The following is a 207347-nucleotide window of genomic DNA, read 5'->3' as shown; positions in this document are numbered from 1 at the left end:
CCATGGTTGCTTGGGCTGGTTGATGGCTGGGGATATTGACTTGCCAAGTGGCATAAGGGCATTTTGGAGGGGTGGTGATTATGGCAGTGGTTACTTGAATATATGCATTTGTCAAACCTTACCAAACTATACACTTAAAATAAGTGCCTTTTATATGTAGGTTATATATTGATAAAGCTGATTTTTAAAAAGAAAATCTATATATATATACATATATATATGCATATATATTTATGCAGTATACACTTAAAGGTCCAGAAAGATATATTCAAAAGTATAGGACAGTAATATTTCAAAGTGATATTAAAAATATTTAATGATGGGAAGCACAAGCATTGACCAATCAGAAGAAATGGTAGGTGTGAACCATTGATACAGCCAACCCACGTGAATGAGATGAGTGTTAGCCCAGAAAAACAATAGTTATCAATGAGTGGTAGGATTATAGAAGTCCTTTTTCTTCCTTTTGCTTATCTACATTTGTTAATATTCTGTAACAATCACATACTTTAAAATAAGAACAAAATCTATTTTTAATTATAAAGAAGAAAAATGGTACCCTGTTGATAATCACATTTTATATTGTTATAAAATTCTAATGAATCTAAAAACCCTAATGGAACTTTTAAATAATAGATATGAGAAATGGTATACTAAAACAGCATTGAATTAGAAGGTAAAAATGGATAATGCTGTAAAAATATTTTCTGTCTACTACAAAGAAAATAGTGAGGCATATTTTTAAATTATTTTACCATTTTAATATTTTAAAATGCTCTCCCTTTGCTCCTGTCCCAACAAGATGTCCATATAATTGATTATGTTTTAAAAGAGAGATCATTTCCTCAAATTGTCTAGGCTCTGAAATGCCATACTGCTCAAAATGCATTATACAGTATGTTCCTATGGGTGTCTTGGTCTAGGTCAAACTTCAGAATCTATCTGAGCAAGTCAGGAAATCAAATGATAATTATCAGCCCTGGATAAATTTTGATAGCAAAATTATATCCCATGACAAGCAGAGTTGTTGCTATCTCTTCCTAGCAAGACTACTACCGTCTGTATGGCTCATCACAGCAACAAACCTTTGCCCTGAGCAATTCTTCAGAGGTAAGCACAATAAAAACCTAGCTATAAGAATAGTCGCTGAAAAGCTATGATCAGCAAATAATGACCAGGGAGTCCCCTTCATCATGTCTCTCTCTATTAACAGAGAAACTGCACCAGCTCCCCATCAGCCCAGCCGGGAGTCAATGGATGGTTTCAGGAGTCAACGGATGGTTTAGCAACAGGACTGTTTTCTGAAACTCTGAAAACCCCAGGGTAAAATTATGCTACTGTACAGTCTCCTAATGTTGCTTTACAATGCAGCTCAAATTTGTGATTTTAAAAGCACCTCAGCCCACTGTGAGTTCACAGTTATCTTTAATGATTTGCAAATCTCAGTGTTTTTTAACAGCTCATTTTTGTGCTGCGGCTACTGTAGTAACACCTGCGCCTAAATAGTTATTGCTTATAATACCCTGGGCTGTCAGGACGTGCAGTAAATGAGAGGCAGTACAGTATCTTTCACCTTTTCTAGCCTAATTCACTCCTCCATCTGAACACAAGCATACTGAGTCTGATGGAGCTGCTATGTCAGCTCCCAAGGCCCTCTTCCCCCTCGGCTCATGGGACGTCTGTCATCAGCAGCTGCTGATCACCCTGCTCTGTTACATGGAGAGACACAGGAAGGAGACGGCAGCCAGAAACCACCAGGGTCTTTCCCTCCTGTGAACAGAGGAAGGCTGAAAGCTCTGACTTTGAAGATGGAGGATCAACTTGTTCCCAGATGGCAACTATAAAAAAAAAAATACAGAAGTTTTCATGAGGCATGCAATGTGGCATTTCTACAAGATATTCTATTTATATCACATTACTAAATCCAGCTTCATTTTAGTGTCATTCACCCTTTAAATGAGGATTAGAGTCACCTTTACAGTTAACAAGTATTATGTAACAACTTTTCCTCTCTAATTCTAAAATATTTGTTATCTCTTACGTAATAGTAATAATGGCACATGTTTACTGAACAATACTATGTGCCTGACATTGTCCTAAGCTTACATGCATTAACTCATTCAATCCTCAAAACAACCTGTTGTTATGATGAGCCAGGATTTGAACCCAGAATCTGTCTCCAGAGTCTTTGCCATACTGGGATAGATCAAAGATCAGACTCCGTTCCCCTATAGAAGTGAACCTCTTATGAAGCCACCCAAGGACTCAGAATAAAGTGGGCTATGACTATGCTTCGAAATGTCTCAGGATAGATGGGAAAATCTCCAGGGTTGTATATGTGTCATAACTGCTTTACCTTACCTGCAAAAGTCTTTTGTCTAACCAAAGTATGGTTGGCTCTGAGGGAAGATATCATCAGAGATTTTCAAAAACAGAAATGGCCCCATTGTGATTTTTTTAGGTTTAAAATGCTCTTGGTAAATTCTCTAGGGTACAGTCCCATCCTCTATATCCCTGTATGGTGCCCAAAGAGCTGATGATCACCCTCTTCAAAACATTATCAGCTACACTGGAGGTTGCTTTCCATCTGTAAGTGTTCTCTCACTGGGCCCATTTGGGAGAAGCAGAGGATGACACTGCCCAACTCATTTCCCCCTGAGCCCTTAACCACTTTCACCTCCAAGAGTCAGCACCTGTGGTCTCTGTCTGAGGGCTGCCACCAAGCTGCCAAAGCCTGCTTTGCCTACAAGCAGAGAACCAGAGGGGTCCCTCCAGAGCAGTCTTTGGCCAATGACAGACAGCATAGGAGATATATCCCAGCCCCTCACTCCTCCTGGAGACAACTCTGAGATGTGATTACATTGTCTCCACAGCTCTCCTCCAAGATGGAGCCAAAGTCTCCCATCATGGAACTGGACATAATATTGCATCCTTCTCAGCCTCCTTCCCTTCCCTGTCTTACTTCACCATCCTCTTACTGGTTTTCCTCGGATCACTTCATAATAAATCACTTTCATTGACACCAATGTCTTTGTTTTGCTTCTGGAGAACCTCATTTAAGAGTGGAGACTGGCATGTAGTGAACTGAAGGTGACGCAGGACATCCAGAAGGTCCCTCTGAAGACCCACCTCCGTGTGTGGTCTAAACAAACATCTCAGGTCATTAACACTCCTGCTCTGCACAAGGGAAATCTTGGTCCCTTGGCACAAAGGGAATGTTATGATCCATTAACACTGTGATTGTCATCCCTGAGCTACTCCTCAAAAATTTTTTAAAAATACAGAGGTCAAGTTATTGTGAGAGAGATGGTCAGAGTGTCCTCACACAATATAACTGAATGAAACCTCTTAATGAGAAAACTCTGAATGGATGCCCCAATAACTGTGGCTTCAACAACAAAAAATCACAATGGATTCAATGGCTCAAAATGCTGGCAGCCTGGGAACCAAACAGATGCCTATGCTAAATAACTGTGTTCTCAAGTCTAGGAGGAGGACAGAGGCCTAGAAAGGATAGGAGACCAGCCCAAGTCTCTCATTTCATGGTCTCGGTTCCTGTGAATAAAATGCTCTTGTTAAACATTTCTCACAGTAGCTTTAAACTTTAATTACATACTCTACCAAAACAAGTATCAAAATCTCTACAAAGATTCTTTTTTATTTTTTATAATGAAGTATTTATTAGTGTGTCTCTTTGGAATAGATTTTCCCATTCCAGGCCTGAAAAGAAATTCCATATAGAAATCATTCTCAAAACACTTTTTAAATTCTTAAGAGTTTGTCCTTCTTTCTCATCTCATGCAATGACTTGTTAATGAGGAATAATTAAAATAGATTATTGTTAATAAGGTGAGAGGGGACACATTGCATTTCAAAAATACTTTTAAATACAAAACCTTCAAGTACACCAATGTCTGTAATAAAGAAATTAAGGTCTAGTACATTTCAATCAATGGGGTAGCAACAAAAGATTTACTTCATGCAATAGGTCAGCCTAACTGAACAGAGAGAATTATGATCTGTTAATATCAACGTGGACCAGACAAAACACCATCCCTCTTATATGTATGTGACTATGATAGTTCTGCATTTCTTTCCATCCTGGATTCTCAGCACTCAGTTCTATGATCCAAGGACTTTGAGATTCCCCCAAAATGTCCCAGAGCAGATTTCATGAGTTGTTCAACTGGAAACAGCCAGCAGCTTCAGGTTAGAACGTCATTTTGGTTGACCTGAGAGGAAATCCGCCCCCAGTAAAACCAGGGCCATTTGGTTTGACCATTAAGAAGGTGTTATCCATGGGTGCTGTGTCCTTGTTTCTGTAAGAGAGGAGGTGAAAGTTAGCTTCCTTAACATCCTTTTTGTCTAAGTTTGACATTTGATAATCCTAGGGTGTGTTAGCCACTGAAAACTACTTTGATTACAGCTTCTAGTTTTAGACAAGGTAGTTGTTTAAATCTAATTAGGTGTTCACTGAAAAAAAACATAAAATTAGGGCAAGACAATTAAATGCAAAATATGCTCTCCTAATGTTTATTTAAATATGAACAGAAGACCTCATTATAACCCAAGCACTATGTATTTGGTGACTTCTGACTTGGAAGCATCTTCCTGTTTTATAAAACATTTGTTTAGCTCCAAAGATCAGTCAGAAGAATCTTTTTCTTGGCTCAATTATAATGACTAATTCATCATTTATCAACTTTTATATTGCAAAGTTCTGGTAGAAACTTATAAATATTTACTACACAGAAGGTATCTTCATCAAACTTGGACATTTATAAAACACAAATTTTCCTGTAACCCTAGACAAGCAACCATTATTACTAGAAATAGTTGAAGATACAAGAAAAGCTGGGGAAGATAAATAGTATTTTTGGCAATGGATGAGGGAATTCTGCCCTAAAATCAACAATGTAACTTCTATATAGATGTCCTTTAAATACACACACACACAAACACACACACACACACACACACACACACTCATATTCATGTTTCCTGCAGAAGTAACCTAGATCTACACAAGTTATCATATAGTTGGGGTCTTAAAGAAAACACCTTTGGAAACCCTGTTAAACAATAAAAATTAAGCAAACTGCTAAGACCAAAACCAATTAGATTGGACAATCATGAATGACTCACCCTAGGGGAACAAACTGTCTTTTGGAAAAGAATCTGGTACTGCAGACTGTAGATCAGCCTGGGGATGTGGAGTAGGGTAGACAGGGGAAGTGGCAGGTGCAGTTTGGGATCACAGTGTGAGCAGAGGGGTGTTTAAGAAAAACAAAAGAAGGTAAAAGGTACAAAATGATAAGAGTTGCTATTTTGTTAAGGGCATATGTGGAGAGAACATCCACAGAGATTATTCTAAATTATTCCATTGGGAGAGAACCTGTAGAGGATTGGTAACCAACCCATCTGTCTCTCAGCAGAATTGATTTCATTATTGTGAAAAACCATTCTCCATAAATAGGACAAAAGCTTTAGCCTTGAGTGGATCCAGCAAAACAAATTCTTTCCTGTACTTTGGCAACTCGTCTGGCTCTTGACTGGTGTTAGAGGCGGCAGCACTCCCCCTCCCCCTGCCCTCTCTCACCTTAAATAACCTGAATTTTCTTTTCCTGAAGGAGCTTACACTTAATGCTTCTGGCTTGGTCTAAGCTGACTAATGGGAATACTGTCTCCTTTATATTATCTTTTTAATGTATTTATAGACCATTATAATGACTCCCTCAGCCTTCTTCTTTCCAGTCTATACCATCTCAGCACTTTTGTTCTTGCCTCTTCATATTTTTTTCTTCAGCATCTTTTTTGCTATTCTCCTATGAACTAATCTCTGTCTACCAGTTTATGGATCCCCACGTAGATGGAACCACCAATGGAACCCTAACTAGGTCAGAGTGGCTACTAGTAATAAGCGTGTAAGGACAAGAAGAGGACAGGTAAAGGCAAAGATTCTAGAGCTTTCTAGAACTTTCTAGGACTGCCCAATTGAACTTTCTGTTATACCCAGCCACTAGCCACATGTGGCTGTTAAAGCACTTGAAATGTGACTAGTGAGACTGAGGAACTGATTTCACAGTAATTTGTTTAAATCTCACTGGCCACAAGTGGCACACTGCTGAGCAGCACAGTGCTAGTGGATGGACCCATCAAGAAGGGCTGAGCCAATATCTGGACAGCTCATGCTCTCTGTGCCCATCAAACTTTGGGGCAGGAGAGGGAGCAAGATTAGCAGTCAGTAATGTCAAAGAAGACTAGGCCAAACCCCAGGGTCAAGGCAAGAAAATTAATCAGCTCTAGAAAGATAATAAACAGCCAAGCTAGCTGTTTATAACAGTGTAAACTAGACCATCAGTCTCCAAATGGAGTGTACGAACTTTAAAAAATGAATGAGATGATCCATTGTGGGTAGTAAGAAGATATTATTCTATTAATTTTATTAATTGATTATTTTCTTTCATTTCTATTCTATTAATTTATTATTTCTTACTATTTTATGTATCTATTAATAAATCTATTAACACTTTTATCTTTAAAATTTAAAAATTATGCCTAAGAGTTACAAACTGGCAATGGTATCTGCATATAATTTATATATTAAAATACATTGCAGGTAAATCTAAAACTATTCTGAAATTTTAAAATTATTTAAAAGATATATGCATATGCATGAGGGGATCTGCAAGTTCAAAAATGTTTTACTGGCAGGGCACAGTGGCTCATGCCTGTAATCCCAGCACTTTGGGAGGCCAAGGCCAGCAGATCACTTGGGGCCAGGAATTCGAGACCAGCCTGGCCAACATGACAAAACACTGTCTCTACTAAAAATACAAAAAAAAAAAAAAATTAGCTGGGCATGTTGGTGCATGCTTGTCATCCCAGCTATTTGGGAGGCTGAGACATGAGAATGGCTTGAACCCCGGAGACAGAGTGAGCCAAGATGGTGCCACTGCACTCCAGCCTGGGTGACACAGTAAGACTCTGTCTCAAAAAAAGAGTTTTACTGATAAGGGTGCACAATCAAAGAGCTTGAAGACCATTGAGTTAGACACCTGCTTCATGTGGAAATTAACCATGTTGACATTTTATGAGCACAACCTTGATATCCTAAAAGAAAAATACAGTGTTTCCACTCCAGCATTCATTTAATTTACATTGTTAATAATAGTGGTTCTGAAGCTTCACTGTGCATGAAAATCACCTGAGAAGCTTATTAAATTGCAGGTTTCCAGAGCCTGCTGAATCCAAGTATCTGGAAATATGGCCTGGGAACCTGTATGTTTAATAAATCTCACTAGTGATTCCGAACCAGACAGATAGCTGGTAGACCTACACATTAAGATGGACTTATCTAAATTATAGCAGTATTTTACTCTACCATGGAACTGGCATCTAAATGTGGAACGGGGGAGTATTCTGATTTACAAGAAGGGCAGACTTTTACTGGCAAATGAATTTGCATCCAGTTACCTTATATAACTTTGCTACTAACAAATCATAGGCAAATGCACTCAAGCCATATTTCACCATGTCCCTGAAATGTCCATGTGGATAAGTACCAAGCATGAATTTCAGCCCATAACGTGAGTCACTACAAGATTAACTGGATGATTTTGGCAATGTCACGCAGCCAAACCAAGTTTCAAAACTAGTTCGTTTCAAACCTGATTCATTTGGGCCCCGATTTTCACCCTGGGATCAGGCACATAATACTAACAATGTGAAGAGAACTTTTGTTTTTCAACATGGGAGCATCCTGAAACCCAAAATGTTAACCTCACCTCTTCATTATCATCTCCTAGAAGAATAGGTCACATCAACCCTCCACAGCAGATGCTGAAGTCAGTCACTAGACATAGAAGATGGTTCAGAGATAATAACTATCTAAAAACCTAGGCAGGCAGGACACCATGGCTCACCCTGTAATCTCAACATTTTGGGAGGCTGAGGCAGGAGGACTGTTTGAGGCCAGGAGTTCAAGACCAGCCTGGGCAACATACCAAGACCCTGTTGCTATAAAAAAAATCAAAAATAAATAAATAAATAAATAAATAAAACATAGGTGAACTGCTGGTAGTTATAGTGGTACAGGGGCATCATTAGAAAGAACAGCTTTACTAAGCCCTGGTCCCTTAGCAAAAGCACATGTGGTTTTAAATGTGAATATGCTGTACAAGGCTGATTTTGAACCTCATTTGCAAACATAGTTACGACATTATTATCTCCAAACCATAGACTAGTGTGGGGAGAAAAGTCATATTACATTTCCTCTGCTCCATGGTAGATCCACCAATGAGCAGATATTAATGGATCCCTGTTAGAATCCCAAGGAGGGGACTCAGTATCAGATGAGACACTGATCTTGCTCTGATACAAACTTAGTTAGTGACCTGTAGCATGTCATTTGTTTACCCTGTGATTTAGTTTACCCCAGTGAAACTTGCAACTCTGTGACTGTTCACCAAATATTTTCTTATGTGCAGATAATAGGCACAACAAAATTAGGACGTTTGACTAATTCTTACTTTTGAAGTTGTTCTTTACGTTTCTGAGCGAGGTATTTCTTCTTTAAATTCTGGAGCTCATTGGTAAGTTTCTCTACCTCATATTTATATTCTTTGCTCTGTACTTCATACATATTCAATTCTGAAGACAAAACCTAACATGGCAAATAAAGCAGCATTAACAAAAGATACAATATCCTTTTCTGAGAAATCTTTTAATCTGCTACCATTTACCGCAGTGGAGCTAGAGGTGCAAAACAATGCCCAAGGTTCACAATTAATCTGCATGCTTCCACCAGCTCAGGGTCCACATCTGAGTAGAAACCTGGCTGAGGGCTGAAGATGCATCATCAGGTTGCAACTTTAAATAAAATATCATTCCCCTACTTAAAACGAGAACTATTGGACAACATTCGAACAGGCTCACAGATGAATGGTCTAATGTGCTTCAAGGAATATCATGAATAGAGACAGAAAAACTCCCAGACACACAGTCTAAAATTGCTTTTAAAGTCTTAAAAAAAAAAAAGAAAGTATTCAAGAAAAACATCACCCGAGCGTGTGATTCATCTGAGGATTATGAAAAAAATTATTCTGAAGTCATCCTGCCATCACTGCTAACTAAGCATTCAATTTATGTGTTTTCCAGGGTTGTGATGCTGCTGAATGCCTATCCCCTCTTTACTGTGTTCTTCGGGACTCTTCAAAGCCTGACTATCTGCTTCCTTCCATTGCTGTGTTCGGTAGCTGCTGCTGGTCTTGGGCTGGACAAGAAGAGTGGGAATTCACTCATCTGCATAGGACATAGCGCATGCCAAAGCTGGGGTGTGCTGCCCACCAAAACCAAAAAGAGAAAAGGAAGGGTATTGTTCTAACAGGCATGCAATAGGTTGGATTTATTTTTCCTCTTGCTTGCTGTTTTAAATATTTGCATAAAAGGGAGATCTTAGACTTCTTAGTGTTCATCTGCTTCTGAGCTCTTTCTTCTTCACTGCTGTGAAAATGATCTTGATTAGGTTATCATGGGCTAAAGAACGTAATTTTCATGCTGGGAAAAAAAAAAAAAAAAAACCTGTCTCAATAGTTAAACTCTTAGAAACAAAGACCCTCCTTCTAAACAATGAATGTGGAATTTCCTATAAGAGTAGGTAAGTATCAAGGACAAACTGGCAGACATGCTCAGTACCACCCACCTCTAAACCTCTTCATGAGGGGTCACATTTCATTTGAGCAAAAAATCTGGATTTCCTGAGATAAAGGGTTAAATTCACAAAAGGCTCCTGTGAGACTTTGAAGGCAACCCGGAGCTCTGTGTGAATAAGACAGCTCTGTGCTTTTCTAATCTATATCTACCTCTGAGAAAACAAGAAAATAATGTGTTTTTTCACAATATTCAATTGTTTAAAGGAACAAAATAATCAAAAGATTATGTCCTATGCAAAACTCAAATTATGTCTCAAGATACTCACGTGAAATGAACACTCAGAGTGACAAATTGAAAATTAATGCTCTAATTAGACTTGTTTCATTTTCCCTTTTAAAATAAAAGGATGCAGTTTTACAGTGTCTATTTTTGAAGGGGTTAGGGCTATACTAGTAGGGTGGCATATATTTTACCCCAGGCAGAAAGTCAACGATTATTACCCTCATTGGGCAGGAAGTGCCAGAATTCAACTGGCACATGCTTCATCCTGTGGCTGTGTGTGTAAAACTTCCCCGATATGCCAAGAATATCTAAGTACTTGCTTAGAAGGTGAAGCTCAAAATATAGTGTGAACATGCACAACTTTTGAGAAAACTTTAAAAAGGCACGTATAAAAGTAAAACACTCCATATCTCTGCAACTGAGGGTCTTATATGACTTAGAAGGGAATCACACTATCAAAAAATCTTGCCTGATTTTATTTTCCTTTCATGGTTACATATTTGACAGCTGGTCAGGAAGCAAGGCCCTCAGGGCTGGGCAGTGGCTGGACTTCTTCTGTGTATGTTTATTTCAGATGGGATGGAATACCAGGGACCCACCGTGGCACGGCGGTCTGCTTCAGTTGGTCAATGGTGTTAAAATATTTCCTTTGCTCCTCCCTGCCCTTCAAGTACTCTAATAAATCATCTCAAGATCATTCATCCAAACCCTGTCCGCACATCTCCATTTTGTTGTCATCATCTTTTCCTCCCTTGCTTACCTGCCTCTTTCTGGAAATGGAGAATGGTGCTGTCTAATAGTCCAGGAAGAGAAGGATGGCTCTGAGGTCTGCTGGCTCATCCTAGACTAGAGCTCTAAGGGAGCTGACCTCAGAGGATCGTGGCATTGAGAGACTGGCTCATTGTGTGGAGTCAGTGGACTTGTCCAGGTGTGCTCCCCAGAGTGTGGCTGCCCTGGAACCAGGAAGGAACAGGGGCTACCACTTACTTTCAGCTGCTGCTTCTTGTCATGCAGCGTGCGTCGGTACAGCTTCAGCTGTTCCGCAGCCTCAGGTCCAGGCTGGCGGGCCAAGACGTGCTTTAGTTCCATGTAGAGTTTCTCCTTTTCCTAGTGGAGAGCAGAACCAGGAGCAGAGATAAACAGCCCCGTCAAAACAGGGAAAATGCCTTTCACTGCATGGCCAGCACAATTTGGGAGTGGCTCAAGCTACTTCACAGCTCCACAGTGATCACATTCACTCACAGATTCATTCAGTCATGCATTGAAACAATCCTTATGAAGGGCTGGGAATGTGCCCAACATTTGGATACAAGTAATAAGACAATGAGTAAGAGAAAGTTCCTCTCTACCTGAACATAAGATCACAAGGACTGGGAGACAAGGGCAGGATACAAGATCTTGCCAAGAAAAGGAGGGAGTGACTGACTCTGGTTGGAGGAGTTGGTTGCAGGAAGAAGTAAAAAAGAGAGTTTTTCAAGAAATATAATAGCCTGGTGCAGTAGCTCGTGCCTGTGATTCCAGCACATTGGGAGGCCGAGGCAGGAGGGTCGCTTGAGGCCAGGAGTTCAAGATGAACATGGGCAACATAGTGAGACCCCGGTTCTATTTAAGAAAAAAAAAAGAAAGAGAGAGAGAGAGGAAAAAAAGAAAAATACAAAAATTAGCCAGACATTTTGGTGCATGCCTGTAGTCCCAGCTACTTAGGAGGCTGAGGTGAGAAGATCATTTGAGCCCAGGAGATCGAGGGAGCAATGAGCTGTGCACCACTGCACTCCAGGCCCCATCTGAAAAAAATAAGAAAAGAAATATGATGGCATGGGAAGAAAAGAAATCTGAAAATGTCTTGAGGGAAGAGGTAAATATCCAAGGAAACTTGGGTATGCATATTTGTAGACCTAAAAGAAAGGATTTTCTAGAAACCCTAAGCAAATGATAATTCTGTAACTTTATTTAAACAATAAACAATATGAAATCCCCATTTGAATCCTAGAGTTTAATTGCTTGTAAAGTGTTTTCCGACCCTTGAACTAAAGAAATTACATATAAGCAAAGATTTATTTCTAAAGCATCTCAATTCTAGATTTCCAAATCACTAAACTGCAATAATTTGAATAAACATTGATAAAGTCTAGTGTGTCTACTCATCAGTCTCTGTACACATTTATTTCCTTAAGATAATTGTGGTAAGTACAAGCCCTGTCATTAAATGAAACATTCAGTCAAATGGATATTAATTTTTACCTACAGCTAAGTATTCTTAGTATTGTTATCAAATAATCTGCTTTTAGCAGAAAATATAAAACTCATAAAAAATCAGGTGAAAGAAAAATCATTAACTAGTCATTGTTACCATTTGTTTTGGTTTTTCCTTTTCCCTGGCCAAATTATTGAAACTCCATTACAAAAACATAGCTCTACTTATAGAAGAGTGTATGCAACTTAAAAAGTATTTGGATGGAATAAGCTCTGGGAAAAACACATATGAAAAAAATACTCACCATTTAAGAAATAATTCCAGAAATGACAAGGAAATCCAAAAGCCCGTGCCAAAGAAGAGAACTTGAACAAATCAAATTACAAAGTGATGATCTTCCCTTGCTGTACAACACCTCCTGTCACACCTTACAATATAATCTTCACAGTAAATGGATGTAGCAAGCAAGGAGAAAGATATCAGGAGGTGAGTTTATTTTCTAGAGACACTTAACACCTGCTCTGTTGGGAAAATAACACTTCTGACAAGGCTTCAAGATTCAATTTGGAGAGGGTAATAAATATGTGGAGAAGTCCATGAAACAGTTTTGTCCATTTCTTTCAGCTCACCTTTCTTTATACCAGAGTACAGATAGACTTGCAAAGGAAAGAACCTCACAATGACAGAGAGAAAGCAATCTGGTTTGGAATATAATAATGTCTTAAACTGAAAGACCATCTTACTCCAAGCATCTTGAAATGTTTCACAGGTGTAATTCTCTTCAATTACTCTTGGTAGGTTGAGAGGAGAAAGACACAGAGAAGAAAGTTTGAAAGAAACAAAATATTGTCACCTCACCACATAGGTGAGGATCTCAGCATCAGCAGGAATTAATGGTGCCTCCACAGTCCGTTGGCAAGTCAAAAACCTAGTGATGATATACCCCAAGAATCACCTTTCCTGTGCAAAACTTCCCCTGGGGCTCAAAGACATGGTATCACCCTGAAAATATTTGGGCAAAATTGAGCTATAAAATTCCATCTACATGATATCATGGATAGAAGAATCAAGCCAGAAAGTGGAATCAGGTTCAAAGCCACATTAGAGAGTAATGATGGTAAGAGCATGACTCACCTCCTCCATCTCCCCATCTACACCATCTGAATAAGCCCTGCCATGTCCTCTAATAGAAAGCACAGTGTTCTGACACAGAGTGAATGATGTTGTCATTTATCCTGTCTTTTTCATCACTTCCAATATTTTGTTTCTTTCCTTTTTGTTCTTTTGTTTTTGTTTTTGTTTTTTGAGACCAGGTCTCACTCTGTCACCCAGGCTGGAGTACAGTGGCACAATCATAGCTCACTGCAGCCTCAACCTCCTGGACTCAAGCTATCTTCTCACCTCAGCCTCCCAAGTAGCTGGGACTATAGGCATGCACCACCATGCTTGGCTAATTTTTGTACTTTCTGTAGAGGCGGGGTCTCGCTATGTTGCCCAGGCTGGTCTCCAACTCCTGGGCTCATTTTATCCACTCACCTCAGCCTCCCAAAGTGCTGTGATTACAGGCCTGAGCCACCACATCCAGCCTAGTATTTCTTTCTAGGCTGTAACCTTAATTGAAATGGATTTATTATAAAGAATAGCCGAGCAACTGAACTGTGAGGGCCCACAAGTATGGAGAAAAGTGAAGAAACTGAATTACCACTAAAACTGTCTGGGTAGTCAAAGTCAAAAAGTTCTGAGAATTAAATAACCCAGGGCAAGTGCGCCCTGTGTGTTCATGGTGGGTAGAAGAAATAACAAATGAAACTTCAGGGACTAAGATAGTGGAATACATGAAGAGCAGAGGCAAATGGAATGGGGGCAGTTGTTGGAATGTGTATTGCCCGGCTTCACTGTGCATGAATTTTGGTCAATGCTTACAGTGGAAAACCTGTCTGATAAAGCAAAGTCTGGTCAGCATTAACATTCTAGCCTTGTGTATCATACAGATTCATATTTTTGGAGAATGTGCTAGTAATTTAGATAAATATGAAATGTTTGATGGATTGAAGGTCTTCAGTACATTGTCTTCCAATTTATTTCTCTCGTAATCCTCTACAAGGGCCAACCAAGCTCTTCAAACATTGTGCAATGGTGTGTATAATAACCCCATTTAGAGACAAAGCGTGCAATTCTATTATAAAGAGAATCTATCTTATGCAACAGAGACTCATTAGCTGTCCAATGTATATTGTCTCCATAAGCCAGCAGTGGCAGAACCAGCTGCCTTATAATACATATCCTGTCCTTCTTTACTAAGCCACATCCATTTCTCTTTAGTCAATTAATTTGTCACTTGGTTAGAAGCACCATATGTCAATGAAACATCATAAGAATATCATAAAGAGGATATTATTTCCCCACCAACAAAAGATTGCATCTTCAGTTTGGCATTTCTTTTATTCAGAGTTTTCTGGTGATGCACAGCAATATCGCTTTGTAGCATGCCTCACTATTTTATGAACAGCTGTACTGGAATCAAGCTCAACTACTAATACCAAAATACTAGCTTTCTCTTTGGCTAAGCATGTCTTGAGAGCACTAACCATACTATGTCCATCCTTGAAATGATAGCCTCTTCCTAGACATCCTGTTCTCTCCGTTGGACAGGCTATCAGATGTGATTATGAATTCTTTTGCTGTGAAGAATCTGCCAAGTTATGCTGGGTAATCGCACATCTCATTGTCAATATCAGCTAAGTATGGTAGTAAGAAATTAATTACAGTATTAGCTTCCAATAATGCTGTTATTACATGGTGGCAGTCTGTAACCTCACAATGGAAATTCCAGACATATTCTGAACAGCCTATGCAAATAAGAGTCAGTGCTACTCCAGGTACAATTCAGAGGGAGAAATTGAGTTTCTCACAGAACTCCTTTCCCCACCAAGCTACAGTTTTATAATCACTGTCTGTTTATATCTTCAGCTGAAAACAGAAGGTAGTTCACATTCAACATGCACCTCAGCACCCCTTCTTCCTCAGCTCGCCTACACGAAGCAATAACTGACTGAGAGGAACTAGTTTATTCCATTTTCATCTGAATCTGTATTTGGCAAATGCCAGTGCATTGATTCTGCTCACCCTGGAGTCATCAATTTGCTTGGGTGAGAGTTGGGAACAATCACCTCACTCTGTGAACAAGCTGACTCAAGCGAAACAGGCAGCTTTCCTCCAGACCAAAGACACATGCTTATCTACACCTACCAGGGCAAAAGCTACCCACTCAGATGCTTGAGTGCCAAGAACTCCAAGGAAAGAGATACCATCTTGCCTTCACTCCAGCCTTACCCAATGGGTTCAAGATAATGTTGATTTTTTTTATTCAATAACCACTGCTTCTGAGAGAAGCTACTTCACAGAATATACAGAAAATCTCTTTCTCAAAATGTCAACAGATATCATGTTACTACCAACAATATTTTATCTTTATAAACCCATTATTTCTCTCCAACTGAATTTTGAGCCTTTAAGGCCAGAACCATGGTGAATCTCTCTCTATATAACTCGCACCTACTGTTGTGCTCTCCTCATTCTATTGAGGAAGCTTAATAATTTCATTGACTGCAATTACACGGTCAGGTCAGCAAACTATGCCCATCATATTTTACCAACATACATCAATACAGGTACAGATATATTTGTGTTGAGAACTTTTACTTGAATTAAACCATTCAATAACATCTTCCAGTTAGCAGAGCTTGCATAATTCACTTTATTGAGCTGGTCCTATGAGTTCCATCACTTTGAGCAATATTTTTTTATTATGTATGTTGTGTATAACTCAGAAAATCACTTGAGGTACAACTTTGCCTTGATCTCTTCAATATTTGTAGAGGTTTTCTGATAGTTCAAGTAGTTTCAAACTTTTTTTTAATTCATAAGACTTGCAAATGTATTCAAATTAATTGGCTCTGAAAAGACTACTTGTATGTGCATGTACATACTGATACACATAAATATAAAAATGTAAGCATAACTTTTTTTTTTTTTTTTGAAATGGAGTCTCACTCTCTCACCTAACCTGGAGTGCAATGGCACCATCTCGGCTCACTGCAACCTCCACCTCGCGGGTTCAAGAGATTATCCTGCCTCAGCCTCCTGAGTAGCTGGGATTACAGATGCATGCCACCATGCCCAGCTAATTTTTGTATTTTCAGTAGAGATGGGGTTTCACCATTTCGGTCAGGCTGGTCTCAAACTCCTGACCTCGTGATCTGCCCTCCTCAGCCTCCCAAAGTGCTGGGATTACAGGCATGAGCCACTGCACCCAGCCGTAAGCATAATTCTTAAACTACATTCCTCAACTAAATAATGTGTTGACTTTTTAAACAGCCTCCTTAAACACAGAAATCCTAATTGCACACATAACTCTTTTCCAGAATTGAAAAAAAAGGCAATACATTTTTGCCTCTGTGCTTGGTTTCAGTCCTTTTTCCATCCCCCCACTACCATCCGTAATTCTTAACAAAAGACAAAAGCTACATTTAAAATTCTAAGCAAAATTACTTCCCTCTGTATATAAAAGCAACTCTAGAACACAGCCTAATTTATCTGGAAATGCCTGTTTTCATTAACAGAAAAATAAATTAGAAACTCTGTAAACATATTACATTTCTATCTAGCTTCAGAAAAGAAAAAATAATGCCTAATACCCTGGGGCTTTCTTGTTTATTGGCTTTATAACGAAGATGTCAGCTAAACTGAACTCTGGGCCCATCTTGTTTATGATGTCATGAAGTAGTAAAGCCCCCTGGAGAGGACAGGAAATGCTGGCATTTGGTGATGAAACAGAATTACACAGCCGAGTTCCTTACGAGCAGGGAACTAGTCGGTTACACAGTGGTTCTTGGCTTTAGATGTAGATGAGTAAGTGTTTTATGAGGCATATGAGAAATTTGCACGCACTAACCTTCACCATTTTTGTAACAATAGGAAAAATGCTTCTGGTGCTTTCTGATGTAAGCAACACAAGCTTTCTTGAGAGATCTTTTTGCAAGGGACTTTATTTCCAAAATGCAAATATATGTATGTAAAATCTGCTACAAAGTATGTAATTCTCTAGGCTAGCCTGAACATTGTTACCAAGGCTGTTTGCTTGCTTTCCTAGCAATTTAATCCATGTGAAGAATTTGCACATATTAAAAATCATGATAGTGTTGACTTTTCTTAAAGCCAGTAATGAAACACGTCCAGAGAAATTCAAGTCAACTAAGTATTTATTTAGCAATAACTCTATGTGTGTGACTGTTCTAGGTTCACACAAAGATCAGTAAGGTCGGCTGGGTACGGTGGCTCACGCCTGTAATCCCAGCACTTTGGGAGGCCGATGCAGGCAAATCACTTGAGATCAGGAGTTTGAGACCAGCCTGGCCAACATGGCAAAATCTCGTCTCTACAAAAAATACAAAGATTAGCTGGGCATGGTGGCAGGCGCCTGTAATCCCAGCTACTTGGGAGGCTGAGGCAGGAGAATCACTTGAACCTGGGAGGCAGAGGCTGCAGTGAGCCAAGATTGCTCCACTGCACTCCAGCCTGGGTGACAGAATGAGACTCTGTCCACTCCCCACCAAAAAATAATCAGTAAGGTCTAGAGTTTAGTATCCAGTTATGGAAAAACAAATAACTAAGTCATTATAAAACAAAACAGTCATGCCAGGTTCCCAAAGAGGTGCTAGGAGTACTATGCATGTGTAGGTAAGTTCAAAAGTGGAGATGATATCAATTTGGTGGGCCACGGAAAGGGAAATATTTCAGATGCATCTTGGTGGGAGAAGAAGTAGCAGTAATATTTGTATTTGTGGATCTGAAAAGGTCTTCACTATCAAAGGACAAATTGAATAGATAAAGCCACTTGAAGTTAATCCATTTTAAATAGTATCCATTGTCTCTATGATGATTAAATTTCTTAAATTTATCTGAATACCGTGGAGAAATTTGTTTGAGGGAATTTGATAGTTATTGATGTACATCTGTTAAGCGGATAACAGACATAACTCCTCATTCCCTAGAAACATTTTCTGATTACATTTTGCCTCCTTTCCTTTGGTTTTGCTGGTTATAAATGTTTGGACTGGAGAGGGCTCAATCCTTGAAGCTAGATCATTGGATTCAAATCATAACTTGGCAAGGATAGGGAGGATGAATTACAAGGATTCAAGGATGGGTATCAGATCACCGGGAACACAGGAATGGATTCCTGACCCAACCAAATCACATTCATGTGGTTTTTTAAAATTCAACTTAATTGGCTATTCCGAAGAATTTTTTTTTTCCTATTCTTGGTGAATAGAGCCCTTCAGATGCAAAATAGAATTGTGTTTGGTATTTTTTGATAAAAGGAGCTAAACAAGGACCTATAGATGTATGCTAGAGCAGTCACCTCCGGAGACGTTAGCATGAGTAGACGGTAAATGTTTAAAGGGGAAGAAGAGGAGTTGTTTAAAATAGTAAATCAGTGGCCGGGCGCGGTGGCTCACGCCTGTAATCCCAGCACTTTGGGAGGCCCAGGCGGGTGGATCACGAGGTCAGGAGATCGAGGCCATCCTGGCTAACACGGTGAAACCCCGTCTCTACTAAAAAAGATACAAAAAATTAGCCGGGCCTGGTGGCGGGCGCCTGTAGTCCCAGCTACTCAGGAGGCTGAAGCAGGAGAATGGCGTGAACCCGGAAGGCGGAGCTTGCAGTGAGCCGAGATCGCGCGACTGCACTCCAGCCTGGGCGACAGAGCGATATTCCGTCTCAAAAAAAAAATAGTAAATCAGTAAGTCACTTCCAAATTTAAAGAAAATTGGAGTTGAAGAATAAGTAGGTTTCCAATTGGCTTTTGCTATTTTTCTTTGAAAATATGTTGTTGTTGTAGTTGTTGTTGTTAAGACAGAGTCTCACTCTGTTATCCAGGCTGGATTGTAGTCGCACAATCACAACTCATTGCAGCCCTGACCTCCTGGGCTCAAGCAATCCTCCTACTTCAGCCTCCCAAAATGAAATGAAATAAAATGGTGTCCAATTTTCAAAATAAACAATAAAATAAAAGTTTCAGTGAGATTTTTTCCTTGAAAAACTGATCTAATACTCATAAGTTTTTTGTCTTATAATTAACAAATTTTACATTTTAATTGTAATAATGTGCTACTTATTAGAACAAATAACCAGTAAACCCCAATTAAAATGACTGGGGTTTTTTGACATAACTGACAACATTATATTATAGTATAATTTGATTTCATATATCTGACTACTATAGTGCACATTCTCTTAAATTTTTATTATGTAAAAATCATACAAAAGAAAATACATAGCATATATAGCTATAAAGCATGATAATAAATGCTCAGGGTAAACCCATCACCCAACTTATGAAATAGAATATTCTCATTACCAGGAAGCTACTGCGTACTCCCTTCCCCAACCCACCCCTGTGCTTACAACCATCATCCAAGGTAAGCACCATTCTGAAACCCATTATCATAATTGCCTTGATTTTTCCATATAGTTTTATCACATATCTGTTACTTAGTTTTGCTTTGAGCTTTATGAAAATATATCTGAGTGTATCTAGTTTTCTTTGGCTTGCTTGTTTTCCTCAATAATATGGTTCTAAGATTTATTGAACCATAAATCTTACGGTTATTGTGTGTTTCTGTTCATGTAGTTGATTTGATATTCCACTGGGTAAGAATTCCCAATCTCTGCATTCATCTGTCAGTGGGTATTTGGGTTATTTCCCAGGTTTTGTTTTTATGAACATTCTTGTGCATGTTCCCAAGTTCACAAGTCCAAGTCTTTCTAGGATATAGACCTATGAGTGGAAGTGCTGCATCTTAAAGCTATATGAACATTCAACTTTATAAGGTAATAGAAAATTATTTTCCAAAGTGCTTTATAAAAATTCCCATTGATTTGCATACTTGCCATTGCTGAGTGTTGTCAGGCATTCCTAAGCAAAGGACCCAGTTAAGCCATGCCCAGACTCCCAACCCACTGAAGCTATGAGATAATGTGTGTTGTTTTAAGCTGTGAAATTCATGGTCATTCGTAATGGAGCAATAGATAACTAATACAGACATGTTAACTTTTGTCCTTCTAGAAACAGTAAAATGGCATCTCAATGTTATCATATGTCCCATCAAATGTTCCATTTCCCTCCTTATAAAATAAGCTTGAGTTATTTTCTCCCCAAGTTGATCCATTTGTGTTTCCTCCTCTGAGAAATGCCTGTTCACATATAGTATTTTTTTTTTTTTACTGATTTGTAATTATTTATATATTCTGGATATAGAAAGACATATAAAGTTTGTGCTTTTATGATTTCTCTTGGGGAGCAGATACTCTTAATTTTAATGTAGCAAGATTTATACATATTTCTTTTATGGTTAATGTTTTTTGTATTTGATTTAAATACTCTGACCAAGTATTTTTTAAATATTTCTGTTAGCAGTAATATTTTAAAGCTTCATTAATTTCTTCCAAATTCCCTCTTAATCCTTTGATATTTAAAACACTCTTTTTTGAAGTGCCTATACTTATACTTGTTCAATTTTCTCTTTTTCCACCAGATCCTAATTTAGCTCATTGCCTTTGTACATGATTCCAGCATTTTTCTATTATCATTTTTCTAATATCATGAAGTTGCATTGACTTCATGGTATCTAACATCTTTTGCAAAGTTTAGTTTTATTTTACAGTCACCTTGCATCATATTTGCATTGTGCTGTGGGGTATTAAAAATATTAACAATTCTACTGAAACAGACCAATGATGTCAGGATGGGCAGGGGTTAGTCATATGATGCTGGAGGGATGTCTGAGTAAGGAATAGTCACATAAATGGCAAGCTCGTTTGTTAATATTTTTATGTTACAACAACCTTTACTTTCCTGCACAATCTCACATTTGAGAGAATTGGACTAAAAATACTGGAAAGGAGTAATAGAAGCAGTAGCAGCAGCTCTCACTTTTAGATCAGGTATTAAGAATATGCCAGACATGGTGCTAAGCTCAACACATGTGTTACTTAATAACTCCACACAACAAACCTGTGAGCTGATTGTTGTTATCCCTATTTTCCAGATGAGGAAGTTGAGGTTCAGAAGTGTCAGTGACTTGCCCAAATAAAACAACTAGAAAGTGTTAGAGCCAAGATTTGAACTTATATGAAATAGAACATTTCGATGACTGAGATAGAAATGGATATATATAATCTCCTTGCTCTTAACCACTATGCATATTACTTATAGCAAATGGAGAGTAAGAGAAGAGAACAATACAATCAAAGTCATAAAGGTGAAGAAGTGAGAGCTTAAAAGCATCCAGTAAGTAGTTCAATTTGGCTAGAGCCTGCAGCGTGTGCAAGGGACTCTACACCAGGGACTGTCTTACCAGCCTAGAAAGGAGGTACTATATATGCCTTGAATGACAGGCAGGTGAGTTTGTTTTCAATATGATAGGCAGTTAGAAGCTGATATAGTTTGGATATTTGTCCCTGACCCAATCTCACATTGAAATGTAATCCCCAATACTGGAGGTGGGTCCTGGTGGGAGGTGCTTGGGTCCTGGTGGTGGATCCCTCATGGCTTGGTGCTGTCCTTGCAAGAATGAGTACTAGTGAGATCTGGTTGTTTAGGTGTGTGGCACCTTCCCTCCCACTCTCTCCTGTTCCTGCTTTCATTATGTGCGGTGCCTACTCCCGCTTCACCTTCCACCATAAGAAAAAGCTTGCTGAGGCCTCCCCAGAAGCTGAGCAGATGCCAGTGCCATGCTTCCTGGACAGTCTACAGAACCATGAGACACTTAAAACTCTTGTCTTTATAAATTACCCAGTCTTGGGTATTTCTTCATAGCAATGCAAGAACAGCCTAACACAGAAGCTACTGAGGGCTTCTTGGTGTATAATAGATTATTGTTCTACTAATAAAAATGCTATTCTATTGTATTGTATATACATACACTACTCTAATAAATTATTTACATTATAAAACATATATAAAACAGAACATTTCAAAGATTGAGATTAAAATGTACATATGTGTGGAAATTCTAATATTTCTTACAGCACTCAGTGTTTAAGTGTTCCACTTCAGAGAACTGGCTTAAGATCATAGAGAGGACCTGAATCAGAATAGTGCCTAGGGGGAAAAAAGAGGTTGGAAGCAGATGCAAGAGCATATGGAGATGGAATTACATGATCAGCGACTGCCTGGAACATGGGTGGGAGGAGTCGGAAATGACTCTGGCACGTCAAGCCTCTGGGAGCCTGGAAAAGCTGCCACACCATGAATGTGCATACCCATGCCAGGGAAGGAGCAGGCTTCAGGCAGAAGATGGTAAGTTCAATTTTAAAGAGTCAACAGGGCATCCTTTTGACAAATAAGTTTTAAGAAATATAAGCCCAGAATGCAGAAGAGTCTATATAAGACATCTCGACTTTATCTACATAACGGTGATAATTGAAGCCTTAATAAAGAATGAAATCCTTGAGAGTGAAAGCAGTAAAAGCAATGTTCAAGAATATGCTCTGGAGAATGGTTAACATTCTAGGGAATAGGAGAAATGAAAAAAGACCAAGAAAGAAGAGTCAACAAGGGAGGAGAATCTGCAAACTTCTGAGCCCGAAAAGATGAGAGAGGAGGCAAATGTGAGTGTGTTTGATGCCATCAAATGTGGTTGGGGCTAAAAAGGACAAGGGTTGCAGTCTGTTGGAATTGTTAACTCATCTGTTTATTTATGTCAGAGACAGGGTCTCACTCTGTCACCCAGGCTGGAGTGCTGTGGCACAATCTTGGCTCACTACAACCTCCACCTCCCGGGTTCAAGAGATTCTCCTGCCTCAGCCTCCCAAGTAGCTGAATACAGGCACACACCACCATGCCCGGCTAATATTTTTGTATTTTTGGTAGAGATGGGGTTTTGCCATGCTGGCCAGGCTGGTCTTGAACTCCTGACCTCAAATGATCTGCCTGCCTCGGCCTCCCAAAGTGCTGGGATTACAGCCTTGAGCCAACATGTCCAGCCTGTTTACTTATCTATTTAAACATGAATTTATTTGACCATTCATTCATCCAACCATCTATCCACAAAACACGTGCTGATGGACAGACACATCAGGCACAGTGCTACTCTGGCATTATCATCGCTGATATCATGGTTGTTCTCATAGTCACCAGCTACCATTTACTAACCAACTATTATATGCCAGTCACTTTTCATAAATTATATCTGATCCTTATAATAAGTCTATAAATCAGTAAGTATCTTCATTTTACAGATGAGGAAACAAGTAACCTGACCAAGGTCACAAGTCCTAGAGCTGTGTAGAAGACTCAATTCCAAAAGACCATGCTCCTTCCTGGAGACTGTGTGGGTCTCAAGGAATTTAGAGTCTAATGGGAGAGGCAGACAAGTGACTCAACAGGATGTTGTGATAAGAGCAATTCTTGACAGTTACAAGTGATATCACAAGAATCAGAGAAGGGACACTTCTGAAAAGAAAGGTCCACTGGGATTTCATCACCAGTAATGGTCTATCACTTCCCAAATGCTTGGAGGCTTCATCTCCAAAGGTCACCTGGCTGAATCCATGAGTTTCTCGCCCTGACTCTCTCTCTCTAGAATCTCTGCTTCTTGGTGATTTGCTGAAGGGTGGGATGAACCAGGCTGCATGAATGTTGGGATGCCACAGATAGATAACCTAATGGCATGTGCCATTCGAACCCACAGTCTGTGGTCCTAAAAGGGCTCATTCCTCAGACCCTGTATAAACTGGCTAACTTAGAAGGAGACCTGAGGCCTCCTACACTATGCTCATTGAAGCCTGCGATCAAGAGTCAGCCTAGACAATGAATTCTCAGCTTCCTCTCAACAACATGCCACTGAGGTAGGAAACACAAGAGAAGTTCTAGAACCATAAATAGCTAATTAGGCCTATATTATAAACAATCCCTTGGGGATTAATAAGAGAAGGCAGAAGGAATCCAGTTACCCATAAAATAGTAATTATAATAATAGCTAACATTTATTTAGCACATACTACAAGCTCTGAAAACCACTTTATAGATATTATCCATGTGGTCCTCACACATCAACTCCATTTCACAGGAGAGGAAACAGAGGCTGAGTGAGGCTAAGTAATTTGCCCAGGATCACACACTTAAAATTGCGGAATTAGGATTCCTACCCAGGCCAGTGTGACTCTAAGCCTAGAGTCACACACTCTTGGCTTCTTCAAATAGTTTGCAAAGCAAAGTATTTGAAGTCACCTGCCAAACCAGAGGGACAGTCAAGGGAGTGAGGGTTCTGGAGAGACCAGAGCAGCCGTGTAACTGTACATTGACAATGACAGCTGCATAAGGAAAGGATCTTAAGCAAATAACTTGTTAAAACATGCAATGTAGCAATGAAAGGCCACTCAGCAAAATCTCGCTTACTTGGAACATTCTTTGGAAGAGTATGCTAAATTAAAATTTGAAAACAAGAAATATTCTGATGGAATTAAATACTCAAGTTGAAATAACCCCAAGTAATTTGAACTTTGTGATGAAATCCTAAAAAGCCTCCAAGCAATAGCTGGATCATGACATCATGGGATGGGCTCAGAGCAGAGAGGGCTCCATCCTGGCTCTGCTCCTCTTCATGTTCCCTATATGCCATCACACAAAATCACTGTCACTCCCTAATCTGAGCAGGTTCTCCTGAGGCTTCTTGCCTTGGTACTGGCCACTTATTTTTGCAGAATGCCCTTCCCCTGTTTCCACCTCCACCCCTTGGCAAACACATTCCCATCCTTCAAGACCCTGATGATCAAAGTAACTTCTCTTGGGAGGCCTTTCTAATTTCTTCAAATTAACTGAATCTTGCCTGTAATGCCGGTGCTCTGGGAGGCTAAGGTGGGAGGATCTCTTAAGGCCAGGAATTCAAGACCAGCCTGGACAACATAGCAAGATTCTACAAAAAATTCAAAAATTAGGCACATGCTGTGGCACATGCCTATAATCGTAGCTACTCAGGAGGCTGAGGCAGGTGGATGGCTCGAGCCCAGAAGTTTGGAGCTGCAGTGAGCTATGATTTTACCACTGCACTCCAATCTGGGTGATGGAACGAGACCCTGTCTCAAAAAAAAAATTAACTGCATCTTTAGTGTTAAAGTTAGGTTTTTTTAACCTTGGGTTGATTTAGTCATATTCTTCATTGGTTTAGGCAAAGCCATCTTTAACCTTATAGCATAAATAACACTACAAGAAACATCCTCATCACAGACATATTGACACAAAATTCTGATTTATGTTCTCTGGATTAATCCTTCAAGTAGAATTTCTGAGTCAGAGTTTTTATATTATAAAGCCTTTAATACATACTACCATATTCTCTTCTAGAAAGTTTACATCCATTTAAACTCTACCCACAGTATATAAAAGTGCCTACTGGCCGGGCGCGGTGGCTCACGCCTGTAATCCCAACAGTTTTGGAGGCCAAGGCAGGCAGATCACAAGGTCAGGAGATAGAGACCATCCTGGCCAACATGGTAAAACCCCATCTCTACTAAAAATACAAAAATTATCTAGGCATGGTGGCGTGTGCCTGTACTCCCAGCTACTCAGGAGGCTGAGGCAGGAGAATTGTTTGAACCCATGAGGCGGAGAATGTAGTGGGCCAAGATCGCACCATGGCACTCTAGCCTGGTGACAGAGCGAGACTCCGTCTCAAAAAAAAAAAAAAGTGCCTATTACACCCACATTTTAACACTGAATATCATCATTCTTTTCTTGTCTTTGCTGGTCTGATAGGCCAAAAGGAAAGATAATTATTCTTTTAATTTTCACTCTTTTGATTACTAATAAGGTTACCTTATTTTCACATGTTCACTACTGATTCATATTTCTTCCTTTGTGAACTGTTTGCTTATTATCTCTACCAATTTATTCACTGATATCTTTTTCAAATTGATTTGTGAAAACTTTTTATATATTAAGGATAGTGAACTTTCTCTGCCATATTTGTTACAAATGTTATTCCTAGTTTTTTTCTTTCCACCTTTGAAATGCTTTTTACTATTCTGATGATGTTTTAAACTTTTTGTGTAGACAAAGTTATCACTCTTTTCCTTTATGATTTCTGCCTTTGGTATTATACTTCCTCTACTTGTAGATACATACCCTAGAGAGATGCTCATGTATGTGTACAGGAAACTTGTACAGGAATGCCCCTGAAACACTTTTGCAATAGTGAAAATTTGAAAGAAAAAAACCTAAATGTTCATCATCTTTAAAAAAATGGCTATAGAATAGATATACAATGGAATTATTTTTATCTTTGATGTGTATCAAGGATAGGTCTCAAAAATATAACGTTGAGTGTGGAAAAAAGAAGAAAATGAATAATAATGCATTCAGTATAATACCATGTGTATAAATGTAAAATGTACCAAGTAATTTTACACATTGTAAATGCATCTATTTGCAGTAAAAGCACAAAAATATACTGAAGGAATACACATCAAATTAATGACAGTAGTTGCCTCTGGAAAAGGCAGAAAAGAAATGGGACTTTGAAGGGACACAAAGTTTTCATCTAATCTGAAAATCTATTCACTTCATTTTTTAAAAAATCTGAAACAAATGTGACAAAACATTAATATTTACTATTTTGGGTGAATAGAGACTGGTTGTGTTCTATTATACTCGACTTTTCTGCATTAACATTTTATCTAAAACTTGGGGAAAAAAGGGGGGGATTTTTCCCACCCTCAAGAATATGTAGAAATATATTTATAGTTTATTCTAGAACTTTTAGGAAGTTTTTAAAATTTAGTGTATGATAAGAAATAGAACTCTAATTTTTCCAAATATAAATCCCATAACACTATGTCTATGTTTCTTGTATGTACTTTATTATACTGTGCTGTAGTTATAGTTACTTGTTTACATGCTTGTCTCTTCCACTAGACATTGCCTTTGTCACATATAAGAACTGTTCCTGTGTCTTTCTGTATCCCTAGAATAAGCATAAGACCTGGTACTCAGTGTTTGTTGAATGAGTGAGTGAATGAAAAGAAGAATGAATGAATGATTAATGTAACTGACTAAACAACTCTCTGCCACTCCCAGTAGTGCCCTCATTCAGATTACATCAAATACACTCAGTAAATCAGAAAGAACCTAGTAGCCAAACTGGTACCCAACTATTCATGACCATAAAACAGAACTGTGCTCATCAGTGTGGTAGCCACTAGCCACCTGTGGCTATCAAGCACTTGAAATGTAGTCTGAATTGATATTTGCTTTAAATGTTAATACATGGCAGATAGTGTAAACTTAGTACAAAAAATATAAAATATCACATTAATAAATTCATTTCATGTTGAAGTGATATTATTTTGCATAAACTGTGCTAAACAATGTTATTAAAATTAATTTTACCTGATTATTTTTACATTTTCTTATTGTGGCTACTAGAAAATTTAAAATCACACACATGGCTCACATTATTTTTTAGTGGACAGCACTGAAATAGAGCAACAATGGTGTTTTTTAGATGGAAAAATGTGTCCAGTTTCACATATGCCTAATTTGAATGCAAACCAATCACCTCTTTATATAAATAATAGCATGAAACTAAATGAAAAAGTATGAGGTCATTACGCTGCACAGCCAACAACTTGGAAAATTAGACCTCATGCAAATTGTTCCATAAAGCACTTAATAAAATTTTAGGGAAGTGGAAAATTGCGTATTAAGCTCTGTAATAGAAAGAAGATTCGTTTCCAAAAAAAGACTGTAGGTGAGAAGGTAATGTGAAAAGCAAAATCATAAGAAAACAACCTTTTGTTGTCAGGCTCCTAGTGTTTCTGTTGCCCCGTGGACTATCACTGGATCAGCCTGTGTGATTTTAGTGGTCCTGGGGCTGCTCCCTTTTTAATGCTGTCTACTCTTGACTGGAAAGTGACGATTCTAGTATAGCCCCATTGACACTAAGACCCATGTGGTCCAGTCACAGAGAGCTATCATGGGCAAAGAAAGCGACCAACAAGTAACTTCAGGCTAACTTAAGTACATCATTCGTGTCTTTTAACTATTGTGAAGGGGATACATTATCCACATCAGTACTTAAAACCCCCCTTCCCTCACCATGTGCAGCCATCCTCACATTCTTGACTTCAAAAGCTCTAGAATAGCTCCTTTCATGTGCTGCCCATCTATCCACCCCTCACTGCTATCCTGATTATGTACCTGAAAAGCCAAGGGAATGACTCTGTAGGGGCAGACCCCTCCCCGAGTGGGAGGAGGGGCTGTCAGTGAGAGAGCCAGAACCCTCAGAGCAGGCAAAAGAGGAGAGGCTGTGGGAAAAAAAAAAAAAAATGAGTTTATATTTGTGTCCTGTCCAAGTCAGCCAAGCCCTGGAGCCTCAAATGCAAAAGTGTAGTGATTCTATGCCTAGCCCGAGAGTCAACCCGGGTAGGTAGTAGCTCAACAGATGAAAAGATCAGTTTTTATAAAAATAAAAGTGAGGGATGGTATAAACATGTACCTTGAGTTGTTTTTTACTTAAGAGAAAGCGAATTTGGGTGAGACCTAGCAGAAAGAAAGAATTCACACATCAGAGAGCCACAGTAATATTCAATATCAAAGAGGAATTGAGGCTTCTCCAAATACACATCAATTTCAGAAGTGACGCTTACTAATGGATCCTTAACAAGGAAATTTTGATAAACAAATTTGGGGGACAGGAGCTGATATGCCACAGTAGACACTGGCATGCTTTTTTGCCTTTATCTGGCTGACATATTACCCCTGAAATTCCATAGCTAGTTGAATATGAATGTCATTAATTCAAGAGCTGGCTTTGAAATGCTCAAGCTCCATGGTCTCCCTGTCTGAATGCAGGCTCGCTCACTCCTTTGCTCTCTGCCCTCGCCACCAGGACCCTACTCAACACTCCCACTGCACCAGCACATTAGCCTCTGCCTGATTTCATTGCTTTCCTTTCTCTTCCTCAACTGCAGAGTCAAATGCTTCTGAGTGACCCCCACAGCACCTGCCACCCCCTCATCACCAGCCTCTGTGACAACGGCCATGCACACTCCCAGCACTACCACTCTCCTACTGTGGGGCCAATCACTCAGCTCCCTGGCCACACGGTGCTGCTGGAGGGCAATGCAGAACTGTACAGAATGGAGCTGCTACGAATTCAACAAAATCAATGGATCCTCTGTGCCTTGATCCTTTCCTTTTCTCTGCTCAGCAATTCTCATGTCCATTTCTTGTGAACACCTGGACAGTGTCTCCTCCAGCAGCCTCTTCAGAACTGTCTTTGGGATCCCAGTCTCACCTCCAACATACTTGCTCAGCAGATGGCCTGATCTAAGCAGACAGAAGATACCTTAAGTGACCCCAACCTCCATCGCAAGACATCAGTGCTACCTAAACTCTCTCCGCCTTCCTGTCCATCTCACATGAAGAGCTGGTAGCCTTCATCCTCTTGCCTGGTGTGTGCATGTGAATCAACATATGCAGACACGCACCCACGCACATGAAACCACACATACTATCCCCAGGCACATCCACAAACATGCATTCCTATCTTCACCCTTGTCTCTCTTTCCTGGGCTTGCAACTTGCACTCATGCCTGTCATCCCATCCCTCTCTTTAAAATGTTTACCAATGACGAGAAGAGCACGCATCACTCCATTAGACTCAGGGAGTAGGGCTGAGACAAAAAGGAACAGAGGTCTTGCATGGCTTATTCTGTGTTTCTAAATTGGTTGAATCTTTTACAAGAATGTATTTGTGTTTTACATGTGTGTTTTTACATTTTTTTCCCTCCAATGTTTCATAGTCAAATGTCTCCTACAAGTAACCCAAGTCTGCTGTCCCCATTGTCTCACATCTCTTCCCTTTGGAGCCCTTGGCTGCCAGACTTCCATCCCCAACAACTTCCCAGAACAGGACTCTCACAGGGCACCGGTGAGCGACTTCCCTGTGGGCATGCTTCCCTCGGTTATGCTTCTCCTGGCGGATGCTGACAGTGATGACCTACTCCCTCCTGGAAGTTCACTCCTCCCTTGGCCTGTGTGATACCACCCTTTGAGTTACATTGCAAAATCAGACACAGTCCACTGCCAGATCCTACAAACAACCAAATAAGCTTTGCTCTTCCTTCTCCTAAAATCCAGAAAGGTAATTTTATCTAAGCAAGGAATACAGAGCCTCTCCATGTGCTTACGTGTGTTTGCATAGGAAATGTCATCCCCTCAACAGCACACTACCCAGTCTCACACAACAGCCAGTTTCTCTACGATCCCCACTTCAGGAAAAAGCCAAAGACGATAAGGTCACGCCAAAATTTCCATAACCCTCGATGTTGCTGAGGGAGCTTCTTCACACCCCACCTCCATACACACCAGCCAAGGGCCACCTGGCTGGGTCCTCCCTCCTCAGCCTCTCCCTACTCCACCTCTGTGCTTCTGGGGAAGGGGCAAAGATAATGTTCTAGCTGAACAGAATTTTGAAAAATGAAGAGAGGTTTAGAGCACAGACAAGGCATGGGTGCACATTCTCTGTAGGGAATTTCATTTTCAGAGACAGAAAAGAAAATCTATATTAGAAAACCAGTCAGGTAAATGTTGTGAGTGTGTGTTAGAGATTAATCAGTGTGAGCACTAAATGAGGTGCTGTGGGTAGGAGTGCTTTGTGAAATATAACTTGTCAGACAAATGTTAGATCCTTCCATCAACATCCATCTCACAGAGTTGTTGGAAGACCGAATGAGACAATATATATAAAATTGCTTTTCAACTAGAAAAAAAAATTTATAAATTGTCATTATTCTGTGATATTTTTGCCTCTCACTAGATTAAGAGTCAGACCATGGCAATATTGAAGAAAATTAATATACCTGCTAATTTATTTTGAATCCACATTCTTGGAACTGTTTTTATAAACTGAGAATTCTAATTAATTTCCATCCTCTCACCTTTTTTCAGATGAATAGATTGAAATAAACTTCAAATTCTATTAATAACCCAGCCAAGTTCCTAATGACTGTCAATTAGACCACCGACTTTGGACTTAAGGCCTCAAAGTCATCTTTTGTACCTGTCTACAATAACAAAGCCAGTCAATTTTCTCTTGTGACTATTTTAATTTTCTTCATTTGAATCTCCTTGGGCATTGTAACAGCAAGCTTCCTCTGCAGTGGCTTCTTGGCCATTCACTCTGCTGTTAACCTCTCAGGTTTCTAAAAACCCAACATCATTTCCATTATTCCAACTGATTTTTTAAAATAACTGATACTGTAAACAAAGCAATAAGTGAGGAAATAAAAACAAATTGAATGATTATTGGAAAGGAAGAGGAAAATAATCACTTCTTAAACAAGGTATGATTACATACCTAGAAACCCCAGAAAATTAACTGAGAAACTATTTAGTATGATAGGTTGGATACAAACAAGTATGCAAAAATCAATAGCTCTCAACATGCCGGCAATAACCAACTGGAACATGTAATGGGGTGAAAATGTCTTTCTTCATAACTGCCAATTTCTATCAGAGGCACAATCTGGAAGAGTGAAACGGAACGAAAGGATTACTGGAGTCTCTAGTTTTCCTGTGATTTAAAAAAAGAAAAATTTGCAGCCTTTTGTAACATGGATTTTCTTTCCCTGTTTTGTTTTTTGTTTTGTTTTGTTTTCAGCCTGGGTTAATCAAAGTTTAAACAGTCTTAAGGTCCAAGCTTCAGCCTGGATAGTTGGGGGGAGTGGGGAGGGAGAGAGGATGACGGAAGGGAGGAGGGGGAAGGAGGTGTGGGAGGAGGGGTGTGGTGTGGTGAATGGTCCCCAAGGCAGCGAATTGGTTTTGTCAACCTTGGAGTTATCACTGACCAGGAGAAAGACCAAAAGCCACCTTTGACTCTCCTCCCTTGACCTTCACAAGGATTCAATTTCTAAGTCCCCTATACTGGTCTTGTTTGTTTTGTTTTGTTTTTCGGATGGGTCTCACTCTGTTGCCCAGACTGGAGTGCACTGGAACCATCACAGCTCACTGCAGCCTCGACCTCTGGTCAAGGGTGATCAGGTGATCCTCCCATCTCAGCCTCCCAAGTAGCTGGGACTACAGGTGAGCACCGCCACATCCAGCCAATTTTTGTATTTTTTATAGAAACAGGGTTTTGCCATGTTGCCCAGGCTGGTGTCAAACTCCTGAGCTCAAGCAATCTACCACCTCGGCCTCCCAAAGTGCTGGGATTATAGGCATGAGCCAGCGCCCAGTCTATGTTGGTCTTTTTAAGATCTCACGGATTTGCTCCTTTCTCCTCCCTAGAGCCTGTCCCTTACCAACATCCTCAGTACCTCGGGCCCAAATCACAGCTACTCCTTATCTGCTCCTTTAGCCCCAGTCTCTGGCCTCAGTCTTCTTCCTTGTCACTTTTACCAAGTCACACTCTTGAACGGCTAATGTCCTGCAGAATGTAGGCCTGGACAGCCAACCAACCTCAGCTAGGACACAGGAGTCACTTCTCACCACAGACTGCACGGGTTTGGGCCCCTGCTCTGCCACGGGATACTGTGTGACCTTAGCCATGTTACTTGATCACTCTGAGCATCAGCTTCCTCATTTGTAAAACTGGTCTAATACTTAAAAATTCGTATGAGGATAACATACATAACATAAAGGATTGGACACATGGTAAAATAATAGGCAGTCAAGACCTGTTAGCTGCGGCTATGGGAGTTACGGTCATTGTCACTGTTAGAGTGCACAGTTGTCTCCTGGAGCTAGTGTAATGCCTATGCTTGGTCTCTAAGACATATAATTGGTCCCACCAAATATATCTAAAGGTACCCTCCAAAACAAAATAGCCAGCTATATCTTCCTGCTACTCAACCACATCCCCACACTCCAGATGTGCTCACCTCTGCCTCAGAACATTGACTCTTCATCTGTCCTCAGCCTGAAATGCCCTTTTCATTTGTTTCCAAATGTACCCTCTTCAAAAGCATTCTATTATTCTGCCCATGTGCTTCCATGGGCCTTTTCTACACCAACACCACCACCATCATATGTAGTTACTCTTCTTCTTACCCTGTGTGTCTAGCTCTATCCTAGGCAGTTTAAATCAGTTAGCTCATCTGATGAGCACAGCAACCCTATGAATCAGGTGCTGTTCCTCTCGCTGCCTTACAGCTGGAGTCACTGGGGCTTTGAGAGGGTTAGTTACTTGCCCAAGGTCAGAGGTAGTCACTGGTAAGACCAGGACTCAAAATAGGTCTCAGCTCTCAGCCACTGTGCCATCCTGCCTTAATGTATGTTTTTAGGCAATAACTTGATGAGTCATTTTAACACCTCAAGGCCCAGTCCAAACATGCCCTCTTTGTCCTTGAGGAAGCCAGTTCTTACTCATCTCCCCTGCTCTTACTCTTTTGGTATGCACAGCAGTTTTAAACAACAACATCTCATTATATACCGTCCCAGACAGTGGCTCTACTGCATAATTAGGCACTCCCTATTGTCAGTATCCAGAATGACGTGTTTAGGTGTCATTGTGTATTGTTTACTGAATGGAACCGTAAAGTAATGGTCTGGATTTTCACACACTGCTCACGGAGATCAGTCTCATTTCTTCCCAAAAATACCCAGAAATCTTCTCAAATAGATCATAAATTTCTTGCAGGTAAGGACCATGTCCTATTCCTTTGTGTCTTACAAACTTCTGTAGATATTATAGATACCCCAAAATGCTTTTTGGTTCATAGTCTTCCAAGCAGGCTGTCTTAATTTAGGGGAAGGCAGTTATCTGGAGGTGTGCAGCACAAAAGGATGTAAGAGGGAATGATCTATTATCATCTCAGAACAGACAGTACACTGGCCCCTACACACATTGGAGGAAAGTGTTCCAAACTGTCAGAAGCCAAAAGCAAACTGAGTCTGATGATATCAACATAACACTTAATATGCTACAGATTTGGCACCAGCTCCAGAGAAGACTGTGTGTCAAGAACTCAGAAAAGGACTCCCAGGCATATAGGCAGCTCCCAGGCTGTTTCCTACACATTAAATACATGCAGAGTAGGGAATATACATTTTTTAATGCATGAAACATGAGCCAGACTTGACACCCATCTATCAGAGCTGCTTTAAGATAATAAAATCAGCACTGCCATTATAAGGAGAGGGAACTTGATGACCCACTGGAGATTTCTTCCAATCTAAATGATTCTATAAATTCCCCTAATATCATAAAAAAGCAGATTAAGGATTCATGTAGGTGTTTGGACTATAAATACAAATTAATTTCTGTTCCACCTGCAATTTTTCTCATCCTTGTAAGAAGCATCTCCGTTTCTAAGATATTTCTGGGTAAAACACCAACAGAGGAGATAAAAATAGATAGGACTCCCCCGGGTCCTTGTTGGCAACTATTTTCTTCTAATTTCATAAATAAATCCTCATCTTGAAATAAACTGAATTGAATCTTGCTGCTGTCCCTAAAAACATTTATCACTGAAAATCTCTTTTGTTTAGGGAGTAAGATATAATTGTATACAGATTCAATAACAACCTAAATGTTCCACTGAGAAATTCTTTATTGAAAATGTTTCGTTTGGACTAAGTAATCTACTTATTTCCTTTTTCAGTTATTGGCCATGTTACTGTTATTTGTTTCTAAAAAAAAAAAAAACTCCTGTTTAAGCACCACTCTTATAAAAAGCTTGAATTGTTTCTAATACTAGAAACATATTATTCTGCATCTCACTTGGTTTTATGCAACTTAATTCAAACTGATTCTTGTAGTAGAAAAAAATATTTTAAAACACTCCCTTACCTCTTACAGCTCAATAACTATAAATATCAAAAGAAAATAGTAAATGTTACATTTTTAAAAGACTAATTTATCAACTAATATATTTTTGGTTCACATATTTGCTCTGATTCAATGTGAAGTCAGAGACCAAAATAAAAATGAACAAATGGATGGTGGATCATGTTTCCAAATGCATGGGAATAAATGCATATCACTAAGGAAATGTACTCAGTTATGACATCACAGCTGTTTCTCCTATAAAAATAACTATGTCCTACAGCAAACCATAATTTCCTAAATAAAGGGAATAAAAAATTAAACGAAAGAAAAACATGTCGGCAATAAAATCCAAGGGTAGCAACAAGATGCCAGCATATTAAAGTACCATATCCAACAAAGGATTAAAAAAAGAAATGTTAGTACAATTATTATGTGTCAATTAAAATAAAACTTAAGAAATCTTGTACCACTTGATGATTAAATGCAAAGTATCTCCACTCAATCTCCCCAAAGAAAGGAGACTGTGGTACAGTGTTGAACAAGAGCCACTTGTAACTATGATCCTAGATAGTCCTCTCCCATATTTACTCTGGGCTTGGCCATGTGACTTGCTTTGGCTAATGGGACATTGGTAAGTATGACACAAATGGAGACCCAAAAAGTACTTGCATTTTGAGGCTTGCCCTTTCTTGCTGCCTTGGAGACTCTAAGGCTGTTACCATGAGAATAAGCCTGGGCTAGGCTGGTGGAGACAGGTAGTTCAGACACTCCTTCCCTCTCACCAACTGCCAGCACCAACCACTGTACATGTGAATGATCCCACCCAAATGAACCAGCTTTGGGCCAATCCACCAGCCGGTTGAAAAAGCACATGTGAGCCCAGGCGAACCCAACAGAAAAACAAGCCAGCTGAGCCCAGCCCAAATTGCCAACTGACAGAATCACCACCTAATAAATGATTATTGTTCTAAGCCACGAAGTTGTGGAGTGCTTTATTATACAGAAAAAGCTAACAGATACTCAGGCTATCACAGAGGCCTAACTCATGGGCACAGTAACTAAAGGGTCAGACACCATGGAAGGAAAGTGAGAGACTGCTCTAAGAATGGATGGGTCTATGCAATTACTCCTGAAAGGGAGTTCACATATGAAATGCTGAGTCAAGCTATGTCATTTATAAGCTACTATGTACTTTAGAGGCTCTTCTAAAATTTTTATTTTATTTTATTTTATCCTATTTTATGTTTTGAGATGGAGTCTCACTCTGTCGCCCAGGCTGGAGTGCAGTGGAGTGATCTCAACTCACTGCAACCTTCGAGTGAGTCTCGTGCCTCAGCCTCCCAAGTAGCTGGGACTACAGGTGTGTGCCACCGCACCTGGCTCATTTTTTGTATTTTTAGTAGAGACGGGGTTTCATCACATTGGCCAGGCTGGTCTCAAACTCCTGACCTCAGGTGACCCACCCACCTCGGCCTCCCAAAGTGCTAGGATTATAGGTGTGAGCCACCACACCTGGCCTAAAATTTAAGTCTAAAGTAAAATACCATGGTAACAACAGCTAACATTTATTAAGTGCAATCCTTGAGCTATGTGCTTGATAAAGATGATCTTGTTTAATTTACACTGAAATCTTATGTGATAGGCACTACTATTACCTATACCTTCCTAATCAAAACCTGAGGCTTAGAGAAGTTAAGTAAGTTCCTCTGGGTCACACAGCAATATGAGTGAGCTTGGACTCATGAACCTGATTTGCTCAAGAGTCATATCCACTAATCACTATGGATACCACCTTGTGTAAGCCTTCTTTAGTCTATTGAGCTGGGAATTTTCTGTACCAAGATATCTATTCTCTCTTCCTTGAATCTTAGATGGCCAGAAAGAGCAGACCCAATAAGGTTTACCCACCCAGTCAAAGATTTAGAGGAGTTAGAATGGATGGTGGACATAGTGGGTCTTGCCCAGGCTAGGAGAGCAAGAGAACTTCAGCACATAGGCAGGGGATATATAGCACATAATGGCCTGGGCCATCAGCAATATGTGACTCAAGTCTCAGGCTGCGACTAACCAGATGAGCAATGCCTCCTTTTCCATTCATGGGAGTGGGGAGGTGGAAGGGAAAAGGAGTCTTAGAAGGGGGCTAGTAAAACAGGTGGAAAGTTGGACAGAAATTCATTTCTTGTCATAGGTGTAGAAGGTGTAGGCTTCTACATGATGAGTGCTGAGGTTCCATATCTACTACTCACTTAATATACATCACCCCTTTATTAATTGAACCTCTGTAGTCAGATCTGCTATTTCGTGGACTTCTGACAGTTTAAAATGTCTCAATCCTAACTCTTAAAATTGAGATGAAAATGGAAGGGAGGAGGCCAGGTGCGGTGGCTCATGCATGTAATCCCAGCACTTTGGCAGGCCAAGGTTGGTGGATCACTTGAGCCCAGGAGTTCAAGACCAGCCTGAGCAACATAGCAAAAACCCATCTCTACTAAATACAAAAAAATTAGCCGGGTGTGGGGGCACAAGACTGTAGTCCCAGCTACTCAGGAGGCTGAGGTGGGAGGATCACCTGAGCCCAGGAACTTGAGGCTGCAGTGAGCTGTGATCATGCCACTGCACTCCAGCCTGAACACCAGAGTGAGACGCTGTCTCAAAAAAAAAAATAAATAAAAATAAAAAATAGAAAAATGTTTTAAAAGAGAAAAAGAAAATGGAAGGGTAGAGAAGGAAGTCAATCAAGATACCCCTTTTGAAAACCACTTTTTTTTTCTTTTTTTAACTTTTATTTTAGTTGTAGGAGTACATGGGCACATTTGTTACATAGGTAAATTGTATGTCATAGAAGTTTGATATACAGATTGTTTCATCTCCCAAGTAATAAGCATAGTATCTGATAGGTATAAAAACCACTTGTTTCAAAACACATAACACGAAAAAGACCCTTGCTAACCAAATTGAAGATCTGGACACCAGCAGTCATCTGTGTCTCTCCTCAGGTTGGCTGAAATTACAAGTGTTTAAGGTACTTACAGTTTAAGGTATAAACCGGTTTTTAAACTCTATCTGCCTAATCGAGCTTACCAGCGCCAATCTCTTTTAAGAAACTCCTAATGCTTGCAGTACTCTAATGCTATGGAAGTTATTCCTGGCACATTTAGAGAGAACTACTGAGAGGGAATATGAGAAGGCATTTGATAATTGAGTACATTAAGTACACTCAGGCAAGTTTGAAAGGACACACTTTGAGAAACTTGTTCACCTTAATGAAGCTGAACACAATTGTAAAAAAAAAAAAAAAAAAAAAAAGGCCCCAAACATCTGCATATTAAAAGTCTGCTCCCTTAAGGGAGACCAGAGTCCTAGACAATCCTGCACTATTATCCTTTTTCTTACACTTTCTGAGGGCCCATAAACCTCTCTGAGCTTTAGTTTCCTGATCTGCAAAACAGGGTTATTGCAAAGATTAAGACAGAAAGTACCAGTTCCTAGATTTTGGATTTCTTTGACCTATATATTTCCTCCAAAATCTTGGAGGTACCATCATAGCCTTGCCAACTTCTTCTTATGCTAAATTTTTAACACGAAAACCAAAAAGAAAGAATCTTAGGTAACAATGTAGTGTTTGCTATGTGCCAGGGACTATTCTAAATGTTTTATATATGTTAATATAATCTCCCCAATAACTCTAGGAGATAGGCATGATTATCCCTGTCTAACAAAGCAACGACGTCACCACATACACAGGATCCATGCTCTTGACTAACAGAAAATCATCATGCCTCTTACCATCATCTCATAAAGGAGAGGAACACACAAACAATAAGAGAATGTCATCTCAAAAAAGGAATTTTCAAAAGTAAAAAAAAAAAGGACACAGATAAAAGAACAGTCCCTAAAATAGAGAAGTAAAATTAGCTTTATGCTACACAGTTCTTACTGCGCTCATTTTCTTACAGACCAATGAATATTGCGTTTGGGACCGTATCATTTCTCCTGGCCCTCAGATCAGCATTTGGGAACCACTAAGATACAATGCCTGGAAAGCACTTTGAAAATGTGCCCATCGGAGGTTAAGTGTTGCTGGAGTGTTACAGGATCATGCGTAGTGTGACCTGAACCCACCCTCCGAGAATGTTCATACTCAGGCTGTCTTGGACAAACCAAGTAGGTAGAAGCATATGGTGCCCCGCAGACAGCAACAGGGAGGACATCTATGCTAGCATTGGCATTCTGTTTTCTGAACAGCCTGCCTCCAATTGCTCCTTCCAACCTCCCTGGCATGCAGAAGCATGTGCGGGAAAGCAGGCATTCCCAGAAACCCCAGAAAGAAGTGGGAGCCGAGAAACAGGCCCCAGGAGCACGACGGGGACGCAGCCTCCTCAACCATTCCCAGCACTTTAAATGTCCTTCAATGAGAGCATCAAGGCTCTGCAGAAGCTATTTTCCCCCTCGCATCTCATTCTTCTACCCCTTGATTTTAGAACAGAGCAAAAACCCACAGACAGGCTTCTGTTCAGTGGTTTCATCTTACACTGTACCTCTCAGTCCCACACCATCGTCTAGTGAGGGAGCATCTTCAACTATTTCAGCCCAGCTTTGGGGAGGATGACCACTGAGTTATCCACTAATAAAGCAGGCAAGAATTACGTTTAGTGTAGGCTACACTACCAGCAACTGGGCCATGCTATTAGAATTCTGCCTTCCAGATCTTAAAGCAGTTCCTTAATAATTGAATAATTACTTTGGTACCTGAAGTGGCGGAACAAAGAAGTCATGGTAATGGAATGTTCAGTGGCTCTATTGGGAGGCACTAAAGAATAGTGGTGAGGGGCTCTGTTCTCGATTCCAATGACTAAGGGTTTTTGTTTTTTTTTTTTTTTTTTTTTGAGGTGGAGTCTCGCTCTTTCGCCCAGGCCGGACTGCAGTGGCTCTATCTTGGCTCACTGCAAGCTCTGCCTCCCGGGTTCACTCCATTCTCCTGCCTCAGCCTCCTGAGTAGCTGGGACTACAGGCACCTGCCAACATGCCCGGCTAATTTTTTGTATTTTTAGTAGAGATGTGGTTTCACCATGTTAGCCAGGATGGTCTCGATCTCCTGACCTCATGATCCACCTGCCTCGGCCTCCCAAAGTGCTGGGATTACAGGCGTGAGCCACCACACCCAGCCTCCAATGACTTAGGTTTCTAAGAGGGGTCAGCAAATGCTTTCTGTAAAGGGCCTGGCAGTAACCAACGCCAGCTTTGTGAGCTATTCAGTACCTTCACAACAATTCAACTGTGCTGCTGTAGCACAGAAGCAACTGTGATGTTCCGTGAATGAATGAGCCTGGCTGTGTGCCAATAAAACTTTATTTATGGACACTGAAATTCAAACTTCATCACAATTTTATATGGCTTGAGATATTATTCTTGTGATTTTTTTCTAATCACTTAAGTATATAAACACCATTCTTGGTGCAGGCCATATAAAAACAGGTGGTAGGCCAGATACAGCCCACTGTGGGCCATAGTTTACCCAAACCTGGTTTATCATTGCAGCTCTGATATTTCTTAACCACAAGCTCTTGGGCAAGCTTTGTTTTCCTTCCTCTGTGAACTCTTGAACAAGTTCAGTTCCCTTCTCTGTGAAATGAAACAATAGCAGCATTAGCCTCATCTGGGCTTCCAGTGGCTGCAGTGAAAGCAGATGCTCAGCACAGGGCAGCACAGAGTACATTGAGTATTGAATGTACTCAGCATTCAATCGATGTGAGCTGTGACTGCCATTTCCCTCTACTCTTCAAAATTCTCTGTAGCTTCCACCAAATCTATCTGTGCTACCATCAAACAGGACCAAGGATTGTCATGTCTCTTGTCAACAAAGAAACACTCTAGACTTTCATACGAATGTCAATAGCCTTCAAGAGTTTGTGGGATGCTAAAACATCCCTCAAATTCTGGATGCATTCAGTTGTCTGATTACTCCTAGATATTATCAGTCCCTGCAGTTTAAGAGCCAGGGCCAGAGGGTGAAGTTATCATCCTCCAAACTACAAATAATGGTATTTCTTGAGCACTGGCCAAATCTCAAGCATTGTGCTAAGTGCTTTATGTCATTCTTTCCCTTAATCTTTACAGTAACCAAAGGATGCTAATAAAATGATGAGCTCCATATTTCAGAGGACAGCAAAGCATAGGAAGGTTAAGCAACAAGGCCAGGCCACATGCCTGGTCGCCAGGAGGTGTGGGGTTCCATCCTGGGCCCACCAGCACCACAGCTGTTGCTCTGAAGCATGAAGATCTACCACGAAAGAAACCAACTTCTAGAGCATGAGTGTTTCTCAGACTGAACCAGTAACCTGAATCCCTGGGGATCTGCTTAAAATGCAGATTCTTATTCATTAAGCCTCAGGGGGTCCAGGGATCCTGCATTTCTAAAGAGCTCTCAGAGATGCCAGTGCCACTGGAGTCCATGCTTGGAGTAGCAAGGCTCAAGATGCAGTGAGAAAGGTGAAGTTTCTCCATGAATGACCAAGGCAATCTATACATGATAAATTCAATGACCACAGTGTTCTTACACCACATGCTGTGGAAGAGCCTTTGGAAGCAGAATTCTAAGATAAGACTCAGTGCTCCACCAGGTACCCATTATGTGGCCCTGGTAGAAAGACTCAGCTTTCCTGGCCTACATGTTCCCTTGTCTGTAAAGCGGACTGGTGTGCTCTTCTGGGGTTGTTGTGACAATTAAATGAGATAATACCTATACAAGCATTTAGAGCAATGTTTAACACAGTGTAAACATTAAACAAATGTAAGATAATCAGGAGATCAAGAAAATTGAAAGCCCTTATGAAATAATTATCTAAAAATGAGCTATATGAGGTTTGTTCCCTCTGCACAGCTAATAACTCGTGCAGATCCATTCAAACCCTCCTATCATTCAAGCCATTTTACAGTTAAATAAACCAGACTTCCATCCAGTCAGTCATAAAATTAAATTATAGAGAAAGTTCACCTTGAAAGGGCAGGGCTCAGATGCCAGCAAAGAAGCAGTGATTTCCAGTTCAGTTCATGATTTATTTATCTGAGGGATATGCCCCTTACCTAGGCCTCTAGGTGCATGTAAAAGAATGCATGTGACAATTTCCTAAAGCAACACGAACCTGAACTCCACCAAGGCAGTTTCCTCACCTGAACCACTTCAGTGTCACTGTTCATTAGGTAGTGTGCTTCCACTCATCAAAACCCCCCTAACATAATTAACCCTTCTAGTAATACATCACTACTTCCACACATGAAGGGAAAATGCCTCAGTATTCTCATCATTTTAGTAAAATTTTCTGGGCAGGATGATCCAGTTCTATCAGTCTAGGAGGTCAAGTTTGTTTCCTTTCCCCAAAATGAGTCCCAGGTAGAGCACGCATCATTTCACCCCCACCATCTGGCAAGCTAACAGTCATTGTGTACTCACCACCATACGCTGCTGCCTGTGCATAGGGAAAGCACAGTGCCTAGCATACAGTAAGCACTCAAAGGATGGCTGTCATTAGAACACACTCAGGGTGTGAACTACATACAGTATGATCATGTCATCTGGTTCCTGGCAGGTAACTGAAATGGCAGCAGGCGGGTAGAATAGAGGAAGGTCTAATGGGATCTTGGTTGGGAAAATGCCCCTCCTTTTCTAAAGTCAGATTGGCAATGCATACCTTAGGTGAATCACTGAGTGAGTAAAGGGATCTACCTGGTTGGTAGTCCCCAGGACCTGCCAGGAGACCTGATCTCATGTAACAGGTATTTTTGGTGCCCTGAGCCTCCTCCTCACAGCCCATCCTAAATTTCATGATTTTGAGCTGACATGCCTGGTACACTGGGAGGGCCCACAGTTCCCAGAATGCTCTAGCAGCTTACACCTCAGGCGCATGGGTGTCAGCGTTTCTGCCTCAGGCCAGGGCTCTCCCTCAGTCTGCCTTTGGAAGCAGCTCAATGTCCCCAGGGCAACTCTCAACCAGTGGGGAATGGGAGTCATTGAACAAATGCCCAGTCCTCTTTCCTCCGATGGACAATTTTACCCGCTTTCCTGTGTGGTTCCTCAGAGGAATCCCAGCGGTACTAGAGCTCAACGCCCATGGGATGACCCGCTCCCTCCCCCTCCACCCACTGGCTTTTCCTCCCTCCCCATCTCACTTTCCTGCTCCCCGACTCGAGCTTCCTGCAACTGCCTCCCAAATGCCCAGACCCCAAATCTGTGTCTCAGTGTCTGATTTGAAGAGACCCAAACTGAGACACCTGCCCACTCCAGAGCCTTGCTTAGAGTCCCATAGCATCCTGTACAGTATCACAGCCCTTGGCACACTGCCCTGTGGTTGCAGAGCTCAGAGGTCCTTCAAGGCTGGGACGAGGTCTGTGTCATTGACCCCGGAATTCCGGGCGCTCAGTGACTGCGGTGGGCAGGCCGGCAACACAAGGTATTCCTGCTGCCCATTCACGGGGGTGGGGAGTGTTCAGAGACAACCCTTGGTCTTTTTAACAATTCAGAGAAGACCTTTTCTGTTTTCGAAGAGTTTATAAAATAAAATTCGGTGAAACCCCGTCTCTACCAAAAAATACAAAAAAAATTAGCCGGGCGTGGTGGCAGGCGCCTGTAGTCCCAGCTACTCGGGAGGCTGAGGTAGGAGAATGGCGTGAACCCGGGAGGCGGAGCTTGCAGTGAGCCGAGATTGCGCCACTGCACTCCAGCCTGGGTGACAGAGCGAGAATCCGTCTCAAAAAAATAAAAATAAAAATAAAATAAAATAAAATAAAATTAAGAGTTATTAGCGGCAAGACAAAAGGCATCTTAAGAAAGCCCATCTTCCCTGAAGCCCACCCACCCTGCCCCACAGAACACAGCCCCTGCTTCTCTGCCTCTCTGTTCACAACCTTAGAAGAACTCAGCCTTGCTCACCTCTGATTGCTGCTGCATAGCACCTACAGCCTGAACCTTCTCCTCCCTCCCTCTTTCCCTTTTGATTCTTGGGCTCTGCACGTCTATCAAGGAATCACAACAAAGAACAAGATTAAAGAAATCAAAACTAGTAAAGCCGACTGTGTGGCTGCTGTTTCTTTACGTCTCCTTCTCCCCCAAGCCTTGAAGCTAGAGGTTGTAAACTATCCACTTGTGGGCCAAGGATGGTTGGCAAACTTGTTTCTGGGAGTCCCATACAGTGTTTTTAAGACTGGCAATGTTTAAAACTCAGTATATTGAACATAAAAATCTGCATTTCCAGCTCTTTAAAAATTAAAGATTTGACAAATCAGCCTGCCATTAGCTGGGGTGGGATTAGCTGCTTCCTAGGGATGCTTCCTAGGACTGGGGCCCATAGCCCGCCACGTGCTGCAATCCCCACCACTCCCTTTGGCCTCTGACTATGAGGCACCTACCAGTTGCTGTTTCTGATCGTGGCATGCAAAATCCACCTCACTCTTTTCTTGTTACACGCCTGGCCATGAGGGTAAGTGCATTTGAACTTGTTACCCCATATTTAAGCATTTGGAAGAAACAATTTGAGTAGCTCTGAGTGTTCATCATGTTTTAAGTGCCTCTAGCGAGAGGTTAGAGCTTCCTACTCCAATGCTATCATGCCTTATGCCCATTATTAGAAATGCCATCTTGATGATGATGATGATGATGATGATGATGATGATGATGATGATGATGATGTAATGATACCCGGGTAATGGATAGCAGTTACTCAAGGTATATATGCCTGCCTCATCCCGCAGATGCCTTTAAAGAAAAAAGAAGTCATTAATCCTGAAGGATTCAGATGAGAGGAGGAACAAATGAAGCAACAACAGCAAGGAGAGGCCACCAGGAGGTACACTTCAGGTACGTTTCCATTGCGCCTGCTTCTCTGAAGGGGAGATTAGCTTGGTGAGCAGAAGAAAAGAAATCCTTCCCGTTCATACCTTAGATTCCAATTCTGGCAAGAATACAGACTTCTCCATCTTACCACTGAAGCTATAAAGTTAGTTTCAAGAACCATTTTCACATTAATCCCAAGCAAGGGAAGAACTTTGACAGACCCACGTGAATCAGCCTGCCTTCACAAACAAAAAGGACACTGACAGGTTGCATCAAGTTTACAGATCCATAAACCCACAGTAAATTCCAGACTCCTGAAAAGTCAGAAGTCAATAAAAAAACGCAAAGGCCACCTCTCAGAGCTCGAAGACGAACTTAAATGACTGTGCAACATACCACTTTCTGAAGGACCACAAATCTTTCAACCTTTAATAAGTTGCTAGACAAATATTTGTGGATGAGAAATTAGGGATGTGATGATCAACAAGACAGACACCAGAACTCCTTTGCGAAGCTTATAGTCTAACAGGAAAGAGCCATTACATATTAATGACAACTATTTCATTAATTACAAGTGTGATGAGTGGTATAAGGAAGAAGTTCAGTTACGGGAACGTGTACCAAGACACCTAACCTAGGAAAAGGGACTTTCCTAAGGAAAAAATATTTAAGCTAAGACCTAAAGGGTAGGCAGGAGTTGCCCAGGCAGAGAGCCAGTCCGTCTATAATGAGCATCTGTGTGCCCAGTACTGTATCAGGCACTGGGATTAGAGAGGAGAACTGGGAAGTGCCCCTCCTCAAAGAGTTCACAGGCGAGTGGGGCTTGAACATAGGCTTCCATCATACCTGCTGCTTGGAAATGATGGGGTCTGTCTATCACCACATAACAGATTAAACAGTTATTTAAAAATTGCTGTGATACTCAGAAGAATTCAACCCAAAGTCTTCCTAATTGCAAAATATTCTATTGTGAGTACAGAGAACTTCTCTAATATTTTAATTTTAAAAGATGAAATTGAGGCACTGTCAAATCCTATGGAACACTTGGGGCTTCAGCAAGATAACAAGGCTTGTTGTCTGGGGTTATGCAAGCTGCTGAGAAAAATCACAGCAGGCACAGGGCAGCCCAACCATTCCAAACGCTAAATAAGGAATTGATTAAAAGGGATTGAGACAGGACATTAAACTTTGGAGGCCTGGAAAAACTGTGCTGGTAATTAATGATATTAATAATAATACTATTATTAATAACATTGTTAATGAGAACTAAGAATTCTATTAAACTTTTATGTGTACTAACACAATTCTCTGGGTACTATTATTGTCCCCAACTTATGGATGAAGAAACTAGTGAGTCAAGCAAATAGGAGATTTCTGTTTATGGCAATATGTCAGACTAAATAACATGAAAACTAATGTCCACAAAGCATTAGACATGCTGAGTAAAACAATTCAGCATGAGTTTTAATCACAAAACAGAATTTTCAATTAGTTTGCTCAAGTGTCAAAATCAAAGCCTGAACTGCATGTTAGAACAGTGAATAGATATATATTGCAGCTATCCCCTGAGGGATAGCTGAACAAAGGGCCTGGATTTTAGTGGCCACAAGAAGGCAAAGGATAAGGTGCTGGCCCTGTGTGAAGTGGGTGTTAGTAGTAAGATTCCTCAGCATAAAGTTAGTGACTTTTAAAAGTTTTACCCTTGGCAAAAAGATACAATAGATAGAAATCTACCCACTGGGACAGGAAGACCACAAGGAAACCTAACTATCTCTCCTGGGCTCTGGGTGGGGGAAAGAAAAAAAGTTGCTTCCCTAAGAATTTGTATCCATTCATCTTCTGTCACAAGAGTTTGAGGTTCTAGTATATGTTAGCCAAGTAGTCCAAGAAACCCAAAGTGAGAATTTAACATTAAAAAAAAATTGTTCTAAGCAAGTGATATCTTCTAAGGCACCTGGCAGAAACAAATGAATGGACATACCCTTAACCTAAACCATTCCCAAGTCCCCAAATAAAGGCTTTCTGAAAATGAGTTCACAATCCAAAATCACACAACACAAAAGGAAAAATCCACCGTGAGTGAAAGTCAGCAGTCACAACAAACAGGAAAACCCCTCGAGAACTTCAATAATAGAACACTCAGATTAAGACTATAAAATAAATTTTTGAATTAATTGGGGACATAAAGGAAGGATGTAAAACATGAGAAAAGATCAAGAAACTATCAACAAAAACCAGGCATATGTGAAAAAGAGTCTCTATAAAATAAAAATAAAATAATTGAAAATAAAATCTCAGTGGATTGACTATTAGCAGATAAGCACACTGAAAGAACTGGTGAACAAGAAGATTAAGATTAACACTTTGGGAGGCCAAGGCCAGCAGATCACTTGAGGTCAGGAGTTCGAGACCAGCCTAGCCAACAGGATGAAACCCCGTCTCTACTAAAAATACAAAAATTAGCTGGGCATTGTGGTGGGTGCCTGTAATCCCAGCTACTCAGGAGGCTGAGGCAGGAGAATCGCTTGAACCTGGGAAGCGGAGGTTGCAGTGCGCCAAGATTGCACCACTGCACTCCAGCCTGGGTGACAGAGTGAGACTCCATCTCAAAAAATAAATAAATGAATAAATAAATAAATAGAGATAAAGCTAAGAAAATGTAACAAAGAGTTAAAGAGAAGAAAAACATCAACTAGGTCAGTAAATAGGAAAAAAGAATAAATAGGAAAAAAGAATAAGAAAACCCAACATACTTCTAATAAGAGTTCCAGGAGGAGTGAATAAAGACACTAAAGAAGAGACTATTCGAAGACACAGGAACCCTCAGATTCAGGAAATGGAGTGTGTTCTGAACATAGTAAGCAAAACTAAATTAATACCCAAATGCGTTGTGCTGAAACTCTGAAACATCAAAGGCAAAGAGAAGATCTAACTATCAAACAGAAGAAAAGGCAGGTCACCTAAAAAGGAGCAGAAACAATTAGACGTACAGCAGACTTCTCAGTCACATCACTGGAAGCTGGGGACACAAAGGACCAACGTCTTCAAAGTGCTAATAGAAATAAGATTTCAAGTTAATCATTTACAAATAAGGCCAAATTAAAAACATTTTTAGACAAGCAAAGGAGAGAGTTAACCATTGAAAAATCTATTGGTTAAAGAACTATGAAAGGATATACTTCAAAAAGGAAGAGACAGAACCCAGAAGTAAGGAATTGGAGATATGTAGAAATAGAAAACAAAAGAACTAGTAAACATCTTGGTAAATCTTAATAAATTGACTCTATAACTTAACAGTGGTGATGGCTGATTTTGGAAACAGCAGGGTAGCTGCAGTTAAAGCATTACAAATCCTTACACTGTTTGTAAGAAGGAGAAAGATATTGATCAACTTTAGACTTTAGATTTGATGTCAACTATGCATGGTGAATTTTTAAGGGAATCTACGAAAGAGAAAAACAAAGAATTAAGATAATGTATTTAAGGGAATCAGAGACAGAGAGAGAATATTATACTGAGTGGTGGTAACTGTTGAGTAAAAGAAAAACTGTAAAAAGGGAATAGGTAGTAATGTTTAGTGGGAAGACTGGTAAACGGGAAAACAGAACATAAAGAAAACTCAGTCTGATAGAATTTTTTTGAGCATTACAAAAAATCAGGGAAAATAAGAAGGTAGAAATAAACCTAAAATTATCAATAAACAAACTAAACACAAAGACAAAGATAAGATTTTTTTTAATTACAAGAGATATTCCTAAAGTACAAAGACACCAAAAGTTTAAAAGTAAAAATATAGGAAAACTACTTTTCAAAATCCAGCTGATTGAGCTATGTTAATACTAGGCAAATTTGTAAGTAAAAATATTATTACAAGAGTTCTTACATAATACGAAAGGAGCAATTCAAGCAGGAAGAAATAAAAATTATAATCTTTTACTCACCTTATCATGATCTAAAATGTTCTTAAAGCAAAAAATGTCAGACAGAAGGAGAAATAAGACAAATCTCCAACCATTTTTCAGTGATTAGGCAGACAGAAAATTAGGAAAAGTACAGATGTGGACAATACAATTAACAAGGTTGATCTAACGAACAAACAGAGAACACTGAACCCAGAGCATTTAGAGAGTATGTATGTTTTTCAAACAGCAGGCATCAGGTATAAAAACTGACCACTTAGTTGGTCACAAATCAAGTTCAACAAATTCCAAAGAATCTGTATAATACAGACAACAATGCAGAAAAGTGACCAATCAGTAAGTAAAAGATAACTTAAATACATATATATTTGGAAAATTTAAAATACACTTTTAATTATCCTAAAATATCATAAAATATCTCCTAATTATGATTAGGAGAAATAGTGAATATTTATTAAGACTTACTGTCAAAGGAGAAGTAATTCTGAAAATATACAACATTTAGGACTAAATGAAAATTCCCCATATCAAAACCTGTGGAAAGGAACTAAATAATTTTTTTTTTATGAGACGGGGTCTCACACTGTCACCTAGGCTGAAGTGCAGTGGCACAATCACAGCTCACTACAGCCTCGAATTCATGGGCTCAAGCAATTCTCCCTGCATAGCGGGGTCTAAATGTGCACGCCCCCACGCCTGGCTAATATTTGTATTCTTTGTAGAGATAAGGTTTTGCCATGTTATCTAGGCTGGTCTCAAACTCCTGAGCTCAAGCAATCCACCCCCACTTGGCCTCCCAACGCGCTGGGATTATAGGCATGATCCACTGCACCCAACCCTAAATAAATAATTTAAAAGACATTTTATAACTGAAATATTTATATTAGAAGAGAAGACTGAACATTGATGAGCTGAGCATTAACCTTAAAAAGGTAGAAGAACCCAGTAAACCCAGAGTATATAGAGGGAAGGAAATAATAAAGTTAGAGCAGTCCATGAAATATAAAACAAACTTATAATACAGATGCTTGGCAAACATAAGATTTGGTTCTTTTTAAAACTAACAAAGTGGTGATAACAGAACAGACAAGGAAGTAGAAAGCGTGAGCTCTGGAGTGACTGCCGGGACCAAGTCCCACCCTAGCACTTAACCAGCTGCACAGACTTGGGAAATGACTTGTGGCCAGCATCAGTGGAACAGCAAACTCTGGACTGTCAAAGCCCAGTGCCACGTACTAATTGGTTATCCTTACAAGACATCCAAACTATGTACTCTGATTAGAGTATCCTCCTCCCATTATAAAAAACAGGTATTATTATCCCCATTTTACAGATGGGAAAACTGAGATTTGTACAACGTATGTAATTCTCTTAAAGTCATGAAATGATCAAGGATTGAAACTGATTTAAGACCAGATCTTTCTGGACTCCAAAGTCTACTCCCTCAACCACACAGTAATCTACAAGAGAAGAGGAAAATCCCTGTTGGCCATTCAGTGTCACGATATTCTGGAAGGCTATTTACTGTATACCCAACTTTAGGGTAAATATCTTTCTTAAGGTAGACTGTAAAACAGAAGGAGCAAATGTCCCTTACTCATATATAGAAGTTCCTACTCCTACTAATATTAACCTAGTGATTAAAATTATGGGCTTTGGGGCTGGGCACAGTGGCTCACGCCTGTAATCCCAGCACTTTGGGAGGCCAAGGCAGGCAGATACTTGGGGTCAGGAGTTTGAGACCATCCTGGCCAACATGGTGAAACCCCATCTCTACTAAAAATACAAAAATTAGCCAGGCGTGGTGGCACACACCTGTAATCCCAGCTACTTGGGAGGCTGAGGCAGGAGAATCACTTGAACCTGGGAGGCAGAGGCTGCAGTGAACCGAGATGGCACCACTGCACTCCAGCCTGGGCAACAGGGCAAGACGGTCTCAAAAAATTAATTAATTAATTAATTATGGGTTTTGGAATCCAAAGTAACATGAATAATTGCTAATATTTATTAGACACCATGTTACCATGGATAATACTAAACCCTTTCCATCCTCACAATATCCATTTTCACAGGTTCTGTTATTGTCCCATAATACAGACTAAGAACATCAGGTGCAATGAAGTTAAACTGACATAGCAACTGGCAGTATTCCAAACCAAGCCATCTAACTTCAAGAGCTGACATTCTCATCCACACTAAACTCGTGGGCCCTGACTTCCTCGGTCATCAGCTGGGGATGACCACACCTGCTTCCTGAACTGCAAAGAGGAAATGGGACCAAGTAGGTAAAGCCACCAGCATATCTGGCATGCAGTAAGTGATGATGATGATGATGATGGCAGTGAGGAAGATGGTGATGATGATGACAGCTGGCCCTTGCAAAGATATAGGCCTAATTGCTACAGAACAATTTACTGCATAAAATCCTCAAAAAGAAATCTCTTCTTCCATTTCACTCACACAAATCTTCATGTGAACAGATCATTTGTGCTCTATGAGAAAGCTTATTTTCAAAATCAAAATCACTGCATTTTGCATTATATGAAGATATGAAGAAAAATGTTTAAAAGAATCTGATAAATAAAACTGTAGAGAAGTGGGATGGGGGTTGCTCACATTACCCATTGCAGTAAGTCTAGCCTTGAACTTAATTTTCCAGAATTCTTGAAATATCAGTGATCGCAACGTAAAAGACCAATTAATCAGGCTGTGCTTGTTCTTTATGTGTAAGTCACTGTTGCCATCTACAGTTAAATACAGGACATGCAATGCTGCCAAATAACTGACTAATTCTAAGAACGTAGTCCTGGAGATGGTGGTGCTAAGGCAATCCACTTGTACAATGAGTACAGAAAACAAAAATGCTACCTGTAGGAGCAGCTCTTTTTCAACCACCTCTTCAGTCTTGCTGATGAGACGCTTCTGCAGGGTGTGAATTTTCTGTATCAGCTCATATGCATCGGGGTCGCTGGCCTGTCCAAGGGGAACAACAATAGCAGCTGAGATATCATCAGCTTCAAAGCACTGAGGCCTCTATGTAAAATGCACATTGTCTTATTAAAATCTATTGCAAACCTGCAGACCTAATACAGAGAGAATTAGAACCAAAAATAAAGTATAATAAATGAGAAAATCATAAATTCCTGTCCCCAAAAAGGCAGACTGCAGTTTTCCTAATGTTTTTTCTATGGCATTAGTTATTCTACGAATACAAAGTAAATATATTTATTCCACCAGTGGGAATAACAATAATGGTAGCTACTATGCTTGATATATGATTCTTTGCCACCATCCAGACACTATGCTAAGTGCTTTTTATACAACATTATACTTTAGCTGCAGGACAGCCCTAGGAGACAGTATGTCTTCTCCTTTTATACTGATAGGACAACTGAGGCTGAGAGAAACTAAGTCATTTACCCAGACTGGCAAGGCTCAGAGCCGGAATCACGCCCAAATATGCCAAGCTCCAAAGGCACAGTTCTCAATTCCTATGCTCTGAGGCTTACCCTACCATCTCCTCTGTTTACTTAATTTTCCAGAATTCTTTTTATTGTTGTTGTTGTTGTTTGAGACAGGGTCTCACTCTGTTGCCCAGGCTGGAGTGCAGTGGTGCGATCATGGCTCACTGCAGCCTTGAACTCTGGGGGATCGAGCAATCCTCCTGCCTCAGTCTCCAAGTAGCTGGGACCACAGGCACATGCCACCACATCTGGTTAATTTTTTTGTAAAGACAGGGTCTCACTAGATTGCCCAGGTTTACTCCTGGGCTCAGGCAATCCTCCCACCTTGGCCTCCCAAAGTGCTGGGATTACAGGTGTGAGCCACTGTGCCCAGCCCCTAGAATTCTTGAATGGAATGAAACAGGGCTCCCTAATTCACTCAGCCTTAGGATTCTCCTTTGGTAATTGTCAACAGGAAGATTCACTGCAGTCTATGATGGGGACCGCTTCCAGGATGTGGACTTCTGCTAATTATTGGCAGCAGAACACTACCATGGCATTTAGCTCTGAAATGGAATTATCAATCCACAAAGCTTTGATGTTCCTTCACTAGTTGTGTACAATTCAAACAAGATATACAGTTATAAATTGGTAATGTGTCCTCTACACTTTCAGCCAAGGCTTCACTTTCAACTGTACTGACATTTTGAATTAATCTAACAGCTAAATATTTTCAACTGCCTCCCAGAGTCTCTATTTTCTAATTTTTCTAACAGAAATTGATGTGGAATTGGAAACTTTAAAGATCTGCATGAAAACACATGGAATAAACTAATGTGACAGTAAATGAATTTAAAATCTTCATCTCCACTTCTGCAGACATATCCATATTACTATTGGGTTAGTAAACTACACCACTCTTGGCATTTGAAGAGGAAGGAATGAGGGTCCAAAAGAGAAAAGAAAAAGAGAGATGCTATTGACTCTGACTTTGCTTAAGAAATACTAAGCAGTGCCAACTGATATCCATCTATTGGGACTAGATCTGGCACACATTCACCTGGCAGGGTTGGATGCTGTTAAAATTCAGGCCTCATGTTTACATAACAATTTATAATGCATTATCCTTAATGCTTTCTTCATTAAAAGGAAAAAATAAAAATGGAAAACAAGAATCTACCTGGCTGATTTTCTTTCTTATAAGGAAAAAATAAAAATTAAAAACAAAAATAAAGGAATTTCTATTTTTTCCTCTCTTACAGGTCCCTATGTAAAATACAGATTGTCTTTTCCATTCTTAAAGAAAAAAAATGAAAATGAAAAACAAAGGCTGGGCGTGGTGGCTCATGCCTGTAATCCCAGCACTTTGGGAGGCTGAAGCGGGCGGATCACGAGGTCAGGAGATTGAGACCACGGTGAAACCGTGTCTCTGCTAAAAATACAAAAAATTAGCCGGGCATGGTGGTGGACGCCTGTAGTCCCAGCTACTTGGGAGGCTGAGGCAGGAGAATGGCGTGAACCCGGGAGGCAGAGCTTGCAGTGAGCCGAGATCACGCCACTGCACTCCAGCCTGGGTGACAGAGCGAGACTCCATCTCAAAAAAAAAGAAAAACAAAAACAAAAATCTCCCTGGCTGATTTTCTTTCTTATACCTGCCCTGCTTTATCTTATATGACATACTTACATCTCCCAATACCCTGATCATTCATTTAGTCGAAGGCCCTTTTAGCATCCACATTGCTAGTTACAACTAAAGAGATGGATTTTCTTGAATAAGCAGAGTTTGTCTTTAACTGTCATTTTCAGTGCTGGTGGTAATGACTATCAGAAAGTCACAGAATTAAATTAAATATGAAGTTGATTATCCATCCCCTACCAATGGGACTTCAGCTGTATCCCCAGATTCTAAAAGAAAGGGCTTGGCTAACGCAATGCTTTCAAAAAGAGGGCAGTTCACAAAACCGTATTTTCTGTAAGTAATAAAAGGAGGCAAAGATCAATTGAAAGATGGTGGAGATGCTGGTGACCAATATCATTAAAGGCCATGAACATCCAAGACTAACAGGCAGCCTTAGGATAACTGGTTAACCAAAACCTACCCAAGCCAGAAAAATAAATGTCAATTGGTGAGGCAGGTTCACAGCTTTCACTGGGCTTTCTTTAGGTAGAAAGAATTTTGTGCAAGACTTTTAAAACAAAACCCAAATGAACCATCTGGTTCTGAGAGAACTCAATTTACATCAGATACAGCCTTACATTTTAGGTGACAATTTGCATAGCATTAAATAAAACCTCGCTTCTCGTTGTGCTTTAGGTTAGAAGCTTCGCGTGGGATAGGAGGAGAGATTTGGGGATGGGGAGAACACGCTGCCAGATGTTACCTCGAGCTTCCTCCATCTGTGCACATTCAGGGGATTCTCCAGCTCCTCCTCCAGGGCTCGGCAGCGTGTCCTCTCCTTCAACAATTCTCTTTGCATGTGAAAAAACTCCTGTCTGAATAAGACAAACTTGATTTTGCAAAGAATTATCCACCTGTTTGAATATCCTATCTATCTTTAATTGGTTGCATACACACTATGTCTTATATAAAAAGTTGGAGTTAGGGAGAATATTGTGAACACAGGGACCAGCCTCCTAATTCTGGGCAAGATGATATTAATTCTTGCAGAGCTCAAGAATTGGCTTAGCTTTAAAAAAAAAAAAAAAAAAAAGTGCCAGGGCTTCAGAGTCAGAGTCATGGTTCTGGATACTCAATAAATTTATAAGTATACGAAAAGAACAAAGGGCAGGGGGATTGTATTAGTCTTTTCTCACACTGCTAATAAAGACATACCCAAGACTGGGTAATTTATAAAGGAAAGAGGTTTAATGGACTCACAGTTCCACATGGCTGGAGAGGCCTCACAATCATGGAGGAAGACAAAGGGAGAGCAAAGGAACATCTTAACACCGTGGCAGGCAAGAGAGCTTCTCTAGGGGAACTCCCAGTTATAAAAACCATCAGATCTCGTGAGACTTATTCACTACATCACTACAACGAGAACAGCATGGGGGAAACTACCCCTATGGTTCAATTATCTCCACCTGGACCCCACCCATGACATGTGGGGATTATTACAATTCAAGGTGAGATGTGGGTGGGGACACAGAGTCAGACCATTTCAGCAGTGAATTATGACAGTTTCAATATACTGTTTAATGTTTCTGAGTGTCTCTATAGTGGTAATAAGTGAACAGGCTACAGTCCACAAACTCAGCACCTGACACCAATATATTGAGGCTCAGGTGATAACCTAACACTAGTTAGGGCATACGTCTCTACCCTCACTACACATTGAAATCCCCTGGGGAGCTTTGAAAAATACCTCTTCTCCTGGACCCAATCCTTACAGGGATTCCGTTTAATAGTCTAGCATGGGTCCCCAGCTTCAGAGGTCTTGGCAATTCTCACATGCAGTCCGGATTGAGAAATCCAAGTTAGAAGTTGTAATGAGATTTTATCTTGAGTTCCACAACTACACAGATGGCTGAAAAAGTCCTGAATAACTAGCTCTGGCTGAAACACACTGCTAAAATCTTCAGAAATCTCTAGTTGATAGGTAATATGTGACAGCCATCCTCAGTGTTGCGAGCTGGCTGTCGCCCTATCGAATGAGACGTTGGGAGGCAGAGAAGAAGCAAGCACTTGCATTGACACGGGCAATAAGGATATTATGACCTGTCCTCGCCTGCTGCAGGGGTGCAGATTACTAATACTAAGCCATCTCTTTTACTTAATCGCTTCATTTAAACCAATAATACAACTTCCCCTCATTAGCAAGACAAACCATTAGAATTAACTGCATGATGTTCACTCAACAGGGCGCTCAGAGCAAGCTGCTTAGAATTAAAAGCATATTTTTAACACTTCAATTTTCTAGAATGTCATCAGAAGGGGAGGGCAGAAATATTAGCTACCGTATTTGACGGCCTGCTTTGTACTAGACTCTATACTAGGCACATTGATTTGTTTTCCTGTTTAATTGTGACGCCAAATCCAAAGCTCAGGGAAGTTCAGTGACTTGCCCAAGGTCACACAGCTTGTAGGTAGCCAGACAGATTGGAATTCATACTAGCTGACCGCCAACCTTTATTAAGTTGTCTTCCCATTGAAAAGAAAAATAAAACATATTATCAACAAACTAGCAATACTGAATGGGAATGGATAAAATGTGGTCCTTTGTGTATGTAATAAAAATAACTCATGGCTGACAAGTTTAGTGATGGTTTGGAGACTATTCGATAGCTACTTAGAATGAATCCATTTGTCTCCAAAATGTCAGTGGTGGTATCTCTGGGTAGTAAAGTTATGAGTGATTTTCTAATCCCTTCTTTATATTTTTTCTGCATTTCTCACATTTTCTACAATGAATTTGTACTGCTTTCATCATCTGAAATACAAGCAACTCCAAAAGAAAAAAAAAAGAAAAAGTATTGATTTATCCTTGATAGTGGCAACCTCGCTATTCCTGAATATATTCATTGCATTTAAATATCCAAACTATCTTCTAACCCAATTGATTTGAGAAGCAGATCCAAACCATGTCCTTATTCCAAGATGGTCAAGGATACTGTTCATCTACAAGTGTGTGGGGAATAAGGATAGCTACTGAGAAAATACCAGAACTCTTATTTGGTTTCCTGCAATTGCCTATATAAAACATGGTGACGTTTTCCCAAAGGGAAAGTAGATCTTGTGTAATGCAAGATTTAAAGAAAGAAGAAGGCACACTAAGCTAAAGTGAAAGCTGCAGAAGATAAATCAAAAGTGAGATATAAAATTTGGCCGCCTTCTAAGGAAACGAAGTTTTCAAGTAGTGATAAAATTATATTTTCCACCTCTTTTCTTCCTGTATATAATTCCAAGAAAAAGATGTGCAAATGTTACCAGATTAAATTTCAATATTGATGCTCCCTCTCTTGCATACTAACTTATTAAAGAAATTCAAGAAAGCCCACTGGGGGAAAAAATTTCTGAATTGTAACTAATTTCCTTGAAAATTCTTTTGTAAAATCCAGAATGCGGTTTTTTAAAAACCTTTTCGCACTCGCCCATACCCCCCCGAAAGGAAGCTGTTTCATTATTGTGACATAGCATGGGCACAATGGAGATGTTATGGAAAAGCTGCTCTTATTATTTGTTAATAATTTCATCCTGTAAACTTCATTTTGTACAACTCGATAAAGACCTTCAATGAGCAACAAGCATGACTACGAAGTGATTTTAGGAGCTCCCCACGTTGCACTGTGCCTTCAGCCCTGAGTTCTATTATCTATTACCTGAGTTCTTCAACATTAGCCACACTCCTGGCAAGAATCCCCTTTTCCCGGCGAAGCTTCTTGATCTCAAGTCTGAGGATTCTCATGTCCTCCAACCTCTGGTTGTACTGGCTCTCCCCTTTATTCAGCACAGACTGTTGGATCTTGATCTTCTCATAGAGCAAAGCTAACTCATCATTGCGCCGAACAAGCTGAGACCCCAGGATATCTCTCTCACTGATGACCTAGGAAGGTAGGGAGGGGCATAGTCACCAGGGAAGGAGGAGCCTTAGCTTTTCACTGTGACAGCACCATTCATTCAATGAGTATCTATTGAATGCCCACATGTACTGGGCACCACATAGGCTGGGCACTGGAAAGAGCTGGCTAGACAATCAACACTGGACCCCTCCCATTAGAGTTTTTGAAAACACCACACAACAGATAATCCTTAATAATATTAATAATAGTAGTCCAAGGCTGGGTACAGTGGCTCATGCATGTAATCCCAGCACTTTGGGAGGCCAAGGCAGGCAGATCACTTGAGGCCAGGAGTTCGCGAGCAGCCTGGCCAACATGATGAAACCCCATCTCTACTAAAAACATAAAAATTAGCCAGGTGCAGTGGCACATGTCTGTAGTCCCAGCTACTTGGGAAGCTGAGGTGGGAGGATCACTGGAGCCTGGGAGGAGAAGGTTGTAGTGAGCCAAGATGGTACCACCACACTCCAGCCTGGGTGACAGAGACTCTGTCTCAAAAATAATAATAATAGTCCAATTATCTAATATTCTGTAGCCCATGTGTGTATCGTTTTGTTTATTTCCAAACCCATTATATTTATAAATGTTCAAATCTGAATGACTTCATGGTGGGCTAGCTCTTGCCAAGTTCCACTACTTCCTTCTGTCTTGCACTGACCAACTTCTCTCTGCCAGGTACCTCAGAGCAGTTAAATTTCTAACCCCCAAATTATGCATTTGGGTTTCTATCTCCCAAATTGTTTTTTATTTTTTTCATGTTGGATGGGTAATGTGCCGACATTGTGATAAGGTTTGAGGGAGGCATATCTTACACATACATGTGAACACCCAGTCAAGATCAAATCATGTAATTATTAATTGCAATTATATGTGAGCAACTGTATTATACTAGAATGCAAGCTCCTTGAGGATGAACCTTATTGTCTTGGTGGCCAACGTGTCCCTAGTGCCTAGAGGAGTGACTAAGGCGTGGGAAGTGCTCATAAGTCAAATAAAGGAGTGAGTATTTCATAATTAATCAACACAAGATGGGTCTCTGCTGCTGTTCTTCCAATAGGGCTGGTTGGAAGAGCTTAGAGAGGAAGGAAGTTTCGAAGGGTGGAATTAAATACTCGTGTCTGTTGACAAGGTCTGCAAGTCTGACAAGGAGACTTGGTCTACCTGGTCTAATTCCTTCTTCTGTCTCAACCTCTCCCCGTCAGCCTCAGCAATTATTCGCAGGAGTTTTCTCTCTTCAGCTTCTTGCTTTTCAATAAAGTGTTTTGTCTCCAGGGCTTGTTGTCTCAGCTTCTGCAGCTCAGCCTGACAAAGAGTGGAAGATACAGGCAAATTTCAATTCGTTACAGCACAAACCAGGACGACAGGGCCCGGATTTAGATGTACAGTTGTGCTTCTTACTCTTTCCTCTGATGTTTCATTTAACACAGTTTGATCACTCTCACAAGCAAAACAAGCTTACAACACACACACACACACACTCATAAAGAAATAGCAATGCACATTACAGTCATCATGTTTATTCTGAGTTGTGCCCTTGAGGGATTTCTATCATTTTTCTATATATGTGTAGCAGGGGCTTCATTGGTATTCAGCAGCACTTCATCTCTTACCAGCTAAACACCAGGAGAATTCACAAAGAATAGTGCAGAGCAGGATGTGGGGGTGAGGACAGGGGAGGCCTCTGTGTGTACCAGCTCCTGTAATGGCCCTACCACCACCAGCACACGAACTGCAAAGGTAAAGCCCTTTGTAAGCAAAATTAAACTAGTCAAAGATAATAACTGTCTGTCTTGTAAAACATCCTGATGAAACAGAAGGGATGTCATTTATAAAAAGATATATAGATCCTACTTCTATGGCACTTCCAACCCAGATGAGAGGATAAGATAGACAAATATTATGCAAATATTAAGAAGTCCAGGCAATAATTTTTCAGCATCTTGATTATCACACAGACAGTGAATCGATATTATGGGAGGTCAAAGAAAAAATCATCATTAGACTGGGGGTAGCAGGGCTGCTTTCTCAGAGAGCTCAGACCTGAATCTGGCCCCTAAGTTTATATGAAAATCACAGGAATTATGGAGAAAGGGTGCTATGGACTGTTAAGTTTCAGCAGGACAATTTTTGTCTCATCAAAGTGCATGTTCACTTCTATTCCACAAGTTTGTTTGTGACCTACCATATCCCAGGCATGATACTAGGCATTTGTGTAACTACTCCTGTCTCCATTTAATGCAATTACAGAGACAAAAGCAAGCGACTTGCCCAAGGTCATGGAGCTATTAAATAGCAGATTGAGATTCCAACCCAGATCTTTTGATTCCAAAGCCTGTGCTCCTTCTACTGTCACCACCCAAGAGTTCCAAATTAAATATAGAAGATAAGCAAGACTTGAGGGATTCGCCATCCATTGAAGATGATGGATAACCAACAAGTGTGAAAATGCTATCTACCTATGTGAAAAGGACATGTGTGTACACATAAAGGAGTTTATATTTCTGCCTGGGGTTTAGAGGGAAGAACCAGTCAGGTCACTGGCAGTTGACAGATATTGCCAACATGGAAGGGTATGTGTTAGAGCAGGGCATTCAACAGTCAGGCTTTTGGGAACAAAGGCATGCAAACTATAAAGTACCTGGTGTGTTCACCAGACAGTGGAACAGCCAGTATGGCTGAATTAGAGAGTTAGGTAGGGAATAGCTGGAGGTAAGGCTCACAAACAGCTAAGCCAGACAGGGAAAGGCCTTGTGTGCCATGCACTATATAGGGCATGCAGTGGGGGAACCAAAGTTACATACGTTACAGGAAAGAAGAATATGCCTTTGAGAGGTTCCATGCCCAACTGGGATGGATGATGGATATCACAGACCAGGTCAGAACAAGAAGAAGCAAATGAGGAGGAAGAGCTCTGCTTTCCCCCATGCTGGAATCACAACGGAGATGACAAGATAATATTAAGGTTTCAACTTGTCAGTGGCTTGCAAGTTGGCAAATGTCAGTAAAAGAGTAATAATTTTTTCCTTCAAGTCAATATTTGGACCCCCGCCTACCCAGAAATGACACCAAGATGATGGAAACCTCATACTTTTAAGTGCCTTTGAACCAACCCAACTTTAGTTACGGTCTGTCTCTGCCCCATGAAAACCAAAAGTCATTAATTCTACACCTCAGACTTATCCAAACAGTAAAAGATACTGTGTACCTTGTAACAGATGTGTAACATCACAAACTGAATGCAACCAGGTACTATAAAACGAAGGGTTTCTTTTATGACATTTTGTTTGTTCATTCATGAAATATGTTTTGGTCTAGGGATAAGCAAAAGGAAATACTTATTGAGAAAAGATCTCATCTAGTATTTACCACTTGGGGGGATTGTCTGTTAGGAAAGAGAACAAAGAACCAGCCTTTCTGTTTCTATAATCATTTAAGGTGACAGCAAAGACAGCAATAAAATACCTGTTTGGCTCATGCTTTCTTTAATAAAACTTTTATTTTCCCAGATGTGCAACATTCACTTCCCTGTTCTTAAGTGCCAAGAGCTGATCAGAATCCATCAGGAGAACAAAATGAAACCCCTGTTATATTCAAATGCAATCAACAGTGTGTAAAAGTATCTGTCTGAAATGTAAAACCACTCGTGCATTTGGCATTGCTGGGTACTTTTTTCATAATATATCAAAATTCTGAGTGGTCTCCTTATGTCATAAATTTATGGGCTGTAAACAAGATGTGGCATTAGACATTGGCAGAAAATGTTAACATCAACAAAATACCTTGGGTCTAATGCATTTAGCAGTTATAAAACTGAGCCATCTCACCCAGGAAGGATGGCAACAACCACTATGCATTCAAAAGCTCATCAAGCAATGCCCTAGGTGGGACCTGAGGTTTCTGCACCTATCCAAGTGTTACTGGTGGTAAAAAGTTATAATGAGATGGCGGGACACAGCCTTTACTCACTGCTTCCACAATTATACAATTTTGCAAAAGGCATTATGGATTATCTGTAACCAGATTTGGCTATGGGCATAAATCATATCTCAAGAGTCATACTTGTAGAATTTCTCCCATTCATACATGATCTCAACACGAGTTTCATAGAAATCATCTGTTTAAATCTAGCAAAACAAATAGTACCACCTGAAGTCTTCTAGCCATGAGAATAATTAGGCTCTCTCTCTCTTTCTCTTTCTTTCTCTCTCTCTCTCTCTCATGGATAACAGCTCCCTATCCATGGCAGGCTACAGAGTCCACTGAGTAAAAGAATATGGTGCCCTGAAGCCAGGCTCTAATGTGGTGCTGAGCTCTAGACACAGAGAATTTGCTGCTGAATTATTCACCAAGAATCAAAGTGCTATCAGATACATGTAGGATGATTGGAAAGAGACAAGATAGAATCAGGGGCTTGTTAGGACTGGAAGGCAGACACTCCAAATGAGATGGTTCCTTCAGTGCTGATGAAACAAGCCTGGGACACAATGGGCAGATGAATGCAGACACAGCAACATCTGCAGAGAACTACTGACATCCTGTCACAACCATAATGTGCTGACAGTGTACAGGATCCTCAGGCACCAGTGGAGCCTGGTAGCAACAGAAAAAGTAAAAGAAACATGGAAGGACAAGATTTGTCTGCTGAAGGGGATGGATGAAGATGAGGATGACCTACTAAAGACAGTCGTTTGCCTATCGGCTTGGAAAAGTCATAAATTGAATTGTCCTGTCCAAGGGTATCTCACAGGCTACCTAGCAGGCAAGGGCTTGCCCCTCCGAGAGGGATTATGTACCCGCGTAGCTTCGTACAACTCACAATAATGAGATAAATGTCTCTTGGAGCAAAGTTACTAGAAAATCTGCCCTTTCCCTCAGGGTTTTGGTTGGCAGACTTCAGATGCATGAAATCCAGGGACCTGTGTGAAATGTGATTCATTCTTAGGCTAAAAAAGTCAAGAGGCTAAAACTCAACATTTGAGCTGTCATATTTTTCTAGAGAATGTCAAACGGGCTTAATGATAGGCCAAAATTATCCAGTCGGAGCACCATTGCAAGTCACCCTTGGATAGACTCAAATAATAAATCAGGCAGGCCTCTCTCTCTGCTCCTCATTCTTGCCTTCATTGGAAATGCAGGGAGAAAGGGCATCCCAGTTCAACAGTAAGTCCAAAGCAATCATCTTCCTATAATCGATGACCCAAAGCCATCCAGACCTGGGATTCTCCATTTGGAGCAGTCTCTGGAGCAGAAGCCTTTTAATCATCCTTCATGTTCACCAGCTGCCAAATCTGCTGGCCCAGGTCCAAATGATACAGGACTTTATTGCCCTGTATTTTATTGTATTATGATGCTTCTTTTGAGCTTTATGTAGACACCTGATGGCAGAGGCCATAAATGAAACAAATATTAGCTAAAGTCAAACTCTGAGGAATTAGGAATAATTGATATTTTGTATAGGACACTTGTTCTAAAGCAGGATTTTGTAGAACGACATTAGTTCCAACTTGGACCCCATTATGGAGTAATAATTAATCTTTTGAATAGAGCATTACTAGGGAAAGTAAGAGATGAGACCCAACACCATCCTTTAAAGGGAAAGAGATGATGCACCAAATGGATTACATTGAGCCTTGCTAACATGGCCCATACCACTCATGGGTGAAGCAATGTTTAAAATAAGTTTCTTCCGATTCATTCAGCAATAAATAAACCCTATCCCACTACAAGTTCCACAGTGGAACAAACTGTTTTCTATAAAACTCTGGTTTCAAACAGGGAGTACAAGGGCAAAGATGCAGAATATTTTCCAGTTTTAGAAAATATATGTATATTTCTTTATATATAAAAAACAATGCAGAATCTTCTATTCTTTTTCTATCATAAGCTAGAGTGGGGGAGATGAATGTCTGAGACAGGTAAATATATCAGTTACAATATCTTTTTTGTACATGCACTTTTGTTACAGTTTAATCTTTCTCAAATAAAATGAGCTTTAAGTTAATTTAATGTAGTAATTTTATTTCCATGAAAACCTATCATTAACTTGACAAAACTCATTATTAAATTGAGAGTGCCTATTTCAATCTATGGTATCTTAGAATCTAGAAAATATGGCATTGAGCCTGCCCAACACTAGATATAAATTTTCAAGACAGTGACTATCTTTGAAAGCTAATATGTGCAGAAAGCAAGGTACCCAGTCTCTAATTTGTTGTAAACAGTTTCTGTAAGTGGCTCTTAAGCACCCATGAGTATTCTGCACATATATTTTCATAACAAAAGTGGCATTATTTTCTTAGAAGTTCCTTTTTTAATCCTTGGTCAATTGGATTGGAAGGGAAATCTATTGGACTGGATAGGAAAAAGAAAAATACATTAGGTTTAGTGGTGTGTATAGTGAAACATATTTGGTTAGAGGATTTAAAATGGCATAATTATTTGCTTTGTATTCTTGGAAAGGGTCCTTATGTTAGTAGACATAGAATATCCTAAATTAGTAGATTTTAAAGGGTATGTCTTAGTAAGATATATGAAGACAGAGATGATCCCTGGAAGAGCAGCTGCAAAGTTCTTAGACCTGCAGAGGTAAAGTGAACTACAAACCTGGCCAAGGGTAAACCAAGTGAGAACAGAGCTCTAACACCCAGTTGATAAGACTGCAGATAGAAACATCACATGCACACAAAGTAAAAAACAGAGGTACAAAGCATCACCTTATAGAAGGCCCAGGGAGGAGTTTGGGAGGGTTGGGTGTGAGCACAATGGTTGTACTTGGTTGTGAATGCAGAGGGATTGTAGCAAGCTTGTAAGTTCAAGGATTTCTTGGCACTGCCAACCTGCTAGGTTGTCTCCCACTGATGTATGATAGCCCGCATAAATGAAAGCGGTGTGTTTGCATCTCCATTGCTCCCTTCCCCCATTCTACCTAGCAGCACTACCTGTAAGGAGCCCTGACCTAGAGATGGTAAAGCTCATCCTCCTGGTGCCTTGTGTGCTTGGTTTGGGTAACTAGCAACTGTGACCACAGGCAGGCGTGGTTGTTCTCCCTGCCCCTGGCTGCCTTCAGTGAGACTGGAGGCCGCCTGAGCGGGCTGATGAACTGTTGGTCCTTTGCTTTTACTATGAGGTCAGTACCTTCAATGTTTCCTTTTCCTTTTCTATTCGCTGCTGTTCCAGGTGCAGCTTCACAAGTGCGGACTCTTTGGCAGAGATGTCTTCTTTCAGCTCATCTACCTGATGGATCATAATCTTTAACTTTCTCTTCATATCTGTTATTTCATCCTAACCAAATGAAAGGAGAAATGTTTGAAAGTGAATTAGACATCATCGTCCCTATGGAAGTTCAATATATATTTAAGAGCTTTTAAGGGACGCTCTCTCAAAACAATGGTCTCTTGATCAATTACAACTAGACTATTCCTTTGTCTCTAGTGCCCATCGACCTCAAAGTACTTTATTGTATTAACTCTCAAAATATTCTCATGAGATACACACAAAATATGCATAATGAACATCACATGCACACACCTTATTCCTCCTTTTACAAAAGGAATTGGAAGCACAACAAACATATAACTAAAAGATTTTGAAGTGAAGCTCTGGAATTCAAGAGTATGCTGCTGCCCTCTGAGTCATGGTAGCTATTAGCAGTTTTAAAAATTAGAAAGAGAGCTGGGGACAGTGGCTCATGCCTGTAATCCCAGCACTTTGGGAGGCCAAGGCAGGTGGATCACTTGAGGTCAGGAGTTCGAGACCAGCCTGGCCAACATGGTGAAAACCCTGTCTCTACTAAGAATACAAAAATTAGCCAGGCATGGTGGCATGTGCCTGTAATCCCAGCTACTCAGGAGACTGAGGCAGGAGAATCACTTGAACCCAGGAGGCAGAGGTTGCAGTGAGCCGAGATCGCGTCACTGCACTCCAGCTCGGTGACAGAGTGAGACTCCATCTCAAAAAAAAAAAAAAAGTAGAAAGACGAGAATAGTAATTCTACATAATAATTAAAAGTAGGACCATGATCTCCACATCCTATTAAGATGTGTCATTTCCATTTCAAATAACCTGATAGTTTTGCGTAAATTGATCTTTTCAGGTGAATTCCATGAGTTTTTTTTTTAATCTATTCTAAATTCTGCCATTAGGATAACAGAAACTGTTTTAAATGCAGGGTAAAAATAAATCAAAATGTAAGGATATAAATATATTATTTACCTGAGCCTCAACCAGATTTTTGCTATACAGATTTCTGTCTGATCTCACAGCTTCATATAGGTTCTGTTGCTGTTTTAATTTAATCTCTGATTCAGCTATTTTTTTCCTGTAGTCAAAAATCTGCGTTTCACGAACTTTTATGTCTTCCATGTTCATAAGGACCTGGAGGAGAAAGACATATATGAACGTGGTTAAATAGCCCATCTGTGCTTATTGGTTGAGGACAAATGGAGTTTTTTATCTAAGGGTGGCTGGTAGAGACGCCAGTAATCAGAAAATCTGACAGTGGCTATAATCACTGCAGTACAACACAGAAATTCAGCCCAACTGATTAGGGGCAAATACACATTTTATCTATACTAGAGTTCTGCTCAAGTATAAAGCTTAACACAGTTATTTTGTGATCACAAGAAAGAAAAAAAACAGAAGAAATTCTTTCAATTCTGAAAACCTCTCCTGACCACCCTACCCCCAAAAAAGGGGAAAAAAATAGTCACAGGCTTAAACAGATCTTAACACAAAGCACTAAGAAAGATAAGAGATAACCTAGCTGTTTGGCCACACTGGCTGCTTATAAAGTTAACCACGAGAAAGAAAAATGGTCTTTGAACTTTGATAGCAATCATAACGCTATCTTGCCAATGTCAAACTCACTCCATCAGGGGAACTGAAAAGCACTCCGTAAAAATGCATTCTATTGTGCACAAAATACTTCCAGGAAAGGTGGGATGCAAGAACTACTGCCTCATTTTTGCAAGCATGAAAAACCAACACCTGAAATTCCACCATGAGTCAATACCTCTCAACAAGCCATGCACACAGTAGCAATGACGTCATCATGACTCTGCTGCAATGTCCACACAAGTTGCTTTTTTAAAGGTAAACTTCTTTAAAAAGTCCTTAAGAAGAAAAATTTTCATGAAGAAATCTGATTAAATCAAGGAAACTACAGTGTAAATAACAGCTAGAGCACATAAGGAGAAAATTCTTAAGAAAGTTTCGCTGTGTTTCTTGGTGTTCCCTTAATTAATGGTTGCAATAGGAGGACACAGAGCAATGTGACAGAGCATGGAGGAAAAGGGGACACATATGAAGAAACAGGGCCATGTCTCTGGGCCCACATCTCTGAGGAAGTGACAGTTTACCTAGAACGAAAGGTGGAAAAGGACCTTTTAGACTTCTGCCATCCTGATATTCACCATGACTCAGGTGTGGGCTACTTGTGAGCAACATGTTCCCAAATTATTGCACTTACAAGAATCCGTTTTTTCCACTTGCAGAATTGCCATCCCAGAAAATACATAAATGAGAAGTCTGGTTCTATTCTTTCCCTATCAGAGTTAATGATGGCTATGATTTTAAATATTTATCCTTTATATATTTAAATAAGCACCTTTCAAAATTTTTTTACAGGTGCTTAAGGAGGGATGGGATTGAATTTTAGTAAAAGTCTGTCAATGTATATAATTTTGTACTATTCTTTCTTATCGGGTCAATTGATTTGATAAACCTAGTAACAGATTTTTCCTTCTAAAAATATTTTAATTTCTTTATATATAGTTCCATGTGCCACAATTTAAAATAAATTCATAAATGTGAAATATACATTTATTTTCCTTATTTACTTGGACTTTCTCCCTTCAACATCAGCCCCTCTTCTACACGAAACAAAACTAGGTTAACAATCTACTATGTATTCTTCCATATTTTTCATTGGATTCTGCATATTCTATTCAGGTCTACAACCTAATAATAATAGCTAATATTCATCAGTTACCTTCTATGTACCTGACATTTTATATGTATTAGCTCCTTTAATCTCTCAAAAATCCTCTAAGATATGTACTATTATTGCCCCCAATTTTACAAAGAAGGAAACAGATCAAAATAAGTAATATTTACAAAGTTATTCAATGAGTAAATAGACAACTACACAGATTTGTTTGTTTTCTGTTTGGCTTTTTGGGGTTTGTTTTTACTTTTTGGCCAAATGGGATCTTATAATTACTCTTAATGCACTTTCCTTTTTATCATCAAATAATACCTTGTAGAAATCATCACTCTAATTCATTCTCTTTAAAGGTTGCATAATATCCTATAGAGTGGGTGTGCCATCATAATTTAATTCTTCTCCACTGATGGGCATTAACTTTGTTTCCACTTTTTTGCCACTCTGAACCATGCTATAGGAAACATTTTTGTATGTGTATTCTCATGCACTTGTGCTTTTATTTCTGTGGGATGGATTCCCAGGAGTAGAATAGCTGGCTCAAAAGACATATATATTTTCAACTTTAATAGATATTGCTAGATTGCTTTCCAAAATGGCTGTAACACTTTACATTTCCACACCACCAGCAATAGCTTTCTTAATAGAAAACTATCCTTGCAGCTTCAGGATAAACCCTCCTTGTTCATACTGGATGATTCTTTTAATGTACTGTTGAATTTGGTTTGCTGGAATTTCATTTAGGATTCTGCATGCATTTTCCCAAGTGAGCTAGGCCTATATCTTTCTTTTTGGTTCTTTTTTAATCTCAAGGTTTCTGTTGGTTTCATAAAGTGAACAGAGTACATTATTGTTCACTTATTCATTCACTCCTCCATTTATTCATTCACTCCATGAACAGGTACTGAGGACCTATCTATGGCAGGCACTGTAAAAGCATGCATGATAGAAAGAAGAATAAGACACATTCTCTACCCTCAAGTTCACTTGTAGGGTGTGACTTCACCATAGAATGGATAATCAAGGAATGGATATAACCAGTAAACTGAGATATGCACCAAGTGTTATGGGAGAATCTAAGACTGAAAGGTTAATGCTTAATAGATTGAAAATACTTTGAACAGCATCATCAGCATTCAGAATATCAAGCAGCACGTTAGAGAAAGGAAAAAAATTGTTTGTTCAGTCACTTTCAGAGATGTTAGAACAGGAATAATTCTTTGCACAGGCAGAATAATGCCACAGAGAAAGAGGTAACCAGGGGCATTTCTTTTTTGAGCATCCAACCAGCATGGTCTGTCTTTCTGCAGACAACATGCACAAAAGTCATAAACTTGCTTCTGGATTCTTGAAGCTGGAGTAATAAGAACCCGTCAGGACACCAAGAAGATAAAAGGAATTAACAAATATTGAAAAGAGCGGAAAAGACAATTTACAAGCAATGTATTTCTAAGTGTTGGGACTCAGTTTATTTTTATGGAAATCATTCAGGCCAAAGTCATGCAGAAGTTCAAATCCTGAAAATTCATAAAGTATATGAGTGTTAAGTAGTAGCCAAACCCCTTGTCAGCAAGCTGTCCCCATTAGAAGTGGTATGTCAGAGACACAGGCTGCCAGCTGTGGGGCTGGAGCTTAATTAATATACACTTTGAGATACCTCAAACCAACTCATGAGATAAATCACATCCGAATATAGAAAGTTTTATTACAGCCAGAGAATTGGTGCTCCTGGCACTCCTAGGCTTCAGGGGAGTCCAGAAAATGCTTACAGTGCATGACAGAAGTACAGCCTCAGTTTATAACCTACTCCTACCTTTTCTGTTGCTGTTAAAACAACCTGCCAATAGAAATAAGAGTGAGATAGAAATCAATAACGCATACAGGAAAACTGCAGCATAGCCAGAACATCACAGAGACCAAGGTGGGATTAGAAAGTAGGTCATTGCATTGGAACCCCTTAATGTACATTTGATGAAATATCAGTACAATAAACTTCTCAAATAAGTTTTTCTGACTTGATGTCAATGGTTTGAATGCTGACAATGCTTTTACCTTCATAATGAAACTGAAAAACTCACTCTGCAATAATAGAAAACAACTATGCGCCCTGGCTTGTGAAATGCTGAGTCTTCCCTATTTTTCTTGCCTTGTTATTTTACCCTCTGTCTTGAATTTAGAGAGGCATATCTATGGCTTTGATTCAATTGCATAACATATTATATTATGAATGTGGGATATAATAATATCTATCTCACAGGGCTATTATGAGGATTTAAGTGAGAGAATATACGTCTATGCCAGCATATAAGTACTTAGCATATAGTAATTTAATCATTTAATAAATGTTAACAAATTATTATGATAGTTTACACTACGTCACGTTACATAATACTAGTACTTTAAAAAGTTAATTTGATTTTCCTCCGAATCAAATCCTGTTCTGCAGGAAAAGTAACGATATGAAGCATGCTTCTTTTATTATGATAGAAAAAGCTTATAATTTGTGTTCCCTTGATTCCTCTCTCCAGGATTCTACCCAATTACAGAGGCTCTGTATAAAATTCAAATTAACATCAATGAAACAGGAGCTTTATTTCATCATGAAGATATCTATCTAGTGGACAATATTTCTTTCATCAATTTTTGGTTTCTTTGCTTGCATTAAGTCCTTGAAAGCACATTATTATTCATTTCCTGGAATCTCTGTCCTGAAGAGCTTTGCTTGACAGTGTTATAGGCAAATGAGCAAAGAGCTAGGAAATTTGTTGTTAGGGATTTGTTGCAAAAGAATGTTTTCTGGCATATAAAATGTCTGGGAGGTGACTGCCAGAAGTTTAATATTTGAAATGAAAAAAGAGGGAGATCCTAAAATGAGGCAAGTGCATCATGTGAAAAATGTTCAGCAGATTTAATAATTTACTAGGAGTGGTTTTATCTAGAACATGTAAAAGTTCAGAAAGCAGGAAATATGGTAGACCACAACTTACCATGCCATTTCTCATGCCTCTCAATTTATCTGAATAGTGAAATTTAGAGTGCAGCAAAGGAAAATCATGAGGATAAAAACTGCTGTAATCCTGGGGTAGATTATCTTACGGTTTAACAAATGTTCACTCTCTCCCCTTGTCCCACAACCTAAAGAGAGAAGTGCATTTCCCTTGCTGTTGATGTTAGCCTTGGCCATGTGACTCGCTATAGCCAATGGGAGGTCAGAATATCAGACAAGTAGAGAGACATGACATGTGCCTGTATGCGTGGCTTTGTCTCTTGTTCTCCTTCCTTCCCCCATGAGAAGAACATGCACGTGGAGGATAAGAAACATGTGGTCCAGAACTGAGTCCAATCCACATCCCAGAGCCAAGTCCAGGCAAGCCCAGGTTAGGTCAGCTGAACCTCTGTCAACTGCAGGTGTGTGAATAAGAAATAAGTGCTTGCTTTTGTATCCCACGGAGATGTTGTGGCTATTTATCATGCACTATTATTATTGCAAGTGTTGACGGAGACAAACACATAGGAAAAGGTTTGGGATTCTGAGCCATCCAGTTCAGGCACAAAAGGGGATCTTCTTCCTCACTGGCAAATGCCAAGCTAAATGAATACAATATAATGTAGAAGTTTAGCATCTTCAAGTTCACTTTTCTTTCTCTAAGCAAGAAAGAACACGAAGGCAAATGTTGATGCTGTTTTGCAGCTCAGAAGGAAGAAGAGACCAGGTCTGGAAGTCACTCACAGCTAAAAATGCCAATGATAATTCAGATAAAATCATCCATCATGGTAACATGTTTCACATGAATTTAAAGGAAGGGCAGACCCACAGTCATAAGTAAATATATTGTTAGAAAATAACTTGATACAGATACTTAAAAGTGAGCCTCTGACTAGTTAACTCAGATGTCCAATTATGCTTTCCGTTCATTCTTAGTTCAAAAAATATTTGAGTATTTACTTAGTAAATAAGCAATATGAAGAACTCAAAATTGAATAAGACTCGCCCCCAAGAAGCCAGTGTGTAGAATGAGGCAGACATACGCAAGTAACAGTTACGTGCACACGGGCCTCCTCAACTGCCAGAGGGGAGCCAAGTACAGAGGAATTAGAGATCACTTTTAATAAAGCTTCTTGGGAAAGGTGGAATTTTATTTGGTCCCTGAAAGAAAGGCAAGGTTATTAATAGTGTTTATTTATTTTTTAAATCAGGATACTAAAGTAATACATAACCATTTTACTTTTTCTTATTTTTATTTATTTATTTATTTATTTTTTTTGAGATGATGTTTCACTCTTGTCACCCAGGCTGGAGTGCAATGGCACAATCTCAGCTCACTGCAACCTCACCTCCCAGGTTCAAGCGATTTGCCTGCCTCAGCCTCCCAAGTAGCTGGGATTACAGGTGCCCACCACCACTCCCAGCTAATTTTTGTATTTTTAGTAGAAACGGTGTTTCACCATGTTGGCCAGGCTGGACTTGAACTCCTGACCTCAGGTGATCCACCCACCTTGGCCTCCCAAAGTGCTGGGATTACAGGCATGAGCCACCATGCCCAGCCCATCCATTTTAGAATAGCTAAAAAAAAAAAAAAAAAAAAAAGCAAAAAAGGAACAAATTTAAACAATTTGTATCCTTATCACCCAAAGATAACCACTATTAATATGTTAATATGGTTCCTTCCACTCATTTTCCTATTAAAACGAAAAAGGGTAACTAGGCATCTATCTGCTTTTTCTTCTTGCCTAAATTCTCACAGAGAATTTTTCTTCATTATTGTAGATGAAACACACACACAAAAGGACTTTCCTCTAGGGCAAGTCTACGGAGAGTCTCCTGTCACTGATTTTGCCTGGAACATGGTCAGCCTGTACAGGTCTTTCTTCATCTCCAGAAAATATTTTCCCACTACATCCTTGACTAGGGGCTCATTTCCATAATCAGAAACCAACTCTCTGTAGGCTGGTTTCTATTCTCTGCCCTCTTCTCTCTTATCTTCTCTATGATCATTTTTGTAGAGACCAGGTCTCCTATGTTGCCCAGGCTGGTCTTGAACTCCTGGCCTCAAGGGATCCTCCTGCCTCAGCCTCCCAAAGTGCTAAGATTACAGGTATGAGCCACCACACCTGGCCTGATTCCATTTTCCACAACAATCAATTCTGTTCTTTACTAACTTTGGTGTGGATTTTAAATCTGCCTTTTTTTTCTTTTTTCTTTTTTCTTTTTTTTAGTTTTTATACAATTGATTCTTATTTTGCCCAACTCTTCCTTTTTATTTCATCTTTGCTTTTTCCTAGCAGTAACGCCATGTTGGATTTATAACTCAGGTGACAGTCCTGTATTCTACTGGGGTCACCTTGTCCTTTACAACAACAATAAGTCTAGACTTTCCATTCCATGTGCTGGGAAGCCCCCAAACCCTCTAATATCTCCAAGAATTCTTGGAGGAATTGCATTTCTTCTACTTGCTGTGGCTCTGGTTTGCTGTTGCCATAGCATTCTAGATTCTCGGGTGCATCTTGTCTCTTGCACATACTGTCCTTTTTCTGGGATGTGTCACCTCACATCCTCACCACCCCATGCCTGTGCCACCAAAGTGCAATCACAACGCAGGGTTGATGTAGCAGATTTGCCACCGGAGGTTTGAGGAACTTAAAATCAAATATTGGACATCACTGTTTTCTGCAATTCCTCCATCATTCCTGTCTTAGGGAACTCCTCACTTCCAGCAGCACCCAGCCTACTGCCTTGATGCTGACATTGTGTGCCCTCCTCTCCCATTCTTCCCTATCTACTCCCTATTTCCTGCTCACCACCCACTCCTCCTTTCCCATTTCCTGTTACTTTTCTCACATGACTGTTTCACTCTGGTTCATGGAGCCTCACCTTTCAAACCAAGGCAAATATCAAGGTATTTTGCTAAACAAAGACTGTTCCTCCCACAAGGGGAAACTTGGCACCAGGTTTTATGTACTTACAATCTTTGAAGGAAGCCAAACCTTTTCTCTGCATTTTCTTCTATTAGGTTAAGAACCTTATGAAATCGCTGATAGTCAGTTGTTTCTTACTTACCACAAAAAGGCAATTTCAAAGAGTTCAACCTAAAGTTCTTGCCATAGAAGCATTTTCAGAGCCAGACCTTTACTGTGGGGCTTCTAGAAGCCATTCTCTTTCTTTGGTTCTCAGGCATGTTTTCCCATAGGCTCCATTAGGCTGCTTTTTTCTTTATTCGTTCTTGAGCAAGACAGGATTTACCACAACCTAAGAACAATGCTACTAAGGTGAAGGGGTTTACCTTTGCCCAACTCTTAGTACCCTAGGGTGGTGGCAGATCCACTTTCAAATCTACAGCTGGAAACACAGTGACATGCCAAGTCCCAGTCCACCTCCCAATTTCTAATATTCTTTAGTGATATTGGAGGAGCCAAATTAGGTATGTCTCCAGTCCTTTTTGTATGCACACAGACAAAACTGGAGACAAACTCTACAAATAATTTTGCATTGTCTTTCTCAGATTCATATTAGAAACATGTTCCCATCTTTAAAAATAATTTGCAAACACATGATTTTAACAGCTACATAATACTATGTCAAATAAATGTAACACGATTTATTTAACCTTTCGGGGGGCTGATTCCTAGTTCTCATTATTATAAATTATGTTTTGAAAAAATATTCTTTCATATAAATCTCTCCATTTCTTATTTTTCATTAGATTCAGTTTTTTCTTAAAAAGGAAAATTCTGGGTCAAAAAGATAAACTTGGAACAATGTATACTCACTTTAGAAGTAGAAGAAAATGTCAGTTTCATGACATCTTCCCCAGCCTTTGATATTATTTCTCAATACTCTACAAATAGAATGCACATAAGGGAGCTTTTCATTTGTGAGAATGAGTGTGTGTGTGTGTGTGTGTGTTGGACAGTAAAGAAAGAAAGAAATATGAGAAGAGGACAAAGAGACATACATATCCTTAAGAAGTCCAGAGATGCACAAGTTGCGTAGCAACTGATATATGCTGTCAGGGGTTAAGCAAGACACAGAAAAATTGTAGGTGATAAGTAATATTTTAAGAACTTGTGTTTAAATTATTTAGGTAAGACATTATGTGTGGTTAAATATCAGGACTTGTGAAAAACAGTTAACAAAAAAACTTGGTATCCGAATCTCTCTTTTACAAGGAAGCCAAGAAATATATACAATTGTATATTAAAATCAGTGGCAGCATTCTTTTTACCACTTATCATCTATCCATTTGTTTAACAAATACTTTTTTGGTGTCTCTCATGTGCCAGGATGCTAGAAATAAAGAAATGAATGAAATAAAGTCCTTGCCCCCAAAAGCTCACTATAAAGTGGATAAAACAAATATGCAAATAAATAATTACACTATAGATTGATAATCATCATTCCAGAGACATTAACAAATCCATAAAAGTACGAAGTGACAAGCTCTGCCCATAAGGAATCAGAGGGAGCTTGACCTGAGCATTTGAGTTAGGTCTCGAAGGGTGAATAGGAATGTGCCATGCAGAGAAAGGACAGAACTTTCCACAGAGAACAAAGAGCTTGGACTCTATCCCATTAATGCAGAGTATCCCAACTGCTGTGCCTTGCATGGGTTTCAGATGTGTGCTAAAATACTGATTTTACTATACCCACAGGATGGCCAGGTGGGACCTGGGCAGCTGGCATCCCTGGATTGGTTCCTCCAGCCCCAAACAGCTTCATCTCCTTATTCCCATGTGCCACTGATATGTGCATTAGTCCATTTTCATACTGCTACAAAAAACTTCCCTGTGACTGGGTAATTCATAAAGAAAAGAGGTTTAATTGACTCCCAGTTCCACTGGCTGGGGAAGCCTCAGGAAACTTAAAATCATGGTGGATGGGGAAGCAGGCATCTTCTTCACAAGTCACCAGGAAAGAAAAGAATGAAGGAGGAACTTCTAAACACTTATAAAACCAACAGTTCACATGAGAACTCACTCACCATCATGAGAACAGCTTGGGGAAAACTCCTCCATGATCCAATCACCTCCCTCCCTCGACACACGGGGATTACAATTCAAGATGAGATGTGGGTGGAGACACAGAGCTAAACCGTATCAACATGTAATTTTTTATATATGCCGTGATATGAAAAGTGTTAGGAAGCCCTGCCCCAGGGAGAGGTGACAGAGGTTTATATCCAGAGTAATAATAAAACCACACTGGAATTTTTAAGAGTTAGCTCTGATGGTGGTGTGATGGCACCTCGGAATGGAGAGAAATTGCTTATCAGGAAGAAGAAACTGGAGGCTGCAACAGATGACATTTTATGTTCAAATATATTTGCTGCCTCACCCTACAGGGCCCCTCCCTAAGGAGGACCACACTCCTGCCCAGGATGTCCGGCACAGCCCTGTGACTTGGTTGGCCGGTGGAATATGAGTGGGTAGGATCTGTGCCCTTCCCTTGTCAGCAGAGGCTCAGAAGCTCCCTGAGGGTCCACTGTTTCACCATTTCCCTTTGTCCAGAGGCCAGGGCATCCTGACAGAGTCAGCCTGGAAAGAAGAGGACAAAAAGGAGGGATGCAGCTGACCTGCAAAGGCCAGTTATATGAGCAAAACATAGATCTTTATTGCTGCGAACCACTAAGGTTTGAAGGTTATTTGTGCAGTGTAAACTGATGAATACAGAAGCTAACGTGCGAGTCCAAGCTCGATAATACCAGGGCCTAAACTGACAACGAGTCCTCAGAGTCAGTAAATCAATCACTGGAGCTTCTAAGATGGTTAAGTCAGAAGAGAAATACGCTCTGCTCCAATGGCTCCCAATTAGGGGTGTGAGAATCCATTGGGGATCACTGTCCTGCAGAGTTAGACAAAGCCAAGGCACTGTGCTCCTCCAGTAGCCCTTCCCAAAGCATCTACAAGGCATTGATTTAGTCTAAGTGGGAAGAAGCTGACTTCCTATCAGTAAAGTTTGTTTCCCACTTTCTTTATTTCTGTAATACAAATATTGGCTGTCCCTTGTCACCTTCTTTGACATTTCACTCCAAAAAAAAAAAAAAATTTAAGCATGCAAGAGCATTGGTAAGCACTGCAGAATGTAACCTGAATTTCACTGAGGAGATGGAAGAGAGGGCTTACCTTGCATAACAGATCACATCTTGCTAGGGGGAGAAAAGGTGATTAAATGAGCCTTTTCTCCCAAACTTTGTTATCAGCCTTGTAACTAAAACTTTTCTCCATTTCCCAGCCTCCCACCCCATTCCTAGACCACTGCTCTATGCCATCTATGAATGCATTAAAGAGAGTACTATTTTAACCACTCATGCTTAATGCAGGCAATGCACTAAGACAGCTGGCTAAAATGAAATCCAAATCTCCAAAGCCATTCTTGGAGACATATATCCTCGAGCCTTCTCTCTCCTAAGCAGTTTATAAGAAGCAGAGATCTAGAACTCAGCTCCCCAATGTTTGGATTTCCTCCAGTGGTGTTTGTTTGTTTGTTTGTTTGTTTGTTTTGAGACAGGGTCTCACTCTGTTGCCCAGGCTGGAGTACAGTGCTGCAACCACAGCTCACTGTAGCCTCCACCTCCCGGGCTCAAGCGTTCCTCCCACCGCAGCCCTCCAAGTAGTTGGGACCATAGGAGCACACCACCATGCCCAACTAATTTTTGTATTTTTTGTAGAGACAGGGTTTCACCATGCTGTCCAGGCTAGTCTCAAACTCCTGGCCTCAAGCTATCCACACCCCCTTGGACTCCCAGAGTGCTGGGATTACAGATGTGAGCCATCGTGCCCAGCTCACAATAGTTTTTTTCCTTTTTATTTTATTTTGGTAGAGACAGGGTCTCGACATGTTGCCCGGGCTGCTTGTAAGCTCCCAGGCTCAAGCAATCATCCTGCCTCAGCTTCCCTAGTGCTGAGATTGCAGGAGTTCATAATCGTTTTAGAATAAAAAATGCTCTTTGAATATTGACACACCTAGCAGATGCAGTAGTGACTCACATCTTAACTTGTGGTCATTTAATTAGATGCTTTTCTCCTAACATCAAGTTGGAGTCCTTTCCCTGAGGAGACAAAAGTTTCAGTGACAGATGCTGGGTGGGTGCGGAGACTGGAGAGTTGAGAGATGATGCTGGCAGCCCTGGTGCCAGCCCAGGGATGCTGCACAGCAGGGCAACAGAGAAAAGGGAGAACCCAGAAGTTGAAAGAGGGCCCTGGAAAGTAGAAATGAGAGAGCACCAAGCATAAACATTGTCCTTTTCACAATGTGGCCCAGAATCAGCTCGGAAACAGCTTATATTTCGTCCACATTGTTCCTCCCAAATCTTCACACAAATTACAAACAGAAATCTGAATAAATTCTCTTTGCAACAGTTTGTGACCATCAGAAATGCGGAGGAAGGAATGTGCCTCTGCTCCACCCACAACATCACTGAGCGGCTTACCTTTTGCGTAAGGTCACTGGCTTGGTTGATGTACCGGTCACGCTCCTTTTCCAGATGAAAGATGATCTTTCTCTGCTTCTGAGCCTCATCCTTGTAGTTCTGGATTTCTCCCTCCAGGTTCCTCTTGGCTTGTTCATGGAGCTTTACCAAGTCTGTCTGCTTCTGGGTCGCATTGACCGCCTTAAGCATGTTCTAAAAGTAAGGGCACAAAACAGTCACATTACTCATAATGTTCGAGGATTTGGGGTTAAGTTTACCCTCTGCCTCATCTCTAACATAATTAGATAGCTTGTCTTTTGGATGAATAAAAATGATCATATTCTCTACAGCTTATTAAGAGTTTGTTATGCTAATTTTGCACAAGGCACTATAAACACACATATAAATACACTAAGCAACCACAACGCCCCTAAGAAATGGGCACCATATTGCCCCATTTTAGAGGTAGGAAACTGAGACTGAAGAGTTAAGCTATTTGCCCACAAGTTCATACAATGGGGAAGTGGCAGAGCAAAGATGTGAATCCATGGCTGGCTAAGCCCAGAGTCCATGCCTTTAACCTCCAGTCTAGTTCTAGCCTTTATCTTGTGAGGTTAGAACTGAACCTAATCACATAACTTGGGCTTTGATTACAAAGGAAGATAAAAAGCAGCTTAATAAAAATGCAGATACCTAGAATTAACATATGACCCAATAATTTCACTCCTGGATATACACTCAAAACGAAAGCAAAAACTTGTACATGAGTATTCATAGTAAAATAATTCACAAAAGCCAAAAGATAGACACAACCCAAATGTTCATCAACTGATAAACAGATAAGCAAAATATAGTATATCCACACAGTGGAATAGCATTCAGCCGTAAAAAGAAATGAAGTACTGATGCATGCTACAATGGATGAACTTTGAAAACACCGTTCTGAATGAAACATGCCAGACACTAAAGTTCACATAGTGTATGATCCCATTTATATAAATATCCAGGACAGTCAGATCCATAAAAACTGAAAGAAGATTCGTAGTTGCCAGGGGTGGGAGGAGGGGGGGATAGAGAGTGGCTGCTGAATAGGTACAGGGTTTCTTCTTGGGGGACGAGATTGTCAAACTAGATTGTGGTGACGGTTGCCCAACATTGTGAATGTACTAAATGTCACTAATAGTAAATTTTGTGTTGTGTGTATTTAGCCACAACAAAAACAATTAACTCAGTTTTTTAAAAATGCAGATGCTCATGTTCCAACTCCGAAGTTTCTGATTCAGTGGGTCTGGGATAGGACCCAGGCACCTACTTTTTTTTTTTTTTTTAAAGCTGCACTGGAGATTTCTGATGCTGAAAAGGAAACATCTTGGGTTGGCTGCCCAAGTTCCCCTGAAACACAGAGTAAGTAGCAGTGCAATCTGGCAGCCATGCTCATGCAAAAGTGTTCACCTCTTTAACCGCAACTGAATGGATCAAATGACCCTTCCCCAGGAGTTTTGAAATAGGGCCTTTAGATTTTTGCAACTCAGTAGAAGATATAACCTTGGGAGCTATTGGTGACAGCCATTTTTTGTCATATGGACTGGAAAACAGAGAGAGACAGTGACAATCTTCACTGAAAGAAGAATGGAGCAAAAACTCAGCAGGAAGTCAACTGGCAGAGAGAGATGCTTTCATCCAAAGAATGCCAGGCCAGTTTCCAATGGGTTCCTGAGGCTCAGCTGTATCCTTGAGTTCCACGAGGCACTTTAGAGTTCCTTCTCAAATCTCTAACCAACACAGAACCACAGATAGGTCTGAAAACTGCTGGACAATACTCAGGTAAAAGGCCTATTAAATGTTGGTTGGGTGACAATGTAGAAAACAGAAAAGATCAACTTTTTTTTCAAGTATTGGGTTAAACATTTGTTCTATAAAAGATAAAGCCACTTCCACATGACACTAAAAGAATCAAAATATATTCATGTTGCTACCTGTCAAAACCATTTCACTCGTTCTTTGGATGAAGGTGGCATTTCAACTGAGTCAATGGGGAAATAATGTATTATCAATTAAAGTTCACTGCATACCTGCAGAGTTGGGTGCTGTGCTAGGCACTAAGAATACAAAGGCCAGGAAATAAAAAATACAAAAGTATACCCTGCCCTAAAGGAAGAATTGACATTAATCAAATCAACAAATAAATGTAAAATTACTATTGCACTACATGTCTTATCATGGCAGAAAACCTATTGGTTGTTTATTAGTACATATAAAATATAAACAGATTAAATGTGTGTTGAATATAAATTTAAAAATCTAAATCCAACATTATTGTTTATATGTACAAATGTATAGAATAAAAAAGCAATTTCCAAGATTGTCCAAGAAGAAAAAACACTTCAATGATTTTCTTTAAAAGTGCTTAGCATGTGAAGATCTAATCTATCAGTTCCTGAGATTCCCTGAATAGTCTATTTTAGGCTAAAGTATAGTGTATTTTGTTAACATTTGTTCAATTCTGGGAAACCTAAAGAAATAATGAAAGTCAGAATGAACAAATATAGACCGTTTCTGCTTTGATGAGATGAAACTGTCTTGGCCGCGGCTGTTATAGAAGCACCCTGCCACCATCCCCCACAACCCCCCAGCCATCCACACCTGGCCTGTGGCTTCTTCCTCCCTGGAAGAAATCCTTGAGCAGGAAAATTTACCCTAATTCCCTGTAACTAAAAGTGACTTTCAATGGAAAAACTCTTCAGGAAGTGGGATAGGAAAAAGGAGGGGTCCTACATTTAATGGAGAATCTTCAGATCTCTGCCTTCAAGCTGCCATAACCCCTCCCTTAGCTTTGGACCACACTGAGCTGGAAGGTCAGACAAGATAAGGACAGAAAACAAAAACCAAAACCTACAGCAACCCTGAAAAGATGGAGGAAAGCTTAGACCTGCCATTCCTACACCTAACACCTCAGAGCTAAAATTCAATTAGCACTCACTTGTAATTTTTGGATTAGCAAGTTGTCGATTATAGATATTAAATTCAGAAATGTTGATAAACTGCTTAGGATGCCAAATAGCACACCAGCAATGAAAACAGAATCCACAAAACACTCTGAAATCCCCTCCTGGCTTATATGCTAATTCTCCAAAGTCTTTTTGTGTTCTCAGGTGATAATGCAATTGCAATTCATGGCCAGTGAATCGTAGACTGTAGGCAGCTGCTTAGAGGAAAATTAAGCACTATTATTTATTCTAATCCACTTTTGTTTGCCTCGGAGTTTTCTTTTCCCATCCAACTGGCTATAGCCAGATATTACAGTGCTGAAGAAAGACATTTATTTACCAGTGTGACTGTAACACACTCACCTTATTTAGTATGTCCCTTTCTCTTAGAAGCTCGTCCATTGCCTTTCTATCAAGTTCTGCTTGTTTCTTTGAAGCCTCCACCTCTGAATCCCCAGGGAGAAAAAATAATAATAAATGTAGAGTCGACCTAAGAGAATCTACAAAAGCCGAAGTGATACAAAAACTGCTTTACATGTTTGTCTCTAGCTATAAAACTACTATTAACCGAGTGTATGTGACCTTTGGTATAACCAAGTGAGGTAGGTCTCCCTCTCTCACTAAAGAGATGGAAACTGCGGCTTGCAGAGATTAATCCATTTGCCAAAAGTCTGAAGCCAACAGGTGACAGGGCTAAGATTTCTCCAATGCCAAAAATGTCCTTGCTTTTTTTTCTTTTTTTTTTTTTTTTTTGAGACGGAGTTTTGCTCTGTCGCCCAGGCTGGAGTGCAGTGGCGCAATCTCGGCTCTACAACCTCCGCCTCCCAGGTTCAAGGGATTTTCCTGCCTCAACCTCTCGAGCAGCTGGGACTACAGGTGCAGCACCACCATGCCCGGCTAATTATTTTTTGTATTTTTAGTAAAGACAGGTGAGGACTAGCTCTGATTTTTTTTTTTTTCTCTTGCCCAAATTCCTATCTAAGAGGTCTGGGGAGTCATGCCCTACAAACCATAAATTCTCATCTGATGGGTTTTATTTAACGCTGTACATCATGACTTACTTTCCAATCTGACTCTGGCATAACAAGGAATAAAATCGAAATATTTAACCCCAAAATGTATTTCCTTGCCATACCTTGAAATTGCCCTGCGAAGTCTCCTGTGGGAAAAATCCACATTCTATAAAGAATCCCCTTTTCCCTTTGTTTTCCTTCCTTCCCTTCCAGATCCAGGAGATAATCAAAAAAGAGCCAGGTACCCTTTTAGGTCCAATAAGAAACATTTTATAACCTGCTGTCTCTGAAGTCTGCTATCTGAGAGCTTCCTCTGCACAATAAAACTTGGTCTCCACAGTCCTTTATCTAAACCTGAGCATTTCCTTTCTGTTGATCCCAGGTCTTCAGATAAACTCAACCAATTGTCAATCAGAAAATGTTTAAATTTACCTATAGCATGGAAGCCCCCCCCACCCCATCCACCCCCGTTTGAATTGTCCTGCTTTTCTGAACCAAACCAATGTATTTCTTAAATGTATTCGATTGATGTCTCATGCCTTTCTAAAATATATGAAACCAAGATGTACCCCGACCACTTTGGGCACATGTTCTCAGGACCTCCTGAGGTCTGTGTCACGGGCCATGGTCAGTCACATGTGCCTCAGAATTAATCTCTTAAAATATTTTACGGAGTTTGATTATTTCATCAACACTGGGTTTCACCATGTTGGCCAGGCTGGTCTCGAACTCCTGATCTCAGGTGATCTGCCTGTCTCAACCTGCCAAACTGCTGGGATTACAGGCAGGCATGAGCTACTGCACCCGGCCACTTGCTGTTTTTAAATGTTTTTTATTATACAAGTAAATAGAAATACAGAACGAAATTAGAAATTCAGATAAACGGAAGTGAAAAAATTTAAATCAACCAGAATCTACTTAGTATTTTAATATGTCTCTTTCCCAGCTTATTCTTATGTAAATATACATGTGTATATAAATATATTGATATATATTTATAAATACATATATTGATATATATTTATAAATACATATATTGATATATATTTATAAATACATATATTGATATATATTTATAAATACATATATTGATATATATTTATAAATACATATATTGATGTATATTTATAAATACATATATTGATATATATTTATAAATACATATATTGATATATATTTATATATATTTATAAATACATATATTGATATATATTTATATATATTTATAAATACATATATTTATATATATTTATAAATACATATATTTATATATATATTTATAAATACATATATTTTTATATATATTTATAAATACATATTTTATATATATTTATAAATACATATATTTATATATATTTATAAATACATATATTTATATTTATAAATACATATATTTATATATATTTATAAATACATATATTTATATTTATAAATACATATATTTATATATATTTATAAATACATATATTTATATTTATAAATACATATATTTATATATATTTATAAATACATATATTTATATTTATAAATACATATATTTATATATATTTATAAATACATATATTTATATATATTTATAAATACATATATTTATAAATACATATATTTATATATATTTATAAATACATATATTTATATATATTTATAAATACATATATTTATATATATTTATAAATACATATATTTATATATTTATAAATACATATATTTATATATATTTATAAATACATATATTTATATATATTTATAAATACATATATTTATATATATATTTGTAAATACACATACACCCCAAAAGGGAATCATAGTACACTAAGTATATAGTACACACTATATTCTGTATAGAGAATACAGAATACAGAAAATTTTTACTTTTAATTTTTATGTTTAATCTCTCAATCTTGGTTTTATGGTTTCAACATTTGGGGTTGAGTTTTTCCCCCAAAACAGAAGCTTATTGTACACATAGTATACTATTTTGTAGCTTGCTTTCATAATTAACAAGCATAGAATAAATACCTTTCCATACTATAAATGTGCATCAGCATCTGAATTTTTAATAACTCCATGGTTTTTCACTGTGTGAAAATACATAATTTATTTAGCCAATCCCTCATTTTAACATTTAAGTTGCTTCTTTTTCTTTTTTTTTTTTTTTTTGCAGTTATAAGCAATAATCCTGTGAAAGTTCTTATTCATATTTTTCCTGTAGAAGAGGAAGTCCTGGATCAAAGGGGATTTTTAACAGACATTTCTCTCCTACTGCCAAATTTCTCTCTAGAAAATTAATAGCAATTTAAATCCACACCCAAACCACCCCTGGATATCATCATTCTCTTTGAGCTTTGACAGTCTGATAGATGTTTAAAAACCAATATGTCAGTATTTAATTTGAATTTCTTTGCTTAGTAGTGAAGTTTACTACTTCTTCATGTTTAATGACCATTTATTTGTATTTCTGTTTTTCAAATTGCCCAATTTGCCCTTTGCCAATTTCTCTCATAATATGTTTATCCTTTCTGGATTTTTTTTTTTTTTTTTTCTGAGACAAGGTCTCGCTCTGTCACCCAGGCTGGAGTGCAGTGGTGCAACTACAGCTCACTGCAACCTCTGCCTCTCAGCCCCCTGAGTAGTTGGGACTACAGTCGTGTGTCACCATGCCCAGCTAATTTTTATCTTTCTTTCTTTTTTTTTTCTGGTAGAGATGGGGTTTTGCCATATTGCCCAGGCTGGTCTCAGACTCCCGGGCTCAAGCAATCCACCCGCCAAAGCCTCCTAAAGTGCTGGGATTATAGGCGTGAGCCACCACTCCCGACCATTTTTGTGGATTTTTAAAAGAAGCCCTTTACATATAACAAAGAGCTCTGACATTCTTTTAGTCGATTTGCCTTCATTTATAGAGAATACAGAATATAGAAAATTTTAACTTTTATTTAATTTAATCTCTCAATCTTGGCTTTATGGTTTCAACATTTGGTATTGACTTTTTCCCCAAAAACAGAAGCTTATTGTCATGCCATTATTTTCTTAAGAATCCATACTGCACACTGGTAGGAAACAACACCTTACCTTAGATGATAATCTAGAGTCTTTTCTGGCCTTTCCAATCTTTTTCATTGATCTGTTTATCTGGACATCATCACTATACAATTTGATTATTGAAGCTTTATAATACATTTAAACATCTGGGAAGGCAAATCTTCCCTTATTTACCAGATTTCATTTCTATTTTCTATTCTATTTCATTTCTATTCTATTTCATTTCTATTTTCATATGTTTATTCTTCTGGAGGAACTCTAGAATCAATTTTTGAGTCCCATACAACATAACTCACTGAATTTTAAAGAGACTTGCTCTGTCACCCAGGCTGGAGTGCAGTATGTGCAATCATAGTTCACTGCAACCTTGACCTCCTGGACTCAAGTGATCCTCCTGCCTCAGCCTCCCAAGTAGCTGGGACTATAGGCATGTGCCACTACAGGTGCGCAGGAGCATGCCACCACACCTGGCAATTTTTTTTTTTTGAAGAGACAGTATCTCAATATGTTGCCTAGACTGGCCTTGAACCCCTAGCCTTAAGCAATCCTTCTGTCTCAGCCTCCCAAAGTGCTGGGATTATAGGTGTAAGCCACCATGCCAGGTCCCAACTCACTGAAATTTTTTTGGAAAAATTAAATGTATAAATTAACTTGGACAGATTTATATTTTTATTCTATTGAGTTTTCTCATCCAGGAACTTAATATATCTCTCCATCTTTCAAGTCTTCCTTTATATCCCTCAATAGAATTTCGTGGCTTTTTTTAATATATAGATCTTGCAGATATCTTGGTAACTTTATTCACAGATATTTTATTACTTTAGTTGCTGTTGTGAAGAGAATTTTTTCCATTATATACTCTGATTTTTTGGTATAAAAAAAGCTATTGATATCTACATATTTATTTTATAACCTGCCACTCTACTGAACTCTATTAACCTCTCTTGTTAGTTCTGGTAGTTTTTCAGTTTATTTCTTGGTTTCTGTGGTAGCAAATCATAACATGTAGGAGGGAGACCCATGCTCCTAACCATTATGCCCAGTGCCACTTTTTGGTTGAACACATCAAAAGGACGTGATCCCTAAGAAGAAATAATGATATTGATGATACCTATAAAGTAGTCAAAAGAGAGAGAATGATAACTTTGTATACATGATTTAAGGATGAAGAGTTGGGCTCAACGCCAAATGGGTAAAACTTTTTTTTCCAAAGCTTAGAACTATTGCAAGCAAAAACATAGAAATTTAAATATGGAAGTGTTTTGATAGCCAGTTACAAAAAATGCTCTTAAAGTTCCATTTTTCTTCATTTCTGTCACAGAAAGTGTTAGATTGAAAACTCACACTAGACTGTGGCATAACAAAGAATAAAATCGAAATATTTAACCCCATGGAGGTCCTCCATGCACCCAGCACCTAGAATAATGCCTGCCCATAGTCTGGGTTTGATTCACTGAATGGATGAACAGAGAAACTGTTGAGATAAGCTGGAACTGCATCTCAATAAAACATTATTTCTTGATGTCTTAGAAGGAAAAATACCTACAAAGACCTAAGTGACAAATATTTCTTTTTTTTCTCTCTCTTTTTCTTTTTTATTTTTTGAAACGGAGTCTCACTGTGTCACCCAGGCTGGAGTGCAGTGGCACAATCTCAGCTCACTGCAAATTCCGCCTCCCAGGTTCAAGCGATTCTCCTGCCTCAGCCTCCCAAGTAGCTGGGATTACAGGCACCCGCTACCATGCCCAGCTAATTTTTGTATTTTTGGTAGAGACAGGGTTTTACCATGTTGGCCAGGCTGATCTCGAACTCCTGACCTCAGGTGATCCGCCTGCCTTGGCTTCCCAAAGTGCTGAGATTACGGGCATGAGACACCATGCTTTGCCTTAATTTTTTTTTAAGACAGAGTCTCACTAGTGACAAATATTTCTAATAATTCTATCCAGAGATTTAGATTGTACCTAACTTTTAGTGAGGAATGTGTGCTTTTGTGCTTTTATGTATGTTGTCTCATTCAGTGATTGACAACTTACAGCCACCTGGGTAAAGTCAACAGGACACAGATGTTCCTGCCTCACGTACTTCAGTGGAGTCAGAACTCATACCCAGGTTCTTTGTCTCCAAGTCCAGAGCTGTTTCTGCTGCACCAAATTTGACAAGTATACTGTATTTTAATTATATTTTTTATTCAGAAAACAAGAATATATCTGGATGTGATGGATGGAATGTAATTAGCACTTACTGTGTGTGCCAGGCAGTGCCCACAAGTGCTCTGTGTTCACTTATTTTACCCCCAACCACCAGATGTGGTGAGATGGGATCTAAACCCAGGCAGCTCTGACTCCAGGGTTTGTGTCCTTACTGATTTCTCTGTACCTCCCTGTGGCACTTAAATTTTCCCTTCACAAGTCGGTTATAACAGTAAGACAGGGGTTCATCACATGGCAAAGTACTGACAGAGAAAAGATGTTAGAAGCCATTCATTTTTGTTCTGCTGATTCTTAGTGCAATATTGTCCCAGATACTGCTAATGAAGGACATTCATTCTAATGTATTCACTATCTTCTGTGGAAAAGAAGAACTAAAGCAGGTCATGTGAACCTCAGACATAAGAGTTTAGATGCTATTTACTCCATGGACAAATACTGAGCAATAATACTTCAGGTTGGATTGTCATTTTTGCCAATGGAACCTGTGGAAGAATTGTTTAAGGTAAGAGTTTAAGGTGTTCAAAATGATGCCCCCCACCCCACCCCATATTGACTGTTTACCAGTGTGAGTGTTGTTTTACTGATTTCATTTGGCATAGGTTGTGTTTGTAAACATGGAGCCCTGGGTTACAAGATAACATCAGTCACCAATAAAATGTTTCTAAATGAATAAAAGCGCAAAATGGTTTACCTCTCTCTAATCCCACAATCTGATTTTTTAGGGTTTCTTTGTGCTGTTCGACTTCTGCCTTTTGATCTTCGGTGTGGTGCAATTTCTTATGAATTTGTTCTCTGATTTTGTTGAGCTTCCCGATGTCAAGGCGCATTTGATGGACTTCTTCCTCTTTGGCCTGTAATTAGTGAGAAAGAATTAATGAGACACTTTGTAAATGAAGAGCCAGGAACTGGATGATGGTAAACTCAGAACCAATAAAAGGAAATTCTTCCCATGGCATTTTAAAGTTGTTCTGTGAGATTAAATCAAGCACACACAATTTGGTTTTGAGAGAAATTGAAAAACTGTCCACTGAATAAAATATGTGGTTATGTTTTATATTTTTATAAACTAAAAATAATAAAAACCCTGAAAAATTTTGTTTCAAGTTACCATCTGAAATGGTTTGGCTGTGTCCCCACCCAAATCTCACCTTGAATTCCCACGTGTTGTGGGAGGAACCCGATGGGAGGTAATTGAATCACGGGGGCAGGTCTTTCCCATGCTATTCTCCTGATACAAACTAAGTCTCACGAGATCTGATGGTTTTAAAAAGAGGAGTTCCCCTACACAAGTTCTCTCCCTTTGCCTGCTGCCATCCACATAAGATGTGATTTGTTCCTCCTTGCCTTCCACCATGATTGTGAGGCCTCCCCAGCCATGTGGAACTGTAAGTCCAATTAAATCTCTTTCTTTTGTAAATTGCCCAGTCTTGGGTGTGTCTTTATCAGCAGCGTGAAAATGAACTAATACACCATCTAACTGTAGAATCAAATAAGATAAGAATGCTAAGTTGTATGTATCAAAAATATGTGAATTTTGTATACAGTATTTGATTAGCAATTTTCATGAACTTGTGAAGTGATCTCTCTCAGATGGTTATTAACATATATAAAATATTCAAACACTCTTTTGGACTCACTGGGCCATTGTAGGTCAATTATATACACTAGAGAAGGGGTCCTCCTTCCTCAAAGTATGTTGGTCTCTAGGTATACATATGGATAAGTGGACCAGATATTTCATAGTATGAATAGGCAGTCTATAAAATGGCAAACAGTCCCCAAAAATAATCCTAGCAAAGAAAAGCACCCGATTTTTGTCTAAAGACTTCAATCTTTCCAGATTTTGGAAATTTTAATTAAATTCACTTTTTTAAAATTTTGCCATTAGAAGTGACTGGAAAAGCAGCTGGGATTCTTTTGCAAACAAAGGTTAGCAATTATCTCAGCTCATAACAATGAAGAGACCAAAATTAGCTGTTCATGTTATCCTCAGATTATTGCTAGAGGCTGAATCCCATTAGGCTCATGATCTGATAACAGAAATAGTCCATCTTTCAAAATGCCCCATTCATATTATCAAGGGAAAGAATTAATGGCATGAGTCTTTTTCCTTTAATTTTACCTTAGGGGCTAATATATTATTTTGACTTAAGTAGTCATCTCATCTCTTCTTTAACGTATTGCATTCTCATAAAGAATGGTTTCAAGTCTACCCATTCTGGGCTGTTTTAAAAGTTTTTCAGTGTCAGACCCTCAGACCCTATAGGGTTCAAATTAGTCGATGTTAAGGCCTCTCCATTTCTAAGATGTTTTAATTCAGTGGTTATTAATCCAGACCCCACAGTTAGACTTCAGAAAAATCCTGGAAACCTCTCCTATTTCTGGGATGCATGCAACACAAGATGTAAGATATGCAAATAAGTGTGTGCGTGTGTATATTACCATCAGATTCTCAAAAGAGTTTGTGATATAAAAATGTTATGGTTCTCTGCCCAAATCTATGTATTATTCTTGCTAGGCCACTCTTTTTACATCCAGTATTCTAACATAACCAGAGTAGGGAATATGGATTTTTTTCAGAATTAAAGTGATAAACATAAAGCTGCTCTGTTAAGCAGGTAGGCATAGAATATATATCAGAGTATAAACTGTTATCTAAACTATCTAAATTGAAGAATTTGCAAGCACTCTTCAATGAGAGCAAGGAGAAGAATAGGAAATCTGTCTCAAAATATACATTGGACAGAAGTGAAAAACATGATTCCACAATCCTGTAAGTAGACCCTAGGTAGTATCAGTCTCTCTCCCAGCCATTCCATCCCACCTTCTCCAACAAGCAGTAACTATAATCTGAATTTTTGGCTGTTCACACGTGTGAATGGATTGCTAGATTTGAGCAACTGGTTTCTTGCAAAGCTAGTTACAGAGATAGACATCTGAGCTCACTTTGGAAACCATTTGCATAACCATATGATCAATAATCAGGTTTGCAATTTTACAAGAATGGAAGTCATCAAACTCTGCTTCTGGGCCTAAAGCAATCACTATAGGCTTGCACCTGCCTCTGATGTGTCAAGGTACTCAGTAGAGCCAACACAGGCTCTCCAACTGAGGGCTCCAATTGCCAAGGCAAACCTGTGTTAGGAAGAAAGAGCTAGGGAACAGACATGTAACTTGGTGTTTACTTTGAGCTCCAACGCCTTCTGTTGGTTTTCCTGGGATAGCTGCTCACAGACCAAACTGTGCTGTTCATTCTCTTGCTGAAGTTTAGCATTTCTCATCTGAAATTGCTCGAGTTCCTTTGCAGCTCTCTCATTCAATATCTGAAAGGGTTGGAATGAGCTGGTTAATGCCTTTTAATCTGATTACAATAGTTGGATATACACACAGGGGGCCCCACAAACCTCCTGGGAAGATAACAGCAACCCCGAGTTTTTGTCTTTGTAGAAATTGTTCTTTATTCCCGACGAAAGCACTAACGCACTCAAATATGATGAATGTTAAACGGTTGAGGAAAATGATGCCTTCTAATGAATAACACAGTGAGCATAATTTTTTTTCTGAGAGCCTTGGGAAGTCTTGTTCACAGGTGGTGGATAAATATTTTAATGCCTGTTTGCCATTTGGCAGGCTTCGCATACGCAACAATTGCTATAATCATTGCAAATGAGCTAGAGATTCAAACGGATTTTATAAGCTGTGGGGCTCGGAAGCTACATCTTCAGAAGCAAATCCTGCATTAACATGCCTACAACATTTTTGTCAACAGAACTGTTCACTAACACCAACACAGAGACAATTTTCTTTTAATCTAACTTAAGTCGAAACCGTGGAACAGCAGCAAAGTGATTTATATCTGCTTGAGTGCAGCGTCAGCCAGATTTTCCTCTTCCCTGCCTTGACTATCCTAAGCAGATATGGTTTTATAAAAACAAAGGATTATATCTTGGGGGCTCATTTCTATTGGGGGAATATTGAGGAGGTGGAGGGATAGCAAATGAATTGCAGGATAAAAATAGAAAGCCAGTTTAGGTAATGTCTCCAAAATATAACTTCCATGCACACAAAAATTAAGCATGAAAAGAATCCAGCTAATTCTCCATCAATAGGGACTAAATAAAATGTAACCAGTTATGCTAAAAATGAAATTGTGTTTCATAGGAGAATAGTTTTTATCCTGATGTCCAAAAGCCTCTCTCTTATGGTTCATGCTCAAAGAAGTCTCATGTTTTTCTGCTGGAGGCGGCACATTGTGAATTATCTATTTGACTTCTGACTTTATACAAAATTAATAGAGCAACGGACAAAAAAAAGTATATTTATATCTATTTTTGAGTATAAAACTGCTATATGGCTTGACAATTCTTTGGAAACAAGCTTCCTGAGGAAACACATATTTAAGAAAAGACTTTTCAATTATATGAATTGCTTCTTTAAGAAAAGAGAGAAAACATAATACAATTACTAATACTTGTGTCATCTTAAACTGCTATAATAGAGGAAGTGTTAAAAACAGTACCATATTAAAAATACATAAAGACTGACCATAGTTTGCTAAACTTGAAAATAACTTAAAAATAAACCTGTCGGCTGGGTGCGGTGGCTCATGCCTGTAATCCTAGCACCTTGGGAGGCCAAGACAGTTGGATTACTTGAGGTCAGGAGCTCGAGACCAGCCTGGCCAACATGGTGACACCCTGTCTCTACTAAAAATATAAAAATTAGCCAGGCATGGTGGCAGACTCCAGTTACTCGGGAGACTAAGGCAGGAGAATCGCTTCAACCCAGGAGGTGGAGGTTGCAGTGAGCTGAGATCATGCCACTGTGCTCCAGCCTGGGTGACAGAGAGACTCCATCTCAAAAAAAATAAAAATAAAAATAAAAATAAAAATAAATAAATAAAAATAAAACTGTTAAAAATAAATTGTTATACTCACCCAGTGGAATACTGCACAGCAATGACAGCTCATGCTCTACTGAGCTCTGTCCAATAGAGCTTTCTGCAGTGATGTAAATGTTCTCTGTCTGTGCTAATATGGCATCAACTAGCCATCTGTGGCTACTGAGTACTTGAAATGATGCTGGTACAACCAAGGAAATGAATTTTTAATTTAATTTCATTTTAATAAAGTTGAATTTAAATAGCCACTTGTTGCTAAGGGTTACCATATTGGGCATCACAAGTCTATAACTACATGGCAACAACATGAATGTATCTCACAAACAGAATATAGCAGAAGTTAGACACAAAGAATATATCCTGTAATATTTTATTTCTGTAAAGTATAAAGACAGGCGAAACCAAACTCTGCTTAGAATTCAGGATAGAGATGGTATTTTAGGGGGAGAAGGACTAAGAGGGAGCACAAAAGGGCTTCTGGGGGTGCTGGTAATGTTCTATTTCTCCGGCTGGGAGCAGGTGACCAAGATGCGGTTGAGTGGTGAAAATTCATCAAGCTGTCCACTCGTGACATATACACTTGTCTATATGTGTAGTATAGATCAATAGAAGGTTAAAAAGAAACTTATTAACCTGTTAGAGCTGGGAAATTTAAAAGGGGGGGCATAACTACCTCATAAGAGCCATTCAAAGACCAAATTGCAGTGCTAAGTTTTACATCATCAGCAGGAGTAGTGAAGGGAATTTGCTGCTTTCCAAGAGAATTCAAAATGTACAAAAGGGTGAATAAAGGTGCCATTCTGGGTTTTTCTTGGTTTTTTGCAAAGACCCACACCCAACTCACCTTCTGCTCCTTCAGCTGCTGCTCCAGCTTCTGAAGCTCCTCCTTGCTCTTCTGCACATACTGCTGCAGGGCTTTTATTTCTGTCTGCCTGCTGTCCATGTCTGCCTGAATCTGCTTGAGCTCTTTCTCTAGTTTTTCCTTCTTCCGGAACTCCCGGGAAGCTTCGTTCTGACGTTGCTGGATTTCTTGTTGGAACTAGAGGGTGCGGAAAGGACAAGAGAGAAAGAGATGAGCCCTGACCATGGCAGGTCTCAGCCAGCCAAGCCCCCTCCTCTCTCAGGTCTGTGATTGTCAAGGCAGCACTTTGCAGTAGCATTTCCCCTATAGGGCAGACATCCTTGAGCCCCAGTGTTCAAACTTTTCAGGAATATTCTATACTGTTTCTTGGGGCCTTGAAATCAAATGACTACCCTGATGGTGGGCAACAAATCCACAAAGTGTGGTATAAAATCAAATACATATGGAAGCTCAGCGTTCTAGGGGCGTTAAACATGGAAAGAATTCATCCCATTCTTTATCAATAGGGACTAAATAAAATGTGGCTAGCTACCCTAAGTATAAAATTGTGTTTTACATGACCCTGGATATTGCTAAAGAGAGCATTATAGGTTTATCTTGATGTCCAAATGCTATGAAAAGCCTTTTTCTTATCTCATGTTCAAAGAAGTCTCATGTTTTTCTCTTGGAGACTGCACATTGTGTATGACCTATTTGACTTCGGGCTTTATATAAAAGTGTTCAGAAGAAGTCTGCTAAATGGCTTTCTAATAAAAATAAATAAATAAATAAGTAGGGCCAAAGAAACTACTTCCACCACCCCCAGATGTTGGGCCCCCTGGCCTTCATGGAGATCATCTTTTTGAGCCAGAATTGTAAGTAGGGAGTGCCCGCCTCAGTGACTTCTCAGACAGAGAATGCAGAGAAAGAACAATTCAAGTCGTTCAAATCAAGTAAAGCTCCTCTCAAGAGAACAAACTAAAGAAACAAGCAGAACTGAGGATGTTTCATTTGGGCGCTAGGGGGTAAATTTGAGAAAGGAGCAAGATGGGCATAGAGACTGTGGAGGGACAAACATCCTCTGGAAGGAAATATTCCTTCTTCTTGCCCTCCATGGCAGACCTGACTGATGGCGTGTTCAGCCTCCTCTTTTGATCGCTCTGTTTCCTGCTGCTGTTCAGTGGTCTGAGCTAGGGATTCTCGTAATTTTACCACTTCTGATAAGAGCTGGTCTCTCTCCTTTGTCACTTCTTCTTTGAACCTCAGTAAATCTCGGATGCTAAAAAGGAAGAACACAGGAGTCAGACTAAATGGCCATCTGCTCAGGGGTCCTTCATATCATTCTCTGAGTTCGTTTTCATGGGAAAGATGTCAGGTCAATGATTAACACTATTCAGACATTAAAGAGAAAGATCTTTATGCCATGATATGGGATCAGATTGTGAAATGTTAACTGGAAAGAAGTACTAATGATAACATGCATAGTATAATTTATTTTTTTATTTTTAAGAAAATACAATGTCTATTCATGCATGTGAGAGTGTGTGTGTGTGTGTGTGTGTGTGTGTGTTTCACAGACATTTTTACAGAGCCCAGAAAAACATATCACTGATTATCTCTGAGAAATTTAGGGTGAAAAGTTGTAGGGGTTGATACTTTCCACACCTCTGTATTACTTGAATTTGTTACGATAAGACTATATTGCTATTGTCAACTCTGGTAATTAATCCTAAGCAGATGTCAATTTAGGAAACTATTTGTTTAATATATCCACTGGAGGGCTATGATCACAGCTATAAACTCTAGAATAAAGCATAAACAGAACAAAATAATATGCATTGCTAGTTTTCTATCCATTTACCCAAAAAGATTAGTTTCTCCCAAATGAATGCAGCCCAGATAAAATGTTACAAAGAACAAAATTGGGAAAATCATTCATGATGCCCATTTTTGGAGGTTATGTGATAATATTCATTGATTTGAATTGTAAACCAGTTACCTCCAAATTTCAAAAGCCATTCCATATGATTTGGCATGACTTCCTGCAGAATTAGCACTTTGCAATTGGAAGCTCAGTGTCTGATACGACCTCTGCAGCAGAATGAATGTAGAGCAAGGCAGCTCTTGGAGCTGAGAAGGCAGAGGAGAACTTGCACTGCAGACTCTTGCAGCTGACAGTCATCAAACGACTGCTCAAAACACAGTAATTTGTCAAACTATATTTACCAACATCTTTGATGTAACAAATGTTTAATAAGGAAACTTTAAACCTGCACTCAAATTCTACTCCAGAAATAAAACCTCAAATTCGAAGGTTACTATGAAGACAGAAAGTTACACCTGGGCACACTGTTAAAGATAAAATTATGGGCTGGATTGTTTCTTCCGTTCTCCTCCTCACCCTCTTCCAATGCTTGTCTCGTATCTGAATCAGTTCCCTCGCATTCCTCTTCAGTAGTTGCTCTGAATATGCTTGACTTCCTTAACAAGAAGATAAAGCCCACACTACAGGCATCACATTTTCTGTATTTATTTCCTATTCCCTCTCCCAACACCTGTACTTAGAACTATCTGTCAATGTTGGATCAATGCATCAAAAAAGCATAAGAAACTGAAACAGCAAAATTAGATTTGGTTAATTTCCTTGGCTGCCCAAGGAAGTGTATGTTCATTCCTGATTCATTCGTTGATGCCATGTTTTGCATGCCCCACACAGTGCTGGGCTCCTGGAAGGGATATAAAGGTGTCTTCCTTCAGGGAGTTCACAGCCTAATGGGTAGAGAAGCACATCAACAAATAAGTTTCAATATAATCTGATCAGTGCCATACTGGAGGTAAATGTTGGGTCTTATGGAAACAGAAAACATAGTGACTTTCTGTGTGGTCATTGGAGTCTGGATGTGGAGAGGATGTTGGAACAGTGATGCTGATGGTGATGAAGTTAAGACAGTGTTTGAGATGGGTCTTAAAGAAGGCATAAAAGTTGACCATGGGGAGAACGGAAGACAAGGCACTCTGAGCATGGAAAGCAACATGTACAAAGGCATGGAGGTGTGAGCAACTTGATGGGCTCGCACGAGGCTAGAGAGGCTGACTGGGGCAGGTTCTCAAAGGGCTCTGGATGACACAGTCAAGAGTCTGGGCTTTATCCTTTGGGTATGGATAGCTATTGAAAGTGTTTATGCTGGGGATAGGTGCACATGTGCTTCAGGAGCCTAAATTTGGTAGCAATGATGGAATAAAGAAGGACATGTCTTCTGTAGGCAGGGAGACCAGTTAGGACGCTACTGCCAAATCTGGCAGAGAATAGGAGGCCTGAACCAAGGCAGTAGTACTGGTGACCAGAAGGAGTGAAAGGCCATGCTTAGAAGACCAAGCCAACAAGACAGTGGCTTTAAGAGATGGGGGAGCAGGAGGAGGGAAGAGCAGCACTGTTTTCTGGCCTAGAATCTGAAGGGTGGGAGGGTTGGTGATGAGACTGATCATGGGGAGTAGGTGGGAGAAGCTGGGACTCTGGGCAGAAAATTAGCCAGTTATATTCTACACAAATTGCAGAGAAACCTAACATCTTACTCATTTTGAAACTATACTACTGATTCCTATGGAGGCAGAAGTTTAAGATAACCACAAATTAGAAGTTCTTAGGTGTGGAGAAAAGAACATTACTTAAAATGCAACAGACAGAAAACAATCTCTAAGAACCCAATAAAGAAGAGTCTTGTATCACAGAGAATGTTCAAGAAGACACTGGCAAGCCCCAGGCTGTCTACTGAAGGAGGCCTCTGCAAAAGCAAGTTTAACATACATCAACAAGGCTATGACCTACTTGCTATGCTGGTCCATTGACAGTCCAGACCCTTGCTCCACTAGTTTGGTCAGGTTCACTATTTCCTCTTTCAGAGCAAGAATCGTCTCCTTGGCCTTCTGCTCTTTGTCATAGGCTGAGTCCACCATCTTCCAGGCCTTTTCAATTTCCTAGATGGGCCATAGGATATCAGTGAGAAAGACCAAACTGGATTCTAGATGCAAGATAAACCAGCAAACAGAATAATACCATGACCACAGTGTAGTTATATAAATGTGCATTGACTAAATTGTTTAACATGAGCTAGTCAATAGTGAATAGCACATTGAAAGAGGAGGACTGGACTGGACGTGGTGGTACAGGCCTATAGTCTCAGCTACTCGGGAGGCCGAGGCAAGAAGACCTCTTGAGTCCGGGAATTTGAGGCTGCAGTGAGCTGCAATCATGCCACTGCACTCTAGCCTGGATGACAGGGCAAGACCCTGTCTCAAAAAAGTAAAAAATAAAAATAAAGTAGGGACTGGCAGAGGGTATTTTTTCTTGTGTAGCTGAGTGTGGCTACAAGGCTCACTTACTGCAAGGTTTGCAAAATTACAAATGAAAGTTTATGTGCTTTCTAAGTCCAGATATTAAAAGGAAAAAAAATAAGTTTTATCACATGAGAAATGATCATAGATCCAAGCCCTAAATTGATAGACTGAATTAAACCTCTCGAAAGATTTGTAAATAAAAAATATATTTTATCATCTGGTCCCAAGTGATCTCCTAGTGACAATGTGAACTTTAGAACAATCCACACAATGCTGTTCTTTACTGTTACCTAATTGTACCCAACAACCTTGGTAATTCCCATTTTTCAGAAACTGAAGCCCAAGCCTTCTCATCAAATGCTTATATATGGGAGAAAACCCATAACGGGGAATGGAGGCAATGACCCATGCAGCTTTGGCTTCCTTACTGTTATAAAATGCAATGTGTATTTTGACATAAATACTTAAAAGTGAATTACAGCAGTTCCAGTAAAGGAGCAAAGCACAGTAAATTTTGCAACATGACATAATTTGGATGTATGTCCCTGCCCAAATCTCATATTGAAATGTAATCCCCAATGTTGGAGGTGGGGCCTGGTGGGAGGTGATTGAATCATGGGGGTGGATTTCTCATGAATGGTTTAGCACCATCCTCTTGGTACTGTCCTTGTTATAGTGAGTGAGTTCTCATGAGATCTGGTCATTTAAAAGTGTGTGATGCATGCATATGTTCATCACAGTGCTATTGACAATAGCAAAGACATGGAATCAACCCAAATGCTCATCAGTGATAGACTGGATAAAGAGTACATATACACCATGAAATACTATGCAGCCATAAAAAAGTACAAGATCATGTCCTTTGCAAGGACATGGATGGAGCTAGAGTCCATTATCCTTAGCAAACTAACACAGGAAATGACAACCAAATACCACATGTTCTCACTTATAAATGGGAGCTAAATGATGAGAACACATGGACACATAGAGGGGAATAACACACACTGGGGCCTTTCGGAGGGTGAAGAGTAGGAGGAGGGAGAGGATAAGGAAACAATAACAAATGGATACTAGGCTTAATACCTGGTGATTAAATAATCTGTACAACAAACCCCCATGACACACGTTTACCTATGTAACATCCTGCACATGTATCCCTGCACTTAAAAGTTTTTTTTAAAAAGTGTGTGACACCTCCCCCCCGCCCCTCTTGCTCCTGCTCTGGCCCATGTGAAGTGTCTGCTCCACTTTGCCTTCTGCCATGACTGTAAGTTTCCTGAGGCCTCCCAAGAAGCTGAGCAGATGCCAGTGTTTTGCTTCCTGGACAGCCTGCAGAACCATGAACCAATTAAGCCTCTTTTCTTTGTAAATTACCCAGTCTCAGGTATTTCTTTAATGCAATGTGATGACCAACTAATACACAACAGCTTTGAGTTTTAGGCCACTACTTAACTTTCTTGCAAAATTCTGTCGAGTAGAATGTGGGTCCTTTATACAGATAAGAACCTATAAGCTTTAGGTTAAAATATTCCACTTGTTTATTGACAAGGAATAAAATGGGTGGAAGAGAGTATTTAATGTAAAAAATTCGTGGTGACTATTACATTAGACAGATTACTCTTGGGTAACTATAGCACATAATTCAGTGATTCAAAGCAAAATGTCAGTTTGTGCAATATTTCTTATGTAGCAACCATATGTGCTATATTTAGCAAAACAAATGAAAGATATTTACATTAAAAAATGATTACAGAAGTTTTATCCAAATCAACTTTACCAATTAGATTTTAATCCATTCATGACCTCCATTTCCAGATTTTGTTTTTTTGTTTGTTTTGGGTTTTTTGTTTTATTTTGTTTTGTTTTTGGAGACGGAGTCTTGCTCTGTTGCCAAGGCTGGAGTGCAGTGGCACAATCTTGGCTCACTGCAACCTCCACCTCCTGGTTCAAGTGATTCTCCTGCATCAGCCTCCCAAGTAGCTGGGATTACAGGCATATGCCACCACGCCCAGCTAATTTTTATATTTTTGGTAGAGACGGGGTTTCACCATGTTGGCCAGGCTGGTCTCCTGACCTCAGGTGATCCACCCACCTCGGCCTTCCAGAGTGCTGGGATTACAGGCATAAGCCACCACAACCAGCCCTTCATCAGTTTTTAAATTTATAATGAAAAATTTTTTTTCCATTATAAAATGACTTTAAGCCTTCTTATATTGGTTTTTCAGCAAGGAGAAGAACATGACCATAAACTTCAAAATAGCACTTAAAAGTGAGTAGTTTCTAAGAGAATTGATAATCGTTATTTAGTACTGGTCTTGGAAATTCATTTGAACTGGATGGTATCTAATTGCATGATACCAAGGCAACTGTCTAAAAATTTTATAAATTGTTTCTCATATTTAGGGTTTTAATTATGTTTCAACCTCTTATCACCATGAGTCAACAAGGAACACTTATATTTTACCTTCAGAATAATGCAACACACTTAAGGATGAAAAAAATCTAGTGTAAAACAAAGCAATACATCCTCAGTATCCCCAGACTGAATCTCTGCTCTCCTATTATGAGGAACTGGGAGGATTCAGAGGAAAGAAAAGGGGTGCTAGGAAGAAAGGTCATGAAAATTACTATCTGGGAATTCTCAAGGCAATCTTTACTAAAACAGGAGAAAAAGCAGAAATATGAAAATATCTTTAACAGTTAAACTACCATCATGAGGTATTAAATTACTCATCATGCATCAAATAAGATACATTGAGATTCCAAATATTGCATTTACTTATCTCTAAATCTTTTTCCTAACCCATTATTTCCCAGAAACCAAGCAAGTAAGATTCTCCATTATTTTCTGCATGATGTGATTCACCCAGGCTAAAAAATCATTTTCTTTGAAAATGAACATTATTCCTTAGGCTTAATGAATATAAAATCATGTAAATTTTTACCTAATAACTCATTTACTACCAGCCTAGAGGTGCCAATATAATGAGAGAATGATGTTTTAAATTCAGGTTCATTCCATTTCTAGAAGATCACTGACCTTCTTTAGGGATGCAATGGTGGTCTGATCATCCTGAGAGAGCTTAAGGGCAGTGGCGACCTTCGCGGAATTCACTACAATCTCTGCATTTAGCTCTCTGCATTTGGCCATCAGACGCTTTTCATTGTCATAAGACTTTTTCATGACAGCATGAAGCCTCTCATATTCAATCCGAAATTTTTCCAAACTTTTGTCTCCAGAAAGTTCATGGAGAACTCCCTGAAAATCTCTTTCCATTTCTTCAAATGCAGATTCTTCCAGGACTTGCTTTCCACCCTTTTCCTATAGAAAAAAAGCAGGGATGGGAAAGGGCAATGCAACATTTACATCATTACCATCAAGGAATTACTGCTATTACCTCTGAATGAAACACCTCCATACGAGCAAAATTAAAACCACTGATAAGCAGAAAAATTAAGATTATATGACAGGAAAGGTCCTTGTTCAGACCCTGATGCTTATGTACATATATATGTACATATATGTATAAGTACATATATGTGTGTATATATATACGTATATGTATAAGTACATATATATGTGTGTATATATGTGCATATATGTATAAGTACATATATGTGTGTATATATGTACATGTATGTATAAGTACATATATATGTGTATATATGTACATATATATGTGTATATATATGTATATATATATACACATATATACACACATACACATTATACATTTATACACATTACATATATATATATATGCATTGGGATATATATGCAGAATATATATGCATTAGGATAAAAGTAGTTCCCACTACATGATGTTACTAAGGATTAGATTAAATGAGATCACTGATGTTAAACACTTAGCCAAATGCCTGGCAAATAGTAGGGATTCAAGGAATTTTCAGAGCTATTATGATTATTCCAAACCCTGGTCTCTTTTCATTGGGCCCTGCTTCTTATTGCCCCTAAGACTGCAAAGGGCAGCGGGGGTGGCCACGGTGTGTTGAGGCCAGACATAGGAAGATCTTGGCATAGATATCATGAAATCACATATACAGTGAAACTCACCTGAAATATGCACTTATCTCTCAAAAGAGATTCCATCATTTTTATTCCTTAGAAATGTAGGCTAGGTCATGCCCCACAGTGTCCTAAAATGCCCCTGTGCAATACTCATGGGACTTTTCCACATTTGCTTTCCATGGTTAGATGGGCAACAAATTATTTCAAAATATAAGCCCAGACATATAGATATAATTCAAGCAAGTCTGGCTATTACTTAGATGAGAACCTAAGAGTGAGTTATATCGGAATTCTTATTTCTCTACTTTTAGGGGTTGAATTGTGTCCCCCAAAAAGGTATTTTGAAGTCCTAACCCTGCTAATCTGACCTTATTTGGAACAGAGTCATTTAATAAGTTAAGATGAGCTCAGACTGGAGTAAGCCACCCAGTTTGTGGTGCTTTGTTATGGCTGCTCTAGCAAACAAATCCACCTACTTCTTGTTAGCTACAATATAATAATGAAGAAGAATGGGTATGGTTAATATATTTATTCATTCATTGAGCAAGTATTTATTGAATATCTGCCATACATAAATTCTATGATGGATTGGGAATAAACAGCTTATCCACAAGATGAGTAATAAACAGCTTATCCACAGGGAATTTATACTTAATTGCTGGTGGGATACGAATGCAGTTAATGAAAGCATAGAATTTGATCCCTATCATAAAATGTATTCAAAGTTCTCTATGAACCCACAGAAAGAGAATTATTCCCAGCAGCAAGAATAAAAAAAAAATCTCAGAAAAAAATTGGCATTTGAGCAGGCCCAGAAGGAAGAGTGGAATTTTCATAGGGGAATACGGAGTAAAGGGGCATTCCCAGCAGATGGCAAAGCTTGAGCAAAGCTCAGGGCCAAGCAAGTATCCAAGTTGGCTAAAGAATAAGAGGGATGAACGGAACAGAATAGCGTACAGAAATAATGCGGCACAGCTACAACCATCTGATCCTTGACAAAGTCAACAAAAAAGCAACAGGAAAAGGATTCTCTATTCAATAAATGGTGCTGGGATAATAGGCTAGCCATATGCAGAAGATTGAAACTGGACTCCTTCCTTACACCATAGACAAAAATCAATTCAAGATGTATTAAAGACTTAAATGTAAAACCTAAAACTATAAAAACCCTGGAAGATGACCTAGGAAATACCATTCTGGACATAGGCCCTGACAAGGATTCATGACGAAGATGCTAAAAGCAATTGCAACAAAAACAAAAATTGACAAATGAGACTTAATTAAACTAAAGAGCTTCTGCACAGCAAAAAAAAAAAAAAAAAAAAAAAACTATCAACAGAGTAAACAGACAACCTACAGAATGGGAGAAAATATTTGCAAACTGTGCATCCGACAAAGTTCTAATATTCTGAATCTATCAGGGACTTAAATAAAATAACAAGCAAAAAACAAACATCCCCATTAAAAAGTGGACGAAGGATATAAACAGACACTTTTCAAAAGAAGACATTCAGACAACAAGCATATGAAAAAAATGCTCAACGTCACTAATCATTAGAGAAATGCAAATCAAAACCACAATGAGATACCATCTCACACCAGTCAGAATGGCTTCATTAAAAAAGTAAAAAAAAAAAAAAAAAAACAGATGCTGGCAAGGTTGTAGAGAAAAGGGAACATACTCTGCCGGTGGGAATGTAAATTAGTTCAGCCATTGTAGAAAGCAGTGTGGCAATTTCTCAAAGAACTTAGAATTACCACTTGACCCAGCAATTCCATTATTGGGTATATACCCAAAGGAATATAAATCATTCTACCATAAAGACACCTGCATGCATATGCTCAACACAGCACTATTCACAATAGCAAAGACAGGGAATCAACTTAAATGTCATCTACAGTAGACTGGATAAAGAAAATGTGGTACATGGGCCAGGCGCAGTGGCTCACACCTGTGATTCCAGCACTTTGGGAGGCTGAGGCGGGTGGATTGCCTGAGGTCAGGAGTTCAAAACCAGCCTGGCCAACATGGTGAAACCCCATCTCTACTAAAAATACAAAAATTACCTGGGTGTGGTGGTGGGCACCTGTAATCCCAGCTACTTGGGAGGCTGAGGCAGGAGAATTGATTGAACCAGGAAGGCAGAGGTTGCAGTGAGCCAAGATCATTCCCCTGCACTCCAGCCTGGGCAACAGAGTGAAACTCCATCTCAAAACAAAAAAGGAAAACTGTGGTACATACACACCATGGAATACTACTCAGCCATAAAAAAGAATGAGATCACGTCCTTTGCAGCAACATGGATCGAGCTAGAGGCCATTATCCTAACTAACGCAGGAACAGAATACCAAATATCACATGTTCTCACTTATAACTGGGAGCTAAACACTGAGTACACATGAACACAAAGAAGGGAACAGACACTGGGGCCTACTTGAGGGTGGAAGGTGGGAGGGGGTAAAAAACTGAAAAATTACCTATCAGGTACTATGCTTATTACTTGGGTGATGAAATAATCTGTATACCAAACCCTTGTGACATTCAATTAACCTATATAACAAACCTGCACATTTATCCCTGAACCTAAAATAAAAGTTTTTAAAAGTCTGTGCACATTTTAGAAAAGGATAAGAGGTATGACAGGGAGAAAGTAGCAAAACACTAGCTAGGGAGTGAGGGACACACAGTGAAGACACTGAATTACATTCAAAGGAGTACGGATTGCATTATTCTGCAGGCCACAGGGAACCACTCAAGACTTTTGAGCAAAGGACTCATAAGGCTTGCAAGGCCTTACTTATGTTTGCAACATTATGTTTTAATATTCTACTCTACAAAGGGCCTTGGCATCAACACTCTCTTGCTAAAAGAAACCAACTGAAACAATCTGTATTCCCAATAATAAAGTAAAATTTCAATTCACCCTGAAGATTTTAAGGAGTCTAGTTTACCTTCTGTTTTGACAAGCCCGTCTTGCCCAATATGGAAAAAGTCTACGTATTCTTGGTTTTCGAAAACACTTGTACTATTAATTAAATCTCTAACGATGACATGCAAGCAAAACAGTCTTTGTAAATTAAAATAAATGTAGAGTCACAAGCATATCTATAGCATTTTGTATAACAACTTTAGTACTAATTTTAAATTCACATAGGTTTTTCTTCCTGACTAAAAGCAGATTATTGCAAAGACCACAATGTAGTAACTCCACAAAGGAGGAAAAACCATATTAAGGAAATACGATGTTGCTGCTGTTCTGTTCTTCTCCCTTGTTGATGCTAAACATAAGCACACACAAAAATTTGTCACTGCACTGTTCTTGGTTCCATCCCTGTAAATGGTATTAACGTCAACACTTGATCAACAGCCTAATGATTTGTTAGCAGTCCAAGTTTTACCTGTTTACCTGGCACTTAGCACAGGAATGGAAAAATACCAAAGAAGGAAAAGTTTTAAAGAAACTTTTAGGAACAAGAGAGATTTGTTCCTATTGTCATTTAAAGCAAAGGAAAAATAATCTCTTAGCTTTGGCCAATAAACAGTTGATATTTCCACTGTTATAGCCTATAATGGTATCTGTTTCAGAGGGATGAAATCAACGTGAACTGATCAGAAAGGAACTGTGGCATTTCTTTATTCTTCACCTATTCACTGATTGTTTGCTATGTGCCAGGCACTGTCCTGTCCTAAGTTCTGGGAATATCAATTAGTGGGGAGAAGGAAAAGGAAAAAGGAAAAGAGAACTGCAATATAAGATGAGGCCAGAGGGGAAATAGAGAATTGTGAAAGCAGAATCGAGAAAGTTGGCTGAGGTCAAGTAAGAAGAAAAGTAGAAGAAAGGAAGAAACGAGAGGAGTAACAGAAAGAGGGAAATGGAAATAACTAATCCATAATAGTGGAGCAGCTTCTGAGGCCGGCACCTGGGCAGGGTTCCTCACAGAAATATGCAAATATATCTTGAATAGGGCAGAGCCAAGGAAATGAGGGGGTGGTGCCTCTGGGAGGCTGGGGCTTCCCTATGGGGGATGAAGAATGAAATAAACAAAGATGACTAGTGGGAGAAAAGAGGAGAAAACACTCAAAAGCAATAATGGGACAATAAAGAACTAGAAGGAACAAGAAAGGAAATGGGAAGAAAGAGATACAAATGACTATGGGTAATGGGGAGAAGTGAAGTGGCCACAGCAGCATGGATGTCAGAGAGAGATGTGAGTGATGGAGCCCAGGAGTGAGGAAGATGGATGATATGAAAGAGATCGTATGATAAGGAAAGGAAGGAGGTGTTGACCACGGGAAGACGGAATTTATAAAGCTAGACTAGAGATGGAGGAAAAGCAATGATGAGGGGATGTGAATGGTGCAGAGGAAGCAAGGGAGTAACTAGAATGGGGTGGGGAGTGGGTGGAGCACGATGGTGCTGAAAGATGATGGGGCTTGGGCTGGCTTCATGGGAGTGAAAACTGGTCAGTTGCACAGGGTCCCTTGCTCAGAAAGGCCCCATTCTTGGTTGAATGCTCTGCTGTTCTGTCTTAAAATTATTTGTAATTTTTGAAGAGACTTTGTGTTTTCACTCTGCATCAGGCCTTGCAAATCATGTAGCTGGTCCTGGCTGGAACAGACCGTGGGATGGGTGATGGGGGAAGGGCTCTGATGGGGCCATGAAGGATTTGGGTAGGGCCATAGTGGATGGGGACTGTGAATGGCAAGTAATGACAGGGACCCGAGGCTCTTGAGGTTATACATGAGGGGGCTAAGGGGCAGGCAGGGAGTCACTGAAGGGTTGCAGAAATAACCCCTCATTGGAGAGGCTGAAAATGGGGTGTACTGTAATATGGGGGAGTGGTGGGGTGATACGAGATGTTAACACAGGAGTCAATGAACACACGGGGCAGAGGTGATGGGCAGAAGAGCCTTAATGAAGCTGTGTGACAGCAGGTGATCACATGTTAGGAAATCAGGGTGTGACAGGTGGACAAGGGCCATTGATTGGGATGACAGCAGGCATCTGTGAAGCTTTCTTCCCGGTTTCCCCTGTGAGATAAGACATCTCCAATATTTCTGTGTGAGCCTCTCTTATGGTATCACTCCATGACTAAAAATCTAGGGCTGGGTGCATGTCACGTGTGGATTTCAGAATTCATTAATTTTCTACCGCACTTAGCATAGCGCCGATGCCACAGTGGGGATAGTGGGGTGTCCACACAAATGAAGGAGAAACAGGAGGTAAAGGGGCCAGAGCCAACGGAGAAAGGCGCGGGAGTGAGTGAGGGTGCAGGGGGATAAGATGTTGATGGGGGGAAATATTGGAATCACCGTTTGTGACAATCGTCAGTAGGAGAGGGACAATGGGGAGGGGTCAAGGGAAAGGCGACAGAGGGGCGCTGACTCCTGACCTCAGCCATCCTGATGCTCTCTGGGGGCGGCCTCAGAGGCTGCTGTGGAGATCGCAGGAGCTGGGCCGGAGTCTGGGAAAGAAACTAAAGGCGCGACGCGCTGTCTCTATCGCCCGCCCCGAGCGGAAACCCGCGCTCGGCGCGTCGTCCCGTCGCCTGGCAACCGACACGCCCTCTAGGGGCGCTAGCGGGAATTCGAAAGGGGAGGAGCTTCTGCGGCTGGCACCTGGGCAGGGTTCCTCAGAGAAATATGCAAATATATCCCAATGGGGCGGAGCCAAGGAAATGAGGGGGCGGTGCCCCTGAGAGGCTGGGAGGAGTCCCACGGTGTGGGCAGATGGAGACACCCAGGAGAAAGAAGAGGGCGAATTGGAAGAGGCCACCCAGAAAGGACGGTGTGTGACACTAGGGAGCCAAGCATGGAGAGCCGAGGACTAACGCTTGGAAGGAAATGTGGACCAGAAGGTTCCGGATGAGGGAAGGACAGGCGGCTACACTCTGCCTTCCGAGACAAAGAGGAATAATCTCACTTCCAGTCAGTTCAACCCTTGTAAAACAGCTACTGTATGCAAGACACGGAGGGAAAGCTGAAGTAGAGAAACCACAGACGCTGTCTTCAAAGGGTTTAATCTAATATTAGTGATGAGAAAAATAGGGTGCAGAGCTTAAGGCATCCTGGAAAAACGTATGTAGCGCCACATCGCGAAAATCTCTCTTCTAGGACCCCTCTCCCAAAACCGTTTCTTCGCCCTCTTCTCCCCCTTCTGCCTCCACTCTTTCTGGACTTCAGGTACAAATAGTTGAAATAATTATACTCCTTGGTTCATGAAATGTGTAAGACTCCTCTCTGGTTTTATTTTCCCCCTTTATCCCCATCCCTACTCCCAACCCCTATCCTCAACCCCATAGGCATTCATGCTGCTGTGCTTCCATATGTATTTTTGGGAAATGTACAAAATTTTTATCAGTGTATTTTTAAAAAATGTTTAAATAATGCTACTGGACTTTGGAGATTATCTTATTTTCTACTTTTTTCACTCAACATTCTTTTTAAGGATCTGTCCTCGTTGCGATTGGCAAGCATATAGTTCATTGCTTCTGAGTACTGCACAGCGTTTCATAAGGGGCATCTACCACACTTCACTTCCATTCCCCAGGTGTTAGGTAACAAGGCCGTCTCTAATTCTCCAATACATCAAGTAATACAGCCATGATCGTCTTTGTCCTTGGTCCCTTAAGGACCTCTGTGCAAATTCCTCTGAAATATATGCCAAGGAGTAAGATTGTTAAAGTTATAGGGATGCACAGGGACATTTGCTTATGCAGCTGCGTCCTGCACAAACACATCCAGCCATGGGGCAATGGAGGCTGAAAAACAGTCTCTACTCTCTTTCCCGTGCCATGTGCCCTACTGGAGAAAGGTGTGCACTTTTTATTCTCACAAAATCTCTGTACGCCAGCCAAGTCATGAACCTAGAAGGCTGTAACTATCTAGAGGGTGTGATATTTTCAAACTCATCTGACCAGATGAACAGTTTTCCAAGAGCACAACGATGCCCAGTAGCCTAGTACAAGCCCTGGGTATTTACCAAGCACTTTAAGATTGTGTACCAGAGTTACTGCCCTACGCTGCACTCCAGTGTGGGGTTTCCATCCAACACTTCCATCCATCCCTTCCAGAAGGTGATAGGTCTTTTTTATTAAACACTCATAAAGTGTTTAGTAAATACCAGATACTATTCTAAGTGCTTTGCAAATATTGACTCATCTAATTAGCTAATTTTCTAATTTCTGTCAATATGATGAAAGTAGTGTAAGCCCATTTTTTGCTTTCATTTTCACTTCTCTAACTACTAGTGAATTTTTTGACCATTTCTTTATACATTCATAGGCTACTTGAGATTCCCTTCTGTGAACTGCCTTTTCAGTGTCTGTGTCTATTTTTCTATTGATCTTTTTTTTCTTTTGATTTACAGATATCTTTGAGAAGCCTGGACATCAATCTGCTTTAGAAGACTAGAAACTCTGCCTTTATGTCTTTAAGGGAACAATAGTCCTTAACTTTGATACTGTGGCTCTTTAGCTCTTTTTTTCCCTATATTTTTAATATAGTTTTTTGGTATTATTTAGACCTCCTTAACCCCACGGTCATAAAGGTATTCTCCCATCATTTTTTTCTATCCATTAGCTTCATAGTTTTACTTTTTTACATTCAGTTATCTAATCCATCTGGAGTTCTCCTTCCCATATGGTGTGAGATAGGGATCTAACTATATTTTTCTCCATGGGGTGAGCAAATTTTCCAACAACCCATGTCAAACAATCCATTCTTTCCAAATTGGTTTGGGGAAGTTTCCAAATAGACATGAGTATGTTCTGAGCTCTCTGGTTTGTTCATGTGTCAGTACCACAAGGTTTTGTCACTGTGGGTTTTTAGTTAGTCATCATGCTTGAAGGCCAAGTTCCCCATTCCAAATTCTTCTGTGTCAAGATTGCTTTGTCTATCCATGGGCCTTTATCCTCCCTTATAATTTTTAGAGTAAGTTTGTCAAGTTTATGAGAACTGTGTTGGACTGATGAATAAATTCAAGGAAAACTGGCAACTGTGCAGTGACATCTCATTCATGACCTGACACTGTATATCTGGTGGACAAAAAGAGGGAAATGTGGCTGAGTCATAATGTGCATGGAGGTTGCTGGAGAGGTGGCGGATGAACTGGAGAGGCAGGCTGAACCACACTGTAAGCCAAGCTAATAGAAATGAGCTTGAAATGGGACAGGCAACCCAGCTCAGGCTGCTTTGTGTGTTCACAGGAAACCTGATTACACATTGGGACCATCGGTTTGTAGGATTGCCATGATCCAGAGAAACTCCATAACATTTCTGAAAGTATATAACAAAAATAAAGACCTAGAGGGCCCTGGTCACCCATACGTTGCACTGATGTCAAGTGCAGGGCTGTGTGTCTTCCCATGTCCAAGGGATCTCCTAAAAGAGATTTCATAAGTAGGTGCCCTGCATAGGTGACAGCAGTTCAATCCAGTAAACAATTTTTTAAGGAACGTACTGCATGGTAGGCACAAGGCTGCCCACAGGAAGCACAAAGGTGACTATGGCAGAGTCACTGCCCTTTGCATTCACAATCTGTATTGGGGGAAAGACAGAAGGGAACATCTACAGTTAATTCTAATGCAATATGATGGTATCATTTAGTATATGCCATTTTAACAGAAAGCACAATGGGAGCTCAGAGAATCTAGATACTGGTATCTGAGACCTTACTTATAGGAGGACAAAAAGACCCAAATATGAGTGAGCAATCAAAGAACCACAAGGAGGTAGAAAGGCGCATGACATGTTCAGCTCATAGGAAAGAGATGCAGGGGGCATCAACACAGATGGATGAATGGATGAAAGGATGGATGGTCGGACATATCAATTTACGCTGATGAAACAAAATGTTTGATTTCCAATTTTCTGGATTACAGAAGACTAGTCACCACCCTGCTCCCCTGTGTTGTTGTAATAACAAGAATCACTAGGTGGCATTATAGTACCAAAGTCCTCACCTTTCAGAGCCTCTAGGAGAAACACACCCAACAAGATCGCGTCAGCCCCTAATTTAGACAAATGAGTGCTTCTATTCATCTCATTTCTCATTATATCCACTTAATTTATTTCTTGAGCACCTACTATATGTCCAGCCCTATGTTGCATACTGTGGAGAGAGAATACAAAAGGAGTTGAAGACAGGATCTTCTCCCTTGAGGAGCATCAGGAGAAGCAAAATGTGCACGCCAACACTCCCCTTAAAAGATTTTCTGACAACAGTCCGAGACAGGATATAGTAAGCACTGAAATGAGGATGTCAGTAAATAAGGTCCTGTGTAATCTGGCCCTTTCGACTTTCTGGTGCCAGCTCCCATCACTCACTCCTTGTTACACTGGTTCTTTCAATTCCCTGGGTAGCCATGCTCTTTCCCACTGCCTGGAATTCACAAATGCTGATCTTCCTGTCTGGAATACTTGACTCTCTCTCTTTCTCTCTTCAGCTGGCTGGCTCCCATCCAATCTTCTTTCAGATCTCACTTCTTCACATTACTTTCAGTCTCACTTCCCCAGACTACCTTTTCCAGCATTGTGTATTCTACTTCTTGCATCATCCCACAGTGGTAACTAATGGCCTAGTCATGTAAATAGTTGCTTAATACCTGTGTTCCCTACCACACCGTCAAACTACAGGAGCTCTAAGATGATGCACGTCTTCTTCACCCCTGTCTCCACTGGTGTTAGGGGCTGAATTGTGTCCCTCCAAAATTCATAAGTTAATGTCCAGATGCCCCCTACTTCAGAATGTGATGGTATTTGGAGATAGATCCTTTAAAGAGGTGATTAAGTTAAAATAAGGCCGATCAGACTGGTATCCTTACAAGAAGAGGAAAATTGGTCACACAAAGAGACACGAGGTATGTGATGTGTGCACAGAGAGGAATGACAGTGAAAAGGAGGCTATCTGCACAACAAAGAGAGGGGCTTCAGAAGAATTCAAACCTGCTGACACTTTGATCTTGGACTTCTAACCTCCATAACTGTGAGGAAATCAATTTTTTTGTTTGTTTTGTTTTGTTTTGTTTTGGTGTGGAGGCGTTTGAGACGGAATCTCACTCTGTTGCCCAGGCTGGAGTGCAGTGGCACAATCTCGGCTCACTGCAACCTCCGCCTCCCGGGTTCAAGCGATTCTCCTGCCTCAGCCTCCAGAGTAGCTGGGACTACAGGTGCACACCACCACACCCAGCTAATTTTTTATATTTTTGTTAGAGACAGAGTTTCAACATGTTAGCCAGGCTGGTCTCAAACTCCTGACCTCAAGTGATCCTTCCGCCCTGGCCCCCCAAAATGCTGGGATTACAGGTGTGAGCCACCGCACCTGGCCTCAATTTTTGTTTTCTAAGCCACCCAGTCTGTGGTATTTTGTTATAACAGCCCTAGCGAACTAACATAACCAGCCAGCACTCTGCTGTATAAGTAACTGTTCAGTGAATCACTACTGAATGAGTTCTAAAGTAAGGAAGCCCAGTGAACCATGACATCTTAAAGAAAGGTACATGGTAGACATGGCTCTTGAACTTGACCTTAAATGATATGTATGAGTTAGAGACACGGAAGGAAGTTAAAAGAATCTCAAGTATGGGGAACAGCACTGGGCAGAAACCAAGGCAAGAATCCAAAAATCCTGCTTTAGGCAGGGTGAGGTCCCTATCAGGTACTTGTGGACACTAAAGTTGACAAGAGGGCATGGGTGAATAGCAGAGAGCCTTGGAAGGATAGAAGAGAAGTGCCTCCAAACTCAAGGACTAGGGACAGTCAAGAACACACCCATTTTTTCTGCCAGATATCTCAAATACATGATCATGAGATATACTACCTCTGCAAAGCTCCTTATTTAAACCTGGATAGAATCGCCTCTTAGAACTTCTCAGGTGCGTGCTGTAACACAGTAATAAGAACAGTATTTACACCCAGTGTTCACCTCTTCAATAGTACCCAGTGAAGATATGAAGTAAACCTCCAAAAAAGCGGAAACACTGACTTGCAGGCCTACATGTAAATTCCTAGCCTGTAATGCAAAGCAATTGTGCCCTGACAGAAATCGACCTCTGTCATAGATCAGAGAGGTCCCAGAGGCTATTTTGGGGGTGTCTGTATCATCCACAATCTCCTCTGAGATTATTAACTCCCACCCAGTATTACATCCCTCTCTGAAGCCATGATGCTCTAGGCCACCCTACATAACTCCCCAGGGCCACAGCTGATGGGTCAAGGTGGAGACCTGACCCACATGAAGCCAGTTCTATTATTTTCCCTTGGAATTTATAACAGGGACCAAGAGCAAGTCAATCATTGCTCAGGTATGGAACTGAGCATGTGAAGCCCAGGAGAGGCAGAGAAAGGCAGGCTGTATGGAGGGAAGAATAAAGCAAATAAATGAGGGGAATCCACAGACCAAAAACAGGAAGCGAAAGATGGGAGAGGGAGCTTCTTCCTTGGTGGCCGATGCCCTGTGGGAACCTGGTGGCAGGTCCCTTGAGAGACCCAGCAACACCTGCTCTCTTGGATTCTGCTAGATACTTTGTATCCTCCTAACAAAATAACCTTATTTGTTTAAGCTAGATGAAGTGAGTTTTCTTTGTATATATCAGAAATAAAAAAAAATTTTAAAGCCTGCATCAACACAGATCCTGTTTGCACAGGCATTCTTGTGGCATTGCTGGATTTAGTGTCTATGGAATCTAAAAACTACATTTGGGGCCCTTAACGACATGGTAAAAACTGCTCCTGTCATCATATCTAATATTTTTCCTCCAGACTGTTGGGAAGATGAAAAGCCCACGTGTTACAGAAAATTGTTATCATTTATCAGCCAACCATATGGTCACCTTAGATGACAGAGCAGAGTCCACACTGGCTAGTGTTCTCCAAAACTGTTCGGGGCATATTTTATTCCTTTAATCTTCTCCTTTTCCAGACTACTGCAGCACTAACTTAACAGAACATTTGTTGAGCATTTGACATCAGCTCCCAAAGGGTCTCCAGACAAACTCCCCTCGTGACACCTGAGGAGGCAACGAAGCTCAGGCAGATTTATTAGGAAGACTGAAAGGTCAGGCACCAGGTAGAAGCACTGAGGGAGCAGCCACAGCGGGTAAGCATTTTTACCAGGAGAAGGAGACAGCAGTGTCATAACTACCCAGTCGTCTTACCTGCCTTGAATTTTATTGGCTTAAAAGCAGCTGCTCTCTTCTCCCACACAGATTACTTTTGGGTATGACTGGTTAGGCTAGATCATTCAGTTGGTGCTTCTTGCCCAAGACACAGAGGTTGCAGTTTGATGTCCTACTCAGGACTGGTAAGGACGTGCACAAGTCAATCGGTGGACAAGATTGGTTAAAAAGCTTAAGTGGGTCAAGCGCGATGGCTCACTCCTGTAATACCAGCACTTTGGGAGGCTGAGGCAGGGAGATCCCTTGAGGTCAGGAGTTTGAGACCAGCGTGGCCAACATGGTGAAATCCTGTCTCTACTACAAATACAAAAATTAGCCAGATGTGGTGGTGGGCCCCTGTAATCCCAGCTACTTGGGAGGCTGAGGCAGGAGAATCACTTGAACCCAGGAGGCGGAGGTTGCAGTGAGCCAAGATCGCACCACTGCACTCCAGCCTGGGCGACAGAGTGAGACTTGGTCTCAAAAAAAAAAAAAAAAAAAAAGACTAAATGGCTCCATACAACCTATTCCCACTAATAATAAATAAATAAATGAGTGGGTAAATAAGTAGCCTGAACAATATAACAAGACCTGGTATCTAAACAAAAAAAATTTTTTTTAATGAGCTGGGCGTGGTGTTGCACACCTGTAGTCCTAGTTACTCAGGAGGCTGAGGAGGGAGGATCACTGGAGCCCAGGAGTTTGAGGTTACAGTGAGCTATGATTATGTCACTGCACTCCAGCCTAGGTGACAGAGCAACACCCTGTCTCAAAAACAAACAAACAAAAGTAAATAAGTGAATGATATGGTGTGGATGCTTTGACCCCTCCAAATCTCATGTTGATACATGACTTCCAATGTTTCTACCTCAGGTGTTCGGGTCATGGGGGGTAGATCCCTCATGAATGGCTTGGTGCAGAGGTAATGAGTGAGTTCTCACTCTAACAGTTCACATGAGATCCATTTGTTTAAAGAAGTCAGGCACATCCTTTCTCTCACTCTTGCTTCCTCTCTTGCCACGTGACACACCAGCTCACACTTCGCCTTCCACCATGGCTATAAGCTTCCTGAGGCCCCCACCAGAAGCAGTTGCTAGAACCATGTTTCGTGCACAGCCTGCAGAACCATGAGCCAAAATAAACCTCTCTCTTTTATAAATTACCCAGTCTCAGATATTCCTTTATAGCAATACAAGCAGATGAACACAGTGAATATATTTAAAAAATTTTAAAAACCAAAGCACAAAATACCTTTGATGATGGGCCAATGCTTTTATATCTACTATCCCCTGAAAGTCTCTATTTTCAAACACCTCTAGACTTTACAAATGCTGATCCCTTTTCTGGAAAATCCAATGACTCCTTATTTGTCCAGTTAGCTCTTTCAAGTGGCAGCTCAGTGTTGCCTCATCCAAAAAATCTTACCCAGTTAATTACCTCTCCTCTGTGCTGCTGGAAAGACTGAGCATCTTCTGTCAATTCACTGCGTTATCATTGTGTGTTCACTTCTATGTCTCCCCATCAGACTGGGAGGACCAGTCTTTTCTTTAATACATCTATGGTGCTGCCCCATAGGAGACACTAGAAGTAAAAAGTTTGATGAATGAATGCAAGATACAATTAACTTATAAACTCACACACACAGCAATTACTCTTGGGAGTGATTAGTGACTAAAGGAAGGTGAAAGGTATCAGTACACAAACATTTATGATTCTATAGTAGTTAAAATTACTTCCAAGTACACAACAAGATCCCAAACAGAAGTACAGGTAGTAAGGATTACAATAAAATGCATTTATCTCATTTTTTTCTTATCCTCAATGTAAATACCAAAAACTATGTCTTTTTTTTCTCACCCACAAGGTGGGACACACAATCAGTACTCAAAAAAAGTTGACTACTGAACTCTCATAGGCAACAAGGATAGGCATCTATAAAATGAAATCTGCTATGTTAAAGGAATAAGCTTTTTTTTTTTTTTTTTTTTTGAGACAGAGTCTCACTCTGTCACCCAGGCTGGAGTGCAATGGCACAGTCTCGGATCACTGTAACCTCCTCCTTGAGGGTTCAAGGCATTCTCCTGCCTCAGCCTCCCAAGTAGCTGGGACTATAGGCATGTGCCACCATGCCCGGCTAATTTTTGTATTTTTAGTAGAGACAGGGTTTGACTATGTTAACCAGGTTGGTCTTAAACTCCTGACCTCAGGTGATCCACCCACCTTGCCCTCCCAAAGTGCTGGGATTACAGGCGTGAGCCACCATGCCTCTTTTCTACCTGTTAGGTATGTTGCTTTCTTGCCAATACCTGCTGCAAGACCTACTGGATGATTTTAGTAGAAGCAAATGCCTGCTGAGCATTTACTGGGAACAGGTGCTTTTTGAGGCAATGCAAGGGAGGCAAAAAGCCTCAAACCTTTTTAAATTAAGCAGGACAATTTAAACCTCTAGGACAGTAGAGACCAGTCTAAGATACCATTGCATTTTAGAATCTAGCACCAAGGTTTGCAAACCTTTTCTATAAAAGACCACATTAAGAAATATTTTCAGGTAGAAAAAAAATAGAACTATCCTGAGGACAGGTAGGAAAAAAAGAAATATTTTGGGCTTCACGGGCCACATGGTCTCTGTGGCAGCTACTCAACTGTGCTGTTAGAGCCCCAGAGCAGCCATAGACCACACATAAATGAATGGGCATGGCTGAGCCAATATAATTGTATTTATAGAAGCAGGTGGCACTCTGGATTGGGCCTGACAGCCATAGTTTGCCAACTCCTGATTTAGACAATGCCTGGCATAGATTAGGTGCTGAAATATTTGTTGAATGAATGGATGGATGAATGAATAAGTGAATTAAGGTATTCCTAAGGTTACAGCATAATGATCTGTGTCAAAAGCAAGGGTACCATCTTTAGACATTAACTACAAGGAGAGCAATGAATATCTACTGACCAGAAATAAGTTGGATGGAAATCATCTGACAGTTCTTTCCCAAGCCAAGTGGCATATGTAGATGGAAAATTAACATACATAAACCAATAACAGTTTTCAAAACAGAGATGTGAGTTAGAAGAGTAGTTTAAAGAAATATTTTCTAGCCAAGCACAGTGACCCACTCCTGTAATCCCAGCACTTTGGGAGGCCGAGGAAGGAGGATCACTTGAGCCCAGGAGTCTGAGACCAGCCTGGGCAACATACTGAGACCCTATCTCTGCAAAAAATAGGAAAATTAGCCAGGTATGGTGGCACACACTTGTAGTCCCAGCTACTCGGAAGGCTGAGGCAGGAGAATTGATTGACCCTGGGAGATTGAGGCTGCAGTGAAGCCGACCGTCACTCCCGCCTGAGCAACAAAGTGAGACTCTAGCTCAAATTAAATAAATAAATAAGCATTTTCTTCAAACTTTGGATCTTGACTCATTTAATAAGTTGTGGCCTGCATTTTTTTCAAAAGAGGTTAACATAGGAAGAGTAAAAAGAAAAGGGAACATAATAGTTTGTATCACATTCAGTAAACATAACAATTGTTTTTAAGGAAACTGTCTTTCAATTATAATGCACTTGTATGTGTGAGTATACTGGGTTGTGAAATAAAATGTATTTTCAAAAATCTTTGAAAAATGTAGGTTCTGTAGAATCTAGTGATTCCTACCACATGAGTTGATATGAGGATTAAATGAGTTGGTAGGTATAAAATGCTTGAGTAATACCTAGCAGATGGCACAAGTTTTAGCTATTATTATTCAGTCACTAACCAGCAATGTGACCTTGAGTATGTGACCTAACTTCTCTGGACTTAATTTTTATGAGTAAATAATCTCTAAAGGCCCTGTGGGCTCCGACATTCCCAGAGGAGGGACGTGACCAGCACTGACCTTGAGGAATGAAATAGCCAAATGCAAATCATTCGTCTTGTTCAACTGACACCTCTGAGGTCTCAGCAAAGCAGCCTGTTCTGTGAAACATCCTCTAAACTAACTTGCTATTATCTTGTGAAATTCCATGTGAAGTTGAAATCAGGGTAGTGGGAAATTGACCAAATCAAGGGAAGTGCCCTTTTTTCCCCTCCATCAGATGCTTAATGACTAGCATAGGCTTCCTGTCTCTCCCATTGTCATGCATTTTATTCCATATACTGGAATAACCACAGATGGGGTGAACAGGAAATCTGTCCCTGTGTATTTAATCTTTAAAAAATTTCCAGTGCTCCTAACCGTGAGATGTGGTGTGAAGCTCCCCTGCAGTTGGTTCAGACTTTGTCACAAGTCACTTTTTTTTTTTTTTTTTTTTTGATACAGGGTCTCACTCCCTCACCCAGGCTGGAATGCAGTGGCACGATCTCGGGTCGCTGCAACCTCCACCTCCCAGGTTCAAGTGATTCTCGTGCCTCAGCCTCCCGAGTAGCTGGAATTACAGGCATGCACCACCACACCTGGCTAATTTTTTTTTTTTTTTTTTTTTTTTTTTGTATAGACGGGGCTTCGCCATATTGGCCAGGTTGGTCTAAAACTGACCTCATGTGATCTGCCCACCTTGGCCTCCCAAAGTGCTGGGATTACGGACAGGAGCCACAGCACCCAGCTGACAAGTCACCTTTCACTATGGAATGTGAAGCCTCATCTAACACTTAAATGATCATGAAGAAAATTCCATCTACTTTCACACACACATGTATACACATAAACAAGCCAATAGAAAACTGGGAGATGTTGTAACAGAGTCTTCACACATAAACACATAAAGGTGGCCAATAACAATGTTCTGTTCAGCCTCACTCATAATTTAAAAACTGCAAATCAAAACATTGAGATTAGGGATTTTTTCACCAATAAAAGAAGCAAACTAAATTAAAGTTATAATAGAAAATAGCCAATGTTGGCAACAATGTAGAGAAAAAGGCAATCGTCATACTATGGGAAATAGTTCAAATTGGTGAGATCTCTTTGGAGGGCAATTTTGTAATATATATCAAAATAGTAAATGCACATATCCTTTGATCAGCCCTGAAACTATCAAGGCACTGACCCAAAATAGCCACCTATATACAAGCTTCTGATGTGAGAAAAACAAATCCTTATTTGTTTAAGCCTTTTATAGTCTTAGACACTATAAAAATTACAGTCTGGTATTCCGTTACTTGCAGCCAAACATATTCCTAATTGATAATTTTTAAAAAGAATAGGGGTGAAGGAGGACATTCGTATCTTGCACTGACTTTAGAAGATTTCTAGTATTTCCCCATTAAGCATAACACTGGTTTGGGGGCTGAACTTTACCCTTTGTTTTTACCATGTTACAGAGGGTTTGTTTATATGTCGATGCCAAATTTTATCTGATGGCTTTTCAGCATATATGGTGATGATCTTTCCGTTTTTCTCTTTTGATCTATTAATGATGTAATATTCTTTGGTGTGCTGCTGGAATTCTATTTGTTAATATATTATTTTAAATTTCTGAAATAATTTATATATTTATAAACAATAATATATTACTTTTCTTTCCCCTTTTCAATGAGCTATTTTTATTAGATTTTTGACTGATATATTACCAACTGCCTAAATAAAAAAGAATTTCAATCATTGAGGTTTTTTATTTGTAAATGACTAAACTTTTTATTTCTACATATTATAGCTGTACTTTTTCAAATTTACCTGTTCTTTTTTCATAGTCCCATGTCCTGTCATTTTATCTCTGTATTTTGACCATAACTATTTGATATTCTTTTTCAAATTGTTCTATTGTCTCAGATACTTAAGGGGCTAATTTTCCTGTTTATTACATTTACCAGTTCACACCCTCATGTGGTTCATTTCCTAGTCTGGTTTTTAATTTTTTATTATAAGCTTAATGATTATTAATAATTCTTAATTTTAAGAAATTAAAATAATATAAAGAATATTTTAATTTCTTATCATGAAACATTTTAATTTCTTATTGTAACTTCAATGGGAGTTGTTTATTCTGCTAGGGACCAGGATAAACAACCGAATTTTACGTTTGCTTCTGACAGGGCCAAGGGGATTCACCACTTTGAAACAGGTTTTTTGTGTTTTTTCTTGACATTAGGATTCCCTCAGCACGTGGGTAGTATAAATTGGGAGCTCACACCTATGCATAGTATAGGCAGGCTAGGGGGTTTCATTTCTATAGAAGACATTTTAAAATTCATCCAGGGCCGGGATAAACCACAAGTTTCCTTCCCGCGACCCTGAGCCAATGGGGAGAGGGCTTTTTTCTATCCTCCTCTTACTAAAGGGCAGCCTTTCCAGGGTTCCAGCCTTAGGTAGAGATCTCAAGTCCAGATCCCTGTCTTTATAGAACTCAAGGCCTGAATAGATACTAACCCCAATCCCTGAGTGGGTACTCACCCCTGGTCCTTAGTCATTTGGGCTTATATTCATGTCATGCTTTTGAGTTCCCTTGACCTATCTCACACCTGGAGACCCCCTTTCTTCCCTTCCGTTGTTGATATATTTTATTCAGCCTTTCACTGTTCGAAGCAGGAGTTCCCTGACTTCTTGACTCTTCAAGTTCCCATAAGTTGAATCTTTGTACTTTCCTATCTTTTAAAAAACATTTCTCGAGTTAGTACAGTGTTCTGTAGAAATGACAGGAGGGGTGTCCAATCCAGACATGAGGGTTCCAGGAAGACTTCCTGAAGGAGTAACTGCCTGTTCTGAGACAGGAAGACTGAGCATACAATTAGTCGGGCAAAATAACATGCATGTGCACTGGGGTGACAGTTTGGAGGAGGAGGTGGGGTGGCTGTGGCAGGCAGAAAGTAGAGTACATATGAATATCCAAGGGGAGAGAAAAAGCATATCATGCAAACAGCATATCAAAGAGCATATCACGTTCTGGGAAGCACAGGTTCCAAGAACTGCAAGGAGTTTTGTGTGGGACACAGAGTGCGATATGAGGCTGGTGAGATAAGCAGAGGCCAGTTCATGAACGACTTACATGCCAGGTAGAAGGGTGGACCTTAGAACAGACAGGAACCAATCAGAACACAGAAGGTGAAATCATCAGGTTAAAAGCAAAACAAATATAATAAATATTCCTTATATAAATATACATGGCTGGTTAGAAATTGCTGAAACAACTTTGCAGACGGGATGACAATCCCAGAGGGCATTCAAGCACTAACCTTGGCATTCCAGCACAACGCTGAACTCTTAGCCCAAGGATGACAAAGCTCAGCCCAGCGCTCTTACTTCACAGAAATTTCCCCCACCTGCTTTGCGGAGGGTGTGAGTAACCCACCGGACCAACTTCTAGACATTTTGGAAATACACAGCTCTTTCAAGACCGTTTCCCCAGATCGCCCCCACCACCTCCAACACACATACTGGCCCCCAAAATTCTGCCATAACCTCTTACGTAAGGAAAGAATTTGAGCGGCAGTAGAAACTTGAAAACAAAAGTACCCTGGGCCAAGGGCCAGGGAGTCTATTTTTAGAACATTTTCTCATTGCCTGTTTATCTTTCAGACTCAGCCAAAAAGTCTTCCAGGCGAGTGTTAAAGGAAAAGACGAAAAAAAGGTGATCCAAGACCAAATAGCAGTAGCAATGGTGATCATTTTGGACACTGTGTTCCAATTTCCCCAATGTGCCTTCACTGGCATTTGGTGCCCCCAAAGCCGCTTAATGGAGAATTCATTGAAACCCTGCTCTGCCTTTTGTACTGATGGTAGGATTTGGGCAGGTCAAAGGGAAGACAATAGAAGTTATGGATTTCATAAACTATTAAGCTCGACCAGAACGCTGCTGCTGCTCCTCCAGGCCTCAGTTCTCTCGTTTCTAACATAGGGGTAGTAACACTTGATCTACCGTCACAACAGTAACCAGAAACTACCGCGCCTGTCCCGTACAGTATCCGGTCACTGTTCTCCTTTGTGCCCGGTTAATCCCGGAGAAAAGCAACCATGCATTTGAGTATCATAAAAGTCGGGCGCGGTGGCTCACGCCTGTAATCCCAGGCGCTTCGGAAGGCCGAGGCGGGAGTTCGAGACCAGCCTGACCAACATGGAGAAACCCCTTCTCTACTAAAAATACAAAATTAGCCGGGCGTGGTGGCACATGCCTGTAATCCCAGCTACTCGGGAGGCTGAGGCAGGAGAATCGCTCGAACCCGGGAGGCGGAGGTTGCGGTGAGCCGAGATAGCGCCACCATTGCACTCCAGCCTGGGCAACAAGAGCGAAACTCCTTCTCAAAAAAAAAAAAAAACGGTAGCAAGTTATTTTAATCCTTTCAAGCTGCAAAAGAGAAAAAGGCTGGCGTTTTGTCTAGAGTTATATTTTCCTCCAAGAGACTAAATAGGTGGCCCCAGGAATTCCGCCACTTGTAAAACGCGCCGCAGAAAACTCTCCCCGACTGGTAAGGACTTAACCCCTTCCGCTCCGCGGCTTAGGACGACTTTTAAGGGCGTCCTCCCCGCGCCCCTGTCCACTCGCTCCAGTTTACTCCACTGGCCTGATTCCGTCTCTCCCAGTCACTCTCCAGTTCTGCCGTGCCGGGGAAGTTTCTGGGGGCTCACTGGGAAGATCTTCCCGGCGGATCCTGGGCCCAACCACCGAAACCCACACGGTCCTCCTTAAGGAGCTTCCGGGGCCGCGGGTAGAGGCGGGTGTTTTGTTCTTATAAGGAGGAAAAAGTTTTTGTGACATCCAGGAAATGAGTAACTCTGAAGTTCGGTAGAGCCGGCCGCTGCAGGCCAGAAGGTGGGAGCCAGCGGGGGCATCGCCGTCCGCGCCCCTCTAAGTGCCGGGCCGCAAGCTCCACCGCAGCCGCCTGCAAGCAGCGGCGCCTCGGCCCTCGACCTGCGCGCAAAGCCTGTGCTGGAGCCGTCCTCCCGCGGCGGGGACCGGGACCGGGGACCCAAGCCAATCGTAAGTCCCAGGGCAGCCTAGTGTGCTGAAGGAAGAAGGGCGCGATGGAGACCGCGAGCTCGGAGGAGCTGTGTCGGAGATGGCTGCCGACAGAGGGGGCGCAGGAGGGTGTGGGGAGCGCGGGCGCCTGCTCCTCCCGGGTGGGGGCTGACTTTGGAGACCCCCTTCCCTTAAAGCGCGCGTGCCCAGGCGGGCGTATTGTCTCCTCGCGGTCCCGCGTCCTGTTCCCGCCGCGTCGGGGGATGCGTCCCGGGCGCTCGCTCCAGCCAGGGCTGCGGGCAGCTCCTCCTCGAGGCGCGCGCAGCCTCGGAGCCCAGAGCGGGACCACGTTTTTGTTCCTAGTGGCCAGGTGACCCGTTACTTCTCACATCTGAGCAGAGCGCTACCGCAGAAAGAAAAGCCGGTTCGCCCTGCTCATTTGCTGCCCCCTTTTCCCCTTCCCCTTCCCTCCCTTCCTGTAAGGGAGGAATAGGCGTGAAGTTTGTTTTTTCTCGGTTCATGGTAGTGAAGTTATGGGGCTGCTTCAGGCCGGATAAAGTCCCCGCCGCTTCCTCTTTCGGGACTATTAGTGGACCAGACCTCACGCTGTGCAGACTTGCTCTTGGGCTGCAAATAACTCTCTGCCCCTTCACCCCTAACCCCACCCTCAACCCCATCCCTGTGACTTTGCCATTCTGGCCGCCAGGTGAAGACTCCCGGGGCGGGACTCCCCATCCAAAACGCTTTCTCTTAAAAAAAAGAAAAAGAAAAAGAAAAAAAAAGCCACCGACCAGGAAGGTAAAATATTTTACGGAACCAGGCAGGGGCCTCATTTTGCCTTTTGCCCCTCTGCTGGTATGAGAAAAGCACCTTTTCACAACTAGTAGAGTACCAGATACTGGTCTCATTTCACAAATAGTAGAGTACCAGATATTGGTCGCAATCTGGACTCTGGTCTTTTGGATCTAAATCGGGGTCGCGGTCTATTTTCTTGTTCTTTTTTTGGATATGACCCAGGGCTCTTGCCTTTTACAAACCGAGTCTATCTGACTGCCAGCTAAAGTTCATCTGTGGTTGGTGCAGTTTTAGGCCCAGGTGAGCCCTGAAAATAGAGTATCAGAAAAGTGGATTACTGTCTTTCCTCCTTACGAAAACAGAATAGGCTGTGTTTTTGAGTCCTCCCTCCAGCCCTCGTGCCTAAGTGGCTTTCATTGTTTGCTAATTCCCTGTATGTTGCGGCTGCTCCGGGCCATTCTGCCTTCGGATTTTCTCCACTTGTGGGTAACCATGAAGTAGTTATACTGACTCTCTGCTCTCCCTGGGTGCATTCTTCTCATGCTCAGTAAATCTACATTTTACATAAGATAAAGTAAGCATGTGAAATTATAGCTATCTGTTTGGCAACAAAAGGAATGCAGTTTTGTTTTCAGTTTTGTTTTTTGCATGACTGAGTTCCCAAGCTTAACTTTTCCCTTTGGCATCCTGAGCTTGGGGTCCTAAGGTTGTATTTTCCTTTCACAGCTATCAGCAGAGACAGGTGGCCATCAACAGTTAGGAAAGAGTCTGGGCTGGGTGGCTGCCTGTCTTCCCAGAGCTTTGGGAGGCTGAGGGGGGAGGATTGCTTGAACCCAGGAGTTCCAGGCTGGGATCACTTGGTTGGAGCTAGGATCGTGCCACTGCACTCCATCCGGGTGACAGAGTTCAGACCCTGTCTTTAACCTACCCCCCAATGCCCCGCTGCCCCCCCCCCCTCAAAAAAAAATAACTGGGCAGGAGAAGGTGCTTTCAGAGTCCAAGACTCAGGTTCCATGTTTGGAGTTGAGAGTCTGCCCCAGTAGGGTTGAGGTGGCACGGCAGCCTGTGGGGCTTTAATGGAGAATCTGCTTGGAAGGGGTGGGTGCTCCAAGTGTTCTGGGAGCTGAGAAGCAGGACTTTATTATGGATGGCACCAGGCCATCCTGGACCCTTCTCTCATCCAGTCTTGCTGGGGAGGGGTACAGAGCCACGAGGATGCTGAGAACTGTTCATGATAACCTCATGCTGCTAGCCTATTCAGTCCTTCGCATGAATTAGAATAAGGTGCTCTGTCTTGGCAAGAGGATGGGGCTTGATGCCTCTTAGAAATACTGGCCTTACTTGAGTGGACATAGCCAAGCCATATAGCTGGATAAGTGGCATGTGAGCTGGATTTATCCTCACCCCTCAGCCAGGTGCCTTAAGCAGTACACTGCCTGGTCCACCATTCACACAGCAGCCCTGATAAACAACCACTATTGAGGGCTTAACATTCGCCAGGCTTTTTTTTCTTCCCCCCAAAAGTACTTAGCCTGTATTAACTCATTTAATCCTCACAGTAGCCGTATGAGTTAGGTATTGTTAACTCCATTTTACAGATGAGGAAACTGAGGCACAGGGATGTTAAGTGTTCCGGAGCCTGGAAGGTGAGTCTTAATCACTGGGCATTCATAGACCAAGAAGCAACTTAAGCTTAAAAAGCTAGTTTAATTGGGAACCCTCATGGGAAAGGGGGAAGAACAGTTGCCTTTTTCTTTCTTTGTCAAAGGAGGAAATACCCATTCTCAGTCCAGGTGGAGGAAGGAGGGGAAATTCATCTGGCAGGAGGCAGAGGAGGAAAGAAAAGAGGCAAGCCAGGCCTTGATGGCTGATGGGGAGCCTGGCCCAAGAATCGAGTGACTTCCCTTAATCTCTGGGAGGTGTGAGGTGGCAGATCCAGTTTGGGGCCTGGCATGAGGGTGATGAGTAAGTGCCCCCAGGTGTGGCTCAGAGGGAAACGGCGGTGGCTGCACGCAGGGTCCTGACCTAGGCAGAGAGCGAGTGGAAGGAGGTGAGACAACTGTCCTGACCTTCCAAACCCCTAATCCCCATCTGTGGTCTCTTGCTTCCTTGTTGAAGTCCTGTTCACCCACAAATGCCCTTCTCAAGTTCGTCCAAGAACCCTTCCTGAAACTCCATTTCACAGTTCCATATACATGATCTCTTAGTTTCCACACCGTACAGCTGAGCGCTTAATTAGCTGGAACCAAGCATTTCACTATGTACTGTCGATAGGCACTTTAAACAAAATAGGCTTCTCATCAGTGAGGAAGTCAAGATGCCTCCTGGGAGGGGCCAGCTGGTGCCCAGCAGATTGCTCAGAGGGTGGTGTTTACCTGGATCATGTCACCTGTCCCAGGGCATGGCTCTTAGCTGTGCCTGCTCAGAAACCCAATTTCCATAATTTTCAGAGTGGTTTGGACTCAAGCTACTGATTCACCCTGAGAAAGCTCCCAGAAGAGGGTGTACGAATCAGAATGCTGGTTTATTAATTTGCAAGGAGACTTTGCAAACATCACACAGACTGAATGTCGTCTCTTCCCTGCGTCCTAGACAAGCCATATGGGAAACCAAAGACCAGAAGGTGGACTGCGCTTATCAAAGCTGGAGTCAGAACCAGGCAGGAGGAACATGGGGTGGGGGTGGGGGACAGTGATGTCCAATAGTGCAGGGCTTTGTCTACCTCTGCGGCCCTCTCACCAGCAGAAAGATAGCTGCCAGGCAGACTGGATACTCAGGTCAGCCTGGCTATGGGCATCTCCTTGGCCAGTGCCTCAAGGGCAGTATTTCCCTGAGAAATCCTGGTAGCATTTCTCCCTTTCCTCTCTCATAATGTAGTAATTTTTTATTTTATTTACCTATTTGTTTAGTGCTTTGCAAGCATTAGCTCCCAGAGACATAGATTTGCATTTGCGTAAATTCGGTAACTACTGTACAATCTCAGGGTTGTAGGGCCAGGCCATGAGAGTAAGTGCTATATGCAAATCAAGAGGATGATCTGGTAACCTGGATGGATCAATAGAAAGCCAAGCATAGAGCAAAGACACGTGATCCCTAATCAGCATGGAGGCTGGGCCAAGGCTGGCCAGTTGTTGCATCCCCTGCGTAGGCCAGGGGGTGAAGCATTCCTAAAGCAGTGCCTGCTTCGGCTGCCTCAGGCAGCCTGCCCTGCTCAGCTGGCCTCTTTGGATTTAAAGGGCTCTTTCTGGTCTCCGTCCAGGCCCTTCGTGGCTCATCTTTAATGAGCCACATCTCCGGGTGCCCAGAGCCAAGGCGGTGTGACTGCACGGGCTTTGAAGTGGGGCAGACTCGAGTTGAGTCCTGGCTCCACCACTCGGTGGTTGGGCGTTCTCAGTAGTTGGGCAGGTGCCTTGATTCTTCAAGTCTCAGTAACATCATCAGTAAAATGGGGATGACCCTCAGGGCTGTGGGGAGCGTTGACCCAGACGATGCACAGAAGGCTCTGAGCACCGTGCCTGGCGCAGACTGGAAACCTGGCCAGTGTGCGCTCTTCAGGACAGCAGAGGTCAGTTGGAGGTCTGCATTCTCTGCCGACTTGGGCCCCAACTTCCCCATCAGGTCACTGCTCCCTCCTCTGAGGTCTGGACAAAGGACAAGGCTGTAGGGACCTAGACTGTCCTAGACGGGGAGGACATCTATCCTCAGTGGTCTTTCCAGCAGTTTGTTTGGAGCTGCTCATCCTGATCTTTTGGCTGACTCTGGCAGAGGGAAAGTCAGATTTGAGGCCTGAGCTCTAACAGGCATCCAGAGAGGAAGGAAGGGTGAGGACCTCTTCTGGGAGAGGAAAGGGGTCATTTGGGAGTGCCCCAGAGGCCTGTAGACCCCTCCTCAACAGTTTAGGACCTGTGACGTTTCCCCACAGAGAGCACATCCCCCCTCTATCTGTTAGGCCCACCCTGTGACATCAGTGAAACGGAAGCACCCTGCAGGTGACATCACTGTTGCTCAGGGCAACGCCTCCACCCTAAGGCAGACGGGGAGGTGAAAAATCGGCCTCAAGTGTGAGACGCATGTTGAAGGGAAGGGACATAGAAGGTGTAACCTTCACAGGTGTGTTTCTCAGAGGCTGGGGAGAGGATGGGCCCAGTTAGCGGCAGGGTGAAGAGAAGAGGGAGGTGCTGCAGTCTCAGATCTGGGCTGTGTCAGTTGGTGGTGGGTCTTTAGGCCTTGGGTCAGAGAGCCCAGTGCTGACAGCTGCAGTCTCCTTCAGTTCTCTGAACGGGACTCCTTAGGGGTCCTCCTGCAGCCTGGATCTGTAAGGAGGGTTAGGGGAAGGGCAGGCTGGAGCAGTGATGGGGCCATCAGAAAAGTGACTTTCCATTCTTCAGCCTCCCCACAAAAGACAGTGAGAAATAGGATGCTCACATCCTTATTACGGGGGCTTCATTGATCGAGCAGCCATTGTGTATCTATGTTATGCATGGCCTGTGCCAGGGATTCAGCGGCCTCGTGGAGCGTTATGATGAAATGCACATGGAGAGGAAGAGTGTGTGGAATCCACTGCCCCAAGAGGCAGGACCAACTGGAGATAGGAATCCTGTCTCACCATTCACCTCACTCAACTTAGCATTCCCTGTGGAATTCTAGATGGGTTAAACTAAATTCATGAAATGCTTTCAGTTGGATGTGCTTGAGATACACTTGCTAATTTGGGAGTGGAGTCAGAGGGGGCAGCCATGGATGTCCATCTTGTCCCTGGGATGGCACTGTTTACAAGGCTGAGGTCACTCAGCAGTTCTGATGCTCTTAACTTGGTGACCTGTGTTTCCGCCACATCTTATCAGGTGATGCCTGCTGCTTCTCCTAAGCAAGGGCTGCCAAATGTCAGCACAGGAGACGAAAGAGGCAGGAAAGGGAGGACTCCCTGCCCTGAAGAAAGATGAAAAACTAGATGATATAGTAGGTGTCTCTGTAGAGGTTTCAGGAATCGCCTTGTCCTTCCACTTGAAGGCACCTGATTAAAGTTTTTGTTTTGTGCAACTAGGCATAACTTCAGGTGCTTTTCTGATGTCCAGGATTTCGGTGGCTAAAGTCATTGCCCTAATTCTTGTATGCACCTAGCTTTTTCAGGTTTATAAATGAAAATTAGAGTATCATTAATCTGCAGAATCCACCATTATGGATATGACATTGTTCATGTAAGTAGAATGGCCTTATTAAAAAAAAATAGTGGCTTCATTTACTGAGCAAAGCCCCATTCTAGGGGTTTTCACGTATTTATTTCTCCTTCTCACAATGGCCCTTCAAGGTGGGTGTTATCCTAGTTTTACAGGTGAAAGAACAGACTCAGAGGGACTTGCCCCAAACGGACAACAACAGAGAAGAGATTCGAATTTAGATTTGCTCTCTCCCAGGGCCTTAGACTCTTTCTGCCACCTCAGGCATCTGTCTGGACACCGTAGCCCAGAACACATACAGATGGCATAAAGAATCCCACAAAGTTTTAAGTGTCAATACTGAGAAAACAGCAAGCAGACCACCAACTCCAGGCCTGAGACTTCTGGTCCCTTCCTGCTGTCTCACTCTGATATTAGCAGACCTAGTGAACTTTGGAGACTCCTTCTGCCAAGAGATTCTGTGAGTGTGGCCTGAGCTATCTGAGGATGAAAGGAAGGAAAGGCTTTCCCTTCCAGCACTGTTTTCTTTTCTGTTTAATAGGCACAGTAACAACCAGTTCCTGATAATATTCAGAGCACTTTGCAGTCCTCTGCTGGAAGTCCCTAGGAAAAATACAAAGCCCCGCAATTATCAAATGACTCACTTCCAGGTGCATAACACAGTGGGACACTCACTGCCTGGGAAGAGGGGCTCAGCTTGGAAGCAACCCTGGGCTGCTACTGCTTTCTCTCCCTTCTAGGTCATTTCCCTGAAGCTGATGCAGGAGTCCCCCCAACTCTCGCCCCCTCCTCCTGTATCAAAGCAGCAGGGAAGGTGTTGTCATTATTTTGGCCCTGCCCGCTGGTGCAAAACCATGTGCTCATAACATACTGTTCTCATGGGAGCCGGCTTCAATAGCCTCTTAGCAGCAGCCAGGGGACCCGCCTGAAGTTTATGAACGCGTCCTTTGTTTGCTGAGACTTTGTTCCAAAGTTCCCAAGAAGGCAGGGGTGCAGCATGCCTGGCCTGGAGGGTAGGAGAGCAGGGGCTGCCTGGGTCCTACCCCTGTGTGCTGCCCCAAAATGTCCCTAATGTACCCATGCCACTTCCTGACATTTCACCCCAACACATGCCTACCTGCCAGTGTCAAGAGAGCCCTCACTCCCTTTTTTGCAGAGAAGGCTTTCCATTCCTTTTATCTCAAATAGCCCAGGCCACACTCACAGAATCTTGGTAGAAGGAGTCTCATAAGTTCATTAGGTTTTACTCCCTGCTTCATGCCCACATTTCATCTAGATTGTCACCTACCCTTCCCTAAACAGTCCGGGCGAGGAAAGTCCATAGGTACATGTCTAATGTTTCACAGATACCAGGTCACTGAGCAGCACAGCTCGTGGCTTCATGGGAAGATTATAGGCTTGAAAGTCAGATAGGTTTGGATTCAGATCCTGGCTCTATGATGTTGGTGAGTGGCCTCACCTCTGTGCCTCAGTTGCCTTATCTGTAAAATGGAGATAAGTGCCTGCCTCAGAGGTCTGATGTGAGAATGATACATGTAAAGCTTTATTGTGCAATGCTTAAGCCTCAATAAATGGGATGCAGTAGTTGTAATTTATTAAACCCTCCCATGGTGTGTCAGGGCCCTGAGGCTTGTCCAGTTTTTTCCTGAAAGAAGAATTACTTCTCTGCTCCTTCTCTTACTCTGTAATCCTCTGTTTATTTCTACAAGAAGCTTGAGCAAGAAGGGAGGTGTCCACGGCAAGGCAGCTGAGGGTCAGAAAACGTGTCAGGGTTCATTCCTGGGCCATTTTCTAAACGTTGGCAGTGAGTCTGCCTGCAGTTAGATGAAGGCCAGTCCAGGCCAAACGGGGCTGCAACCGTCTCTGTCTCCAGGGCTACGTCTGGAAGGGATTTTGCTGGAAGGGATTTTCCAAGGCACTTACACTGTTAGCACTTTGTTTTTCTGACTGCAGCGCCCCTCCCAGGAAGAAAGAATGTAGAAGTTACTTTATCCAGAGCTTTCCACTTCACTCCAGGAATTTCAAATTTCCTGCTCCTGGGAGTAAAGGCAGTGAGGTTCTTTTCCCAATCCTAACTCCATTCATGTATTCAGCAAGCATTCATTATAGCAACTACCCTCTTCCAATGCTGGGTACTCAGAACCTAATGGAAGAGCTGTCAGTGTCAATGATGCCAGATTGGAGGGAGCAAGGGAGGGTGCTGCTGACCTTCCTAGGTCTCCAAACTTCCTCCTCTTCCTCTGTGTCAGCCCCTGGGGCCTTTAGAAGAAGACAAGGAGGTGGAGGAGACAACTTAGTCATACTCCCCAGGCTTCTGGAGGAGCTGCAGGGATGTTGTTCACCCACTTCTTCCCAGAGGACTCCTTAACATGCAACCGTGACGATTTAACAAATCAAAAAGGAGACCTGACCGCAGCACCGGTACCAGTGCCAACAGCAGTATCATTTACCAAGCACTGCCGAGTGACTGTGAGATGGTCCACAAGGCCATAAATTGGACACTATTGCCATAGCAAGTTGTAGAGCCAAGATTCAAACCCAGGCCTTCTGATTCCAGAGTTTGACTCCTTAGCAATGGTTCTCTAAGCCTCTGCAAACTGTTAAGCTCTTCTTAGCTGATGAGCTTTGGGCTGTTTCTTTCTCGGTGACCGTAGGAGTGGAAATGAGCCCGTGTGAACTTGACACTATCAGTGGCTGCTTGCTGCCCACCTCAGTCTGACTGACGCACATATGAGTCATGGGTCCATGCATTCAGCAGGCATTATTTGGACACCTACTGGGTGCCAGCACAGCCTCGGTGGAGCACCCGCATCACACCTTATTGCTCCGTCCCTGTGACTAGAAAATGATGTCATAGTAGGGTTGTTTTGTGCAATCCGTAGAGAGTGTGACTCTGAGTAGTCATAGGTACTTCTGGGAGCAATTTTGCTAACTGTTCCTAGCCTTACCATGTGGGCCCTCTGCTCTCCAGAGAGGAGGAGGACTGGTTTGCTCTGACTAACTGGTGTGGGAGGGCTGGCAGAGGCCCGGCTCTATTGTTCAGCCCAGATCCTTGCAGCAGAGCACAAGCAAAGACGCTCTTAATTTTTTTTACAGCTGGGCTGGCCTCCCCTTTGTCTTTGTGTCTGTTACTGTTCCCCTTTATTGAGATGAAAGGGGTTTTTAGATCTTTGCAGGGAGAGTGTGTGTGTGCGTGCATGTGTGTGTGTGTGTGTGTGTGCATGCGTGCAGGAGGCCCACAGTGCTTCCCTTCCTCTCCCCTCCCCGCTTTCCCCAGCCCAGCTGGGGCCCAGGCTTTGTGTCAGGTACCGCCTAAGCCGCAGGGGACTCGGGTAGAAGAACAGTCTGGGATTTCTTTCACTGTGTGGGGCCCAGAATCTCAGGAAGCCAGGACGTGGGTAAGAGACCAGTGGGGTGGGGAGGCTGAGGTGGGGAACAAGCCTTTCCGAGGTCATGGACAAGGCCTTGGGGGTTCATCCTCCCCCATCTCCTAGAGGCAGGGTGTCTTTCTAAGCTGGGCTCTCTTTGTTCCCATCCAGGGGTCAAACGGAAGGTGGCTGCTGGGTGCTGGCCCTTTATTTAATTCCATCCATCCTAGTTTCTCAGTGAAAGGGGGAAAGTGGAAGGGGGCGGGGAGTGACCAAGGGAGGGCTTTGTTCTCTCCTTGTTTTCCTTTGTGTTTACTCCCGGTTCTGTTCCAGTCCCTTCCCCTTTCCATTGAGTCAGTGTCTGCTATTGTGCAGAGCCTGCGTCTAAGCGCGCAGCCTCCCCTCCCTGTCCCACTGAGAAAGTGTGGTTTTGCCTGAACGTTTGTGGCTCTGCTTGGAGGCAGGGGGTGTGTAGATCATGGGGTGGAGAGAGAGAAAGGGAACGACTCTTGGGAACTCTGGCATGTCCTGCCCCAAGGTGGGTATTCATGTTCTCTCCAAACCAGCACCCTTGTGGGTGAGATGCGGCCACAGGGCTAGGGGAAATTCGGAGGAATATGAGCCCAGACCAAGCCAATGTAGGACAACGGGAAGTGGTGAGGGCGCATTGCTGTGACTGTGATTCACGCATAGAAATTGGAGGTGGGAATCCTGGAGGCTGAGGGAGACCTTCCCCTGCAGGCTGGCTGTGGGAGAGGCATCCTTCCTGCAAGTGGTGGGCATTTGTGGGGAACTGTCTTGTGAAAGTGGTGCCTCCAGTGCATGGTGTGAGCTGTGGGCCCCCAGGATAGTGTGTGTCCTTAGCACGGAGCGCAGGTCTATGCCAGTTGCTCTGGGGAATGCAAAGACAAACAGGACCCTGCCTTTGCCCTGGAGGAGCTCACAGTGAGGAAGGTGATGGGGCAAGACAAAGACAGAGGCAGCTGTCGGGCACACCAGGGTGACACGGGGCCTGGAGCCAGGCTGTTGTGTGACCTTGGGCACATTGCCCCACCTCTCAGCACCTTGGGCTCCTGCCAGGGACATGAGGCTGATGGCCCCCTCCCCCGGGGTTGCTGCGTGGGTTAAATGCAATAACTCAAGGATAGAGACACATGGGACCAGCCTCGGTTGGGTGCCTGCTGTGTGCCGGTGCATCTACAGAGCCACCTGACCTACATGAGGTGCCTGGTGCACTCAGTGGGGCCTAATTCATATGTCCCTCTCCCTCCCCTGTTCTCCTATCCCTTGGAAGAAAGAGGGATTTGTCTTGGGATCCTGGAAGGCTCCTTGGAGGTGGAGTCTGAGATGGGCTTGCTGTGAGGTCAGTTGGGCAGGGTTTTGGCCAGCAGAGAGGTGAAGCATGGATGTTTCCAGGAACGGTGGGGAGGTGCAGGAGGTATCTGGGGGACAGGAGATGATCTGAAGTGGCCGGGCCAGGCAGAGAGGGAACCAAGAGGTCCTCTGAGGCTGGTTGGGCCAGGCCTTGAACATTCTTAAAGCGCTGACTTATGTCCCATGGAAACAAGACTCCCTTGAAATGGGGAGGGCAGACGTGCAGGGTTGGGGAGCTAACTGGGGGTTTGGGGTGTTAGGGAGAGCTCAGATGAGCTGACCCCAAAGGCCTACGCTGGCCAGCACGTGAGAGAGATTCCATCTCACGTGGAATCCCCAGGCTTTGGTGCAGAGCAAAGGCCAGGTCAGAGGTGGCTGGGGAGACTGGAGATACCCCAACAAGAGGAAGGTCAGCGAGGGGAGCTGGCTGGGAGAGAGGAGGGTGCATTGCGCTTTGAGACTGCAGTAGTCTCCTGGGGTGGCCATAACAAGTTGCCACACACCAGGAGGGCTTAAGACAGTGGGCACTTATTTTCACAGTTCTGGAGACCAGGATCAAGGTATCAGGGCCACACTCCCTCCAGATACTCTAGAGGAGAGTCCCTCTTTGCCTCTTCCAGCTCCTGTTGTCTCAAATGATGCTCAGCTGTGGCAGTGTCACTCCCATCCTGGCCTCCGTCTCCCCTCACCTCTCCTCTGTCTCTCTCTTTTCTGTCACTTCATAAGGATACTTGTCATTGGATTTAAGGCCCACCCGGGTAATCCAGGATGATCTCATCTCAAGTTCTTTAATTTAATCACATCTGCAAAGACCCTTTTAGGTCCCATTCATAGGGGCTGGGGATTAGCGCGAGGACGTATATTTTCAGGGCTGCCATTCAACCCACACAGTTGAATGGATCTGAGATGCCCTGGAGGGAACGCGTGGGAGAAAAGGAGGTGTGGGCCAGAGCTCAGGGGTTGCAGGGGAGCCCCCTCCTTGTCTCTGCTACTGTTTTACTCCTTATAGTCTCTTCTCACTGTCCTCTCCACAACCCAGCCATAGAGATCAGGCCTTTGTCTGTCTGTCCCAAGATGCTGTGATTTCTATGATGTCCTGCTGGAGGAGGCAGGCAGAGTGGCTGGACGGAGGGACACTCTGTCCTTCCTGGGAGAGGATGGCTTCCCTGCCTTCTCCATCTGCTCGCCGAGGGACGTGCATCAGCCGGCGGAGGAGCGGGAACAGGAAGGATGTGGCTCACCCACCCAGAGTCAGCAGAGTCCAGCCCTCTGTCCTTCCTGTGCCTCTGCTGGCTGGCAGACCACCCCCATGACCCAGTCCTGAGAACAGAGTTGGCATTCTGGTGACTTTTTGAAACCGCTCCCTCTCCCGAGAATGGGCCTTGAGAGCACTTAATGCTTTGGACGGGTGTGAGCAGCACCTCCTGTGAGTCCGGCCAGAGTGTCCACGTGCAGACAACAGAGGCTCGCTGGAGCAAAAAAGGCAGCTTCTGCCCCGTGTGTACTTCCCCACTGGCTCGGTGGTAGGGCCACCTCAGGTGGGCACTGGGGTGGAGCTGTCCCCTCTCTGCTGTCTGTCCTGCTGCCCCACCTCACCAGAGTCCAGACTGACCCCTGGGTGCTTCTGAGCCCAGCATCCCACTCAGTCAGTCTGGGCTCTCCCCTGGGTTAGGGAGGGACAGTCGGGGCTCCTGGGGCCCACAGGCCTTACTCTAATACCAAGCGCTTCTTAGTACGGCACCATTAGGCCTTTTTGCTTAGGCGAGCCTCTGCTGTCCACGTGTGCACACGCTGGCTGGACTCGGGGTGCCCGGTTCCACCCACCCGAAGCATTAAGTGTCCTCAAGGCCCATTCTAGGAAGAGGGAGGGACTTAAAAAAAGTCACCAGGATGCCAACCCAACAAAGCCTCTTCTCTCTTTTCTTCTAGTCCTTGCAGAGGCCATGGGGAAGGAAGAAAATCTGCTCTGGCATTTACACTAAGCTCCTACAAGGCCTGGCACAGAGTCAGCCCTCATAAGTGCTGGTTAGGATTATTCCGAATGTGGCTGCTGGGGCCAACGAGGAGACACAGGAGTAATCAGGCCTAGGTTTGGGGAGAAAGGTGGAGCCGGTATTTCAGGGAGTCATGGACTCAGAGGAAATAGTGGGTTTGCTGAGTAGTTGCTGATGGGGTAGGAGAGTCCTGGGTTAGGGGTTACCTTGAGGAACGCTTCATGGGGGGTTGCAGACCAGAGCCCACAGGCTCTGGGTGGCCACTAACATATTTTATTTCATTTTCTTTTCTTTTCAAGACGGGGTCTCACTGTATCACACAAGTTGGAGTGCAGTGGCGCCATTTCAGCTCACTGTGACCTCCGCCTCCCAGGCTCAAGCAATCCTCACACCTAAGCCTCCTGAGTAGCTGGGACCACAGGCATGTGCCACCACGCCCAGCTAATTTTTTTATATTTTTGGTAGAGACGGGTCTTCGCCATGTTGCCAAGGCTGGTCTCGAACTCCTGAGCTCAGGCGATCCATCTGCCTCAGCCTTCCAAAGTGCTGGGAATTATAGGTGTGAGCCACTGCACCCAGTGTTGCTCACATGGTTTTTAAAGAATTTTTGAAATAGCAGCTAACATTTAAAAATGGGGGGATTTTGATAAAGTCCAGATTAGTGGCTTTTCTTTGGGAAAAAAAAAGATCTTGTCATTCTGGGTGCACAGAATGTGTGGCGTGGGGACTCGCCCCTTCAATCGAAGCATGTGCCATCCAGTCAACCAGTGTCCCCTCCTCTCAGCTGTCCACTGCAGCCCCACTCATTTTCCCTGCGGGCTGGCCCTCCCAGACACTTGATTTTACAACCCGGGTCCTCGAGACAGGTGTCTGGAGAGAGGAAGGGAAGGAGCCCAGTGGCCACAGGGTGGCAGGTCTGGGGGAGGTGGGTTGGCCAACATGATGGTCCTGCCCAGTGGGAGAGGGGGCAGGTGACTGGACGGGGTCAGGGCTGCAAGGACGCTGAGAAGAAAAGGAAGTGTGGCAAGCCCAGAGCCGCAAACGCACCCTTTCCACCTACTTTCTCAATGATCTTTTGTTGGTCCTCTTCCTTCCTCTTTCCTCACTTCCTTTCTTTGCCTGTCCCTCCCTCCCCTTTCAGGGCCCAGCCTCCGGCCCCAGTCTGCTCACCTGCCCCCCTATATTCCCTCTCCTGTCCCCATTTGGAGTGCAAGTGAAGAGGGACCCAGCCAGAGATGCCCTGGTGGGAGCAGCTCTGAGGCCTTGCACTTGCTGGGGCAAAGCCCTTCTCCTGTCCCACTGTCCTGGAAGGATGGGAGCCAATCAGGCTGAGCAGTGACACATTCAGAGCCAGTGTTACTGAGCCATTTGTGCTGTGTCCTCTGTCCTGAGTTAGGCAACAAGGAGGGAGTTGGTGGAGACATGTCACTCCCCAGCTCTATCTGCCACCAGCCACCTGCTCCCAATGTGCGATAAGTCAACTCCTACTTACATGTTGGGAGCCTGCAGTGTGCCCAGCCCCGTGCGTGGTACCCTGGGGGCTACAGGAGAACATTCAGCTTCTTGACCATGCTGGAACTGTAGGTAGGAAGGCAGGGACCGGTGGGTGACACAGTAAAGAGCAGGAAGGTGGCCTGAGCTGCAGGAGTTCCAGGAAGGGTGAGATAGGCCAGATCCAGGGGCAGGTGCCTGGAGAAGGGCCCTGAGCTGGCCTTGTGCTATGGGAAGCTGGTGTCACTGCAGCATGGGGCGTGAGCCCTGCTAGAGAGAAGCATGGAATTGAGGGTGAGACAAGTAGGCTGGGCCATGGGAGGAGGGTTTCACGATGGCTCAGACCGCCCACCCATGGGTTCCAAATTCTAAAACCAAGACTCAGGATAGAACTCATGCTCCTTTCTCAAAGTCCTGTTTTTCTAAGGCCTGGGAAGCTCGGGAGACAGCCAACCTGGATAATTTTGGTGGTCACCACTGACAATGATGCTGCAGAGGTACCCCCAGGCATGGGAAGAGGCAGGACCCACTCAGTTTTCCATCAGTCCCTTGAGGGGTTGGAAGGAGACCAGAGGGAGGGGCAGACTCAGCCTAGGTGCTGCTCACATTCAGCCATGCACTGCAGACTCAGGAATCCTAGAGGCCACCCAGTGACCTTCCCAGAACATCAGTCTCTTCATCTGTAAGAGAGTTTTAATGCAACTACCTAAATGAGGTTGTGACAATTAAATGACAAAACATATGCAGAGTACTTAGCATCCTGCCTAGTATGGGGTACCTGCTTCCTAAATGGCTGGTCATGTAAACATCTTCACCTTCCACCACCCTTCCCCTGTTCTGTGCTGGAATCACTGCCAGGTGCTCCCTGGGAGGGTCCACGGGATGATACCCAGCCTGCCTCTTCTACTCCACCCACCCTCCAGGCCTAGCATGTCTTCTCTTGAGGCCTCGGTTTCTACCTCTGTAAAATAAAGAAACCTAAATTCAACTCTATATTCCGACTTTCTTAAATATTTGGCTTGATTTCCCCCCCAACAACTGTGTACCTCATCAGCTGGGGCTGAGAAACTGCAGCACAAGGCCAGGATACAGAAGGAGTTCAGCCCAAACTCATGGCAGTTTGGGCCTCCCTTGGCTCCTTCTTTCTTGGAGGACCCAGAACCTAGTGAAAGGGACCCAAGTCACCCCCAAGGCCTGGGCTAAAAGCACCCTCCCCTGCCCTCAGCCAGTCCTTTATTCCATTTCGTAAAGGAAACCTATCAGCTACTCCTTTTGGCTCTGAACGTGACGCCAGGGCCAGGCCTTCTTTTGCTGTTGTAATTAGCAGAGCTAATTGCATCTGTCAGGCTGTGGGCTGGGCAAGCCCTTGGCAATTTCCAGGATGTGGGCTGCTGTGACACTGCAGGAGCCCCACCCTCCTACCCAGAGGACGCCTGGTTTGGGAAAGGATGGTTCTCAGACATAAGCGGGCATTAGAATGACCTAGAGGGCTTGTTAAGACACAGACACTGGGCCCAGCCCTGGAATTTCTGATCAGCGGGTTTCAGGTTGCCTGTGAAAATTTGCATTTTTAACAAGTTGCCAGGTGGCACTGTTGCTGCTAAGCACGTTGAGAACCACTGTCCCAGAGGGAATACCAGGTGGCCAAGAAATGGGTCCTGGGCACCCCTGCTGCTTAAGGCTGTGGTCAGTCAACCCTCAATGGGAGTAGATGGGCAGTGAGGCAAAAGCGGTGTGATGAACAGGTTGTGGGGCTGGACACATGCTCCTACTGTTCCTGGTTGGTTGTAGTAATTCTGTCTGGAAGGAGAGGAGGAGGTGAAGGTGGAGCCAAGGGGTTGCACACCGACATCTCCCCAACAGGTGAGGGCAGGGAGAGCTCCAGACAGGGAGAGGCCTTCAGAGAACAGGAAGGAAGCTCCCTCCCTCCTCTGCATTTTGCAGCCTGTAGCTCACGTGCCTTTTATGCCCCACATCTCATTCTGTCTGGGGACTCCATACGTAGTGGCTGTCTACCTTCCCGCGTGGATTGTAATGCTTTTGCTACCAGGGGTCAGGCCATACTCATCACTGCAGGCCCTGAAGCATCCATCATGTTCCTCGAGCTCAGTGTGTGCTCTGTACATGTAGCACAGTGGAAAAACTTGAGCTTTGCTGGCAAAGACAGACAGAATGAGCTTGAATCTCAGCCCAGCTATGGCTTTTCTAGTCCTGTGGCTAGAAAATGACTTAGTCTCTTGGACTTTGGTTAACCCATCTGCAAAACAGGGATGGCACCCACCTCTTAGAAAGTTACAGTGGTCAAAAAAAAAAAAAAGAAAAGAAAAGAAACTTACAGTGGTCAGTGTGTGCAGTGCCCAGCACATCCTAGTGAGGGCTCGAGAAATGGGAGAGCTATAGGTGTTAGGCAATGCTTTGTGGTGTTTATTGGATTAAGCTATGGTGGGGAGTGCTTCAGGCTCTGGGGGACCCAGGAGTGAGGGACCCCAGTGAAGGAAGGAAGCCTTGGATTTCTCCCAGGGTCTTGGCTTCTGGCCAGCCTCACAGTAAGGGTCTGAATAAACCACTGGTCCTGGCCAGCCACCTGCAGCCCTCTGTCCAGGCCACCCAGAAGCTTCCATCTTCCCTCAGCCCCTGTTGCCCCGTGACTCCAGCATTGCCAGGCTAAGTTTAGCTGTGAACTGCATGGGCCGCCCCTCTCTGTGGACAAGGGCGGAGGTGGAGAGGAATTCAGCGGGCTTCCTGGCAAGCAGACAGAAAAAAGCCCGCCAAGTGACCCAGGTTTATTCTCAAAGCCAAACCCACCAGCTGATGTCTCAGACCACAGGTGCGGGAGAGCCTGGTAGAGGTGAGAACTTTGGGCCAAGGCAGAGGTGGACATCCTTGGAATTGGGAGTAGGGGACTCTTTGGGGAGGCATGTGCTGGTATGTGCAAGAACATGCACACATATACACATATCCATGGTTTGTGAGAGGCTCCTCACTACCCGTCCTGTCTCAGAATGTCAGAATGCCCTGTTTCCTTCCCTCTTGTGGACAAGTCAACTCTATACAATATTTGAAGGGATTTATTCTGAACCCATCTGAATGACCAAGGCCTGAGGCACAGTCCCAAGAGATCCTGAAAATATGTGCCCCAGACAGTTGGGTTACAGCTTGATGTTACACATTTTAGGGGGACAGAAGTTACAGGCAGGCCAGGTGCTCACACCTGTAATCCCAGCACTTGTGATCCCAGGCAGATCACTTGAGGTCAGGAGTTCGAGACCAGCCTGGCCAACATGGTGAAAACCTGTCTCTACTAGAAATATAAAAATTAGCCGGGCATGGTGGGGCATGCCTGTAGTCCCAGCTACTCAGGAGGCTGAGGCAGGAGAATTGCTTGAACCTGGGAGGCAGAGGTTGCAGTAAGCTGAGATCCCTCCACTGCACTCTAGCCCAGGCGACAGAGTGAGACTTAGTCTCAAAAAAAAAAAAAAAATTACAGGCAGACCTCCATCAATGCATGTGTAAGGAATATGTTAGTTTGGTGTGGAAAGATGGGACAACTTGAAGTGAGGGCAAGGAGTGGCTTCCTGGTCATAGGTGGATTCAAAGATTTTCTGACTGGCAATTGGTTGAACGAGTTAAGTTATTATCTAAAGACCTGGAATCAGTAGAAAGGAGTGTCTAGGATAAGGGGTATGGAGACCACGGTTCTTACTATGTAGATGAAGTCCCAGGAAGCGAGTTTCAGAGACAGGAGATGGTAAGTGTCTGTCAAACCTAAAAAGGTGCCACACCCTTAGTTCATCTCTCCTGGATCAGGAAGAGGCCTGGAAAGGGAAGGAAATTCTGTACAGAATGTAGATCAGACTCTTAGTTCATCTCTCCTGGATCAGGAGAGACCTGGAAAGGGAAGGAGATTCTGTACAGAATGTAGATTTTCCCGACAATAGGCAGCTTTGCAGGGCCACTTCAAAATATGTCAAAGAAATATATTTTGGGGTAAAATACTTTGATTTCTTTCAGGGCCTGCTATCTCATATGATGCTATATTGGGTTGAAATTCGGTATCTTATTGCTACAGAGTCTGTTTTGTCACTCCTAGGATCTCTGTTTTAATGTTAATGCTGTTCAGTTGTGCCTAAATTCCAGAGGGAGGAGGGTATAATGGGGTTTGTCGGCTCCTCCTTCCCATCATGGCATGAACTAGTTTTTAAGGTTTATTTTGGAATCCTCTTGGCCTGCAGGACATTCTTCTGACCCCTGGGGTCCCCAGGGCAGTGTCTCCTATGACTGGGTTTGGGAAGGGGAAGTACCAGAGGCTTCAAACTGAGCCCCATCTGGTGGGCCCTGAGCGACCACAGCCCTATTATCTGCCTCGGCCTGTCCTATCCCATAGGGTGCTGCAGACAGAGCCAGCCTGTGCAGAGTTTAACAGGGAGCCAAATGACAGCTGGGATCCGATCCGGGGAAGCGGGGAGATGGATTACGTGAGAAAGTGAGTCAGAGGGAACCCCTGACCTGCAGGAGGATCCCAGGCTCTGAAGCCTTCTCCCCTTTGCTGGGGGCCAGGGTGGACTCAGGGGTGTGCCAAGGAAGAGAAATAGCAGTGGAACATCTTGTGCTTTCAGAGCACTTTCGAGCGTGTGTTTACTCCCCATGCCTGGGGCTCAGGCAGGGCTGCTGTGCTCAGCAGGTGAGAAAGCAGAAGCCTGTAGATGCTGAGGAGAGGAGCCTGCCCTGTGCCAGGCACGGTGCTAAGCACCCAAGGTGTATGATCTCACTCACCCGTCCCAACATCCCTGTGAAGGAGGAAGTGTTATTAATTCCTCCTCACAGGGAAAGCGTGGGAGCGCAGAAGCTGTGCGATCCACCCACAGTCACTCAAGGTTAGAACACAGGTCTGCTGGGTCTACAGCCCAGGCCCCCTTTCCTTGCAGTCCTTCCCCGGGCTGGTGCCCTGTTTCCCTGGTGCTTCTGTTGAGTCTTGTCTGTAATCCTACAATTACCAGTGCTACTATGCACTGCCTACATCCTGCCAGAGTTCCTTGTAGGGGCGTCTGCGGCGCACTCCGCCCTGAACCCCAGCAGGCAGGGTCATCTGCGTATTTCCATCCCATCGCAGTTCCTTTTATAAGAAAACTTGCTCAGGAGCAAGCACGTTGCTGAGTGCTTTACATGCATTATCTTGTTCAAGCTTTATAACAGTAGATATGATTATTCTCATTTTACAGATGAAGAAACTGAGGTTCTGGGAAGTGATTTCTCCGAAGTCACCTCCAGTAGGTGCACATACTGGGTTCTGACCCAGTCTTGTCTCCTCTCGAGTCTATCCTCTCTTCCTCTTGCACACAGTGTTGGTCCCTTCAGTTGGTTTGGAGTTCTGAACCTTGCCTGTGCCAGTACAAGGAGGCTCTTACAGCTCCTCCTCCTCTGGCAGGAATGAGGATGTAGCAAGTAGCACCATGAAGTGTGGCGTAGACACAGGGAGGGTTCCCAGCCATAGGGTTTGGCCATGGCCCCACTCCCCTGTTTGTGGCATCCTGCACTGAGTTGACAAGGAACCTGGGTAGGTGGCTGTCCGGGCTATGACTGTGACTGGTCAAGGCCCACTGTGTCCAAAGGTGGCTGCCTGTGATCCAGGCAGCTTGAAGGACCCTAAAACCCCCCAAATTATCTCCTAACTGGCTGCTGCCTGATATTCTGCTATGAGTACTCTCCACCTTTATGTTAACTTTCTCACCCATGTTAATCACCCAGCCTCGCAGTTAGTTATGCCTTGGACCCTCCCTGGCAAAACTTTCCGTTGATGTTTCTCTAATGTAGAAACCAGGCTGACCTGTTTCTGCCATTATCCAGCAAGCTGCTCCTTGGCTTGGGGAAGGAAAGCTGGCTCGCTGCCCCCTGCACTTTTTCCTTACCCCACCCACCTTGCAGTGTGACTTCTTCCACTTCATCCTGTGCCCGCTTTCCTCCTCCAGTGGAAACCTGTAAGCGCTTCAGCGCTCACCTCTGAGGCCCACACTGAGAATCCTCAGGGTGGAGGACGGACCTTCTCCACTCCCCAACCCTTGTGGTTCCTGCAGACCTGTCCAGCTGTGTATGGGGTGGAACTGTCTGAGTCACATCTGAGCAGCAAGTTTGTCTAGGCGTGACCAGCAGCCAACTCAGTCCATCTCCATCCTGCCACTTGCCAGGGACAACCTGCAGAGGTATCTTTACCTGGGGACAAATCCCTGTTCCTTGGCACCATTAGGACAAGAATTTCATTGTGCAAATTCCAGGTCGGGCTCAAGCCAAAGGGAATGGGGCTCAGGTTGGCACAGTAGCTCCTATCAGCCAGTGTTAGTGTGCACTAGGGGGTGGTAGGAGGAGCCCTGTGCTCTCAACAATCTCAGGACCTCAACTGATTTGCATTTGGCCATTTGCTTCCTTCATCGAGGTCCCAAGCAAGGAGGGGGGTGGTTCAAGTGTGGAAATAGCAGATTGTTAAGTCCCAGGATTCCTGCTGAGGAGAGGAGAGGGTGTAACTAAGTCTTGCAGCGTAAGACAGTGCCTCTCTGATTTTTATATGGATGGTATTAAAATGTGGATTCCGATTCAGTAGGTGTGGGTGGGGCCGAGATTCTGCATTTCTAACAAGCTCCCAGGAGATACTGCAGCTGCTGGTCCGTGAATCATACTTCGAATTGCAAAGATTGTAGGGATTAGCCTTTCTCCAAAAGTCACTTGAGGCTTAAAAATCCACTTATCCTAGGGGAACAGAGTGCCTCCTTTCACAATTAAGAAGTTAGATTTAAAGTTCACATGCCTGGTGAGAAGAAACTAGTGATTCTTTGCTCTCTGGTCATCATCAAGATTGTCCTGGGGAAAGACAAAAACCAGGAGTGTGTGTCTGAATTTGGGGTAAGGTCTTCCAGGTCAGAAGGAGACGTTTACAGAAGAGGAGGACAAGGGCTCAAATCTACTTCCGAAACAGTTATTGTTCAGTGAATATGTGCTGTGCACTGGTCACTGGGCCATGCAGTTTGCAGGGATCATTGCGTCTCTCAATACCATGACCCTGTGAGATACTATTGCTTTCCCCTTGTGCAGTAAGGAAACCAGGGCTCAGAGAGGTGTGTTAACATGCCCAGGGTCACACAGCTTTTCAGTTGACAGTGCTGGTTTGGAACCTAGCCCTTTCTCCCTTAACCACTAGGCTTCACTGTATTGCAGGAAGATGACATTCTTCCTGCAATATGTTATTTAGGACTATTTTGATTTCAAGTGGTGGAAAGGCCACTCAAACTGACTTAAAAAGGGTTTCTTTATTGACTTGTGTGACTAAAGAGCTCAGACAGCAATGCCTTCAAGCAGAGCTGAGTGTGGGGAGGGGGGGTTCTGCTTTCCTCTATGTTGGTGTCTTTCTCAGGCGGGCTCCCTTCCCGAGAGCCCACTGCAGGTATAATCCTGTTCCCTCAGCAACCTAGCAACCAAACTAGCAACAGGATGAGTCTTTCTTTCTATTGGGCCCAACACACCCTACATCTGTCTCTCATTGGCCCGAATTGGATCAAATGCTCATCCCAGAACCAATCGCTCTAGCTGTAGCTGGGCGGCAGAATGTCTGATTGTCTTGGGCCTGGGTTTTGAGCCCACCCCAGGAGCTTGGAGGTGGGTATATCCTCGCCCTGGCCATAAGGACTGGTAGGAGAAAAGGGTTAGGGACAGTGGGGTGCTGCTGCCATCCAGGAATGTCTGGGTAGGACAAAAACAGATGTCCACCCCAGGGTAGGCCTTTGGGGCTCTTCCATGGCTAGACTGAAGCTCCTGAGGCAGCCGCAGGGAGCTCTCGATGGGTTGGGTGGGAGAACTAAGACCTTAACCAGCCCTGAGGGGCTGAGGTTGGTGCGGGGCCCAGGGACGAAGTGGCATTGAGGGAAGCTTGGTGTGACCATCTGTCTCTCTGTTCCCAGGAAAGCTCCAACCATGGCCATGGGGCTCTTCCGCGTGTGTCTGGTGGTGGTGACGGCCATCATCAACCACCCGCTGCTGTTCCCGCGGGAGAACGCCACAGTCCCCGAGAACGAGGAGGAGATCATCCGCAAGATGCAGGCGCACCAGGAGAAGCTGCAGCTGGAGCAGTTGCGCCTGGAGGAGGAGGTGGCTCGGCTGGCGGCCGAAAAGGAGGCACTGGAGCAGGTGGCGGAGGAGGGCAGGCAGCAGAACGAGACACGCGTGGCCTGGGACCTCTGGAGCACCCTCTGCATGATCCTCTTCCTGATGATCGAGGTGTGGCGGCAGGACCACCAGGAGGGGCCCTCACCTGAGTGCCTGGGCGGTGAGGAGGATGAGCTGCCTGGGCTGGGGGGCGCCCCCTTGCAGGGCCTCACCCTGCCCAACAAGGCCACGCTTGGCCACTTTTATGAGCGCTGCATCCGGGGGGCCACGGCCGATGCAGCCCGTACCCGGGAGTTCCTGGAAGGCTTCGTGGATGACTTGCTGGAAGCCCTGAGGAGCCTCTGCAACCGGGACACCGACATGGAGGTGGAGGACTTCATTGGCGTGGACAGCATGTACGAGAACTGGCAGGTGGACAGGCCACTGCTGTGCCACCTTTTCGTGCCCTTCACACCCCCCGAGCCCTACCGCTTCCACCCAGAGCTCTGGTGCTCCGGCCGCTCAGTGCCCCTGGATCGCCAGGGCTACGGCCAGATCAAGGTGGTCTGCGCCGATGGGGACACACTGAGCTGCATCTGCGGCAAGACCAAGCTCGGGGAAGACATGCTGTGTCTCCTGCACGGCAGGAACAGCATGGCGCCTCCCTGCGGCGACATGGAGAACCTGCTGTGTGCCACAGATTCCCTGTACCTGGACACGATGCAGGTCATGAAGTGGTTCCAGACGGCCCTCACCAGAGCCTGGAAGGGCATCGCCCACAAGTACGAGTTCGACCTGGCCTTTGGCCAGCTGGACAGCCCGGGGTCCCTGAAGATCAAGTTCCGTTCAGGGAAGTTCATGCCCTTCAACCTGATTCCTGTGATCCAGTGTGATGACTCGGACCTGTACTTTGTCTCCCACCTTCCCAGGGAGCCCTCTGAGGGCACCCCAGCCTCCAGCACAGACTGGCTCCTGTCCTTTGCTGTCTATGAGCGACACTTCCTCAGGACGACACTAAAGGCACTGCCCGAGGGCGCCTGCCACCTCAGCTGCCTGCAGATAGCATCCTTCCTGCTCTCCAAGCAGAGCCGCCTGACCGGCCCCAGCGGGCTCAGCAGCTACCACCTGAAGACGGCCCTACTGCACCTCCTACTCCTCCGGCAGGCCGCCGACTGGAAGGCGGGGCAGCTGGACGCTCGTCTGCACGAGTTGCTGTGCTTCCTGGAGAAGAGCTTGCTCGAGAAGAAGCTCCACCACTTCTTCATCGGCAACCGCAAGGTGCCTGAGGCCATGGGACTCCCTGAGGCCGTGCTCAGGGCCGAGCCCCTCAACCTCTTCCGGCCCTTCGTCCTGCAGCGGAGCCTTTACCGTAAGACACTGGACTCCTTCTATGAGATGCTCAAGAATGCCCCAGCGCTCATTAGCGAGTATTCCCTACATGTCCCCTCAGACCAGCCTACCCCAAAAAGCTGACGTCTTGTAGAGAATGTGGGATCCTCGAGCTAAGATGAGGGCATCCCTCACGTTCACACCCCTGGTGGCATCTGCCAGCCCTGTTCTGGGGACAAGGCGGGCTTTCGTGGGAGCCGTGCTCAGCCTGCCAGGAAGCCAAGCCCTACAGTGCAGAGGAAACAGAATTTCAACGGGAGGCTGGTTTGCTTCATACCATTGGGATCTGCTGGTAAAGCTGTTATTTGGGTTTAGGGACTGATCCCTTGCAGTTTACTTCTGGATCACCATGAATGGCCAAGATGGTGGCAGAACACGCTGTGGACCCTGAGTTAGAGACAATGCAACTGTTGGATTGGGTGTAATTCTTTTTGAATCCCAGATCCAGTCTGTACTTGAATATGAGCAGAGGATCTACAAGAATGCTGACAGGGAACCGTGTTAAGACCCAGCACCCCTATTCCCAGGAGCTTCTGGCCTGACCATCTGCAGCCAAAGCACTAACAGGGACAGATGTGGGAATGTCCACCTTTGATCCACATCCTGCATAATAGTGGTCCCACCATGGCTGCCATTTTTTTATACTATTTGGAGAAAAGACCTTGGATAAATTCGAGGCCCGAGTGACTAACGTCTCTGTCACACGGAAATGGGTACTTGGTGGCATAGAGAAACACAGTTAGCCACTTTTTCAGCTACACTTCTCACTCAGCTGCACCCTACACTTCTCACTCAGGTGCACCCCCTTCTGCTGTCCTTTCCCCAACGTACTGGGTCCCGAGCGTGGTGGGTATTTGCCACACTGGGTGCCAGCTCAGCAGCCCCCCACCTCTCTTTATTCTCTCCAAAGCTGGTCTTTCTGACTATCATTGTGGTAGGAGGAGGACAGATGCTAAAGGTGGAAACTGACCTGGAGAAAGAGACACACGGGGTGACTGTGGCAAAGGACAGCTGGAAAAGAAACTCTATCACTTCTTCATTGGCAACCGCAAGGCTCCCGAGGCCATGGCACTCCCAGAGGCTGTGCACAGAGCCAACCTCTTCTGGCCCTGCATCCTGCAGCGAAGTCTCTGCTGTAAGACAGTAGACTCCTTCGATGAGGTGCTCAAAAATGCTACCCGGGGTGGTGGGGTCTGGCTTGCAGTCTGGCCCAGTTCAGAGAAAGTTGCAGAGATCAGGGGCCAAGGATGTCATAGCCCCAGGTTGTCCTCAGGGTCCCAATCCTAGGGCAGGGTGTGCATGGAAGCAAGAACTATGGAAACCTAGCTCCAGTCTGCAGGCTCTGAGCCCCTAGTTCCTCACTCCAGCGGGGCTCCCTCACTGCACAGAACCCACCCCTTCTGTGTGGGCACTGCTGACCACACAGATGACCCAGACCCAAAGAGCCTGGCAGAAGCTCTGTGGTTGGAGCTGGGCTCCGTCTCCAGGTCTGGTTCAGAGGGATCAGGAAGCCTCTTTTCCACCTGTGGCTTCACTGGCCCTTTGAGATTTCCTGTCTCACCATTACTTCAGTTACCCTTGCAGGGGGCCAGGGAGTCAAGAATATACCTGTGTTCTCCCTCCAGGGTTTAAGCCGGCCATGCCTTCCAGAGAGCATAACCAACTCGACAGGGGTGCCCAGTTACCCCACAAACTGAAGGAAGGAGATCCTTCCCCCGTCCCCAGGAGTGCTCTCAACCAGCCTCAGAAAGCTTGAGAAGATGGACCCTTTGCCCACCAGGGTTAATACCTGGTGGGGCAGCTCGGCTGTGATCAGGGCAACCAAACCTATAGGAAGCCTTCCAGTGTGAGCTGGAATTAGACTGAACATGTGCTTGGGCCTGCCTCTCCGTAGACCCAGCTGTGGGGCACTCCAGGGAATGAACCAGCTCAAGTGTGTCCCTAACAGCAGCCTGGAGCTACCCCCAGTCCCTCACAGCCTGACCCTCCTCATTCCATCAGATGCATTTGTCGAATCGGGGCAAATTTCCTTATTTATTTATGGCCCATGCCTTTCCCCCTCTTCATCCTGATCCCGTTTTGCTTTGAAGAGACCCCAGTAACCAAAAAACAGCCTCCAGAAGCCACAACCATGCCTGGATCTCCCATAGCTTCTCCTTTGCTTCCAGGAGAAAGTTCACTGAAAAAAAAATATCTTCTGGCTTCTTGTGTGTACAGAGACAACAGAACTCGGTGGGGAAACGGGAATCTTTTCTGCACCAAAGCTGCTTCTAAAGCAGAAAGCAGTGGGGCTCTTGGTGTTTCATGCTGCCTTATTTATATTAAAGGAAGAATTAAATCTTGCAAGGAGTAGAAATGGTCACTGTTGGTTTTTAACTTCAAGAAATCTGTGAGGCTCCCAGGGCAGAGTTGGGGACAGGGGGGTGGATTTCCTATTGACAAAGCAGAAGCTTTCACTCCCTTTTTATTCTTACACTTTCAGGAGACTTTAAAAAATAACAAAACAGAACATTTCTACCCTGTCTTTGAGGCAACTTGTGTGCTGCCCGCAGAGCTCCAGAAAGGGCCTTTGAAAGCTGGCTGTAGGGTGGATTCCAGCCTAAGACCTTATTTCACAGAGCTAATGTGAGCGAGAAATATAGGAGCTGGAACTAACAGGAAGCTTTTGGGTTTTAAAGAAAGAGATTGTATTTTAAATAGAGGATTTTGAGTCCTCTAGGGCACTTTGGCCTTTCCACTAAGGACAACCCTGCCCTCTTTCCCCAGAGTCTCTTTCCCAAGGATGCTTGACTTTCCCCAGAAACTGCTCACTTGCTTTGCAAAATAACAAGGGTGAAATGAATAGAGTTGGCCCCTAGGCCAAGAGGCTGGTTATGTTGGGGAAGGGCCTTATGTCCTCAAAAGCTCTAGCCCCTCTGCATGCCTGGCTGAAGCACAGCCCCCGTTGAGAACCTGGGGGTGGAGCTCTGGTTCATCATCAAGGGTGTCATCCGAATCACCCAGACAACCTGATCCATTGCCCCGACCCCGCCTTGAACCTACATGGTGCTCAGAATCCAGTCTGGAGTGGTCAGGCTAGGCTCGATTTTTAAAGATTTCCCCCAAGTGACTGATGGTACCCCTAGCTGAGGAAGCCCTCTCACTTTCTTTCTTAATGGAAAGTTAAAGAAAACCCAAGTGGACTACTTTCCCTACAGATCTCTTGGAAGATAGATAGACCTGGGAAAAGCCAGTGGGCCTGCTTGGAATCTGTGGTCTAAGTGGCATCAGCTACACCACAAGCTTCTCTTGAGGGCACCCACATTCACGCTAGTGCCGTAAGCCTCAGAGAGAGGGTGGGAAGGCAAAGATGGTGAGCCCTTCTCCCAAGCAGGTCATGAATAGTCCACAAGCATTTGTCAGGAGCCTAACGTGCATGAGACACTGTGGAAGATGGGAAAATGAATAGGACCAAGCCTGTTCCCTAGGAGAGGCAGCAGAAGGTGGCCTTCCAAGTACTGAGCTATTCCAAGTGTGACCCTGCACTACACATACAGGTGTCACCTGGGGGCAGCTTCCTGGGCCATGTCACAGACTCCAGTGGGATCCTGAGAAGTTAGGTAGAAGAATCTGCACTTCACCAAGTTCCCCACGTGATTCTGGATGTCCAAGAACCACTGGTACCTGGGCTGATTAGGAAAGGCCTCATGGTGGGGCGCTGCCAGATAGAGACTCTGAAAAATGACCAGGACTGTGGCCAGGAAAGACATTCCAGCCAGAAGCATGGAGTGAGTGTGGGAAGCACCTACTGTATGGCAGGCACCGTTCCGCACACACATTTGTTAATGCACACAGTTCCATGTCAGTCCTATGATGTAGGTGCTATTATCCTCCCCACTTTCCAGATAAGGAAACAGGCACTGAAGGGGCAACTGACTTACCTACTGTCAGAGTGGTAAGTAGCACAGCCCAGATTCCAACCCAGGCAGTCCTGGTGTATATGTTGGCATATACTGAGAAGTCGTAGCAAATGAGGTTGAAAAGATAAGAGTGGGGCTGAACCATGCAAAGCCTTGAATGCTAATACAAGGTAAATTTGGACCTCACAACAAGCAGAGGTGGGCCATTGGCGGGCTTTGAGTGAGACAGTAACTTGATTCACCCCCAAACTAAGGAGTCCTTATCTATGTGATCAGTGCCATCCATGTCCTGTGCTGTAGGGTACATGGCCGGCTTCCTGAGCAGGGTTGGTGGCAGCTGGCAGTGGTTGGTGAATGTCCAGGACGCCCTAACTCAAGCCACCCCAAGGCTGTGATTCAGAACATTTTCGTGGTCCATCTCATCTCCACCTCACGGGACAGAGCTGGAAGGCTGTTTGGTTTGGCCAGCGACCGAAAGCAGAGGGAGCCAAGAGTCACAGAGTGAAGGGCAATGTGTGCCTTCAACAGGGCCCTCCCTCTCCGCCCCACTCTGCCTTGCCCCACCCCTGTCCCTGGGAAGGGCATCTTTTAGAGTTAACTTTTCTCATTGCCATCCAAAAATAGCTTGCTTGTTTAACTAGTTTGTTGTTTAAAAAATAAACATAAAAGCAATAATACAGTCATAATTTTAAAACTCAAGTACTAACAGGAAAATTAAGTAACAGACTAACGGTCCCACTTCTGACTTCTTAGTCCACTCCCCAGAGATAACCAATATGAAGTTTTTGGTGTATCCTTCCAAAATTTTTCTGTGTATGTGTCACATGTATGTATATATATATATGCATCCTTTTAGTCCTTTTTTACATAAATGGCATCATACCGACTAATTCTTCTTGGTTATCTTTTTGAACATTTGGCTCTACCTTATTCTTTAAACTAGCTGCTTACTGGCCGAGTACATTAGCTCACACCTATAATCCCAGCACTTTGGGAGGCCAAGGCAGGAAAATCGCTTGAGCCCAGGAGTTTGAGACCAGCCTGGGCAACATGGCAAACCTTGTCTCTACAAAAAATATATAAATTAGCCAGACATGGTGGCGTGTACCTCTAATCCCAGCTACTCAGGAGGCTGGGGTGGGAGGATTGCTTGTGCCTGGGAGGCAGAGGCTGCAGCGAGCCGTGATCACTCCACTGCACTCCAGCGTGGGTGACAGAGTGAGTAAGACCCTGTCTCAAAAAAAACAAACAAACAAACAAAAAATATATATATACATATGGCTGCTTACTATCTCACTGTCTGTATGCATGTACCATAATTTACCCAACTTTCCCTACTGAGGAACACTTAAGTTGTCTCCACTTTTTGCTGTTATAAACAACACTCTAGTGAACGTCTCTGTGCACAAATCCTGTTTTGAAATGATCCTTCCTCTCCCAGTAATCTCCATATTCTGTACTTGCTGTATGTGGATTCACCACCAGCATCTTATTATAAAAATAACCATTGCCTGGGATTTAGTCAATCATCATTGAATAAATTTTGAATCAACAGTGAGGAAAAGGTGTTTGACCAAGTACTGAGCAAGAGCATGTGATCTGCCTGGGTCCGGCTCTATGTGGGGAACAAAAGTATAAGATGGGGGCTCTGTCCCCAAGGAACTGGGTCTAATAGGAAGACTACCAATGGCTGCAAAGTAAGTCAGAGATCAATGAAGTGTGGTAAGTAATTGAAAGTGAAATTGTGTGGCTCTGAAGCCCGCATGAGCGGAATGTGAAAACAGATCAGCTTTGAGTTTCAGCTGTAACCTCTTTTGCTCCCTTACAGATGGGAAACTGTGAAGAGCCTCCCCAAAGAAAATCAAATCCACGTAATTGTTCTGTCTCTCAAATGCTTGTACTCACTCCATTCATCTGAGCCCGTGTCTGGTTTATTTCCTCCTGCACAATGTGGGGCCCTCCTTTACAGGTAAAAATGGCATTTTCCACCCTTTGATGTTTCTCTACAGCCCCACAAAGAAACCAGAAAATAAAACTGTCAACAACAAATTATCTTTCAGAAAGAGGGAACCACATAAACCTCAGAGATGTTCAAAGACATTTCTTCTTGATGGGAATAGGTGGGCCTCAAAAGTGTGAAGTGAGAGTTGTAGCACAGCGGTGGGTTAGGGAGTCTGGAAGAGTTTCGTCCCATCTGTTTCTTTCAAACCCACAGGTCAGTGATATTTTAGGTTTCTTTTGGAGCAACTTTATTTAAAGTAGAAATAGCAAAGACCCACACCCCATTTCTTCCCATTAGCTGCCCTTGGCTATCTTCCCAACTGCCCAGAGATGACGCCCATAGCCCCCACAGCCTTGCTGCCACGAAGAAGGCTTTCTTCCTGAAGAAAGGACCGGGCTATGTTAGACCAAAGGTCTCCTGGGACGATGGCCTTGCATCTCTTCCAAAAGGCATGGCTAGTGCTGAATCAGCCCCCCAAGGGTCTGGAAGCTATAGGTCAGCCGCCAGTTCTCCCAGCCAAGGACAGTGAGTCAGCCCATACATACCCCACGTACTCCCACCCCAGGAATCAGAGCCAAGTGAGACTAGAGCAGGTGCTGTATGTAGAGCCAGATTCAGGGCCAGGGAGAAGGTCAGTGGTGTTCAGCCCTCTGGATATCCACAGCTTTGCCCAGTGCAGTTTCTAAGAAGCCCTCTCCATAGGGACAAAATGCCACAAAGAGGAAACAAATCTATGGAGAGGGCTTCTGGCCAGGCAGGGAAGCTGCACAAGCTCCATACATCCAGAGCAACACAAGATGCCACACTAAGCTGCAAGGTTGCTCAGCCTGAACGTTTAAATCCAGAGAGAAACAAGAGCAGGTCCCCTGCCCTCTCTCCATATACCCTCTCAATATGGAGGCCTATGCAAGGTCCTGCCCACGAGGTTCCAGCCTTCGTGACAAAGCTGGTGCTAAGGCCAAGGAGACTGAGAGCCTCACTATAAACAGCACAGGGACTAAGAGTGTGGGCTCTGTGTCCAATCTCTGCTATGCCATGTCCTAGCTCAGCAAGTCTCACCATTTTTAAGAGCCTTGGGTGTGCCTCAGTTTCTTCAACTGTGAAACAGCAATAATACTGCCCACCTCGTAGAGCCATTGAGAAGGTTAAATGAAGGAACGTGTGTGATGCACTTAGCTTCGGGCCTGACAAATAAACTCAACAACAAAAACTGCGGAGATTCTTCCCCTTGCTCTGAGGAGGGCTCCTTACAGCCCAACTCCTACTGCCTGGTTCCCCCAGCAGTGTGAGCTGTCCCTCCACACGGGAGTGCCTCCTCCCACATGGGGGTCTGTCTTCCCTGGGGGTTCCCTCACGCACCTCCCTTAGGGCCAGACACTGGCCAGGTGCTCAGAAAATGTTTGTGCACCTCACAGGAGGGGTCTGGGGCATGCCCCCTGTTTAGGGGAACAGAAGGGGTCTCTTGCCTCTGCCCTTCTGACCCCTCTGTTCTCCTCGTCCCTCTGCAGGACAGCCAGAGCCTAGACCTGCAGTTGCCATAGCAACAACAGAGCCAGAGAGAGTACAAGGCAGGGCATCCCCGTGGCTCCAGAGAAGCAGCTACCTCTTCTAGACAGCAAAGTGGGGAAACAGCTATAATAGCGGCCTCATGATGAGCTCCTGGAAGTGGCCTGGGTTTCTACATCATCCATCCATCCATCCATCCATCCTTCCATTTGCTCAGTCATTCATCACTACTATACACAAGGCACTGTGCCAAGCACCAGGAAAACAAAGTCAAGTGGGACACTATTCCTACCTTGAGAGAGCTCCCAGTCCAGGAGGGAAAGCAGAAGAGGAAGGCAGCAAGGGCAGGAGGTGAGGTAGTGCTAGTAGTGGGGAGGCCGAGCAGGGCAGAGGTTAAGCGCACAGGCTCCAGAGTCAGCCTCCCGCAAGCAAACGTCAGCTCCGCTCATCACTAGCTATGTAACACCTGGGCAAGCGACTCCACCTCTAAATCTCGGTTTACTGATCTATAAAACGGGAGTGATTGGCACTTACCTCATAAGGTTTGGAGGTATTAGTAGTATATCTAAGGTACCTAGCATATCGTAAGTGCTCAAAAAACGGAAGATTTACTATTGTTCTGAACCTACCCTACATTCCCTCCTCCAAAACCCAAGTCTGAAGCCCAAGTTTCTGGTTAGGGCTTCCTGCAGTTTCCTCAGCTAACTCTTCCCCTTGCTTCCAGGATAAGCTGCCCTTGCTGCCACCGTACCTGGGATGTCTGTGTGTCCCCATCTCTCCACCTCCCTGCTGCTATCAGATCACCTGGGACAGTGTCTCAGATAAAGTCCCCAAAGAGGGTCTTTCTGTTTAGCAAATAAATGGCCAAAAACCATTAAGTGAAATACTTAAAATACCTCCCGCCCTTACCTTTATACAGCTCCTCATTATTCATCCTGATACCCTCCTCTTATGGCAGAAAGGCACAAAGGGTGCGTGTGCTGCACATGCGCATGCACACGTGCGCACGCGCACACACACGCACACACCCTTTGAGAGATATTCTTCACCTGTGAGCGTAACCTGACTAAGCCCAGATTTAGCAACAGCTGTTCCTGCTAACAGTCATCCTCCCACTTCCCTGCCCCAGTCCTGTGATGCTGGAACAGAGGCTGCCCCTACTCAGGGTTCCCTGGGGGGCAGCGTCATCACTAAGCAACCACTACCTCCATTGCTTTGTCCATCTCAGCCCCAGGACAGGACTGGAAATGGCTCTTCGTATTGGCCTCTATAGCAGGGAGCTGACTGTTGCTGCTCAACTGCTCCCTCTGGAGGGGGCTGTCTGCTAATGACAATGTAGGCCGGAGACCCTTGCTGTCTGCAAGGGGATTCCTGGGCATGGCAGGAATCCTTGGGAGGAAATGGCAGCGCAGAGTATTGCACAGTTCTTGTCCCTGGAGCACATGTGTAACCATCCTGTCTATGCGCAGCATGGTACTGGTGTGCTTTAGTTTTCCATTCAGCATCCAAGCTGATTGGTAACTGGGCAGGCCTGCAGGCATTTCAAATCCCTCACATTTTAACCCTCGGAAAGAGATAACCTGCTCCAAGAGGAGACAAAGATTCTCTGCTTGACCAAACTTTAGTCAGGCTCCTGAACGTCCTCCTAGGTTCATCTGTGCGTGTCCTTGTAAAATTGTGTTAGCAAAGAACCCTGCTAAGTTAGTTTGGCAAAAGAACTCCCCCACCTCAATATCAGATCATCCTTGATATCTGATCAAGTTCCTCGTCCTCCGCCAGCCCTCTGGTGATGTCTGATCATCCTGGCCTGTCTTCAGCAAGAATCCTGTTAGGTCAGTTTAGCTAGAATCCTCCTTATCCCTGACGTTTCCTCCGAGTGATTTTCAATCCACTGACCTCCGCTCTACTTCTGGGCTATAAATACCCACTTGTTCATCTTGTACTCAGAGTTGAGCCCAATCTCCCTCCCCAACTGCAAAAGTCTCATTGCAGCGGCCCCTATACTATCGTGATGGTTATGAGTAAGTCTTCCTTCACATGCTTTAAACAAGTGTCAGTGAATGATTCTTTTCTTTAACAGAGAGTAGTGAGATTCTGAGTATTCTTCAGAAACACGGGAGAGAATATTTATTTTACATCATCAACAACATTGCAAGATTTCAGAATGCACAGTATTAAACTTGGCCTTGGGGTGAGAGGGAGGAGGATGGGGAGGGATAAAATTGCAGCTTTCAAGGGATCACAGGTTGAGATTAAACCTGCACACAGGAAACAACCAGAAAACAACTCCAAACCATGAATCAAGCCATGTGCAACGTAGGACATCTAGTTCCACAAAGTGATGGGGGGATGAGCACAGGGTTCAAGTCTGATCATTGGCAGAAGCCTAGTCATAATAGGTTTGCCTGCCATTCACTGAGTTTCACCCAGCTGGTACTAAGCCCTTGCATAGATGAGACCATCATTATTCAACAGCCCAATGAAATAGGTACTTAGCCGTCCCATTTTACAGATAAGAAACTGAGGCTAATAGAGGTATAGCAACTTACTCAAGAAAGTTAAGTTGCAAAGTCGGAATTTGATCCCAGTGCTAACCTTGAAGCCCTGTTTGTAACCCCTATGGCACACCACTTCTCTTTACATAAAGAAGAATTTTGATCTGAACTTTGCAAGAGAAAAGACTGGTTGGAAAAAAAAACAGAGGGCTGCTCTGAGGAAGAATAGTATGTAGAGGAAATGGCATTTTCAAAGGCTCAAGAGTGCTAACAGGCCAGATGAGAGCAAAATGTTTGAAAAGATCAAATGTTCAGCCTTCCAGGCACTCAAAGAAGAAGATAAACGGAAATGGGTCTCCCAGGTGGGCACAGTGTTTGGTGTGTGTGTGTGGTGGGGGATGGGAACTGGAGACTACTCATTGAGAACTGCACTGGGCTGGATATTTGGTTATTTGTGAAGACTTCAGAAAACAAACTAAGCTAGGCTGATATAAACCACAGGGCAGTCAAGCTTGGTTCTCAACTCAGAGTAACCCAGTCTCCCCTCCATCAAGGCCAATGACTCTGACAAAGGAAACATGGGTAAGGAGACCTGAAGGTGAGAAACCAAGAAACATAACACCTGCCCCTGCCACCCCTACCACCACCAAAGCTCCAAGGAACAACGTGGGAGCCACATGCAGGCAGTTTCTGCAGCACTGGAGGGATTGCTCTAGCTTGTACTTTATGATTTAGATTAAATCTACTTTAATACTCAGAGTCATTCTGTCCTCCTAGGCCTCTGAGTCTGTGATGGGAGGGGCTGCCACAAAGGTCTCTGAAATGCCTTCAAGGCCTTTTCCCCATTTTCTTGGCCATTAGCACTTGGCTCCTTTTTACTTATGCAAATTTCTGCAGCCTGCTTGAATTCCTTCCCTGAAAATGGGCTCTTCTTTTCTACCACATAGCTGGCTGCAAATTCTCCAAACTTTTATGCTCTGCTTCCCCTGTAAATATAAGTTCCAACTTAACATAATTTCTTTGCTCACAAATATGAGCATAGGTTGTTGAAAGCAGCCAGGGCACATCTTGAATGCTTTGCTGCTTAGAAATTTTTTCTGCCAGATACCCTAAAATCATCACTCTCAAGTTCAAAGTTCCACAGGTCCCTAGGCCAGGAGCACAATGCAGCCAAGTTCTTTGCTAAAGCATAACAAAAGCGACCTTTGCTCCAGTTCCCAGTAAGTTCCTCATTTCCATCACCTCCTCAGCCTGGCCTTCACTGTCCATATCACTACTGGCATTTTGGTCACAACCATACAACCAGTCTCTAGGAAATTCTAAACTGTCCCTCATCTTCCTGTCTTCCTTGGAGCCCTCCACACTCTTCCAGCCTCTGCCCATTACCCAGTTCCAAAGTCACTTGCACATTTTCAGGCATCTTTACAGCAATGCCCCACTCCTCAGTACCAATTTTCTGTATTAGTCTGTTCTCACATGCTAAAAAGAAACACCTGAGACTAGGTAATTGATAAAGAAAACAGGTTTACAAAAACTGCATGTTCTCACTTATAAGTGGGAGATAAATGATGAGAACACATGGACATGTGGAGGGTAACAATACACACTGAGGCCTATCAGAGGGTGCAGGGTGGGAGGAGGGAGAGGTTCAGGAGAAATAACTAATGGATACTAGACTTAATATCTAGGTGATGAAATAATCTGTATAACAAACCCCATGACGCATGTTTACCTATGGAACGAACCTGCACATCCTGCACATGTACCCCTGAACTTAAAATAAAAGTGTTTTTAAAAAGAGGTTTAATTGGCTCATGGTTCTGCAGGCTGTATGAGAAGTGTAGTAGATTCTGATTCTACTACAGAGAATGTAGAATTCTGCTACATGAGAGGAAGCTTCCTCTCATGGCAAAAAGCAAAGGGGGAGCGAGGCATCTCCCATGGTGGGAGCTGGAGCAAGAGGGGTCAGGGAGATGCTGCACACTTTTAAACAACCAGAACTCATGAGAACTACTCACTATCATGAGAACAGCACCAAGAGAATGGTGCTAAACCATTCATGAGAAATCCACCCCCATGGTCCAATCACCTCCCACCAGCATTGGGGATTACATTTCAACACGAAATTTGGTGGGGTCTCAGATCCAAACCATATCACAGAATTTTAGATCTAAAAGAAATTTCAAGTACCATTTAGTCACCAGCACCACGACCATAGCCAGCTGTCCCAGCCACACAAGCCCTGCCCCATCATGCTCCCTCCTCCCCCTAGCCATGTTAGATTGTAACTGGACTGAGTCCAGGCTAGGCTGTAGCTCAGAACCTCCAAGGAGGGGAACTCCGCACAACCTCCATTCCGATGTTAACATCATCTATGACGATTTCTTTTAAATGCTGTGGTTTAAACTAATTTTTTTATTTTTCCAATCTGCAAAAGATAGAGAATGGCTCTGATATGGTTTGGCTGTGCTCCACCTAAAATCTCATCTTCAATTTTAATCTGAATTATAATCCCCACATGTTGGGGGAGGGACCTCAAGGGAGGTGATTCGATTGTGGGAGTGTTTTCCCTATGCTTTTCTCATGACAGTGAGTGAGTTCTCATGAGATCTAATGGTTTTATAAGCAGTTTTTCCCTCTTTGGCTCTGTACTTCTCTCTTCTGCCACCTTGTGCAGAAGGACATGTTTGCTTCCCCTTCCACCATGATTGAAAGTTTCCTGAGGCTTCCCCAGCCATGTGGAATTGTGAGTCAATTAAACCTCTTTCCTTTATAAATTACTCAGTCTTGGGCAGTTCTTTATAGCACCATGAGAATGGCCCAATACAGGCTCTCACCTTTAAATCCTTAAGTTTAGTGCTTTTTATAAGATAGACACCCACCAGGCATGATGACTCAGACCTATAATCCCAGCACTTTGGGAGGCCGAGATGGGAGGATCACTTGAAGCCAGGAGTTCAAGACCAGCCTGGTCAACATAGCGAAACCCCATCTCTATTATTTAAAAGAAAAGGGGAAAAAAAAGGTAGACACCAATTACTAAAAGTGGTTATCTCTAGGACATAAGATAATGGAAGATTTTCTATTCTTTTACATTATTGTATTTTTAACCCATATGTATTCTTTTCACATGTATTAATTAAGAAGCATATTTTAAAAGTTCTTCATGGAGCATTATTTAATTACCTCCTTCCCTCTTTTCTCCAGGCCACATCCTTCTAGTTTTATTCAAAGATTGACAACTCAGTTTTCTCTGTGGGTCAGACAAGTGACAAAGAAGCGAGATGGAGGAAGTGTAAGGATGTGCAGGTGACCAGGACCCTGGTAAACAGCAGGGAGCATGCCTGGCCAAGAGGCACTCAAATCCCAAACTGGGCTATAGGCCACCAGGCTGCAAACCTCCCCCATGAGTGCTTTTCTCCATTCTATAATTCCTGGTTCTTCAAGCTTTCTAAATTAGTGTGCGGAGCCCCAAAAGAGAACACCTTCATTTTGGTGAGCCAGAAGCATGCCATTTCCTGTTGCATCAGTGGTAACTTTGGTCTTATGACAAGCACTCACTAGCATGCAGGATTTGTACCGGCAAAAGGCTGATCAATCTCCTAAGTCCTATGAGAGGCCACAGGAGAAGATTCCCCTCTTCTTGGAGCAAAGATCCCAGGAAAACGGTGATTCACAGACCTCACTCAGCATTAACTAGGGTGCCATGGCAACAGGGCTCCACATCCGGAGCAGATGGTGCGGCAGACTGCCCCTGTCATGCGGTGCCTCTTCTGGAAGTTCTGGCCACCTCACCAAGCAGGCTTGTTTCTGTCCAGCTGGCACAGAGTAACACCTGGTAACTATTTACATGGGTCAAAATATACCCAGAGCCAGCAGATGGCAGGGCCAGACTGAGACGTGGGGAGAGAGGAGGGCTGATTTGGGCTGTCTCAGAGGCAGAGGCGGCAGACAGCTCCTTAGGGAGCACAGACAAGGCAAAACATCGCTCCTGTTGCTGCCTGGTGTCTCAGCACAGCAAGGAGGATGGGAAAGGATCCAGCATGAGCAAAGCTGAAATGATCACAGGCTGATCCTCAGACACTGAGATGAAACGGCATTGGACAAACTTGGTCCCCCTCCCATAGTGCAGGCAGTAGATGCTCCCAGCCCAAGGGACCTGTTGGCACCAGCCATCCTCAGCTCTTTGCTGTCTTCAGTGGGGTGGTACTGCCTGGCGAAGCTGGCAGAGGGGCCACATCAGAGACAAGCATCCCTACAACAGACAAGCAGCTCCAAAGCGCTAGGTTTAAAACCTCAACCAAGATAAGTGGAGAGATGGGGGCTCCCAGGGACAGAGCCAATGTCTTTTTCAACTTTATCCCCAGTGTGCCCCTGGGCTTGGTACACAACAGGTAACCAGAGGCATTTGTTGAGATGAATTGTAAGAGAGTGTGACGCAAATCCAACAGAATGACCTTTGCTTGTGGCTGGGTTTGGGGCGTGTGTATTTTTTTAAGGCAGGATGCCGGCTATAGAACATTTTGTGAGATATCCTGAGCCCTGACAGCACCAGTGAAATTCTGACGTAGTTAGTCCTGGGTGATAAACCGGTGTTTCATTTCCTGCTTTGGAATTCTTTCCAGTCACAAGACCCTCGGTGTCTCCAGGCCCATGGCCAAAGTTTGGAGAATTATACTCATACTCGCCCACGTGGACAGCGACATTCATTTGCCAAATGGAAGGTATTTAGGCTTGGAGTGTTTTCTTCTTCCTTCTCCCTCTTCTTAAGCTTTCACCAGGGAGGTCTTTGGAGGGTGCCATTCTGTAGTGACAAGCATCAGTCATAGGTTGACCCTGAACCTCAGCATCAGCATCTGCACCAATAATCTGGAGATCAAACTAGGCTGAAGGCCAAGGAGTTAGGAGGCACACAGGCTCCCAAAATGTGTTCTGACATTAGCACCAGGCACTTTCTAGAAAATAGTTAGAAGCTACAGGCTAGGCAGGCCAGGTGGCTCATGCCTGTAATCTCAACACTTTGGAGACCAAGTTGGGTGGATGGCTTGCAGCCAGGAGATGGAGACCAGCCTGAGCAACATAGTGAGACCCTGTCTCAACAACATTTTTTTAAAAATTAGCTGGGCGTGGTGACACATACCTGTAGTCCTAGCTTCTCAGGAGGCTGAGGCGGGAGAATCAACTGAGCCCAGGAGTTCAAGGCTGCAGTGAGCCGTGACTGTCCCACCACACTCCAGCCTGAGTAACGAAGCAAGATCTTGTCTCAAAAAAAAAAAAAAAAAAAAGCAGCAGTAGCAGCAGCTACAGGCTAGAGGAGTCAGACAAATGATTATCAGAAGAATACATTTCCTGTTTTCATTTTATTGGGAACTTCAAAGAAAAGAAAGAGAGACGGATTGGTTCCCAAGACAGGCCGTGATGTAGACTCCCAACAAGCTGGGGAATTCTGGACGGCGAAGGGGTGGACAGTGAGACTCAGCACAGCCCAAAGTCAAAGGCATTAGGGTTGTTCTGAAAATAGAGATTCAAGAAGCCCTGGAAAATGCTCTTATCCATGAGAAGAGCACAGACTGTGGGGTCCCACTTCATGGCTGATATCCAGAGCCGCAGGGCTGGCGTGTGGCTCACACAGCTGCAAGACAGGAAAGAAGCGTCAGCACAGTGCAGGGGGAGGCATCAGGAAAGGGGATGCACGTTGCTTTTTAGATTTGCAAGATATGAAGAATGAGTTTATTTGGGGAGTTATCTTAGTTATCTTATTATCAAGTGAGAATGATAACTTACTGGAGGAAAATCTTATTTTTGGAATAGTTGAATGTTTAGAAGTTGTTGCTTCTAATAATACAGTGAAATACTTTGGACTGATGGCTCTGGGAAAATAACATGTCTGTGCTTCATTTTTTTTGTTCTGTTTTTTAATATATATATATTTTAAAGCTTGAGAAACTTACATGTGCTTCACTGCTTGCCAACAAAAAGACAAGCCTCTGAAACAAATATTCTTGGGTCATTCTCAGATTTTACTTTAGGAGATATAAAAAAATAAAGACAAATAATTTCCAAAACATTTTTTAAATGAATAAAACAAGGATGAAACCTTGAAGTCATGGAGCCAACAGGGCTCTTTCAAAGCTCGACCAGGATATTTAGTTCTGGGGTTTATAAAGCAATAAGCTGAAGATAATATGAGTGGGTTGTCAGGAATCCAGGACTAGAAGTGAGGTTTCCTAACCTGTGACTCCATGCTCTGTCTTCAGAGGATACAGCCTTTTGTAAATTTTATGTTTGATATTGAGTTTTAAATATCCTGACAAAGAGAGCTGAAGTCGGAAGTGCAGGAGACAGTGGCTGGTTGGGCTCCAGCCCACGGGTTATGAAGGTGCAGACACACAGTTCTGCTTCAGCAGGGCCGGATTTCCAAGTGCCAGAAATGTCCAGCACCCACCATGAGGGTGGCTTGGATTAGGGTGGACGTCCGCACACGTCCAGCTTCACTGAGCTTTGAAGTAACACAGCACTGTTCTGCCCAGGAGCCTACACAGCTATTTCTTCTCCTTTAATGTCCCTGCACTTCCATACTTCCATAGTGTGTCACTGCCATTTTGTTTGTATGTTCCAATATCCAGCATATATTACTACACAAATCTTTTTTATAAGGTTATTCCTATCTGGGGGAAGATTCCTCCGGGCAATGAGACATGACTAAGGTTATATGGTGTCCACTGGGGACCCGTCAGGACCAGGTGGAGGCGTTGGGCACTGTGACTGTGACTGTGACTCTCCACTTGCTCTCAGACCGGCCATGTGGGGGCGCTGGTGAGGACAGCAGGCTCTGAAGTCTGCGGGAGGCTCCTGGACTAGGGGTCTTATCTGCAGAAATGTGGGCAAAGTGTTGGTCTGAAGTTAGCAGTGGAAAAGCACTTATGTTTTTAACAAGGAAGCACACACTGCGGTTTAGAAACCTGATTCACTTCACAGACATCCTGAAACATGTCTACAGGGGGCATGCAGACCATCTTAACCATTGTTACTCAGTGTGACTCCGGGAATTTACCACCACAAGGTCAAATGTCTTACTCCAGTATCCCATACACATCCAGCCGCTCAAACCAGGGCCAGAGGAGGTAATCAATCATGGATATACAGGTTCCACCAAAGAAGGTGGTGTTCTGATACTCAAGAATCTAAAAATGGAAACAAAGCAAAAGCAAATAAGTTTATATATCTGCTGACATGTTTATAGACACTAAATGTAAATCTCAAATTAATTCCCAGAGAGGGAGAACTGAGGCCTCTCTCCTTCTCCCTCTGGTTAGGAGAATGCTTCTTCTCTTTCTCTGAGGTCTCCTCTGCCTCTTTTAGGGTCACACTCCTGGCCACCTCTGTCCCTTCCCTCCTTTCAACACTAGAGTGACAGTGTGGCTCATCTGATTGAAGAAACTGGAAGAACAACCTCTACAGAGTACCCCAGTCCCTCCCTCTTAGCCTGGAGCAGCTCCTCCATGTGCTAAGCCTTCCAAGGATAAGCTGAGCCCTGGACAGAGGAGGCTCCCCCTCAGGCCAGCACTGCCCATTACTTGAAGACAAGGTGAGCCTCAGCCTGATGTTGAAGGCTAGCATTAGGAACCCCACTTAGGATCTCCCATTCTCCAAGATCTGCTTTATCAATAAGAAAGGGGATGCTGCCGGGCCTGGTGGCTCATGCCTATATTCCCAGCACTTTGGGAGGCCGAGGTGGGTGGATTACCTGAGGTGGGGAGTTCGAGACCAGCCTGACCAACATGGAGAAACCCTGTCTCTACTGAAAATACAAAATTAGCTGGGCATGGTGGCACATGGCTGTAACCCCAGCTACTGGGGAGGCTGAGGCAAGAGAATTGCTTGAACCCGCGAGGCGGATGTTGTGGTGAGCCAAGATTGTGCCATTGCACTCCAGCCTGGCCAAGAAGAGCAAAAAGTAAAAAAGAAAAAAAAGAAAAAGAAAAAGAGAAAGGGGATGCTCTAATCTCCATGCCTTATTATTTTATCTTCTCAGTTAATTCAAAACTAAGGCAGGAAAGAGCATCCTATTTAACAGGCCCCCTCAAATTCCAACCTGTGTTCTTCTTCTTCTTTTCTGTTTTTTTTGGTTTTTTTTTTAGATAGGGTCTTGCTCTGTCACTCAGGCTGGAGTCCAGTAGATCAATCACAGCTCACTGCAGCCTCAACCTCCCGGGCTCAAGCAATCCTTTCACCTCAGCCTCCCAAGTAGCTGGGATTACCCCTGGCTGATTTTTACATTTTTTTTGTAGAGATGGGGTCTTGGGGTCTTGCCATGTTGCCCAGGGGTCTTAAACTCCTGAGCTCAAGGGATCCTCCTGTCTTGGCCTCCCACAGTGCCGGAAATACAGGTGTGAGCCACTGCACCCGGCCCCCAACTCTGTGTTTCTATCACACTTTTTTTTTCATTTGAGCTTTTCAAACTTCACATTTGTTGGCCACTCAACACTATTACTTAATGCATTAAAATAAAATTTCTCATTCCCAAATGAGACAAATCAACCCGGATGGACTGTAAATCAGATGGACTGTAAAGAAAACAAACTCTCAACAGACAGGCAGCCAAAGACAGCCCCAAAAAAGTACCTGCAAATTTAAAAAAGCGAAAGTGTTTAGCAGAGGTTATTGTTGGTACAGGTCTTCCCAAAGAGAAAAGTATGGCACGAATTACCTGCTTCAATCAAGCAAGCTACTCATTTTGACCTATATAACTCATAATCAACTCAATACTTCCCTATAGCTATAGATCTTGATTGCTGGGCCCAGGTGAGTTGTGGAAATAAGCTATACTCGTGTTTTCATCTGGAAATATCAGGGTTCTGGTGAGGGACAGAGGGCAAAAGGACCAGAATCAAACTGTGGATTAGGGTCCCGGGGCAGGGAAGGCACTGGCAGCCAGGAGACACACAGGCTTGCTTCTTCACATGCCAGGCCAGCTTGTTGACTCTGCTGTGGGGTGATTCAGAGTTGTAGGTAAGGACGTGAGCTTGGGAACCAGCAGACTTGGTCCTGTGCTGTGTGCTGAGCTTGACCTCTGATTCAGCATGGAACCCGGGGCAACTTACCTCCCCTGCAAGCCTCCATGTTCTCATCTGCAAAATGGTGGTCATGTTAGCACGCACCACGGAGGTTATGGTGAGGAGTAAAATCACCATGTATGAAGAACACTCTGGCCCCACTGAGTAAATGTGAGCTCCTGTGATGAGTGGGAACACAGGCCCCTGAAGGTGACACCCACAGAAAGCAAATCCATCCCTGATAGAAAGGATCAATGGGCTCCTCCACCTGCCACCCCTTCTCAGAGGGGTTGCCCTAAAGCCTACGCCTTCACACCTCCCAGTGTGGCATGGAGAAGTCCCCCGATCATTGTCCTGGAAGTCTGAAAAAACATGTTAGGTGGCATTACCTTGTTCAAGGAAGCTAACAGGATGGCACTAAAACAGCAGAGTCTGACCAGTGAAAACTCAAAACAGAAGCTATTTATAGCCAGGTATGAATAAAATTTGGTTAGAGGGGAAAGGAACAAATCATTCCATTTTTATGGATTCCAGAAGGCTCCAGACTTTATGTTCAGGAATAGATGATCATTACTCAAACTCTTACCACTGGCTTTGAAATGTGTGCCTCCAGTTTGTTATTGGGCTTCATGGCACAAATCAGAACCAAATTTACACCAAGCGACTCTGGAACATCTACACAGCTCTTCTGCTTTACACAACAGAGGTGTTCTTGGAAAAGTCTTTGTCAAAACAAACCATAAATAGACATTTAATGGAACCCATGGTGGGTCCTTTGGTAAAGTGATGAGGGAATTTTTAATTAGTAACTGATGTTTATTTAGTGTATATCTCTAAAGCTTTCCATTTACTCAAAGTAGGAGCATGCCTCTAAATATACATGATCTAATGGACACTATCAATTTATATATAAACACTCATAAAATAACCCAAGCCTTATCAAGGTACTCGGCACAATAAAAAGCTGAGATGAGCATTAGGAATAAACGGATCGGTGATCCTTCACCAGTCCCCCGCTCAGCAAATGCACATACACATTTCCCTCACATTTTCCAAATATGTCTTGAAACCACCCACATCAAAACTATCTGCATTTCCTAATACAGCTGCAGATTATTGAGCCCCATCCCAGACAGGTATTTTTCCACCAATTTCAAGCAGGGTAAGTCTAAAATCCCAACAGAAAAGCTGTCTTTCCCTAAACTAGCACAAAGTGCTCACTCCTTTACAGACGTAGGAGAACATCCTGGACAGGCCTCCCTGGAGGTCTGCTGAAGTCCTCAGGACTCTCAATAGGAGAGTTCCCTTCTGTGCAAACCTGGAACCTTCCAGACATGTAAAATTACTTTTTCCCCTTAAGAATCCTGGAAAATTGGGACTGGAAGGACTCCTGAAACTCATCTAAGTGTGACCTCCTCATTTCACCATTTATTTCTACCATGATCATTACACAAAGGATTAGAAGTGTAGTGTAAAAATGTGCACTACATACTAAATATGAAAAATAATAAAATGCTATAATCAGGGAAAACACAAGCTGGAACAGAAGGTCAAAAACCAGGAAGGAAAACAGTATCAAGATATCACGTCCTGGGTCCTGCAGAGTTCCTTCAATAAAGCCTTGAATTTGACTCTTGAGTTTCCTGGCAGCCAAAGGGGAGAGGAAAACATGCTGGTGATGTGATTCTTGTCTCCCATGGGGAAGGACAGGGGAGCCTTGCTGTGTAGAGGAGGAAACCCAGTCCCAGGGAGGTTAACGGGCTCTCTGGTTTGCACTGGAACTAACACGCATATCACATTTTCCTAATTCTCTGACTAGTGTCAACCCTGTGTCATTCAATTTCAAATATGTATTTTTAGACTCTAATGAAAAGCTTCCTTAAATTGCTTGAGCCAAGGAGTTTGAGACCAGCCTGAGAAACACGGTGAAACCCGGTCTCTACAAACAATACGAAAATTAGCTGGACGTGGTGGTGGCACCTGTAGTCCTAGTGATGCCTGTAGTCCTAGCTACTAAGGAGGCTGAGGTGGAAGGATCGCTTGAGGCTGGGAGGTCAAGGCTGCACTAAGCTGTGAGCATGCCACTGCACTCTAGAGAAAGACCTTGTCGCAAAAAAAAAAAAAAAAAAAAAAAAATTGGCCAGGCGCAGTGGCTCATGCCTGTAATCACAGCAATTTGGGAGGCCGAAGTGGGCAGATCACTTGAGCCCAGAAGTTTGAGACCAACCTGGGCAACAGGGTGAGACCCCATCTTAAAATAAATAAATAAACAAAACAAAATAAAAATAAAAAAGCTTCCTCAAGTCTCTTGTGAATTCTTTTCTGTAAGAATGAAAAAGAATACCATGACTTGATATCTTGATACGGTTTTCCTTCCTGTTTCTTGACCTTCTGTTCCAGCTTTAAATTTAAGTAACAGAAAAAAGCTTGGAACCAGCAAACTCTGAAAGCTCCTCCTTCTCTACAGCCAAGGATTGGTTCGGCTCTGAGCTTCTCTGTGAAAAGAATTTCCTCCTTAGTCTCACCCTTTCATGCTCTCTGAATCAGAAGCTCAAGCCAAAGCAACTGACAGAGGGATGAGACATTCCAACATAGTCATTATGAAAGAGCTTATCAGAATTCTCTCCTTCCTGTTTTATTCCACTGATGAGCAGATCTTCAGGCAACTTTACTAAAATAGTTCTTTCTTGTACTCAATTTAAAACAAGTCCCTTGCATTTACCCCTCTGAAAAAATTTTAGGATAGAGGCAGAGGCAAAATAAACTGACAGACTTAACATCCAATGTCTTGTCTTTCTTAAGTGTTTTATCATCAGAAATGGAATGAAAAATGGGTGTTAGATCTAGATCCACTTAGTAGTAGTTATGTTAATATCCAATCCATCCTTTTAAAGAATTCCATGTTGAGTTCTCCCACCTGATTATATATCACATATAAAGATACAGCCAGGCATGGTGGCTCATGCCTGTAATCCCAGCACTTTGGGAGGCTGAGGTGGACAGATTGCTTGAACCCAGGAGTTCGAGACCAGCGTGGGTAACATAGCAAAACCCTGTCTCTACAAAAAAACTAACTGGGCATCGTGGTCTGTGCCTGCAGTTCCAGCTACTTGGGAGGCTGAGGTGGGAGGACCACCTGAGCCTGGGAGGTAGAGGCTGAAGTGAGCAGTGATCACGCCACTGCACTCCAGCCTAGGTGACAGAGTGAGATCCTGTCTCAAAAAAAAAAAAAAAAAAGATATTGGTGGTCAGACACTGTGCCTTACGCCTGTAATCCCAGTGCTTTGGAAGGTCAAAGTGGAAGGATCTCTTGAGGGCAGGAGTTCGAGACCAGCCTAGAGCACATAGTGAGACCGTGTCTACAAAAAATAAAAAAGTTAGCTGGGTGTAGTGGTGCCCAGGAGTTCGAGGCTGCAGTGAGCTATGATCACATCACTGCCCTCCAGCCTGGGCAACAAAGACAGCAAGACCCCCTCTCAAAAGACAAAAAAAAAAAAAAAAGATATTGGCCATTCTTAATGTTGAATAGCTTCCCTCACAATGGCATCCCTCACTTTCAGAACCACTGTCTTTTGTATGAACAAGCAAAGCAAAATAGCCTACTTAGAAAGCGTTTTTCTTCAAAAACCCCAGATATCCCCTATAAGGCTTCTACAAATGGCAGGGGAGGGAATTGAGGCTCTAGCTTCTAGGCCTCAGATTTTCTGAAAACATTGACACATTTTCAATTCAGGCTTAAGAGTTCCAGAGGTTTGTTGGAGACTTTAGTACAATAGAAGAGCTCCTTTCTAATGCAAACATGGTACTTTCCAGACATGTAAAATTACTTCCCCTTTAGTATGCTAGATACTTTGCAGAAAGGTGTTTGACCTTCTGGAATATTAGAAAAATCTATTTTAAAATTTTCTGTTCTCCAGTTCACTGAAAAATAAGACTACGGACGCGATGCAAATGAAGAGGAAGGGACTGCTTGGTAGGATGGGGGTGCACTGTTCCCAAGCCCTGCACGCGAGAAGCCTGGCTGGTAAGGCACCTCATCTTCTGCGAGGGCCCCTCGGGCGCCCCCAGAGGGACGAAGGAGAACGTCAGCGTTTTGAAGTGCGCCCTGGAACACAAGGGGAAGGAGGAAGCGCGCGGGGCTCCCCCTGGTGGCCATCAGTGCGAGGCGCGTCGGCTGCGGCTCCCCAAGAACGTTCAACCGGAGGATGAAGAAATCTGCAAAGTTTTCGCGAGAGAAGCAAGATCATTAGGAGAAGCGAATCCCAGACGTCTCCAAACCAGGCATTCGAGAGAGCTCCAGTCTTCAACTCTTTGGTTCAGCCTCAATAATTGAGCTTCAAACGTTGAAGCGGCCACCTCACCTTCACCACCATCTACACCATTGCCAAGAAATCCCAGGCCCCCAATCTCGAAACAGTGTGGTGGCTCCCAGTGGGGGCTGCTGTACTTGCTGGAGGAGGAAGAAAGAGTTTTTCCTCATGAAAATCGTTCTGAAAATGCAGAGGTCATCCCCTACTCTCTGCCCCTCAAAAAAGCAGAAGCCATCCTCCACCCTCTGTGGCCCCTAAAAAGACACAAAGCAACACGCCAGTACATCAGCAATACTGGCCCTTTTCCAGAAGCAGTGGAAAAGTACTCAACTCCAGGGCAGAAATCTTTTATTAATTTTATTTTTCGTGGGCACATAGTAGGTGTATATATTTATGGGGTACATATTTTGGTCCAGGCATGCAGTATGAAATAAGCACATCATGGAGAATGGGGTATCCACTCCCCCAAGCATTTATCCTTTCAATTACAAACAACCCAATTACACGGTTTAAGTTATTTTTAAATGTGCAATTAAGTTATTATTTACTATAGTCACCATGTGGTGCTATCAGATAGTAGGTCTTATTCATTCTTTCTGTGTTTTTTGTACCCATTAACCATCCCCACCTCCCTGCCAGCTCACACTACCCTTCCTAGCCTCTGCAAACTATCCTTCTACTCTCTATGTTCATGAGTTCAATTGTTTTGATTTTTAGATTCCACAAATAAGTGAGAACATGTGATGTTTGTCTTTCTGTGCCTGGCTTGTTTCACTTAACATGATCTCCAGTTCCATCCATGTTGCTGCAAATGACAGGATCTCATTCTTTTCATGGCCAAATAGTACTCCATTGTGTATATGTACTACATTTTCTTTTTTCTTTTTTTTTTTTTTTGAGACAGAGTGTCACTCTGTCACCCAAGTTGGAGTGCAGTGGTGTGATCTCAGCTCACTGCAACCTCTGCCTCCCAGGTTCAAGCAATTCTCCTGCCTCAGCCTCCTGAGTAGCTGGGATTCCAGGCATGCACTACTATGCCAGCTAATTTTTGTATTTTCAGTAGAGACGGGGTTTCACCGTGTTGGCCAGGCTGGTCTCGAACTCCTGACCTTAAGTGATCCGCTAGCCTTGGCCTCCCAAAGTACTGGGATTACAGGAATGAGCCACCACACCCGGCCTGTATCACATTTTCTTTATCCATTCCTTATTCATGGACACTTAGGTTGCTTTCAAATCTTAGCTATTGTAAACAGTGCTGCAACAAACATAAGGGTCCAGGTATCTCTTTGATATACTGATTTCCTTCCTTTTGGGTGTGTACCCAGCAGTGGGATTGCTGGATCATATGGTAGCTCAATTTTTCGTGTTTTGAGGAACCTCCAAACTGTTCTCCACAATGGTTATACTAATTAACATTCCCGCCCCAGTGAACGAGGGTTCCCTTTTCTCCACATCCTCACCAGTATTTGTTATTGCCTGTCTTTTGGATGTAAGCCATTTTAACTGGGGTGAGATGATATCTCATTGTAGTTTTGATTTGCCTTTCTCTGATGATCAATGATGCTGAGCACCTTTTCATATGTCTGTTTGCCATTTGTGTGTCTTCTTTTGAGAAATGTCTATTCAAGTCTTTTGCAGGGCAGAAATGTTTTGAGCTCATAAAAGATAAATGGAGGTTCTTAAGATTTCAAATCTCAGATCCCTGCTAAAATGATATAGCTGAGGCTGAGCTAACCATGTGATGACCCAGTTCCCTGTAAAACAAACCTAGGGTGTGGAACAAACCTAGGGCATATTTAAGACCATTTTCTCCTCTGGGAAGGAGCCTTAGAGGGAGGACCTGCAGCAGAACATGCCCCTCCTGCTGCCCATCAGTTATGACCTAGATCCTCCATGCAGGTGCAGAATACAACTGTCAAAATTTGGGGATTAAAGGACCACTCTGAAAATTCTATGCTGGCATCCTTTTAATGAGCTTAATTCGTATCTTCAAAATATATTTGTAGGGCTGGGTGTGGTGGCTCACACCTTTTATCCTAGTACTTTGGGAGACCAAGGTGGAAGGATCGCTTCAGCCCAGAAGTTCGAGACCAGTCTGGGCAACATGGCAAAATCCCATCTCTACAAAAAATACACAAAATTAGCCAGGCATGGTGGTGCCTGTAGTCCTAGACACTCAGGAGGCTAAGGTAGGAAGATCACCTGAGCCCGAGAGGTCGAGGCTGCAGTGAGCCATGATCATGCCACTGCACTCCAGCCTGAGTGACAGAGTGAGACCCTGTTTCAAAAACAAAAAACAAAAACTAAAACAAATCACAATATATTTGTAAGATAGTGTGGGGGGAAAAGCTAGGAGGGTAATGCTTGACCAGTCAAATGTCTGTAAAGTGATTGGTGGTAGATGAAAATATAAATGAATATTTCTCAAGTCTCTGAAGTGGGGAGAGGACTTCCTACACATAAAACAGTGGAGGAAATCATAGCAGGAAAGCCTTATAGCACAATACTTTCAAATGCTGTACTTCCATATGCAAAAATATATAAGCCAAATTAAAAGTCAAAAGAAAACAAAAATGTGTTTTAAAACCAGTCAAATCTCTTTTCTATACAAGGAACGCTTTAAAAGGAACTTTTACAAATCAACAAAGAAAATTAGTAAGACTCTGATGGCCAGATAGGCAAAGCCCCTGAACTGAACAGACAAATTTTACAAGACCAGGAGCAAGAGATGACATACTTCCGGGAAAACCTTCCACTTCCCTGGCCATCAAAGAAATATGCATTAAGTCAACAATGAGGAACTACAGTGTATCTCCACAGCAAATATTATTCAACAAACAAATATCTTTTTGAATGAACTCTTCCACCAGTGAAAAGGATATAGGGCAAAGAGCATTTTCACATACTGCTGGTGAGGGGCAAACAACACAAGTCTTTTGGGAAGCAATTTAGTGAAATACAGTCCAAGCCTCCAATGTGCTCATTATACCCTTTGATCTGGTAATTCCATTCCTGAGAGTCCAGCTTAAGAACATATTCTAAAATAGAGAAAATACTTTTTATGCAAAGAAGCTGATGTTCCCTGCAGCACCGTTCAAAACGGTAAAGGACTGAAAACCATCTAAACACTCCTAATTAGTGTGCTGGATAAATAACTTTATGGTTTATAAACATGGCAAAGTATGCAGACATTAAAAGTGTTTTCGGCCGGGTGCGGTGGCTCACGCCTGTAATCCCAGCACTTTGGGAGGCCGAGGCAGACGGATCACAAGGTCAGGAGATGGAGACCATCCTGGCTAACACCGTGAAACCCCATCTCTACTAAAAATACAAAAAGAAATTAGCCGGGCGTGGTGGCGGGTGCCTGTAGTCCCAGCTACTTGGGAGGCTGAGGCAGGAGAATGGCATGAACCCGGGAGGTGGAGCTCTCAGTGAGCTGAGATAGCACCACTACACTCCAGCCTGGGCGACAGAGCGAGACTCCGTCCCAAAAAAAAAAAAAAAAAAAAAAAAAAAAAGTGCTTTTTTTCTACTTTTAAAACTTACATATTTAATACAGAAATACATTCCCATCATTAAAAAAAAAATCAAACACAGAAAATAATGTAAAAGGCAAAATCTTCCCTCCCGGTCCCTGCCCTTAACCACTTTTCTTACCCACCCTAATTCTAATCAGTCCCCTTCCCAGTGTGAGACACTACTAGGAGGTGGATGTGTTTCTCTCTAGATACTTTTCTAGCCACTTATTTACATGTATGTGCACACCTGCATGGTTCAGTTTTGTTTTCTTCTACTAAAATGGGATCATACCACCTGTATTACTGTGTGATTCATTTAATATTTCTAGGCAATCTTTTAATGTCAGTACACATAGATTTACCTCATTCATTTTCAGCCGTTCCACAGAATTCCACAAGACAGACATGATTTACTTAACCACTCACCATCTAATGAATATTGTTTCCTAATTTGTCATCATCACAAATAATGCTGCTGCTCTAAGAAACACTCTTATACATGTAAATAAGCATTTACAGAGTTTATAAAAATTGGCCAGGTGTGGTGGCTCACACCTGTAATGCCAACATTTTGGAAGGCAAAGACAGGTGGGTCACTTGAGCCCAGGAGTTCGACACCAGCCTGGGCAACAGAGGGAGACCCTGTCTCTACAGAAGTTAAAAAGAAAACTAGCTAGGAATGGTGGCACACGCCTGTAGTCCCAGCTACTCAGGAGACTGAGTTGGGAGGCTCCCTTGAGCTCAGGAGTTCGAGGTTGCAGTGAGGCGTGATTGCACCCTGCATTCCAGCCTGGGCAACAGAGTAAAACCCTGTCTCAAAATAAAATGGCAGGGGATGTGGGGAATATTTACATCATAATAGTAACCAAGTTTCAACTACATAAAATATACATAGCAGAAAAGGACAGAAAACAAAACCAAAAAAGTCCCCAAGATAATAACAGTGGTTGTTTCTGGGTAGTGGGATTATAATTTTTTTTCCTTAGTTTTTATGTTTTCCTGTATTTTCCAAATTCTCTCTAATGAACAAGTATTACTTTATAATTGGAGAAGAGTAAAATTAATTTTTAAATAATAAGAATAATTATTATTCTATTATTTATGTGATGGAAAAGGGTATATCAGAAGGCTATTGAAAGAAGCACAGCAAATATTAGCAGCTGTCAGAATTGGATGATGAAGGAAGTAACCCAACTAGCAACAGCACTAATACACTTAACGAGGCATCCTGAGTCAGGGATAACCAGTTCCCAAGTGTGAAAGAATGGTGGTTACAACTAAAATGGCATGTTAGTAAACATGCTAAATCAGCTAGCAAATCCAAGAGAAATAACAACGTATATTCATGCAAAAACCTGCACGGTGTTCACAGCAACATTATCCATATTAGTTCCAAGAGTGCAACCTTCCCAGATGTGGATAAACAAAATGTGCGTATTCACACATGGAATATTATTTAGCCATAAAAAAGAATGAAGGATGAACCTTAAGAACATCATGGCATGTGAAAATAGCTCATGAAACGCTACATGTTGTATGATTCCACTTATATGAAGTGTCTAGAATAAGTCAATCCATAGAGACAGAAAGCAGATCAGTGGCTGCGTACAGCCACGGGGATTGAGAAGAAATGGAAAATGACAGGTTACAAGTGAGCAGTTTTTCTGGAGGATGATAAAAAAATGCTCTGAAATTAAATACTGGTGATAGTTGCGCAACTCCCTTAATATACTAAAAGCCAGTGAATTGTACACTTGAAAAGGGTGAATTTTGTGGCATATGAATTATATCTCAATAACTGTTATTAAAAATAGCTAGTAATAATGAATTTAGTTTGTAGACATGTTAACTTAGATGATAAAAAATTTAGCTTCTAGTCTACTATATATAAAAGGATACAGAAAATTGTTTTCAGTGACAAATTAACCGGGTATAAACTTTCTTTTCTTCCTATCCTGGTGATATCAAAGGAGAAACAATTAAACAATATATAAATCATTTCATCACTGGAAATTAATAAAAATTAAGAAAGAGCAAAAGCAAAACTAAACCAAGACAATATAATCTAACTTGAATAAATGTCTTTTTTTGATGAGAAGAAAGAACAGTTTAAAAATTAAGATTACCAGGTGCAGTGGCTCATGCCTGTAATCATAGCACTTTGGGAGGCTGAAGTGGGAAGATCACTTGAGCCTAGGAGTTCAAGACCAGCCTGAGCAACATAGTGAGACCTCGTCTCCACAAAAAATTAAAACAAATAAAAACAAAAACAAAACAGTTGGGCATGGTGGCCTGAACCTGTGGTCCCAGCTACTCGGGAGGTTGAGGTGAGAGAATCACTTGAGCCCAGGAGGTTGAGGCTGCAGTGAGCCGTGATTGTGTCACTGCACTCCAATGTGGGTGACAGAGTGCGACCCTGACTCAAAAAAATAATTATAATAATAATTAAGATAATGGAGGCAGGCTCGGTGGCTTTAGCCTGTAATCCCAGCTACTCGGGAGGCTGAGGTGGAAGTACTGCTTGAGCCCAGGAGCTCAAGACAACAGTGAGCCATGACTGTGCCACTGCACTCCAACCTGGGCAATAGAAAGAGACCCCAATCTCTAAAAGAGGAAAAGAAAATAAAATAATTAAAAAATTAAGATTATGGGCAAAATTTAGAATCAATAAAGTATTTAACTACAGATGTTCCTGGGTGATGCACACATAATTTATGCAAATTCCACCTCATGCAAACTGCTACACATAAGGCACATGATCAAATTTGGCAATGCGGGAAACTCTGCATGGAAATGCAAAGTGAAGCACCCCAAGGCAGGTGGTTGAATGACAAGAAGCAAAACCATAAAGTGCCCTGTGGCCACGGGCAGACGAAGGCTTCAGTTGCTGGGCCCGGTCTCATCCCTCAGGGCTATTTCAGCATTATTTATGTTATCCCTCCCCGCTCTCTTTTATGGAGCTCTGATGATGACGAAGAAAGGACCAAGCAATAGTCAGAGTGCAGAACCAATTCATAAGCCACGAACACTTTCTAGATTTAAAGCAAAACTCCAAAGCCTCAAGGAAATCTGACCAAATCCACCTTTCACTGCACTTGGACTTGATTTGACTACTTCCATAATGAAAATATTTTTGGAAGGCACAGATAAACAGTGACACCAAGAGGTCCTGCCACATTCAAATCCACAAAGATCAAATGAAGCCTGGCTCAAGTCCCATTCTGAAATGGGAAAGTCAATACCTGAAAAAGAATAAAACTAAAAAATGTGTGCTGCTTAGAGTAATGATTCAGTAAGGGCTAGAAAATCTGCTTGAAGACATAAAGTGCAGCAAGACAAGACAAGTGTCATAGTTTTAAAACTCATGCCAATGTTCAGAACAGGAAAGCCAGTGAGCAGGCTGCTAGTTCGATAATAAAAGTGGCAGTAATATATCTCAAAGAACTGTAAAAGATATTAGAGAAAAATGTGGTTATATAACAAGCACAATAAATCTTTGATTTTGATGGAACTTAATTTTTTTTTTTCTTGGAGACAAAGTCTCACTCTGTCACCCAGGCTGGAGTACAGTGGCATGATCATAGCTCACTGCAGCCTTGACCTCCTGGACTCAAGTGATCCTCCCACCTCAGCCTCCCAAGTAGCAGGGACCACGGGTATGCATCACCACATCCAACTAATTTTTGTATTTTTTGTAGAGATAAGGTTTTGCCATGTTGTACAGTCTTGTCTCGGACTCCTGGACTCAAATGATCTGCCTGCCTCGGCCTCCCAAAGTGCTGGGATTGCAGGCATGAGCCGCTGAACCCACCTGAAACTAGATTTAAAAAACTAACAAGCAAACAAAAAAACAAGCAAAAAAAAAAAAAACTTAAAAAGTTAGACAAGGCAGTTATTTCAAAAGAAGAAAGTGTCAGAGTTTAAGGCCACAAAAGGTTAACTGAGCCTTCTGTTTCAGGATAACATAGCAGAAGATTATGCATGAAATCTTGGCTTGCTTATCACTCAGAAAGACAATGACTATTTAATATATTTTTAGCTCACAAAAAATCCTGATTGTGCAAAACAATGTGAAAGAGTTACATAAATCAGGAGATCCTCTCCATTAGAATTATTCTGATAAATTTCAATTTCACTAGAATCTCATGGAATAAATATTTTGGCATTTAAAGGAACGGATCGCATAATTCAAGTTCATTGGTCATGTTTTCAGATTTCAGTATTTCCTACATTGTAGTTATAATTCTTTGTTTGTTTGTTTTTGAGACAGAGTCTTGCTGTGTCACCCAGGCTGGAGTGCAGTGGCATGATCATAGCTCATTGCAAGCTCAAACTCCTGGGTTCAAAAGATGCTCCCGCCTCAGCCTCTAGAGAAGGTGGGACTACAGACCCGCACTACCCTGACCAGTTCATTTTTTAATTTTTAGTAGAAACATGGTCTCACTGTGTTGCCCAGGCTGGTCTTGAACTCCTGGCCTCAAGTGATCCTCCCTCGTTGGCCTCCCAAAGTGCCTGGATTACAAGTGTGAGCCACCATGCCCAGCCATAGTTACAATTCTTGCTAACATTCTATGGGACAAAACCACATTCAAACCTGTTAGGACAATGTGGAGTACTCAGTGGTCCTTAAATAGCATCAGTGAAAGCTACCTACACCGAGGCTGGTTAGTGAAAGCTACCTATATAGAGGCTGGTTAACAACAGTGTTTCTGGGGCTCAGTTATTGAAGATAAAGTGAAATTTCTTATTCAGTGACATGCTGGAGCTGCCCACATCTTTTGCCAGCTCTTGAGTTTAGAAATAGCACATTGGTAGCTCAAAATTAACCTTGACGGAAGTATTTACACCACCCAAATCAGCAAATGCTATAAATCAGTGCTTTTTCTTTTTCTTTCTCTTTTAAGAGAAAATTGATTGTTAAACATTTATCACCACACCACTAATGACATTCCTAAACTCTCTGGTTAAAGCTCCTAGCCCATAAAACCACTCCAAAGGTCCAGTAGAGACCATACATTGTTCTTCTAAGCTCTGCCCGCATATGAATATCCCATCAACACCACAAATTTGACAAAATGTGTCTTCCCTCAAACTCTTAGTGAAAAGCATCACATTTACCGGCCACAAACTTGGAAACCATCCTCCATAACTCCTACTCCTTCCTCAGATTTCATCTCATCTTAGTTCCTCAAAATCTCTCTAATTAAACCTCCCTCTCCAATCCTCGTTAGTGGGGTCCTCTTTGTCCCTTCCCAGTCCCTCCTCTTGGACACTCTAATCCATCCTCTACATTCTTGCTGGGCTGAACTTCTTCTTCTTTTTTTTGAGATAGGGTTTCACTGTGTTGTCCAGGCTGGAGTGCAGTGGTGCAATTATAGCTCACTGCAGCTTCAACCTCCTAGGCTCCAGTGATCCTGTCATCTCAGCCTCCCAAGTACCTAGGACTACAGGCATAAGCCACTATGCCAAGCTAACATTTTGTATTTTTTAAAGAGATGGAGTTTTGCCATGTTGACCAGGGTGTTCTCAAACTTCTGGGCTCAGGCGATCCTCCCACCTTGGCTTCTCAAAGTGCTGGGATTACAGACATGAGCCACTGTGCTCAGCTGGGCTGAATACTTTGTCTTTTCTTTTCTTTTTTTTTTTTTTTTTTTTGAAACAGAGTCTCACTCTGTTGCCCAGGCTGGAGTGCAGTGGCGCAGTCTTGGCTCACAGCAACCTCCCCCTCCTGGGTTCAAGTGATGGGCTGAATACTTTTAAAAGCATGAAGGAGTACACCACTTTCCTGCTTGACAGGCTTCAATTACTCACCATCAACTCTGAAATAAAGTGCAAATCCCTGGGCACAGTGGAAAAGGCCTTTTAGCATCTGACTCTGGTCCACCCTCCACATTCGCCTCTTACCAATCACTCCCTCGCTGTCAACCCCTCACTGATTATTGTTTGCCGAACACACCAGGCTGTCACCCTTGTGCCTCTAATTCATCCTAAGAGTCAACAGAGGCATTATCTACCCCCACAGACCAGCCGTCTCGTATGCATGTCTCCAGCCTAGCACTCAACACACCCAGGTTTTAAATGGGCTTAACAGCCTATCTCCCTGTCCAGGCTTTGAGCCCCTCGAGGGTCTTTAATTTTTTTTTATTCCTAGTACCTGGTTCTGAGCCTTTACAGAGAGGCCACTCCAATTTGCAAAACAGGACTAGTACCATTTGTACCTGAGAAGGTTGTTGGAAAGATTGAATGAGATGATGTATGCAAGTATCTGCAGCACAATTCATGGCACAAAATACTGGTTCATTTGCCCTGGAAAAGACCCCCGACTGAAGAAGAACTGTATCTCCATCATAACCCTATACTTTCATCTAGCAATCTGTAATTTAAAAAGTTCATCCATCATCCAAATGGAGGTAGAAGGGAAACTGATGAAAATGTTTCAATTACTGTATCGTTGAATTCAAAGGTTTTTTTTTTTCCCAGCTCCTTTCCCTGGTCCAGTATTTGTTTATCTGTGAGAAGGTAACCAGGCATGATGGGGTCCATTCAGCTGATCTTTAAAATAGACTATAAATTCTCTATTCACAAGATTTTCGAACTTCTTTTTTAAAGCAGCAGCTCTCCTGTCTCCCCAAATGCCATCTTCTTAGATGTCAGGTTGAACATGGTGGTTAAAGGCAGTGCTGACCTAAGTAAAGCAGTGTCTAGAACAATCTACCAGGCCTCCACTCGCTGGGCAGTCCCCTGCAGAACCCAGAGGCTCTGAGGAACACACATTTCAAAATAATCCCTCATTTTACACATGGGAAAACCAAGGCCCAGAGAGGTACAGAACATTGTCCAAGGTTCTGGAATTCAGTAAAGCCAAGCCTAAGATCCAAGATTCTTTCCACCACATCATACGGCCTCCTTGGAGTCAAGGCCACAGTTGGTGACCTCAGGACAAAAGGTTGACATTTCCTACACATGACCATTCGTCATCCATAAATACTTAATTGTACAAATTTGAGATAGGCAACTGGAAATATCAATACATTTAATCTGTTTCCACTTGATAAAGGTCAAATGGAAGAGTATTAATAACCAGTCTTCCCTTAAGGGGAAAAAAATTGTATTCTCTGGCTGCCAATAGAGGAACCACCCACCCATAAGGTGAATTTATCAGTTTCTGGAGCAAAAATAAAGGAAGTAAAAGAACTCCCTTCCTGATTATCCTAGAAGTACGGGATAAGTAGCTCCATTACTGCCAGGTTAATGAAGCATCTACTGGCAAAGAGTATTCCTGCCACCGCACCCATTTTCCCCTTCTTCCTTAATTACAGACCTCTGATTTTATTCAGGGTATCCCAGCTAAAAGACTGTATTTCCCAGCTTTCTCTAAGATAGTTATGACCCCACAACTAAGTTCTGGCCAACGAAATGTAAATAGCCATTGAGTAGAATTTCTGGTAGGATTTAAAGCCCTTTAAAGGGGTATGACCATTTGCCATTTTTTTCTTTATATTCTCCTTTTCAGAGCCTGGAACTTGGATGTGATGGCTGCAGTGACAGCAGCTATCTTGTTATTTTGAGGATGATACCCTTGTACTAAGTTGTGCTAAGGATGACAGAGCCCATAAAGAGAAAAAGCTTCAGTTCCTGATAATGTCATGAAGAAGCCATCAAGATAGGCCTGAACTGCCTACCTCTGGCTTTTTTTTTTTTTTTTTTTTTTTCTGTCAGTCCTACTTACTCTGTCACCCAGGCTAGAGTGCAATCATGGCTCACTGCAGCTTTGACCTCCCAGACTCAAGCAATCCTCCTGCCTCAGCCTCCTAAGTAGCTGGGACTACAGGTATACATCATTATGCCTGGCTAATTTTTAAAATTATTTTTGTAGAGGAGGGGTCTTGCTATGTTGCCTAGGCTGGTCTTAAACTTCTAGGCTCAAGTGATCCTCCTGCTTCAGCCTCCCCAAGTGCTGGGATCACAGGTGTGAGCCACCGTATGTGTGAGAATAAACCCTTATAATACGTGAGAAAGAATGTTATGTGACAGAGTAAACCCTTACAACATGAATTTACAGTAGTTAGACTTCAGCAGCCAAACACAACCCCTAACCTTTACAGACTCTTGACCTCATTGGCAGAAGCTACAGAAGCCATGCAGAGCTACTCAGGGAGATGGGGTGACTCTGGGAAAGGAAGCAATTCATGGCATGTCCTCATCAGATTTTCCAGAATAATTCTAGACCAGGTTAGAGGAGGGCAAACATGCAATCAGATGATCAGAAGTCTGACTTATCAAAGGCAGAAAGAATAAGCCTGTGAAGGCTGGTGTCAGAGTGACCAGGTTAGCGACCCTGCCTAGCTTCCTCCACTGTAGCTGACCAGGAGAGGGACCCCTTTTCGTACCTCTTCCAGGTTGCTGAATTCCTGACGCAGGGCTGCCTTCAGATCAGTGCATTCTCTCCCACATCTCAACGCTACCAGGCACTCCTTGGTCAAATGTGGGACCTAATCAGAGGACACAGGTTCTCAGTGGAGAAGTCTGTGGAAACTTCCAGTTCCTGTTCTGCCTGAAAAGGCAGCAAAGCTTTATAACTCCAGCCTAACAGGGCAACACCCACATCAGACCCCCCAGCTCCCTGTGAGAGGCACTAGGTTTTCTCTGTGGTTCCGGTTCTCAGTAGGAATCTACTTCTTATAGTACCCTGGGAAAGCAGGGTGCTTTAGGAGGGTTTCTCCAGTGCTCCTTACTTGATCAGCTGCTTCCATGCTATACATTCTTAGGTGGGACACTCAACCTCTCTAAGCCTCAGTGTTCTCATCTGAAAAATGGATACGATAGCAGTACCCACTTCAAAGGGCAGTTGGATTAAATGAGTTAGCTCCTACAAAGTAACTAGGACAGTGCCTGGCACATCATAAGTGTTCGATATATGTCAGCTGTTAATATCATTGAGGTTTTTAAAAATTCCTTTTCAAAGACACCATCTTAAAATTTCTCCATTCTTTTTTCTTTCATTATCAAAGCTGCCACCATTTATCTATTCTTCACATTTCCTGGACAGCAGGCACTCTTATGCCTCTAAAGAGCATCACTGGCCAGGTGCAGTGGCTCACGTCTGTAATCCTAGCACTTTGGGAGGCCGAGGCAGGCAGATCACTTGAGGTCAGGAGTTCAAGACCAGCCTGGCCAATATGGTGAAACCCCATCTCTACTAAAAATACAACAATTAGCTGGGTGTGGTGGCATGCGCCTGTAATCCCAGCTACTCAGGAGGCTGAGGCAGGAGAATTGCTTAAATCCAGGTGGCAGAGGTTGCAGTGAGCCGAGATGGTGCCACTGCACTCCAGCCTGGGTGACAGAGCGAGACTCCATCTCAAAAAAATAATAATAAAAAAGCATCACCTTCTATGCATAATCTTTGCACTCCATTACTTTTTACCTGAAGCTGGAGAAATACTCCCTTTAAGGATCACCAGTTTTCAGTTCTTTCAGTATTCCTGCTTCAAGTTACACGGTCATTGCCATATCATAACCATACCTCCTGAGCCTGCCAGTTGAAATGGAGAAGCACCTAGCAGTTAAGCCTTTAATATCAGTGGCCATGCTCTACCCTAATTCCATGCTAGCTAATCTCCTGAGGATCACGTGGTATCAAAACAAAACAGTTTCACCAATGATTTGGCTTTAAAATGGGTTGAGGTTTGGGAAAGACATGCAAAGTAAAACACAGTGTGAGTGGCTTTTTAAATTGAATATACCTTACAAAATAGCTCCAATAACATCTTTTGGCGAGCTCGTTCATAAGGGTCATATGGAAACAGCTTCCTTCCTGGATAAGCGTCATCCAGGTACTCACAAGCAATAACAGATTCATAGATCAGTTGGCATTGGCTGGTCTCCAGGACAGGAATGTGGCCAAAAGGGTGCTTTGTATAGTACCATTCAGGCTTGTTTCTCAGGTTAATGTTGACCACTTCATGTCTTAAAAAGCAAAAGGAAAACAAGACAGAACAAAAATGAGAGGCATCTGCAGGCAGGCACTCTTCTTGAAAGCAGAAGCAATCAGTTTAAAAGTTAAAATTTGCAATTAGTGTTTTAAGGTTTAAGTTTTGTATAAAATACATAACATCATCATCTTCCTTCCTGCAGTAAGATGTGTCGGATGTTTTCCATGCCTTATCTCAGTTGTTCCTCATAATTCCCCCTGAAGTAGGCTCACCTCATAGGAAAGAAGACTCAAGGGGGTTGAATCTCACACCCAATACCACCCACTAAGAAGTAGTAGAGCTGGCCGGGCGCAGTGCCTCACACCTGTAATCCCAGCACTTTGCGAGGCTGGGGCGGGCAGATCATCTGAGATCAGGAGTTCAAGACCTGCCTGGCCAACATGGCAAAACCCCATCTCTACTAAAAAATACAAAAAAGTAGCCAGGCATGGTGGCGGGCGCCTGTAACCCCAGCTACTTGGGAGACTGAGGCAGGAGAATTGCTTGAACCCGGGAGGTGGAGGTTGCAGTGAGCTGAGATTACACCACTGCACTCCAGCCTGGGCAAGAAACTCCATCTAAAAAAAAAAAAAAAAAGTAGTAGAGCCAAGATCACAGCCAGGCAGACAGACTCAGAGCTCACACACTTAACCATGGCATTAGAGAGTTTAGTACATTCTACAGCTTGAAAATACAAATCTGGTATTAACAGGTCACAAGAGAATATGATAAATGTTAACAATTAAGAGTATGAGTTTTGGCATCAGAATAAACGGTCTAGCTTGGGACCTTAACTGAATTCCTAACCTCTCTGTGCTCAGTGTCCTTAATTATAAAATGGGGCTAATAATTACACCCATCTCTTGGTACTGTGGTGATGATCAAGTAAGGGGATATGTATAAAGTGTTTAGGACAGTGCCTGGCACATAAGCATGCAATAACTTTTTTAATTCTTCTTCTAATTATTAGATGTTCAAATAATACTATTATTATTTAATGTTCACATAATAATACAATTATTATTTAGATAACTATAAAGTTACCAGAAGCATGAACGTATGTTTAAAAAGATGAAAGGAAACAAATGGGAACGTTCATTGCTTAGTCTAGGAGATTGTCTTAAACCTACAGCAGAGGCTGGATGAGGTGGCTCACACCTGTAATCTCAGCACTTTGAGAGGCCAGGGTGGGAGGATTGCTTGAGCCCAAGATTTCGAGACCAGCATAGGCCACGTAGCAAGACCTAAAGCAGTGGGTCTCAACCTAAAGCAATGGGTCTCGACTAGAAGTGATTTTTGGCCTCCTTCCCAAGGGACATATCACTATGTCTGGAGACGTGGTTTTGTTGTCACAACTGAAGGTAGTGCGTAGGGAAGGGGGACTCTACTGTCATTGAATGGGTAGAGACCAAGGATACTGCTAAACATCCAGTGATGGACAGGACAGCTTCTAACCCACCTCTCCAACAAAGAATTATCTGGCCTAAATTGTCAACAGTGCCAAGTTTGAGAAACGCTGACCTAAGGAAATACATCAGCTCCTAAGCTGGTAATTTATCACCAAATGGGCAAAACATCCAGTTGTTGTTATTTTCCTCAAAAAACAGGTAACCTTAAGGTCAGCTTAATTTGAGCAAAAGGGAAGAATCTGGAAATACAGGCCCTATATACTCAACAAGACGGATTTACATAATTTTATTTAAAACATCTCTGTATTAGTCTTTGTATCTCTCTGACATGAGTCTGAAACTCTGAAGTCACCCCCTTGTGATGGACTCTCCGAGACAAGAGTCGGGAGCCTGGAGTGACACATTCTCAACACTCTAGCTTGGAGGACAGCTGCATTATGCAGTCCACATCCCAGCAAAGCTGCTCTGCCCTCCAAATCCAGACCTGCAGGAGCTGGTTTTGCAAACTTCCTTCTGGAAGCATCTGTACCCATTTCTCAAGTTTTCAAGGTGTCTTGAAAACTTCCAGACACCTCTTGATAGCAATTCCTTCTATTTCATTGTTTGGAAAGATTTGTTCATTCATTTAACAGATGTTTTTTGAGCATCCACTATGTGACAGGCTCTCTCCTAGCTCATGAATAAAAGAGACAGAGTTCCTACCCTCGAGAACGCACATGGGTGAAGGGGACTGGGGAGGGGAGATGGATGAACAAATAAGAAAATGCTGGATGCAGTAAGTTCAATAAAGAAAGGAAACAGTGACCTAAGATGCCTGGGGTGTGGTGGGGGAACTACCTCTGTGGAGCAGTCAGGGGAGGCCTCAGTAGCGTTGGCTGTGCCCTTAAACATTCTGGGAGGGAACCAGTTCACCAGCCCCATCATTCACATTACTCTGCGCTGGCCTAGAAGTTTCATGCATAGGCGTGACTCGGAGAAGGGCTCCACATTTCAGTAGGGCCCGCTAAAAAAAAGCTCGCCCTTTGCTATTTGTTCACTTTGCCTCCGAAAAAAGGGACAGGGAGCCCCTTGTAAAATCTGAGCAGGGCGCCCCAGATGTTAAACATTCCCGGGCTCCTGTGAGGCGCTGGGTTTGCTCGGGGGCTCTGGGTTCCCGCTTCTCACCTGATGTTTTTGGCCTTGAGGACGAGGCGGGTCCTGTGAGAAAAGGGGCAGAACCTCATGCTGTAGATGCGGATCAGCCCCTCCGGGACTGGCCCTGGGGGCTGGCTTCCTGCAGAGCAGCGATGGAGGGGGACAGGGAAAGGAGAGGCTAGTCAGCCCGGTGAGGAAGGAGCTCGCTCACTTGCCCAGATCCCAAGATGGCTGTGGGAGCTCCAACTCCCAAGTCCCAGAGAGGGCAGTGCTGCATGTGGCTTTTCTTCAGGAGAGCCCTCCATGTCCCTTCCTGCCCCGCCGGTCTGCAGGCCAAGGCCAGGCAGCTCCGCCGAAGCCAACATTTTCTGTCACGCGGCGCCCCCAGCTCGCGGACCCCATGGAGAGCACTCACCTTTCCCCAGGGTCCTGGTCGCATCCTCAGACATGGTCTCCAGGTGGTTTGCGCAGCTCCCGGAGCTCACGGTCGCCGCCCTGTGGCTCGCCACCGCTGCCGCAGGCTCCAGAAACAGCTGCGCTCTGGCGCGCACCCCTTGCCCCAAATTTAATTTTTGAACTACTGGGCTCTGGCGGGGCAGGGGGAAGCGATCTGGAGCAGGAGCTAGGGTAATTTAACCTGGGGAGACATCGCCCCAGATTTGGAAGCCCGAGAGTAGGAGCTGGCAAAAAACAAAACAAGACAAAATAACACCTGAAAAGCTCCCCCTTGCTCTGGACATGTGTTTAAAGCTTTGGAGGGGCCTCCTCTACATCAAGAATCCCTCAAGAATGGGCATTTAAACTCCAACATGGATTTCAAAGGAGTTTAATCAAAACTGACTAGGGTAACGCTGACTTTTTCTTTCCCATTCTGAATCTCTTGCCTCACTAAACTGGCCACTGTTCGGTAAGTAAGTACAGCTTTAAAAAATAATAAGGCCAAACATTCTCATGATACAGTAACTAGGAAAGAAAAAGTCATTGGTGTTGAAATCTCACATACCCCAGAGAGTGAGTGCCTCCTAGACACCTAGACACCTTTGGTGTCTAGACAACTCACATTTTGCACCCTAGACACCTCAGTTGCCTCATCCCAGTCCTGGCCCTGCCTGTGAGATTTTACCCAAGCTCTGAAAAACTGGCAATGAATAAAATTAAGATACCTGGAGGCAAAGAACAATTTGTGAGCTTCCTCCGTTCCCCAGCATAAATTTTTGAGAACACTCTTACTAGTTGCCAAGGATACATTGCCAACAGCCCAGCCATATAGGGGCGACTTGCACAGCTTTTCTGTTTACGTGAGATAATAGACGTGGCTTTGGCTCTGATGCTGATAAGCTGAGATCCTGAATTTCAGCAGGTAAAAAAATAATTCCTTAAATTTTCCAGAATTGAGCTGATGTGGGAATTGCTTGTAAATGCATTTTGTAGGATTAACAGATCATGAAGGAAAGAAAAATATTTTCTGTGTCTCACTCATACTGACTAAATTATTTCCATAGATTACCTTGATTCCTACAATTGCTCAGTCAGGCAACTCATATTATTCCTACTTTTCAAAACAGAAAACAGCTTCAGAAAAATGAAATTATTTGCCCAAAGTGACCAGCTAGTAGGGTTGAAGAACTTTAAAAGTCCAAAGCTTGACTCGTTGTCTTGACCTTTAAAACTGGTAACAGTGTTGGGAGGAAAGGATTTTAAGTCCAGGAAAAGATACAGCACGTAATGGCTGCTCAACAAATAATACTTGAATCTAAATATCTTTTATTAAAATGACAGAGCCTAATTATGTAGCTTATAATTGGGTACTGTTTGGCCTTTGGAATTTCAGTCTATCCAGAACTTCTTGGTTAATAATAGTGTTAACATTTTTTGCTAGTGAATAAGAATCTTTGCAAATCTTCAGAATAGTGACTCAACTACATTTTTTGCTGTCACTCAATGGTTTCATGTGAAATAAGCTTAGATAATAATATGGAAAGTATTAACATTTTATAAGAATCAGGGAATGGCAAAAATGTTTGAATAAATGTTCTCTGAAAATAAAATGCATATATGTCAGCAAGAAATCTGGTGTTGGAGAAGACGTATTGGTTCCTGGCTTGCTACGCTGACAACTTTTCATTTAAGAAGACAGAGAAAGTAACAGAGTAACTTCTACTACTTTGGAGCTAATTCTGATCAAGAAGAACAAATTGGATGGTAAAATAGAAGCAAGAAACACAACCATGTCATCTTAGAGCTCCTGGTAGGTAAGATGACTTCTGGGCATACACATGTATCCCTCATATAAAAAAAGCAGATTTCAAGATAGTTGAGAAAAATATATCCATAGCCTAAAAAAGGCCATAAGAGGGTTACAAAATCTCAAAATCAAAATAAATTACTACTAATATATATTTGGTGCTTCATGTGTATTGACCCAGTTAATTCTTAAAATAGTCCCATAACTGGGCCGGGTGCGGTGGTTCATGCCTGTAATCCCAGCACTTTGGGAGGCCGAGGCGGGCGGATCACGAGGTCAGGAGATTGAGGCCAACCTGGCTAACATGGTGAAACCCCGTCTCTAGTAAAAACACAAAAATTAGCCGGGCGTGGTGGCGGGCGCCTGTAGTCCCAGCTACTCAGGAGGCTGAGGCAGGAGAACGGCGTGAACCCGGGAGGCGGAGCTTGCAGTGAGCCGAGACTGCGCCACTGCACTCCAGCCTGGGCGACAGAGCAAGACTCCGTCTCAAAAAAAAAAAAAATAGTCCCATAACTGTTCTATTTTGATTCACTTTAAAAGATGAGTAAACTGAGACTAGCATAGTTAAGCACTTCTCAACTAGTAAGTGGAAGAGGGAGGACTAGGAACCCTGGAAGTTTGACTCCAGCGGCAACAATCTCAACCAGTATCTTAGTCATTATCAGATGCCATGAACTGAATGATTGGCAAATGTTTTTACATATATTAAATATTTTAGGCTTTTCAGGCCATCTGGTCTCAACTATTTAGTTCTACACTTGTAGTGTAAAAACAGCCATCGATGATAAATAAACAAATGGGTGTGGCTGTATTTATGGACACACTGAATTTGAACTTCATATATATATTTTAATAGCCTTTTTTTAAAAAACAGTTTTAGATTCACAGCAAAATTGAACAGAAAATACACATTTCCCATATACCCTGTGCCCCCGCACATGCACAGTCTCTTCCACTATCAATATTCCAATCAGAGAGGTACATTTATCACAATCAATGAACCCACAGTGACATATTATCACCCAACATCCATAGTTAATATATTAGGGCTCACTCTTGGTGAATTTCATATAATTTTCACATATCACATTGTGACTGGTTTTTCTTTTTCAACCCTTTAAAAATGTAAAAAATCATTCTTAGATATTGAGCTATAAAAAAACCAACAATTGGTTGGATTTAGCCCAATGGCCTTAATTTGCCCATCCATGGTCTCTGGATAATGGCCAAACTGGGAATTTCATTTGTAAATTAAAAGGTTCCTGGATCCACCTTTCTACTTTGCCAGAAGAGGATGATTTTCCAAGTTTTGTTTTTTCATTCCCACCTTTTAAAAGAAACTAACTCTGAGAGTTGGGAAATGTTCATGAAAAGTGTATCTGTATGTGGGAAATCAAGTTCTGAAATGCCAAGTTAATTTGGTAGAGTTAGAAGACAGGGATGGAAGCTGTTCTCCTCTAAAGGGAAACAATCTAGTGTCAAGGTTCTCAGAACAGGCCCTGGAGCCCAATGGGCTGACTTTTTGAGACCCAGCTTACTAGGCAAGCTATCTAACCTTTTTGGATTTCACTTTCCTCACCTGCAAAATGAGAACACCAATAATACCTACTTTATGAATTGTGAGTATCGAATCAAATAGTCCAGGGCATCGTCAGTATAGTAAGAGCTCAGTATACGTCAAAGTTAATGACAAACGCTAGTGAGTAAGAACACATTTTAAATAGCAGAGTCCATTCCAATTTTGTATCCACAAAGATGAAGCACACTGTGATTAGGCTTTGCCAAGCATATTAGAATTAAAGTTCAACTCACAATACTTATTTCACCAGTTACCAGTTTAATGCCAATTGAATGGGCTGAATGCTGCAGACTCCATTTCAGTAATGTGGTTTTTAATCTTACCTCTGAACACTATACTTTCCCTAGAAAGATTTTAACCTTAAGCTTATCCCTACTTTCTTTTGAATACCCAACAGGTACTTCTTTGAAATCCTCTTTGCAAACTTTCCTTCTATGTTATTTCATGTTTATACCTTTATTATACTGACCCACTCAATCATGAAACAAACTGTAAGTAGACCATATTAAACCTACTCCAAATCCATTTTCAGCCACCTGAAATATGATCGGATCTGCTTTGAAAATGTTTGGATCTTTGGTCATGGGTGATTAACGACTTAAGCCTTCTAGGAAAATAATGCCACCGAAGAAATAGCTTACACTCTATTTACATGCATTTGTTTTGAGAAGAGGAACTGTGGTTTGCATTCGGCAACTTTTCAAAATTTTTTGTCACGCCATCTCTTGATAGTAGCAGAAACTGGAGTACATTCCTCTTAATAAGTTAGAAGCCTAATTTATATGAAAGGTTATATTACTGGGTGTTCCCTTATTGTCCAATGAGTTCAAAAAGTGAGATACGTTAGGTAAAAGGTTCTATTCTCAAATGTGCTTATATTCAGGAAAAATTTCATATTCCCAATTGGGAAATCAGGGTCAAATGAGGCTATCTTTTTAACTACTTGATTCTGCTTCCCTATCCCTATTTCTCTCTACAACTTGAGGAATCAAAGAAAAAAAAAACTTTTTAAATAAATATTTGGTATAATAACATTTGAATAAGTAAAGGCAAATTGTCAAGATCCTGAAATCAGGAAAAGTCAAATAATTTGTAAAATCAAAACCACTGAGTTTGGAAAAGGAACATTAACTCATTAACCCCTGTTAAATCCCACGAATAATGGTGTGGTCAAAAAGGTAGATACAGGCCGGGCGCGGTGGCTCACGCCTGTAATCCCAGCACTTTGGGAGGCTGAGGCGGGCGGATCACGAGGTCAAGAGATCGAGACCATCCTGGCTAACACGGTGAAACCCTGTCTCTACTAAAAATACAAAAAATTAGCCGGGCGCGGTGGCGGGCGCCTGTAGTCCCAGCTACTTGGGAGGCTGAGGCAGGAGAATGGCATGAACCCAGGAGGCGGAGCTTGCAGTGAGCCGAGATCGCGCCACTGCAGTCCGGCCTGGGCGGAACAGCGAGACTACGTCTCAATAAAAAAAAAAAAAAAAAGGTAGATACTATCCTCTGTCAGAGCTGTTGGATAAAAAGAGACTGGAAAAATAGCACATATAAATTCATCTCACGAACGGTCTTACTGTAAGAGTTCAGGCTAGATTCGAATCTCTTCAATATTTATTAGCTGGGTGACCTTGGGCAAATGACAACTTTCTGGTGTTCTTATATGTAATTCGTAGCTAATAGTACCAGTACATTATGTGGTTTGCTAAGGTTTCATTCAGAAACTGGATGAGAAACATTGAATGCTTAGCATGTGTCTGATACCTAGTAAGTGTTCAACATTAGCTATTATTATTTTTATGATTATTTCAATGTAGCAGGGAAGACTTTTCATAGTTTTCACAAAGACAGCACATTCCCAGAAACCAAATTCCCCTGCTTGCCAGTGCCTTAAACACGTAAACACGTGGGACTCGTGGTGTCCCATGCAAGGCTGAGAACTGGTTATCTCGGGTGGTCTCTGCCTGTTTCCAGCCAAATTAGAAAAAATAAGAACACCTTAATGAAAGGTATGCGGTTTAAAGACCTGTTCTTTATTCTTAGGCTGCACTTTGTTGGATGTGAAATTCTTTGATGCAACAGTGGCCAAGGCTAAATAGGATTTCTCGTAAAGTGTTAGGCAAAAGTTAAAGTTGGCAAGCCTACTGTGGGCCCCGAAATTCGTGAAAACCCCAGGAAACAGAATTGACCTCAACCCCTCTTCCCTTCCAATACAACGCAGGCCGAACGGACCCACCGGTGGCGGTGAGAGACGTCCCGCGAGAGACCTCCGGGAACTCGGGCAACCGGACCAGCATTGGCGGCGGCAGCAGCAGCAAGGAGGCGGGGCCTAGACGGGGCCTGCCCCTCGCACGTGGTCCTATCCGCCAACTAGCCCCGGCGCCCAGAGCATCAGCCAATCCTCAAAGCTTTGGAAGTGCCTGCCCAGCAGTGCGGCTGAGCCAATGGGCGGCCGCCTTACAGGCTCCTGGAGATAGGGATTCGCGGGTCCTGCCGGCGCCGGTGGCTGACGAAAGAGGAACCGGTAGTGGTTGGCTGTGGGACCCCGGCACCCGTCTCCGCACCGGAGGGGAAATCCGCTGGAAAGCACTAGGGCCAAGCGGCTCCGGTAGGCGCGCGGCAGCAGAGGTGGTCCGCCGCCGGCAGCCGGGGCTTTGGTGGCCGCTGAAGGTTTGCGGCAGGAGGCCTTTGTGAAGTCAGTCGGCTCCAGGTCGCCCTCCGGATGCGGTCCCCACACCGCCTGCGTCACCTGGGTTGAGGGGCTCATTTCAAATACAGACTTCGCGACCCACCCCAGCCTGCTGAATCGGAAATGCAGCGGTGAGCCATAGGTGATTATTATGCACCCTTAAATTTAAGAATTAGTCATTCGGAGGTTTCTCTCAATGGCGAACTTGAAAATAAGTTCAGGAAACCAGACAATTGGAGCGGACCGACAGCCCTGATTCCAATGGTAAGAGCAGTGCTCTGGGTGTGATCTTTCTGCCAGCACCTTAAGGCCTCACTTAACCTCGGGACCTTAGTTGCATCATCTATAGAATGAAATGTTTGCTCTCCGACCTACCTTCTCGTGGTGGTGATGTGATGATAAAAATTGAATAGTGAGAAACCCAGTGGGCTATGGAAATGTGTGGAAGATGGCATTACTATTTCTCAGTGGGGCTCTTACCTATTACTCATCAACATTATAGGCGGAATTGACTGATGCAGCATACACAGTATTTAATTACATAAATGGGACACCACCTGTGTGCCCAACATGGGATTTGATAGGAAGGATTTGAAGGGGTTAGAGACAGGGAGACCAAATAGGAGTCTGCCCAGCCACCCAGCTTTGGGCTAATGCGCGTCTGGTCTTCAGTGCCAACAACAGAGAGAATGTGAAATTAAGTTGATGATGGAAATGAAAGAAGGAGGAATTGAAAGCTTCTCAACTAAGAAACCAGAAGACAAGCAACAAGAGAGCATCTCATGAAATCACACAACAGGGTAACTGAGTGGGTATTTCCTGTGAGCAGTTATAAAGTTAGATTGTGGACGGGTACGGTGGCTCATGCCACTTTGGGAGGCCGAGGCACGCGGATCACCTGAGGTCGGGAGTTCGAGACCAGCCTGACCAACATGGAGAAACCCCTTCTCTACTGAAAATACAAACAAATTAGCCAGGCGTGGTGACGCATGCCTGTAATCCCAGCTACTCAGTAGGCTGAGGCAGGAGAATCGCTTGAACTCAGGAGGCGGAGGTTGCGGTGAGCTGAGATCAGGCCATTGCACTCCATCCTGGTCAGCAAGAGTGAAACTCCGTCTCAAAAAAAAAAAAGATTCAAGTCCAGATTTTGCTAAAGATGATAATTTGGGGGGTTTCAGCATGGACTGTGATAGAACCCTCAGAGTCGTTTCAGCATCCTGAGACAGGAAATGCATTTTCATTTCTGTAGGGGGGCGTTAAGGAGACCCCACCGTTCGGCTGTTGATGTCACATCAGTCAGAGAAGATGATCCCATGCAACCTGAACCCTTGGTAAAATAAAAGCATGCTATTATTCATATTAGTGAAGGAAAACATCAGACATAGCTTTATTGCTGACTCCTGCCCCCTTCAGAGCCCATAGTCACAGGCCTCAGGGCTGTTCTGTAAGTAGAGCTCTAGGAAACCTTGCCAGTCCTTCTCACTAGTAAGCAGGGCTGAGACTGTGGGATCTTCCTTCATGGCTGCCATCCACAGTTTCAGTTTTGGAGTGTGGTCTACACACCTGTAGGAAGAGGAAAAAATGAAAGGTGTGAGCTAGGTCAACTAGGATGACATCACAGAGTCTCCCATATGTAATTATTACTCTACAGTTTCACTTTTTTCCCTTAAATATTTCATTAAAAATATTTAAAAATGCCTGTAATAGAATATTCAATTTGAAAGACACTATAGAGGTCCCTTTTTTACACAAAAGGAATGAGACTAGAGTGAAGCAATTTGTTCAGTTAATGTGAGAACTTGCCCAAAGAGAGAAACTGACAATTTATTAAAATAAGAACAGGGAATACAATCAGGAATGTTCTATGTTAATTATTCTACACCCAGATTATGACCAAAAGTAACCCTGAATAGCTCTAACATCCAAGAAGCCGGAGTAAGGCAAGGTGGCTGCCAAACTGAAAACAGAATTTGGAAAATAATGTGGAAATCTTACGGTAAATGGGAGGTAACACTGGTCATACAATCCCGCAACAACATCCTTACAAAAATTTACAACCTTATGGAATTTTTTTTTTTTTTTTTTTTTGATGAAGTGTCTTGCTCTTGCCCAGGCTGGAGTTCAGTGACATGATCTCAGCTCACTGCAACTGCCTCCCGGGTTCAAGTGATTCTCCTGCCTCAGCCTCCCGAGTAGCTGAGATTACAGGTGTGTACCACCATGCCCAGCTAATTTTTGTATTTTTAGTAGAGATGGGGTTTCACCACATTGGCCAGGCTGGTCTCTAACTCCTGACCTCAGATGATCCACCCGTCTCGGCCTCCCGAAGTGCTGGGCTTACGGGTGTAAGCTACCATATCCTTCCCCTTATGGATTTTTAATCAGGAAGGAAGGAATAAATTTTAAAGCACTTTACTACATGTCTCAGAAATCCCCTGCCCCATTGCAGTGATGGAGAGTAGTTAGTGTAGGTATATGACATGCCTGGGATAGTCCAAGATTCCCCTGTCTGCTTGTTCTCATTCAGACCAGTTGTATTAAATATTTCAACTTCTGTTAAAAAGAAAGGTCAATATATACTATTCCAACTGTCATCCTAAATTATGCACAAAATATTCAAATATCTTACTCATTTAACTTCATTGCTTCCAGCCGTTCAAACCAGGGCCAGATGAGGTAATCAATCATAGAGATAGAATTGCCACCAAAGAAGGTCGTCATCTTATTAGTCAGAACCTGAACATTAAACAGCATAAAAGTATTTCTTACTTGTGCATGTAGTAAGACTCACTAGAAATGCTGAAGGGAAATAAGTAGAGCAGGTGAGAGAAGCAGTTTTTACTCCGATGTATCCAAGTTGGGTTTTTGTGTGATCAAAAAGCTTAATTAAGCTTTAGAATCTGTTGGTCTGGGATGAAGTAAAACAATCAACAACATAAACTGGAAAATTGAAAAATAAAACAAGTCACAGAGTACAACATATTTGTAATACAAAGGACTGGTATTCAGAATATAGAAAGGATTCCTGGGAATCAGTAAGAAAAATAGCAAACGACCCATTGGAAAAATGAGCAAGACTTGATCTTCACGAAAGATGATGTCCAAATGGCCAGTTATCATTTGGAAAGGTGTTCAACTGCGTTAGTCATTAGGGAAATGCAAATTAAAACCAAAATGCAATAACACTATACACCCAAGAGAATGCCTACAATGAACAAAATGAAGTTGGCAAGGGTATGGGACCACTGTCGTAGAGGTGTAAATTGGTACAACCATGTTTTAAGAGTATGCATACTCATCACCCAGCAATTGTACTTGGAAATGTAACACATGTTCACCAAAAGATATGTATGTGAATGTTCACTGCAGCACTATTTGTAATAGCCCAAATGTGAAAACGTTTACTATCAAGAGTAGAATGGGTAAACTGTAATATACTATACTTTGGAACACTGTATAAAGAACAGGAAAGAACTACACACAGCAGAGATGAACCCACAAACCTAATATTGAATGAAAGCAGGCAGACCCAAAAGATGAACATTTTATGAGTCCATTTGTATAAAGTACAAAAAAGCCCAAACTAGTATTTTGTTAGTTGATATGGGTGCTGGTTCCATGGCTGTGTTCGCTTTGTGAAAATGTATTGTGTTCTTATGCTTTGGGTACTTCTCTGCATTAAAAATTAAAAATATTAACTTTTCAATATAAAATGCACAGTCTGCAGCTTATGATGGTTCAATTTAAATTCTTTTCAACTTTACGATGGTGCAAAAGCAAGCATTCAGTAAAAACTGTACTTTGAACTTTGAATTTTGCTCTTTTCCTGGGCTATCGATTTGCAGTATGATACTCTTGATGCTGGGCAGCCATACCATCAAGAGAGTAAACAACAAATGCTCTAAAGTGTGCTGTGTTGCCAGCATCTTTTGGATGCAGGTATTCAATAAATTATATGAGATATTCAACACTTTATAAATATTTTATGTTTGATGGTTTTATGTTTGATGATTTTGCCTAATTGCAGGCTAATGGAAGTTTTCTGAGCACATTTAAAGCAGGCTAGGCTAAGCTATGATGCTCTGTAGGTTGGGTTTATTAAATGCATTTTCCACTTATGATATTTTCAGCTTACGGTGGGTTTATTGGATGTAACCCCATTGTAAGTGCAAAAGCATTTGTACTTAAAATATACTGGAAATAGACTGGATTAACTGCTAAACAGATGACAATCATTTGAAAACAAAACACAAATTGTATGTTTCTGAAATTTTAAGAAGGCGAATTGGTTACAGGGTTTGCCAAAGGGGGTGATTGAGAATATTATCTGGCTATTTAAACCACCAAAGTAATTTGCCCTTTATAAATAACCTCCATAGTTTTTTTCAATGCATAATATGCATTTTAGATTGCTTATATCTACCTACTGTGTTCTGTCTACTACTGAACTAATTATCTGAAGAATATGGACTGCATCTTACTTTCCAGCTCCCACACTGTTCAGCAGAAAAATATAAAGTACCAACATTGATTCAAGAAGAAATGTAAAACCAAAAAACCAATTACCATTAAAGAAATCAAACTAGTAATGAAAAATCTACCCCTGTTAAAGACACCAGGCTCAATGTTTTAAAGAAACCGCTAGTCCCTAAACAGGTTAGTTACCCAACTCATTTTATGAGGTCAGAATATCCTTGAAACCAAAAGCCAATAATGATACTATAAGAATAGAAAATTTATAGGCCAATCTCATTTATGAACACACATACAAAAATCATTCATTAGCTAATTCTACAGTGCATATAAAAATCCATAGAGAACAAGTAGGTTTTATCTTAGGAATGCTAGGATGGTTAAACATTAAAAAAAAAAAAAATTTGTCAATAGCACCATATTCACCAGATTAAGAGGAAAAAATTCTATGAACATTTCAATAGATGTAACAGATGCAGAAAAACCATTCAATAAAATTCAACATTTATGACTAAAAAATTAGCAAACTAGTAATAGAAGAGAACTTTATAATGAAAAAAAGGTTTCTGAAAAACCTACAGCAAACGTCATACTTACTGATAAAATGTTAAAATGCATTCCCATGAAAGACAGGAACTTTGTCTTCTGTCAGTAAAAACTTCAGGCTTAGCATGAATGAAATATTTCAAGGCCAAGAGACAGACTCCAAGGCCCAAATGTCAGCTGTCCCCAAAAGAAGGTAAAATACATCTGGGCTTCCCTCAAGTGTCTGTACCGTTCATTGCAAACTTTTTCTGGTGGGAAATATTTAGTATGTAATACTAAGTGGACACAGGAAAAAAAGCAGGACACAGAATGATATCTATGCTCTGATTAGAGCTATATTAATTTTTTTTAAATATATGGACAAGGACTGCAAACAAGCATGGAAAACTGGATACATAAAAACTTGTGGAAACATGGGTACAATTTCCTTTTTCCTTGTTATTTTAACATTAGCAGAATATTTTAAAAGCAAGCCCATGACAAAGTCTGTTTAGGTGTTGTGATTTATATCTTAAGCAGAACAGCTTTCTGCTTTATAACAGCAGTCTGCTGTAAACAAAAATGTTTAGGGGAATTTTCCTAATTACCTTAAAGTGACTTGGAAAGTGGGAATTTAAAGAAAAGAATAGGAGGAAAAGGAGGGTAGATATAGTTATCATTTACTCTGATGATAGCTACGAGAAATAATTACCTCCTCTAGCTTGGTAAATTCTTTACGAAATTCTTCTTTTAGGCCAGCATAGTCTTCTTTATTTTGGCTTCTAATAAAGCTTCCTACCAAGGATGGCACCTAGACAGAGAATAATTTCTTAGTTTATCAGTTTATGGCTAACTGTATCGGCCCCCTCACATAAAAACATGGTAGAACCCTTACAGTCCTGGTGTCAAGGTGTTCTAGAAACACCAAGGGTGCATCAAGTTCCTGCGCTCACAGAGGTAATGGACTGGTCTTAGGAACAGTTTTGTGGCCCAAAATGCTGGCTTGGTCAGGATTTTATAAATTACAAATAACAGAAGCTACCCTGGCACGTTTAAGAAACAACTTTCTTTCTTTTTTGAAATGGAGTCATGCTCTATCACCCAGGCTGGAATGCAGTGGCACGATCTCAGCTCACTGCAACCTCCACTGCCCGGGCTCAAGCAATTCTCCTGTCTCCGCCTCCTAAGTAGCTGAGATTATGGGTGTGCGCCACCACACCAGGCTAATTTTTGTATTTTTAGTAGAGATGGGGATTCACCATATTGGCCAGGCTGGTCTCAAACTCCTGACCTCAGGTGATCTGCCTGCCTCAGCCTCCCAAAGTGCTGGGATTACAGGCTTGAGCCACCACGCCCAGCCAACACAACTTTCTTTAAAGGAAACTGAGTGGCTCATAGAATTATTGGGAGGCGGAACAAACAGGCTTGGAATTAAGACAGAACATCCCAAATTCATGCTGAGAAATGGCCTAATGGGAAGCACTCACTGCTGCCAGTGCAAGCTGAGCACCAGATGCTTCAGTTTGTGCGGCTGCCAGAAAGTAGAGTCTGAGATAACTGCTAACGCCACTGGCACTGATGCCATTTCTGCTCTGGAATTTTATCTTGTAACCCACACTGCTGAAACCCAGAAGCTCTGCCGCCGCTCTCACCAGGAAAACCAGTGGAGAGCTGAATATCTTAAGCAGATATCCCACCAAGCCTGTTTCCTTACCTTGCTCGTTTCTGATTTGAACTCTATGTGTGTGTCTGACAGGAAGAGCCTAGGTCACAAAACTTGGCCCCAACTGCAAAGAGCTAGGGAAGAGAATTTTTCTGATTTCTTTGTTGGGGAGGACACCAGGAGACTGTTCAAAAGGGACCGACTACCTAAAGACTTGATGGGTGTAGCATCAGATGCTTTAATGCTCGTGATGGTGTTTATGTGTTTTAATACTTTGGTCTTTGGTATCATTTTATTGCAAGACGCAGAAGTCCACTCATCCTAGTTTAAGTAAACAGGCACTTGTAAAAATATAGAATCCCATGAAATCCCATCCACATCAGTTCAGCCTGCCTTCACTGGGACTGAAGGCTTTCAGGCAGCCCTTTCATCCACATTTCCATCTGGGTCTGCCTGGTCTTTCGTCTGTTTTTCCTCACATTTCTGCTCCATATTACTTTCCATACTTCAGTCCCTTTGCAATGTTTTTAATTCTTGCTCCTCTAAAAATTTATTTCTTAAGTGGCTTTGGTTTCTCTAGCCTCTAATGTTATATTTGAGCCCCAACGCTTAGTTGTCTTTACTGTCCTAACCTTTACTGTCTTAGTTCTGTGTCTCATTTCCAAGTTCCCAGGAGAGAAGATAACTGGCCCAGGTGTGTGGGGTGGGGTACATTTCTGTTCTGATGGGCTGTGGCCAGGAGAGCAGGGTCATATGTACATAAAGCCACCCCTCCTTTAAAACCCAAGCAGGGAAGTAAAGGTGGGCATCTTCAGCATTACTTTTAAATCTCATTTTCTTTCTAGATAGTACAATGAATCTCTTGTGACTACTTTTTAAAGTAGTAGCTTTATGCATGAAAGTAAAGCTTCATGTCTAAAAGCTTTACTTTTAAAGCTCATTTTCTCTGACGTGTCCTACAAGTCCTTTCACGATCCAGTTCCTGTTTACCTCTCCGAAGTTACCCCTTTTATCTCTTCTCCTGACACTTTATATTCCAGCTATACTAAAAAAAGTTTTCCAGAACTGGCACCAGACCAAAGAGATTTTTCTTAAAGAACCACTTAGGCTTATTTTTTTTTGGTTGGTATTGATGACTTCGTGTCTTGAAGCTGCATGCCTTTAACTTGTTACTACTTTGTAAAACTCTCCAACATCGTTCTTGAAAATGTCATGTTCCCTTTACATTATCTTTCACAGCAGCCGCCTCTACTATTCTTTCACCCTCATCTTACTAAGCAGGTGACTCACTCTTCCTGTCCCATTGGCTTCCCTTTATAATGTCTCCTAAAACAGAATGTTTTCCCTATAACTCTCTCTTAGGGCATTTCTTTAACCATCTTTTTCTCTAAAGATAATCCTTTATACACTGACCGTACTACCAAGGTGACAATGTTATAGGCATATAACCAGACATGCTATTCTTGGTGTCTAAACACACATCTGTTAGTCATTTCTTTGTTAATACTAATTGTTTGAACTAATCCACAGTGTTGATGCTAAGTAAGGTACAAACAGTTCTTCTACAGGATTGCTATTTATTCAGTCATCTGAGTTATTGCCAACACAAAGTAGATGCTCACTGCTTGATGCTATGGCTATAAGGACAAGAATTAAGTAGTTACCATGTGTCAGACTCTGTTCTAGGTGTTTTATATCAACTGATTTTTATCTTATGAGGTGGGAACAATTACTATATCCATTTTACCAATGATGAACGGCGAGGCAAAGTAATAAGTAACTTGCTCAGAGTCACAAGAAAGTAGCAGAGCCAGTCATAAAACTAGGCAGTGAACTAACAGTGATTAAAATGCAGCCCTCACCCTCAAGGAGCTCACAGCCCCAGTGCAGTACACAGGCAAGAAGGCAGGCAAAAGTTCACACGGATGGGAACTCAGAAGCTAGAGCACTAACCAGCCTGCCAAGCTCCTGAAAAGGCAGCAGTGTCGGAGCAGACATGTGAAAAATGACATGGAGATAACCAGGCACGGTGAGAAGTGGGAAGAATCTGACAGCAAGAATTGAGAGAGAAAGGGGCGAATTTGGGAATTCTGAGAAAAGTTTAGTATGGCTGGCATATATAAAGTGTCAGGAGACGAGTGAAAAGGGATAATTTTGGAGGTAAACAGGAACTGGATCGTGAAAGGACTTGCAGGACACTCAGAGCTGACAAGCATATTCCTGTTTTGTTTTTCTCTCCCAAATCACTGAACCATAAATGGCAGCACTGATTTCGCTTTAAAAAACAGGTTTTTCAAATAGGAGCTGAAATTTCTTATGCACAAACCTTAGAAAACAACTCTAAGATCATCTTCTGGCAAGCTTTCTCATAGGGGTCATCCGGCAACAGCTTCTTCCCTGGGTATGCTTCATCCAGGTACTCACAGGTGATGGCAGACTCGTAGATCAGCTGACCCTGACTGTTTTCCAGAACTGGCACCAGACCAAAGGGATTTTTCTTAAAGAACCACTCAGGCTTATTTTTCAGGTTGATATTGATGACTTCATGCCTGAAAGACACATAGGAGACTATGAAGAGAAGGAAACAACTTTTGTGCTTTTGGATAAATTCTCACTGGCTTTGCAATCCACTTAGCTGATCAGACCCCAAATTTAGGAGTCTGCCTAGATTCCTTCCATTCTAGTTTTTGATTTTATGAATCTGACTACTTTTGATACACCTTTTAAGAACAATCATGCAGTATTTGTCTTTCTGTGTCTGGCTTATTTTACTTAGCATAATGTCCGCAAGGTCCATCCACGTTGTCACATATTGCAGAATTTCCTTCCTTTTTAGGTGGAATAGCATTACCACATTTTCTTTATCCATTCATCTGCTGATGGACATTGACATTATGCTGTTGTGAACAGTGCTGCAGTCTACATGAGAGTGCTAATATCTCTTTGAGAACTTGATTTCATTTAATTTGGATATATACCCAGTAGTGAGATTGCTGAATCATATGGTAGTTCTATTTTTAATTTTTTGAAGAACATCTATACTGTTTTCCATAGCAGCTGTACCATTTTACATTCCCGCCAACAGTGTGCAAAGGTTCTGATTTCTACACATCCTTGCTAACACTTGTCTTTTTTAATTATAGTCATCTTGACAAGTGTGAGGTTATTATGTGATTTTGATTTGCATTTTCCTGATGATTAGTGATAAGAACTTTTTCATATATGTGTTGCCCATTTTTATGTCCTCTTTGAAGAAATGTCTATTTCTCTAATTTTTAATTTTTTTTGACACTCTGTCTCCCAGACTGGAGTACAGTGGCTTGATCGCAGCTCACTGCAGCCTCAACCTCCTGGGCTAAAGCGATCCTCCTACCTTCCGAGTAGTTGGGACCACAGGCGTGCACCATCACACCCAGCTAATTTTTTTGTAGAGACAGGATTCTGCCATGTTGCCAAGGCTGGTCTTGAACTCCTGGGCTTAAGTGATCTGCCTGCCTCGGGGTTATAGGCGTGAGCTACCATGCCCAGCCTGAGAAGTGTCTATTTAAGATCTTAGCCCATGTTAAAATCAGGTTTTTTTGTTGTTGAGTTGTAGAGATTCCTTATGTATTTTGGAGATTAACCCCTTACCAGGTATGTGGTTTGCAAGTACTTTCTCCTATTCCATAGGTTGCCTTTTTGCTCTGTTAATCGTTTCCTTTGCTGTGTGGAAGCTTGTTTGATGTAGTCTCATGTGTTTATTTTTGGTCTTGTTGCCTGGTCTTTGGTGTCATGTCCAGGAAATCATTGCCAAGGCCAGTGTCATGAAGCTTTTCCCCTATGTTTTCTTTTACACGTTGGCGGTTTTTATATTCCTTGAATTTGCCAAATGTGTTTCCACCTTAGAGTCTTTGCACTTGATGGTCCTCTGCCTCCTCTGCCTGCCTTTTCCCAGGTCTTCCCAGGTCAAACACACATCCCCAGGCCCTCCCTGACCATATCTCTGAAGTTGCTGAGCACCTCCTATTACATGATTATCATGTTTTACTTTCTTCATTGAACTGATAATATGTATCTGAAATTACTTTGCTCACTTATTTACAAGTTTGTTATCTTCCTAGAATGTAAGCTTCACGAACGGTGGGATCTTGTGTATCTGTTCATAGTAATAAACATGTAAATGAGCAAAATGCTATATAGATATAAATGCTCTGAAGAAAATAAAAAGTTTCAGATAAGGACTCAGTAAATATTTTTGTTTTGAAATATTTCATATAAATGAATGAATAAATCTGTGGAAATGCTTCAAAATTGTCAGTAAGATACTCCATTTATGGCTAAGAGGTATCTTAGTTATAAATCATATGAGGCAACTAATTGAATTGTGTCCGCTATCCACTATATGAGAACCAACATAAAATTCAATTTATTTTGCTAATTTGAGTAAAAAGTTTCTTGGTTTTTATGAAGATATTAAGGAATCCTTAAAATCCACCCACAAGGCCAGGCTTGGTAGCTCACATCTGTAATCCCAGAACTTTGGGAGACTACAGTGGGCAGATTGCTTAAACCCAGGAGTTCAAGACCAGCCTGGGCAACATGATGAAACCCTATCTCTACAAAAAATATAAAAATTAGCCAAGTGTGGTGGTACTCACCTGTAGTCTCAGCTACTCAGGATGCTGAGGTGAGAAGATTGATTGAGCCCTGGAGGCAGAGGTTGCAGTGAGCCATGATTGCACCACTGCATTCCAGCCTGGGTGACAGGGCGAGACCCTGTCTCGAAAAAAAAAAAATCCACACACAAAATAAGCTTTCAGATTAAATCTCCATGTACTGATTTTTTTTAAAATGTTGTCTGAGTAAATCATACAAAGTAAACCAAAAAGGAAGAAAACAGGTGAAGTCCAGGCTATAGTCAGATTGTATTTAGGTCTATCTTGTATGTTGCCTGAGACTGTAGAGGAACTAAGAGAAAGGAGCTAGGTCCATATGATTGTCAAGGCTGAATAAATGTTCAATAGAACAGATTACTAAAAAAAAAAATAGACACCAAAATCTTTTGTTTTCTATTTTCCCATCCACAGCTGTAGCTAGAACAGCATTTCATTTGAGGATTTAAATACATAATCCCCCATGTAAACAAAGGAACATCCAATTTGAACATGAGCACAGGTGTGCATGTAATTTAAAAGGTTCATGTGCTGACAATACTGGACACTTAAGTACCAGCCATTGCAAAAAAAAAAAAAAAAATTATTTGGCTCCTTGCCAAAGAATTATCAACATTTTTGAACTATAAAACAAAAACTTTTGTTACTATGAAAACAAAAAGATCCTGGGCTTTTGTTATTTCAAAAAAAAAAGGTATGTCAGAACACACATGAATTTTGGTAAGCTGGCATTGTGTAAACAAGTCTACACACCTGCCACAGCAAGTTGGAAGATGCATCTTATAGAGAAAACCATGCTTTGTTAAGTCATATCATGTGGTTAAAATCTAGTACTTTCCCAGTAAAAGCCTCCTCGGGCTCAAGCTTAAAACTGGTCTATCAATGTAGTAGACCTTTGTTGTTTGCACTGTCTGGAAGCTGTTAACCACTCTCTTCCTCCCCTCTGCCCCACACTATTAGGGGAAGATAGTTTCAATGTTCCTTTGGAAAACTGCCCCAGTAAATAAGGTAGGGTTGTTTTCAAACTAAAGGTCCAGGGTGAAGCACATAACCCAGGACTTTGTGCCTCTGAATCCAGCTGTGTCATGCTCCTGAACTTTTCAAATAAATGAGTACCAAAAAATGTCTTTTTTCAGTTTTGGTTACATTAGATTTCTCTTAGTACAATAAAAGAGTTCTATCACAGCAAATATGACAGTGTTTTTGAGAAACATTACTAAATAGTAAGTATTCTATGTGTTCAGAATCATAATCTCATCCAAATGAGATGCATTTCTTAGTGAAGTAATGACGAATCCCCTTCAAATGTATTTTTTAAATGCATTTTACCTTTCTTTTAGGGAAAATAATTGCCTACCCCTAAAGATTATCCCCTTAGAAGACTAAAATTAGTTCACAAACACTAAGCACACAGACAGAAAATTCCTTAAGAATGGGGGGTTTGTTTTAAACTTCCACAGAACCTTCCACACCACAGGTATCTAATAAATGTCTAATCAACAGACATCCAAAGGTCATGGGAAGGGAAGTGGTTCCAATGGATACTTGGTGTCAGAGAAAAGTCAAGTGACTATTGCACATGTCCTGTGGATAGCCCGTAAGTCAAAAACTATGCTAGTTTCAAAACAGGCTCTGCAGAAGGATGAGCTAGACAGACACTTCCCTCTGTTTGACTCAACCAACAGCCCAATCCACAGGAATATGTGCAGTAAACTCAGCACTACCCTAGGAGGGTCGGGGTCTAAACTCTGCTGTACTGGGGTAAATTACTATTCTAGGAGGGAACAATACATTCAGAATAACAACTAACAGTTAAGCTGGAATAAGAACGGGGAATCACCATAGGGCGAAAGCGAAAGGACTCTGGACCAGGAATTCGCGACCTACCAAAGCTAAAAGAGCTACTGCCGGTTATTACCGGGCAAATCACTGACATCACTGGAGCCTCAGCTTTTCTAATCCATTAAATGGTTGGTTAATCTAAATGAGGTGTCCTAGACCGTTGGAATCTATGGCCTATTTTTCCCAGGGGAATGGTCTGTAACTTGCTATCTTCCAAAGGGCCGAGAATAGTTTAATGTGCAGTAAAGGACGCTGGCGGGAAGGGGGTAGAAGGGGGCTGAGACCCCACCCCACCCCGCCGCCTGCAGCAAGCTCCCGGACGGTTCGGGGAGCGTCCCCCACCTGGGTGCCCACCTGATTCCCTTGGCCTTCAGGACCAGACGCGTCCTCTCAGCAAACGGGCAGAACCTCATGCTGTAGACGCGGATCGAGCCCTCCGGGACCGGCCCCGGGGGCGCGCTTCCTGCCGGGGAGAAGCGAAGGCGATTACGGCCCAGAGAGGTGTCGAGACCCCCCGTATCCCACCGCCCCCGCGTCCCACTGCAACTCCGACCCGTTCCCCGCCGGTGGGGCGCTCCCGGAGCAGCCTCGAACATGCCGCCGGGGGTCGCCGAGATCACCCCCTCTTCGCGGCAGGCAGGCCTCACCCTTCCCCAAGCTCCTGGCTGACTCCCCGGACATCGTGGCGCAGCGCAGGCCGAGCTCCTCTGGGGTTTGCAGGGGATTCAGGAAGTAGGTGGCGCGTCCTTCCCGCCCTCCTTCCCTCCCCCGCTTCCTCCTTAGCTCAAAAGTGCCTGCCCCCGGCGGCCGCCAGCTCCACCCGTTGTGCCTTCCCGGCTTTATGGGATAGCCCTTAAAACATCTTAAGGGGCTGTGTCAAAGCATCTCGCTGGCCAAGGGTTGCACCCACGGGGAGATGCACAAAAGTTATAAATGCTCAGTCATCCCTCCGCCCCCGAACGAAGGGGTCACCACTCCGCACTCCACGGGGCTCCACGTCTGACCCTGGCCCTGACCTCCCTCCCGTGACACTGACCTCGAAGCACCACCCGCTCCGTCCCAAGGCTTCACGACTTCAGAGCCTGTGGCTCGACCTCATGGCTCACTCACCGGTCCAGAGCGTTCTCTCCAAAGGCTCCTGTTCAGCTTGTGAAGGGAAAATAAAAATCTCTTGACTCCAAACTCACTATGCCAAAGGGAAGAGTCAAGCTTGGAAACTGAGTCAGGCAACACTGCCTCCCATTTTGTTGCTAAATAGATAGCTACAAAGATCAAAGGCCACACACCTCCCCAAGGAAATTCCTTGTTGGCCCGCAAGATCTTTACTCTAAAACAGATCAGTTGAATTTCATCTTGGCAATGTAAACTAACAGCTTATCTTCCCAAGTATGGGACAAAGACAGGTCTAGGAGTCATCCTTCCTCTCGCTGGAGAAAAATGCAATTTGACCGCTTCCTCTACCCTATATTTAATCTTGTAAAAATGCAGATTCACCAAGCACTAGACGAATGCATAACTGACTATTCCTCTACGACCTCCTTTCACGAATGTAACATGCGCATTCAGTGAATGCTGATCAAAGGCCCCAAAGAATGCAACTACTCGCCCCTTTTATCTACCTTCCCTTTTTACTTTCCACTTTCCCCTACTGCCTGCTCTTTCCCCTTTAAATATTGAAGTCCTCAAGCCCTCTTTGGAAAGAGCACAGATCACAGATGTTCCTGTGATTTTGTGTTCCTTTTTCTCAGATGTGTCCTCAACCTTGGCAAAATAAACCTCTAAAAGGATTGAGACTCACCTTGGTCATTTCCTTTGATTTACAAGCTCATCTATGCCTCGCTGCAGGGTTGCCCAGCCACCTGGACAGGCTTTTCCTTTTTCTGTCAGTACTAGCTTAACGTGACTACTGGGAGGGCCTCTGTCCCTACCGTCACCTGTAGGATACATCCTTTTCATTTTAACCCATAGGAGACAGCACAAACCTGGATATTATCAACCTCAGAATAATGGTGCTGCTTTCAAAACTCTCCCACTTATTAAACATTTGTGTTTTGGAGCCCTGGTAATATAACAGTACTCCCATTTTTCTAAGAGATAGAGGATGAGTTATTTTTTACATTATTTATTTCTCCCATCTTCTCTGTTTCCTCCTTTCTCCCTGTTCCCCACTTCCTACTTAGCTCTTTAGAAATGCAATTATCATCTTTTACCTTCCCTTCACCTGA

At 42.7% G+C, this 207347-nt stretch overlaps 4 protein-coding genes, 1 long non-coding RNA gene and 1 pseudogene across 15 annotated transcripts; 2 read left to right on the top strand and 4 right to left on the bottom strand.

Moving 5' to 3' along the window:
* Nucleotides 1-3527: 3527 nt before the first annotated feature.
* On the bottom strand, nucleotides 3528-154770 carry CFAP58 (cilia and flagella associated protein 58). Of its 8 annotated transcripts, none has more exons than XM_034931435.3 (18): nucleotides 154471-154763; nucleotides 100428-100709; nucleotides 96879-97027; nucleotides 94175-94331; nucleotides 93056-93250; nucleotides 90497-90634; nucleotides 88003-88162; nucleotides 81413-81495; nucleotides 78084-78275; nucleotides 65928-66089; nucleotides 64851-64997; nucleotides 58878-59018; nucleotides 57477-57700; nucleotides 54539-54650; nucleotides 51583-51687; nucleotides 10924-11043; nucleotides 8532-8665; nucleotides 3572-4319 (listed from the first exon to the last, which is right to left on the bottom strand). In XM_034931435.3, the coding sequence occupies exons 1-18, from the start codon at nucleotides 154486-154488 to the stop codon at nucleotides 4211-4213; spliced, it is 2628 nt and encodes an 875-aa protein (XP_034787326.1). In that variant the 5' UTR covers nucleotides 154489-154763; the 3' UTR covers nucleotides 3572-4210. The 8 variants fall into 8 exon arrangements, with proteins under 8 accessions (XP_034787327.1, XP_054949339.1, XP_034787326.1 ...); XM_008950888.5 differs by lacking the exon at nucleotides 154471-154763 and adding an exon at nucleotides 115011-122406; XM_003825557.4 differs by lacking the exon at nucleotides 154471-154763 and adding an exon at nucleotides 106812-107035.
* Nucleotides 58473-58586, bottom strand: LOC112441108 (small nucleolar RNA U13; annotated as a pseudogene).
* Nucleotides 107015-109412, top strand: LOC106635188 (uncharacterized). Its single transcript, XR_001338555.3, has 2 exons — nucleotides 107015-107601; nucleotides 108788-109412. It is a non-coding gene; the product is annotated as an uncharacterized LOC106635188 (long non-coding RNA).
* ITPRIP (inositol 1,4,5-trisphosphate receptor interacting protein) lies at nucleotides 131660-148496 on the top strand. Its single transcript, XM_003825556.7, has 2 exons — nucleotides 131660-131809; nucleotides 144582-148496. The coding sequence occupies exon 2, from the start codon at nucleotides 144595-144597 to the stop codon at nucleotides 146236-146238; it is 1644 nt and encodes a 547-aa protein (XP_003825604.1). The 5' UTR covers nucleotides 131660-131809; nucleotides 144582-144594; the 3' UTR covers nucleotides 146239-148496.
* A 6627-nt stretch (nucleotides 154771-161397) lies between the features above and the next one.
* GSTO2 (glutathione S-transferase omega 2) lies at nucleotides 161398-193188 on the bottom strand. Of its 2 annotated transcripts, XM_003825553.6 has the most exons (7): nucleotides 191515-193188; nucleotides 185873-186137; nucleotides 185488-185596; nucleotides 182687-182909; nucleotides 181331-181432; nucleotides 163134-163240; nucleotides 161398-161688 (listed from the first exon to the last, which is right to left on the bottom strand). In XM_003825553.6, exons 2-7 carry the CDS (start codon nucleotides 185904-185906, stop codon nucleotides 161532-161534), a joined length of 732 nt encoding a protein of 243 aa, XP_003825601.1. In that variant the 5' UTR covers nucleotides 185907-186137; nucleotides 191515-193188; the 3' UTR covers nucleotides 161398-161531. The 2 variants fall into 2 exon arrangements, with proteins under 2 accessions (XP_003825601.1, XP_034787325.1); XM_034931434.3 differs by lacking the exon at nucleotides 181331-181432.
* A 138-nt stretch (nucleotides 193189-193326) lies between these two features.
* Nucleotides 193327-206288, bottom strand: GSTO1 (glutathione S-transferase omega 1). Of its 3 annotated transcripts, none has more exons than XM_008950883.5 (6): nucleotides 206233-206288; nucleotides 205477-205585; nucleotides 200955-201177; nucleotides 197678-197776; nucleotides 194597-194703; nucleotides 193327-193530 (listed from the first exon to the last, which is right to left on the bottom strand). In XM_008950883.5, exons 2-6 carry the CDS (start codon nucleotides 205533-205535, stop codon nucleotides 193377-193379), a joined length of 642 nt encoding a protein of 213 aa, XP_008949131.1. In that variant the 5' UTR covers nucleotides 205536-205585; nucleotides 206233-206288; the 3' UTR covers nucleotides 193327-193376. The 3 variants fall into 3 exon arrangements, with proteins under 3 accessions (XP_008949131.1, XP_008949132.1, XP_003825599.1); XM_008950884.5 differs by having other exon boundaries at nucleotides 206159-206273; XM_003825551.6 differs by lacking the exon at nucleotides 206233-206288 and adding an exon at nucleotides 205770-206144.
* Nucleotides 206289-207347: the final 1059 nt, after the last annotated feature.

The sequence above is a fragment of the Pan paniscus genome, chromosome 8 (assembly GCF_029289425.2).
Source record: "Pan paniscus chromosome 8, NHGRI_mPanPan1-v2.0_pri, whole genome shotgun sequence".
Classification (NCBI taxonomy): domain Eukaryota; kingdom Metazoa; phylum Chordata; class Mammalia; order Primates; family Hominidae; genus Pan; species Pan paniscus.
This window is presented reverse-complemented; position numbering and strand designations above follow the sequence as displayed.

What these genes read in the sequence shown, in the direction of transcription:
- GSTO1 (XM_003825551.6), bottom strand. Translation starts at nt 205,803, where the DNA reads ATGTCCGGGGAGTCAGCCAGGAGCTTGGGGAAGG. An exon ending in TCTTAGAGTTGTTTTCTAAG is followed by an intron (nt 197,777 to 200,954) that starts GTTTGTGCATAA and finishes TTCTCTGTCTAG; the next exon opens with GTGCCATCCTTGGTAGGAAG. An exon ending in AATTTACCAAGCTAGAGGAG is followed by an intron (nt 194,704 to 197,677) that starts GTAATTATTTCT and finishes TTTAATGTTCAG; the next exon opens with GTTCTGACTAATAAGATGAC.
- CFAP58 (XM_034931435.3), bottom strand. An exon ending in AAAATCTGGTTGAGGCTCAG is followed by an intron (nt 64,998 to 65,927) that starts GTAAATAATATA and finishes TCATTTGGTTAG; the next exon opens with GATGAAATAACAGATATGAA. An exon ending in ACAAGAAGCAGCAGCTGAAA is followed by an intron (nt 8,666 to 10,923) that starts GTAAGTGGTAGC and finishes TTGCCATGTTAG; the next exon opens with GTTTTGTCTTCAGAATTGAA.
- ITPRIP (XM_003825556.7), top strand. Translation starts at nt 144,595, where the DNA reads ATGGCCATGGGGCTCTTCCGCGTGTGTCTGGTGGTGGTGACGGCCATC.
- GSTO2 (XM_003825553.6), bottom strand. Translation starts at nt 185,906, where the DNA reads ATGTCTGAGGATGCGACCAGGACCCTGGGGAAAG. An exon ending in CTCAAGGCCAAAAACATCAG is followed by an intron (nt 182,910 to 185,487) that starts GTGAGAAGCGGG and finishes TTGCTTTTTAAG; the next exon opens with ACATGAAGTGGTCAACATTA. An exon ending in AATTCAGCAACCTGGAAGAG is followed by an intron (nt 163,241 to 181,330) that starts GTACGAAAAGGG and finishes TTCCATTTTTAG; the next exon opens with ATTCTTGAGTATCAGAACAC.